The sequence below is a fragment of the Girardinichthys multiradiatus genome, chromosome Y (genome assembly GCF_021462225.1).
Source record: "Girardinichthys multiradiatus isolate DD_20200921_A chromosome Y, DD_fGirMul_XY1, whole genome shotgun sequence".
Lineage (NCBI taxonomy): Eukaryota > Metazoa > Chordata > Actinopteri > Cyprinodontiformes > Goodeidae > Girardinichthys > Girardinichthys multiradiatus.
This window is the reverse complement of record NC_061818.1, coordinates 628,538-869,862: the sequence shown is the minus strand read 5'-3', so window position 1 is coordinate 869,862 and position 241,325 is coordinate 628,538. Positions and strand designations below refer to the sequence as shown.

The 241,325-nt window shown below is 41.2% G+C and overlaps 2 protein-coding genes across 6 annotated transcripts; one reads left to right on the top strand and one right to left on the bottom strand.

The window, feature by feature from the left end:
• The first annotated feature begins 10,400 nt into the window (after positions 1-10,400).
• Positions 10,401-119,136, top strand: LOC124864967 (neuronal-specific septin-3-like). Of its 5 annotated transcripts, none has more exons than XM_047359915.1 (11): positions 10,401-10,685; positions 55,571-57,082; positions 97,780-98,175; positions 100,393-100,521; positions 103,595-103,676; positions 104,792-104,929; positions 106,765-106,882; positions 110,923-111,018; positions 111,303-111,362; positions 115,280-115,331; positions 117,325-117,461. In XM_047359915.1, exons 1-10 carry the CDS (start codon positions 10,631-10,633, stop codon positions 115,313-115,315), a joined length of 2,622 nt encoding a protein of 873 aa, XP_047215871.1. In that variant the 5' UTR covers positions 10,401-10,630; the 3' UTR covers positions 115,316-115,331; positions 117,325-117,461. The 5 variants fall into 5 exon arrangements, with proteins under 5 accessions (XP_047215871.1, XP_047215869.1, XP_047215870.1 ...); XM_047359913.1 differs by having other exon boundaries at positions 10,404-10,685; positions 111,303-111,399; positions 117,325-119,136; XM_047359914.1 differs by lacking the exon at positions 10,401-10,685 and adding an exon at positions 39,985-40,086 and having other exon boundaries at positions 111,303-111,399; positions 117,325-119,136.
• Positions 119,137-130,175: 11,039 nt separating this feature from the next.
• LOC124863796 (F-box/LRR-repeat protein 16-like) lies at positions 130,176-171,159 on the bottom strand. Its single transcript, XM_047358287.1, has 7 exons — positions 170,770-171,159; positions 151,754-152,471; positions 139,828-140,070; positions 139,362-139,627; positions 134,935-135,019; positions 133,723-133,786; positions 130,176-130,769 (listed from the first exon to the last, which is right to left on the bottom strand). Exons 2-7 carry the CDS (start codon positions 152,462-152,464, stop codon positions 130,621-130,623), a joined length of 1,518 nt encoding a protein of 505 aa, XP_047214243.1. The 5' UTR covers positions 152,465-152,471; positions 170,770-171,159; the 3' UTR covers positions 130,176-130,620.
• Between the last annotated feature and the right edge of the window lie 70,166 nt (positions 171,160-241,325).

Here is a 241,325-nt window from a genome sequence, read left to right as displayed (position 1 = left end):
GTTCCTGCTGCTGACAAACATCCCCATGCTGCCACCACCATGCTTCACTCTAAGGACTGTATTGGTCTGTGATAAGTGGTTCTTGGTTTCCTCCAAACAAGATGAATCTTTGTCCCATCAGACCAGAGAATTTTATTTTATTTTTCATGGTCTGAAAAAAAGTACCACTGGGTCCTGTTACCTAAAAGCCATTCATTTTTTTGTTCTCAACAGTGTTTGGTTTGGAGATTTAGTGACGGTCCCTAAACGAACCACCGTGTGTGGAAGGAGGGGACAGGCAGAGCCTGCTGCCCGTAATCAGACTGCCAGCATCGGTTCAAACAGGACGGGGACGCCGCTGAATCTACGGAGCACGAAAATCCAACATCTAACCTAAAACTAACCTCACCGCGGTACTGGAGATTAAATAGAACACTCTTAACGGGGAAACATCCTACTGGATTTTGTAATCGGTAACAGCGGAACAGGTGTTTATGGGATGTAGAAGAAGAATCATAACACTACGGAGTAGGCTTACCTGGGAACCGAGTTGTAGTTGGATGTAGTATTTCAATTTAGCAAAATTCAGTTTATTTATACAGCGCCAGTTCACAATACGTCTCGTGGCACTTTATAAAGTCAATCTAATAATATCATACACGCAGATTCCAAATCAAGTTGCATACATACTATCACAATCTGCCTGGGTTAGGTTTTGAGTTTGTGTTCTTTTCTGTTCATTCACATTTATTAGATTTCTTCTGTTTAGTTTTTGTTTCTTCCTGTATTCCGGTGTTATATGTGTCAGTTTATGTTTTTCTTGTAGATCTGACTCCTCCGTGTGCTTTAGTTAGTCTCATTGTTTATTTAGATGTTTCCTGTTAACTCTCTGCTCTCTATGCTCATATGTGTTAATTAGTCACTCTCTTCGTTCTGTTAGTTTACCTTTGTGTTATTAAAGGATCAATTCAACTCGCCATGTTCTGTTGAGGCTCTTATCTGAACTTTGGTCCTGCAAAAACTTCATGACACATTCCAATTGATCCTAGTTATTAAACAATGCAGTCAGTTTCCTTATTATTTAAATGGTTAAAAAGTTGTTTTTTTTTATCTAAGGAAACTCAGCAGATTGCAATGAGTCAGTGACTTGCAGCATTCACTCCTCCTGAATGAACATGTAGTGACAGTGTACAGTCGCTTGCATTGTGTCGTTGACTTTCCAGGAACCATTCATAACAGGCATGCATGTAGTGATAGTGGGGAAAAACAGAACAGATCATATGCACAAAAAAGAAACACAGAAACACTGACCCAAAAGTACTTTCTATGTGAAAGAAAAGTAAAACGTTAAAGGCAGTAGTAGCTCCTTCGGTAGCTTTATCTTGCAGAGAAAAACAGGTAAGCAGATAAGCTCTGAGCCAGTTTTCAAGTCTAGAGTATGAAAGGGAGCACATAGTCATGGTAAAAGCTCGGCCAATAGCTATGTCTAGGTGAGAGACAGGATTAAACACTGAAAGACAGGAGAAAATGTTTCATCTGTAAAAAGAGAACATTGAGTTGTTGGCACCAGTATAGCCAATGCCCCCCCGTCCAGGAAGGTGTCACGGCTAAACACAGAAGCAGGCCAGGTGTAGCTTCTATAAAGACAGCAAACAGAGAGTGAACATAAAGTTAAAAGCTGAAATAACATCAAATAATGCAAAATTGGAGAGTAGTAAGAGAATGTAGCTGGGTGAAGAAAAGTAGTCATTATGTCCTCCAGCATGGGCGTAACGGACGGAGGTTACGGGTGGGACATGTCCCCTCCATTTTCCGTATTTGTGCCCCTTGCCCCTTTTTTTTACAACCGTTTAATCCACTTTTTAATGTGGTAACTTGTTTTTCCGAGTCGTCCATAAACGCACCATAAGCGATAAGCGTGCATCGCTAATGCCGTGGATCATCGATAGGGCACTTGCTGCTGAGCGCGGTGCTTCACAGTGTGTGTAGAGTCAGGATGTTCAGTAAACCAGCAACCTTAACTTATAGCAGCATAACTACAGAGATTTCAGTTAAACGTAGAAGGCAAAGAAACTTCTGTTTTTATGGAATACTGGTCTTATTAAAATACTTAAGGAAATACAATAGAAAAGGTAACAAATGTCTGATCCAGAGAATAGCTTTAATGCAACTAATTTGATCCCAACTACCTTAAAACCCCAAATAAGACGAAGGAACTGCAAGTGTTCAGCGCTGAATATGGCTCAGTCTTTAGAAGGAAATCAGTGCTCTTGTGAGAATGTAAGAGCAACAATGAAACTAGCTTATTTTATTTATATAACAGGCTATTTAAAGTGCTATACTGGAAAACAGGAACATTTTAAGTATTTCATAAAAAGGAAAATCATTTATTTGTAAAAACAAAAGATAAACTTTATAGTAATTATACGTTTATTTATTTATTTGTGGTAATTAGTTATTAATTTGTGTTAATTTATGATCAATTAACTCATAATTAATTCAAAAGTAAGCAGCAATTTTTTATGTCCTGCTTTAAAGGGACCAACAGTTTAACATTGTTGGTTCCAGAGCTAAAGAGCATAGAAACTTCTTCCTCCTCTTGTTTAATTATGGTCCTGCAATCACAGTGAAAAAGTCACTGATGACCTCAGGAGTCCACATGAGTCATACCAGAGCAGCAATTTTGAAATACATTTAGGCCTAAGACCATGCAATGCCTCATCCACCTATAACAAGACTTAAAAGTAAGCCAATGCTGTGATTTCCAGACTGGTCTAATGTTATCAATGTTCCTGGTGTTAGTCAGGTCTCTTCCTGCAGCTGCCTGATGGATTTTTCTTCATTTTATTTTACTGATGTCACCATAGCCCACCTATCTAAGCATGCACATGTTTTTCTCTTTCTTGTTTTACAGAAATTCTGGCATTGTTTTTAAGATGGAAGTCAGCTGACAATGTAAAAGACTTGACTATGAATGTTAGAATTTAGGTCTTAGTCCAGAACTGCAACCCAGTTTTTGCTAGCGGTATAGGTTTTAACCTCATGGGTCTAGTTGGTACAAGGTAAGACAAGGCAAGTTTATTTATATAGGACATTTCAGTAGCAAGACAATTCAAAGTGCTGTACATGTGAAAAAGAGAAAGAGACATAATACGAAAAGTACATTACAGTGGCATAAAGGTCATTAAATAAATTATAAACACAAATAATTAAAGAGAATAAAAATTAATAATTAAAATGATAAGATGATGATAAAAAAGATTAAAAAACAGATTGATAAGAAAATGAAAGAAAAGTTGGACTGAAAACTTAACTGATAATGTTGAGATAACACATTAGGCCGCTCTAAACAAGTTTTTAATATTGATTTGAAGCTACTTAGGGTTTCAGCGCTTTTACAGTTTTCTGAGAGTTTATTCCAGGTTAGTGGAGCACAAGCAGGGGTGAAAGTGAGCCGGTACCTTTTAGTGGTTCTGCGTACCACTAAAAGATTCTGCGCCAGTACGCAGTACCGGGAAGGGGGAAGATCGGCTGTCTGCTATGAAGCCGTCATCCAGAACCAGTTACGGCTGCAAAAATTCACGAACACACAACAATCAGATCCGCTATCAAACGGCAGTCTAAAACACGACTTAATCTATTTATAAATATAGATTTTTTTTCCCCTCATTCCAAATAGTTTCTGAACTGTTCTGCTATGCTGGAGCCTCAATGCTCTTGCTTTGCTTCTCTCCCCTCGGAACTCGAGGCTGTTGTGAACGGCCAGCGTCTAAAACGAGCACCGCTACATTTAATGTCTGTTTGCTCGCTGCTAAATACCCCAGTTAAAAGCAAAGGGAGAGAAACTAGTTAAGTTTCAAGTTATTTTCCTGAATTACAACAACACAGTACAGCTCGAAAACACCGCTTATGACCAGAGATTTAGCATACACTAAGCGAGAGTGCATGCGCGCTTATCTTCAAAACAGTTTAATGGACGGGGAGATTTTACACAGGTGGTGCACAGACATAAAGAACCGCCGCTTGCATTAGGACAGGACAAACTAAAAATCAATGACCAGCTACAGACTTTTAAATAAAAACCTCGAAAACAACCTAACTGTCAAATTTTTTATTTATATTAAAACTTGCATTTAAATCTGACAAAAACTTAAATCAAAACTTGACCACAATGCAGAGAACAATTACTTCTTGTTCAAAAGAAAAGACAGAAACTGAAGATGAAAAGTTATGCATCAGAAAATGGTTTATCATTGTTTCTTACATGGCAGTTCTTTAACAATTAATTGGGGCCTCCAGTGCCTTTTCCAGTCATACGACCACTCAAAGCGCTAGAGCCACATTCACCCAATCGCACTCACAAACATTCACACATTCATACACCAATATGCAGATCGGTAGGCATCTTGAGGTTAAGTGCCTTGCCCAGGGGCACATTGACATGTGGCAGAAAGAAGCTGGAATCGGACCCAAAACTTTTTGGCTTGCAAGATTTTCCCACTGAGCAACAATCTCCTCAGTGGGAACCTAAATAATCTAAATTTTCTTTCTGGGTGAAGTTATCACACAAATGACTTTATTCTAGAATGTGTCAATACAAAAGAAACCATAGTCTTTAGTGATAGGACTTTTATATCAAGGAATTCTGTGTCATACTGCCATACTAGCTAACACTAGCTAGTGTTTAATGGAATTTAATTAGTTTTAACCATTATTCCATTGTTTATAATTCTGTTGACCGAATCATACCAAACTAAAAGTCATTTATCTTTACTTGATACTTCTTATATATTTTTTTCTTGTAGCATTCAGTTTGTCATTAAGTATTTGTAATATGAAAGAAGTAGAGATTTTTTTTGAACAGACAAAGTTATGTCAAATTGCATAGTCAGATACAGTGATACATGTTTGGGTTTAGGGCTAGGAAGGCAAGGAGAATATTTTTGATTATTGCTCAGCAAGTACTGGATCAGAGTATTCCCTCCTCCTCTACACTCTGTGTCACTGCCACCAGAGGCTGAAGTACTGCTCCCTCTGCAGCAGGTTCTTCCTATGAAGTCTCATAAGTCTCTCCATAGATTTCACACAGGTTATGGACAACAAGTCATAACCTGTGATATCCAACTTCACTAGTTGGATATCACAGTGAATCCTTTTCAGAAGGCAACACCATCTTTTTTCCTTTTAGCCAAAAGCATTTCCTAAAGCATTTTCGATGACCACCAGTACTCAACTGAATTTTTGGTTGAATATACATGCTGTTCTGATGTCAGTTTTGCTATGCATTACATATAATGATAAAGACGGAGGTACACCGCCAAATTTTTCAACAAATCTACAACCTCATGGGTGTTCCAACAAGACAATAATCCCAAACAGACATAAGACCTGATTTTGGAATGATGACACAGGTTGACAACATATTTTATGAGAGTCATAATAGTTCAATGAAGATGCATGTTGTGTCATTTTAACAGTAAAACTTTGCTTTAAATCGTAACAGCTTATTTTTTGGTTTAAGGGGAACTTAAAGACACCTTTAATTATGTTTCATAAACAATAATTTTACCTCAGTTGCAGTATGAATGAGATTTATAGTCTGGGCACTTTCCTAGACTTCACAATACTTTTTAACAACACCAAAGTATCAATATCAATCACAGCCTGTCCTTTAAACACATTGTAGTTTTTTGCCAGCAATTTTTAAAAGTTACTAATTTGTTTTAAAAATCAAAAGAGAATTTGAGCATTTCATGTTGTTCAATACAGAAAAAGCATCTGAGAGCAGAATGAGTTTCCTTCGTCCCCCAGTGAATCTGCAGTGGTTTCGTCATGGGTGACTTGCTCTTTTGAAATTAAATTCCAAGGAGTCTTTGTGGAATGTATCAGAGCACCTCAGTCCAAAGTCATCTGAAATGATTGCCTATTATAGTAACTGGCTCTTGAGCACAAACGCTAAAACTTTGGCAAAGCAAAATGCTTAATACACAAACACACAATTTTAGGAAATAGGATGAGAAATATTCAGTCAGATTTATTTTCCATTTTTCTTTTATCTAAAGTGCAAACAGTTCTGTGGGACTATAAATAAACTACAGATAAACATGCTTTGTTAAATTCAAAAACTATAAAAATAAACTTCTTGCATTGGTTCTGCATGCTTTAAAACTCAAAGGACTTGAATGAACCACATGAAAACATTCCTATTAACCACCACCAGGGATCGCCAATGCTTATATAACACTTGATGCAGGTGGATTTGGATGTTAGGCTCAGTGTTTATCCAGACTAAGTAACTCCATCATTTTTTCTCCGTCAATATTCAAGTTCAATTACTGTCTGCAACACTTAAAACAAGACCTTGTAAAAATGAACATACAGGTTTTCAAGAAGTCCTCGCAGTGAAGCGTTCTCCTTCACAAGATACTGTGGATTTAGAATAGATACATATATTGACCACCCATAGGATAGTGACTAGCCATAATCAGTGTGTATATTACATATATATACATATATAAAAGCCGATACTGAAGGAAAAACATAAGAATTATAGTATGTAGTTTGAGACTGGGGTTGAGGTTCACCTTCTAGAAGGACAAACACCCTAAACATTCAGCCAGAGATACATTGGGATGGTTTAGATCAAAGCAGATTTGTGTGTAAGAATGGCCTAGTCAAGGTTCAGACTAAATTCTAATTGAGAATCTTTTAAAAACTTGAAAATTACTTTTTACATATCCTCTCCATTAAATCTGACCGAGGTCAGAATAGAATATTTTGCTCGGTAGATGTGCATACCCAGCTGTAAATGTAGTGAAGACCTAGAAAGTTTTGAGTCAGGGAAGTTGAAAACCGGGTGACTTTTTGTTCTGCTTCTTTGTGTTGGTCTGTCAAACAAAGTTCCATTAAAATACAAAAACCTTCGTGGTAATAATGTGACGAAATGTTTCAGTTCTAAAAGTATGACTACATTTGTAAGGCAACATTTGTGGTTGGTGAGTGTATGTCGGCATATTCTATCCTATTTGTCTCCATGTTGTCCTGGCCTGGCGACCTGTCCAGGGTGACCTGTACCCTGCCTCTTGCACGATGACCACTGGAGATAGTCACCAGACCTGCAAGGATAAGCAGGTATAGACAATGGGTGGATGTGTATAGTTGTGGTGCAATCTTTCAAACTGACTTCCTGCTGAGCTAAGTAAACACAGACAGCCTCCCACTGCAGCAACACATAGCCAAACCCACTCAGACCCACAATACTATTTTATGTCCAAACTGCAATCCACATAAAACAAAGCTCAACATCCCCACTGCATCACTTAACATCTGATCCTACTTTAACATAGCTGAAGATCCCTTATATGTTTTGTGTCAACTGCTGAGATTTTATTTGTTGTGCTACAAGAAGAGAAATAACGTTTTAAATGTACGTAACTCTACAGGAGCAACACATGGCATTCACTTTTACAATCAATAGAAGTAATGGCCCATAATTTGGGCTTCCTGTGTAAACCCCTGCTCCTGATGGGTCAGACCAACTCTTTACAAAAAAGCTGGAAACCTTCATCATATTTAGTTGAGTTCTCTATTATACCCCCTAGTCTGTGAAAAAAATAAAGCGTTTTTGTCCTTTCTGCGCCGGTCATATCAGGTTATCTCTACCATTTTATCTAAATTACCTTGGAATGTGGTTCCTAAGGTCTTCACCTGACAGTCTGCCACACACATCAAACCCAGTGTAAGAAGATTCCTACAGGCGAGTCAGAGCACGAGTGAACACACATACACACACTGACACTCAATTGTTCTCTCGCTCACACTTTCAAATAAACACAAATGCACCACCAGGAACTATCAGGCTATCACAAGGAGAGATTAGGCATCACTGAGACGACAGGGTAGATAGACAGAAGAGCTAACTAGACACCCACAGACAACAACACGCAGCCACCAACATACCAGAGACTCAACTACCCTTAATTTCACTGTTCTTAGATGTTTTTAAGCGTTTAAAAAATCTTTTTCACACACTCTCCTGATGGTACTGAGGGTCAGGGGGCTCTCATTAGTAGCTCAGAACCAGAGAGGATTAATGTCACAATAGCTTTCCTTGATCTGGTCTGCAGCCGGTGTGACTCATTATAAATTGGTATGTGTGTGTAATGGAAAGCAGAAACATTAATAAGGGTTGAGGAAATGTGACTGATCCCAAGACAACTAACAAAGTCATAGAGACAACAAATCACAAAATCATTGTTTGGATCATTAATATTTAATTAAGTAGCAAACAGAAATCATCAGCTCACATTGCCTTTATTGAAATTATTTTATTTTTTCACATTACAAACCTTTTTTTTTAGTTTTCTCCACCCATACAGTCAGAAAATCTTGTTTTGTCTTAAATGTTACAACTACATTGTTATTAAATTCCATTCAATTCAGTTCAGAAATATGTTAATAATCCCAAAGGGAAATTAAATGTTGTTGTAGCTCATATTATGAAGGTTTCTTCAAAGAGCCGTTGTAGATGCTGATGGCTGTGGGCAGGAAGGATCTCCTGTAGCGCTCCGTCTTACAGCAGATCTGAAGAAGCCTCTGACTGAAGACACTCTGTTGTTGTAGGACAGTCTGATGAAGAGGATGCTCAGGGTTCTCCATAATGTTCTTCATTTTATGAAGAATCCTTCTTTGCACAATGATCTCCAGAGGTTCCAGAGGAGTCCCCAGAACAGAACCAGTCTTCTTTATCAGCTTGTTGAACTTTTTCAAGTTCCTGGTTCTGATGCTGCTTCCCCAGCAGATGATGGTAGAAGAGATCACACTTTCCACAACAGACTTATAGAAGATATGCAGCATCTTGCTGCAAACACCAAAGGATCTAAGCTTCCTCAAGAAGTACAGTCTGCTCTGTTCCTTCTTGTAGATGGCTTCACAGTTGCATCTCCACTCTAGTCTGTTGTCCAGGTGAACACCGAGGTATTTATACTCCTCCACCACCTCCACTTCTTCTCCCATGATAGAAATAGTTTTTGACTTATTCCTGTTTCTCTTAAAATCTACAATCATCTCCTTTGTTTTAGTCACGTTCAAAATGAGATGATTGTTTCCACACCATGCCACAAAGCGGTCCACCACCTTCCTGTACTCAGCTTCTTGTCCATCTCTGATCCACCCCACGACTGCAGAATCATCCGAGTATTTCTGCAGATGACAGGAGTCTGTCTTGTACTGGAAGTCTGAGGTGTACAGAGTGAAAAAGTGGAATGTTTTTGGGTAGAAACTGAAAATGGCTACATATCTATCGATCGATCGATCGATCGATCGATCGATCTATCTATCTATCTATCTATCTATCTATCTATCTATCTATCTATCTATCTATCTATCTATCTATCTATCTATCTATCTATCTATCTATCTATCTATCTATCTATCTATCTATCGATCCTATTTTTGTGATAGACCAACTCTAAGTCCCACATACTGATGAAACAAATTATAAATGATGATGGTAAAAAGCATCTGAAAGCGCTGATGCATTTATATTCAGACCACTTCTTGCACGACTAATAGTTCTTTTTTTAAGTTATTTTACTGAGCTGTGGATTTGTACAGCTCCTCCAGAGGTACCATGGGCCTCTTGGCTAATTTGATGAATACTCTCCTTGGCCCGTCAGTTTAGGTGGACATCCATGTCCATGTAGGTTTACAGTAGGTCCATCCTCTTTCCATGTTTAGATGCTGGATTGTACAGACCTCTGACATGTTCAAAGCTTGGTATATTGTTTTAAACCTCAGCAGAGGCCCACATGCTACATGTGGCAGAAAACTAACACTCTACATTACCCTGAAAACAGCCGTATTAAGTCGGCGGCAGCCTCATGGTGTGGAGATGTTGTTCTTCAGCAAGGAGAGTGAAGCTGGTAAAGACAAATCTCAAAAACTCTGCAGCTTTAGAGGCAGCAAAAGGTGGAGATAACTTTAATTTATTATGTGGTGTCTGTCTCTTAGTTGAAGGTAGCCTACTTGTTTTTGTAATTTTTAAGAACGTTTCTTTTCATTTAGATCTTTCCACACTGAAGGTGAACTGCAGGATTATTTAGAAACACTCGCAGGATTAATGATATCCTGTGAAATAGCCACCGCTAATGATTAGATTCAGACATCCTGACAATAAACCACTATACACACCTTGTAGAAGTGAAAGCCTGTTCTTTCCCTGTTTGACCCTAACTCAGAAGCGTGGATAGTAAAGGGAGGCTTTGTCGGCTTGTGCAAACTGCAGGGTGTTTCTGACGTGCATCAGAAGGGTTGGGGCGGTGGGGGATGGAGGGATTCTCGCTGAAGGTTTTATTCCAGGTGTTGCTTGCGGATCCGCCCACTCTTCTCGCCCCCCTTGTCCCTCGCGGCTGCAGCCTGTGCCGGGGAACAAGCAGCGGGATGGGCCCACAGCCACGCAGGGGCTCCGACGGTCCAGCAGTCCGACAGACAGCAGGATCCGAACTGGAGGGAAGGAATCTGCTAGAGAACATTATCAGACCAGTTCGAGTTATTTCACAAAGGGTAAAACCCCACAAAGTTTTCCTCGGCGTTCATTTGGTTCTTCGCTGACTTGGAGCGCAGTAAAGAGGCTCTCTGCAATCAAAACAGGATGTCGGACCTTCCAGTCAACGACCACCTCGCAGGGATCTTATCTGATTTTGAAGGTATGTGGACGGTTATATTGGATAATTACTTACTGGAGGCTTGGGCTTGGCACTTAATTAATACAGATCTTGGAGAATCTTCTTTTTTTTTACTATTTTTAAAATAAAAAAGTTTACTGTAAAGCTGTTTCACTCATGGTGATCACTTTAATTGTTTAGCAAATCTCAATCAATGTAGCTGGTTCGGTTAGAGCTGCGTTGCATATTTTATAGACCAAACAATCCATTAATTGAACAAAGTTCAAATCGGTTAATGAATGCAGAGTTCAAACCTGCTCTACGTTAGACTGCAGTTACACGATCATGTGAAAGACATTTATTTCAACTGAATGCGCCGACTGTATAATTAGTACATATCAAATTGGTTGTACGTTGTGTGTGTGTTGTGGGTGTGGGGAGAAGTATCTTTAGATCTTCAGATGCTCTGTGAATGAGCTGCTGTGCCTCCTGTTTTTTTTTTCCTGACCCGGTTCAGAGTAAAACGTTGTAGTCGCTCATGGCTCCATTTAAAAGAGCCCAATATTTATCTAACTGTTTTAAACATTGTTACAACGCATCGTGTTTTGGTAGGCCGATTTTCTATCCTATATATCTTTCAATGCTGGAATTAACATGAAACTACAGAGGATTTTTCAGTTTGAATGGTTAAAGTTTTGTACAATAACGATTTAAAGAAACAGGACTGTCTGACTGTGTCGTGCTAATGGGCCCATATCATGAACAAAACTACATACAGATATTTTCTTTCTGCAGCTTTTCCAGCCTCCCCATCCAGCATCTTATTACTGTCCTCACACTCCAGTCCCAATGGTGGCAATAATGTTCAGGTGTTAAAGCTGTGTTTTCTAAACAAGAGATGTTTAAGTGATCAGTCAATAGAAATTTAGATTCAGCCCAGGTTTTCATTGTATATGTAACTGCACAATTAATTTCAGTTTATGTACTCGTACTCGTACTCGTCGTCTTCCGCTTATCCGGGACCGGGTCGCGGGGGCAGCAGACTCAGCAGAGACGCCCAGACGTCCCTCTCTCCAGACACCTCCTCCAGTTCCTCCGGGGGGAGCCCAAGGCGTTCCCAGGCCAGCCGAGAGACATAGTACCTCCAGCGTGTCCTGGCCCGTCCCCTGGGCCTCCTCCCGGTGGGACGTGCCTGGAACACCTCCCGAGGAAGGCATCCAGGAGGCATAGAAGGAGGTATAGATGCCCGAGCCTCAAGTGGAGGAGTTCAAGTATCTCGGGGTCTTGTTCACGAGTGAGGGAAGAATGGAGCGGGAGATCGACAGACGGATCGGTGCGGCTGCCACAGTAATGGGGGCGCTGTACCGGTCCGTTGTGGTGAAGAGAGAGCTGAGCCAAAAAGCAAAGCTCTCAATTTACCGGTCGGTCTACGTTCCTACCCTCACCTATGGCCATGAACTTTGGGTCATGACCGAAAGAACGAGATCCTGGATACAAGCAGCTGAAATGAGCTTCCTCCGTAGGGTGGCCGGGCACTCCCTTAGAGATAGGGTGAGGAGCTCGGAGTAGAGCCGCTGCTCCTCCACATCGAGAGGAGCCAGTTGAGGTGGTTCAGTTTATGTATTCAACTCCAAATAACAACAGATGTCATTTCAATACACTTTACAAACAGGTCCAATTCATTTGCTGTCATATAAAATCCTAAATGATCCAAATTTAGTTACATTTATAGCAGTCCAATCCAGTCAGACACGCTCAAATTTAATTAGTTTATGTAAGAAAAATGTGGATCATTGCAAATCTTGCCTCTGTCTCAGTATTTTCTTGAAACAAGCATTCACATTGTTTTCTGTTGTCTGATTGCAGTTCGGACTCCAAAAAGTATTTAACAGCTATTCTCATGAACCTGCATTGTCTGGTTCACGCATCTGCCAAAATATTTACTTTGATGCCTTAACTAAAACTATAACCATAACTAATGGTGCATTCTATTTGGAGGTTGGATTTTACAAGTTTCCAGTAATAAAGGCAACAATGCCCTCTAAACTTGCAATTCCAATTGTGAAAGTCAATGGTCTTGAAGAAGCCCTGAGATAAACATAAAATATGTCTGACATGCAAAATGTCGTGAGATTTGGGAGCTCTTGCTACAACTAGTTAGCATCTCAAAAGTTAGCGATCAACTTGGGTGTGACATACACTACTGGTCCAAACTTTTAGAACCCCTTTCTCATTTACCGGTTTTCTTATATTTATTTACATTGTACATAGATTCTCACTGAAGGCATCAAAACTGTGAATGAACACATATGTAATTATGTAGCAAACAAAAAATTGGAAAAAAATTTAAACATGTTTTTTATTTTAGATTTCTTAAAGTAGCCGCCCTTTGCTGTGATGACTGAAATATTAACCTTTGGTCGTCTCTCAATGAACCTCTGGGAAGTTCTTTCAAGACTCTTTGGAAAACCATTTCAGGTGACCACCTCATGAAGCTCTTGGAGAGAACGCCAAGAGAGCAAAGCAGTCATCAGAGCAAAGGGTGGCTATTATGAAGAATGTTTAGATTTATTTCACACTTTTTGTTTACTATGTAATTCCAGGTGTTTTCATTCACAGTTTTGGTGCCTTTTGTGAGAATAAATAGTCATGAAAATAAAGAGACCCATTAAGTCAGAACGGTATCTGAAACTTTTTAACCCATAGTGTATGCCCAGATCTGAACGTTGAATTTGGAGACTGATTACAGTAAATGTAGAAGTGGGTGCTTAGATTGTCTCACCTTTACTTGTGCGTGTTTAGTTAGAAAATAATTACATCCTTCTGTACTACCTTGTAAAAAGAGGAAAAACAAAAGAAGTTACTAAAAACCTTTTCTCCCAATAAACTGTGTTACAGTCAGAAGTGTAGCTCTGTGGCTACTGATTCCTAGCTGCCAAACGCCACAATGAACCCTACTCAAGTTGTTCCTCCTCTATCATCTACAGAGCCCCTCCCATTCCCTCGGTTTGATCAAACTTACAAAGGTGCCGCAGGTTGATACTACATTTACATGAATTAACAACCTACAGTTCTGAACATTATTGAGAACTTTGTCCATAAATATTGTTTTAAACAAATAAATCAGATTCTCCTTAGTTTTATGAACTTTTAGCATGTATAAGCATATCCATATTAAAAAGGCTTATTTAACTGGTTACCAGGACTTGTGACCACCACATTTGAAGTTCCTTCAGATCTGTTTAGATCTAAACATGGTGATTGAGACTGCATGCTAACGAAATATTTGACCGTTAAAAGAAGAAATAACGCAGTTTAGTAAAACAGTCTTTCATGTTTCAGCACACATGATTACAATGATTACATTACTTCCATCTCGTGCTGCAGAAGCCTGTTAAATTATCCATTTATATAAGTCAGGTGTGTGGCAGCAAGGAAACACCTACAACATGTAGGACACTGGGCCCTGAGAACCAGGGTAAAGAAACCATGATTTAAAAGATATTGACAAAGTCCATTCTTTGTTCATTATGGTCATCCACGTTTGTTCTCCTGCTCGGTCTCCGTTCAGCATCTTCTTAACCAACTGAGGGCAGCTCTCTAATTGAGCAGGCAATTAACTGCTAATTGAGCCAGTCTGCAGTCGCCCTTTAAAACTCTTACATTACTAATGAATGAAAATCCAAAGCAAGTATTGGCTCTAACGAGGCATAAGACCTCTAACATCGATTTTGATATAACTCTTCCTCGTCCAATTTCTCTTTGGGATTGGTATTTTTCAATTAAACTGTGCACCAGCCGCTGGGACTTTGCTGACTAGTGTAAGATGCTAATCATGCTATTTTTTGCTCTGTTGAGAAACCATGTTAACTCAGAGATAACCAGTTTTCATTACTGCCTCACAGAGGGCAATAATGCATGCATAATACAATAATGCTGTTTTATACTATGTCTACTCAGAACAGAAGGAAAAATTAAGTGTTTTTTTTTCACCAATATGTCTATGCAGTTTTGTCTCCTTGTTCACTAGGAAAACAAGATCTCTCCTCACTGTATTTTCTTAAATAGTTTTTCTGCTCTACTTATGATCTGACCCACGATTTTCTCTATCTGTGCAACCCCAACCTTCACAACAATGTAGGGCTTGTGGGGCCAAACTTCAAACTTTGTAGTTTGATTTCAATAAGGACATGGACTTCCTCTAAGGCTAGTATGTACAACATGGAAACATTACTAACACAAGCTGTGCAAGGAGGACAGATTAATCATTTATCTACATATAGTACAGTATATAATGATATGTAGAGATGAATGAATGAGTGAATGGTATAGCCCTATCCAGGTATTATTGTCTGTTGAAGGGCATAATGGCTGTTGGCAAGAACGAGCTGTTGTAGCCTTCTGCTCTCCACCTATGGAATCAAATTGTCAAAAAGAAACACGTAACATTATTGTAATAAAGATCCTTACATGTAAATTCAACCCGTGCAAGCAGAAGCCAACAGCCATGGGTACAGTGATCTCGCCATCATGCATGTGAAGGTGCCAGCTACATGAGGAGCAGTGTCGAAGAGTAAGCCAGTAGCAATGTATCGTTTATCTTCTTTTAGCAGTTTTTAAGCATCTGAACACTAGAAAAGAAATGGACTTCGGCCATACAGGGAGATGAGGGACCGGTATTTATAGGGTGAAAGGGCAGCAGCTGTGCGACCCCAGGACTCTTTAATCAGACGAAGACACAGATTTGTGAACATCCAGAGTCTTGTTGGAAGCACTTACTATCACTGCCCCTTCTTTCTGGATTTTATTGGATTTAAAAAGGAGAAACTTATAAATCCAACCATACACAACAGCTAAAAGAAGAAGCTGCGCATGTTGGCATGGAGACGGACAGAGGAAGTTAATTTGTTGGGTCAGACTGTGACCGTGGGTAAGTTTAATAATAATAATAATTCCAGATGAAGCTGTTGTCAGGAAGATGTGGTTATAAACACATTTAAACATGTAAACTATGTTCTTAGCAGCAGAAAGTTGGTAGCTACTTTTAACTATAAAAGCCTTTAGCCTGTTTTAACTGTTTGAAATGCTAACATCAGCACAGCATTTGGATTATCTCCACATTTATACAGAATGAAAAAGAAACAGCTGGTATTTTTTAAATGAAAAAATGCTGTCAGTCTGTTGTTAGGTTAGTGCCAGATGTTCTTCCATTTTTATTCGGATTCTATGGGCTCAGGTTCTGACACCACAAACTGAGTGAGCGAGCTAACCTTCAGCGATGAGTCCAGGCTGCTTCAATTCTTTTATTTTTGAATTTAAGACACAGCTGTTAAATCTCGTAACTTGTCACTCTGATGTTCCAGGCTGCTTAAAGATAGTCGAACTGTGTCACTGTGTTAGATGTCCCCACTACTGTTTATCTGTTGAAGCTGCTGATGAACTGCTGAACTGGTGCTTTTTCTTTAATTCTCCAACTATAAAACACCTTTTATTGTGGCTGTTGGTAGGAGTTTTCAGTATCCTTAGATTGCAACTAGAACTTTTTCATGACCTCACTATCTTCTCTTTCAGATGTGACCCACTCCATTCAATGATTTCTATCACCTTCAACAGACAGTGTAATTTTCTCAGTTGACTACGGATGTTCAATCACTTCTGCAAAACAAACTGTAAGCCAGTCACCTACTCTGTATGGCATTATCTTGACGTACAGTAATCTGCAGAACCTTGGTGTCATTGTTGACCAGAACATAGTTTTGCTCCTTACAGCATGACTTCTCAAACCAGACAACAAATTCCTCTGTCAAGTCTAGTTGAAGGAACTTCGATGTTGTGTTTGATCAGTTCATGCATCTAAGCAATCACACAATCAACTGTTCCTTTTACTTCAGAAATATTTCAAAATTAAGAAGAGTAGTGTCAAAACATAAACAAGATATGATCATCTATACATTTATTTCACCTTGTTTAGATTTTGCATTAGGCGTTTTGCCTTTATTAACACAAAAGACCTTGATTGGAGGTCAACAACACTCTTTACTAGAACCAACAGGACATGTATCACTTCTGTCTGAATGTGTCTGTAGTGGCTACCAGTTAATTTCAGAGTTCATCCTTAACCTTTACGGCTTTGCAAGGAGATGTTTCTAATTGCACCCCTGACCTGTTCAAGCCTTACACATCAACTCAGACCCTCAGATCCACTAACTGGATCCACTAACTGTTAGTACCTCAGAATTTTTTCACATATGCACACACTCATACTTAAGGCATATTTAGAGCGACCAGTTAATCTAATAGTCATGTTTTTGGACTGTTGGAGAAAGCCAGACTAATAGATCTTACATTTCTCAAATTTTAGCTTCTCCACATTGGCTCCTTGTTGAATCTAGAATAGAATTAAAATAAAATTTAATAGAGTACATTTTAAAATCCTAGCGCCTAGAGAGGACATTTGTTGTGAATGACCACTATATAGACATACACTGAATTAAATTACTACTAAATACTTTGGTTTATTAATTATTATGAATTGAAAATTTTAAATGAAGTTAAATTAAAGGCAGCTCTTCCCAACAGGAGCATTAGGATGCCTTCTAATCATCTGATCTCTTTCTAAACTGAGTACAGAACTGAATATATTGGCTCAGCAGCTCAGATAAACTGCAGAACATGTATTTCTTTGGTTTTCTGTTTTTCCTCAGTATAACATGCTTGTGTGTGCTATCATTCTCCTATTTTTAGGTCCACTGCTTTTCCATCTGGACTGGCACCATATTGGGTGGATGACAGAACACAAGGAAAATATTTGACCTCAAAGATGTTCTCATAACAGCAAAGAACACTGACCAAGTTCTACTGTTCTCTTTATTAACTTTGTCTGCTTAATTGCCTGTGTTTAAAGTATATTACAGGGTAGTTCTGATCTCACTTCAGCTATAATAGAGTCATTTTCTAGAGCCAATCAGTGGTGTCACGTGCCTACACAAAATGAGCTTGTGCTTTGGTTTTGTGTTTCCTCAATGTCTACAGATGTTCGTTCTGAACACACCTCTGCACATGCTGGACTTTAACCATGTTGCTAGGAACCAAAGAGTGGGGTAGGATTCTGTATCATAGAACAGAAAGTTTGGTGAACTTGGGGCACCTGCATCTGTTCCTAGTGTACTAGACAAGAAACTAGTTGCCTTAAAGGAGGTCTTTAAATGTTTCTAGCACTGTGACTGCAGCAGACATTCCATCAATAATCTTTGCTGGGACAGGTTGGAGTCGAAGGGAGACGAGTGAGCTTGTCCAGGGGTTATTTTATCACAATCAGAATCTGATGACAAGACTTTAATTAAGTATTCCAAAAGCTTATGTTTTTATTCAATTATTTAAACTAATTCCCACCACTCTAAGTTGGAGTTAACACAATAAGAAATTACAGTGATCTAATTAGTGCAAACATAGAAATGTATAAAGGAGTGCTGATAGTTTTAAAGATCCAACAGTAAAGACTGAGTGTAAAAATAGTTAAAAATAGACTTGCTGTTTTTAGTTTTTACAACAATCAGAATTACTTTTGTCAAAATAGAAGAATTAGAAAATTGGATTATTATTAAAATAAAATTAGATTCTTGTAGATTTGCACACAAGATGTTTCTATGTATCTAGTCAGAGCTTCAAAACAGTTTATAGTATGTGGAACAGTCCAAAACCTCAAATCAAAATGTGGAGGTAATGCAGTATTTTAAACATAGTTGTTTATTGATTAACTAATATATATGAGTTTATTGAATCACTTAGAGATCTATTAGTTAAACTCTATCATATCAAGGTAATATTTAAAGGATTGTTACAGAAGAAAATATATTTAATACCCTGCCCCTCCTAAAGCAAATTAAGCAAATTTTAAATGAAGTTGATCTAACTCCTGGCTTTTTTGGCAGAGATTTCCAGATGATGTGAAAGGTATGGAGAACAGAGAAAGTGCTCTGCATTCATGAATTCATTGCGTGTTTACTTTGACTTAAATCAACTAGTGAATCATGACACAATCTTTTGCAGGCCAATCTAAAATAGACTAAACTATTCTAAATAGTGGGTTACTGATATTCCTGTCATGATCGACAGCTCTTGGTGTTTTTGCTTCTCTCTTGTTTGCATTGGGATTATTTTGAGTTGTTTATTATTATGTGCTGTTTTCTGCAGGTTTTGCTTCAGACTCATTTGTTATTTTTAGCTTTTGGTTAGTAAGATCCTTTTTGTGTCCTGGGTAATGCCCTGTGTGTTTATTTTTATTATTAGTTATGCACTCAATACTTGGTCGGGAATCCTTTTGCAGAAATGACTGCTTCAATGCAGCGTGGCATGGAGGCAATCAGCCTGTGGCACTGCTGAGGTCTTATGGAGGCCCAGGATGCTTCGATAGCGGCCTTTAGCTCATCCAGAGTGTTGGGTCTTGAGTCTCTCAACGTTCTCTTCACAATATCCCACAGATACTCTATGGGGTTCAGGTCAGGAGAGTTGGCAGGCCAATTGAGCACAGTGATACCATGGTCAGTAAACCATTTACCAGTGGTTTTGGCACTGTGAGCAGGTGCCAGGTCGTGCTGAAAAATGAAATCTTCATCTCCATAAAGCTTTTCAGCAGATGGAAGCATGAAGTGCTCCAAAATCTCCTGATAGCTAGCTGCATTGACCCTGCCCTTGATAAAACACAGTGGACCAACACCAGCAGCTGACACGGCACCCCAGACCATCACTGACTGTGGGTACTTGACACTGGACTTCTGGCATTTTGGCATTTCCTTCTCCCCAGTCTTCCTCCAGACTCTGGCACCTTGATTTCCGAATGACATGCAGAATTTGCTTTCATCCGAAAAAAGTACTTTGGACCACTGAGCAACAGTCCAGTGCTGCTTCTCTGTAGCCCAGGTCAGGCGCTTCTGCCGCTGTTTCTGGTTCAAAAGTGGCTTGACCTGGGGAATGCGGCACCTGTAGCCCATTTCCTGCACACGCTTGTGCACGGTGGCTCTGGATGTTTCTACTCCAGACTCAGTCCACTGCTTCCGCAGGTCCCCCAAGGTCTGGAATCGGCCCTTCTCCACAATCTTCCTCAGGGTCCGGTCACCTCTTCTCGTTGTGCAGCGTTTTCTGCCACACTTTTTCCTTCCCACAGACTTCCCACTGAGGTGCCTTGATACAGCACTCTGGGAACAGCCTATTCGTTCAGAAATGTCTTTCTGTGTCTTACCCTCTTGCTTGAGAGTGTCAATAGTGGCCTTCTGGACAGCAGTCAGGTCGGCAGTCTTACCCATGATTGGGGTTTTGAGTGATGAACCAGGCTGGGAGTTTTAAAGGCCTCAGGAATCTTTTGCAGGTGTTTAGAGTTAACTCGTTGATTCAGATGATTAGGTTCATAGCTCGTTTAGAGACCCTTTTAATGATATGCTAATTTTGTGAGATAGGAATTTTGGGTTTTCATGAGCTGTATGCCAAAATTATCCGTATTAAGACAATAAAAGACCTGAAATATTTCAGTTAGTGTGCAATGAATCTAAAATATATGAATGTTATATTTTCATCATGACATTATGGAAAATAATGAACTTTATCACAATATGCTAATATTTTGAGAAGGACCTGTATGTTCTATCCTCCCCCTATGTGTTGACCCATTTATATAGTCCAGCACCGCACCAGGGCAAAGCGGGGACAGAAAATCTTGTTTAGAGAACCTTAAATGCATGTCAAAACCAACAATCAGAACCCTTCTGACAAGTCTAAGATTAGTTGTTGTAGTTTTCTAGTTTAATAAAAAAACCTTTATTTTACTGTGCCAGCCAGCTTTACATCTCTGTCAAATGGAAGACATTGAATTAACTTTGGGCCTTCAAAGTTTTCATTAGATAAAATTCAGTTTTCTTTTTACACTGTTGTTCAGATAAACTTATAAATCATTCAGATAAGTCATTCCAGGAAATACCCTGAAACTACCAAAGTAAAATTTTCACCTTGATGATAAAAATCAGGGCAGTTAAGGGGGTTAGAACACTGTTCAATAGATCATCCACTAAATGTCAGGACTAGTTTGATAACCGCAGACAATTTCAGCAAACAAAATATCCTGTTTTTTTTTTTTTTTTTTTGCATATTTAAGTTTGTTGAACAGTTGTGGTTTTAAAGATAAATGTGCCAAAAAGGAAAATTAACCTACCTGCTAATGAGCCACAATCTGCTGATCCAACATAAGTAGGTAGTTAAAGAAATGTCTGAATGAATCTGGAAATGATTGCTAAAATCTCTAACATGTTCCTTAAGTTACAGTTGGGCTAAATAATGTTAGAAGATGGGTTATGTTGTTACTAGCTGAAGTTAGCATATAATCTGTAGTTTCTGACAGATCTGTCTCACCGTTTGTTTTTTCCACATGAAACAGCTGGTGTTAGAACAGCTTTAGATGAGTTTACCTGTTGAATGGTTGTTGGACTGGATTTCATCTGTGAAAAGCCAAGGGCTGAAAAGATAAAACACCTAAGATGAAGGTGTTCTTATTCTCTCATCTGTTTTAATCTTAAACATATTATAATTATACAAAACACAATCTGTTCCTAATTCAGTTCAATTCATTTCAATTCAGTTCAAAAATATTTTGTTAATCCCAAAGGGAAATTAAATGTTGTTGTAGCTCATATTATGAAGGTTTCTTCAAAGAGTCGTTGTAGATGCTGATGGCTGTGGGCAGGAAGGATCTCCTGTAGCGCTCCGTCTTACAGCAGATCTGAAGAAGCCTCTGACTGAAGATACTCTGTTGTTGTAGGACAGTCTCATGAAGAGAGGATGCTCAGGGTTCTCCATAATGTTCTTCATTTTATGAAGAATCCTTCTTTGCACAATGATCTCCAGAGGAGTCTTGAGAACAGAGCCAGCCTTTTTTATCAGCTTGTTGAGCTTTTTTAAGTCCCTGGTTCTGATGCTGCTTCCACAGCAGATGATGGTAGAAGAGATCACACTTTCCACAACAGATTTATAGAAGATATGCAGCATCTTGCTGCAAACACCAAAGGTCCTAAGCTTCCTCAGTACAGTCTGCTCTGTCCCTTCTTGTAGATGGCTTCATAGCTGCATCTCCACTCTAGTCTACTGTCCTGGTGAACACGCTGGTATTTATACTTCTCCCATAATGGAAATAGTGTTTGACCTATTCCTTTTTCTCTTAAAATCTACAATCATCTCCTTTGTTTTATTCACATTCAAAATGAGATGATTGTTTCCACACCATGCCACAAAATGGACCACCACCTTCCTGTACTCATCTTCTTGTCCATCTCTGATCCACCCCACAACTGCAGAGTCATCCAAGTATTTCTGCAGACGACAGAAGTCTGTCTTGTACTGGAAGTCTGAGGTGTACAGAGTAAAAAGGAATGGTAAGAGTACAGTCCCCAGTGGTGCTCCCGTGCTGCTGACTAACTGGTTAGAGACACAACTCTTCAGTCTCACAAACTGTGGTCTGTTTATCAGGTAGTCTTTGATCCAGGAGACTGTTGAGGCCTCAAACTGAGTCTTCTGGAGTTTCTGATAAAGCAAATCAGGTTCAATTGTGTTAAATACACTGGAGAAATCAAAGAACATGGCCTTCGGAGTGCTGCTGGCATTGTCCAGAAGACAGTAGATTTGTTGAAGCCAGATGTATGATGGCATCTTCAACTCAAACTCCACAGTAATAAGCAAACTGAAGGGGGTCCTGAAAGTTTATTGTTTACTTTCTGAGGTGGGCCAACAGGAGTCTCTCTATAGGACCTTTGTGATGTGGGATGTCAGGAAAACAGATCTATAGTCATTAAGGGCTGGTGGGTGAGTTTTCTTTTGTTCCGGAACAAGACAGGAGGTCTTCCACAAAACTGGAACCTTCTTCTGGCCAGAGGTGCTCTGCACAGACCTTCAGGACTCTAGGGCTGAAACAATGGACCTGCAGCCTTATTTCAGTTCAGTCTCTCTAGTTGCCTTTTCACCTGATTTCTTGACACAAACAGGTGGGAGGAGGAGGCAAAGAGAGCATCAGCATCTTCTGATTTGGTTGAACACAAACATGTAGAAGCAGATGGATCCATGGCTGTGGTAGAAGATCAAATATTTGAGGTGTGACAAGAAAGATGTGGGTCAAAGGAGGGAGGGATGTCTGTTTAGCTGTGAGAGAAGGATGCTGAGCTCTCTTCTGAACTGAACCCATTGAAGAATGCGTTTAGTTCATTGGTTCTGTCCAGACAGCCATCGGTTCGATCTTCCTTCTGCTTGAAGCCTGTGATGTTCTTCATCCCTTCATCTCATATCTTTATCTCGGATATTGTTTTGCTGGAACTTGCTCTCCAGCTCCCTATCTTGACATTAGGTTGCTTCTGGATACTCAATAATTCCCTGTCTCCCTCTCTGAAGGCTTCTTTTTTCTTGTTAAGCAGGTCCTTCAGGTCACTGGTGATCCAGGGTTTGTTATTGGGGATAATTGCGTTCTGGTGGGGATGGTGTTATCCACACAGAAGCTCATATAGTCGGTTACACACTCAGTAATGGCACTGATGTCCTCTTCACCTGGCTGACACAGTGCACCAGAGTCTGTAAACTCAAAGCAACTTCACCGGGCTTCTTTAGCTTCATGTGACCATCTTCCTATGGTTCTCTTTATAACAAGATGTCTGTGAACAAGGGGGACAGAGATAAACAAGATTGTGATCTGATTTGCCTAAAGGAGGTCTTTAGAGATGAGTATGAGTCCTTGACATTTGCATAAAACAAATCTAGTGTTTTGTTTTCTCTGGTAGAGCAGCTGACAAACTGCTGAAATGTTGGAAGTGTCGCAGAGAGGGAAGCATGGTTAAAATGACCAGATACTGCCACAAATGCATTGGGGTGTTGTGTTTGTAGTTTAGCAACAACTGAGCTGATGACATCAGATGCAGTGTCGGCAAGAGCTGATGGTGGAGCGTAAACTGTTGCCAAAATAACACTGGTGAACTCTCTGGGTAAATAATATGGACGGAAACGTACTGCTAACAGTTCAATATCAGGGCATCAGAGACAACTCTTCACAGAAATATGTCCTGGATTACACTATCTGTTGTTGACAACGCTGCTAATCCACATCCTTTGCGTTTTTTGTTCCTCTTAAAATCTCTCTCTGCTCATTAGGTCAGAAAGCCTGGCGGAGAGACGCTGAAGTCGGGGATGATCCTGCAGCCATGTTTCAGTAAAACACATACTGCATTCCTGATATTCTGGCTGGATCCTTTATATGGCTTGGAGTTCATCCAAATTCTTTTAGTCAGAGGTTTCTTCATCTTCAGCCCTGCTGTAAGACAGACTGCTACCAGAGATCCTTACTGCACACCAGCATTAGCATCTACAGCGGCTCTTAGAAGAACCCTGAATAATAAGATCAACAACATTTAATTTCCCTTTAGGATGAATAAAGTATTTGTGAATTAAATTGAATTGAAATCATCGCACATTGTCCATGATAATCGATGGAAGAGATGGTTTGATCTTCCTCCTTCTCTCTCTTCTCTTTGCTCCTGCTCTGCATCCACGGCACATCCTTTTCAACTCACCAGGGATTTGGGGTTGTAGTTGAAGTATTATTTGATCTTTTGAGATATTCATCAGCTGCTCCCCATTGTAAAAAAAACACCTTGTTGCTATGGTTTCACATCATAACAAATGTACAAAACTAAAATTGTATCAGCAAAAATCTTCCCAGCTGCACATCATTTGATATCGGAGACAATAATCATCCAAATAATAAATTTTAATTCTCCAGAAGAGGACTTAGAGTTCTTAAAATAACTATATCATAATAAAAATAACAGAGCTACTCCAACATGCTGCTATGGTGGCCCAGAGGTCTCCGTCCAAATACAAAAGCCACAAACACGAATGCAAAAGCCACAACAGATGTGACCTGCAGTAAAAGTGATGGTACTGGTGTTACACCAAAATCTGTGATCCATCATAAGATGGCTGTCCAAATTTTAAGCCTTCTCCAAATGCGGCAGGCAAACATGTCTTTTTCCCCAGGTTTGAAGGATGAGTGCGGTGTATCCTTTGTGGCACACCCAATCCCATTATTCAATGCGGATTGTTGAAACGGAATTAAGAAATAGCCGAAGGAGAGAGAAAAGTTGTGAAAAAAGTTGGATATATTGCACTTTTTGTTAAACAAAAGGAATTTTTACAGTGTTTTTAGGTGAGAATATAGCTGTGTAAATCTGAAATATCTGCTTGGTCCTCCCCCAGTATAGCGAGCCTTGACTGCCCGGTCAGCTGAAAGCTGGCAAGGCGAGCCAGCTATTAGTGCAGGACATCTAACACATTGGAGCACGTTTGAAATTGAGCTGAGCTACAGATTGTGATGGGTCACAGATTTTGGTGTAACACCGGTACATCCACTACAGGTCACTTCCATTTTGGCTTTTGCATTCGTGTTGTGGCTTTTGTTTTTGGTCTGAGACCTCTGAGCCACTGTATGCTGCCACCTTGAGCGGTGCAATTCTAGAATTCATGTTCTCATTGGCTGCATGGTGGCACAGTTGGTAGCACTGTTGCCTTGCAGCAAGAAGGTCCTGGGTTCGATTCCCGACCGGGGGTCTTTCTGCATGGAGTTTGCATGTTCTCCCCGTGCATGTGTGGGTTCTCACCGGGTACTCCGGCTTCCTCCCACAGTCCAAAGACATGCCTGTTAGGTTAATTGGTCACTCTAAATTGCCCTTAGGTGTATGAATGAGTGTGTGCATGGTTGTTTGTGTGTTGCCCTGCGATGGACTGGCGACCTGTTCAGGGTGTACCCCGCCTCTCGCCCATAGACTTCTGGAGATAGGCACCAGCTCCCCCGTGACCCACTATGGAATAAGCGGTAGAAAATGACTGACTGATGTTCTCATTGTTAACAGAATAGGGTAATAAATCTTTGAATTAAATAGTAAAGAGCATTATTTTTTTCATCTCATTTAAATATTCTCAAGAAAATAGTTGCAATTATTGGACCATGTCTTTGAGGAACAGAACTGCTCTAAATGTTGTTTAATAGGAACAACATCTTTGTCAGGGTTACTATGCTTAATGGATGTAGTAAATGTTGCAGCTCTGCTCTTGTTTTAGCAGCGTCTGCAGGAGGATGGAGCAAGCAGAGAGCAGCTGCCTGTAATCAGATTGCCTATATCGATTAAACGGGAAGAATCCACAGAGCACGAATGTCCAATATCCAACCTCAAACTAACTTTACCACGGTCAAAAGTCTGTAGTTTTGCGCTTTAAAGTCCTTGTCCTTATTATTGCCATGGCTGAGACAAAAACTTCTGTATAAAGCCTAATGGTGGGTTCAGACCAAACGCAATGTGAGTATAAGGGGCATCTGGGTTTCATGCAAACTCTATTGTGGATGCATGTGTTGAGGCGTTGAGATGTCCTGCGGCACGTTTTTAAAGTGCTTTGTGCGTCGAACGCTGTGTGTTTTGAGATTTCAGGTGTCTGATGTGTGTACAGCGCGTCCAAAGCGGCAGATGCAAGAGAAACTGGAACTTTCGGAGGTTGAGGCGCCGCATCAACCATTCAGAGAAACTCAGCTTTGTGACGTATTTTATCATTGGAAGACAAAAACTTCCTCGTACTCGTACTTGTCGTCTTCCGCTTATCCGGGACCGGGTCGCGGGGGCAGCAGACTCAGCAGAGATGCCCAGACGTCCCTCTCTCCAGACACCTCCTCCAGCTCCTCCGGGTGGAGCCCAAGGCGTTCCCAGGCCAGCCGAGAGACATTGTCCCTCCAGCGTGTCCTGGGCCGTCTCCTGGGCTTCCTCCCGGTGGGACGTGCCTGGAACACCTCTCAAGGAAGGCGTCCAGGAGGCATCCGGTATAGATGCCCGAGCCACCTCAACTCGCCTCCTCTTGATGTACATGAGCAGCGGCTCTACTCCGAGCCCCTCCCGGATGGCCGAGCTCCTCACCCTATATCTAAGGGAGTGCCCGGCCACCCTACGGAGGAAGCTCATTTCAGCAGCTTGTATCTGGGATCTCGTTCTTTCGGTTATGACCCAAAGTTCATGGCCATAGGTGAGGGTAGGAACGTAGACCGACCGGTAAATTGAAAGCTTTGCTTTTCGGCTCAGCTCTCTCTTCACCACAACGGACCGGCACAGTTACTGCGGCAGCCGCACCGATCCGTCTTGTCGATCTCCCGCTCCATTTTTCCCCCATTCGTGAACAAGACCCTGAGATACTTAAACTCCTCCACTTGAGGCAGAAACTCCCCTCCAACCTGAAGAGGACAAGCCACCGTTTTCCGGTTGAGTACCATGGCCTCGGACTTGGAGGAGCTGATCTTCATCCAATGCAGCAGCATCGACAGTAGATGCGGAGATCATGGTCCACTCGGACTCTATGTCTCCAACATCCCCCAGGATCTGGTCAAAGCTCTCCCGGAGGTGGGAGTTGAATACATCCCTGGCCGAGGGCTCCACCAGGCGTTCCCAGCAGACTTGGCGCTTGGGCCTGCCAAGTCTGTCCGGCTTTCTCCTCCTCCAGCGGATCCAACTCACCACCAGGTGGTGATCATTGGACAGCTCAGCCCCTCTCTTCACCCGAGTGTCCAAAACATGCGGCCGAAGGTCTGATGATACGACAACAAAGTCGATCATCAACCTCCTGCCTAGGGTGTCCTGGTGCCAAGTGCACTGATGGACACCCTTATGTTTGAACATGGTGTTCATTATGGACAATCCGTGACTAGCACAGAAGTCCAATAACAAAACACCACTCGGATTCAGATCAGGGAGGCCATTCCTCCCGATCACGCCTCTCCAGGTGTCACTGTCATTTCCCACGTGGGCGTTGAAGTCCCCCAGCAGAATAATGGAGTCCCCGGGAAGGGCACTATCCAGCACCCCCGACAGGGACACCAAGAAGGCCGGGTATTCCGCCCTACCGCTCGGCCCGTAGGCCATGACGACAGTCAGAGACCTATCCCCAACCCGAAGGCGCAGGGATACGACCCTCTCATCCACTGGGGTAAACCCCAACACGAGACGGCTGAGCTGGGGGGCAACAAGCAAACCCACACCAGCCCGCCACCTCTCCCCGTGGGCCACTCCAGAGTAGAAGAGAGTCCAACCCCTCTCAAGGAGATGGGTTCCAGAGCCCACGTTGTGCGTGGAGGCGAGCCCGACTATTTCTAGTCGATATCTCTCGACCTCCCGCAGAAGCTCCGGCTTCTTTCCCGTCAGCGAGGTGACATTCCACATCCCTAGAGCCAGCCTAAGCATCCGGGGATTGGGCCGCTGAGGTCTCCACCTTCGTCCGCCACCCAATCCTCTTTGCACCGGTCCCTCACGGTTGCCCCTGCAGGTGGTGGGCCCACTGGGGGATGGCCTCGCGTCTCTCGTTCGGGCTTGGCCCGGCCGGGTCCCGCGAGGAGCGACCCGGCCACCAGATGCTCTCCAGCGAGTCCCAATCCCAGGCCTTGCTCCAGGGTGGGACCCCGGCTCCGCCGTACCAGGCGACGTCACGTGCCTCGATATTTTTGTCCTCATGAGGGATTCTTGAACCGTTCTTTGTCTGACCCATCACCTAGAGCCTGTTTGCCATGGGAGACCCTACCAGGGGCATTTAGGCCCCAGACAACATAGCCTCTAGGATCATTTGAGCACTCAAACCCCTCCACCACGTTAAGGTGGCAGTTCAAGGAGGAGCAAAAACTTCCTCATTAAGCCTAAAATTAGAACTTCTTCAGGCAAACTTTGGAGCTTCACCAGTCCAGACAGCAGCTTCTCACCTCGCTGCTTCTCCTGCCACAACCTCCTTGAGTGAAGCGGAGCTGCACCGGCTGAAACGGACCGGTGGAAAAGGGACATTATTGTTGCGGCTTGTGCCTGTCCTGTCGTTATTCAGCAAATAAGCCAAGCCATTCTCCCAATTACATCTACCATTGTACACAAGAGACCGGCAAACAAGGGTAGCTCTTCCCAATGCGGGTCTGTCAGCACTTTGCTCCGTAGGGACATTTTAGGCATCTAGAGCGATTTTGACGCTTAATATCAAGCGTCTAGCTTCAAAGTGCACGAGCGTCCAATTTGAGGCGTACATTCAGTCATTTGATATACAGAGAAAACTTTGTTAGAATTGTTTTGGAATTATTTCAAATGCAAAGGACACTGAGATGGAAAGGAAAGGGAACTCTATAACCCCCTCCCCTCTGACCCCCTACATGCACTAAAGATCGCTGAGGAAGATTTGAATAGGCTGTTTCAGCATCAGAAGATCCAGTTTGTTGACTTCAGCTTTAGGCATGTCTCAATAAGCAAAAAATAAATTAATTGCATGGATAAATTAATCACATGATAAATTTAAATTAACTTGAAAATTTCCATTTGCTTGCTTGTTTGTTTTCCTTGTGTTTCCCTCTTTTCTACTAAAGAGACTGGGTGACACCTCCCCTTCTAGTTCCCCTAGCATAGGGAAGAGTGAACTCTTGCATCAGGTACTTGCCAGGGGCATGGTCTCGTAGAGTGTAGCCTGAGACCCCCGTGAGGAGCTGCAAGCCAGAGAAACGCTTTTTGAGATTTGGAAAACCAGAGATAGAATTGGTTTCAAAGCCAAATGCGTCAGCTGCAGTGTGGGAGCACTTTGGATTCACTTACTGGCAGTTTTGCCCGTTTTCTAAATGTTTTTTAGAAACTGAAGTTTATTGATCTTTGAGAGGGTGTAGCTACTTGCATTATTATGCTTTTAATCATATCAGTTGAAAATGGTGTCCAAACGACAATATTATTGTTTATCACAATAATTTCTGGGACAATTTATTGTCCATTAAAATTTGTTATTGTGACAGGCCTATTCAGCTTTGTCTTCAACACCATCAGCCCAGATATCCTCCACCAGACTCTCACTCAGCCTCCACCTGTCAGTGGATCACCAGCTTCCTGACAGGCTGGGGCGGCATCTTCTCCCTCACAAGACTCATCAGCACAGGCGCCCCCCAGAGGTGTGGTCTCTCTCCTCTCCTCGTCTTTGTGTACATAAATGACTGCACCTCAGTGCATCTGTGAAACTTCGGAAGTTTGCAGATGACACCACTGTTAATGGTCCAGGACAATGATGAATCTGTATAAAGATCAGAATCAGAATCAGCTTTATTGCCAAGTTCGTACATACAAACAAGGAATTTGACTCTGATACACTTTGCTCTCTGGGTTTTCTTTTGTTTTTGTTTGTTTAATGCGTTATAAGATATATTTATGCATATATTTTTATGTCCTTAAATATACATTTATACAAAGGTGCATTTGCAACTTCAGTATGCAGTTGTTTGGTACTCTATTAAATGTTCATTAGAGAAACAGCCTGGGGGAAGAAACTGTCTCTGTGGCGGCTGGTTTTAGTAAACAGTGCTCTGTAGCGATGGCTTGAAGGTAAAACTCTGAACAGTTAATGTGCAGGGTGTGTGGGGTCTGCAGAGATTTTAGCAGTTCTTTTCCTGACCCTAGACCTGTATAAGTCCTGGATGGAGGGAAGGTCAGCCCTGATGATTCTCTCTGCAGACCTGATTATTCGTTGCAGTCGGGGACCTGTCCTGTTTTGTGGATGAGCCAAACCACACCAAGATTGTTGAAGACAGGACAGACTGAATGATGGCAGTGTAGAAAATGACCAGCAGCTCCTGTGGAAGGTTGTACTTCTTGAGTTGCCTCAGGAAGTACAACCTTCTTCCAAACATTCTTCCAAACAATGTCTATGTGTGAGGACCATCTCGGGTCCTCAGAGATGGTGGTTCCTAGGAACCTGAAGTGGTCCACAGCTGACATGGTGTTGTTGAGGATGGTGAGGGGGGTGTATGGGGGTGGTGTTCTCCAAAAGTCCACCACCATTTCCACTGTCTTGAGTAGGTTGAGTTCAAGGTAATTATGACAACACCAGTGTACCAGCCAATCCACCTCCTGTCTGTATGCAGACTCATCACTGTCCTGGATCAGACCATTAACAGGGGTGTCATCTGCAAACTTCAGGAGTTTCACGGACGAGTCCGCTGAGGTGCAGTCATTTGTGTACAGGGAGAAGAGGAGTGGGGATAGTACACACCCCTGGGGGGCACCAGTCCTTATTGATCTGGTGCGGGAGAAGATGCTCCCCAGTTTCACCTGCTGCTGTCAGTCTGTCAGGAAGCTGTTGATCCACTGACAAGTGGAGACTGGGACGTTGAGCTGGGTGAGCTTCTGGTGGAGGACGTCTGGTATGAAGGCCGAGCTGAAGTGTACAAACAGGATCCTGGCGTACGTCCCTGGGTGGTCAAGGTGTTGCAGGATGAAGTGTAGACCTAAGTTGACAGCAACATCTGCTGACCTGTTTGCTCAGTAAGCAAACTACAGGGGGTCCAGCAGGGGGCCTGTGATGTCTTTTAGGTGCTTCAACAGCAGCCGCTCAAAGGATTTCATGACCACATACATCAGGGCTACACGGCTGTAGTCATTCAATCCTAGGATGCTTGGTTTCTTGGGCACTGGAATGATGGTGGATCGTTTGAAGTAGGAGGGGACCTCACATGTCTCCAGTGACTTGTTGAAGATCCGGATGAAGATCGGAGCAAGTTGATTTGCACAGGCTTTCAGGCATGATGGGGAGACTTTATCAGGTCCTCCAGCTTTCTTTGTTTTCAAAGAGTCCATTTACATCTTCCTCAGAGATCTTTAGTGCAGGCAGAGGATCTGAAGGTAGGGGGTTGGTTACTTTATGGGAAGAATTTGTTCCTGAATGGGATGTGGAAGAGATGGTTTGAGGTGTGAACGGCTTGCTGTCATGTCTGCAGTTGAAGCCATTCAGACGGTTAGCCAGGCGAGGATTCTGTTGGATGGGGGGCTCCTATAGACAGTCAGGTTTCTCAGATCGGTCCATACAGTCGAAGCATCACTTGTAGAAAGGATGTTCTTTAGCTTCTCACTGTAGCTTCTCTTGGCTGCTTTGATCTCCTTTGTTAGGTTGTTCCTGGCCTGCCTGTACTGCGCCCAATCTCCACTGAGATTGGAATAAACCATGGGTTGTTATTCCCAAAAATGCAGAATGTCTTGGTGCACACAAATGTCCTCACAGAAACTGATGTATGATGTCACCACATCAGTTAGTTGGTTTAGGTCAGTGGCTGAAGTTTCAAAAACAGTCCAGTCTGTGCATTCAAAGCAGGCCTGTAGCGTCTGCTTTGATTCCTCAGTTCACTTCTTAACAGTGTGAACTGCAGGTTTGGAAGTTCTTAATTTCTGCCTGTATGTTGGGATGAAGTGGATAAGAGAGTGATCCGAAAATCCCAGAGCAGCCCTGGTAACAGCATGATAGGAGTCCTTCAAAGTTGTGTAACAATGGTCCAGTGTGTTTTTGTCTCTGGTGGGACACTTAATATGCTGTCTGTGTTTGGGCAGTTCATCAGAGAGGTTTGCTCTGTTAAAATCTCCCAGTATTATGATGAAAGAGTCCATGTATTTTTTCTCCAGGTCTGTAATCAGCTCAGCGAGATGTTTTTCAGCGGCAGAAGTGCAGCCATGGGGTGGAAAATATGAGCCAATTATTATAAACGAGAAAAACTCTCTCATTAAATAAAACGGTTTACAGTTTATGGAAAATGACTCCAGATCAGGACTACATCTTTTTCCCATTACTTTTATGTCTCTGCACCAACCTTCATTTATATAAAAGCAAGTTCCACCTCCTCGCTTTTTCCCTGATAGCTCTGCGCTGCGATCCGCTCTGAACAGCTGGAAGTCCGGCAACAGCACTGCGCGGTCCGGGATGTTGTCCCTCAGCCATGTCTCGGTAAAGCAGAGAACCACTGATTCGCTGAGGTCCGTGTTTTTACAGGTGAGAAGAAGCAGCTCATCCATCTTGTTACTTAGAGAGCGGACATTTGCCAGATGGATTGAAGGCAGTGGTGTGTGAAGTCCTCTTTGGCGGAGCTTTACCAGCGCGCCAGCACACTTTCCCCTACGACGCTTTTGGCGCAGTATCCCATAGAGTGCCGCGGTTCTGCTCGCCAGAAGCTCAGTGAAGCTCGGATCGAGGAATGATGAAAAAAAGAGGACTCTCTGATGTTGAGAAGTTCCTCTCTGATGAATGATACCACAGAATTGTGGCCCGAGACCGCAGTACTGTGGCTCGAAAAACATACAAAATACACACAAAATACACAAAGAAAGAGAGAGCGAAGCTCCGAGGCTGCCATCGTCGGCACCATCTCCCAGATAGGAGGTGGATTGACTGGTCCACTGGTGCAGTCAGATCCACCTGGAGCTTAACCTGCTCAAGACCGTGTAAATGACTGTGAACCTCTGGATAACTCTTTCTACACAACCTACCGTTACCATCCTTAACACTGTGTCTGCTGTGGATCACTTCTGGTTTCTAGGAACCACCTTTTCTTGGGACCTGAGCTGGTCCACACACAAACACTGTTCAGACTGTACTTCCTGCGGCAACTTAAGAAGTACAACCTACTACAGGAGCTGTTGGTCATCTTCCACACTGCCATTATTCAGTCTGTCTTTTGTTTGTCATCCACAAAACAGGCTTTTTTTTTTGGCTAGGTGAAAGTAGGCAGACAGGAAGTCGTGGACTTAAGCCTACTTATACAGGTCGTGCAATCTTCCCTTATGCCCCATACTGTTCCTTTTATTCTTATTTGATTTCCTCTAAAGTTTGTATGTTTTTAATTATTGTTTGTATGTAGTGAGAGCTTGAAACTGAAGGCAAATTCCTTGTTTGTGCACACAATCTCCATCTAACCCTATCTTCTGCATCTTCTTCTCTCACATCCATTATCTTCATGTCCTCTTTCATTCTATCCATAAATCTCCTCTTTGGTATTCCTTTAGGACTCCTGCCTTGCAGTTCCAGCCTCGGCATCTTTCTACTGATGTACTCACTATCCCTCCTCTTTACATGTCCAAACCATCTCAGTCTGTCCTTTCTGGCTTCATCTCAAACACATCTAACATGACCTGTTACTCTGATGTAGTCATTCATGATACTATCCATCCTCGTCACACCTAATCACCCGTTTTCCACCGTGGTTCAGAGGCTGTTCCAGTTCCCGAGATGTGATTTCGAAACAGAGTCTTATGCTTCCACCAATGAAAAGAGGTTCCAGAGCACGAACTCTAGTTCAGCTCAGGTATCGCAGAATACTTGGTTCTTCTGCGTGAACTGTAATGTCACCTGGGGACAGGTTGAAGCTGTAGACAATACAGGTCCTTCTCAAAATATTAGCATATTGTGATAAAGTTCATTATTTTCCATAATGTCATGATGAAAATTTAACATTCATATATTTTAGATTCATTGCACACTAACTGAAATATTTCAGGTCTTTTATTATCTTAATACGGATGATTTTGGCATACAGCTCATGAAAACCCAAAATTCCTATCTCACAAAATTAGCATATTTCATCCGACCAATAAAAGAAAAGTGTTTTTAATACAAAAAACGTCAACCTTCAAATAATCATGTACAGTTATGCACTCAATACTTGGTCGGGAATCCTTTAGCAGAAATGACTGCTTCAATGCGGCGTGGCATGGAGGCAATCAGCCTGTGGCACTGCTGAGGTCTTATGGAGGCCCAGGATGCTTCGATAGCGGCCTTTAGCTCATCCAGAGTGTTGGGTCTTGAGTCTCTCAACGTTTTCTTCACAATATCCCACAGATTCTCTATGGAGTTCAGGTCAGGAGAGTTGGCAGGCCAATTGAGCACAGTGATACCATGGTCAGTAAACCATTTACCAGTGGTTTTGGCAATGTGAGCAGGTGCCAGGTCGTGCTGAAAAATGAAATCTTCATCTCCATAAAGCTTTTCAGCAGATGGAAGCATGAAATGCTCCAAAATCTCCTGATAGCTAGCTGCATTGACCCTGCCCTTGATAAAACACAGTGGACCAACACCAGCAGCTGACACGGCACCCCAGACCATCACTGACTGTGGGTACTTGACACTGGACTTCTGGCATTTTGGCATTTCCTTCTCCCCAGTCTTCCTCCAGACTCTGGCACCTTGATTTCTGAATGACATGCAGAATTTGCTTTCATCTGAAAAAAGTACTTTGGACCACTGAGCAACAGTCCAGTGCTGCTTCTCTGTAGCCCAGGTCAGGCGCTTCTGCCGCTGTTTCTGGTTCAAAAGTAGCTTGACCTGGGGAATGCGGCACCTGTAGCCCATTTCCTGCACACGCCTGTGCACGGTGGCTCTGGATGTTTCTACTCCAGACTCAGTCCACTGCTTCCGCAGGTCCCCCAAGGTCTGGAATCGGCCCTTCTCCACAATCTTCCTCAGGGTCCGGTCACCTCTTCTCGTTGTGCAGCGTTTTCTGCCACACTTTTTCCTTCCCACAGACTTCCCACTGAGGTGCCTTGATACAGCACTCTGGGAACAGCCTATTCGTTCAGAAATTTCTTTCTGTGTCTTACCCTCTTGCTTGAGGGTGTCAATAGTGGCCTTCTGGACAGCAGTCAGGTCGGCAGTCTTACCCATGATTGGGGTTTTGAGTGATGAACCAGGCTGGGAGTTTTAAAGGCCTCAGGAATCTTTTGCAGGTGTTTAGAGTTAACTCGTTGATTCAGATGATTAGGTTCATAGCTCGTTTAGAGACCCTTTTAATGATATGCTAATTTTGTGAGATAGGAATTTTGGGTTTTCATGAGCTGTATGCCAAAATCATCCGTATTAAGACAATAAAAGACCTGAAATATTTCAGTTAGTGGGCAATGAATCTAAAATATATGAATGTTACATTTTCATCATTACATTATGGAAAATAATGAACTTTATCACAATATGCTAATACTTTGAGAAGGACCTGTATATGCAACAAGTACAGAGGAGAAGACTGTAGGGTAGAAACATTAATATGTTTGCAAAAGAAAAAAAAAAACACATTGTATAACTACTCATTTCTGTTACATTTGTGGATGCTGAACATATGCAAATGAAAACGTTCTATATACCGTTGTTTTTGAGTTGCCGTCTCCTTTTCCATATTAACTGTTGTGTATGGATGCTCTTTTTTTGCATAAAAAGGAACATTGCACTCACCTCAGCAAGCTCACTGCCACGCTTCCCCCTGCATTTTGTAACCCCCGCTATTGATTAGTCATGCTTGGTTCCCAAAACTGGTGGAAATGCTCACCAAGTTGGGATTCCAGTTTTAAGGAATGTTTCCTGTTGATTGTCCATAAAGGTCTGATCACTGACTGGAAAAAGAAATTCTGAGTTTCCGACTGGTTGGTGACTGAGCATCTAAAGATCAGTCGATTTTGGTCACCAGTTAATTTCTCCATGCATCTCTAATTGTTACTACTAAGCTTGAGACTGTTCCAGACACTTTGTGTTGCTCTTGCAGAAGAAAAGGTCACCCAGGGTGTATAAAGTTGTTGGCAAAATTCTACCATATTTGACTTTGTGGATTTTTTATCCATAAAAACCTATACTTACTTTCTTATTTTGTTGATATTTCCTCACCACTCCATCACACTAGGTATTCACACTTTCACCAAGCAATCACATAAAAGAAAATACCTTCAAATGTCCTGCCATTACTTGTCTCAAATAAAAACAAAATGGAGCACTAGTGTGTCTGTCTCTTATGCAGATCTTTGTATCTGGGCCTTCCATACAGAACAGTGAGGTGCAAATGTCCTTCCTTTTAAGTGCAGTGTTAACAGGGATTAGGTGCTCTTACTGTCATGTGATGGAGCTCTCACAATCACACTGAATGGATTTCTGCTCGCAGCGTTTTGTTAAAGAGCATGCTTCCTCTTGCCTCTGCCTTGCTACCATCACCTTTGAAATTTTCTCAATCCATCAAATGTTAAAGCTGCTGTCAGTGTTATTAAAAGGTTTTCCCGGTCTTGTTGAAACAAAGTATATGAGGTACGGATTAGTTTAGAACGGACTAAATAACAGGCTAACATAAAGAAAATGATTAATAGACATTAGGCTATTCTGAATGGAGAGCAGAAGACAGTCTCAATTAAAATAGTTTTCTCTTCCTCAGGGTGATCGGTCATGGCTCACAGCCCTGCTGGGGACAGTGCCAAAGACAGCGAGAAAAACTACTCTGCTTTGATTCTTGTCCCTAACATTCTTCTGTTTAGACAGGTGCTTTTCAGGGCTTCTAAACAAATTAGTTTAGCCTTTAGACAGAGTCTCTGCTGATCTCTTTGACACTTTAGTTCAGTCATTAGACATTAGCAGGGTTGCAAGCTGCAGTGGAGGTGAAGGACAAACATAAGTAACAGGAATGGACCGGTTACCAAGATACCAAGGTTTTAAAATGTTACCATTCTGAAACCACTGAAAGTTTCAGAGACATAGTTCTTATGCGTTAAAGTCTTTTTAATTAAATGACAGAAAAAGTGACCTGAGTTTTCTGTACATTGCTCGTTGTTCCCTTTATGAAATCTGCTAGATGTTTCTCTCACATAGAAGAAAGACAGGTTTGTATTATTGGAAATCTTTCCATTTGCCCCCAAAACCAACAGCCATAGTGTGGAACTTAAAGCTGCACAACTTAGAGTTTTTTTCAAGTTAACACTGTTCTAAAAGTACAAGTAACTGACTATTTCTTTACAAAAAGCATCATATTGTGTTAAATAGTGATGGGCATTTACCAATTGACAGCATTGTCTTTCACTAGTTTCACCACGGATGGTTTCATGAAAACAATAATAAATGTAAGTAAATTAAAAAATATGATTAAATAAAGTTTACACTTTGTCCAGTTTAGTGGTTAAAAAACACATTTAATGTAACTGGCATCCTAAAGAATGATTTTTTCAACATAGGTTTGTTTTTAAGAGCAGGTGTATGCAGGGACATGCAGTCACAGCCATACAGTTGCCTAAAAAAGACTGCTAATACATACGAACTACTTGTAATATTTAATACAAAATTTTATTGTGGCTTTTGTCATTATTACAATAAATATCACAAAGTATTGCAATGACATTTTCTGTCCATATCGCCAATCCTTGTTCTTTATTCTTGTAGAAATGCCTTTATTTAGTGAAAGCCAGCCAATATGGGCTAGAGAACCATTACTGTGACTGTTTTTGTCCCTGAATACAGCAATAGGGAAAGCTCTCAGGTAATCTGGAAAGTTGATGATTCTATGGATTAGTCATGAAACAGAAATTTAAATTTGTAAAAACACATATTACCAATATTTAAAAAATGCTGCCAAAATGCTGCTAAAAACTAACTCACCTATGACTACTTGGTAGATGTCTTTAATCACAATTTAAGGATTCTAGGTATTATTGCCTCAGAAGTTTGTCAGAGTTCCATATGAACAACCTGCTCATCCACAACAGTTTTATTTGGCCAGACTCAAGAGCATCAGGTCAGATTCCTTTGTTCCTGATTCAAGACGGACCTGCTGCTGTTTGGACATTATTTGCAACCAATATTTGCTGCATCCCAGCCTCTGATTCATAAAGCAAGTAGTAAATATGACTTTCAACAGCAATCACAGCAGGCACATAAAGACAAAAATGAAATTCTCTGAGGGAGATCTGTTATGACCTTAAAGGTTTGCTGTAGGGCATAGCAGTTGAAGGACAGAGATGCTTCTCAAACCAGAAACATATCTCACTGGATTATGGAGGAATCCAGTTCAAGATTGTTTTAATCCCCATTTTCCAGCCCAAAAGCACATTCTCTGGCACCTCTCATCTTCCTGCTGTTTACTTACATGTTGCTTGTTGTATAGTGTAAGTAGATCAGAGCATTATATAGAGAGCTATGCTCATAATAACTGTTTTCACCTAAATGCTGTTTGTTACTGCATTTATAAACACTGTTACATCAAGTAGGGTTAATAAATCCTGCTGGAGGTGAAAATCCCTTCCAGATTTAGTCTGGTGTGTCCACAAGTTCTGCCTCTTGTTAAAAACTGCATTTAAAAATCAAGATCCTGGTATTTATATTTACCCCTTACTGCAGTAGAATCAGGGGAAAAGTGTCCCACAGAATTCCCACTAGGAAAGTTGAAGGTTGCCACACATGCAAATGGAGTGAAAGTTGCAAAATTTGTTCTTAAACTCAGGGAAACCAGCCCACTCTGGGTCTAGAACATAGGATTCTTTTCTCATCTATATAAAAAACCTTTTAAAATCTTACAGTGTTCTACTCCTCGAGTTCTATGATCCTCATTTTTTACATTTCCAAAGGTGATGCAGGTGTAAGGTTTTGTTGCTTAAATCTTGGTGAAATGATTAGATCCTGAAAAGATATTCAGTGGTTTTATTTATGCTTATATCTCATCAAACATTGATCCTGTGAATACGTTTCAATTCTGTTGGCAGCCCAATCAGCTCAACCTCTGCTTCTACACCTCATGTTGTCCAAGTTATACATTTCTATAGAAAAATGTTCAATCACTGGAGATTTGGTTTGATTATGTTCTACTAATGATGGATAATCAGTTACAGACCTGGATAAACTAATAATAAAAACACCTAAAAATGGTGAAGATTGTTATTTAGGATTTTTTTAATGTTAACATTTACCCTGAAGTTGTTTAGGGTAAGTAATTCAGTTAGGGGTTGGGAAAAATGCTGACAAACCTTCTTTTTCTTCTCATTGTTTCTGTAGCTGAATAAGAAACCCCTAACTTTCCTTAAATGGGAGACTTTAATGATAGCTGAGATTCCACATTGCTTTGTTATGGTGTGACGTTTAACAGTTGTGCCATGGACTGTTGCTATGTGCACTTAGTTGTATACGTAAACATTCTGCATGTGTTCAATTTTAAAACAACGCTGTATTGGTTCAGTCCATGTGCATACTGAACCGAAAGGTACGTATTCATGCACCCTTTACTCTATTAAAAACGGATAATGTAAGCTGAATTTGTCTGTGTGATTGGATTTTATTGGATTGGATTCCTTTGATTTATTTTCTGTGGTTGTGAACTGCAGTTTTTTTGTCTTTTAAAGTGCGTCAAGATATTTATTGGTAATTGGTGGAATTTAAATCAACTGAGTTAAATTGCTTATAGGTTGCAGAAGAATATCCATCCATCCAATATTCCATCACCACCTGCTTCATCCTTATTTCCTGTTTATCCTTCCCTCCAGGAGTTTGCTTATAAGATCTATTTATCAATGAATAATGTTTTTATATGTTATTACCTTTGATAAATATATGAAAAAGAACATTAACGCTGTAGGTATAAGCACCCATCAGCCCTTTGACATACTAAATGTTGATATCTGAGATCAGAGGAGCTAAGGAAAGACTAAGAGCTGGCTCTCTTTATCCTGTCTCCGTACTGGTACAGCAGTCCAGTATGGATCCTATAGATATCAGAGAGGGTCCCATGACTTACTGACCCAGTGACCATCCCATCACCTTCCAGAACACACATTGGCTCACACACACAGTGAGTGCTTGTTTTTGTTTTTCACATGACAAATGGTATTCTATCAATACCACAGATCTACCCCCTTTTGGCATTCCAACCTGCATTAAAGCAGTAGAGCACAGCAGCCTAAGGACACACCAGTCAGCATGTTTTCTGTTCACATAAAAATGTGAAAAAAGGTGTTTTTATGCTTCTCAGTGGCAATTTAATGGCATTTTCATTAACTAGCATTATTTATTCATTCATTTATATTATTATTCATGTTAAAATTATAAAAAAAAGAATGAATGGAAAAAATGTCATCTGGCCCACTTAGCTATGATCACCATGCAAACACACAAAGCATCAATATTCACAAGGTTTAACCATGTTAGGATCACAAGAGTAGCACAATACCTTTATTATCAAATGCACATAAAGTCAAAATGATAAATAGGGGCTATAAAGTGCCATATAGCCTGTAAGCATTTGTCAATGTAAGCGGCCACCTGCCATGACCGACTGGGGGTTTTAGAAGACAATGCATATGCACAAAAAAAAGAAACAAAGAAGCACTGATCCAGGAGTACTTTCTATGTGAAAGAAAATTAAAACGTAAAGGCAGTCGTAGCTCCTTTGGTGGCTTCATTTAGGATAGAAACACAGCTAGGCAAATACGCTTTGGTCAGTTATCAAGTCTAAAGGATGAGAGAGTGCACCATCCAATAACTATGTCTAAGGGAGAGAGAGGGTTAAAGACTGAAAGATAGGGCCAAGTGTATTATCTGTATAAGGTGAGCATTAGCATCTATAGGAGAAGAACTTAAAGTTGTTGGCAGCAGTAGGTCAACTAATGCCCACCTCCAGGAAGGAGTCACTACTAACCAGAACTCCAGGACAAGTTTAGCTTCTATGAAGAGAAAAAACGGAGAGAACATAAAGTTAACAGTTTAAATAACAGAAAATAATGCAAAATAGGAGAGTAGTAGTAGAATGTAGCACAGTGAAGGAAAGTGGTGATTATGTTTTCTAGCAGTCTAAGCCTATAGCAGTATAACTAAAGAGATAGCTCAAGATAACCTAATCCGTTTTTAAGCCTAGTCCGAAAGGTAGATATGGTGCCTGCTTCACAGACTAAAACTGGGAGCTGGTTCCACAGAAGAGGAGCCTGATAACTAAAATATCTGCTTTCCATTCTACTTCTAGAGACTCTAGGAACCACCAATAAACTTGTAGTCTGAGAACGAAGTGCTCTGTTAGGAATATATGGATCAGTCAGATCAATTACATATGATGGAGTTTGATTATTAAGGGCTTTATATATGTGAAGGAGATCTTTAAATTCTATTATGGATTGAAGAGAATGAAGAGAAGCTAAAATAGGAGAAATATGATCTCTCTTTTTCATTTTAATCATAACTCTTGCTGCAGTGCTTGGATCAGCTGAAGGATTTAAACTGCATTTTGTGGACTTCCTGAAATGAAAGAATTACCATAGTCCAGCCTTGAAGTAACAAATGCATAAACGGGTTTTTCAGCATCACTCCCGGACAGGATATTGCAATATTCATATATTTTCAAAAAATCCTAGAAATCTGATAATTTTAACAATTGGAAGTATATATATATAGTAAAGAGAATTTACCCAAGTTGTGACTTTTTTTATTAATGTTAAAAAGTACAGTAATAGTGCTTGTGATAAATTGTAATGAGTACTGCGGAGGACTTTTGACCAACTTTTCTTTGCAAAATTGCTGCCTCTCAACTGGATTTAAGTCCAGGCTTCAACTTTTCCTTCATTCTGTTGTTCTGAGCCCCTTGGAGGTGGACTTGCTGGTTTGCTTTAGTTCATTGTTCATTAGACATTCTCCCTCTGAGTTTTCTGCAAGAGAACAGAATTCATGAATCCATCAATTACAGCAAGTCACCCAGATCCATCTGCAAAGCCGCCCTAGATCATCACACTACTTCAACCATATTTGACTGCTAGTATCTTTCTTTGAAATGTAGTGTTGTGTTACACCAGATGTAACAGGATACACACTTTCCAAAAAGGAAATCGGTCCTGATTTCCTTAATTGTGCATTATTGGTGATCGGCCAATATTTGCATGTGAAATCGATCATATCTACCTCCCCCAAGGTCTGAAAATATGAAAAATAAAAGACTAAAGGAACTTATTTTTTATTTATTTAACTTAGTTACTTTTGTAGTTTGGAAAGCAATGCTGTAAACTTTTCATTTACATTTGAGATAACTACCTCATGTGTAGTTAAAACAAGTTTGTATTGTTGGTATTGTTCAGTGTTTTTCAATAAAATAAGATTGGAACATTGAAGGTGTATTGTGGTCTTTTAACACCTGACACTGTCAGTTGTACAACAAAAATGTATCGACCAAAATCAGAATTGGCAGGTCAGGTTTTTTAATGATTGGTGATCGGCCAGAAAACTGCAATCAGCGCACCTTTTGAACCAAGTCAGGTGTGGTTTAACTGGGATCATTGAGAAGATATATTAATTTTTGGGAGGACCATCATTTTGACTGCAGACACTGCAGACAGAGGGAGAGTTCTCCACTTTGTGAGATGGTCTTTTGCTGTTATTATTGATGGGTTGTAGTTTAGTGTCAGCTCGTTCAGCCTGTTTCTAATATGGACGCCCAACTATCTGATGTTACTAACCCGCAAAGGAGTGGTTGTTCTGAGATGAATGTTAGAGGAGGAATCAAGGACCTTTGATTTGTTCCAATTGATAGAGTAGTCGGAAATTGAAGAACATTTACTTTTTAGGATTAAACTCTCAGGAGAGATAGGTTTACGTTTTTGAGAAAGAGCAACATATCATCAGCATATGAACACATTTTGTGGATTCTATTAGCTATTTGAATTCCATAAACAGTTTTGCTTTGATGAATTGCCACCACAAGTGGTTCATTTATAAGTGATATTGGGCATTAGCTAGATAGAAGTGTGGGATTTTTATCCTGCATAGGATAAGATTTATGTTAGCACAGTTCATGTTTGGAGAGAGTATCAAGGTTTTCTGAATTTCTGTGACCACCCATTGGAAGATGCAGTTCAGCAGTGGCCAGAATTGTAGAATTCTGCAGGGAAACCATCAAGTCCTGGATCTTTGCCACTAGGCATACTTTTAACTGGTTCATGAAGTTCACTTGTTCACATGCTGCTCACCTGGATGTCTAGTATAATCTCATTAACTTTCCTGTTTTCCTTTGAGAGCTGCATCATACCATTTGTGAGTTTCTGTGCACTTTCCTTCTGTATCTTGTTCTCAGTTGCCAGTGTCACCACCTGTTCCCGGCTGTATACTAGTGAGTCCCTCAGGGCCTGGAATTCCTTGTGCAGAACTTTTACCAGGGCCAGTTAGGCGTTGAGGATGGAAAGTTTATGGTTGACGGGAGTCTACAATTTCTGTGTAGCTCTTATCTGGTGAGGTGGTGGTACTGCTGGACCATTGAGACTGAGTCTACTTAGATTTTGGAGTGGCCTGCGGATTCTGAGGTTTTCCCATTATGACTCTTTGTAAATACTCATCAGTGTAGCTCTGCAAATTTCAGGAACTGGTTGTTTACTCTATAATCCCTTCCATGCAACTCTCTAACCTGACTTCTGACCTGCTCTTTTTTGCTTGACATTCTTGAACTTCGCAACTATAGGATAAGGCTGGAGGTTGTCGGGGTTCTTCCCTCCCAGGCAGTGAGCACAATGAAAGTAGATGTTTGTTACGTTGTCACTCTAAGGTTATATTTTGCACTGGAGAAAATCCCACACAGTGGCCTCTGCCTCTACCTCATTGGGGAGTTCTATAAAAATGTCTTAAAGGAGTAAAAAATTAGACCCATGCTCAGGAAACAGGTGCTTATGAGGCAAAAGGTAGCCAGACATCTTAGACAGTGTGATATAATAGCTCTTTTGCTCTATTTTTCCTAACCATGCATGTTTATGACTTTTCAAACTGTTATTTTCAGCATTACAACATTGTAAATGGCTTTTTGGAATGTGTCTTCCAGGTGTGCTTTTAGTAATTGGAAGTAGGTTTTGGGTTTTGTATGCGTGCATATGTGTGTATTTGCTCTTAATAACTTGTAGTGACCCAAACTAGATAACAGAATGGCCGGTTCATCATAATGTAAAGTCTTACATCTCTGATAAAATCATAGGTTGACTTTATTAGAGGGTACAATTTACAAAGTCTGTTTAAGCTTATGTGGTTCTGGTAACAGTGAGTCTTTTAAAATGAGCAGGTCCAGACTCAACACCACCACACAAGATTTTTCATTGGGCAGGTTTCACCTCTTGTCCTCTAAGTGTTTACCAGTTCACTGGTCAGTAATAGCAGGTAATAATTACTTCATTAGTTGAAGCAATGAGCGTACATTTCTTGACACTTGTATGTGTTACTTGAACTACAAAGGCACACTAGAGACCAGCAGATTTTTATTTTATTTTAGAAATGCTGTATAACAAAGAAAACAGAGAGATGGAAGATCAGCAGACAATTTTACTTCCACTGGCTAAAACATTAGGCACACTAAAGGCAGAATGAAAGGTCCAATGAGAACAAAACTTGGTACACGCCTACACCAGCGTGGGTATGTACATTTTTTAATTTACAAGGAGCCGGTGCATCTAGAAGAGACACCACAGGTCATGAAATATGGAAGCACTGGTAAAGATATAGTGGTCCAAGCAGATAATCTGAAAGTCTGTTAAAATAATGAGCTGTGTCACCAGACACAGTGGATGTCTAGACAGGGTTAGCAGCTCCTTCTGGAATCTGATAGGGTACACATTTTGGAGTTTGCGTATGGCCAGAAGGAACGTCGGTCTTACCAATGCCAAGGTTGACCAATGGGTATTTGAGGGCACCCACAACCATTGTGAAAGTGCTGCCCACCTGAGACAGAACAGTCTATTGAAGCATGGTGGCATTGTGTGTCAAGCATTACAAAACTCCATAAATCCAGACACATGGTAATCTTGTGCTTTGTCTTGTTGGCTGGTATCAGCAGGATGAAAGGTTCTTACCAACTGGCATTTAGAAAGAAGATCAGTTGTTGAGCTTGGGAGCGGGAGGGTGGGAAAACCAACAAAACACTTAAAAATCATGTTGTTCATGTTTTTCCTTTAATGAGAGCGGTCAAAATAATTGCTGACCACTTGTTTTTTTGGCAGTCAGGTTCCACAAGGAGTGTTTAAAAAACAAAACAGTTTTAGCCTCATTATGAACTTTGTAATGTATTCTGCTGACATTATATTTACTAAGGTGGATACAGTTGCTAAATGCAGAGCCCTGCAAAAAGAAAGATCACATAATTTCTGCACTTACTATATCACGTTTCTGACATATTTCTGTCATCCAGAGGCTCCGCTGGGGTCGACTGGGGCATCATGGGAGATGACACCTACTGCAACTGGCTGCAGAAACTACATACATTTTATTGACGCAGTCTCCCACTGCTCATGGTAACCTACTTACCCTGTATGTACCTCTTTGTGTGTTCGTTGGACCAGGCAGTTGGTGTGCGCAACACATCTTTTAATGAAAGACGTGTTTTGTAGTTAAGGTAACCTTAAATGAATGACGTCGGGATTTGGTTGTGCTGTTTGGGCTGGTTTGCTATTGAGGATCAGGGTGTATATTTTCCATATAATTGTTGGGGAAACACTGGAGTGGGGCTTTAAATGAGAGGCATGGACTGATGATTGCTGATTCATCATGTTCAATGATAAGTCTCACTGTTGCATCTTCAGGAATGACCATTGTTTACTTGTATTGTGGTGCTGAGGGGAGAGGATCATTCCTGTCAATGCTGTGTGTGTTGGCTGGGGGTAGCCATAGTGTTTTGGAAAAGGTATCCTGGCTAATTATTTCAACAAGACAATGCCTTTCATATTGAAAATATTTGGTGCCGCCCTGTCGGTTCGGTATTACATGTACCAAACATAAAGTATTGTTTTACACCTGAACACATGCCGGATGTGTATGAGAGGCACTGCGTGCACAAAACCAAAACAAAACAGAGAGAAATCTACGGTATCACTAAATTAAGCTGTTTGGAAACATTAAGGTCTCTCATTCACCTACCACGGAGAAAGAAATGTGGACCGAACCAGAACTTTATGTCAGAGCCTGCCTCCTTTAACAGCTGTAAGGAACCTAAAACAACAAGCTCAGCTCATGACAAATACCAAAGACAAATCAGCTTACGTCCAAATATGTAATAAATGTTTATGCATAGCAACCAATTTTAAATATGTATGGAAAGGGTTAAGAATAAAGCTGTTCTTTTTCTTAGCAGAGTATCCCTTGTCTGTTAATGTGGACCCATTTGTTCCATATCCCTCCTCAGTGTTATCTGCATGTGCACTGTGATCTTCTCATAGTTGGATACACCTGAAATGGTTGGTTTATGAAAGGCAGATGTGGGAGTTATGGTTGAACAATACAGAACAATATGCCTACACAAATGGAGGTTAAATAATTTAGTCTATTAAACTTCTTTTCCCATATTAAAACAAACTAAATAATCCAGGAGAACTATGATGTACCATTCAGTGTTTGAGAGCATTTGCTTTTGGTGAAAAAGTACTGTTTTCTTTACTGTATTTGCCTCTAAATCCCACATTTAAAACTTTGTCACATAATTGAACACAATCTGCACCTAAGCTGTATGAATTGTCATCATTCTTCTTAGCTTCATGGTGGTCTTTATATTAAAAGATGGAGTAAACTTTCACTGTGATTAAATAGAAAATCTATATCAGTTACATTACTGCAACTAGACATATATGGTAATTGTTTTTTACTTTGACTAGACCATCCCAAAACAAACAAATGTATTCTTTTTTTATTTGTTTACTAGCAGAATTAATAAGCTACTTGTCTTAATGCATGATCTATTTGGGTTATTTTACAACCCTAGTGCTGGATCAAATATGGACTGATCCAGGGTGATCAAGGGTAATTTAGCAGATCAGGTTATGGCTGCGTGGTGGTGCACTTGATAACACCGTTGCCTTGCCTAAAGCCAAAGGTGTTTCTGCATGTGGTTTGGATGTTCTCCCCAATCATGTCTGGGCTATCTCTGAGTGCTCTGGCCTCCTCCCACAGTCCAAAACATGCATGTTGGGTTAATTTAACCCTCTAAATTGCCCTTAGGTCCGAGTGTGTGCGTGCTGGGTTGTGTCTCTGTGTTGCCTTGTAATTGCCTGGAAACGTCCTGGGTGTATTCTGCCTCTGACTAAGTGACCACTCTAGGTATTTTGCTTTATGTGGATTCAAATATTGTTGTTAGGGGGCCTGGTGCTGATCTTTACAGGTCATGGGCCCATCACGGGATTATGCACATACAGACATGCACTTACACCTAAGAATGGCCTATTAAGTCACACAAAACATTTTAGGAAATTACTGCAAATAGTTTGATTACATTTCTTCAGTGGGTAAAAAATCTGAATAGGAATTAAGTTTTATAGTTGTGCTACAACCCGCCAAAACCCTAAGTTGCTATAAATCAAGATTAAAAACTTATTTGTTTAGAGTGGCCTTTGACTGTGCCATTTAGGCATGATTAGTTGCATTTTCAGTCCAATTTTCCTTTCATTTTCTTGTCCATCATTCTATTCTCTTTATTTTATTTTACTTTTTTTAATTACCTCTGTTGTTTGATTTTATCATTTGATTTGTTTTTCTGTGTCTGTATCTGTGTTTATTTGCTTTGTGATTGTATTGTAATTGTATGTACAGCGCTTTGAGTGTTTTGTTGCTGAAAGGCGCTATATAAATAAACATACCTTACCTTACAATTAGTGACATTAACAGTTCCCTGAAAATAAATGTAACTGAAATATTCTACTCTTAAACTGATCAAAGTGTGAAGAAACACTGCATTTGTAGTCCAAGACTTCCTGTTTTCCTGGGTTATGCATATAACTGGAGACAGCAGCTCATTTCTTTTGGTTTCTTTTTTAAATGAGAGCGACAGGATAACATGCCATTCTATTATTTACGGTCATTGCAATAATTATAAAAAGATTAAAACAAGTAAAATTAGACAAGAACAAAGGCTTCTCTTTCTACCACACACAGTCATCAGGACTGTAAAATAGGTAAGAAAATCTCTTAAACTCATTGGTGGAACAGGAAGTGCAGGGATGTTTTTAAGTGTGCTACAGTAATGATAAGTGCATTTAATGTATGTCTCTTCTTTTCTTACCAGGATAGGCAACAAGTTTGGAGGACACTGTATTATTGGATAATTTACTGAAAAGGTTTGACCTTTTGTGACAATCGTTTAGGCCAAAACAATTTCCAAATCTGAACAGTTGTACAGAATATAATCTCTTTCGTTTATATTTTAGTCCTGTATGGCATCAATTGTGTTGTACTTTAAAGTCCATTGTCCAAAGGAAATAGTTCAGGGAGTGACATGGTTCATTCACATGCATCTTTGAGAATAGGCTTTCTCCAGGCAGCTCCTATAAACACATTAGTTGCAGACATGTAAATTTTTTTTCTAGGGGTCTGTAAAATCTGAGATGGAGCTCTTAGGTTTTTTTTTTGTAATTTCTCTGAGCTGAGGCTTAATTTCCTGTTTAGTCTATTCCTAGGAAGATTGGCAGCTAAAACACACCGGAATTCTCTTCAGAGTAGCAAACTCCCAATACTCCTGCTTTTACAGAGGTGCTCACACTGATGATCAGTTATCACCTGTGTTGTTACCTATTTAACTCTATACAAGCAGCAATCATGTACATTGTTTTTCTATGATGTGATGCAGTTGAGTTGTGCCTGTAAATTAGGCCACCTGTTGACATCTGGGGGTGAGATATTTTAGATTATATTACAGCAAAGGAACATGTCTTCAAAGTTGGTGTGTTGGAAGCAGGATAAATGGTCAATGGTAAGGGTTTGATAAAGAGTGAACAAAAAGGGTCAACTTGTGATGGGTAGACGGCTTGTTCAGAGCAGCTCTATAACTGCATTTTGTGGGGAGTTCCTAGTCTTCAGTTTTCTATATCAAAGGTGGTCCAAGGAAGGAACAGTGGTGAAATGGTAATGATGTTATGGGCATGTAAAGCGCACATTCAAACCCACATTCTGCCTTCAAGTGGATTTGAAGGCAGAAAAGCTAATGTTGCTCAAAGTGCAGAAGAAGTTGGTGCGAGTTCAGAAATATGTCAGAATACACAGAATATCACAATTTGTTGGGGCAGCATGGCTTCATAGCTGTCAGAGTAACTGACCCCTGTCCACCAAAGACAGCACCAACTTTTAGGCATGTGAGCATCAGAACAGAGAAAGGGAAGAATATGGCAGTTTTCTTTTACATCACATGCATGTGTGGTTGCATGTCCATCTCTTGACACATGGCATGTGGCATACACTATGGGAGGAAGGCAAGCTGGCATAGGCAGTGTGACACATACCACTTACCTATGCATTTAACAGTATAATGCAACCTGCCACAAAGGAAAAATGCTCCAGAAATGGTGTGGGAAGCACATGAATGAGTTCATGGTTCTGACTTGGCCTCCAAATTCCCCAGATCCCAATCCAGTCAAGCATCTGTGGGATGAACCAACAAGTACGATCAAAGGAGGCCCCATCCATGCAGGCTCCAGGAATTAAAGGATTTGCTGCTACCTTCTTGGTTCCAGATACAACAGCACACCTTCGGGGATCTTTTGGAGTCCATTTCTCAATGGGTCTCGGCTGTTTTAGAGAAAAGGTGAACATACATTCCATTTGATAGGAGGTAATAAGGTTATGCCTGATCAGTATAGATGCTCTCAGTCAAAGAGTTTTTCTCCTTATGTTTTCACTTAATTTGAAACCTGGTCACCATGCAGGAGCAGTGTCAAGACCTCCCGTTAGTTTGCAGCTAAAGTTTCAGCTTGCCTCAATACAACAATTAGGAAGGAACTGAAATGTCTAACTTGAAGGTGTTCTCTGATAAAATAGTTCACTTGTACATGCTGATATGTATAAACACTGTAGAAGTTGTATTTTTTTACCCGTCTTTGAAATTATAATTTCTATATTGTTCCTACTGCACTTACTGTACATCAGACATGTTGATTTCGGCCTTAAAGATAAGACAGTCTCTAACACCTTCTCTAACTCTTCACCTGTCAGGCATGGAATGTTTGCTATTGGACCAGAAATATTCCTGCATTTGTATTAAACAGACTGGGTGTGTGTCAGGAAATATGAAAGCAACATTACACAGAAGGATAAAGTTCATAGCAGGAGGATTTGTACATACATGTTATCGTTACAAACACAGGCACATTACTAAAACAACTTTTTTCCACTGACTTGCAGGAGGATGCACAGACTGGCAACCCTGCCCATACATTCAGTGTACATGGATGTGCGCTTGGGGGGAGAGGGGTGGGGGAAGGGAGGGATAATGAAGAGACAGAGACACAGCGTTTAGGCTCTCACTTTATCAGATGACACATTGTGTAACAGGGTCTGCACAGACAAATGGTACAACAGGGATAAAATGAGGCACATTACTGTCACAGGTAATTATTTCTGTGGAGTTGGAAAGGGTGCCAGCAATTACCTGATACCAGGACTTCTTATCTTCTGCACGGAGGGCAGGTCCGTGCTTGTACCCTCAGCGAACCTAGCTAAGTCCACACATTGACATCCTCAGACTGCCTGGAGCCTACAGAAGCTAAGGGCCAATAGCTCTGCAACTAGGTGTGTGATTTAAGGCTCCTCTGCTACCAGCCATTAATTTTTGTTAACTTATCCCCTAAAACCACCACATAAACTAACTGCTCTGAATACAAAGCATTGCTAGTTATTAGGGAATACAGCAGCTGCTCAGGTTTGAACATGCATTTTATTATCATTTTGCTTTAAATGGGTAAAATTAGACGTTATTGCACATAGTGATAACAATTATTTATATCACAAATATGTTTGAGTTGGCTTTTTAGATGATTAATGCTGGCACAGCACTACTTTAATAGCTTAAACGTTTTAGCATTCTTTTGCAACATGTCACTTGTCATTGAGGCTAAAGAGACCCTGATGTGTCCTGTTTCCTCAAGAATGCTTTAAATGCTGTCACCAAATTAAATATTAGTACAAACACATTTATGCTTGAAAACTATCATACACCAACATAAAGAGAGGTTAATTGTGAAGTGATGCATATTTTTAATTATCTTTTCTTAAACAAAACACAGTTACAGCAAGTCATTTGAGGCATTTCTCTACCAACTTGAACATTAAAGACTTAAAGGGTTGCCCATTCTTCTTTGTAAAAAAAATCAAGCTCAGTCAGGTTGAATGGAAAAAGCAACTTTTAAGTCTTGCCACAAATTCTTAATTTGACTAGACCATTCTAACACCAGGATATGCCATCCCATTGTAGCTCTGACTAAATTTTTAGGGTGGTTGTCCTACTGGAAGGTGCACCTTCACCCAAGTCTCAGGTCTTCTGCAGCCTCTAACAGTTTATTTTTTTCCAGGATGGGTCAGTTCAGATTTACAGTCAGGTCCATAAATATTGGGACATCAACTCAATTCGTATCTATTGGCTTTATAAACCACCACAATAAATTTGAAATTAAAAAACTAAGATATGCCTAAACTGCAGACAAATACAAATTTACATACAAATTTACATACAACTTAGGTGAGTGGTCTTGGAATTACAACCGTTTGAATGTGTGCCTCCCACTTTCAAGGGACCAAAAGTAACGGGACAAACTAACAATTTTAAATCAAAGTTTTCCTTTTCAATACTTGGTTGCAAATCCTTTGCAGTCGATCACAGCCTGAAGTTTAGAAGGCATAGACGTCACCAGATGCTGGGTTTCATCCCTGGTGATGCTCTGCCAGGCCTCTACTGCAAATGTCTTCATTTCCTGCTTGTTCTTGGGGCATTTTCCCTTCAGTTTTATTTTCAGCAAGTAAAATGCATGCTCAATCGGATTCAGGTCAGTTGATTGACTTGGCCATTGAATAACATTACACTTCTTTGCCTTAAAAAGCTCTTCGGTGGCTTTTGCAATATGCTTCAGGTCTTTGTCCATCTGCACTGTGACGCGGCGTCCGGTGAGTTCGGAGGCATTTGGCTGAATAAGAGCATATATTACCCGCAACACTAAATAATTCATCCTGCTGGTTTTTTTAACAGTCACGTCATCAATAAATACAAGGGAACCAGTTCCATTGGCAGCCATACATACTGTCTTTTTGATGACATTCTGAACTGTTGATCTGGCCACACCTAATATTTTTGCTATCTCTCTGATGGATTTGTTTTGATTTCTCAGCCCAATGATGGCTTCCTTCACTGATGGTGATAGCTCTTTGGATCTCATTTTGAGAATTAACAGCAACAGTATGAAGAATGCAAATATCACTTGTGAAATTAACTCTGTACGTTTCACCTGCTCCTTATGAATGGGATAATGAGGGAAGAGCACACACCTGGCCATGGAACAACTGAGCAGCTTGTCCTGCAAACAGGACCGTTCTTCCAAAGACCCCAGAATTGTAGAGTGCTCAACTAATAGTTGTCTTGTCTCTGCATATCAGTAATGATGTCTAGATTTTAGAAATATTGTCTGGTCATAATTACATTTTACATCCCTAGTGCTTATTTTCAGATCATGAAGTCATTTTTGGTTTGCTGTATTAGACATTAGATGGAAAAGGTCCTGCTTTAAAACATTGGTTGTTTAAAAAATATATTTATAATTTGTAGCTTAGAAAACCCCTTAAGATGGTTTTGAGGAAAAATGGTGCGCTGCTGATTTCATAGATCAGATGTAGTATGTATATTATTATATATTAGTATACAATTAATTTAGACAAATCAATATGAATGTCTAAACAATACACCAAGTCTGCTTGGGCATTTTATTGTACCCCTTTCACTGTGCCCCTTTAGCCCTACACCCTTTCAAGGTGTCACATTGCAATGATTAATTTTTGTAATGAAAACCCAGTGGATGTCCTGACTGCAGCTACAACCTCAATCTGCCCTTTGTGCTTACTGGACGAAGGAATGTTTGTGTATGTGCGTATGCGTGTAAATGTGTGTTTGTGCTCCCCTGTAGAACGGGGCACTTTTTCTATAGAAAGTCAAGCGTCTACACTCCATAAGCCAACAGACAGAGCTTTGCGGTACCACGGTAATGTTCGCTATATGTTGAGCCTTTAATACCTTGATTGAAATAATGACTTCTAGTGAAGTGGTGAAGGTACCTGCAAACTCCCAACCTTCTATGTCTATGTTTATTCCAGTTTCCTGAATAGTAAAGGTTTAAATATAATACACAGAACTTCACATTATGTAGATCTAGATGTCCACAAAACTCAGTTTAAGGTAATCCAAGCAAGAAATTATTGCACCTTTCTATTCCATCGCTGGAAGTTGTTTTTTTTTAATATTCACGAAACTGTGTTCAATTACAAGTCTTTTGTGCTGTGTGATTTAAAAAGGAAAGGCAGGTGGGTAAGCTGAGGAAAACAGAAAGCTTTATGTAGCATACCCTGGAACCAACCATATTAGAGGTGAGATTCTCAGAATGATGATCTTAAATAAAAATACCATCAGTTTCCTGCCATCAACACAGAAAAAGGTAATAAAATGTTTAACATAATATCAACTATCCCTTTTATTTCAATGAGAAGTAATAAATATTTCACCTGCAAAAAATAAAATACAGTATTTATTATTAGTTCTGATAATGTTATCTGGACCACCTATTATTGTTATTTGATTGTAAATCAGGCATAAGAAAACATTTAGAGTAAACACTGCTGTCATGGAGCGGTGGTTTCTTGCAGGACCAAAACACAAACAGCAGCTTGAGAGCTGCATGGTGAGTAGAAACTTTTAATGAAAACTGAACTTAGGACAAGGATCATAGGCAGAGGATCAGACAAAGAGAATGTAGATCCAGTAATGGACAATGGAGACGAGACACAGCTGAGACCAAAGAAGGGAAAGAGCTGATGGAGGAGAGAAAATGGGCAGGAGCAGACAGAGAGGAACACAAACACTGGAAGGAATCCAACAGAAATCTAAATGTACAGGAATACAAGAATAAGCAAACAGAACATAAAAAAACGGGATAGATTCAGAGATCAAATAAGAAACTCAAACACATAATACTGAAGGACACATGGGAAATAAATCAAAACCTCAAACACCTGCAGATTGTGACACCTGCTAAATTAACAGTAGTTCAAACATGCTTACTGTGCAGAACATTTTACCTTTTTTCTCTTCTGCTATTTGAACAGTAACACAAAAAGAACATGCTGATATCAGGGTAATTAGTTGGCCTACTGCCCATTTTTCTGACACTGGAAGTATTTCCAAACTCTCTTTTACGAGAGGGAACACTGTAGAAGGCTTTATTATATCCAGTTTTTAAAGTTTTGAAACCTCAACCTTTTGAAACATTGCTATAACTTGATACCAGTAACCAATCCAGCCCTAAATATTATTAATAACTATGGGTCCTGTAATGACGCTCTGGTCAAAAGCAACTCTAATAATGAACTTCACAGCATATCGGCAGAAAGCCACAAATACTGCTTTAACTGAGAATAAGCTTTTCTTTCCCAGAAGAAGAACCAGCACTTGCTAGGGGGCTATTTATCTTCCAGCTGGACTGGGAACACCTCAGAGTCCCCCAGAAGAGCTGGAGAAGACAGCTAGGGAGAGTAAGGTCTGGGAATATCTTTTTAACATGTTTCCTTCAAGACTAGATCTCGGATGGTGGATTGAGAAAAAAAATCATCAGATTTTTAATGTACACATTGCTTGTTGCTTAATCCAGGATGTTGGCTTCCAGGTTTAATATTAGTAGTACTAATATTCAATAAACCACTGACTGTTCACCATCAATATGTTGTTCATACTTAGATAGCAATTTGATAGCAAGTTGAGTCTTACAAGAATTATATATATATATATATATATATATATATATATATAAAGTATTGTGTCATTGCGTGTCAGAATTATCGTAGAATTATCGTAGAATGTACCTCAATGGGATTGAGGTACATTCTTGTGCTTTTACAGGTCCTGCAGTTGTTTGAAAATGATCCTGGCGGAGTTAGGATCAGCTGGTAAAGGGGATTAAAACAGCTAGAATCCACTGCCAGCAGAACTCTGCAAAGTAACACAGACACTATTTAGCAGTGAAAACAGTGACAAACTTAACAACATTCTCTTCTAAAAGTGTAGCTGGTCAATATCTGCTAATATAGTGTTATAATCCTTGGATATGAACATTTTCAGGTTTGGTTCTTTTAAATAGTTAAAGTCGACACGGCTAAGGCATCGAGGTCCTCCACGCAGCAATCCTGGGCTCGACCACCGACCTTGTGACCTTTGCTGCATGTCTTGTCTCTGTTTGAATTGAACTTATTCTGATCTATTTCGTACTACTGCCCAAAGTGAGAGACCTTATAATGAGTTGAATTTTTCTTGTTTCCATCTGCAGCACTGAAGAGATCATTCGACGATGAAACTGTGGATGACGTGACGTCTGTCGCCTCAGCTTCCTCTGTGTCCACCCCCATTCCCCCCTCTTCCTCCTATTTCATCCTTAACCACAATAAACCCAGCATGGAACAGGGTCAAGGTGGCCAGTCTCCATCTGTTGTCGTCAGCAACAAGAGCATGAGTTCGTCAGTGCACTCCCATACATGCCTGAGCTCCAGTCTCAGCCCCATCCTCAATACCCATGCTGTAGGCAGCAGCTTGTCCTTCAACAGAGGAACTATGAACAGGCCAATAATCTCCAACAATAGCTCCTCTGTGTCCAGAGCTGCTTCCTTCCAAAGCAGGTTAAACCCCAACTTTTGCTTAAAACTCTCAGGGCCTGGCAGTGACAATGACAGCCTTTACAGCTCTACATCCAGCTTGGAGTACTCCAGTGGTGGTGGCTATATCATCCCAGCTAACAAGTTGACATCCTATCACAGCCCCCCACCTCAGAGGGAGTACAATGGATCTAAGCTCAACTGGCCACAACAGCATGAAGCAAATATGGAGAAGTTCTCCCATGGGAGTGTTTTCAAATCTGAGGTGAGCCAAGGGCCCAAGCAGATGCTGGATTTTGGAGAGCCTCAGGTGCTAAACCATGGCACAATGTCAATTCTTGACTTCCAACTTCCAGGAGAAGGGAAACTAGGAATTTCAAGAGATGGTGGTGAAGGGAAGATATCTCCAGGAATGAAGTATGTTAATGCCAATTCTAACTGGTGTGGTCTGCATAGTGGGTATTCTTTTCAAGAAGGTGGATCCCAACAACGGCTTCGGGCCATCAAGAATCCTCAGTCCAAACCCAAAGAAACTCCACGTCTCGGCAAGTTTCCTTTGGATCTGGACAGCTTAGTAAGCAACATCTCACCAACCTCCCCTGCCAAGCCAGAGGTGGGATTGATGAGCCCTAAGGCTTCAATCCGTTCCCAGCAAAGTATAAGCTACCTTCAGAACCACCACCCAAGCCCTTCATCTACAGCTGCCAGCCCTTCAGCCTCTCTCAGCAGCCTAGACAGTTCTTCTGACACACCAGTTCAACCCTATAGCTATCAACGTTCACCCATATCTCCAAGTTCTCCAGTTCCTTCACACCATTCCATCACTATTCCAGTAATGAGTTGCTCTCCTGTAGCCATTTCCTCACCTGAGAACCTTCAGATGGATAATTTGTCACAATCCCAGGTTGTACACATGGTCCCCAATCTCCAAAGGCAATTTAGTTCTTCCTGCACCTCTAGCTCCACAGCAATTGAATCTTTGGAAGATGGTGAATGTGATGAAAAAGATAATGTGGACCTAATCTTACAGAGGATTGCTTTGTTCTCTTGGCCTGCCACAATCGACACCACCACAGGATCTGCAGTCCGCATTCCCATACCTAACCAAACTACTAATGGGTTGTCATCTATGTCTAGCTGTCCCACTGAGACCAGAACCATGATAAAGGAGGGGAACAAGAAACATGGAGGTAAGATGCTATGAAATATGATATAAAGTCTTCACTTTATTTTCAGCAGTTGAGAACCAAAATAATTACAGCAAATAGTCATCCTCGATGACTGACTTTTTGTCTTTGGACATAGTGAGGAAAATGAGATTGAATCAGAACGTTACATTTTACAACTGTAGATAATTTGGTCTATAATAGCTTTATTGTTATGAATTTTGGGATACAGATTTCATAATGCAACATAAATGGAAGCTACCAGTCATCTGCTCACCTTGATCCCCTATGCGTTGTGCAGTCATGGTTTCTAAACTCTGACACACCCTCACACACACACACACACACACACACACACACACACATACACACACACACACTTGCTCAGCAGTCACTCAACACTCACCTTGAGGGAAATGTTGTGGCTTTTTCTGACAGAAATAACCAAAGTTGCCCCTGAAAACACAGTAGAAATCCAGTGTTCACACGAATAGAGCTCTTTAACAATGTCTGGGTGAGCTCTGTTTGTCATGTAGAAAACAGTGTTGTTTAGTCTTTGACCTTTGATGACCTCTGGGGGCGTTCTTTGATATCTTTACAATGATGGCAGTGCCAAACAAAGATGTTTTCTCCACAAGCCAGCAGAAACAGCATACAAATTTCATACCAGTTTTGTTAGATTTGAAGAAGGTCGAGGTAACTTTACTCAGATACAGTAGTGGTTTAGATCATTAAAGTATGCTGTTGTAATATGGGAAAAGGTTCGGAGTGTGTGAATACTTTTGTTAAGCCCTGAGTTTAAACATACATCATAGAGCTCTTGTTTTTATTGGTTATTTAATTGGTAGCTTTATATTCAAATGAAACTGCACTCTGAAAGACGTCTTGATTAAGAGTTTAGCATCTTGTAAAATAATATCTGATTTTGTATAAAAGGGATTTGTTGTTATGACTTATATAGCTCGACTGAATGTTTCATAGATTTGTCCTTCAAATAATCTGTGAATCATATGCATATCCTTTAGAAGGAGGAAAAAGTGGGCCTCCTTCAAGTGTCTCTTTGATCCGGTCTAATGAAACCTCAGGATGTTTACACAAGAGTCTCGTCAGATTGTAAACAACCTGTTTTAACCAGTCCAAACGATTTGTTTGAAGACACACTGCTGTGGGAATTTCCACCACTCCAGCAATCCTATCATGAAATTAGACCTATTCCTTAGACATGAAAGATAGACAAAGCTTGGTGTTCTACTGCACTCAGCTTGTCATGTTCCAAGATGTAAAGGATGCAGAAACAAGGCAGGAAGCAGGCAGATGCAACTTTAATCACAAATGATGGTGCAAGGCAGGAAATTCAGGAACCTGAGGTAGATCCACAAATGAAGGCCTGAAGCATGAGAACTACACCCAACGCACACACAATTAGCCAGCATACAAAAGGGAAAAATTTATTCCTAATGCAGACAGTAGTTGTTTCAACATCAGAACTCAGGTGTGAGCTATGGGAGAAATCAAAACCAACTACAACATACAAACAAAATCAAACAATAGGTCACTGCTGTAGAATGAAACTCAAGAAAACAATAAAGGCACCTAGAGTTTTAAACATGAACCCAGATTACTAAACCCGCCTTTACACCACCATGAAGACAGAAGAAATCCACAATGCAGAGCTCCATTTCAGCTACTGTATAATTTATTTATCAAAAAGAAAAACAGGCAGATGGTACAGTATCTGCAGCTAGAGAAGGTCAGGCCTGTGTCTGTTCCGTCCAAGTATCACAGTGTCCTCTGCACAAAAGGACAAGGAGGCCATTTACAATTCAATTCATTCTCAAAGGGAATGTCAAAAAGCTATTCACCTTTGAAAGTTGCTGAGGTAAAATATGTAAAGGTAGACCGAGAACCTGTGACATGAAATATTGAGATATTAAAGTGTTGCAATATTTCTCATTAAAGTTAAGTATAGTAGTATAGTAAGTATAGGCTGTTTCTATGGGCTTCACATTTGAAGGTGAGTCTTTTAAGGCTAATGCCCCATGTCTACTCTTGAGATTCTTATTTTGCCATAAGACAGGAAGTAGTTCTTGATGTGCCTCGTTGTGTTAACAGAGTAGCAGAAAACCGACTTTTCATCAGTTACAGAATTAATAAAGATGCATCTCCCACTTTAATGTAGTTTGCGATGCAGCATTTTGTGTGATCTGTAGAAAAAAAACATGACAGAAGAGAGGAATGATTTGCACTGTGAGAAATATAACCATTGGCTAAAGTCAACATTCATAGCTAGTGGTACTTGATTAAAGGGAAGTTTCACAAATTTTTAATGATACTTGACTGTATTCGATCATGTCTAGATCATAATCTAAAATATGTGGTTTGTAAGACCTTTACTCTGTGAAAACAAAGCAAAGTTTACACCGTTAGCATTACATGATTGGAAATGCATCATTACAGTATCTATAGGCCTTTTCACCTGACACATTCTATTATGGCCTCTTAACTGCTGTTTAAGACTCCCCTTAAACAGCATTATTTTCCCTGAAAAGGTTCGAGGAAAATAATGTTCAAATAGTCAAAATAGAGTCAAATAGTAAAAATACAATGGGGTGAACAAGTACTTGATACAAATGGTAAATGAACTGAACTTATATAGCGCCTTTCCAGTCATACAGACCACTCAAAGCGCTTTACACTAGAGCCACATTCACCTAATCGCACTCATTAACGCTCACACATTCATACACCAATACGCAGATCAGTAGACAACTTGAGGTTAAGTGCCTTGCCCAGGGGCACATCGACATATGGGAGGAGGAAGCTGGAATCAAACCCACAACCTTCTGATTGCAAGACAACTACTCTTCCTACTGAGTCGCCCACAGCACAGATGTATTTACACTGCCAATATTTTAATCTTAAAAATCTCAGGTTGCGAGACAAAGATCCAGAATGCAATAAAATACTAATTAATTACTTCAAAAACACACAATGTGATTTCCTGGATTTTTGTTTAAGATTCCGTCACTCAGAGTTGAAGAATACCTATGATAAAAATTAAAGACTTCTAGAAGCTTTGCAAGTGGGAAATCCTGCAAATTTGGTACTGTATCGAGTACTTGTTCACCTCACTGTATTTCTACTATTTGACCCACAACATTTTCCTCGAACCTTCTTGTACCCTAACCATTTTACTGTATATTACACTATGAGGTCCAAACCAGCACCATATGCTGAGCGGTAAGTCCTCCCCCTGGAACAGTATCGACTGAGATCTTGCTTACCGTGGAAAATGCAATGGAAATACAGGGGGGTAACAGGACAGGTTTTTGGATTCTCAGGAACCCAAAAACTGAAGGAGTAATGCCATCTGGTCCCACAACCTGAGATTTTTAATTTTAAAATATTACATTAGACCAATAAAAACAAATGTATACAGAAACGTGGGCCTAATAAAAAGTATTTTTAATCCCTGCTTAAAGACGTTTTTAATCTTGCAAACAAGCCTCATTGGAATGCATATTCTAATTTATTGAATATTACTGCATATTCAAAAGCATGAAAATGTGATTATATGATTCTTAATAAGTAATATCCACTAGCAGAAGGTCTCAGAGTTGCTTGGGTTTGACAGTGGTATAGACAGTCAGATAATATAATGTGTCATTTGAACCAACTACAAGCTTCTTCAGAACTCCACAATTGAGTTGATGACCCTGTTGCTTCCTCTCTGTTGTAAAACCATACCTATAATTCTCAGCCTCAGTCTGCATAGGTTTCCCTTCAGAGCGTGCAACATTGCCGCTGTGTTTTTGTTGTAAATTACAGGTTGATTTAAACTAATGGTTGTTTATATTGAAATTATTATCTCGCTCTATGTGGTGCTTTGCTCAGATCGTTTTGTTCCCATTAAAGGCTTAAAAAAGGTTCTTCTGTGCCTAATCTTCGTCTTCCTTGATAGTTAGTGGCAGGAAGTAGAAGCTATTTTTGTTCTAATTATATTTTTGTTAATGTATTCTAATGAAGACGGTTGTATGATGAACCTAATTCAAGTAACCCCATAATTCAATTCAATTCAGTTTTATTTATATAGCGCCAATTCACAACACATGTTGTCTCAAGGCACTTCACAACAGTCAGGTTCATACATTCCAATTAATCCTAACAATTGAACAGTGCAGTCGGAGTTAGCTTTTTATTCAAACTGGATAAAAAGTTTTTCTATCTAAGGAAACCCAGCAGATTGCATCCAGTCAGTGACTTGCAGCATTCACTCCTCCTGGATGAGCATGTAGAGACAGTGGACAGTCACTGGTGTTGACTTTGCAGCAATCCCTCATACTGAGCATGCATGTAGCAACAGTGGAGAGGAAAACCTCCCTTTTAACAGGAAGAAACCTCCAGCAGAACCAGAACCAGGCTCAGTGTGAGCGGCCATCTGCCACGACCGACTGGGGGTTTGAGAGAACAGAGCAGAGACACAAAGGGAACAAAGAAGCACTGATCCAGGGAGTACTTTCTATGGGAAGGAGAAGTAAATGTTAATGGATGTAGCTCCTTTAGTCGTTTCACCTAGAAAGAAAGAACAGATAAACTCTGAGCCAGTTTTCAAGGTTAGAGTCTGAAAGAGAGCACATAGTTAGTTACAGTTAAGCTCAGTCAGTAGCCATGTCTAGGAGAGAGAAAGGGTTAAACACTAAAAGACAGGGCCATGTGGATCATCTGTAGAAGGTGAGCATTAAGTTGTTGCCAGCAGAAGCTTGGACGATGCTCCTCTCCAGAAAGGTGTCACAGGTAGACACAGAGTCAGGCCAGGTGTAGCTTCTAGGAAGAGAATAGAGAGAACAAAGTTAAAAGCTGAAATAACAGCAAATAATGCAAAATTGGAGAGTAGTGTGAGAATGTAACGAAGAGGGTGAAAGTGGTCATTATGTCCTCCAGCAGCCTAAGCCTATAGCAGCATAACTACACAGATAGTTTCAGTTCAGATTATTTAGTTAAACGGCGCTTATTTACAACAATGTCGTCTCAAGGAACCCCACAAAGGGTCCCACTGATGGTCATTGTTATACTAAAAACCACAAGGATTGGGATACCTCCCTCTGTCAGACTGATCACAACCATCGGAAAAGAGAAGGGGTCATACAGGTAGCAGAAATGGAGGGTGTGTTTGCACCTCAACCTTAACTGAGCCGGTTTAGGCTAAACCTGACTCCCCCTTACTCCAACCAACAGGGAGGGAGGAAGGCTCCCTCCCTGATAAACTAAGCCACCCTAACTGTAAGCTTTATCAAAAAGGAAAGTTTTAAGCCTAGTCTTAAAAGTAGACAGGGTGTCTGCCTCACGGACTAAAACTGGGAGCTGGTTCCACAGGAGAGGAGCCTGATAACTAAAGGATCTGCCTCCCATTCTACTTCTAGAGACTCTAGGAACCACCAGTAAACCTGCAGTCTGAGAACAAAGTGCTCTGTTAGGAACATATGGACCAATCAGATCTCTGATGTATGATGGAGCTAGATCATTAAGGGCTTTATATGTGAGGAGGAGAATTTTAAATTTTTAAATTCTATTCTGGATTTAACAGGGAGACAGTGAAGGGAAGCTAAAATAGGAGAAATATGATCTCTCTTTTTAATTTTCATCAGAACTCTTGCTGCAGCATTTTTGAATCAGCTGAAGGCTTTTAACTGCATTTTGTGGACATCCTGATAGTAAAGAATTACAATAGTCCAGCCTTGAAGTAACAAATGCATGGACTAGTTTTTCAGCGTCACTCCTGGATAGGATATTTCTAAGTTTGGCAATGTTCTGGAGATGAAAGAAGGAAATCCTAGAAACCTGTTTAATATGGGATTTAAATGATATGTCCTGGTCAAAAATAACACCAAGGTTTTTTACTTTATTATCGGAGGTCAATTTAATGCCATCCAGGTTAAGTGATTGACTAAGCAGTTTCTTTTTTAAAGACTCCGGTCCAAAGACGACAACTTCTGTCTTGTCTGAATTTAGAAGCAAAAAATTTAAAGTCATCCAAGTTTTTATATCTTCAAGACATGCTTGTAGTCTATCTAACTGGTTGGGCTCATCAAGATTTATGGATAAGTAAAGCTGAGGTATCATCAGTGTAACAGTGAAAATTTATCCCATGCTGCCTGATAATTTGACCTATTGGAAGCATATAGTAAAGATAATTGGCCCAAGTACTGAACCCTGTGGTACTCCACAATTAACCCTGGAGTTTAAAGATGATTTATCATTTACATGAACAAACTGGAATCTGTCAGACAGATAAGATTTAAACCAGCCTAGCGTTGTTCCCCTGATCCCTACTCTCTTTTTTATAATAATAGTAGGAAAGCATTTATATCACTATATCACAAAATCTTTTATTACAAACCACTTAGGCTGAACAGGTTATAGAGCTCATGAGTTTTCCTTCCAGGGGTTTGCAGGCCTAAATAAGAGACCCAAAGAATGCTTGACACCAGTCAGGGTTCTACTGATTAAACTCCATACCTCATTGTGTGTGTGCCTTGTGTTTCTATGGAGTTTTAAGCTTCAATACATTATTTTCCAGCATAAGCTGTTTAACCACCAGGCTGCAACTGATTCTTTGGACATCCCAGAAAGTTGTTATCTAGCTTATCTGAACTAATAAGTGATGCTGCGGATGGTAAAGGACAGTGGAATGATGAATTATTCTGAGAAGCATCGGTTCAAGTTAAAATATACAGGGGTTGGACAATGAAACTGAAACACCTGGTTTTAGACCACAATAATTTATTAGTATGGTGTAGGGCCTCCTTTTGTGGCCAATACAGCATCATTTGGTCTTGGGAATGACATATACAAGTCCTGCACAGTGGTCAGAGGGATTTTAAGCCATTCTTCTTGCAGGATAGTGGCCAGGTCACTACGTGATACTGGTGGAGGAAAACGTTTCCTGACTCGCTCCTCCAAAACACCCCAAAGTGGCTCAATAATATTTAGATCTGGTGACTGTGCAGGCCATGGGAGATGTTCAACTTCACTTTCATGTTCATCAAACCAATCTTTCACCAGTCTTGCTGTGTGTATTGGTGCATTGTCATCCTGATACACGGCACCACCTTCAGGATACAATGTTTCAACCATTGGATGCACATGGTCCTCAAGAATGGTTCGGTAGTCCTTGGCAGTGACGCGCCCATCTAGCACAAGTATTGGGCCAAGGGAATGCCATGATATGGCAGCCCAAACCATCACTGATCCACCCCCATGCTTCACTCTGGGCATGCAACAGTCTGGGTGGTACGCTTCTTTGGGGCTTCTCCATGCCGTAACTCTCCTGGATGTGGGGAAAACAGTAAAGGTGGACTCATCAGAGAACAATACATGTTTCACATTGTCCACAGCCCAAGATTTGTGCTCCTTGCACCATTGAAACCGACGTTTGGCATTGGCATGAGTGACCAAAGGTTTGGCTATAGCAGCCCGGCCGTGTAGATTGACCCTGTGGAGCTCCCGACGGACAGTTCTGGTGGAAACAGGAGAGTTGAGGTGCACATTTAATTCTGCCGTGATTTGGGCAGCCGTGGTTTTATGTTTTTTGGATACAATCCAGGTTAACACCCGAACATCCCTTTCAGACAGCTTCCTCTTGCGTCCACAGTTAATCCTGTTGGATGTAGTTCGTCCTTCTTGGTGGTATGCTGACATTACCCTGGATACCGTGGCTCTTGATACATCACAAAGACTTGCTGTCTTGGTCACAGATGCGCCAGCAAGACGTACACCAACAATTTGTCCTCTTTTGAACTCTGGTATGTCACCCATAATGTTGTGTGCATTTCAATATTTTGAGCAAAACTGTGCTCTTACCCTGCTAATTGAACCTTCACACTCTGCTCTTACTGGTGCAATGTGCAATCAATGAAGACTGGCTACCAGGCTGGTCCAATTTAGCCATGAAACCTCCCACACTAAAATGACAGGTGTTTCAGTTTCATTGTCCAACCCAAGTATCATATTGTAAAATTATGACATGTAGTCTATACAAACATACTGTACTAACTAAGTACTTGTTGGACTTTAATAAATAGTTAAGAATAATGTCTTATGTCTGGTCTACATGGATACACTTTTAACTAAGAGAAAATATTCATGTTGGTTTATGCTTTGCAGAGAGTGCCTTACTCTGCCTGATAAAGTCTATCTGTGATAAAACTCTTTGCCTTCCTTCGTGTTTTTTAGCACCAATGAAGCATGATGTTAGGTTTTGTTTGCTAATCCTAAAGGTCAAGAGAACTTGTTGTTTAAGCACATTCTATAAATAACGGAAACACCCAACTCTAACGTCTCATGAGGGAGCCTCCTTTCTGCCTCTTTTTCAGGCCATTAGTTTTTCCTTCCCTTTGCTCAGATTAGAAACTTGTTTCCTGTCCAGTTGCTTGGTTCAAGGCTTACAAATGTGTTTCCTGCAGCTGATGAGATTAGCTCCCCCTGTCTGTTTCAGCATATTATATGAAGACCTGACTCACATTCACAGGATGGACAGTGATAATAGGAGAAAGTAGAAATTACTTGACAAGTGAGCATGAAGAGACAAGATGACTCCTGTGTTAGATGTACCTCACTTTAAAAAAGCAGCAAGTTAAGGGCAGTTTTAGTTTAATAAATAACATCAGGAAAGGTTCATGCTTGTCATACAGACAGAGAAAGGAAGGGAGTTTGCGGAGGCTTTTTTTTGTCAAAGATGAATTACATGAGTAAAAATCTGCTTTTACTTTAGTGAGTGTAAATCACAGCACTGACAGATCACATTACAGACTCTACACCTTCAAAGTATTGCTGTGTTCATAAATCGCTCAAGTATACTGTATGTTCTTCTACTGAACATACGTCTAATGAGGTGTCTAATGTTGATCAGGGATGCATATAGATATCTTATTACATATTTATATTTGTTTCTAAATATCTCTGAATTTATTTTATGAAGACAAAAATTAAATGAAGGGACAAGCCGAGGTCTAAAAGAGTCCCATTATAAGGGCACATGACCTTTTAGCTAAACATTTTTAGTGAGCTTCTCTATTCCCTTCTTTTGGTTTTAGAACAACTGGCATGAAGGGTGTTGAAAGATCAGGAGCAGACTGTCTGCATCAAATCCAAACGGTACTGTCTAGTTGCTGCATTGAGCTCAATTATGGCTTAATATTATAGTATAAAGGAATCATGAGTTGAGGAGGAGGTTGTCCCATATGGCTCAGGGATGACTTAGCCATATGGGACACCTCAGGGATGACTGTTAAATACCCCACCTTTCAGTCAGCTCCCTTTGAAAGGCTTCGGTTGAAAGGACCACAGCGAAGGGAGAACATGGACCGGCAACGGCGACACACGGTTCCTCCTGGTTTCCTTCTGTAACACTGAGCTTCAAAATTATTGCCCTGGGCAATCTAAGTCTACTAAAAAACCTAGCATCATCATGTACCAGCAGATCTCTGAAAAACCCAACTTCTTCCATTGGCTATGTCCGCCAGCTGAGCCAAAGCTGTCATCATTCCACCAATACGCACAACTTTAAGCAGCTATTTATGGACATGTGATTGTCTACAGCTGGTCCTCCTTATGATTTATTGAACCTAATTTGTTTGGAATTAATCTGCTGATCCGACACAGTTTTATTTTTCAGTGAGAGTGACTGTGTCCCTTAGATGATTCACGTGCATTTTATGTTCCTCAGCGCACAGATCAATGCGTATTTCAATCTACAGGTGACAAACACAGAGGAAGTTTTACAGTTTACATCTGACTGAGGTTGTGTCCATCATTTTCTGAAGTGTGTTACTATATGGCATGAGGCTAAAGGGACAATAATCACTTTTATTTCTGTTAGATTTGTAAAGAACAGAGTTCAGGATCATGCTGTAAATACCACTGATGTTCAGTTAGTCAGGTTCTGAGCAAATCACATTTAAAATCCTAATCTCATTTTAAATGATAGCTGCAATTACTAAAAATGACAACAGAAACCAAGAGAATAGAATAGAAATATCCTTTATTGTCCCACAGTGGGGAAATTCAGGTGTAACAGCACCATGCAGGTACACACAAAGGTAAAAAACATATAAAAAAAAAAAGAATTGACTGTACAGTAAGGGAAAAGTTTACAACATAAAAAATACAGTACAGTTCTTAAAAAAGATATACTCAGATTAAATAAAATGTACAACTGATGAGGGTGATTTTAAAAATGTATAAAATGTGCAATGTAAATGAGCATAAAAAACAACATATTATTTACAAAAAGTTTTTTAAACTGAGCTGTTATTGGGGCGGGGTGCCAGGAGGCGGCTACTAGTTTTCCTCGTTACGATCTTTTTAGTAGAAAGCCATTGTTCTGCAGTAGGACCTTAGACAAGTGTTCAGCTTCTTTTTTCTCTGTCATACATTTGTTAATTTTTCTTCAGAACCAGTGCACCGACTGTTTAGCTAATGGAAAGATATGACCTTTAATGTTCATTTGCCTGCTGACAGTGGTCAGAGGGCTTGGTGGCGCCAATTGTATGGCAGCCTCACTTCTGTCAGTCTGCCTGAGGGCAGCTGTGGCTATGATGTAGCTTACCACTGCCAGTGTGTGAATGTGTGTATGAATGGGTGATGACTGATTGTAGTGTAAAGAGCTTTGGGGTCTCTGGGAATTGATAAAGCATTATACAAGTGCAGGCCATTTACCATTTCTGGCCTAATTTAGGAGAATGGAGAAGTCGGTACTCAGAAGCAAGTATCTGGACAGTACCCGGACAGTTAATGACACAAGCAGGTAAAGTACTGGTTGATTTGATGCATGGAAAGCCATTCCCACTGAATCTTATCTCACAATAACTTTGCTTTTTCTGATGCAATAGCTAGACAGTGTGAAATTAAAAATAATACCTGAAAGGTTTTTATTTTACATAAATAGCTGTTTTATAACTTTTATGTGAAACATATTTGCTACTATCTTTGAACTACCAGGGCTTTCACATCAAACATTTAGATTGCTTTTTACTGTGCCAGAGTCCAGTTTCTGGAGCGGATCACGCTGGTGTGGACGCATCCTAGAACCCACCTTTGAGGGGTTTGCTTGCAGTGTGAATGCATGCCGTTCCCAGTGGACCATACGCTGTTACCAGTGTATTTGAGTAGAAGAACTAGAAAAACATGGTGAGAGTGCAAATCCAAAGACAAAACTGTTTAAAAATGTCTCATTGGGCTACTTGGAGTAGTGAAGAGGTGCAGCAGGCACGCAACTACATTTAACACCAAAGTAGCAACAGAAACCCAGAGGAGACAGACTTTCTTCTTCGTGCTTTTTCTTTCTTGATCAAAGCAACACTGGAGCAATACTGCCTCCAAAACAATCTGTTGCAACTACATGACGTTGTTTGGTCTGGTCTAAAGTTCTCTGCGTGAAAGCAACTAGGCCAACTAAAGGTGTGGATTTTTTTCACTTTTACTGATCCCTGGACCGGAACAGCAGTGTGAACACACCCTTAAATACTTGAATACGTGTGATTTAACAAGATCTACAAAAACTTAAAATTCCAAATAAATTCGTTTTTTTTCTAATGAAGTGTTTAAATTAATTGCATAAACCAAATTATATTTTTAGGATAAAAAATGTGTTTGTTTTGCAGTACATGAAATTATGAAAAATGAAAATGGAATATGGGAAGTAATGCAATTTAATTGAGAAAAAAATCTAACCAGTTTTAAATTTTTCTAGGTGCATCTGCATCTAATTGAAGCAAATGCAGTTTTCCACACTAATAAGGTTTTGCCTTGCTTTGATGTTACTGCATTCTCATTCTCTTGAAGTTTATTTTATTAATGCTTGTGTGTAAAGTAAAGCTATTTTATTTGTAATTTTCATCCCAAAATAGATAACCGCCACTCTCTGTTAGTCTGTTTCCCCTTTGAAATGCGTGGAAGGTGTTTTGGACTTCAACTTTATCTAGTACCTGTAGATAGGTTATTAAGAGTTGGCATTCAACAGATAATAGACAAACCTCTTTTTTTATTAGTCTTAAACAGAAGTGAATTATCTTTGTCAACTCTACAAACATAGGGATTATCAAAAGATGGAATAACGTCACTGTTAGTTTTGAAAACACTGCTTTTGTGATACCATTGAAGCTTCAGTAGCCGTATCTTGAGAAGCATAAGTTATGAAACAAGCTCGAAACTTCATGGATCTGAGAATGTTAATACGATCTGATCTAGTTTGAAAGGAGTTAAAAGAATTTAGCTCTTCATCTATGGATAGATGTTTGCTCGATAGGTTGTTGATGTTTGAGTCTTTTCCCATCTTTTGCTGTTTAGGCTCCCAATGTTTCCTCACACCTCTCTGTGTGCATCTTTGGGTACATCTCTAGTGGAACATGTGGTGCCCAAGAAACGCTGTGTTCCAGATGAAGCAAGGTGACCCTCGTTGCCAGAGTCAAGGAAGATGTGAATGTGGCATGATGTTGTAGGCAAGCTGAAAGCTTTCAGCCAGATGCCGTCATCAGCTCCTTTACACATATATGACTAACAAAACACCTCAGACAATCAGAAACAGATCAGCCAATCAACCCAGAAGGAAACATCTGTGTAGAGCACTGTAAGTAACAATTCAGTTAGCAACAACATTATATTAACCATCTCTAGAAATATAAAACAATACAATAGATCCAAAAATCAAAAACAGGATCATTTACGAATACATACAGTTCAGATATAACCGTTTAATATCAGTTCCTCCTTTAAACTTTTTCTTTTAATCCATAATGCTTTTCTTTGTAACAAGAGTCTGTCTCTGTCAGCCCTTCTTCTAATACGACATTTATGTTCAGAAATCTGGATTTTTAACTGTCTTTTAGTTTTTCCGATGAGCACCAAGCCACAGGGGCTTTTCAATAAACATACTTATTGTGGCGAGTAATCCTGTTCTTCATTTTTTTATTTTTTTATTGTATGGGTGTAGAAAAGCATAACCTTTGATCATAGCACCACAATGAGCACAACAACAACAGAAGGAATTACCTCCAGGTAACTGATATGAAAAATGTTAAGAAGGGATGGAGCAGTCAGCCCTGACCAAGAGATCTCATGTTCCTAGTCTGCTAACTGGCAAAAATAGGAAGACTTTCAAAACTGTGGCTTACAGTCAAGATGTCTTTAAATAATGTTGAAGATTTAGTAGCCATTACAATGTTTGACTTTATGAGTGAGGTTTAGGGGCTAATACTTGATCCTAATAATACCCAATACTTTTTAATAACGTTTCTTCAATGCCAGCTCATCATACCCTCTGTCTCCTCAATCATTTACAGAAGTCTTTAGCTTGTTTGTTAAAAGTTTCCTCAGTGGTGCAGATGTTTCTGATTCTCAACAAGTGGCTGTAAGGGAGACTTTTTTTCAGCCTAGAAGGATGATAATTACTGTAGTGCAAGAATTGCTTCTAGCAGTAGGTTTCCTATAAACCATGGTTTGAAGATCAAATTTATGCACCAGGACATCAAGAAATAAATAAAATATAATCTATGTAACATAACCAACATTTTAACTTGGACTAAAAAGAGTTACTGTTTTAAACATAGTCCTCTTCATTTTTACTTATAAATAGGTTGCCATATTTAGGAGCACATGCACAATGCATGCTGACTCCTTGGCATTCAGGATAAATACATTTTCTTTCATTTTAAAAGTCTTTCTAACACATATTTAGTAAGGTCCAACAAAAAATCTGTAAGAGCCTTGGTGGTTCTATCTATTTATAAAATATACCAATGCTTTTCAACCCTCTTTCTTGAAAACATTAGTATTAATTTCTTGATCAAAACTCAGTGTTGAATCATAGTTCAAATTCTGCATTTCTGGCTGTCTCAAAATCGCATTTTTAAAAGTGTATCTGTTCCAAAATGCCAACAACTCCTAAATCATTAGGTAGAAGTCTACAGTAATTTCTCTGCATGGGTGAAGGATTAAGCTTACGTACACTGCTGGAAGATGGCATGGCTAGAAGACATGCCATCTTACCCGAACCACTTAAAATCAGTGTCCCCAATAGGGTTGAATTTGGTGTGCTGGAAGGCATTAAGGACCACATCCAAGTCACAGAGAAGAACTGAATGTCATACCAAGTGACCTTAGATCCTCTGGTCATCCAGAGGAACCAAGAAATCATAGTACAGTTATCCAGTGTTACTGCATATTCACCAACATTGACTGCTTTTACTGCGGCCACCGTGCCTTACAAGATAACAGCAGACAACACCAGCATCTAGCGGCGTCTGTAGAAAAAACAAGATCTGCTGGGCTGTTGACAAATAAGGGTTTGCCTCAGGGATACTGCACCAGGTGGCAAGCATACCCCAATGATAGGAAATGGTAGACCTGGTGGATAGTGCACAGGCCTCAGCGTTGAGCCAGCAAGATCACCATAACTTTCTGTTCCTGAACTCGTCCAAAAAAAAAGAGGAGAGTGACAGGAAAGGCAACCCACCACAGAGGTGGATTGTCGTACTTTAGAGAGAAGAAAGGGCAATGAGCACATTCTCTGGAACAGAAAAAATCAAATTTTGCTCTGTCAAAATGGTGACAGGTTTTCTTGACTCCCTGATGATGTACCCCCATTTGCCTGGGTTTGGGCCCCCTCTGGACAGGATGCCTGCCTCTGAATTCATCTATCGCATTAGTAAAAAGGGGGTGAGCCCACAGCCACAGCCTGGCAGCTAATCTTGAAAAGGCTGGGGATCAGACTGCCTTTTTACCCTAGGCTCCTGTTGACTCCTATCCTATTTTGTTAAAATTGTGACTAATAACACTTATCCTTAACCTACCCTATTTTATAAAATCCTCACTGAAACCTTCACCCCATATCAACAGGAAGCTTCAGCTATCACTTTAGTGGCAACTTGCAGCTTTAGGGTCTGACTCATCTGTAATTAACTTAAGTGTCTGAGGAAATATGTGCTTCACATCCTTTTTTGATTGTGAGTGTGTGTGTTTATCTTTGATTCTAAATGTGTATAACTTTTGTCTCCACTGTAACAACTGGGACAGCGGGGACATGTACCCTGCAGGTAGGGAAGAGGGCCTTAGTCTTATTCTTTGACTTTTGTTTATTCAGAGATGAGAATTTTTCAGTCCTTCAGCAGCTGTTAAATGTTTCCTGTGCCTTTATGAGATGTTCCAGTGATGTCATGGTCTTTTATGTTTATCAAAAAAATGTTTTAACTCAGTAAATAATGAATACATGGCGCACGTGGTAATGGACTTGATCCTGTCTTCTATGTAATTTAGCTGATAATTCTTTGACTACCTGGGGACACTCATATACCTGTGATTCCCAACCGGGGGTACTTGTACTCCTAGTGGAACGTGAGCTAACATTTAATTTTTTATTTCCAAGATGACAGGAAAATATAATCAGTTAATAGGGATAATTCTTGGATGTGTGATGCTTTATTAGAACCCTGGTGCAAAATACACCAAGCTTTTATCAATCAAAAGTGCAAAAAATACACAATAAAACAACTACAGATGATTTTCATTTAATAATCATTTGTTGTGCATTCTATTTTTGCTAACATAATTGACTGAGGGCAGAGTTTCCCCCACCACTTTCCGCCAACAAGGTAAGGTCTGACCCAATTTTTAACGTTTTCACAGTTGATGTCATCCATTTTATTAGATCATGTCGTCAGAGATTTCTGTCCCTGCGCCATTGCTCCTCTACTTTCTGTGGCCAAACTTGATAAAAGCTGGACGAAAACACACTCCTCATACTCTGTCATCAACGCTGACACACTAAGTTAAGTGCGCTCACACGGAGGTGAACCCATGCTCCTGACAGCGGGCAGAGAGCGCACACAAAAACATGGTGCTATAACCAGGCAACGATGTGTGCGTTTTTTAAAAGCGCTGAAATCCGTTTTAATGGCAGCATTTCCTCTCCTGCGAGTAGCAGCAGGACTAACTCTCCTACTAATGGTAGATATGTCGAAGGTAGAAGTACATAAAATAGCCCAAGTGTTTCATGCCCTGACCCTGACATGCAGCTAATATCCAGTCACCTCAGAATAAAAGATTTTGACCTGGCTTGGCTGATAGAGGTGAAACATTCCCCTGGTTTTAAAAGACTGAGCTTGGTAATTAAATGCATAACATGATGGATAGATAAAGAAAGACAACAGATAAAAATGGAAAGAGACAGAAATAAATAAAATATTTGATAGAGAGACAGAAAGATGGAGAAATAATTTCACATGATTTTTGTGTGTTGATGTTGCGGTGCTGTGGACTTCAGTTGAGTCATGAAATGCATTAGTATGATGTTTAAAGGTAAGTTTTTCATTTCTCATCAAGCTGCTGTGTGAAGTCTTAAATGTGTTCAGTGTTTAAACCATATGAATAGCCACAGATACCCTCTGTTCAACCAGAGACCTCCTTTGGATTGTCCTTTTCTGTATGAAGCTCAAATTTGACCCTGGCTTTCTCAGGCTGAAACAGTATGTGCTGAAGTTGTGCTTATAGAGTGCCTTTTAAATGTATTCATACTTCTTGAACTTTTCTTACACCACAGACCTCGATATTTTTATTTGGTTTTATATGACATACCAACACAAAGCAGAGCATCATTTTGACTTGGCAGGAAACTGATACATGGTTTGCAAATTTTGTTTTACACATGTACATCTGAAAATTGTGGTGTTTTATGACTAAAGTCTTGTCTTTCTCCCACATGTTGGCTGTGTGGTGACAAACTCCAAATGACTATACTTTGTTTCGCATTCTGTTTATAACGTTTTAACTAACTATTTACAACTAATCGTCGTCCTGTGGACAGATTCTCCCAACTATTGCTGTTGATCACTGGAGCTCTGCCTTTTTGGGCCTTTTTGTCTGTTGCTCTGATTAATGCTCTCCTTGCCCGGCCTGTCAGTTTAGGTTAATCATGTAAAATACATTTTATCAAAGATGTTATGATTTAAGATGCACATTTATTCGTAATATTTTGTCCAAATCTCCATGTCCAGATGTCAAGAACTATTGCAGCTTTCTTTCTCAAAGAGTTGTGTATAGCATGTTGTGACTCCAGGGGGAGCTATTAGAAGTCTGATAAATGCTGGTAGGTTCTCTAGACCAGAAACCTTAAGATGTGAAAGTAAACTTTCTGTACTTTAATCTGGACCTATTGAGGACTGCTTCTCATTGCTACTTTGATTTATCTAGTTAGCTACACTACCGGTCAAACGTTTTAGAACGCTTTTCTCACTTAATGGGTTTCTTTATTTTCAAGACTATTTAAATTGTAGATTCAAACTAGAGACAACAAACCTGTGAATGAACACACATGGAATTATCTAGCAAACAAAAAGTGTGAAATAACTCTTTTTTTTATAACACATTTTTATATTTTAGATTATTACAAAATACCCACCCTTTGCTCTGATGACTGCTTTGATCTCTTGGCATTCTCTCCAAGAGCTTCATGAGGTGGTCACCTGAAATGGTTTTCCAAAGAGTCTTGAAAAAACTTCCCAGACGTTCATTGAGAGAGGACCAGAGGTTAATATTTCAGTCGAAGTTATTTTACAATGTTTGGTTTGCTACATACTTGCATATGTGTTAATTCACTGTTTTGATGCCTTCATTGAGAATCTACGTACAATGTAAATAGTCATAAACATAAAGAAAACCATTAAATGAAAAAGGCGTTCTAAAACTTTTACCCGGTAGTGTATTTATTTTTTTAGGCCAAAATTAGATTACTATACTTTTATCATATCTTAGTTTCCTTTTTTCTTTGTTTTTATGTGCTGCTTATATTTCTCTATTTTCAAGGATAAACTATTAATTATCAGCACAAAGCAAAAAACTAAATTACATGCACTTCAAGTCATTATTAAGATACAATATACAAAGATGGGCAACAAATCAACAGCAAATAAATAATACTAATAATAATTTTACAATAAAGAAAAATATTTATTATCCATTCACCCATAGGTTCAAGAAAAACAAAAGTGAACTCCCATCCTGTGTGCTCAACTTCCAATTGCCTGGGAACACACTTAAGACAACCCACTCCTCCTCCAGAGTTGGACAAATCATCTGGCCAATGAAAAGGCAGGGGAAGATCAAACATCAAGAAATTAATCCTTATTTCCTTCCAAGAGGATGCACCTGTACCACAAAGTAACAGTGGAAGGTTTATCCTAGATCCAGTTAATAAGGATACAGTTCTGAGCCAGCAACAGTGATTTATCACATAGTTTACATTCTAAATGAGTTAATGTTATTTTTTTTTCAGGCACATCAAGAATAAAAAATCCAGGGTCTCCTCTGACCTGGTTCTTAAAAATGTTGCTCAGTTCATGGAACTCCAAAACCTTTTAATTAATTTACTTTCCAAGAATTTATTGTAATAGGTACCAATTCTTTTTTTGATATTTGGCATATAAAGGTGAGACTTGAGGTGTGATTTTATGCAAAACATTAGCAGTTTTATATAGGTGGTGCAAACTTTTGTTCTGAGTTTCCAATAATCCTCAATACACTGATTATTTGGATCTCCTTCCCATTTTTGAATAGTGTTCATACCGGTAATATGGGTGTATAGTAATAAATAAAAAGCGGAAATAAAAGGAATTCTGCTTCTTCGGTTCAAAAGAAATGTCTCCATATCATCATACATACCTGTTTCTGTATAGTGTGAAACTTTAGATTTAACAAAAAGACGAACCTGGAAAAAGCCAAAAAAGTGTTCTCTAGAATTTGGGTTTCAAGATTTCTGTGTTTCAGGGTTTTGTGGGTGTGTCTGAAAGGGCGGCCCCGTGTCGTCATGTGAGTATAAAAACATAAACTGCGGTGTTCTCGTTTCACAGATGGCGCCAGTGATAGTTTCCTGCTAGCTAGTAAACCAATTATGCCTCATTCACTTTGTTCATGCATCTTCTCCTGATGCCACAATGTGCAGGGTAGCAGCTTGGTGACTTTGTTTAAGTTTCCGAGAGATGACCACCTGAACAAACTCTGGATCAATCAAAGAGGAGCCACTATGGAGACATTGGGATCACCACCAACACTCGCCTTTGCAGTGCCCACTTTTCTCCTGATAATTTTACTAACTACTAGGAGATACAGTTGGAATTTATAGACAGTCGGTTGGTGCTGGCTTTTGAGAGGCTGTACCCGACTCTCATCCTCCCGACATCGCCGCCGCTGACTTTGCAGCCCTTGACATTGGCATTGCCGGCATCTCTGAAGGCGGGATTATATGCCCAACAAATGGCTGAGTTTCATTGTGTGCTTATGTTTTAAATATTCTAAGTGCTGCCCGCTAACATTGTCTCTTCGTACAGGACATGCAAGCGGTAACGCTCCTGCACATGAGCGTGGTTTCAATGCCTCCTGTGGACACACCCCAGCATTTCAGAGCAGAGAAATCTGATGTTTTCTCATTACTTTTGAGACCTAATTTTATATGCTTAGCAGTGTTTTTAATCATTTCAATTTGGGTGGGTGATTATTACTAAGACATAATTCTGTGGTGTGGCAAACTCAGAACACATATTTATTGCTACTTTACATTTTAAAATGTGACTGCAGTTGTGGAAAATTCATCAATATGTTGTTTTGATAGATGTTACATTCCTGGAATAAAGTTTTGGTTTCTCAATAGAGAAGTCAAAAATGAAGTTAAGTCTTCTCTACCTAACTTATTACTGTCATGATTTGTGGTTGAGCAGGACCAAAGCGCCAACAGGACATCGGCAGGTGCATGGTGGATGGATATATTTTAATGAAACCAAAGGCATAAATTACAGAATAAATGGAGACACAGGAACTGGGAGATGCCATCAGACAACCTGACAACAAAGAGACAGAAAACAGGAACGTAAATACAACTGATTCAGAAGGAACTACCTTGAAAACAGGTGGTTGCAATTGACAGAAAAAGGTGTGGATCATGATTATTTAATTTCCCTTTGGGATTAATAAAGTATTTTTGAATTGAATTGAATTGACACTTACACCTCACTCTGATTGTGTTGTAAATAATTGGGTTCCCATTTTCCTTTTGTAATTTATTTTTTGTTGCAGACAACTGAACTATAAAGTACCACGGGCAAAACAGACTAGATGTCAGATTGAGTGAGAATTGTTATTTTTCCAAAACAGGCAGACAGGAAGTGGAGTGCATGTAGAATAGATCTCTGGGTTCGGGATTTGAACTCGGGATGACTGCGTCGAGGACTAAGGCCTCCATATACAGGTCCTTCTCAAACAATTAGCATATTGTGATAAAGTTCATTATTTTCCATAATGTAATGATGAAAATTTAACATTCATATATTTTAGATTCATTGCACACTAACTGAAATATTTCAGGTCTTTTATTGTCTTAATACGGATGATTTTGGCATACAGCTCATGAAAACCCAAAATTCCTATCTCACAAAATTAGCATATTTCATCCGACCAATAAAAGAAAAGTGTTTTTAATACAAAAAACGTCAACCTTCAAATAATCATGTACAGTTATGCACTCAATACTTGGTCGGGAATCCTTTTGCAGAAATGACTGCTTCAATGCGGCGTGGCATGGAGGCAATCAGCCTGTGGCACTGCTGAGGTCTTATGGAGGCCCAGGATGCTTCGATAGCGGCCTTTAGCTCATCCAGAGTGTTGGGTCTTGAGTCTCTCAACGTTCTCTTCACAATATCCCACAGATTCTCTATGGGGTTCAGGTCAGGAGAGTTGGCAGGCCAATTGAGCACAGTGATACCATGGTCAGTAAACCATTTACCAGTGGTTTTGGCACTGTGAGCAGGTGCCAGGTCGTGCTGAAAAATGAAATCTTCATCTCCATAAAGCTTTTCAGCAGATGGAAGCATGAAATGCTCCAAAATCTCCTGATAGCTAGCTGCATTGACCCTGCCCTTGATAAAACACAGTGGACCAACACCAGCAGCTGACACGGCACCCCAGACCATCACTGACTGTGGGTACTTGACACTGGACTTCTGGCATTTTGGCATTTCCTTCTCCCCAGTCTTCCTCCAGACTCTGGCACCTTGATTTCCGAATGACATGCAGAATTTGCTTTCATCCGAAAAAAGTACTTTGGACCACTGAGCAACAGTCCAGTGCTGCTTCTCTGTAGCCCAGGTCAGGCGCTTCTGGCGCTGTTTCTGGTTCAAAAGCTGCTTGACCTGGGGAATGCGGCACCTGTAGCCCATTTCCTGCACACGCCTGTGCACGGTGGCTCTGGATGTTTCTACTCCAGACTCAGTCCACTGCTTCCGCAGGTCCCCCAAGGTCTGGAATCGGCCCTTCTCCACAATCTTCCTCAGGGTCCGGTCACCTCTTCTCGTTGTGCAGCGTTTTCTGCCACACTTTTTCCTTCCCACAGACTTCCCACTGAGGTGCCTTGATACAGCACTCTGGGAACAGCCTATTCGTTCAGAAATTTCTTTCTGTGTCTTACCCTCTTGCTTGAGGGTGTCAATAGTGGCCTTCTGGACAGCAGTCAGGTCGGCAGTCTTACCCATGATTGGGGTTTTGAGTGATGAACCAGGCTGGGAGTTTTAAAGGCCTCAGGAATCTTTTGCAGGTGTTTAGAGTTAACTCGTTGATTCAGATGATTAGGTTCATAGCTCGTTTAGAGACCCTTTTAATGATATGCTAATTTTGTGAGATAGGAATTTTGGGTTTTCATGAGCTGTATGCCAAAATCATCCGTATTAAGACAATAAAAGACCTGAAATATTTCAGTTAGTGTGCAATGAATCTAAAATATATGAATGTTACATTTTCATCATGACATTATGGAAAATAATGAACTTTATCACAATATGCTAATATTTTGAGAAGGACCTGTATGGGTTGCACGCTCTATTACTATGCCACATGCCGTGCCCAGTAAAATTCTAATTCTTAATCTAGGTGTCTTACAATGCCAAAGAAATTTGGAAAAGGTTCTTTATCATGGGAAACTTTCTTATTACCCATAAAGATATATTTGTAGGGGACATAAGAGGTGAGGGAGTATGTTTATTTTAATTAGGCTCACATACCCTAAAAGAGATAGAGGCAGATTGTGCCATCTATCCAAATATTTTTTTATTTTTGTTCGAACTGGAGAATAGTTCTGTCTCTATAAGTCTTTAAGATCTGGTGATATTTTTAGCCCAAGATATGTGAAACCTCTGGAGGACCATTTCAAATATTAGCTAATTCTTGTCAAAGGGTTAACCAGATCACCCAGCAGCAAAACCTCTGATTTTCCAAAATTATTTCTGTACCCTGAACAAAAAAACTAAACAAACATTTGAGGGACTTAATGCCTGATATTGATTGTTCTGGTTTTGATAATAGAATGTCATCAGCATACAGTGCTATTTTTAAAAATAAAACCAACATCTTGGTGCTGACAAATGGCCTCATCTATAGAGGCTCCAGTGCTAATACAAAGGGGGGGAAGGGGCAGAGGACAATCCTGCCTTGTACCTCTTTGCAGTGTTAAGGCTGATGACTGTATGGTGTTTGCTATAGCGTTGGCTTCTGGAGAGTTGTGGAATGCTTTGATCCATACAATAAACCCCTACCATAAGCCAGATCTTTCTAACACATATGTCCATTCCATTCTGTGAAATGCCTTTTCGGGGTGTAAAACCTAAAAAAAAAGTTTTTTGATTTTTCTGATTTCAATATTGTATAGCATTTAATAATTGTCTAACATTTGTAAATGAAATAAATTTTCAAGACTAATAATTTAGAGAGTCATTTAGAGTTAACATTGATGAGGCTTATTGGACCTGTATACAAACCTGTATATATCCACACATATCTGGTGATTTGTCTTTCTTTAAAATTAATGAAGTGTTGGGGGGAAATGTCCATTCTTAAGAATCTAAAAACATATCTGTCCAACAAGTAGGTGACTGCGTTTTACAAAATATTGGGCAAAAGCTGTCGTGTCCTGCTGCTTTTCCTCTTTAAAATACATACTCTCACGTCACACTTCCTCCTCTCTCACTGAGGAATTTAGTTCTTCCTTCTGATTCTCTAATAAAGATACAAAAGATGCCTTAAATATTCCCATCTGTGCGGCTACACTCTGATGAGTACAAGGAGGAGCAAAAAGGACTGAACTACACACAAAGAACAAAAGAGACTGATAAAATCCCTGAATCCCAGAATGCACAGTGGTGTAATTATTATTATGATTATGTTATTTAATATTTAATTAAATAATAATTTGGTCTGTTAAGTGTTGTCCTGTGCATACCAGCCCAATAAGGCGGTGGTATTAGAACAAAAGAGAAAAGTGTGAGTCAAGGTCTGGCATTACGGAACAGCAAAACTATGCACACACATGGAATAAATTCACACAATTTCTTAAAATACAAGAATTTAATTACAAAAATAAGGCAACTCAAAGTCAAACAGTCAAACATATTTCAATCAACAAACTCTTTATTATACTAGAACAATTTAACTAAAACTACCAAGCAAAATGAACGAATAGGAAAGACCAACAAGCTATATACAACATGAACAAGTGAATCAAAGATGGTTAAAACCCAAAACCAATAGAGTGATGCAACATTACCATTCACAACAATCCACAATGCAAAGTCAGATAAACATTATTTTTATAAAATAATATTTTAAAGAATGATTTGCTGCATAAAACCCAACCTTCTGGATGTCTAATTCTCAATGGTGTTCAATTAGCTGTCTTTATTAATAATATTTAAAGAGATATTATTTCCTAGATTGGAACCTAACAACCTTTTAGATGAATGATCCTTAACAAGCCCTCACCTGAGTCATGTGTCTAGCCTTAGCTGTCAGTGGTTGGAGCTTACGAAGGAATCTTATAGCTTGTTACCACTTCTTTAAAGTCTAATGTGGACCTTTAAAATACCGTTAATAAAAGGATTAACATGCATGAGCGTTGATGGTGCATTATCTGTGTTTAAAAACCACCCTTTAAATAAAGTTTGTCTTAACTTTAAAACCCAACACAAAACACATCATTAGCTTTAATAAATTGTCTGTTCTTATCAGCTGAGCAGCTAGTCTGCTAGCACCTACGTAGATAGCTGAGGTTTGTCAACACAAACAAAAACCAAACTTCATGAATTAAACATTATTCTTATTATTTCATCCTAAACTAATTTCTCTGCCCAAACATAACCTCTTATGTGAACCGTGCTGAGGAAAAGGTTCCAAATGGCGCAGATTTTGGGAAGCGAAGTTGTCTGGTCATCCACATGTGAACTGAACTGCGCACAAAGGCATGTTTTGCTACTTCAGTGGCCGCGGTGCGGCGGGGTAGCTCTTGCTGGGTCGGCACACGTGCATAGCTGGCGCTCCTATGGATTTTCCAAAGGTACTAGTCCCTTTAAAGAGCTTCAGCTGCTGCGTGGTTCTCTCTGTTAGCTGAGGCTGCAGCTGGATTAAGAGCAAGCAGAAGGAGGAACGTGTGTTAAATTCCAACTCTGATTCCTCCTCTTCCTGGGCTGAGCTGGAAGTAGGTTAATGTTCCACAAAAGTTCATACCGGCCTTTGATTGTGTACAGCATGCTGTTACCCATGGCTGGGGTCCCAACAGCAGAATTAACTATTTTCATGACAGCTCCCAGGAAGGAGGCGTTTTACAGCTGTAATCACCATGACGTCTTAGAGCTACAACACTTGATGCACAACAGCATCTCTTCCTCCTGGAACATCTTGCAGAGCTCTGTTCAGTCTATCATCTGAGCAGAGAAAGAAGATGGACCAACTGCAGATCTACCAACAGGTGGACGTCCACCTAAACTGACAGGCTAAATAAGAAGAGCATAAATAAGAGAAGCAGCCAAGAGGCTCAGGTTAACTTTGGAGGACCTGCAGAGATCCACAGCTCAGGTTGTAAAATCTATCCATAGGACAACAAATCATTCAATCTGTTTATTTATAAAGCACCTATGCACAATGAATGTCATCTCAATGCACTTTACAAAAAAAACATCCAATTTAAAAAAATTGTCAGTTCTGTCCAATCATACAGATAGATTTAAAGTCAGTAACATACATTCAAATTCTATCTTAGTTATTAGACAATGCAGTCAAGTTTTTTTTTTTTTATTCCAACTGGTAAAAAAAATTCTATCTAAGAAAACCCTCACTGCATCGAGTCACTATTTTAGCCATATTCTGTCCTGATTCCACAATTCTGCCATTGTGGAAGGGTGGCAACAAGGAAGCCATTGTTGAAAGTCAAAAGAACTCACTTTTGCTTTTTGCCTCAAGCCATGTAGGAGACAGCAATTCAGTTCAATCCGGTTTTATTTATATGGTGCCAATTCACAGCACGTCGTCTCAAGGCGCTTTACAAAGTCAATTCAATTGAAGCATAGAGATTCAAGTCAGGTACATTCCAATTAATCCAAACTATCAAACAGTGCAGTCAGAATCAGTTTATTATTCAAATTCATAAGTTTATAAGTTTTTCTATCTAAGGAAACCCAGCAGATTGCATCCAGTCAGTGACTTGCAGCATTCACTCCTCCTGGATGAGCATGTAGAGACAGTGGACAGTCACTGGTGTTGACTTTACAGCAATCCCTCATACTGAGCATGCATGTAGCGACAGTGGAGAGGAAAAACTCCCTTTTAACAGAAGGAAACTTCCAGCAGAAGTAGGCTCAGAGTAAGCGGCCATCTGCCAAGACCGACTGGGATCATGGTATGGTAAACATAAAACAAGGTGTTCTGCTCAGATGAGACCAAATCTAACTTTTTTGGCAGACATGCTGTGTGTGCTAAAAACAAAACCAGCACACGTCACTCTGATCACACCAACCAAATGACCCTAAACTTACAACCAGACCTAGAATGGAATAAAGCACATTCATGTGTTAGAATGACCTAATCAAAGTAAATATAACTGAGAATCTCTGGCAAGACTTCAAAACTAATTTTCACAGACATTATCCATCCAACCTAAATAAGCTTTAGCTGATTTGCAAACAAGAAATGGCATAAAATGTCAGTCTGTAGATGTACAAAGGTGGTCAAAATAAACCTCAAAAGACCTGCAATAAAACATGCTTCTACAAAGGATGTAAAAGTGTTGTTTTGCAACTGTGCGTTGGTTTATCACATAAAATCCAAATAAAACATTCTGGATTTTTTTGTTGTGAAAAATTCTAAGTAGCATTATAACATTTACAAGAGAGCTGTAACAATGTCAGTATATATGGACTGCCATGTTGGTGGGAAAGTTAGACAGCTTAACCAGGAAACCATTTTCGCCTGTTAGCAGGAAATGTGTCATCATGTGACACACACTCTTATACACACTCTGCCACGCCATTCCACACACACACACACACACACACACAAAAAACGTGATTATAACAACCTGCCCAGTTGTAGATGTGTGTCACTGCAGACAGCTGTGTCTCCACATCAGGTAATAAACCGCTCAGTCCTTTCTGTTTTAGTGTTTTTAACTGGTCCATGTTGTTCTGTGTTACATGAGCTGGTTCTGTACATGTACTGCTGTACTGTCTGCACTCTGACAGGTTCATTATTAAAACCAGTTTGCATGTGAGACAGTTGCCTTCCTCACTCAGGAAGCACGGCATATTGACTTAACATTGCACAACTTGTAATGCCTCTTAGGATAACTATCTACAAAATAAGTATAAATTTATATATTACCTTTGAATTATTGCAATTTGTTTTTCTGTGCATTTGAGAAAAAATTAACAGAATTCGACACTAAAATGCCAAAAACAGCTATCCCAATAGAGCACATATAACACTTTTCACCTCACTTGCTCTGAATCCTGGGTTGTTTCAGTTTTTAATTTGAATATAAAAATGTGAATTTGTAATTTACATTTCATGCAATTTGTAGTGAGAAGCGACCGTAAAATATTACAATATCTGGCTTCAAATAGATTCTGTAAATGTTGACCTACACACTTTTTTAGATATAAGTTTGACTTTAACACTGAAACACTAAAATACACTCCAATTCACAGAAATAACAAAATTAAAGAAGCATCTGATTATTCACCCCGAATGACTTGAAGCAACAATGGGAAGTAAATATTTTCCTTTGCCCTTTCAGACCTTAGAATAACTTGTTCTTGGTGAGTACACTCAGACATTTCCAGACACTACCTGCTTTCTTATTAGGGACCAATATTATTCCAAGTTGTTTGTGTTGACCTGAAGAGGATTATAATCCCTCCAGGCCAGGATAAGCTGAATCACAGCGGTTTAAAATATCCAGACAATATCATCTAAATCCTTCAGAAAACATGAGTGAAAACCCAGATTGATCTCATATGTCAAACTAATATGTTTGGTGCTAAAAGAAGAAGTTTCTTTTGTCACTTTTATTAAACGTATCCTGGTAGGATAGAATAAACTTTGGATTTTTTCACAACCGAACGTTTTTGACATCAAAATGTAACCTTGTTTTATGACAAAAGACGAGGGAGAAAGTCTAAAAAAAAAAAGGTTGCATCAGCCAAACTTTTTGCAACTTGCTCGGTATAAACCTATGCGCAAAAACACTCATATTATTTTTTAAAGAATATTGTAATAGTTAAAAATAAATGTTTGAAATAGAAGCAGCTCGTTATCATCATCATCCTCATAATACAGTAACATATCAAGTCATGGTAAAAACTTGGTATATGGTTTTAAGTATTTTGTATGCTCGTGGGTTTGGAGATATACTTACTTCTGCAAACATTTTAGTTTGAGCTTCTTTGTTGTTTAACAGATACAGCCCTGTAATCTGCGCTGTGTGATTTTGTATACTTGAGGTTACATTTAAAAGGATTTTGTAATATAATATTGATCCCTTTAAAGGATTGAATTAAGTAAATACTGAATATGTGGAAGTAATGTGTACTCCATTTGCTTCAGCTAATAAAGGGCAAACTGTTTAGTTAGAGACGGGCATGGAAAATATTGTATCAACTCAACTTATAGAAAATACATTTGAATTCAAATCGTCTTCATTTTGTCATTGTTTACCCAATGGAAAATGAGTACCTATAATCTGTTTAGACTAATTTTGAGTTTTCATGATTTAGATAACTTGCTATAGCAAATATCTGCCTGCGTAATGTTAATGTGGCATGGACTGTTTAGAAAGCAATATTTATTAGCCATTATATTCCAATTTGTGCTTTGTACTTTGGATGCCATATTATTCAGTCTGTTGGACACTGCAGTACATGCCCCCACCAATGGCCTAAGATGCTAAAGGTCACAGAGGGTGGTAGAAGCATTGTGTTGCAGATGAGGAACAGAGAAGTTTTGAAAATATGGATTTATTATGACTGATATTGCCATCGCAGCATTTAACTTTAATATTGCAGTCATGTGTTGCCCTACGATGGACTGGCGACCTGTCCAGGGTGACCCCGCCTCTCGCCCATAGACAGCTGAAGATAGGCACCAGCTTCCCCGCGACCCACTATGGAATAAGCGGTAGAAAATGACTGACTGACTATTGCAATCATATGATTTCCTAATTTTGTGCTGGCCCAGTAAATGTAATATGATAAAAAAGTACACCCTGTTTCACTTCAAGTATATATATGGATTTAATAAAATGACCTGATCTTTATAACTTATGTAAATTAAAACTCCAGTGTACAAAAACCCATACATCCCACACTAACATTATGTATGAAATGAAGAGGAAGCCAAACAGAAAAGCTGTGTAAGAAACTCAGTAAGTTGCGTTAACTCATAGAACCTGGTATAGCGATAATAACTGACTTTATCGGCCTCTCACATTATTGTAGAGGAATTGTGGCCCACTTTTCTTTCCATTGGGTGTTTGTTTTTGCACAGCTCTCTGAGGGTCTTACCACAGCAAATCATTCAGGTTGAGTTCTGGACTTTTACTGGGCCATTGTAACACTTTGTGTTTTTTTAGACATTCTGGCATAAATATGCTGCTGTGTTTAGGTTGCTTGTTCTGATCATGACCTACAATTTCTGGTTGTCAGACAGATGGACTCACATTTGACTCCAGAATACAGTGACTTGACTTAAGAACCACAGTGGAATCCACAGTGGACTCAAACTACTGCAGGATCCTCTTGTCTTGTGGCTTTACAACAAGCCAATCATCAGCCCTGCACCATGCTGGACAGTTAGAATGAGGTGCTTGTGCTAATATGCCCTGTGAGGTTTTCTCTAAACATGGTGTGGGTGTTATGGTCCAACAACTCTACTTTAGTCTCATATATTTAAAGAAGATTATTGCAGGAGTCTTGTGCTTTATTCAGGTGCAACTTTGCAAACCTATGTCCTGCTGTCATATTCTTTGAGAAAGAAAATGCTTTCTCCTGCAACCCTTCCAAACTAGCCATGTTTGTTCAGTTTTTCTTCTAACTGTCCTCTTATGACCTTTTACCCTTAAAATATAACTTATGTCAGTAAAGTCTGTGGTTGGGTTTTATGTAATTTCTTTGAGCTATTTTGGAAGTGACCTTACAATACTTCCCTGATTGATAGGCAGCAACAGTAGCTGATGTATTTCCTGATTGGCATGGTTTCACAGGACACTCCAGAGCAGTCAACTACAGAATTCTTGCAGATAGTGAAGTACACTTGATTTGAAGCACCTGGGTGATATTTTCTTCCACAAAACCAAAGATATAAGCAAGCGTGAATGTTTTACACACAGCCTTTCTGTTTTGGCTTCGTCTTTGTTTTATAAATGGTGTCAAAGTGGAATGACATAATGTTTGCATTCTCTACTGGAGGTTAGATTTCAATCATTTTTAGACCAGATGAAGACCTGATTATTTTTATGTCCTGATATATGATCATAGTTGGAAATACGAGTCTCTTGGAGGGCATAAAAAATTCAACCCAAGTAGAATGACACTGCTCTGCACAGCAATGTTTTACACAGTTTCAGTTGGTTTAACATTGTGCTATATTTACTAGACATCAGACTTGTCCTGCTGAGGGACCTTTTAAGACTATAATGTAAGATTCTAACTGAAAAGGGAATGTCTTTTGCAGCTTTTAACATGTTTTCTTCCAGGATTAACTCCATTCATATTCCCATCCACTCTGACAAATTTCCTCTTTGCTGATAAGGAACGTTTTTCCACAGCATGATGCTGCCCCCCACCATGTATCAATGTGTGGTGCAAGTTTAACATTTTGCATGTGGGTCACAAAGTTCAAATTAGATTTGTTTCTGATATTTTCTAAGGGGGTCTGAGCAGACCACAGAGCACACCACCTTTTTCCAAATGTTTGCTCTGTCCCCTTCATAGCCTGTGGTAATTCAGCATTATATATATTTTTTTAACTCCTCCATAAAGGCCTGATTTGTGGAGTGAACTATTAAATATTTGTCCTTTTAACAGAGTCTCCTACCCGGGCATCTTGGCTCCTTCTCTGATTAATGCTATTTTTCCTATATTCAAATGCATTCCAAATTGTTGGGATTTTTATTTTAAAAACCTTGTATCACCTTCCCTCCACTTCACAGATATAACTACTTTGTGTTTGTAAATCACATAAAATCCCAAGTACAATAGCCTTGCAGCATGAATGTCTTGGGTTCAAATCCTGGCCTGGGATCTTTCTGCATGGAGTTTGAATGTTCTTCCCGTGCATGTATTGGTTCTCTCTGGGTACTCTGGCTTCCTCCCAGTCTAAAAACATGACTGTTAGGTGGATTGGTGTCTCTAAATTGCTCATAGGTATATGTGTGTGCATGGTTGTCTGGTGATCTGTCCACAATGTACCCCACCTGTCATCCAATGACCACTGGAGATAGGCATTACTCCCGGCAGGACCCTCCAAGGGTAAGCTGGCATATGCAATGGATGGATTGATAAAATACCAATGAAATATAGCGAAGTCTTTGGTTTAAATATGGCAAACTGTGGAATAATTCAACAAGTATGAATAGTTTTGCAAGGCCCTGTAGGGTGTAAGATTAAAGAGAACCCAATCCCACACCAGAAACCACTCACCCACTATGTGCATCAACCTGTCAATACCAAAAACTTGTTTTTTCCACATTTGTCAGATGGTCTGACCATGCTTTCAGTCATGCAGTGTCTAGTTCCTAGTTCAGAGTTCACACTACTACTCATCTGACACAGTGGATGTGGACTATGTGTAAACATTGTTAAAATCATACTCGCTACAGGAAGTGTAATCGAGGTGGACTTGCTCAGTTCTTAGGCATTGTTTAGACCTGTTTTTACATACGTCCTGTCTGATTCAGTTACAAGTGGAGAGCTTTAAATGTGACAGCTCAAACGTGGTAGAATTACTTTTTTCTTTTCCATGCAAATAAATATCTAACTACATCAGACAGTGAAGTGTCAACTGTTTTAAAATCAACCCTTAGCAGGTCTACCAACTATAACTACAGTATATAGCTAGCTTATTTCAAACATGTTGTGTAAGCCAACAAAACAGATGAAAGAAGTAAAGGAGAATGAAATGATCTTACTAGTAGTTTACAGTTACACAACGCCACTGTAAATATAAGTACTGAAAGTTAGTGAATATACAACTCACCATCAGAAACGTTGATTTTTGTCATGTGGCTAAATATTCAGTCAGAACACACATCACATCACAGAGAAAACTCAGTCATGTACAAAGCTGCTGTTTTTGTAACAATGCTAATCATCAAACAATACCGCGACTATTAAACTGATGCAGACCTGAATGAAGCCATCATCAGCCTGCCTTGAGTACATTCAGCCCTGTAGATGGTGACTTCCAGCTGTTAAATCCACATTTTCCTAAATCTCCTCTTTATTCTGTCTTTAACTGAAGCTCTCTCTGAGAGCTTTAGCATCTTGTTTGTTGTCTCAGCTGTGACCATCTACTCTTGTGACACTTAATCTAACCAACTGAATATCTTTTTGGCATGCAAATTTCAGTGAACGATACTTGAAACTTATTAGGAAAAAAGTTATTGCATTCCAAACAGTCATTTCCAATAATAATATGGCAAACACTGATACTTGATAAATTATTTGTGATATACTACTCTAATTAGCACTACCTAAATTGATGGTTTCTGTTTAACATAAATACAAATGCATTGCCCTGCGATGGACTGGCGACCTGTCCAGGGTGGACCCCGCCTCTCGCCCATAGACTGCTGGAGATAAGCACCAGCTCCCCCGCGACCCACTATGGAATAAGCGGTAGAAAATGACTGACTGACAAATGCAGTAAAGATGCTTTTATTCGTTTTCTAGTATTTATGGCGGGTGAAATCCGACCAGGATATAGTTATGACTATGCAATACCACAACTTTACGGAGCACTTGGTGTGCAACAATGCAATAGAGGGTTCACAAGAATGAGATAAGACAAGATTTTAGCCATATTTATGGGACAACTCCCTTTTTCCCAAAGAAACTGTGTTAAAAATTTATGATCAGTTTTATCAGTGGAAGTATTTTAGATGTTGAGCTACTAATAACTGTGAAATTGCCTTTTAGTTTAAGCCTCAGTAGGAAGATCTGAGGCAGAAGCCACCTTTGGAGTTGTTTGAGGCTAATGGTTAGCTAGTTGCAGTATTCTTACAGGAATTACAAATTATTCACATCTTTTCTGTCCCTCTGTCACTTTTTCTTGCTGGGTACCCAAATGCTTCCAGATAAATGAGTTACAATCAGTGGAGGCTTTAGTCAATACAATAGGCCAACTCAAGAACTACATCTGGTCTCCCTTCAGAATAAGAGTCTCAGATAAAACATGGTGTGGAGTTAAAGCACTCACCAGGGCTTGTGTTATCCAGGGTCCAAGTTAAGTTCACACAGTTAGAAGTGTACTCTTACATACATACTTTCATGCTTTTTTCTTTTTTACTTTTTGTTTGGTAATTTCTTTCTTATTATGGGGGAATGGTGGCCTAGTGGTTAGAACAGGAGGTTTGTGTTCCAGAGGGGACACAAGGGGCCAGGTTCGTATCCCACAAATTACCACTCTGGGTCCCTGAGCAAGACCCTTAGCCCCAGAATGCTCCCCGGGCGCCGCACAATGGCAGCCCACTGCTCCCTGTAAGGGATGGGTTAAATGCAGAGGAAAAATGTCATTGTAATGTACATGTGGCCAATAAAGATGATTATTATTATTAAAATTTAGATCTCTAGTAGTGATGATAACCTGATAGCAAAGTCATCCAGCAGCTAAATATCTTTGTCATTTTCTCATCACATATGCAGTAATAAAAAGGTTTTATTTTTTTATATATCGGTCATTACAGCAAATATGATGTTATCATAATGTATAACATAAAAAACGGAGTCCATCTTAAGATTTAGACAGATTTTTACAGGAAGACTGAAAGCAGTAGCAGGGTAGTATGTCTTTGAAATCACTTCTCATGTCTTCTGGGAAGTTTCTGTCTTGAGGGGGAGAATGGCTAAACCTGACTGATATAACAGTTACAGCCTGATCAACTGAAAAGAGTTGACAAAGCCGTATTGCAGTACATAACTGGGAAGACTTTATGTTCCTAGTTGGAGAACATGACTTATTCTTTCCAAGCTACAGAATGGAGCCTAATGAACATTTTCTATGCAACATTATTTCACAGCTGTACCTTACATTGCTTGACAGTTTGATGGACACACACTTATAAAAACCTAACAACTGTAGATTTGATCACCACAGAGTGACTTAGAGCTGTTATCAGTGTGGTGATTGCAGCATCCATCCCACTCTGGCTGACAGCTCAGTCACTGCTGGGTAAATGATCCTGACGGGGGAGGAGGGCGTAGTCCTGCTCCTCTCAGGGATTACTACAAGCTCCTTGGGGCATTTACATGTGAATAGATCCTGGGGCTGCAATCCAACTGCACCCCCCCTCTATCCCTCTCTGTCTCTCAGCCTTTCTTCACTCTGCTCCTGACAGCAGGGAGAACCAAAGGGAGGCAGCAGGGAGGGAAAAGAGTTCCTCACTGTTACCAAAAACAAACTTTGGAAGAACGGGTTTAGGAGGTTTTGTTTATAGGCCTTCCGCTGCCAACAGGGGATTCCCACTACTGGCTTTTGCGGATCAGAATAAGGTAAGAATTGTTGTTCCCTTTCTTTTTATTGTTTTGGTTTTGTTTCTGTCCTCATGGATTTCGAAGCGGGGTCACTGATATTCCATGCTTAGTCCTGTGGCCTAACAATGAAAGCAGATGGGGCTGGTCCACTCTGGCAGTCAGAATGGGGAGTGGGGAAAAGGAAGGCCTCCACTTCGTTTCTTTCAAACCGTTGACTGTAAGAGGTCCTCAGAGTCAGTGCTGTTAAACATTTTAAACTAATCACAGATACTTTTACAACACCTTGAAACCATTTATTTGCTTCCTAAACACACACACTAGTTTCTCTCTATCACATTTTGTATGAGTTTTATGTTGTAGCTAGAAATCAGAAATCAGTTCAGTTAACTATCATGTAACTCAAGAGTAAAGTGCCACATTTTGCAGGCTTGATCCAAGCCCATGGTTTGGAAGACAGCATCTGATCCGGTTTGGTTGTAGTGGACCGTAGTAGACTTAGCACTGCTAGGCTGCACATCTTTGAGGAAACCATTCCATTTTTAAGGAACAACCGTATTGTTTTTTACAATATAAAAAAGTTTAGGAGTAGTAAAAATAAACAAAGGTTGCATTTAAATTAGAAAAAATTAAAACATTTCTACATCATCTCAACAGCAAATTTTTCTTATTTTGCTTTTCCACCATCCAGAGCATGAACAGAGCAAAGTTGCTTTCTTGAGGGAAATAATTACAGTGTGCCCACTAGATAAAAAATAAACAATACATCTGAGATATAGTTTAATTTGATTCTGTATTCTGAAGAGAGTGTAGTACACCTACTCCCCATTCACTTTCTTCCTGTTCCCTGCTTGGGGCGATTGAATCTTATGAAATAGTTGATATAACTCTAAAATAAATAACTAAGGCACCTCTTCCTTTTGGATTTTGTTTAGTGGAGTGACATGACCCCAAATCTTTGCCAGTAGATCATATTACCTTTGAGATCATCCTGTCATTCTGTGATCTACATGTGTTTATTACACCTCGCACTCTATTGAGAGATGAGGATACGGAATGGGAAGTTGAACAGTAACGGGTAATGCAGAAAAAGTGTGACGGCAGCAGCATGCTGCAGCAAAGACCGTGGCTGCGGCAGCATGCCTCTGCTGATATATAAACAGCAGAGACGTCGTATCATCTTCCAGTGTCCGTCTGATGTGAGAATTACTCATATGACTGACTGACATACTGAGACTGACTGACACCCAACATGTTTGCTCGCATTTAAAGCCCTCAATGCTTTTGAACAGCCTGTCTGCACGAGGATGACAACACAGAGCTCAGTGCTTGGTGTGGGGTTTCCCTTAGAGGAAACCCAAAGGTCTTATACAGATGCTGAATGGTGCAGTTGTAGACCACACCCCTTTGGTTCTCCAACTCTGACCTCATGATCTAAAAACAGTTAAGCTTGTTTAATGTGAAAAGACAAATTGATCTGTAATAAGGAGTTTGTGGTTGAATATTTATTATGGAACTGTGGTCTAAAGGGGGGTTATGAGAAGATTGTTTCTTCAATACTTCATAGTTTTTCCAGTATTGGTTCTATCATATGTAGTTATTGTTATGAAAAGCTATAAACATGCTTGCCATGCATCTCTTTAAATCTGCCTTGGCAGCCAAGCATTGAAAGTGATATTTAATAATCTTGCCATAGTCTAATGTAGAGGACTATGGAAATGGTGGTCATTGAATTGGAAATGATTAATTGCTAATGGTTATGGACCTTAAGAGGGTTATTAAGAGACAGAAACTGATGTTTCCCACTGACACCAAGGCTGCGACACTGGCTTTAACTCACCAGGGTAATGTTTTCAGCCCGTGGTATTGCAACTTGCTTCAAAATGGGAAAAGTCATGTGACCACTGACGCTTGAACCACTTTCCTGCTTCAGTCAAACGGATTTAGCTGATCTGTTTACTTCACCTTGCAGAGCTTTAAAATATTGAAACGATACAAATGTATTTAGGATCGATGAAACTGCGCTCTGTCTTAGACTGTGGCAGTACTCTTTGGAGGTTGCTGTGTAATTGCACTTGGAGCACACAGACAGAATTTGGAAACATGACTTTGTGTGTTGATGTATACAGTAAGTGCACACGGCCTGATGTGCTCTCCGTGTGTGTGTGGGTGGGTGTGTGTGTGTCCTGCTGAGGCAAAGGAGAGATTTATTTGCAGCTAGTAACACAAGGTGTAAATTTGTGTTACACATATCTTTTCTTGTACCACTACATTTTTATGGAAAGCCAAGTTAGGCTAATTTAGGCCAAGTTAGTCTAATTATTATTTTTGATTTTTGAAAAGGGTCCATTTAGTCTACGTTTGTGTCTGCGATCACTTGTTCCATCTCCTGCCCATAAACAACAATAGTCAGGCAGCGAATAAATCCTTCAGTTTTAGGTGCTGGAGCTTGATCCTTTAGTTAATATCCTTACCTATGAAGCAAAGTGGAATGCAGCATTGTCCAGTTTATAGTGAGGGGAGATACATGGGTCTAAATTATTAATACAGGTCCCCACAGAGCTAAATGATGTCTCTGTTGCACAGACACTTAGCAGACAGTGAGTAAGACCGCTGCAGGCTGAAATACAAATGTTGGAGCAGTTGGAATGAATTTTAAATCAAATGCACTTATCTCAATTTATTGTAAAACATCCAGCAAGTGGGAGAGTCTAAAATAAAGCTGTGATTTTCAATACTGAAACTTGAACACATGATTCTGTCAGAGATGACGCAATGTAAAGCTAGACCACCTTCTTTCATACCTATATACAACATATGGTCAGAACCTTAGAATTCTTCATCACTGGATGAATTTCAGATTAACTTTGACCATTTACTGGTCATTATAGCTGTTTTCATTTTTCGCAGAGTGGATTGATGCTACAACATTCATCTACAAGGATTTCTAAAAATAAGAACTGGGTTTGAATTTCTTCTGGATTTCTTTTATCTACACATGATCACACTTCTACATACAGGTTCAAGTGTATACGTACACCCTTGGTAAAATGTCCCTCAGCAAGTCGCACCTTGACCTCTTGCTTTTAGTAGCCATTAGCAAACTTATTGAACACCGTTTTATACCTGAAATACTCATATACAAACAAACCAAAAATGCAAAAGTATAGAGTAGGGGCTCAATGGCAGCAACCCTACTTTATCCATCCAAAACCGGTTTTATGTTTGGAATCATTGTCCTGCTGGAAGAAAGGATTTACAGGTAGTCCAGTACCACTGACAAATAAATACCTGTCAGCAGTACTGTTCTGCTTTTCTCATTTAACTATCAACACACTTCTAAACCTTGGAAGATGTTTACAGAATAGTTAAAGTTGCTGTTACTGACAATAGTGGGTCCATTAACAAACGGGACCTTGTATGTTAAAATTAGGATGTCATTAAAGTTCATGTACATGTAAAAGTAGAATGACAAATACTTTTGGCGATATAGTGTAGCACTTTTGCACTGTTGCAGATATTTCCTTGAGAGCTAAAATTTATAATTTTGTTTGTCTAGATGACAGAAAAATCTCAATTAATTTAGGGATCTCCATTGCTCTTAATCATATTAGTCTCGTGAGAATGTTTCCTATCTCTAATGCACAGAGCTCACTCTACAATCATCCTCGGTATAGAATCAACAGCCTATACAGAACTTTAGTTATTCCAGAAAAGTTGGACTGTTTAGGTTGTTGACTAACAGTGGATTCAGCAGAATCAGAATTAATCATTTTATCTCAAGTCTTCTCCTGGCTAAAACTGCAGCATTGTCTGTCAGTCTTATTCAGTCCTTTTCTGACCTGACTCAGGAGGATTAGTTCTGGACTGTTTTACACTTCAGATATTTATAGCTGATTAAATTATGTAGACTGACAGCAGTCAACAGCCTCTGTGCTGTAATGTGCACCATTTGTGTATGTGCATGCTAAAAGAAGAATTAGTTTTTGCATCTTGTTGAGTCATAGTATATGTCCATGCCAGTCATGCCAGATATCTTGTTAGTGTATTTGCAGAAACATAAAGAGACAGATTAAAGTCACGGAGGGGGGTTGTCTGTACCATCCAATCCTCTTACAGCACAGAGCAGACACATGCAGTCACAGTCAGACTGGAGCTGATGGGCTTCACTTAACCAAGTCTTGCAAGGAGCATGCTGCTGTGTGCGTTTACATGCTCTTTGCCTGGGGAGACTAATTTTCTCTGCTCCTTACCTGTGTGTGTTTCATTGTCCAAGTAAAATTTAGCCTTTAAAACTTTAAAAATGCTTTTAATTTCTGCCATGTTGCCACCATGTTATTTTCTACATCTTCATACTTGCAGAACTTTACCACATTTAACACTTTAACACCATATGCTGTGTGGGGCTGAGAGCTGTTAGCAATATAAAATGATAATGTCTTTTTTTTTTTTTCAAATTTCTTCATTAAAACACTAAAGGAAACAAATCTAAATAAACATTATAAAGGATTGTATGTGCATCCAGAAATGTGAATAGACAGTTTATACCTGCAACTGTTACTAATGACCCTTTTCAACTGGCTCGATTTGGCCCTACTCGACTCCACTCGGCTCACTTTGCAAGCGTTTCTATTACAGTTTTTTCCGTACCGGTACCTACTTTTTTGGTCCCTGCTCCTGAGCAGGTACGACCGGGGCTGAGTAGGGACAACATGTGACGTGACCAGACTGCTTTTCACTGACTGGCCCTGGGAGGAGAAGAAATGAGAAGGTTTTCATTGAGACAGTGCAGGGAAAAGTTAATAATATTCAAGAGCGACTACAATAATATTAAGGACCACAGTGGCTGGAGCAGGTCATACATGTAATTTTACCATTTACGAGTCGTAAACCATGCCTGAAGGCTGACAGAGAAGAAAAAGGACAAATCACCTTTATGAATTACATACTTAGCCAGGAGTTCTGGCTGGGCTATGGTCCAGATAATTGTCCCAGTAGATCCTTTTAGACATAAAAACACAAATAAGACATTTTTGCATATGCATTAATACAAACGTTATTAGTATTTAGTTTATTTATGGTTTTTTTTTAGTTCATTTTTTATCATTTCCCGCAGATTACTTTAATTTGACAATGTAACACAGTAACGTTAATAGCAGCACAGTGCTGTACACTCATGGCTGGAGGCTTCAGTTGCCATAGCTTCAGCCGTTGGGGAGTCAGTGGTAACACAACTGTTCCCGTACCGAGTGGTGCGAAACCGAGTGGTGAACCTCCACCCCAGTCTCCAGGCTTCTGCTGCCTGTAACAGGTTTTCTTCCAGGATTGTCCTGGATTTAGCTCCATCAATCTTCCCATCAATTCTGCCCTCCTTTCCTGTCCCTACTGTAGAAAATCATGCCAACAGCATGATTCTGCCCTGACTATGTTTTACTGTGGAAATGCTGAGTTCATTGTGATGTCCCCGTTTTAGTTTTCTCTCATCTGACCAGAGCACCATTTTCCACGTGTGCTCGGCTTTAGGAGGAGCTTTATGTGGCTTTCATCCTGGCCGTGGAACAGTGAACCAGATCTTTACACTCACAGATTTGCTGAGGGGGTCATGGGAGTTCACTTCTCCCATCTACATGTGTTTTGCGGATCTGGAGAAGGCTTACAACTGTGTCCCATGAGGTATTTTGTGGGGGTTGCTGAGGAAGTATTGCTGTATCTAGGTGGCTTTTAAGGGCTATTCAATCATTGTATGCTCAAAGATTGAGCTGTATCAAAATTCTGAGCACAAAGTTGAGCATGTTCCCGGTGCATGCTGGACTGCCCCTTGTCAGCAATCCTGTTTGTGGTGTTCATGGAGTGGATCTTAAGGTGTAGTTGTGGAAAGGAGGGTGTCTGGTTTACGAACCTCAGGACCTTGTCCTTTGCAGATGATGTGGTTTGTTGGCCATGACCTTCAGCGTCCAATGGTGTGGTTCACTGCACAGTGTAAAGTGGTCGTGATGACAGTCAGCTCCTCAAAGTCTGAAGTCTGGTTCTTGACCAGAAAAATACGGACTGCTTCCCCTGGGTTAGGGGTCAGTTTCTGCCTTAAGTAGAGGCATTTAAATATCTTGGTGTCTTGTTTATGAGTGATTCTAGGATGGAACGGGAGATGGACAGAGTCTGCAGTAATGTGGGCGCTGCTCCGATCTGATGGGGGTAAAAGACCTGAGCAAAAAAGCAAAGCTATCTATTTACCGGTACAATATGTCTATATTCTGACCCTAACTGTTGTCGTGTACTATGTGATAACTGTGATCAATGCATCACTTTCAAAGTTTTAAAATTTGTATTATTAATACTTATTCATGAATTCAACATGTCCACGTTCTCTATCAAGTAACATTGGTTTCTAGTTAGTTGAGATAACTGATTAAAAATCTCTAATGACAGATCTGTTAAAGAATCCAGAATGTTGCAACCAAGGTAGTCAGTATGTTCAACTGCTCTTATGTAGACTTCCTGATTTCCTGTCTTAGAAGGCGGTCCTGCAAATTATTTCACACACTATTTTCCTCACTTCTCCTTACAGAGACACATTACACAGTTTGTTGCATCAGAACATCTAATACATGTTCTGTGTACCCACAGAAACTGCTGAAAAGTTCCTGAAAGACCCACCAACCCTGATGGAGGAGAGAGGGGAGAAGGAGAGTGTAATCATGGCAGAGGAGCAAGTGGATGAAGGGAAGAACCATGAACACCAAAAAATCCAGACCTCCAAGTCAGAAAAAGAGCACTGTGTGGAGGGCCATACAGAGCCAGAGGAGACTGGGAAGGAGAAGGGAATGAGAATCGAGGAGACAAAGAAAGAGTCAGATCTGAAGACAGCGGTCCAGCTGGAGCTTTCCCAGTCTGCTTCAGGCTTCCAGACTGGCTTCATCCAAGGAACCGACTTGTTTGGTTATGTGGGCATTGAGGCAGTGCTGGACCAGATGAGGCGGAAGACCATGAAAGTTGGCTTTGAGTTCAACATTATGGTGGTTGGTGAGTCAACAACATGCAAACAGGAAACCACACACACTATCAAACAGAACAGCAACCTGTAGGACACTTCAGACAATAGACTAGAATCGGAATTAGAACTAATCAAAGTAACTCTTGGCCCGTACATGATGTTAGTCCTTACAATGGCAAATATCCTGTACTGATGATAATACATTATGACTAAAACCAGATACATACATATTTTGTGTTTTGCAGACGTTGCAGTTTCAGATTTGTTTGTTTTTTAGATTATTGAGCAGAGTGATGAGAGACATTTTTAAAAAGTTAATCACAAAAAACAATGAAAAAGAAAACTGAATTAAATTAAATTAATACCATGGCACAAAATCCGTTGTATCATCGGTGCAGACGTAATGATATAATAGACCAGCTAAAACTTCTATAACGGTGCAATAGACGTGTTTGAAATGTTTGACTTTGTATGTTAGCGATGGTTATCTCTAAAGAAATTGTGCAGCCATTATCACTGTGCATCAAAATGGCCTCACATGCAGGAAACTGCTGCAAAGATTTTTGCAGCTTAATGAGAACGGTTTTCTCAATCAACAAGAACTTCAAAGTGAGAGGTTAAGCTGGACTGATGTAGATTTTAGGAAGTCCCAGAAGGTCCATTAAAATCCTGGAGCATCTCTTCTGAGAGGTATGCTGCAGTAAATGCTACTACTAAGAAGCTCAAACACAATTTTTCCTGTTAGAAAACCTTGAGGCCCTATTAGTCCTATGTCCTGCTGACTGTGAAGCACCATGATTCAATGTGTGTGTGGGATTTCTTCACATGTGATGGTGATGAACACCACCTCACTAGGATACTTCTAAGACTTTGTTAACAGCTCGTACTACTTTCCTTTCTGGCCAGAACTCCAAGCTTAACTGTAATAACTGCATTCTGTTTGAAACTTGTGCACTCTCTCTCTTCGAAAACTCAAAACTCGAGACTGGGGTGGAAGTTCATCTTCCAGCAGAACAACCACCCTAAACATACAGCCAGAGCTGCAATGGGATGGCTTTGATTAAAGCAGATTCATGCTTTAGAATGGCCCAGTAAATGTTCAAACCTAAATCCAACTGAAAATCTATGGCAAGGCTTGAAAAAGGATGTTCGCGAAAGCTCTCCCTCCAATCTGACTGAGTTTGAGCTAATTAGCAAAGACAATTTAGCCAAAATTTCAATCTGTAGATTTTCAATGCTGGAAGAGGCAAACCTTTTAATTAAAAAAAACTAAAACCCTCCTTTTCCTTTCATTTCACAAACCTGAGCTGCTTTGTGTTGGTTTTTCAGATAAAATCCCCAGAAATACATGGAGGTTTGTGTATGTAACGTGACAAAATCTGACAAGTTCAAGGGATATAGGCACTTTATACACCTTCACATGATCACACAGACAACATCTCAGCAAAAAAAGGTACATCCAGTAACTGGCTTAAGAGAATTGGAGTAAATGTTTTAGTATAATGGAGGTGAAGTTCTGGTCTTGTTCTAAATAAATAGGCTGGGTGGAGATGTAAGCAGTTCATTAAAATGAGTACCAGAAGGTCAGGACTGAACATGCTCTGTTAGTGAAAACGTATAAAACTGAAATGTAGGACTCATTAGTAGTTAACCGGTTCATTGTTACCACACCACTTGCTCAAATATGATCAATTATTTTTAAAATGACAAACTACTTTTTCAGTTAAATATACATTTACACCACATGTACACTACAAACTACAGACGTTTGTTTGTTGGGAGCTGCTGTGCCTTTGACTTGGTAATAGATTATTTCACCTTTCATACTGAAAGAAGAAGTGTGATTCTGTGAGGAAGTGGTTTGGAGAGCTGGGCCTATTTGTACTTTCTTGCTCTACACAAAGTTTAGATGATCTACACTTCCTCTGTAATTTAACTGAAAAACGAGTCTGCACATGTTATTATTTAAAATTGCCACTCACATTCTGGCTGCTTGTTTATTGCAACTTTGTCTGACCCACATGCATACATGATCTTTTATTTGTCTGAAGCGTAATTCCACCAAGCAAGTCTATAAGGGTTGTGAATGGACTGTTATTTGGTATCTCTGTTCTGCTGCAAGAGTCATTCCTCTGCATTTCATTCCAGAAATGTATATGATAGTGTGACATGCCAGGCAGTTTGTAAAGACTAATTGTTTTTTGCTGAGCACCTCATAGCAAAGACTGAAGGCCTTCTTTCTGCAGGTCAAAGTGGTTTGGGGAAGTCCACGCTTGTCAACACCCTGTTCAAGTCGAAGGTCAGCCGGAAGTCATGCACACCTAACTACGAAGAGAAAATATCCAAAACAGTCAAACTGCATGCAGTCAGTCATGGTAAACACTCACATCCTGCTTTCACATCATCTTTCCTTTAACTGCTTGTTTAATAGGCAGAAATCCCTGTGTGGGCTGGATGCACCTCTGCACTGCTAGAAGACACATCTGTTTTAATGATGAATACATACTAAGCTTCAAACTTTCAAAAATAACATCTGGACATGCAGGTAGAAGTGGGAGGCAGTACTTTCTTGAGGTTTTAGTTGGTAAAAAACATTTTACTGGCTGTCACCTATGAAACACTTTTGTTCACAAGAAATAAACACACTAGAATTCAGTGAAAAGGTTTTAGGATACACTGACCGGTCACCCACAAAAATCTGTTATTGGCCAGTTCTGCCAGGACCAGTTGTAGCCCAGGTTCTGTTTAACAATGTTTATCCTTTCCTCTCAGTTATCAACTTCTTCAGCTTACATTTGAAGTTGAATGGAAACAGAGCCAGGATGAAACAAGGCAGACGCTGAGTAACCAAAGTAAACCAGCTCACATGTTGCTGTATTTTCTAACTATCACTGGGTATCCATCCAACACATAAACACTACAGACAGTTTTTAAAAATAGTTTTCTCACCATACCCCAGCAGGTGTCAGAAAACCTGCTTCACAAAATTAACCCAGGTTAGTTTGTAATGTGATTAGACTTAAATAATGGAAAACAAATCATACAGCAGGGAATATAAGTATTTGATACACTGCTGATTTTGCAAGTTCTTCCACTTAGAAAGAATGAAGAGGTCCATAATTTGTATCATAGGTCCACTTCAACAGTGAGAGAGAATCTAAAAAACATTTTTTCCAGAGAATCACATTGTATGATATTTAAATAATTGCATTTTAATGCATGAAATAAGTATTTGATACGATACATAAATAGAACTTAATATTTGGTACAGAAACCTATGTTAACAATTACAGAGTTCAGACGTTTCCTGTAGTTTTTGACCAGTTTTGCACCAATGCAAGTTAAATTATATTTTAATTTGATCCGCTTCAACCATTGTGGTCTTTAATATTATTGTAGTCTTTCTTGAGTTTTATTAACCTTTCCCTCCACTACCACTTTAAAAACCTTCTCATTTGTCCTCCTCCCACGGCCAATCAGTGAAGAGCAGTATGTTCACGTTGTATGTTGTCCCTACTCAGCTGCGGTTGTACCTGCTCAGGAGCAGGGACCAAAAAGTAAGTCCCGGTATGGAAAAAATGGTAATGGAAACGCTCGCAGAGCGGGCTGAGTGGAGTCGAGTAGGGCCAAATCGAGCCAGTTGAAAAGGGTCATTAGTGACAGTTGCAGCTCCCTTAAATGTGTTTGGAATTAAGCAGTATTCACCGTCTGGATCCACAGGACTCTGTTTACATTGAAGCAGGCATCAGAATGGCAAGAGGGCATCAAAAAGAAGGCAAGGAGTCATGGTTTTTATGTTTAGTGATTTTCTGTTTTATTACCATCCGTTAGAGCATTATTCTAGGGAGAGTATTCTTCGGTGTTGTTGAGGATGTTGCATTAATACTGGCTGTTAGGAGCTTCTACTATAAAAGTAAATTTGGCTGCCAGTGTTCACAAAGTTTTTGGTTAAAAACACCAGTGTGTAACAGACATTTGCATAAGTTTGTCTCCAGTTACCCCGCCATCCTCCTCTCCTGCAACATATTAAACAGCACACACACACACACACACACACACACACACACGCATTCTTCTGTTTCTAATTGTGCTTAAATGTGTATAAACCATTGAAACTAAATGCTGTACTCGTCTGTATTGGCAACAACAAAGACCTACTTTATTACAGGTTAGCAAAAATCTGAACGCTCTGGTTCCAGATGTTTGCTGTCATGCTTCCGATAAGAGGAGATTCCTGTGTGCTTACTCAACAACAACTTAAGCTCTAAATAATAGTCTTTTGCTGCTCAGCTTTCCTCAAACACTCACAAGTGCACACATATTACACTGACTCAGGGAAGGAACACTTAAATCCTGTCATCACATAGAAACCTATGTCACATAAAGCATAGCTATAACCTTAAATCAGCCTGAACCTTTTAGCCAACAACAATGTTAAAGTTAAATTACAATCACATAAAGAGTTACATCTCAGTACATGTCAAGGTCAACCTGTTTGACAATGCTGATATTTTAGTATGGTTGTTCGAAGGATATGATTCAATTCAGTTCAGTTTGTCCTTATTGCCACGATTCACAAGTGCATTTTACAAATCAAACAGACCCTGTTTCTATACAGAAATATATAATTAATTCAGTCCAGTACTTATTTAAAGTTACTTTAATCGTAGTTAGAAATCAATGCAGTCAAGCTCACTTTATTATTCCAATTGGTGAAATGTTTTCTATCTAAGGAAATCTAGTTGATGGCATCGAGTCACTAACGTCCCTCCGTTTGATTGATCATGTACTGACAGTGGACAAGAAAACGCCGCTGAAGAGCGTGAAACCTCCAGGAGAACTAGAATCTGGCTCAGTGTGAGCAGCCATCTGCCACAACTGACAGAGGGTTTGAAAAGATAAAGCATACACATGAACGAACGGAAAAGCCTGTTCCAGGAGTACTTTCGATAATATAGTAAAAGTAAAGAATTAATGGCAGTAGTAGCTTCTTTAGTGTTTCATCCAGGAGAAAAACACTGCTAAACATATAAGCTCTGAGCCAATAGTAAAATCTATGGGACTATAGAAAGAGAACATGAAGTTTTTGGCTGCAGTAGCTCAACTAATGCCCCCTCCAGGAAGGTGTCACAGCTAAACAGAATGCCAGGCCTATACTGTAGCTCAGAACAGAGAGAGAACAGTTATAGTTAAAATAACAGCAGTGGAATCTATTGGCCTATTGTTGCTACGAGATAGATGCTTCAATTCAACAGTTTTGTTAGTATTTATTATTTAGTATTTATCAAATGAAAATGGACAGTAAAATGTGTTTTAGAAAAAGAAACTGATTAGTTTTAAGGTTTCCTGCCCTCCATCACATTTGGAAAAAAAATCTAAAAATAAATTTAATCCAAGACTTGCTGCCATGATTTTGTAGCCCTTAACCATTTGGTCTGTTCTTTATAGTGATTGAAGAAAAAGGGGTTAAGATGAAGCTAACAGTGATTGACACTCCTGGGTTTGGGGACCAGATCAACAATCAGAACTGGTAAGCATGAAAAGAAACCAAGAGAGTTGCTGACCAGGAATCATACATACAAAAGGAAATTGGACCTAGGATAAAGCCCTGTGGGACACCGGTTGATAAACATAGGAAACTGGAGTTACATTTTCCAATGCAACAACTTGCAAACAAGAGAAAAGATCAATTTTCATAAAATTCATAAGCTGTAGAAAAACAGAAGCCAACCTGTAGTTGTGGTTGACTCTTTAAGTTGTTGGGGTCAAACATGTACCTAGAACAGGTCCAACTTAATGCCAGCAATGCAAACCAGACTCCTGCCCCGCTTGTACAGAGACCGGATGGCCCCTAGTAAAGGCCCCTGGATGCCGTACTGCTGGAGCACCCCCCCACATGGCACAACGGGGGATTCAATTAAAAGCTTTCTCCAGGTCAACAGCGGGACAATAATGAAACACCACTCGAATTCAGATCGGGGGGAGCCATTCCTCCCAATCATGCCCTTCCAGCTGTCACTGTCACAATCCACATTAGCATTGAAATCTCCCAGCAGAGTGACGGAGTCCCTAGAAGGATGCCCTATCCAGCATACCGCCAGGTACACCAAGAAGGCCGGGCACTCTGCAATGTTGCATGGCCCATAAGCCAAAACCACAATCGGAGACCTCTCCACCACCCGAAGGCACAGGGATGTGATCCGCTCATTCAGTGAGGTACACTCCAACATGAAACGGCTGGGGGGGAATAAGCCACCCACCCTAGCTTGCCGCCTCTCCCCGTGGGCCACTACAGCATAAAACCAGGAAACCCAGCCTTCTTGGTGTCCCTGGGGGGCTGCTGAAGACATATTTTCCAATTTGCATACAAGAAACAAGCAACTAAAAAAAATGCCTTTTAGTTATCAGTTAGGATTATGTTCATCAAGAGCATAATGTTTAGACTATGTTCTACATATTCTGTGGCATGTGAAAAATAGTCTCAGTTTTATAGAGTGCCATCAACAGAGTTAGAACCTTTTACAATACAAATCAAATATAACAAAATAATATATATACTCTTTAGATTCGTCAGCAATACATGAGAAAATAATAATCCCGTGCTTTGAATAACAACCAACCCTTCACTGCTGCCCCTCTCTCCAGCTGGGAACCCATAGTGAAGTATGTCAACGAGCAATATGAGAAATATCTGAGAGAGGAGCTGAACGTCAACCGCAAGAGAAGAATACCTGACAGCAGAGTTCACTGCTGCATCTACTTCCTCCCTGCAACCGGACACAGGTATACCTCACCCACTGTTGGCACCTGTTGTAGCTGTCAGCCTCAGAGTTTTTTCCACCTAAACTTTTGTTTTCTGTCTCTCCATCTTTGTTTGCGACTAGTCTTTGACTGTTGGCAATTTATAGTTTAAGAAACATGAAACTCTTGCTGCCTCTTTCTTTTAGCAGTTCCTCCTAGAAGTTTATACAATATACTTGTAAATACATGGCTTTCAAAGCTATAAGTATAACAATTCAAAACGTGGTTTTGCATTTATATTCAGCTCCCTTGAGTCAGTATTTTGTAGAACCAGTTATCAGTGCAGTTACATCTGCATTTTTTTGAGGGGTTGTCTACCAGTTTTATGCATCTACAAACTGAAAGTTTTGCCTGTTTTTCTTTGCAGAATTCCTCGAACTCAGATTAAATAGGACATCTATGAACATCAGTTTTTTCAAGTTTTGTCATTCAGTTGGATTTACATCTGGACTTTGACTGGGCCATTCTTACACTTGAATATGCTTTGATCTAAACCATTTCATTGTAGCTCTGGCTTAATGTTTAGGGTCGTTGTCCTGCTGGAAGGTGAACCTCCACCTCAGTCTCAAATTGTCTGCAGCCTCTAATTGTGTTGCTTGAGCACCACACACAGAATTTTGCATGACAAAATTTCTGTGTCATTAGAGTAGAGCACCTTATTCCACATGTCTGCTGTGTTTCCTGCATGACTTGTGACAAACTGCACAATTTTTTATTCCTTTATCTGGCTAAATGTTTTCTTCCTAAACGTAATTGGTATGTATTTTATTTAGAGATATATATGGAAAAAGAGAGTTTTTTGACAAATGCCACACTTTTGGGACTCTGTAGACATTTTGGAAACCAAATATAATTTTCCTTCCACTTCACAAATCTCTACTATTTTGTCTTGGACTATCACATAAAAACCCATTAGAACAAATCAAGTTTTGTGGTTGTACCGTGACAAAATGTTAAAAAGGATCTGGAGCAGGGGCTAATCACACTTCTAATTATGATGATCAAAGGTTTAGGTAACTCTTAAGCTCCATCAATATGCGCTTTTACACATATAATTCAGTTTATATTTGACCACAGAGGACACACACAATATCAGGGATGACAGACTCACCTTTAAACTAAGTCAGTGTAAAAGAAAAGTTTCCAGGAAGAGATGAAAAGAAACTTTTGGATTTTGAAAGGATGGGCTGTGCTCAGATTGATCAAATATTGAGCTTAAGGAAATTTGTTTTTAAAACAAAAAAGCCTTTTCAGCCATCATTTTTTGTACATTGAAGTATGGTTTGCCTATCTATTCAGCGCCCCAACTCAGAAACTCCAAAATACAATTGAATGGCCTTTAACAAAAAAAAAGCTGTAAGACGTCCTGTTTATAGTTTGCCGTAAATCTTGTAGGAGACACAACAAACACCTGAAAGATGGTGATCTACTCAGATGACACCAAAATATTTTGGTGTCATTTAAGCAAAATGCTGTGTGAAGGAAAATTAGCACTGGACATAACCCTAAACATGATGGTGGCAACATCATGCTGTGGGAATGAACCCTTTCAGAATTGGTGGAAGATGAATGGAGCTAAAAAAGATAATCCTGGAAGAAAATCTGGTAGAGCCTATAGAAGACCGGAGACTAAGGTGGAGGTTCACCTTCCAGTAGGCCAACAACCCTAAACATACAACCAGTGACACAATGAAATAATAGTTCCACAAAGTCTGGGAGGCTGAACTCAAATTTGTGCCTCAGACAATTTTAAGTTAGGGATTTTGTGAAAGTACATCTTGCTGTCCAAACTGACTGAGAAACCCCTGTGTTTCCAGGCTGCGCCCTATTGATCTAGAGTTCATGAACAGATTGGGGAAGATTGTGAGCATTGTCCCTGTCATCGCCAAAGCAGACACACTCACCGTGGAGGAAAGACAGGAATTTAAAGAAAGGGTGAGGCTGTGTATGCACTATGGTCATAACCTTTTTATTCGGTACTTTTTATTTTCCACTTTTTCTAAATGATTTATAATCTTAAATTTAAATGACTTTGCTTGAAGTGATGAGGTTTCTCTCAAAGACTGGTATGATCCTGTTTACTAGACCCCCTCCCCTTTTAATAAAGATATATTTAGTGTAGCTTTATGTAACTGTCTCAATTGCTTAGTTAATATTTATTGTGTTTGATAGAAGTGGGGTAAAAGCAACTGTACACAGCCTTAGCTCCTTTTCCAAATCTGTTGCTGTCTCAGTCTTACCTGCAAAATCGTGGTGGATTTTCTTCATGAGCCTTCTCAGAAACATTTTTCTCAAAGACCTCTAACTGTGAACAACCAACAAAGCAAAAATGTGAATACAGTTAAAAACAGCAAAGTTGCATCATGATGCCTGTATCTTCTTTAACAAGTTATGTGCTCAAATAGGAATCTGCCTGATTTAATTCTTCAGATGGGCTGAAAAAAACAGTCTAATCCACTGTTAGAGAGCAAATTTCAGTTTATGAACTGACCAAAATGTAGAGCTACCTGTGTGGGAGAACGACTATCATTTCCTGAACTAATATTTTCATAGTGGAACCTGGAAACGTTGTCAAGATAGAGTAGATAGTTCTTATAGCTGTAATGGTACATCCAGGTAAGTGGAGTGAGATGGAACACAAAATCCGGTCTCACAAGAATGAGGCAAGATGAGATTTTAGCTATTTGTGGGAGTAAAAAATCCCCATATATTTTTTTGTTTTCACAAATAAAGTAGAGGTTTGATCTCAGATTATTGTAGATTTTGAATTAGACATAATTAAATGATGTCCAAACTTTTTGAAAGTCAGTGGGTCAGTCCTTTAATTTAGCTCTAGTTGGAAGCTGTGAAGCAGATACCAACCGGCTAGCTGTTGTTATTGGCCAACATCTAGCCAGTCGCAGTATTCCCACTGTGCTTGTACATGTTTGTATCTTGTGGGGGAAGATTTCATTGTGACAAAAAACATTTTGGTGTCTTAACTCTGTCAGATCTTCTGCCATGAGATCTTTTTACAGTCCTGGTGACTGTGTAGTGTTTAATAAATACATTCTGACTCTGAACGCACCATCCCCCACCCCAACCCCAGATCTGCTGTACCTCGGGTCATACCCATAAATCCCAGTCTGGTTCTAAGTTTAGTTCACACCATTAAAACTTCATGTTCATAATTCAGCACCTAAGCATCTGATCTCAATTTAAATAAAAGTTGCTCTCAATCACATATTTTCTTGTTCTAGTTGTCAGAAAGTAAAATACGTAAGACTGTTTACTGAAAATCTGCCATTTAGACCATGTCTTTAATAGCAGCCACCATTAAAGCACTACGAGGCTGGAGGTCCTCTTTCATAAAATCCTGAACTTGTTTAAACTTGTCAGCTGACAAAATTTTCACTTACATGATTGCCAACAACATCTGCATTTACAGGTCCTTCTCAAAATATTAGCGTATTGTGATAAAGTTCATTATTTTCCATAATGTAATGATGAAAATGTAACATTCATATATTTTAGATTCATTGCACACTAACTGAAATATTTCAGGTCTTTTATTGTCTTAATACGGATGATTTTGGCATACAGCTCATGAAAACCCAAAATTCCTATCTCACAAAATTAGCATATCATTAAAAGGGTCTCTAAACGAGCTATGAACCTAATCATCTGAATCAACAAGTTAACTCTAAACACCTGCAAAAGATTCCTGAGGCCTTTAAAACTCCCAGCCTGGTTCATCACTCAAAACCCCAATCATGGGTAAGACTGCCGACCTGACAGCTGTCCAGAAGGCCACTATTGACACCCTCAAGCAAGAGGGTAAGACACAGAAAGACATTTCTGAACGAATAGGCTGTTCCCAGAGTGCTGTATCAAGGCACCTCAGTGGGAAGCCTGTGGGAAGGAAAAAGTGTGGCAGAAAACGCTGCACAACGAGAAGAGGTGACCGGACCCTGAGGAAGATTGTGGAGAAGGGCCGATTCCAGACCTTGGGGGACCTGAGGAAGCAGTGGACTGAGTCTGGAGTAGAAACATCCAGAGCCACCGTGCACAGGCATGTGCAGGAAATGGGCTACAGGTGCCGCATTCTCCAGGTCAAGCCACCTTTGAACCAGAAACAGTGGCAGAAGCGCCTGACCTGGGCTACAGAGAAGCAGCACTGGACTGTTGCTCAGTGGTCCAAAGTACTTTTTTCGGATGAAAGCAAATTCTGCATGTCATTCGGAAATCAAGGTGCCAGAGTCTGGAGGAAGACTGGGGAGAAGGAAATGCCAAAATGCCAGAAGTCCAGTGTCAAGTACCCACAGTCAGTGATGGTCTGGGGTGCCGTGTCAGCTGCTGGTGTTGGTCCACTGTGTTTTATCAAGGGCAGGGTCAATGCAGCTAGCTATCAGGAGATTTTGGAGCACTTCATGCTTCCATCTGCTGAAAAGCTTTATGGAGATGAAGATTTCATTTTTCAGCACGACCTGGCACCTGCTCACAGTGCCAAAACCACTGGTAAATGGTTTACTGACCATGGTATCACTGTGCTCAATTGGCCTGCCAACTCTCCTGACCTGAACCCCATAGAGAATCTGTGGGATATTGTGAAGAGAACGTTGAGAGACTCAAGACCCAACACTCTGGATGAGCTAAAGGCCGCTATCGAAGCATCCTGGGCCTCCATAAGACCTCAGCAGTGCCACAGGCTGATTGCCTCCATGCCACGCCGCATTGAAGCAGTCATTTCTGCCAAAGGATTCCCGACCAAGTATTGAGTGCATAACTGTACATGATTATTTGAAGGTTGACGTTTTTTGTATTAAAAACACTTTTCTTTTATTGGTCGGATGAAATATGCTAATTTTGTGAGATAGGAATTTTGGGTTTTCATGAGCTGTATGCCACAATAATCCGTATTAAGACAATAAAAGACCTGAAATATTTCAGTTAGTGTGCAATGAATCTAAAATATATGAATGTTAAATTTTCATCATTACATTATGGAAAATAATGAACTTTATCACAATATGCTAATATTTTGAGAAGGACCTGTATTTTGAGTATGCTAAGCTCTACTATGGTCTGATGACTGGCTGCAATAGGCTGCAAAATAATTCCTGTGTTTGTCTGAAAGTTAAGAAGGTCTCCCTCCCTTCAGACCAGAAGCTTGGTGCAGTTGAGATAGGGAACAAGGCCTTCAGTTTATATTGTTACATTTAACACAAGGAGGAAGGTGGCAGAATCTAGTTTAAAGTGATGGTGGAGGCATGCATTATCAACAGCAAGCCCCCCCAGAGACATATAATGTGCACAGGGGCCAAACACACACACACATACATACACACATCCGTGTTTTACTATCTTTATGAGGACTTTTCGGTTACTTCCATTGACTTCCATTCATTTTCCTTGATTTTTAGTGCCTAACCCTAACCCTAACCAGTTAATACCTAACCCTAACAATAACTCAATTCATATCCTAGTCCTAAACCTAACCCCTGTCCCAAGAACGGAATTTGAAAAAGTGAGGACCAGGAAAATGTCCTCACTTTGTCAAAATGTCCTCACTTCGCGATAAAAATACAAGAAATGGTTCTCACTCAGCAACAAGTACAAGAACACACACACAAACACAAACAGCTGTCACCATGTTCTTACATTTAAAGGTAAATGTCAGGACGGCCATAGAGAAGTCAACGTTTGCCCTAAATGTCTCTCAATTTATACTTTTAGTTTACTCTTGTAAAGAGCTATATTTAGTGATGTTGGGGAGAGCTATGCTAAGATCAAGCTTGTCATTTAAAAAACTTCATTTAAAGTGTTCCAAACAACTTATTTCCTGGTACTTCTCTGGACTAATGAAGCTGCCTCACATTTTGCTTTTTCATTTGATCTCACCCCATATTCAACTCACTTACCTTAATTGACATCCTGTTTTGTGGGGCATCCATTCTGATCGGTTGATGTTTGTTGAACTTTTGACTTTTTTGCAGATAAGGCAAGACTTGACATCCAATGGAATTCGTGTTTACCCCCAGAGAGAGTATGATGAAGATCCAGAGGATCGCATCCTCAACGACAGAATCAGGGTACAATTTCTATATATTAAAATCACCCATAGGAAGTACTATTGAATCTTATATGCGAATTGATCTGATTTCAGAGACGTACATGCATGTTGCACAGGATGGGCTGTCAGTATAGATGTTTAATCATTTCGGCAGTAAAACAAGAGCCATCAAACAACCAAGTGAAATATCCATAACAGCTATAATACCAGCAAATATTTCAAACTGTTAACATGTTGCTATAGAGATTCACCTCTGCAGTTCAGTGTGTTTTAATGGGATTCCCAATGACTCTTTCTGTCCAGGAATGCATTCCATTTGCTGTTGTGGGAACTGACAAGGAGCACCAGGTGAATGGAAACAAGGTGCTGGGCCGGAAGACAAAGTGGGGAATCATTGAAAGTATGTTTTGAGTTTCATGTCTGTTTTTGAGGTTAAGTTCTTGCACTGTTCATGGTAAAGAGATTATGATCTACGTTTTGGCACAGCAGATTTCCACCAACTTTACCAGCGGCACGAATACAACCCTGAATTACATTTTTAAACATATATCACTTTATCCTGAAGTCCAAACACTGCCTTTCTCTCCAAAATTACTTGTTTTGTGGATTTCTTTAGAGTTGCTTATATTGCTGGACAGAACTATTTATTTAGAACTCGTCTATAAAATCTAGCACAGAGATGCTTTCTAATGATCTTGGATTCATGATATTTCCACTGGAGAATCTTACATTGGTCTTTCAGACTTTACAATGTAAATAATACCACAGTAAAATAGTTGTCCTGCTGAGCAGCTTCACATACTCCATTGCTACTTATATTGTTGTACAACCGGAATAAACCAGGTTGACATAACAGAAAAAGGGTTTCTGCTGGTACCTGTATAAATTCCGTTCAGGCCCAGCGACGGGGGGACACGAGGGTCTGTTGTCCCAGACCCAGGATCAATGAGGGGGCAAAGTCTGCAGTCTGAAAGCCAGACCAGATGAAAGCAATGCGGGAGTGGCTACCTGCTCTGGAGGGGAGTCTTACAGTCTGGCTTACAGCTTGATTTAACTGTCATCACGCAGACCCTCCCCTCAGGCAGATGGCTGTCCCAGGCCCAGGCAAACCTGTCAGCGGGCCTGCTTCTATGTATATGAACATAAAGGTTATTGTGTAATATATGCTTTTAATTTTGTTTTAGAAATGCATGGTTTTGTGGCAATTTCCGTTTCTTGCCTGTTGTAAAGCTTTGACAGGTTCATAAATATTTTTGACAACTTCAGTTTCTCTATAAGAATTATAACAACTGTAATAAAAGAAAATATTAGAACAGGATTCTAGTATTCCTGCTGTGAGTTGGAATTTGTTTGTATTAAGAGCAGAAGCTACCTCACAACATGTGAGATAGCACTCACTGTAAAGCAACATTTTATTATTTTTTACAGCTGATATTTTGATAGTGGTTAGTGTACAGGTCCTTCTCAAAATATTAGCATATTGTGATAAAGTTCATTATTTTCCATAATGTAATGATGAAAATTTAACATTCATATATTTTAGATTCATTGCACACTAACTGAAATATTTCAGGTCTTTTATTGTCTTAATACGGATGATTTTGGCATACAGCTCATGAAAACCCAAAATTCCTATCTCACAAAATTAGCATATTTCATCCGACCAATAAAAGAAAAGTGTTTTTAATACAAAAAACGTCAACCTTCAAATAATCATGTACAGTTATGCACTCAATACTTGGTCGGGAATCCTTTTGCAAAAATGACTGCTTCAATGCGGCGTGGCATGGAGGCAATCAGCCTGTGGCACTGCTGAGGTCTTATGGAGGCCCAGGATGCTTCGATAGCGGCCTTTAGCTCATCCAGAGTGTTGGGTCTTGAGTCTCTCAACGTTCTCTTCACAATATCCCACAGATTCTCTATGGGGTTCAGGTCAGGAGAGTTGGCAGGCCAATTGAGCACAGTGATACCATGGTCAGTAAACCATTTACCAGTGGTTTTGGCACTGTGAGCAGGTGCCAGGTCATGCTGAAAAATGAAATCTTCATCTCCATAAAGCTTTTCAGCAGATGGAAGCATGAAGTGCTCCAAAATCTCCTGATAGCTAGCTGCATTGACCCTGCCCTTGATAAAACACAGTGGACCAACACCAGCAGCTGACACGGCACCCCAGATCATCACTGACTGTGGGTACTTGACACTGGACTTCTGGCATTCTGGCATTTCCTTCTCCCCAGTCTTCCTCCAGACTCTGGTACCTTGATTTCCGAATGACATGCAGAATTTGCTTTCATCCGAAAAAAGTACTTTGGACCACTGAGCAACAGTCCAGTGCTGCTTCTCTGTAGCCCAGGTCAGGCGCTTCTGCCGCTGTTTCTGGTTCAAAGGTGGCTTGACCTGGGGAATGTGGCACCTGTAGCCCATTTCCTGCACACGCCTGTGCACGGTGGCTCTGGATGTTTCTACTCCAGACTCAGTCCACTGCTTCCGCAGGTCCCCCAAGGTCTGGAATCGGCCCTTCTCCACAATCTTCCTCAGGGTCCGGTCACCTCTTCTCGTTGTGCAGCGTTTTCTGCCACACTTTTTCCTTCCCACAGACTTCCCACTGAGGTGCCTTGATACAGCACTCTGGGAACAGCCTATTCGTTCAGAAATGTCTTTCTGTGTCTTACCCTCTTGCTTGAGGGTGTCAATAGTGGCCTTCTGGACAGCAGTCAGGTCGGCAGTCTTACCCATGATTGGGGTTTTGAGTGATGAACCAGGCTGGGAGTTTTAAAGGCCTCAGGAATCTTTTGCAGGTGTTTAGAGTTAACTCGTTGATTCAGATGATTAGGTTCATAGCTCGTTTAGAGACCCTTTTAATGATATGCTAATTTTGTGAGATAGGAATTTTGGGTTTTCATGAGCTGTATGCCAAAATCATCCGTATTAAGACAATAAAAGACCTGAAATATTTCAGTTAGTGTGCAATGAATCTAAAATATATGAATGTTAAATTTTCATCATGACATTATGGAAAATAATGAACTTTATCACAATATGCTAATATTTTGAGAAGGACCTGTAGTTAGCTTTAGCAGCTGTAAACAGCAGTTTCTATGTTTATACCCCCTGCAACTGTAGACCCTTCCCTTACCAAAATGATTTTCTGTGACTGACAGGATGAAGTTTAAGAAGACAAACTCTCTTTAGCCTGTCTTTTACCTACTAAAAAAATCTTGCTTTCTCTTCAGCCTAAATATCATGTCATATAAATGTAGATTCGTTAAATAGCATACATCTCTGCATTGTCTAATGCATCACACAATGATGAAGTAACACTATCAACAAGAGAATCAATTTGTGAAGGGGAAGAAACAAAATTATTGCCCTCCACTGTGCTTTTCTGTGATAATGAGAAAATTAAAAGTGGAACAGATTCTTTAAAGGTTGTTACAGCATTGTCTGATAATGATCTACTATAATGAAATTTTCTTTCAGGCGTGGAGTACTCAGTTAAATTAAACTCAAAGGTTATTAAAAAATGGTCAGACAAGACAGGGTTATGAGAAAATATTGTTATGTCTTTACACTCAATGCCATATGTCAGCACAAGGTCCAGAGAATGAAGACAATGGTGGGTAGGTTGGTTAATGTTTTGAGCAAAGCCAAGTGAGTTTAAGATAGCATTAAAGGTTATATTTAGGCTATCAATTTCAGTGTCAACATGAATGTTAAAATCTCCCACTATAATAACTTTATCTGTATTTAACACTAAATCAGATAAAAGGTCTGAAAACTGATCTAAAAATTGAGAGGAAGGACCTGGTGGACGGTACAAAACAACAAACAGAAGTGGTTTTAGTGCTTTGCAATTTGGATGAGGAAAACTAAGGATTAAATATTCAAAAGAGTTGTAGCTATTGATTGGTCTGGGACTAATCAATAAATCGGACTGAAAGATGGTTGCATCTTATTGCATTATGTGGAAATATTGAAGCAACATTAAAAAAAACGCCAGGAAATGAAAGCTTGGGGACAAATAGGCCTACCAAATAGACTTACCCTAAGGATACCGCCAAATTAGTTACAACCTGACCAAGTTACACCAGTTCTATAAGAAGTAATGGGCCAAAATTAAATCAAATTATTGTGAGAAGTTTGTGATATGATATTCAAAACAGCTGACCCAAGTAATAGAGTTAAAGTGAGAAAGATATTTTATACATTATATGCAATTATCTGGTATAACTGAGACATTTCAAATACTAAACCTAATCTGTTGTTTTCTTTTTATGCAGTTGAAAATGCGGCACACTGTGAGTTTGCAAACCTGAGAGATCTTCTTGTCAGGTGAGTTTGACTTTACTGCTGATCTTCGTTCATAAAGGAGTTGAACTCGTATCATTACAACAGCTAAAGACTCACTCAGTGATATTTGACAGACAAATATGACTAATAACTGTGGTATTTGCTGTGAAGTGTATCGACACAACAGCATTCCACCATTTAATCCTTGAACCATACACACATTTCTGCACATTATCTTTGTCAGGCACAGACTGCTTTGTTCATTTTGACAGGAGCCTCTTTCACAAAAGACTTCAAGGTGGGTTTAAGGTCCCCTCGAGATGTACTTTGTGAAAGGACCCAATGTGGAGAGAGGGTTAGTCAACCCACCTCTGTTTTGGCATTTCAGGCATACCATATAGAGAAGCTGGTTGCCCACATGTGGCAGGGCAGTTTTGCTTTACAAATAGGGTCTCTCAAGATGGAATCCTAATTGCGTGATTAACTTTATTAAATAAAAACTGTCTCCAGCATCAAAATAGGCAGGCCACATTGATATAATACTAATTACCGTTTGCATGGCCTTCATGGATTGTGTATCCATACACCGGTTTGTGTGTGGGTTGGTTGGGTGGGTGTTCATCTGAAGGTGCAAAGTTGTTAGACTGGTAAGAGCGGTAGAAAGCCTGCAACACTCAGCACCCAAGAGCAGCAAAGGACAGGTGGACTCGGCTCTGGAAGGCCGCAACAGGCCCAGGCAGACAGATACAAGGCACCACCCAAGGGCAGCCATACAGCCAGCAGAGAGGTAGTTCATCAGTGAAGCACAGAAGCAGCAGAACCCAGGCCAAAGAGGCACATGATGAAACATAGAGAGCTGAACCCCTCCAACCCAACCAAACAACGTGGACCAAACCTTTGGTGGGTCCCATCCACGCTTGCACAAACCTCTGGAGCAACACCGCCCCACACAAAGCAGGAGAGATCCCCCTAGAGCCCCCAACAAGATGGGCAGGCACCAGTCTGCCATGGTAGCGAACTCAGAAAGACCAAGAGAGGCAGAGCACAACAGTGTCCCACCTGGCGAACTAGCCAAAGAGGAACCAGCCCGACAGATCCCTTTGAGGCATAAGCCACCGGACAGGACCCCACCCCAGGCTGGAGAAGTCTTAGAGAACCCAGGCCATCCAAATGAAGTGAGCCAACCTTCAGCAGCCCAAGACTCAGAGATGTCAACCCGGGCATAACCCAAATCAATAACCCCACTTCCAACCACAGACCCTATTCTATCCCACCCGTGCCCCTACAACCCATGCCCACCAAGACGTTATTACAAACCAACTCTTTTTAAATCAGGATTATTTGTTTTAATAAACACGGAAGAACAAAAAACAGATCAGAATAAGTATTGAATGAACTGACATCTTCAGTTAACTTTTAATCAAAATGTTTTGGTATGATTTGTCGGCATAATTAATTAGTTAATGTTGCTAGAATTTAATTATTGTTGAACGTTACATTTACTGAACTGAAATGCTTAAATTACCATTTCTGAGATTAACACATTTCAGCACACCTATTCAAAACATGAACATGTGAGGCATGGTTAAGGCTTACTTGCTGAACTCTTCAGTATGGCTGTGGCTTCAGCTTTTTCCTGTCGGATTTTGTTCCTTGCATATCAGCATTCTCACAGGAAACACATTTGATCACAGGCAGCAAGACAATGAAGCAAAGAAATGCACTTTAGCACATTTTTGTCAGTTTGGGGCGACTGTGTGGTAGGAGTTTGTCCTGTAACTGGTGGGTTGCCGGTTTGAACAAGACAGTTCACCCGACTTGCCTACTGATGGTGGTCAGAGAGCCCAGAGGTGCCGATCGTACGGCAGCTGTGACAACATTGTAGATCACCACTCTCAGTGTGTGAATGTGTGTATGAATGGGTGGATGACTGATTGTAGTGTAAAGCACTTTGGGGTCTCTGCAGACTTCAGAGAGCACTATTCAAGTGGAGGCCATTTACCATTCGAATTCTTACTGTTTGCTTTCTACGTAGGTCTCACCTGCAGGACCTGAAGGATGTGACCCACAACATCCACTATGAGACCTACCGTGTACGACGACTCAACGAGAGCAACATGAACTTCGGTGAGCTGGTTCTGTCCAACTGGCCCCTGAAGAACGGGACTGACACATGTGAAACAGAAAGCCAACTCTGATCTGTCCTTTATCAACACTTTCCTGCTCTGCATTCACTAAAGTGCACATGTTTGTCCTCACCTCACAGTGAAATATGGGAGAGAGAAGTTTATTGTTTTCTGCAATGACAAGAAATGGGATGGAGAAACCATTTTTTAACAATGGGACCCAGTAGTGGAATACTTTGTCTATGAGAAATATTGGAGTTTTTATATAACATAAACAAAATGTGTTGCAGCTAGATGTGTTTGATGGTGAGGTCACATTTATTTCCTGGAGGGATGGTGTTCTGTTCACATCAGGGGATGCAGGCAGTACAAACAACTCAGTGGGACAGAAGTGAGGTAGGATTAATTTAGGCTGTAGTTAAATGTCAGCTGGACGATCAGGTGTCCACACACTTTGTTACAATGTTCACAAACACGTTGGCCTTGCAGTGTGGAATTAAGCTCGGTTCAGATGTTGCAGGATGTAAACACTGGTAAATAAAGCATTTGATAGAACCTCCTGCTGTGCCAAGAATTTACCGTTTTCTTCCCTGTAAACTAAGAGTTTTTAATCTGATAAATGATGCTGTTATTTACTTGGGGTTTGAGCTGCATGTTTAAAAAGAGGATTTACATTATTTCCTAAATTTGATCTGTTAATGATAGAGCCAACTAACCGTGTAGAATACATACTAAAAGATTTAACTGTCTGATTCAGTTTTCTTAATGTTGTTTGTTACATTTCATCATTTGCTAACTGTGTTGACTTGTCCACACTAGATAGATCTGGGAACTGACTATGAGGGTATTCAAATATACTTCTTTAGAGCTTGCTGTCCACATTAAAGTGCCAAAATAACAGAAAATAATCACAAATTTCAACTGTCTTTCAACCTAAAGTGTAACTTTACAGAAATATTTAAAAATAAAATCTTTGTTCATGCTGGTTCATTCATCAGTTCAACACGAACAGACTTCTATCAGAAGCTTTGCTCAGTCCACCACCCAGTGGAGAAAATGAGAAGCGCAATTATTATAGAGATGATTTCTGTCAAAAACAATCCAACCCTGGAACGATAACAGAACAGGTTTTATGCTTAGTATACATCATCTGAAAGGGTTTTACTATCTTTCCCCTGTTACATTTTCCACATTTAGTGAGACGTGTTTGTGTTCCTACTGAGACAGAATAGATGTAAAGCACGTAGCATCAAAACTAAGTATGTTAAATAAAAAAGGGCTGCCTTTTCTAACATTTCTGAGCAATGAAACACTTGGTTTGACCAAAACTGAAAGCCTTCAAATTAATAAAAAAAAAAACATTTAAGAATTAGATGTCACTTTTTACATTCTTCATGATTTCTTCAACAGTTTGGTCAATTTATCAAAACACAACACAAACTTAAATTGGTAATCTGTTGTTTTCTTCAAATACACACACATAGATTGAGTTACTTTTTATACACAGAACCTTCTACATCTACTTGATAGATGTAGAAGTACATACAGAGCCTTGCAAATGGTGTTCAATTTTTCACATTCTAACACTTTACACACTTTAATGTACTTTATTGGCATTTTACATTACAAACCACATTAAAGTAATGCATAAATGTGAAGTGGAAGGAAAATGATAACTGGTTGTCAATATGTTTGTTTTAGAAATAAAAATCTTAAAAGTGTTTACTGCATTTGTGTTCAATCAGTACTTACTGAAACCATCTTTCCTTGCAATTACTGCTGCAGGTCTTTTGGAGTATGTCCTTGAACATCTACAGACCGAAAATTTTGCTCCTTTTTTGCAAAACACCTGAAGCACATTTAGTTTGAATAAAGGGGGTCAGTGAATATCAGTTTTCAAGTCTTGCTACAGATTTTCAGTTGGATTTAGGTCTAGACTTTGTGTTGGCCATTCTAACCCATCCTTTATTTCTGGCAGTATGTTTAGGGTTGTTATTCTGCTGAAAGGTGAACCTTCACCTCAGCCTCAAGTCTTCTGCAGAGTTTTTTCAAGATTATTCAGTACTTACTAACTCTCTCCATGTTCTCATTAACTCTATTCAGCTTCCCTGTCCCTACCGAAGAAGAAAAGCATCCACATAACATAATGCTGCTACCACCATGTTTCAGTGTAGGGATGTTGTGTTCAGGATGAAGTCCACTGTTACGGGTACATCTTAATAAAATTGGAATTTTCATTTCAGAAAGAGAAACTCATGTATTGTATAGACTTTTCTTCACCATCAGAAATGTCGGTGTTACAATCAGCCGACAAAGCCTTCATAGATTTAAAGTTATATTATTATATTTACATAGTCATAATTTAAAGCTAATATAGGTTTTGCTCGTGGTTACAGCTTAAGCTGGGAAAACATTTAATCCACACGTTTCTAAATAGATCTGTCAGTAATAACCTTTTGTCCATGGTTGCTCGTAGAGTTGTCAAAGAAAATCAATATTTTGATGTAATTAATAGTAAAAATTTTGCACCAAATCCATTTGCCCAAACAGTCGCACTTCTTCCTGCAGCAGCGCTGCAATAACAGACAGTCCCTCCCCTCCCTGAGTTGCTGCATATCATTTTTTTTAAATCCTTTTTTTTCACACTTAAATTATTCAGTTGTGGTCTATATAAAGTGAAACTGCAATGCTTTGGTTGAACTCCTTGTTATTGTAGCTCCACAGACTCCTCTTTTACCCCTGTTCTGAGGTGCATCTGAGAGCAACTCGTCTTGGTCTAGTCTCTTTAAATGCTCTTGTGGCACTTCAGAGCTCACCCCCCTCCAGATTAAAGAGCGTTCCACTTTAACCCGTTCAGCCATTTTTGTAGTTTGATAACAGAGATCCAATTGTCTAACAGCACAGAAACAAGACAAAAATGGCAAAAACAATGTCAAACTGTTTATGTGAGGATACAATTTAAAACACACCAGTACGGATATGTCTTAATGGAGCTAAAATCGAGCACACAGCATTAACATAAGCAGAAGGCACAATGCTACTGCTATCAAGCCAATGGCCAGGACGTTATATCAACACACAGTAAATTAATGTCTAAAATAAAGTTTGTTGTAATTTTAACATTATTTGCAGCTTACCGCTTTGCTGCGTCCGTCATTTCCATAGATAGAAGGAACTGGCTGCTTAATCCGATGAAGTCTTTCACCAAATCCTTCTTGATACAAGCGGAGGTTGCTGAAGGCACTCGTCCTTGAAGTGCATTGCAAACAAAGAGGAACTTTGACACAGATGTGGGTAGACTTCCATGAAAAAGAAAATTTATCCAGGCACTTTGAAAAGGCTCTGATGCTGGGGGACGATGTAATGAACTGTGTGGGTTAATACGTGCAACAACTAAACATTGAGCCCTATCTACTTACAGCTTCGGTATACATGAGCTTGGACAACAAAATAGCAGCAAGAAATAAAAATTGCCGTTACATGACTTGGCTGCCTGGAAGTCCATGACCTGGTTTAGCAGTTCCTCAGCCAATACAGTGACGTAACAATTGGAAAAACGTAAAAGATGATAGAGAAAACAGAACGGATTAGAAAATATGACCCAAACAGAATATAAAGATATCAAAGCATCACTTTTAGAGACTAATTTAAACTTTTCTGCACTCCTACAAACTCAAAATACGCAACAAAATGTATTAAAGGGCTAAAAAATTGGATTTTGAATGACATGCCTATGAATGACATAGGCGACCTTATTTACCTAACAAGGATCAGCACAGACACAAAAGTGTTGTTCAGTGGTATTTTCCCTAAAAGACAGGCAGACAGGACAAGAATGAAATGCAGATGGATGCTACATTTCAGCTGCGCTAATGCTAAAAGCTAACAAGACAACACTGATGTTTGAGAGCAACTTAAAAAGGTCAGCAAAGCTCCTGGACTTGCAACAGTGAAGTAGTACACCTGACAAATGACATAAGCTAACGCCATCTGTTTAAATATTAGCTTCACGGACACAGACAGCCCGATGATGGTGTTCTGTTGCTCGAGTTGAGTCAAGAGGACTCAATTCAAATTCAAAAATACTTTATTAATCCCAAAGGGAAATTAAATGTTGTTGTAGCTCATATTATGAAGGTTTCTTTAAAGAGCCTCGTGGAGTCACGCAATGCTCCATTCTAATCACGTAACGCTCCGTTCTACTGTGGTACAAAAAATAACGCAGGAAAATACTAATCTGCTGACGGCTCAGTCAAGTACTAAATAGTGAAGCAACGAAACTAAGTGTGCCCACTCCTTTAGTTGTAGCCAGACTGAAGCTGAAAATTGGAGCAGAAAAAGTAGCATGCTAGGCAGCTATGGATTCACTAAAGAAAATATTCTGCAAAATTACCAGAATGACCGAAATTGTACAGGGCTGCTGTTGAATACATCTGGACCAGATCCTTGTTTACACAGTGAAATATATCCTTTGTATGTGCCAGGTCCATGTTTGTTGTGAAACACAATTTATTTTATAGAATGATCCTTTATTTGTCCCCTAGTAGTAAAATGTTTATCACCAGCTAATCGACAGGCAAATGGCAGCACACAGTGGCACACTAAAGATAAGCAATTATAATGAACTAAAATAACTGCATAACTTTCTGTTGTTTTGCCAAACAGGGAAGTGACAGTTTAATTATATATTTTTATAAACAAGAGCTGAATTGATCCCCACTTACGGTATTAGTCCTTGTTGTTAGATAAAAAAATATGATAAACTACCAGATTACTAACTAAGAAGAACCCTGTTCAAAATGTTTCCTTGGTATTGAGTATTTTTTGGTATCGGTATTGAATTTAAAATTTTTGTATAGTGACAATCTTACTTGCTTGTGAGTGCACCATCAAATTTGTTGCCTGCTGTAGAATGCATAAGAAAAAAGATAGTGGGGAAAATAAACAGGAGCTCAGCGGTGCTATGGTTATGGTGGGTTTAATTGAAAAAGGGCCCTGGTGAAATTCTGCTTAGGGCCTCGCACATCCTTGGGCTGGCTCTGTGTGTGGTTGTCTGTTTGGACATCAACTCTTGCCTGCTGACTGCTATCATTAGGCTTCAAACCCTTATCTGGAAGCCATAAAAATTACAACAACTCAAGGCTTGAAATATTTCACTTTGTGTGAGGAATCAATTTGATATAATATGAGTTTGGCGAGGCGTTTGTGGGACTCCAATGGTGCGTTTGTCTAGAGGATCTCTACTGTTCCCTCGTGGTCAGTCAAAGTAAGATCAGCTTCAGCATCAATTGCATTGAAAGAGAAAACAAACATCTATCAGTTTCAACAGTGTCAGTAAATTGTCAGTTTTTATTTTACTGCTTAGTTAAACTTGTGCTGTACAAGGGTTGTAACAAAATGATGACAGATGGCCAAAAAAGACTGCAGACAGTAATAGAAATTATTTGTCTCAGAAAATGACCTGGGGTGATGCTCCATAGAAAGGTTAGTTGTTTGCAGCTACGACATGTGCATGAGAGCTGATGATATGTAAACAGACATGTGAATTCATTGGAAGCTCATCAAAAGCAAAATACCAAATGCAAAACAAATCACAACTGTGTTTTTAAATTAGGAGTCAGTGTTGGAAAACACAGGTACAGGGCTGTTTGGAAATGAATGGTGTGGCCAATCAAACAGGTAGGGAAAACTGCTTTAGAAATATTGCAATCATCCTTAAAAACATGTTATTTTCCCACTATCATATACCTTTAAAGGATTGCTCAGGAATGTTGTAGTGAGATTCTGTCAAAAGTCTGTAGGAAATTAATACCTAAACCATTTACCTGCAGAAGACTTCTTTATATCTTCATTTATTATATATCCAGATGCCAAAGCTAACAGTGAGACAGGTGCTGAGACAAAATTGGACTTCTAGCGAGTTAAAGAGCACCAATCTCAATTGTATTCTATGTACTTACAAACCGTTTTCATGTTTCCATGAGATTACTTACACAGAAGCCAATAATTATTTACAAAGGAAATGGCAGTTGGAGGCAGTGCACCACACACAAGCTTCTTGTGAAACCCATACTGAAAACGGCATTAGCATGTTTTTGTTCTGTTCTATTTGTTTGCCCATAGTTTCAGTAAAGTCCATTGGTTTTTTGGTTCATGGTTTGGTTTAGCACTGTTACAAAACTTTGTTATGGATTCTTAGTCATATCAATGCTGAACTGCCTCAAGTAGAATGGCATGGAAATTACTATGTAAAATTCTGTTTATATTAAGGTAGGGCAAATAGAAACAGTACACATCCTCCTATGAAACAAATGTGATGCTTTACTTTGTCTTTGACGACGGATTATCTCCTGATGACCAACCTTTTACAAACAAAAGCAGAAGTTTTATATTGCACCACCAACAACTATTTCAGCATGATAACTATTTTGTTTTTTGTGCTATTCTAAACATGTGATCAGATTCACTGATCAGGGGCAAAAGTAGCTCAACTTTAACTTTTGTTCAAATGCAGCACATCAATACAATTATTATTTAGAGTTTGAATGTTGTAAAACCAATATGGTTTAGTATTTGTTATATTAAAAGAAAGGCTGACACATTAAATAAAATAAATAATTAGAGGAAAAGTGACGTGTGATAAAAAAAAAAAAGTAATGCAGCAATTGCATCTATTTCATATCCCTAATTTCTGGCACAGTGGTAACACTTATATAGGTGGTGGTAATGCATCTACAGTTTATTGGGCACAAATGAACACGCACAAGATGTAGTACTGCTGGACTTCTAACCAACAGTATCATGTTGATGGAAAACATGTTGGCTAATGCTGGCTACACCAGCCCATAATAGACCAGATGACAGGGTTCAGAGTCAAAACAAATAAGTACATCTAATGTGACCTAATGTTCACATACATGTCTATTCACTAATGCAGTCCTCAACCAAAATTAATTACAGTCAAACTACTTAGATTGATATTTTAACAATTCCCACAGTTTTTTAAAAGCTGAGTTTACAATTGTAACGTGTTCAATGGTCTACATGTGCTTGGTATTGATCTGGTCTCCCTTGTTCAGTTCTCTGTATGTTTCCCACATGATCACTAGTGACGCAATGCCTCCTACCTCAATGTCCTGTGTAAGGTATCATCAGGTTCTGTGAAAATGTATTGTCTCTGTCTTGTCCACTATGATGGTGCTGCCTCCTTTCTTGGCCAGGTCACCCTTGTAAAAGAGGTCTTGATCTCAGTGGGTCTCTTATCTGATTAAATAAAGGTTTATTTTTAAAAATGCAAACATGTGATGGCTTAAAGATTTTTAAAACAGTGTAGGCCACCCATATACTATTTTGAAGTCCACTTTGGTCTTGCCCACTCTTGGACTAGCCATCAGTTGCAGCCTGTGGGACCAACTAATCTGGATTTATATTAAATTAAGATCTCAAGAGTATTACCTCCTGCGGGTAAGATACTAAATGCTTATAACCTTTTAATAGACACTTCAAAAATCCTGTACTATCCCTTTAACTGAGTTTTCCAGAACCAGTGATTCACAGCAGAAGGTTGGGCTGATTCAAGATTGCTGGATTATGCCAAGACATAACCAACATTTATTTTTGCTTCAGTAGTTTTATCAGTAATAAGCTTCCACAGAATCCTCAGAGATCTTGCCCCTTTTCTAAAAAATAGACAATATAAACATTGCTCAGCCATGGCAGAGGTTGAAGTCACACATTATAAGCTTTTATGTATATCACACTGTATATTTTTTGCTGCCACATTCAGCACAATGACAGTAAATATAACATCACAGCTGAAGATCCTCTTATTTTGTAGGGACCAAACAGCAATACAAAGTCGACACAGACTTGCACGCAGGAAAATGTACTTTAGTATATCATGAAGGTTTAAAAACTTGCAGTTAGAGGTCATGATGTTAATGTTGTCCAAGAGTTTGGTAGATCATTTTACCAAAGAGGGCCTGAAATGTCACAACATAAATAATATTGTTAATAATAATAGAAAACAGCAATTATTGAATAAGCTCAATTAAGTTCACACTTGAAGCAAACTTGAAAACTAAAACAAAATTGTTGAAAAATGCATTTTCAATAAATAAATTCTGCAAATAAGACACACATTTATTTAAATAAATAAATACATGAATAAATAAATATAGGTCTGCACACCAATGAGATGCTGAACATCTAAAACTAGCCATCTCTATGCAAAAACACAGACCAAGTGGAAACATGCATGGTCTTTGTCTGTTTAGCCCTCAGTTCGTTTCATGGTAGTCAGCAGTCTGCTAGACACATTTTATGTGCTGCTGTGGATGCATTTGGCACAACCTAGAACAGGCTGACACTGATCTAGCTCCGTTAGGTGACAGTCAGCACATCTGAGGACAAGCAAGGCAGAAAGCAGGACAGAGCATTGGTGGGCTCATCCAATATCATGACCGAAACCACAATGCCTGGTACCAAGAGTTATTGGCTTATAAAAAACATTTGTGTTGTTTTCCTTTTTGCCATGAAACAGATATATTTGAGCATAGCTTCAATGTTTGGGAAACTCAAACGTTTACTGACATCACGTGTCCTGTGTTTCATTAAAAGCAACGTGCCTTTATTGTTAGTTTACACAATGTCTCCATATCCTCCAGTTCAGACACTAATTCATTAGAACAGTTAAGCGCCACGTTCAGAACCCACAAGGAATGGTTAAATTTAGTTGAAATGTGGCCCACAGGCAGACCACTGATTGGGATGTATATAATTAAATTTGGAGCTTGGTGGAACATCCAGGAGAAGCACCAGAGGGCATAAGCTGTGGCATCATGAATGACAGGCAGTTGCCAGAGCATGCAACATTCAGGTCAGCAGACACACATCGCACCTTATTGATGTATCGAACAGCATTAGTGGCAGTTAAAGTAGTTTGATAGTGGTTGCATTTAGGGTTTGGATTATGAGTGTGGTTGTATTCTGTAAATGCCCAGCCATGCATCATTTTGGATTAATTAGGCAGTTGATGATATTCACACGCATCACTCCATTATGTACAGGTCCATCTCAAAATATTAGCATATTGTGATAAAGTTCATTATTTTCCATAATGTCATGATGAAAATTTAACATTCATATATTTTAGATTCATTGCACACTAACTGAAATATTTCAGGTCTTTTATTGTCTTAATACGGATGATTTTGGCATACAGCTCATGAAAACCCAAAATTCCTATCTCACAAAATTACCATATCATTAAAAGGGTCTCTAAACGAGCTATGAACCTAATTATCTGAATCAACGAGTTAACTCTAAACACCTGCAAAAGATTCCTGAGGCCTTTAAAACTCCCAGCCTGGTTCATCACTCAAAACCCCAATCATGGGTAAGACTGCCGACCTGACTGCTGTCCAGAAGGCCACTATTGACACCCTCAAGCAAGAGGGTAAGACACAGAAAGACATTTCTGAACGAATAGGCTGTTCCCAGAGTGCTGTATCAAGGCACCTCAGTGGGAAGTCTGTGGGAAGGAAAAAGTGTGGCAGAAAACGCTGCACAACGAGAAGAGGTGACCGGACCCTGAGGAAGATTGTGGAGAAGGGCCGATTCCAGACCTTGGGGGACCTGCGGAAGCAGTGGACTGAGTCTGGAGTAGAAACATCCAGAGCCACCGTGCACAGGCGTGTGCAGGAAATGGGCTACAGGTGCTGCATTCCCCAGGTCAAGCCACCTTTGAACCAGAAACAGCGGCAGAAGCGCCTGACCTGGGCTACTGAGAAGCAGCACTGGACTGTTGCTCAGTGGTCCAAAGTACTTTTTTCGGATGAAAACAAATTCTGCATGTCATTCAGAAATCAAGGTTCCAGAGTCTGGAGGAAGACTGGGGAGAAGGAAATGCCAAAATGCCAGAAGTCCAGTGTCAAGTACCCACAGTCAGTGATGGTCTGGGGTGCCGTGTCAGCTGCTGGTGTTGGTCCACTGTGTTTTATCAAGGGCAGGGTCAATGCAGCTAGCTAGCAGGAGATTTTGGAGCACTTCATGCTTCCATCTGCTGAAAAGCTTTATGGAGATGAAGATTTCATTTTTCAGCACGACCTGGCACCTGCTCACAGTGCCAAAACCACTGGTAAATGGTTTACTGACCATGGTATCACTGTGCTCAATTGGCCTGCCAACTCTCCTGACCTGAACCCCATAGAGAATCTGTGGGATATTGTGAAGAGAACGTTGAGAGACTCAAGACCCAACACTCTGGATGAGCTAAAGGCCGCTATCGAAGCATCCTGGGCCTCCATAAGACCTCAGCAGTGCCACAGGCTGGTTGCCTCCATGCCACGCCGCATTGAAGCAGTCATTTCTGCCAAAGGATTCCCGACCAAGTATTGAGTGCATAACTGTACATGATTATTTGAAGGTTGACGTTTTTTGTATTAAAAACACTTTTCTTTTATTGGTCGGATGAAATATGCTAATTTTGTGAGATAGGAATTTTGGGTTTTCATGAGCTGTATGCCAAAATCATCCGTATTAAGACAATAAAAGACCTGAAATATTTCAGTTAGTGTGCAATGAATCTAAAATATATGAATGTTAAATTTTCATCATGACATTATGGAAAATAATGAACTTTATCACAATATGCTAATATTTTGAGAAGGACCTGTATTTTGAGGATTACTTCCCACCTGCCAGACATGATACTATTAACCAGTCTCATTTAAATCAACCACGTAACCCTTTAAAACACCATTATGTGGTTGTTCTACTGTCTAATGAATCAAAAACAAATCATGCACCATTTTAACTGACTGTTGGAGGCTCCAGCAACTGCCTGAAACTAGAGGTGCACAGCAAAACTGGCTGGTGACTGGGATTGGCTAACTTTCAGCTTGACTAGCCCTGATCTGTATTTGAACCAGTTATGATTTCAAAAATTTGATCATTTCCAATCAGTGAATGCATCATATCTCCTTTGTCTTTATTATGGATGTTGTTACTGAGTAAAGAAGGCTCAGGTATTTGTTGTATTAGTGAAATGTTTAAACAACATTAAGAGGAAGCACAGAAATATGAGAAACTGTTTCAAATCTATTCAGGCTGCAAGGGAGCGAGAGAGAGAGCAAATCTTTTGGCAGATAACAGGAAGGCCAAAGGTAATACCGTAAAGTTGCTTTTTTTTTTTTTTTACCTTTTGTAGCTTATAACCTCCATCTGTCATGCTGCATTGGGAAAGGTTGGCAGCATTTTGGAAATCTTGGACTTCAGGTAACGACCTACATTCTGTTTAAGTAATGCTAGCCACATTAGCCATACTGATGAAAAATGCTACAGACAGGGAAAATGTCCATTCTGTAACCTTTGTCTTTCTTTTAAAGTATTAGTGAAACCCTGTTTTAGGTTATTACTGACATGCTCAGTGTGAAGTTTCCTCTGTTGTTAATTAATACACACACTCATGACAGGAAGGAGAAAAAAATGTCCTCAGCCATTTTCTCTAATCTTCTTATAGTATAGTTCTCAAACCTAAAGTGGAATCAGCTTGAATAAGTATCAGGAGGTTTACTAAAATCATAGATCGGGCCCAAACTTCATCAAAATAGAAATGTATGCCATACAAGTTCATTGTCACCTTCATTTTTCATACAATTTTATAGACTAAAGTAGAAGTTCCTCTTCAAATTAGCTCTGAATGTGGTACATAGAATAAGTTGTAGCATCCCCATGAATGGGATTGTTGTATTAGGTAAATGCCATGAGCATGTTTATTTAATACTGAACTCACTGAACCTTCATTTTAGCTGCTGAAGTAATCTGGCATTGCAAACTGCATCACACATGAAGCGTCAGAGCCACACAAGTTCAAATGCACTAAAATAACACTATCATCAAGCATTGTTCTAATTATAAAAAGGTGAGAAAAAAAACCATTGAAAACCTAATCCTCATGTTTGGGGAAAAAATTTTTCGACTGAAACCACCTGGTAACTGAAAGTGTTAAGGAGCTGGAGTGCAGATATATCAACATATCACTGAATGTCCCAAAACAGATCTGTTTGTAATGAATGTGTCGTGTGACTCGACAGACAACATTGTTAGTGGAAAAAGTCTTCTACTTTTAGGAGAAACTTTCCAAGCGAATGCTCTCTGCACAGTCTGCTCTCTGTGTGACTGACTGCTCAATCATGTTGCACCATCGCAACAACCCCATGTCACCATTATACAAAAACAGAAGAGTTCACAAATGATTACAAAAACCAAAGTCAAAGAAGCGTGCAACTACCCCTCCCCCCAAATAAAACTGATGTAAACAGTTGTTTTTCAGATCTTCTTGATTTCTTTTTTGTCTATTAGTTTTGTCGGTTTTTTGGATTTCAGTTAAGACACATAAATGGGGGGAAAATGTGATCCCGAAGATAGGAAGCTGTGAGTCAGTGACGCACACACTTCACACAGAAGCAGGAAGAAAAAGAGATCGAGATGGTCCGTCCGTATTTACTTGGTCGGTTCTGGTTCCTGCTCCTTCAGCCGGCACGCAAAGTCATCAACTAAACAAGAGAAAAACTAAACCTTTGATCCCTTGTGAGAAAAAAAGGAAACAGCAGGTATATTACAAGGACAGATGAGAGGTATCAGTACTCATAATCTTGAGGAGTTATATTTGCTTCACTTACATACAGTATACTTTTTAATGTGTTTGCAGTGTATGAGCTTATGTGAGAGTTGAAACTGTTAAAAAAAATCTTTATCTTCTTCATCAAACAAAAAGTCTTTAACCAACTCTTGGTTCCATCTGGGTCAGCACTTTCTCCCTTTTGTATTCTTACAATAAAAGAAACTCCATCCAAGTCTATAGAGAGGCTCTGTTCCAGAACTAACAGCCTTCTGTTGCTTGTGAAAAAGAAACTTTTTCAGACAAGATGTCACGCCAAGTTCTTCACTCCAGCATCTTCTTAAATTAAGCTCAGACAGAATGCCTTTGTCCTCTGCATATGGCACATCCCATCATGTACCTTCCTGCCTCTCATTCTGCCAGCGAGGAAGTCCGTTCAGGTGGCGGAGGGGAAAGATGGGTGAAGAGTTGGGCCAGGAGAGGAGGATCGATGCAGAAACAGCTTGGTGTGAAAAGAATGAGGAGGGACTGAAGAGGATGAAGCTTTAAGTATGGTGGTGTGTCTGATGAGGGTTTGGCGGTCTTATTCAATGACCATGCAGTGGGGGAGGTGCTGGGCGTAGTATTTGAAGAGCTCAGCAGTGGCTCCGGGACAGTTGGTCAACTCCAGTTCTTCCAGCTCCTGCAGCTGGATGAGGCCTGACAGCCCAGTTGTGGTCAGCAGGGGACAGCCTGAGGGAAAAGGAGGACAACAGTCAACTGCCTCACTTTACCCATGGCCACACCTGCATTCTTTTAGTCACCCCTCCCCCAGATAATACAAAGTCCCATACAAAACCTATAAAGCCAATTCATTTGTTGCAGCTGTGCACTGAGCTCCAAAACTCATTGTGAGACAAGATGTCACCTTTTCAGCTTCTTTGAAAATGTTTATGTCTAGATCAGGTTTCTGCAGCTGAACCATCAGTTTCAGCCTTGCAGTGGAGGATCAACTTTCTTCAACCTATTAGCAACATGAGAACTGAGAAGATCGAGTGATGGGCTTTCTGTAGAGGTTCCAGATTCTTTACCATCTTGCACAATAATTTTCATGAGTGCGGTGCCATGTGCTCATGTCTCAGTGAGTGCTGTCACAAGGAAATATGTAAAATATTTATTTTGCATCAATCTATGAGCTGACCATGCTGAGGCCCTAAGGCCTGCATTTGTATTTTTTGATTCAGCTGTTGTGCAGTTCCATTATAAAATCTTTAAGCTGCAAAATGTGTTTTTTCCTTATTCTCATCCAGCTCCCACTTCATCCCCAAATACAATGCAAGGACTTCTGTTCATGTTCATTTAGTACTTAAACTGCATCCTGAAATCTTACAACCTTCATTTGCAAATCAGTCAATGTTCTCTGAACTCCTAAATATATGATAGTAGCTAAAGTGAAAGCTATTTGGTTACTTTTTACAGTGATATACTCTTTCATTAGGTAGAGTGCCTTAAGAGAAAATTAACACCTCTTAAACTTTTGCACATTTTGTCACAATGAAACCCCAAACTATAGTGTATTTTATTGGGATTTTATTTAACAGACCGGCCCAAATTAGAGTATAGGTATGAATTAGAAGGAAAATGATCCTACGGAAAAACCTAATAACTGTTTTCAGTTTACCTGCTGAGGCCACTAGCTTTTTATTCAGAAAGTCCCAATATTTAAAGAGTTCATAATGGCATCCACTTTAACAAGGTAACAAGGAAGGGAAAAAGCCTTACAGTATTATAGATAAAAAATCTGGAACACTTATTTTCTTCAGTTGAATTCAGGTAAAACAAAACTCACTGTACTAGTCATTCAGTCAAAAATTCAGCAGATTAGTTACAAAGCCCACAAGGCTTAGCCCCATCCTACATAAAACAGTTTGTTATTCCATAACCGGAACAGTACTGTCTGTTTTTATGGTTTGCAGTTTAGCTTTCTTTGTTTAATTGTGATAATTTTTATTTTGATGCTTTCCAGTTTTGTTTCATTGTTCAGTAGTTTGGTGTTTAAAAGTGCTACATGAATAAAACTGAATCGATTATTTTCAGTTAGACATTTAAACTTGTGGTAAATATTGTATTAATTGTTATGTGAAATGACCACTTGGTGACTTAATCCATAAATCTTCATTGTAAATGGTGGCATCCTGCCCCCATTTCTCTACACTGCTGGCTTTGTTATTTAGGCCCTTGATGAGCAGTTTGTTCACAGTAAAGTTCATTTTGCATGTACATGGCTTGGACAATGAAACTGAAACACCTGGTTTTAGACCACAATAATTTATTAGTATGGTGTAGGGCCTCCTTTTGCGGCCAATACAGCATCAATTCATCTTGGGAATGACATATACAAGTCCTGCACAGTGGTCAGAGGGATTTTAAGCCATTCTTCTTGCAGGATACTGGCCAGGTCACTACGTGATACTGGTGGAGGAAAACGTTTCCTGACTCGCTCCTCCAAAACACCCCAAAGTGGCTCAATAATATTTAGATCTGGTGACTGTGCAGGCCATGGGAGATGTTCAATTCCACTTTTATGTTCATCAAACCAATCTTTCACCAGTCTTGCTGTGTGTATTGGTGCATTGTCATCCTGATACACGGCACCGCCTTCAGGATACAATGTTTGAACCATTGGATGCACATGGTCCTCAAGAATGGTTTGGTAGTCCTTGGCAGTGACGCGCCCATCTAGCACAAGTATTGGGCCAAGGGAATGCCATGATATAGCAGCACAAACCATCATTGATCCACTCCCATGCTTCACTCTGGGCATGCAACAGTCTGGGTGGTACGCTTCTTTGGGGCTTCTCCACACCGTAACTCTCCCGGATGTGGGGAAAACAGTAAAGGTGGACTCATCAGAGAACAATACATGTTTCACATTGTCCACAGCCCAAGATTTGTGCTTCTTGCACCATTGAAACCGACGTTTGGCATTGGCATGAGTGACCAAAGGTTTGGCTATAGCAGTCCGGCCGTGTATATTGACCCTGTGGAGCTCCTGACGGACAGTTCTGGTGGAAACAGGAGAGTTGAGGTGCACATTTAATTCTGCCGTGATTTGGGCAGCCGTGGTTTTATGTTTTTTGGATACAATCCGGGTTAACACCTGAACATCCCTTTCAGACAGCTTCCTCTTGCGTCCACAGTTAATCCTGTTGGATGTGGTTCGTCCTTCTTGGTGGTATGCTGACATTACCCTGGATACCGTGGCTCATGATACATCACAAAGACTTGCTGTCTTGGTCACAGATGCGCCAGCAAGACGTGCACCAACAATTTGTCCTCTTTTGAACTCTGGTATGTCACCCATAATGTTGTGTGCATTTCAATATTTTGAGCAAAACTGTGCTCTTACCCTGCTAATTGAACCTTCACACTCTGCTCTTACTGGTGCAATGTGCAATCAATGAAGACTGGCTACCAGGCTGGTCCAATATAGCCATGAAACCTCCCACACTAAAATGACAGGTGTTTCAGTTTCATTGTCCAACCCTTGCAAAGACAATGAAGGTTTTGTTTTTCTTTAAATTCAATTTGCTATTCTCACATTTACACTACACAGTTTAATGCTGATTCAGTGCAGACATGTTCCATCACAAATTAAGAATGGTAGGACTTTTTAGGGTGGTTGATGGTGAAACATAAATCATACCTGCTAGAGACAGTAGACGAAGACTTCTCATTCCAAACAAATGCTGCAGACCAAAATCTTGCACCTGCAGTCGCACATGTACAGAGAGGGTTGTTCCAATTAAAGGCCAGTCTAAGAGAAAACATACAGAACCTTGCAAAAATATATATACCCCTTGAACCTTTCCGAATCAAATTCCAACAACAAACTACAATGTAATTTAATGTGATTTTATGTGACAGTAGAACAACACGGAGTAACCCATTACTGTAAAATTAAAGTAAAGTTAAATTAAAATGTCATACAAATAAAATCTTAGTCTAGATTTTGGCTATGCCATTTTAACAAATGCACATGCAATTTCATTGTATCTCTGTTTAGGGTGGTTGTCCTGCTGGAAAGTGATCCTCCACCCCAGACTCATGTCTTTTGCAGTCACTAACAGGTTTTCTTCTAGAATTGTCTGTGAATTAGCTTCATCCATCTTCCAATCAACTCTGACCAGCTTCCTATTTCTGCTGAAGAAAAACACCCCCATATCATGATGGTGTTACTATCATGTGTCCCTCTGGGGATGGTCTTTCAGGGTAATATCCAGCCTTAGTTTTCCTCCACATAAAACATTTTCCATTTAGCCCAAAATGTTGATCTTATCTGACCAGAGCACCTTCTACATGTCCTCTACAGGGCTGCTAGTAAACTGCAAACTGAACTTCCTTTGGCTTTCTTAAAAAAACAACAGATTTCTTCTTGCCACTCTTTCGTAAGTGGCAAGCTGGATTTGCCCTGTCTGTTTCGCCAGCAGATTCTCTTTCATGAGCTGTGAATCTCTGTTGCTCCTCCAGAGTTACCATGCACCTCTTGGCTGCTTCTCTGATTAATGTTCCCCTTTCCCAGCCTGTCAGTTTAGGTGGATGTCCATGTCTTGGTTGCTCCATGTTCAAATGATGGATTGAAGACAGCTCTGTGAGATGTTCAAAGTTGGGATAGTGTTCTAGAACCTAACCCTGCTTTAAACCTCTCCACAACTTTCTCCCTGACCTGTCTGCTGTGTTCCTTGGTCTTCATGATCCTGTTTGTTCTCTGATGTTCTCTTAGAACCTTCTGTGACCAGAAATAGAATAACTGTGTCTATACTGAGATTCAATGACACACACTATTTACTAATAGGTGACTTCTGAAGACAATTAGTTGCACTGGATTTTTAATGGACATTAATGTAAAGAGCATTACCTGACAGCACCAGCGAAGATAAAGGCTTCTTAGTGAGGACATTGTGGACAAGTAGCCCAACCCTGTGTCAGTGATTCGCACACACCTGCAGAGAGACACAATACATATTACCACTGCAGACTAACTGGAATAGCTTTGATTGTGCAAAATGTAGACATTTCATGGTGAAGGGTAAAAAATTTATCTTGCATAGAACATGTACCTATAAAGGATTTCCAGTCAGGGTAAATTTCAATACAAAAGTTAATAAAAACCAATAAAACAGCTTGTGCTTAAACTGCATTAATATTTTTGCTTGTTGCATTGTCTTACTTTCAAACAGCCATCATAAAGTTTTTGATATTGGAGATATTTTAAGCCACTAGAATGGGATGTATGCTATGGCCCCTTTTGACTTGCTGTGACCTTTAGCTTCTGGGACCAACTAATCTGGATTTATACCAAATGAAGATGCTAATATCGCATTCTACTACAGTTAAAACTTTAATTGTTGAAAATCCTTTGAACACAACCTGCTTATGAAATCCTTCTACTGTGTACTGTACTGATAGCAGCTTTAATGTATGAATGTGTTGTTTAATGCTTCTTTTATTGATATAGCACATAATAAGGGAGGTCAAGGAGATTCAGAGTGGAATATAGTTGATGAACAAGACCTAATTTTTTGACAAGCCATTTCTTCAAAGAATCACCTTACTGTGGACTTCTTCGGGTATTCTATAGAACAGTAGTTATGTGACACCAGAACCTACTCCCATCCTTTGATGAGCACAGTTTTTTTCTCCTGTGGGATCTTTCAGTCTTAGTTGGAAAAATAAAATCCTAACCTGATATTCATTACCTGTTAGTCAATGGCATCATGGCATTCATTAGCAATGCCTTAGAAAGGGTTGGACATTTAATTCACCTTTCTATAACAGCTTTAAGCAGTCACAGTGGTGCCACCGATACCTTGTTGATCTTCGGTAGGTCTGTTGTTCTCTTCTATTTGTTCAGGGAAGAAGTGCCAATACATCATGAGACAACTGGAGCTGCAGTTTGTGTGTATACTAATATTTTAGGTCTATGGTTGGAAAACTTTTAGAACATGTACCACCTTAGTAAATATCAAGTTCTAGTATTATCATTCTGAGAGACTTAAAAACAATAACAACAATAGTACTTCATCTTCTACTTGTTGTTCTACATCATACAAAAAAACAAAAAACATGCTCATCTATTAGCATTGCCAGAATGGTTTAAGGACTTAGATTATCATGGTGTTCCATTGGTACTCATAGGCCGAAACTTTCAAATTTGAAGCTGGAAGAATGACCAGAAAGTCACCAGACGGCAGATTCCTGAGTGAGAAAAGTCAAAAGATCTTCATCAATCTTGTACTTCAATTCCAATTTTGCTGCTAAGCTTAAATAAAAGTTGTATTGTGCTTGAGATTTTGTATCTTATTTAATCTCTCACACAGACAACACTCGTTTGTGCATATAACAGAGACACTGTTGTTAGCTTGCATCGCTATCAGGGGTTAGCCAGGACTCTGACCAAATTAATTAGCATATCTCACAGGTTGGCCGCCTTAGGATTGGAGAAAGGTTGTCTAAATTTTCTCCATTGCACTTTTATTTTAAATCGTTTCTGTCTAAAGCAAACATCAGAGATGGTCATCACTTCTATGTCAGTTAGTTTATTTCTTATTGGCCTTGCCAATAATTAATACCAACATTTCTATAAGAGTGCTAACATACTTGGAGCACAGTTTGAGAATCATGAACGTAGGCAGTCAGAATTGCTCATTCTTGTCTTTTAAAAAATTACTGTAGAAGCCACAAGAGTCCCAACCCCATCCCAAGGTGAATTAAGTCATATTCTATTGGCACTTTAAGCTGTAATAACTGTAAATTGCAGGGCAGCATTTGGGAGCAATATCACTGTAACTGACCCTGTAGTTCCATTTTGTATCTGTAATTGATTGGTAAGTATTTTTTAAAATAAGCTTAGCAGAAACATCAGCTAGCTCATGCCAGAGTTCTGCTTCTATCATGTGCTGATGACTTTGCTCCCAATTTTAAACATAGATTTTTCACAGTTTGACATCTTACAATACATTTCACTGTATTTTATTGGGGTTTCACATAATAGAGCAACACATTTTTTTGCAAAAAAAAAAGTCTGCAAAGTATGTTGTGAATTGTTATTTTACCCCCTTTGTCGACACTTTGTAGAAACACCTTTTCCTGCAGTCAAAGCTGCAAGTCTTTTGTCACTACCAGTTTTACAAATCTACAGACTGGATTTTCTGCCCATTCTACTATGTTCTATGTTCAAAAATGCTCAAAACTTTGATTAGACCTTTCTAACACATGTACATGCTTTGATCTGAACCATGCCATTGTAGCTCTAGGTGTATGTTTAAGGCTGTCCTGCTCAAAGGCAAATATCAACTATGACTAGCTTCCCTGTCCCTGCTGGAGAAAAGCACCCCCCAGCATCATGCTGCCACCATGTGTTTAACACCATACCCATAGTAAAACATGATGAGACATGGCAGGATCATTTAAAAATTTTACACCAAGTATTTCACAGTTTTGGCCCAAGCTTCTTTGACTCTTAACCTGGCAAAGTGCGAATTTGCCAAGGCCACTGTGACCTATTTAGCGTCCCATAAACGCTAAGGTTGTGGCGATTAACGACTATCCCATACCCAAAACCTGACGTGAACTACGCAGATTTCTTGGAATGGCTGGCTATTACCGAAACTGTTGCCGAAATTTCTCCTCTTTTATCCAGCCATTAACCAATTTACTTAGCCCAAAACTTGATTTTGTTTGGTCAGATGAATGGCAAAGTGCTTTTGAAAGTGCTGAAGCTCTTTGCCATTCTCCAGTGCTAGCTGCACCTGATTTGACCCAACCTTTCAAACTGGAGGTTGACGCCATCGCTGTTGGGGCTGGCGCAGTGCTGTTGCCAACAGACTTGCAAGGTTTAGACCACCCCGTTTGCAATTTCTCCCACAAGTTTAACAACAACCAGCTGAACTTACTGTGGACTTCAAGCTGTGGGAGCACACTCAGATGATTGGCTGCTTGGAGGCTGCTGAGGAACCTGATTGGACCTGAATCACCAAGCCAATCAGTGGATGATGAGACCCACCTGCATCCTACAAAAGGCTCCTTGATTCATTCTTTCAGTGGGGCAGCTTTTGGAAGGGGTTTTGTACAGCTGACCCCCGCTTTGCTTTATATGGTTTGTTTGGAGACTGTTTTGGCAGCTGCACATTATTTTGGTCCTGCTGACCCTCCTTGCTCTGCTTACCAGTTTGGTTAAGTGCATGTTTGTTTTCTAGTTCAATCTAGAGTGTTGTGTTTGAGAAGATTGGGCTGGATTTGTCATTTTCTGTCAGCTGTATTGTATGTTGGAACCCTGCTCCTTGTAATAAATCCCCTTAAATGTTTTCCTTTTAACTCTGGACTCATTTTTATTTTACCATCCCCTAGACCTGGGGTCGTAACATAAGGGGGTCGTGTGTGGTTTCTGCCACACAGTATTTAGCATGAAGATAAAACCTTTGATTTTGGTCTTATTTGACCAGAGCAACTTCTTATATATGTGTGCTGTGTCCCTACATGGTTTGTGGCATTCTGCAAACAGGACTACATAGTCTTGCCACTCTTCCACAAAGGCCAGATTTGTGGGGTGCATTACTAACAGCTTCCCAAGGTAACAGATTTTTCCACCTGAGCTGTAGATCACTGCAACTCCTCAAGAATTACCTTTGTACCCGTGACTTCTCTGATATTTGCTCTCCTTGCCCAGCCTGTCAATTTAGGTGGACGTCCATGTCTTGGTAGGTCTGCAGTTGGCCCATCCTCTTTCCATGCAGAGATGATGGATTGAACAGAACTCTGTGAGACGTTCAAAGCTTGGGATGTTGTTTTAAAACCTAACCTGCTTTAAACTTTTCCAGAACTTTCTCCCTGGCTTGTCTGCTCTGTTTCTTGGTCTTAGTGTTCTGTAACAAACCTCTGTGGCCAGAAACAGAGCAGCTGCAGTTAGAGACTAATTACACTAAATCCACCTAACCCATAGGTGGACTACACTGGTGGACTCTTCTGAATAGATGACTTCGAAAGGCAATTAGTTTCCGTTAATTTTGGATTTTTCTTAAAAGGTATTAGAGTGGAACAAATGCAAATCACACATTTCAGATTAAAATTATGTATAATTGTTTTTCAACTTTCAAATAATCAATGAATATGAATACCTTTGCATGGCACTGTATGCTTTTAATGCTTATAATTACTTTTCCAACAATATATCTTCAGATATTTATCATAAAAATGTCTCCATAACGACTATATGTAGGCTGGTTGATTCTGACTGATTTTATCAGGATAAGAGCACACAAGTCCCAAAACAAGGTACTCCCTAACCTGTCTAGCACCAGTTCCTCCAGCTTGTGCAGATCACAGGCGATGTATTCCAGGGCCATATCTGTGATCCGAGGGCACCATGACAAGTCCAGGCTGCGTAGCTTTCGGAGGTTCTCTGCCACCAGCTCCACACCATCATCAGTGATCTTGGAGCAGCCCGAGAGGCTGAGAGCAGTCAGGTTGGGAAGGCTGTGGACCATGTTTACCACACCATGGTTGGTGATCTCCCAGCAGGACTGGAGCCGTAGAGTGTGGGTGGTGTAGCCCTGTGAATATATTTTCACTTTGGTTATGTAACTTCATCAGGAGAGAAATTACCAGCACCTTGGGGCCAAGTTGAAGCAGGATATTTTTTTCATTCATACTCAAGAGGAGGAAACATTCGAAAAGAAATTCAGGACAGAGGCAACTGTTCAGTAACTGAATGTACACAGTAAGAATTTACACTCTTGTTTTGACCGTCTACCTGTTTGGCTGTGAAATAGGCCATGGCTGTGTCAGTGACGTGGTAGGCCTGCAGGCTCAGCTCCGATAGGTTGGGCAGGAGCTGGGATATAGCAGCGATGGCGTCATCAGCCACATTGATGCAGTCACTGACGCTGAGGGAGGTTAGCCTGGCATTGAGACTGGACCACAGGCCAGCTTCTGTAAAGTCGTTGCACCCTGACAGCTCAAGGTGCATCAGGCCTTGCATTTGTTCCAACATGACCTGCAAAATAATAGCCAGCACATCCAGCATCAGGACTGAGAAACTGATACACTGAACAGCTGTGTCATGTAGGCAGTGGAGTTTCTCAAAATGTAGGAAAAAGGGAAATCGGAAATTCTGAATTTTAAATGTTATTTTTTGTTTATGGCTTGAAGGATGGTGTAGTTATAGTCTTTTCCTCCAAGGGTTAAATTTCAGTTAGTGAAGTTTCTATTCTGCTGGAGGTTTCTTCCTGTTAAAAGGGAGTTTTCCTCTCCACTGTCTCTACATGCTCATCCAGGAGGAGTGAATGCTGCAAGTCACTGACTGGATGCAATCTGCTGGGTTTCCTTAGATAAAAAAAACTTTTAACCAATTTAAATAATAAACTGAATCTGACTGAACTGTTGGATAGTTAGGATTAATTGCAATGTATGTACCTGACTTGAAATCTGTATGATTTGTTTGAATTGACTTTGTGAAGTGCCTTGAGACGACGTGTTGTGAATTGGCGCTATATAAATAAACTGATTTGAATTGAATTGAATTGAGTTTAGAAAGCAGGATAACATATTCTGTAGGTTTCACCGATTAATAATTACTGGAACTGGAACTGCATTAATGCACGTTATTAGCTGAATTATCAACAATCCTATCAAAGCAGAAACAAAAAGGACAAAATTAGCAAAGCACTTCAGCAAACTGCTCAACATGAAAAACACTGGAGATGAATTTAGTAAAGATGTGTTGATCTTGATATACCTTTAGAAACATAAGAAGGTCCTGTAAAGACACACTTTGGGACAAAGTTACAGTTACTGTAAAGACAAATGGATATGGTACCAACTAGAAGGTCACTGATGAGTGTGTTGAGTGTGACACTATGTAGCTCACGTAATAATGATGAAATGTTTGTTATTTCAGAATCGGGGATAACAAGTCCTGATTGAGGACATCCCTGCTTATAAGACTGAGAGGGAGCAACAGTTGCTTCTAATAGGTCATTACTGATGTCCTTTGTCCTTGATAATTCCTTAACACACAGTTATACGCTTCAGACCAACAAACTGAATAAACTCCTGCTGTTATAAATCAATGCTCATTTGCCAATAATTAATAAATCTAGTGCATTTGATTAGCTGCCCCAGCTGGCTGCGATGGGAGTGGTAAGAAGTCGATTATTTTTTTTTACAGAGTACTATTATTAAGGCTAAATGTAGATTCCTGGCGCTTGTTTATTTGTGGTTATCTGACTACAAAAATGTGGCCTTTAGATACAGCAGTTTTATCTAATGATCCGGAAGTCCAGCCATAGGAGAGTAGCAAAATGGCAATACACACAAAAGAAAACACATCAAAACAGGAAGGTTCAAATATAGATAATACAGCAGCACATTACAACAATTGCACCTTTCTCCATGGCAACCATTCACTCATCCCAAAATAGCAACCTAGCACATTACGTATGGAGAGCCATCCGAGAGGATTTTTCAAAGCATGATGTGTTTTTTTCTTAGTAATGGAATATGACAGTATAAGGTAAGGATTATAAGAATCAGGTAAAGATTTTATTGACATGTGCCCTTCTGCTGTTGTCTAAAAAATCTGCTTGCATGCACCAATGATGGGACTGAGCAAAAGCACTGCTTCATCTGCAGCAGACTTGAAATAATACCACCAAATCATTAACATTGTTAATGTATCAAAGGGTTTTCATAGCAAAAGTTTAATAAGACTGACCACAGGGTGGCTAACAATACATTCAGCCCAAAAGATGAGACAGTAGAGTCCCTATTTTCATGTTTCACAAATACAGATTTTGCAAATCATAATCTGAGTTTCTAAACCACCTGTCATCTTTTATCAGTCTAGGTTTGACTAGTCCTCAGTGTGAATGCCTGTTTAATTCTAAAGTAAAAACTAAGGCCAAAAAAGAAACGAAAGTGTGTCACTTTTGTATTTTGACAAATAAAGATTTGGGGTAATGGGGATGATCCGATTCCATCCAGACTCATTACAAAATTCAGATGGCCCTTTAATTTAGGAAGCTTAGTCAATATGGTATTCTCACAGTGATTATAAATCACTTGTATTTAGTCTCTCCCTCTGGTTTCTACTGAGTAGCCAAAGTCCTGCCACACAGGTGACAACAAAACAGGGCAACTCAAGAACTATTTCCTGTCACACTTCAAATTAAAAGTCTCAAGAATTGAGAGTGCAATCAAAATGACACAGGTGGCTACCTGCAAAATTTATAGTCAGCAGATTGAGCTCTAAAAGCAGGAAAGAGAAGCATTGAGACCAAATGATGCATGATAAAAGGGAAAGTGAAACTTCAAGCAGCAGAGGCATGTCTCTGTGAATGTGTGTGTGTGTTCCTGTTTTTGCAGTTCAGTGAGGACCATTTTTCATAATTCACCAGCAAAGTGAGGACATTTTCATGGTCCTCACTTGCTATTTTGCTAGTGTTTTGATTTAGGACTAAGGTGTGAATTAAGTTAAGGTTAGGCTTAGGGTTAGGTATGTACTGGTAATGGTTAGGTGTTGAGGTAGGGTTGGGGTTGGACCATAGAAAAGGTTGAAAATGAATGGAAATCAATCAAAGTCAATGAGAGTCAATTCAAGGTCCTCACAACATATAGTAAGAGTGTGTGTGTGTGTGTTTGAGAGAGAGAGAGAGAGAGAGAGGAGAGTTTGGATGTGGGTTGTGAAACAGAAGAAGCCTGATTTACAACGAAGACCAGGTACCAAAAAAGTACTTCTAAAAAAATAAGAATGTCATGAAAAAGTTCAATATTTTTGTCCCTCATTTTAGAAAATGAAACTGATACATTATATAGATCCATTACAAAATGAATGAAATATTTCAAGCCTTTATTTCTTATAAATGAGATGAATATGGGTTAGAGATAATGGACACCCAAAATTCTGTGTCTCAGAAACTTTACATAATGCCATAATACCAAATTACATAATACCAATAAAAAAACACTTTTTTAAGTATAAATGTTATGTAATGGCATATCATGGCCTACACAATCCTGGGGAAGACTGCTGACTGTACATATATCCAGAAGACATCTGTCATTAACACCCTCCACAAGAAGGGTAAGCCACAAACGGTCATTGCTAAAGGAGCTAGTTGTTCACTGAGTGCTCTATACAAGCATATTAATAGAAAGTTAAGTGGAAGGAAAATATGTGGCAGGAAAAAGCACACCAGCAACAGGAATAACTGCAATGTTGAGAGGATTGTCAAGCAGAATCCATTCAAAAATTCGGGGTGGCTTCACAAAGAGTGGACTGAGACTGGAGTCAGCACATAAAGAGCCACTACACACAGACAAATCCTACACATGTGCTACAAGTGTCTTATCTGGGCTGAGTAGAAGCAGAACTGGACTGTTGCTCAGTGGTCCAAAGTTGTCTTTTCAGATGAAAGTAAAGTTTGCATTTATTTTGAAATTAAGGTCCCAGAGTCTGGGGGAAGAGTGGAGAGGAACAGAATCCATGTTGCTTGAAGTCCAGTGTGAAGTTTCGGTCAGAGTCTGCAGTCCCTGCCTCTCCTGCTTACCTTCTTCCTTCAACAGGTGCTGCTGAACGGACGCATCTCTGGGTGCGACAGGTGTTCCTCATTTTGATGATGTCTATAGGGGATGGATCGGCAGCACTTCTTTGCCTGAGTGTTTTGCCTACAGCGGTACCATCACCTGGCCAGATCTTGTATTTTGAAAATCTTGTGTCTCTTTGATTAAGAGAAATTACTCACCGCTTCTGTCTCGCTCCTTCCAGGTTCCATATTCAGTCTTTTGACTCAGTCTGATGGTTTATCGCACCCTGCTTCAGAAGAACCCGGATCAAGTTCCAGCTGGCTGTCCGTTCTCCGGTATTCTTTCCTCGCCTGCACACACCCAGTCCACCCTCCAACGATCCGCTTACTTGGACCACAGAAGTTCCTGGTGGATTCCCAGAAGAGGCCTCCCTGGATCTCCAGACTCATTTGCCATCTCCCTGGTGGATCTAGGCCTCCCTGCACACCGTAAGCCTTCTGAAACAGAGACTGTTAGCTGTTACTCACCAAGTACTTACCTGACCTGTTTCCCTCTTTTTCGCAGTCCTCCGGTTCCTGTCTGCGTGGCTAGCCCTGATCATAGTCATCAGATGGGTACCAGATTCATACCGATGGTACAACCCTTAGATCACTTTTAGAGCAGCAGCAGGAGACAAATCAGCAGTTGGGACAACTAGTGGCAATGCTTCAGCAGAGGTTGGGTAATGTGACCGCCCAGCCTTCAGGCGGCGCTGCAGGGCCTCCCGCTTCTCACCAGCTTCCGCATAGCAGAGAAGTTCCCTCCCCCAATCCCTAAAAGTTCTCGGGTGAGGTCGGGAGTTTTCGTGGTTTTCTGTTGCAGTGTGGTTTAGTGTTTAACCGTTCCCCACAGAGTTTTCCCCATCCTGATTCTAAGATCTCATGCAATGTCGGATTACTTGCCAGCAAGGCGCTATGTTGGGCTGAGGCTAGGTTTATCAACCCTAATCAGTTTGGATGTACATACGAGAAGTTCATAAAGGAGTTTAGACTAACTTTTGATTTAGATTCAGGTCCCTCCGGTGTTGCTCGCCACCTATTAAGACAGCGAGGCCAGCCTTTAAATGATTTCTCCATTGAATTCCATACCTTAGTTGTGGCTTTTGGCTGGAATTTGAGCGCTCTGAAGTCTACATTTTCCACTGTTTAGATGAGGCTGTAAAGGATGAATTTCCACTACTAGACGAGCCAGAGGGATTAGATGAATACATCTACCTTGCTATCAGGCTTGATACACGCATGAGAGAGAGAAGGCGAGTCCGTTCTGGGCGATTTATGCCCCGATTTCAGTCCGCTTCCTCGCCCCAGTCTCAGCTACAGTCTAGGTCGGTTCCCAGCCCAGGCGAGCTTGAGCCTATGCAGCTAGGTAGAGCGTGACTTTCGTCTAATGAGAAACAGCGGCGTAGGGAGACGAACAGCTGTTTCTACTGTGGGGAGTCCAATCATCAAATTTCCACCTGTCCAGTCCAGCCAAAAGGGCAGGTCTGTCGGTTGTAAAGGGGCAGTCGGCGGACCCGAATTCAGATTCTAAGACCCCGCCACTAGTTTTGTCTGCCACTATTTTAATTCACCAGCGGGCTGTCAGTCTTAAAGCCCTCGTAGATTCCGGCTGTGAACTCAACTTAATAGACCCGGCTTTAGACGAGCAGGAGCAGATTAGAACTGAGCCACTGACCACCCCACATCAGATGTTGGCACTGGATGGTCAGCCTCTCCGCCAGATAACTCACAGAACTGAGCCACTTGAGTTAGTGTTATCAGGAAATCACAGGGAACAGATTTCTTTATTTATTTTTCCCATGTTCCAGAACCCAGTAGTCTTAGGATTTCCATGATTGCAGACCCACAATCCACATTTAGATTGGGCCAAGCTAAGAATAGAGGCCTGGTCCACACAGTGTATGCTCACCTGCCTGCAACCTGCTGTCTCCTCTAGATCAGTGTCATGTCCGCCTGGTGCTACAGAGGCTGCTGGAGAACCAGCTTTATGTTAAAGCTGAAAAGTGTGAATTCAATCAGCCATTGGTCAGTTTCCTCGGATTCATCCTAGAGGGTGGACAGGTTCGTGCCGACCCGCAGAAGGTCAAAGCTGTGGGGGACTGGCCCACTCCACACACCCGGAAGCAGTTACAGCGATTTTTGGGCTTTGCCAACTTCTACTGCAAGTTTATCCGCAACTACAGCCAGATGGCCAGCCCGCTCCCAGCCCTGACCTCAACTAAGACCATCTTTGCCTGGAGCCCGAAGCAGCCTTTAATAGGTTAAAGGGGAGCTTCTCCCAGCCTCCAGTGCTCATGCACCCAGACACCATCAAGCAATTCGTCTTGGAGGTGGACGCCTCAGACACCGGTGTGGGAGCCGTGCTGTCCCAGCGCCAGGACGTGGATGGGAAACTCCATCCGTGTGCCTTCTCCTCCCGCCAACTGTCTTCAGCCGAAAAAAATTACGACGTCGGCGACAGAGAACTCCTCGCTATCAAGCTGGCTTTGGAGGAGTGGCGGCACTGGCTGGAGGGCGCTGAACATCCCATGCTGGTATGGACAGACCCCAAAAATGTGGCTTACCTTCAGTCTGCTAAACACCTAAATCCCCGTCAGTCATGCTGGTCTTTGTTCTTTTCAAGGTTTAATCTGTCTATCTCTTATAGACCTGGTTCCAGAAATGTTAAGCCTGATGCACAGTCCCGTCAGTTTGCTCCAGATGACTCAGAGAAACAAGCGGCCACCATTCTACCATCTAGCTGTACTGTAGGTTCTATGACCTGGGAGATCAAGGACAGTGTGCGGCAAGCTCTCATTACTGAGCCGGGGCCTGGTACTGGACCAGCCAACTGCACCTATGTGCCTTCTACGGTCCGTTCTCGGCTCATCAAGTGGTTTCATTCTTCGAGGTTCTCCATCCACCCTGGTGTCAGTCGAACCATCGCAGCGGTCACCAGAAAGTTCTGGTGGCCGACACTTCATAAAGATATCAGAGACTTTGTAAACGCCTGTCCCACTTGTGCACAAAGCAAGTCTTCGAACTGTCCATCTGCCAGCCTTCTGCAGCCGCTTGAGGTTCCTAGGCGACCCTGGTCTCATATCGCCTTGGATTTTGTCACCAGGCTGCCTAACTCCCAAGGCATGGCTACTATCCTGACCATAATTGACCGCTTTTCTAAGGCCTGTCATTTGGTTCCTCTCAAGAAGTTACCTTGAGCCATTCAGACTGCTAAGCTTCTTGTTAAGCATGTTTGTCACCTTCATGTAATTCCCCAGGACATCCTCTCCGACTGGGGTCCTCAATTTGCCTCCAGGGTCTGGAGGGAGTTTTGCACGGTGCTGGGAGCTAAGGTGTCCCTGACCTCATGTTACCACCCGCAGTCTAACGGCCAGGTCAAACGGATGAACCAGGAGTTGGAGGCAGCCCTTCGCTGTGTTACATCAGCCGAACCGACCAAATGGAGCAGCCACCTGCCGTGTATAGAGTACTCTCATAACTCCCATGTATCTGCAGCTACAGGCCTCACTTCGTTTCAGGTCTCTCTTGGTTACCAGCCTCCGTTGTTTCCATCAGATGAGAAGGAGGCAACCTTGGTGTCTGTGCAGCACCATGTTTGGAGATGTCGGCGGGTTTGGGATTTGACTGTCCGGGCTCTTCAGAGGACATCGGAGCAGAACAGACGTTATGCGGATAGGTGCCGCATTCCAGCTCCTGAATACCTGGATCTGTGTGTTGTCTTGTTGTTTTTGCCCTGTGCTTGGCTTCTAGGTGGCTCTGTGTTCATGAGGAGGGCTGGCAGGTGTCCCATATTCCCTAATCATCCCTGGAGGGTACTTATGATGGAGGCCGCCAGCAGTTCAGCGCCAGAATTTTTCCCTCAGTGGTATTGACTCAAGCCACAGTTTACCTAAGCTTGTCTTTGTCCTTTTGGGTAATTTTGTATTTGCTTTTTGCAGACTGGATTCCTATGCCTGACCTCGTCTTTGAAGAATCCTCATCAACTTGGAGGTTTTTGTCACTGGAGAAGGATTGCCTAGCCACGTGGATTATACCTGGTTTGCCAACACTTTGCTTCCTAAGTTACTGGCAGGCGGCTATTCCGACGGTGCCTTTTCTGGAACAATTACGGACCACCACAAGCCTGTCCACCCTCCCACACAATACCATCATTGGCCGAACCTCAGAGTTACCTCAAAGTGAGTCCAAGTACCTACCAACTCCGTTCATCACTGTGTGCAGTTTCATTGTTGTCTCACCCCCTCCTGGCGGATCAAACTCCACTCCCTAGTAAGACAGATTTTGTTATTTTGTTACATTCACCATCTTGGACTTTATATATTCTTACTGTGTCTACTTACCTTGCAGTTGTCTTCCGGTTCCAGCTCCACTTCCCTTTACCTGCTCACTGTAAAATAAAACCTCTTGTAAAACTTCATCAGTCTCCTGATTGCTTTCTGTATGTGGGTCAAAACAATCCGTAAAACTATGACATTACCGCCCCAGTCAGAAGGTTCGGCTTGCCGCACGGAATGTGCCTTTCAAGTCTCTGTCCAGAAAGTTGTCTCCCAGGTTCATCGGTCCCTACCTAGTCTCTGGTTGATCCTACTTCATTTTGTCTCAGGTTGCCAGTTCATTTCTGTATTCACCCCCGTTTTTCATGTTTCCCAGCTCAAGCCTGTCCTTACCCTCCGGCCGAGTCCCCTCCACTCGCCCAGGACTTCCAGGGTCATCCAGCCTACATGGTCCGTCGGATCGTGGCCTCTTGTCGATTGAGCTGGTTATGGTCCGGAGGATCGTTCCTGGGTTCCCGGGTCCTTCATCCTGGACCCGTCTCTAATTCAGACGTTTTTGTCGTCGCAGGCTGGGCCTTCTGGGCCGCCAGGTGGTGGCCGTTGAGGGGGAGGTGGTGTCAGAGTCTGCAGTCTCTGCCTCTCCTGCTTACCTTCTTCCACCAACAGGAGCTGCTGAGGGCTGCGTCTCTGGGTGCGACAGGTGTTCCTCATTTTAATGATGTCTATAGGGGACGGATCAGCAGCACTTCTTTGCTTGAGTGTTTTGCCTACAGCGGGACCATCACCTGGCCAGATCTTGTATTTTGAAAATCTTGTGTCTCTTTGATTAAGAGAAATTGCTCACCGTTTCTGTCTCGCTCCTTTCAGGTTCCATATTCAGTCTTTTGACTCAGTCTGATGGTTTATCGCACCCTGCTTCAGAAGAACCCGGATCAAGTTCCAGCTGGCTGTCCGTTCTCCGGTATTCTTTCCTCGCCTGCATGCACCCAGTCAACCTTCCAACGATCCGCTTACTTGGACCACAGAAGTTCCTGGTGGATTCCCAGAAGAGGCCTCCCTGGATCTCCAGACTCATTTGCCATCTCCCTGGTGGATCTAGGCCTCCCTGCACACCGTAAGCCTTCTGAAACAGAGACTGTTAGCTGTTACTCACCAAGTACTTACCTGACCTGTTTCCCTCTTTTTCACAGTCCTCCGGTTCCTGTCTGCATGGCTAGCCCTGATCATTATCTGTTCCAGAATTCTAGCAATAAACTCCCAAAACTGTTCACTGTTCTCTGAGTGTTCTTCCGCATGTGGGTTAAGTCGGCCGTTAAAACGATGACAGTTTCAACAATCAGTGATGATTTGGGGTGTCATGTCATCTGTTGGTTCTGGTCCAACGGGCTGTCTGAGGTCCATAGTCAATACAGCCATCTACCAGGACAGTTTAGAGCACTTCATGCTTCCTTCTGATGGTAACCTTTACTGGGATGATGATTTCATTTTCCAGCAGAACTGGCCCACACTGCCAAAGTTACCCAAAGCTGGTTCAGTAATCATGGTGTTACTGTGCTTGATTGGCCAGCTAACTGATCTGACCAGTACCTCATAGGGAATCTATGGAGTTCCGTCAAGAGGAAGATGAGAGACACCAGGACCAACAATGCACTTCAGCAGAACCACAGGCTGGTCTCCTCCATTCCTCGCTGCACTGATGCAGTAACTCATGCAAAAGAAGTCCAGACCAACTATTGAGTGCACAGAATTGAGCATACTTTTCAGAAGCCTGATATTTCTGTTTAAAACATTACTTTTTAATTCAATTCAATATGTAGCACCAATTCACAACACATGTCTTCTCAAGGCACTTTACAAAGTCAAATTAATTGAATCACACAAATTTCAAGTCAGGTACATACATTCCAATTGATCCTAATTATCAAACAGTGCAGTTAAATTCAGTTTATTATTCAACTTAGTTAAAAATTATTTATATCACAAGGACCCAGCTGATTTTTATTGATCTGGTGCTTACATTCTCTGAAACACAGATTTTTGGGTTTTCATTATCTGAAAGCCATAATCATCAAAATGACAAGAAATTAAAGCTTGAAATATTTTACTCTACAGGTCCTTCTCAAAATATTAGCATATTGTGATAAAGTTCATTATTTTCCATAATGTCATGATGAAAATTTAACATTCATATATTTTAGATTCATTGCACACTAACTGAAATATTTCAGGTCTTTTATTGTCTTAATACGGATGATTTTGGCATACAGCTCATGAAAACCCAAAATTCCTATCTCACAAAATTAGCATATTTCATCCGACCAATAAAAGGAAAGCGTTTTTAATACAAAAAACGTCAACCTTCAAATAATCATGTACAGTTATGCACTCAATACTTGGTCGGGAATCCTTTGGCAGAAATGACTGCTTCAATGCGGCGTGGCATGGAGGCAATCAGCCTGTGGCACTGCTGAGGTCTTATGGAGGCCCAGGATGCTTCGATAGCGGCCTTTAGCTCATCCAGAGTGTTGGGTCTTGAGTCTCTCAACGTTCTCTTCACAATATCCCACAGATTCTCTATGGGGTTCAGGTCAGGAGAGTTGGCAGGCCAATTGAGCACAGTGATACCATGGTCAGTAAACCATTTACCAGTGGTTTTGGCACTGTGAGCAGGTGCCAGGTCGTGTTGAAAAATGAAATCTTCATCTCCATAAAGCTTTTCAGCAGATGGAAGCATGAAGTGCTCCAAAATCTCCTGATAGCTAGCTGCATTGACCCTGCCCTTGATAAAACACAGTGGACCAACACCAGCAGCTGACACGGCACCCCAGACCATCACTGACTGTGGGTACTTGACACTGGACTTCTGGCATTTTGGCATTTCCTTCTCCCCAGTCTTCCTCCAGACTCTGGCACCTTGATTTCCGAATGACATGCAGAATTTGCTTTGCTCCGAAAAAAGTACTTTGGACCACTGAGCAACAGTCCAGTGCTGCTTCTCTGTAGCCCAGGTCAGGCGCTTCTGCCGCTGTTTCTGGTTCAAAAGTGGCTTGACCTGGGGAATGTGGCACCTGTAGCCCATTTCCTGCACACGCCTGTGCACGGTGGCTCTGGATGTTTCTACTCCAGACTCAGTCCACTGCTTCCGCAGGTCCCCCAAGGTCTGGAATCGGCCCTTCTCCACAATCTTCCTCAGGGTCTGGTCACCTCTTCTCGTTGTGCAGCGTTTTCTGCCACACTTTTTCCTTCCCACAGACTTCCCACTGAGGTGCCTTGATACAGCACTCTGGGAACAGCCTATTCGTTCAGAAATTTCTTTCTGTGTCTTACCCTCTTGCTTGAGGGTGTCAATAGTGGCCTTCTGGACAGCAGTCAGGTCGGCAGTCTTACCCATGATTGGGGTTTTGAGTGATGAACCAGGCTGGGAGTTTTAAAGGCCTCAGGAATCTTTTGCAGGTGTTTAGAGTTAACTTGTTGATTCAGATGATTAGGTTCATAGCTCGTTTAGAGACCCTTTTAATGATATGCTAATTTTGTGAGATAGGAATTTTGGGTTTTCATGAGCTGTATGCCAAAATCATCCGTATTAAGACAATAAAAGACCTGAAATATTTCAGTTAGTGTGCAATGAATCTAAAATATATGAATGTTAAATTTTCATCGTTACATTATGGAAAATAATGAACTTTATCACAATATGCTAATATTTTGAGAAGGACCTGTATATACAGTGAATCTTTATAATATATCAGTTTCACTTTCTGGGTTGAATAACACAAAATATTGAACTTTTTCACAATATTTATTTTTTTTAAATGCACCTGTACAGTAGGAACAAACTTACCTCTAAACCAGCATCTGTGATAGTAGACCTCTTGAGGCTGAGAGAACGAACCCCCTTCTTGGACAGCGGGTAGTTGTCAATAAACTCACAGATGTCGAGGTCCGAAACCCCCACTAAACAGAACGACTGGAAGCCACGCAGAGCAAAGGCCTGCAGGCTGACAAACAGCTTCTCCCCATTGGTTAGTATGTTGTAAAGCTCCTTGGCATGCAAGATGGGCGTCACACCCTCCCAAAACTTAGGTTGGTACAGCACCTTGCGCCATGTCTTGCATATTTGCGCCAGCACACATTTTTCTGCTGTGGTGAAGTACCAGAGTAGTTGGTTAAGGAGCTTCTCATCCAGGACTAGCTGACGCTCTAGCAGCACAGGTTTGGGCAAAGTGAGAGGGGGAAGCTGACGAAGAGAGGGCTTCAGGCCCACCAGAGGTTTCCCTGGCTCCAGGTCAGAGGGCAGGAGAGGTGCTGCTGTATGGTGCATCCCAGGGCTGTCCAAATGGTGCAGATGGTAATGGTAGGGAAGAGAGGACGGTGGAGGAGGCAAAATGGATGGTACAGAGGAGGACTGGCATAGGCGGTTCTTAGCAGCAGGTGTCCCCTTTGTGATACTCGCACTACCCAGACCATTAGGCTGGCTGGGGGCCAACTTCACCATACCATTGCAAGTCATGCAGGGAGACTTCAGCTCACTGGGGGTGGACATGTTCAACATTGGGAACCTGGAGGATGAAAGCAAATACAAAGTGTGCTGTTAAAAATCAGGCTTTCTGTCTGCAGAGTTATTTCAAATGTTTAAAGAACAATAATTGCTGTCACATGGTTTCTTACTGTTTCTTACTCTTACTAATAAGTGTTGGGTTATTGTGTGGCTTGCTCAAGGACCCAGATGTGTGACTCAAAAAAATGAATTTTGAAGTTAAATTATAGAAATCAAACTGAATCTTCAATACATTTAAATACATTTTCAGAGCATGAGTCCAGGTTCAAACCATTAAAATCAGTTTCAGTTTAGTGAAATTAATTTTCAAACCAACAAATTTAATTTCATATTATGTAAATACAGATTCTGTCTGAGCAATTCAAATTCAGTTTCTGGTGACAGACATTTGTCTGCCCATACATCACATCACTACAGTTTAGTGTTTTTAGATTGGTTAATTCATTTTTAAGTCCTGGCTTTAAATTCCAGGCCCTGTATGGTCAACCACTTTTCCATATTACTGAACTGTTAAAGCCACATACTCTAAATGGAGCCCTCAGGTCTTCAAACCAACATCTATTTGTCCCAAGAATCAGATATATAATTGCAGGGGATCACATTTTACAGCCTATTGACCCTCAACCGTGGAACAAGCTTCCTTTGTTTTTATGTTGTCATGAGAGGCTGAGATCATTTAAGAAGCAGATGAAGACTTGCTTATTGAAACATGCTTTTCCTTAAGAACTATTCAATTATTTTTGTTTTTAAATTATAGGTATCATTAAATTTGCTCTTTGTATTTTTAATAATGTAACTTGCTGATTTAATTCAGCATAGTTCCTGTACTTCAAGGAACAGCAGATTAGGAATGGATACAAAACATTCAAAACTTTTTTCCTTTTTCCTTATACCAGAGTTGACAGTTGAATTTACTTGGGATTATGCAATTCATTTAAACTGTGACACAGCAAGACCGGTCCAAGCTGAATAAGTCGCACTTCATTGGCGCAATAGTAAAAGGCAGAAGTTTAAAAAAAACTGCATTTTAACTCCAATCAAAAGTAACAGGAGAAACCCAGAGTAAGCCCGTAATGCCCCTTTTCCACTGGCTCGTTTTAGACGGCACAGCTCTGCAACACTCAGTCTTGCTCCACTCGGCACAGAACCTGTTGTGTTTCCATGGACTCACTGATAGCTGGACGTATGGCTTGAAGCCCCGCTTCTAGACCTCAGTATCCTGCGCTGTCTTGCTATTATCGTTACTGTGTGATACTGACACATAAAAATAATCTGTGAGAAACGCTAAAAACATTTTTTAAAATATGTTTTTTTCATGCATAAAATGATTCACTGGGATAATTATCTTGACCACAGCCCAGTGAGAACTTATAAAATAAACCTCAGGGGTTCGGATATGAAGGGGGTATGCCAGGAGAAGTGGAGAGGAGAGATGCTGCGGTCTGGCAAAGCTCCAGAGTTTGCCTGAAGACGTTACAATTTTGGGCGTTATGAGTTTTGTCTCAGCCATGGCAATAATGAGGACACGGATTTAAAGCGCAACACCGTGGGCTTTTGACCGCAGTAAAGTTAGTTTTAGGTTGGGTATTGGATATTCCTGCAGATTCACCAGGGTCTTTCTCCCGTTTGATCCGATGCAGGCAGTCTGATTACGGGCAGTTGCTCTTTGTCTGCTCCCAGCACCCTAAAAACTGTGGCATCATGTATAACTCTTTTGAACTTATTTTGGATTTTCCATTTCTCATTCTCTCTTTTCATTTTCACCAGTTTTCTACTTAACATTTACTAGTTGAGGCCATTACGCCTTTCCTAGTGAAGTAGTGCGCAATTTAATCTTTACTAGTTGACATGTTGGCCAAAAAAGTGTAACTGTCAGGATCTGCCATTTTGGGTTTTTTGTTGGTTTATTGCTTTCTAGATTTGTGTGTTCATGTGTTGGTTTATTTTCCTTTTAGGTCAGAGTTTCTCCAGGTTTTGTTTAGTCTAGTTTCCTTTACTGCTCAGTTCCTCATGTCCCTGCCTTCCCTCTGCTCTTTAGTTTTATTAGTTACATTCCCCTCAGTCTCCCCACAGCCTGTTCCACACCTGTGTCATGATTCCCCTGATTACCTGTCTCCCTGTTTCACTGGTTCATACTCCACGTCCCTCAGTATATTAGCTTCCTGGTTTTCATTGTTCCTCGCTGGTTCCTTATCTTCCCGAGTTCTTCCTAGTGGTTTGTTTTCTGTTGCCTCTTGAACCTGTTCACTTGGATTACCTGCCTGTACTCAGTACTCTGCCTGCCTGTGAGTCTGTTGTGTAGCTTCAACATTAAACTTAATCTACTCACCATGCGGCCTCCTCACCATGTCCTGCATTTTGGTCCTGCCTCTAAACCTTCGACCTTGACAGTAACTAGTCAACTGGTGCACATTTTTAAGCTGTATCAGTTCACAAGTACATGTTTTAGGCACACTCGTTAACTAGCTGATATTTTTTAGCTACTCCAGTTAACTGGTAATAATATAAAAGCTTTAACTAGTAAACTAGTGCACATAATTTGTGTCAGCTAGTTCAAGTTCATGTTGGGGTTTTTAATGCCAACTAGTTAGGCAGTATGACAGTCGTTGATGCCTAGTTGTCAACTAGTGCATCAAAAAACCTAATAACTGGTGCTGGATTTAGGCCTACTGTAAGGGATTTGGTCCTATTAGTAGGTCAATAGTGCCACTAGTTGGAAAAAACATGTTACTAGTAAAAGTATTTTTTAAATTGTTCAGCAAATGTTAAGCTACTATGGCCAACTGTAAAACTAGCGCAGACTAGTGACAAACTAATAGACGGAAGTTATGGCTGATGTCAAGGATATTGAATAAATACTCAAACGGCTTACCACAGAATGCATTCTGACGATGTAAATTTTGACACGACAGTTCAAGTTTATCACTCAGTTCATGTTTATGCACTGACTGCTTATTGTGTGCACTCTATACTGACATGTGCACACTTGGTTTGTCCACACACACAATTTGAACTAATGGACTAGAACTAAACTAAAAGCATATAAATGAGTTACATCATCAGAAGACTACATTAGGATCCAGTCCTGTCAGCTGAGAAAATTAAACTGAGCTACAATTCACACAGGTTCAACAAAATTAGACAATAACAGATTGGAAAAGCATTTCCTAGTCTGACGAGTATACCTTTCAGCTGCAGAATTCAGATTTTAGAGTCAGAACCTGGCTGTAATCCCCTCCTTGAACCGTCACCTTAACGTGGTGGAGGGGTTTGAGTGCTCAAATGATCCTAGAGGCTATGTTGTCTGGGGCCTAAATGCCCCTGGTAGGGTCTCCCATGGCAAACAGGCTCTAGGTGATGGGTCAGACAAAGAATGGTTCAAGAACCTCTCATGAAGAACAAAATATCGAGGCACGTGACGTCGCCCGGTACGGCGGAGCCGGGGTCCCACCCTGGAGCCAGGCCTGGGGTCGGGACTCGTCGGAGAGCGCCTGGTGGCCGGGTTGCTCCTCGCGGGACCCGGCCGGGCCAAGCCCGAACGAGAGACGCAAGGCTATCCCCCAGTGGGCCCACCACCTGCAGGGGGAACCGTGAGGGACCGGTGCAAAGAGGATTGGGGACCTCAGCGGCCCGATCCCCGGATGCTTAGGCTGGCTCTAGGGACGTGGAATGTCACCTCGCTGGGGGGGAAGGAGCCTGAGCTTGTGCGGGAGGTCGAGAGATATCGACCCCACAGGGGGGCGACGAGAAGGCTTGGCTCGACAACATTGAGTGCATTCAGAAACAAAGTCTTTGACATCCTTGACCAGCGATGGCCACCAAAACTGAGACTGAACTGTCTGAATCGTTCTGCTGATTCCAGGATGACAAACGAAGCGAGAGCAATGACAAGACTCCAATACCTTTGGCACAAGGCGTTCAGGAACAAAACAGCGATCCGGTGGACATGATGGTGGGATAGGCAGATCCCTAATGGCCTCCTGGACCTCTCTTTCCACCTCAACTCGGGATACAGACAACCTGACGGTTTCAGGAAGGATAAACTCCTCTTCACCTGCAGACTGAGATTCTGCGGGCTCTTGAATCCGGGATAGGTCATCAGGTTTGCCATTTTTACTCCCTGGCCTGTAAGATAGGGAGAAATGAAAGCGACCAAAAAACAGAGCCCACCTTGCCTGCCTGGGGTTCAGCCGTTTGCTGATTTCAGGTACTCCACGTTTTTATGGTCAGTCCAAACCATAAACGGCTCCTTAGTCCCCTCCAGCCAATGTCTCCACTCTGTCAATGCCAACTTGACGGCCAGTAACTCTCTGTTTCCCACGTCGTAATTCCGCTCAGCCTGAGACAGAGTCCTTGAGAAAAAGGCACATGGGTGAACACGATCATCCTCACCTCTTTGGCTTAATACGGCTCCGACCCCAGTGCTTGAGGCATCCACCTCCACGATAAACTGTCTCTCTGGGTCAGGAGACTGTAACACTGGAGCTGACGTGAAGAGCTCCTTCAACTTATTGAAGGCCTTCTCTGCATCCTTATTCCACAAAAATTTTGTCTTGGAAGAGGTAAGAGCGTTCAGGGGAGTAGCAACCAGACTGTAATTTCTAATAAACCTTCTATAGAAGTTTGCGAAGCCCAGAAATCTTTGAAGTTGCTTGCGATCAGTTGGAACAGGCCATTCCAAAACCTTTACTTTGGAGGGATCAACAAGCACTTGATCTGGGGAAATGATGAAGCCTAAAAAGGAAGTGGTAGTGATGTGAAACTCACATTTTTCTGCCTTGACGAACAACTGGTTTTGGAGAAGATGCAGGAGAACAGCTCTGACATGTTTTCTGTGGGTTTCCAGATCTTGAGAATAAATCAGTATGTCATCAAGATAAACAAATACGAATTGACCCACCATGTCTCTTAGAACGTCATTGACCAATGACTGAAAAACTGCAGGAGCATTAGTAAGTCCAAATGGCATGACCTTGTATTCATAATGTCCCGTAGGCGTGTTGAAAGCCGTTTTCCACTCATCTCCTTCTCTGATTCGGACCAGATGATATGCATTCCTTAGATCCAGCTTAGAAAATATCTTGGCTCCCTGGATCTGATCAAAAGATGTGTTCATGAGTGGTAAGGGATATCTATTTTTAACTGTTATCTCATTAAGGCCTCTATAATCAATGCATGGTCTCAACGTACCATCCTTCTTCCCAACAAAAAAGAAACCAGCACCTGCAGGAGAGGAAGGTTGAATGGCACATTCAACCTTCTTCCTCTCCAACATAATTCTTCATGGCCCTGTGCTCTGGACCAGACAATGAATAGGTACTGCCTTTAGGGGGTGATGTGCCAGGAAGCAAATCAATAGCACAATCATAAGGTCTGTGGGGTGGCAGAGCTGTGGCTTTGATTTTATTAAATACTTCCTTTAAATCATGGAATTCTTGCGGTACCTTGGGTAAATCTGGATAGGTCTCCTCAACCTCATTCTCCACACTGACCTCCGTAGCAGCACACAAAAGACAGTCAGCGGAACATGACTCAGACCAACCCAGAACTTCTTTTTTCTTCCAGTCAATGTGAGGGTTGTGTTTCTGCAACCAGGAGGCCCCTAGGACTACAGGAAGTTCAGGTGAATTAATGATCATAAAAGTTACTTTTTCTTGATGATTACCTCCAACTGTTAAGGTAATCTCCTCCGTACTGAGGTGTGAATTGTTCATGCTGTGACCATCCAAAGCTAGCACGTTTCTTGTGTCAGCTGACGGAATAAGTTTTATGCCGTACTTATTTGCGAATGTTTCGTCCATGAATTCAGTATCTGCTCCTGAATCAATAAACACGGCCCCCTGGAGAGACAAAGAAGAGGTTTGAAAATGGGCAGGAAATAAGAAGGAGGAGGCAGATAGTTGACTTCGGCTCAGTAGAGACCTCCCTTCCTCTGCTGAGCCTGTCCTTTTAATGGACACCTGAGTGCTAAATGTCCCTTCTCTCCACAATACAAACAGAGCTTGAATCTTTCCGACGATCTTTCTCCTCAGGGGTAATCTTGCATGGGCTCACAATTATAATTTTCCTCAGTGAGAGGTGACCGACTCCTTCTCTCATATCAGTGTGCAGAAACCTGAGTTAATGATGAGCGACCCTTCTCATGTCGCTTCTCCCTCCTTCTCTCTGCCAGCCGAATATCAATGCGAGCAGCCAATTCCTCGAGTTGTTTCAGGGAAGAAGGATAGTCACGGGTCGCTAGCTCATCCATGATGTCTTCGTTTAATCCTTTCATGAATGCATCCATTTGTGCTGCCTCATTCCAACGGCTCTCTGCAGCCAACAAATGAAAGTCAATTATATAGGTCGAGACAGGTTGATCACCCTGTTTGAGGGACAATAATCCTCTTGCGGCCTCACGACTTGGAATGACCGGGTCAAAAACTCGAATGAGTTCCTTGAAAAAAGTTTCATAAAGATTACAAGATGCAGACCTGTTATGCCATTCAGCAGTTCCCCACGGTTTTGCCTTTCCTGCCAAAAGAGATATAACAAACGCCACCTTGGAACGTTCAGTGGGAAAGGATGACGGCTGAAGCTCAAAATAAATTTCACACTGAGTTTGAAAAGCTCGACATTGGTCTGAGTCTCCCCTGAACATCTCAGGCGCAGAGAGGCGTGGCTCCCTTACCTCTGCTATTGTCCGTGTTACTTGGGCGTGGTTTCTTTGTGACGGTGGCGGCTCGAAGACAAGATTGCCAGAACGTAATGTGGAAATTATTTCCTCTATGCCGGAACCCAACCAGGAAAGGGTCTCATCAACGTGGGTATGCCACTGTTGTGATGGCGATGGGTCCATTTTTGGCCAGATTTTTCTGCTATGAATCAGAAAAAGGCGGACCCAAGATTCAGCCAGACACAGTACTGAAAGTTTAAAAGGTTTATTCAGCCACAGGAAAACGTCACTCAGGTAACACTCCTCACAGCTTCCAGGAATCACTGAGGCAGAAAGAGGGATTAGTGACTTGTAGTCTCTCCAGATTTTGCAGGGATCAGAAAAGTCACTAACCTGCTTTTGTCTTGAGTGGAACTTGAAACCCAGAGGGGAAACCTTGGTGGGTGGCAGGCAGTGATCTCCACAGCACAGGTAAGAAGTGACTCCAGGCTGAATAATCAATAATTATGATTCAGACGTGCCAGAATCATAACAAAATCTGTCTCCCAGGGAGGAATTAGATTCACTAACAAAGTATTTGGGTCCAAAGCCAAGTTAAATGCATTAGTTCTGCATTCACCCTCAATCCTGCTGCAGGTTCTAAGATGGTCTGGCAATGCCTTGAAGAGCGCTATGGTTCACTTGAGGCTATTGAGGACACTCTTAAAAAAGGGAGGACTTTCCCAAGCTAACAACTAAAGACAATGCCAAATTGCAGTGACATCTTAATGGAACTAAAGTGTGCTAAATAAGATGGCGCCCTACCGGGGATAGCATACCTGGACACAGCTCGAAAAGTCAAACAAGTATTTAAAAAACTTACGTTCAATTTACAGAGACTAGACTTTTGAAGACTAGACCTGCTCCTTACACTTTAAAGGGGACCTATTGTGAAAAATTCCCTTTTTGATCGTTTTTATACTTCCATTTGGGTTTCTAATGTTTCCACAAACAGTCCAAACGCAAAAAAAAAAAAAAACATATAGCCGTTTTTTTGGCTATAAATTAATGTTTTATTTTTTCTAGAATACGCACATTTTCAAAAGCTGTGTAATTGTGATGTTACAATTACACTGGCACCTAGCGACTTTGCCTGAGTCCCGCCCCTGAATAGCAACTGAAGCAGAGCTCCACCCAATTGATTTTCAGTAGAGGATCATGTCTCACTGGCTGGTTTTACCTTACACACATTTACGATGGCTACCCTCAAAGGCAGATGATCTTTTGTTGGTTTCACACGTCTGGCGCGACGCGTTTAGATGCATTTAAGCACCAAGAGCTGTGCGTTTAGAGATTTCATTTCGTGCTTTTCATCCGTCCAAAGCGGCAGACGCTAGAGTTGGGAAATCTGAACTTTTGGACATTGACACGATGCTTCAACCCATCAGAGAAGCTCACCTTTGTGACGTAGTGACATATTTTATCATGGGACCGAAGGACCATTAGACTATTTACAAATTGTAAACCAGCTTTCTGAATTACACGCAGGCGGAGCGCTGTATTTAATAACATCCTAAACCAGCTGATCACACATAAAATCAGCTCTTCAGACACAAACATTTCTCACGAAACAATACCACCATAAAACAGCGTGTTTGGTTCGGAAATTTATTGACGGTCCTTAACCGCGAACCACCATCTGCAGGAGAAGGGAGCAGGCAGAGAGCAGCTGCCCGTAATCAGACTGTTTCAGATCAAACAGGAGGAAGTCCCGCTGTATCTACGGAGCACGCATGTCGGACATCCAACCTAAAATTAACTTTACTGCAGTCAAAAGTCTGCAGTTTTGCACTTTAAAGTCCGTGTCCTTATTATTGCCATGGCTGAGACAAAAACTTCCTCATAAAATTGGAACTTCCTCAGGCAAACTCTAGAGCTTTACCAGTCCAAACAGCAGTGTCTTTCCTTGCTGCTTTTCCTGCCACCCTCCACCCAAGTGGAGCGGAGTCACAGCACCTAAAACAAGCCAGTGGGAAAGGGGCATTATTGTTGTGGTTTTTGCCCTTCCTGTCATTATTCAGCTAATAAAGCCAAGCCACTCTCTCGATAGCATCTGCCATTGTACACAAGAGACCGGCAAAGGTAAATAACCAAAGGTAGCTCCTCCTCTGACTTCAAAGTGCACAAGCATCCAACTTGAGGTGTTGGATGCCTTTTTGACACTCAAATCACATTCAGTCTGAATGCACCATAAAGGGCAGAACATAGTTGGGCGTATTGTGTGCAGCACAGGCTTCGCACGCAGTGTCCGCGGCTTCATAGTCGAGTATACCAATTTTGGCATATACCATCTACAGAAGCAAGAACAAACACAGGTCGTGTGTGATGGAATTTCCCTCAACCAAGTGCTTCTTGGATCCAATTCGAATGACTCTGTTAAAAGTGCTGTTGCACTTTCATAAAGAGCCTGTAGCCCTGACAGCTAATGTGCAATAAAGGTTTTATTGCTTTGTTGCTTTGTGCGCAATGGCCACATTAACTATTTGCGCTTTTTGTGGTATGATGACAATGACATTATAGAACATAGTTGGATTCAGAATGAAAGTTCACGTATTCGGAAACAGCCCGTCATCCGTTGTCACCATTTAATGCATGAGACGGGCAGCTCAACATGGCGAACGCGAACATGGCTCTGATGCAAGAGAGTTTGTTGAGTGTTTGATTATGACGAAGATGGGCTCGGTCAATCAGTTGCCACACCAGAGGAATTTACGAGGACTCAAAACATGTTAGCAGAGTCTAACTTGCGCCTTCACAAAGTGCCATCAAACTGTAGTCGAGTCATGGAAGCCTTCTCTGCTGAGGATCGAGAAAAGGACTTGACAGTTCAGATAAGCTAAGGACTATGTTGTGTATCACACGAGACCAAACCATTCACACAAAGGGGAGTATTGTCAATGGTAAATGGTCTATATGACCTGTTGGGCTTGGTTGCTCCTACAACAATTGCACGAGAAAGAACTGCTCAAAGAACTGGTATCCGATATGAGACACTGGGATGAACCTCTACCCTCCAAAAAACATGAGATGTGGGTAACATGGAATAACTAATTGCAAGCCCCTGAAAACTTTCAAATACCAAGGTGCTACAGCTCGGGTACGTTTAGCACAACAACAGCAAAAGAGATGTGGATTTTCTCTGATCCACTGTTGGCAGTAGCTTATCTGCATACATTTAGCAGAAAAGGACACAACATGTTGGGATTGTAATGGGAAAGCCTAAACTTGCAGCCTGCAAGTTTCACGCAACAGCATGATGAGGAGGACTGTTTAAATACCAGTTCTGATTAAATTTATTAGTCAATTAATCAAACACCTGTTGTGAATTTTGCTGTCAAGCTCCTTGTTAGAAAACAACAAGTTGTCCAAAAAGTATACAAACATTGGGGCTCGGCGCTGATGGCGTAGGGGTTAAGCGTGCAACCATATGCAGAGGCTACAGTCCTCGAAGCGGCTGTTCTGGGTTTGAGTCCCAGACCCGCCGACATTTGCTGAATGTCTCCCCCTCTCTCTACCCCTCTTTCCTGTCTGCCTACTGTCAAAAAATAAATAAATAAAGGCCACTAGTGCTGAAAAAATATCTTTAAAAAGTATACAAACATTGAACATCTGGACATGTGCATTGAAACGTTTCTAGGATTTCCATCAGTCACCTCCAGAATATTGCCAAACTTAGAAATGTCGTGTCCCAGAGCAGGACTAGACTGGAACAAAAATTTGGCCAGGCATTTTCGGTCCAGTTAGCCCGCCATGATTGGTCAGACATAATCTCTGCAGATGGTCCTCATAAAGATGTATGCAGATATTAGTTTTACAATGGTAAACAATTTTATTAAAAATTGCTGGAACTAAAATAGAGATTACATTTTCCATATATATATACAGGGAAACAGGGAACAAGATATGAAAAATATACTATTTGTTTTAGTTCTAACAAATGGTATGTTGTGTGTTCATTATATTTTTGGTGCTACTAATATTGGTTTCAAGTTGGCTGCATCACTGATAAATACTGATGGTAAACACCACTCGCGATTTCACAGTAAGGTATAACCTTTAGAAAGTGTGGGACTAGAAACATGCTGCTTTAAAGTCAAATGCTCATGGATGTTGATCAAATCAGCAGCAAAACATGGGATGCATTGTCAATGTGAATGTTTAAATGCCCTAATAGAAGTAATAAGAAAATAACATTTGGTTAAAAAAAGATTCCAGCAGCAGACTGCACAGTGGCACAGTTGGTAGCAAGAAGGTTGAGGGGTTTGAATCCCATCCTGGGAACTTTCAACTTGTTTGAAAAGGAGTGGTCATCAGTGGCTCATCATTGTATTTTCTCCCCATCCATGCATGGGTTCTCTCCGGTTACTCTGGCTTCATCCAAAAACATGAATGTCAGGTCAGTTGATTACTCTAAATTGCCATGCGATGTGTGTGTGTGTGTGTGTGTGTGCACGTGGTTGTTTGTCCTGTGTGTCCCTGTGGTGGACTGGAGACCAGGTGTATCTGAGCTCTCGCCCATTGACCACTGGAGATGGGCACCAGCCCCCCATGACCCAGCAAGGATAAGGGGGTATAGACAATGGATGGAGTCAACACCAGGTGGAAAATTAACATTCAATAAAAAGTCATTGAAAAGCCAACTTTAAATGTGTGGTTCTAACATGACAAAATGTGAATACTTTTGCAAGGCAATGTAAACATGGTTGAAGCAGAAAATACAATGTAGGTCCCCAGTTCTTACACGAAACATTTGTTGTTTCAATGGAAACCAGACGGTGAACAAAGAAGTCAAATGGTTGAAACAATCATCAGCTTGTGGTCGAATGCAGAGCTGTCTTTTGTCTTACTGCTTTCAGCAGAGTTGGGCAAAGCATCCGAGTGAAAAGACAACATAGTGTAAATGAATGCTGGCCTCATCTAGCCTGTTCTGTATGACCTCATGGTATCTGTAGCTCATAGGCTCTCACTGCTCTGTTATATAACCTGCTGACTATGGACATTCACACAGACACACACGCACACACAGTCTCCTATTTGCTACATATAAGTAATTGTAAAAGGTTATCAAAAGCTTTTTTTTATTCTGACAATCTAGCAGCATTTATTGTTTAATCATTTAGAATAATTCCTGTGTTCTTTAGCTGATGAAAACTGGCTCTGTATCCACTGTAGCATGAACAAGGCTCATCCATTACATAACACACTAGCTAGAACTGCTACAGCAAGCACCATGAGATGTTGGAACAAACACACATCATTCTCGACGTCAGGGTAGCCCACAAGAGACCTGGGGAGGACAACAAGGCTGCTTAAAAGCAAAGTCTTGCAAGTTTTTTTTTTTGCAGGTTGCACATTTACAGAAAGAACTTCGTTTGCATCTCAAATTCTGTTTTGTAGGTGTCTGCTTCAGAGAGGGTGGCAGGAACAAACAAAGCATCTGTGGCCTTGATTGTTACGTTGTTACCAGCAGAATATAATGCAAAAATCAGAATAAAACTTAAAAATCAACACCATCTATACTAAATGAATATTTGCCTTCAAAAAAGAACAGACATACTGAACTTTCCAAAGGCTACAGGCTTTGTCAGACATGTGATTTAGATTAAATAAATATTTAATGATTAAATAAAAATTATGTAATCATTTATAAACATCAAATAAAATAACTATTAACACATGAAATATTTAAATCATCCCTGCAACACAATCAGTCTTCAATTTCATAAGGAAGTCACAGTTCCCATCCGCCTCCATCTCTGAGTATCTCTAAGACCTCCTCTGTCATACCAGGCCCTTGCATACGCTGCAGTTGAAAGTATTTTCACGCTTATGGATTTGTAAGCTTCATCACCAGCTATCACAAACACTTGATTTCAGTTGTTGCTTTCAAGGGTGGCACAGCCAGTTATTATGTTGTAGTGTTGTCACAATCAACAAATTTTAAACTACATACAGATACTAAGAAAAGTACTCCATTCTTTTTTTAAGACCCAGGCAACATTTTTGAAGGCGAAGAGTTCTTTCTAATAGAGCAGAACATATTATCAGTTAAGGCGCAATATTTTATTGTCTTAATTAGGTAAAACCAAAAAGCAGGGGATGCTTCATTTGCAATTTAGAAAAAATATACAAATGAAGGTGTCACTCCCTGTTAGGCAAAAATGTAAACAAGATAACACGTAGGAGTGTTTGTACCGCTTATGGAAGTATGTACCAGTGATTAAACTGAGCAGTTATTTTATAATAATGGATTATCTTTAGTGTGTGTGTGTGTGTGTGTGTGTGTGTGTGTGTGTGTGTATTCATTTGTGAATTTGCTGTACACAAAACGTTTCCTATTAATGGAGAAATAACATTTTACTTTATAATACATTTTTTTTTAGTGCAAACATGGATCTGATGCAAATAAAACATCTTTGGTGTAAACAAGGACCATGCAGAGTCTTTCAGCAGCATCCCTGTTAAGTTTCTGTTTCTGGTAATCATGCATCATATTTTCTTTGGTGATCACCTTCAAACAGCAGGGTAGGTTGCTACAGTTCTAACTAAAATCATCAGCAAAAGTCTGGCTCACGTTCACCTATGTAATGATCAGCCACATTACCGGTTAACACAGAAGTAATGGTGTAAAAGTAAAAGGTGTTGTTGTCGTTTCATTACATTACTAGCCGACAGAGCCAAGGCCAGTTGTTGGCATAGGCCACAGGGGCAGTTACCTAGAGTGCCAGCTGCTGAAGGGGGCCCTGCTGCGACAACTTATAAAAGAATGAATAGCAACATTGTGCAGCCTCGACTGGTGTTCTTTTCTCATGCTTTGCTGAAAATAGAAAACATGAAAATATAAACAACAACCCACCCCCTGCTAGGCTGTTGTACCTCTTTCTGATGGATCTCTCACTGCTGTCAATCCAATGCACTGAAAAGGAAGACTGAACCTCCCTACCGATGGACCACAATCAGCTGATGATGAACATTAGTAGGTAAAGAAATGTTAAGCTGAGTTAGTTTGTGTTTAAACAGACCTGCAGAGTGTCTGACAGTGATTGATAACGTTGCTAAGTTAGAGTTGAGCTAGTAGTATATGATCTGTAGCTCCTGAAAGAGCTGTTTCACTAATTTAAAAGTAGAGTTGAAAACTACGAATCAGAGGCTTGCTTCAGTGTGATGTATTCCACCTAAAAACACTGAACTGATTCCAGAACAGCCTTTAGCTGTTTAGTATTTAATATGTGAATAGGCCAAGGTGAGGCCATATCGGGTTGCAAACAAATACATTTTTTTTTCACTCATAAATATATTTTTATTCCATATCAGGCCCATTATTATTTATAGTTTGCACACTCTCGTTGGCCACAACAAACAAGGGTTTAATTATTTTAACTTTTAAATCATGTGGACAGGATGTGACTCTCTGCTCTGTTATTTTGTAACTTAACTTCCTTGATTTGCTCTTTTTACATACACTACCACTCAAAAGTTTTAGATACACTTTCTCACTTAAAGGGTCTCTTTATTTTCATGACTATTTACATTGTAGATTCTCACCAAAGGCAACAATTCTATGAATGAAAACACATGGAATTATATGATAAACAAAAAATGTTAAATAACTCTAAACATTTTTATATTTTAGATTCTTCCCTTTGCTCTCTTGGCGTTCTCTCCATGAGCTTCATGAGGTGGTCACCTGAAATGGTTTTCCAAAGAGTCTTGAAAGAACTTTCCAGAGGTTCATTGAGAGATGGCCAGAGGTTAATATTTCAGTCATTACAGCAAAGGAAGGCTACTTTAAGGAATCTAAAATATAAAACATATTTAATGTTCTTTTACAATTTTTTGTTTGCTACATAAATCCATATGTGTTCATTCACAGTTTTGATGCCTTCAGTGAGAATCTATGTACAATGCAAATAGTTTAAAATATAAAGAAAACCATTAAGTGAGAAAGGGGTTCTAAAACGTTTGACTGGTAGTGTAAAAATAAGTGCTACTGGGAAAAAATGGGAAAACTGTATCCCAGTTTAAATTATTAGAGGAAGGATAAGATGAAGCTTTTCATCTTCTGTCTTGTATGTTGTTATCTTAAATATTTCATTAAATAATGTAATACTTAGTGTTAATAAAACAGCACAACAAAGCTTTGAATAAAAGCATAGAGAACATTTATACATTCTTTGGAATATAGTTGGCAGATTAAATTATTGTTTGCCTAATGATGCTACAATAGATATCGTAACTGCTTTGCAACTCTATCCATGTGTGGCAACCTTCTTTATTTAAAAAATCGATAATCTCAACTAAATAATATATGTTGAACATAACCAGGAGTCTGTCTGCTGCAGCTGAATGTTTTCCTTGAACTATTCATCCACATGATTCCTCTGGCTGACTCGAAGGTAGACAGCATTACAGTAGTCAAGCCGGGATGTAATGAGAGAATTAAACATAACCTCACAGGAAGATTCACAAGACCCATTAGGACCACTTCTGTTTTTTCATTGTTAGAATTTAAGATGTTCCTCAGTCTATAAGGCACAACAGTAGTGGTTGGCTGAGGGTTTTTTTGGTGTCATATATATCTGACCGCTGTCAGAATAAAAATGAAAGAAAATCCCGTGCATGGCTGTTTAGGGACAACCCAGGAACCAGCAAGGCTCAAAACTATTATAAACTGGAAGACGCTAGAGCATCAATGTCCCATTAAACAGTGAAGAGAGTTTAGCATATGCATGCAACTGAGGGACTTATGATCAAGATAAAAGGACCTGTTCCAAAATCATCACCTTAAACTCTAACTGAAATCTGGAGCCACTCACATGGACATGCCAAGCACTTTCTGGAGAAAAATAGAGTAGTCAAGGTGACCTAACAACACATTAACAACTGTCAAGCATAGTGGTGATGGCACCATGCTGAGGGTCTGTTTTTCTGCTACTGGTATTGATGCATTGCACAAAGTGGGTAGACTAATCAAGAAGAAGGATTACCTCCAGGTTCTTAAACCAACTGGAAATAACAGCTAAATGGCTGAAACTTGAACACAGGGTTATCCCATGTCCTAACATTGCCATGATTTCAAACATAGATCAAAACAAGTTTTGGAATGAAGAAAGCAGGCTAACTTTAAGCTTCTATAAAGGCCTTGACCTCAACCCTTTGTAAGATTTGTGGACTATCCTTAGGTTCAGATTCATGCCAGGGAAACAACCAATTTAAGTAAGAGCTTGACAAAATGTCCATGCACATATCAGATAATGTACAGGTAATTGTTTGCCAAGACATTATCGTTTTTGTATGGATACTATCAATACGTTAGAAGAGTTTTCTGATGTCCCTCTTGACCATGTGGAGAGGAAAGCTAAGAATGACTTTGTCATTTTACAAGCTTTTAAGAGAAATACATCACACTCCTGGTAGGGGGCAGAATTACCGACCCTCAGCATGTTTATCTATATTATGCATAAAGCTGTTCACAGTAATAAAGAAACAGTGGCTCAGGTGGTAGGGATTCATCCTGTAACTGGTGGGTTGCCAGTTCGAATCCCCACTCTGTCCGTCTCAGTCGTTGGGCAAGACACTTCACCTGCTTTGCCTGCTAATGGTGGTGCGGATTATATGGCAACCCCACTTCTGGCTGTCTGCCCCAGGCTACAGTGTAGCCTACCACTGTATGAATGGGTGAATGACTGATTGTAGTGTAAAGCTCTTTGGATAAAAAGCACTATACAAGTGCAGGCCATTTACCATTTTGTACCATTCCTACAGTTTAAGGTCGTGATAGTAGGATGCCACAGAAAGTGCCAGAATGACCAGACCTCAAGGAAATCATGTCAACTGGGAAAAACACAGAAAAATAACTATAATATAATTTCATCCAGTTCCCTTCATGAAGTTTTTAGTTTCACCTGGTTTATCTCTCAAACTAGTAAAATGTGCAGCTGGCTTTTAACTCACACTGAGAACCATCATCTTCTTTTCTGTTCTATTCCTGATCCCAAAGGAAAATGGTAGGTTTGAGACACACAAGTACTGATATTTACATGCATACACCTAAATCTAAAGTGGCATTTCAAGGTTTTAGAAGGTCTTTTAACCTGATAAGCCCAGGGCCTAGTGGCTTTTCGTTTGTGATCCTGATTGAGTGCAACTGGTAGTTTTTCTTTGGGAGCATGCATGATGTTTACTTGACATCACTCATTAGACTGACCAATACTTAGAATGATGAAAACCTCCAGGGAACTTTATAAGGATCACAAGAAATGCAGGTTTATAAATGTTGAAAAAGTTTTTTGAAGCCTTTTCTAAACAACTGTGGATTCTAATATCATCAGTGCAAATGTTTCTGCATAACAAGAAATTATTGTGTCAATACTTTACTAGAGCTGGTAAAAGGCCAGTACTATCACCCATACATGAAAGGAAATCTGTTAGGATGTTCATGAACAACCCAGGAACCAACAATACTCAAGCCCATCCTAAACTGCAAACTGTTGGGACAAAAGAATCGCTGTCCACAGTGAAGCGGGTTTTACATCGCCATGGAATCCCTTCTCCAAAATCAACACCTTCAACCTTGACTGAAATTTGCAGCTGCCTTCATGGACAAGCGTGTTGGAACACAGTTTTAGAACATTGTACCAACTGTCAAGCAGGGCAGTAGTTGTATCATGCTATGGGGCTGTTTGACTGCCAGTGGTATTGTCTGATTATACTAAGTGGTTGGAATAATGAAGACTTGGACAAAGTTAGGTGTTTAAACAGGATCCCAAACACACATCAAAAGTTGTTCTGGCATGGATGGAGCAGGCTGACATGAAGCTTCTGGAATGGCCTCCCGAAATCCCAGCATCACGCCTTAGTAGATTATACCAAAACATATTGTGTGGGGAAGCCCAAGAAAATGTGTTGACCAAATAGCTCTTTAAACTTCAATATATAAGTAAGTGTCACACATATGAAGAGTGTTTGCAAACTTCCAACCACAATTGGCCTCAATTTGTATCTATGTCAAACAAGAGCTCAAGTGTAAAAGTGATAAGAGTATTGAGACTAACAAGTGAACCCCCACCTGTCACTACAAACTCATGCTGTCTGTTTGTTTTTTAATGCTGCTTAGTTTCAGTCATATTAAAAATCTGCAGAAATATAAGAACATTCGTGCTTGAATCCTTAAGAAGGAAATCAGAAGGCAGGAAACACGTCACGCTCCCTCCAAGAGCAGAAGAGCATCCCACATCATTGAGCAACACAGAGACAGTGGAATTCACTAAAATAAAAGATGTACTAATAAGAAGGTGGTTGAGAGGAGGATCGCGTCACTGGCAGACGCTGACGTCATTGTGTTTGTTAATAATACGCAGCTCGATGCGGCTGATCAGCAGTCATCCAGAGGCCCTAACCGTGTACACAAAGAGGTTCATATCCCTGCTGGCAGCAGCCCCGCTTCTCTGCAGTCTCCTCCGCTTCGTCAGGGCACAGGAGCCGCAGTGTGGATGCTGCTGCCATCACCCAACACCATCCATCACAAGCACACACACCCACGCTGCGCACCGGACACATTCTTCCTCCTACGGCCTTTCGTTTCGTAGCATCCCTATGAGCATACCTTTTAGACGAGAATTCACTCGGGCATCAATCCATGATCAACACGCTGTTCCCTGTCGCTTAATCACGTTTTCTCCCAAAGCTGCGACGCAGAAAAGGCCGAGATAAATAATTATTAGGGAGGCAGTCCCACGTCCTGTCGGTGAGCAAGCGATGCGCCTTCCGATCCCATAGAAGCACGATGATCCAAAATCAGGATGAGAGAAAATATGAGGAGCAGACGTGTTCCACAGCCTCCCGGCCTCAGTCCGAGGCAGAAGAGGCGCTGTGCAGTGTTTTCAGTCGGTTAGTCCTCCATAACAGAGCGGCCCGTTCTGTGACACACACTCATTTAAACAGATACTGTAGGGGAGGGCGACGGTAGAGGCGCTGTGCAGATCCACTGCTTCTTATGCAACCTGAGCACAGCAGCATCTTCAGCTGAAAATAAAAAAATAGTCCAAATGATGGATTTACCTGGATTAATGTCAATGTGTCAGCCTCTGTAACTGTTAGATTGTAGGCTGACACTGACTTTAACTACAGAGGACCACACCTGTCATAAAACACAAATAAGCAAATGGCTTCAAATAGAATTACTCTGCCAACAAATGATAAAAACAAACTTATTAATTTACTTTGGATTGACCTTTAATGATATAAACATGTACCGACATTTTAACTACATCCGCCAAAGAGGTTATGATTTCATTTGAGATTGTCTCTGTGTGTGTATTAGCAACTTTACGGAAGAAGTTCCAGACAAATTCTTCCTTCTATTTTTCTTTTTTTTTTTTACCAGAGGTTTGTTTTAGCTCATTTTTGCACATAACTCCACAAGCACAAAGGCTTGACAAAAAGTAAGGTAAAGCGTAACCATATGTTCTATCAAATGTCTTCTGACGTTTTCTGAAGATCGCAGCAGAATTGCAGATCTGGTGATCAAGAATGCGGAAAAATACACACCAATAAAAATGTGTTAGTGTAAGGTAACGAAATGTACAACTAACACCAAAATGTAGCTGAAGCTCTACTGGTTGGGAAAGGTGCTAAGAGATTTGTAACTTTTGAACTAATATATATATATAAATGAAGAGTGTTATAAATGTGTTCTCCGTCAAATAAATCAAACATTATAAAACGCAGTAAAAGCGTAGAATTAGACTTTTTTTGTTCTTTCACTGAATTGGAGTAGCTCAGTGTGCCAATGAGGACTCTATGGCAGTGACCCTACGTTGCGTAGCAGAGGTATGCAGTCTCTGACTGTCTTATTTCCAACTGTAACAATTTCCCTCAGTGTTAATATGTCAGTTTACTGAATTAGCTTTTTTGTTTTGTCATTTTTTTAAATTTTCCCCTTTGTATTTTATATAGAATTTTACAATAATTTGTAAAATTGTTTTCTATTTGAAATTGCTCCAATAGGTCTCTCTCTCTCCATATATACATATATATATGTATATATATATATATATATATATATATATATATATATATATATATATATATATATATATATATGTATATATGTATATATATATATATATATATATATATACATATATATATATATATATGGAGCTGTGCAATACTGCTAGAACCAACCAGAAGGGAGAAATCAAAGTTTTATGATCCCTGAGTGTTTGTGTTATGGATTTCTATTATGTTTAAGTTCTGATAATTTTCTTGTTTTCTCTGTTCATTATTGTTAGTATTGTCTTGTCACACTAGCTTATTCTAGTGTTCTTGTGGTTTTTATACATTTGTAATTTTCAGGTTGATACTTAGGTCTCTTCGTGTTTCCACTCTACTCTTTCCTGCTGTTTCAGCTGGTCCACATATCTCCTGATTGCTCTGCCATCTCTCTGTTTCAGCTGCAACTCATTCCCTCTGATTAGCTCATCTGGTTTGCCTGTCATTTCTCTATCCCTGCCTCAGTATATAACTTACTGGTTCTCTTTGTTCCTTTCGGTCCATTTCTCCGCTCCATGCTGGATGTCTCCATGTTTCCAGTAGCTTCTGCTTTTGTCAGTTATTTTCATTTTTTCTAATTAAAGCTCCCTTTAATTAATCCCATTAATCGAAACATGAAACAAAGAGGTTAAAGCTGCTTAAAGGTGGAGGCTCCCGGACTGTCTACAGAGCAACAACGCCAGGCAGATGTGGCAGGGGGCCCAGCATTTAACCAGCTACAGATCCCCTACTCTGCTAGCTGACGATGGTGGTGCCTCACTGGCAGAAGAGCCGAACTGCTTTTTTCCTCACTTTGAGGAGCATTCCCCAGAGACAGATACCCTACAAACTGTTGGGGGCACCAACATGCTCATAGTGGAGGAGCACCAAGTGAGACATGTTCTAAAAACAAACCACCCGACAAAGGCGGCTGGACCTGATGGTGCCTCAGGTCAGATTCTGAGGGATTGTGTATCTCCACTGACCGGGGCTTTTACAAAGACATTAAAGCAGTACCTGGGTCAAGCCCAAGTCCCATCCTGCCTGAACTCCCCCACAATTTTTCCAATACCAAAGACGACCTCCATCAGGTATACAGAGGATGCTATAGTTATGGCTCTTCATGCTGCTTAATATTACCTGGAGCTGCGGGGAAGCTATGCACGGCTGCTCTTTTAAGATTTCAGCTCACCACTCACCATCCTCCCAACAAGACGATGATGGTGATAAATCTGTCCCACCTGGTGATATCCCGTACATCAGAGACTTTCTGACAGACCACCAGCAGAGGGTAAAAGTAGGCCCCCACATATCATCAACCATCAGCCTAAACACCAGGTCTTCCCAGGGTTCTGTGCTGAGTCTACTACTCTTCACCCTCTACACATATGGCATCCCACCAACATCATTATTACATTTGCTGATGATACCACTGTAGTAGGGCTCATTTCTAGGGGAGATGAGTCTGCTTACAGAGATAAGGTGGAGCTACTGAGAACATGACGTGTAGAAAACAACCTGGTCCAGAACACCGAAAAACCTAGGAGATGGCCATAGACGTCAGGAGAGAGCAGACTGCCATTCAGCCCCTGTTCATTGGTGATGATAGTGTGGAGAAGGTTTCCAACTTTTGATTTCTGGATGTTCATATTGAAGATGACCTGACCTGGAACATTAACACCACAGCAATTGTCAAGAAGGCATAGCAGAGACTCTTTTTTTCTGAGACTGCTTAGGAAAAACAACCTTACAGAGAAACTGCTGGTTTCCTTCTACTGCTGGTCCATAGAGAGCATTCTGACATACTGCATGTGTGTGTTGTAATCCAGCTACACAGCCCATTATAGCCCAGAGGATCATTGCTTGCCTTCTGAACCTCCCTAGAAAATCTAAATAGCTCCCGCTACCTCATGAGGGCACAGAATATTCTGAGAGACCCATAACATTCTGGTTGACATCTGTTTGAGCTGCTGTCTTCATGCAGGAACTTTAGAACTATGAGAGCAGAGCACAAATCAACAGACTCAAAAACAGTTTCCATGCACGGGCCATAATTGCACTCAACACATGATCCAGTCAGGTGTTGTTGTCTTTTCCTTTTTTGTTGTTTTTTTAATTACCTTAAATCCTAAGGATTACAACTGTTGTGCCCCAGCCAGGGGATGATACATGGCCTGAACTGTAAACAAAAAAGAGACTATGAAATAAACTCTGAATCCCAGAAAGCATCGCTTTAACCTACTGTTAGTACAGCCCAGGAAAGAGGAGTCACAGCTGGAATCCCTGTGATGTCAGATTATAAACACTGGCACGGAGCAGAATTTGTTCTTTTCACACATAGCCACCACTGGCGTTTTTTTATTTATTCTTTTTTACTTAAGGGCAGTACATTGTTGGGTATACTGTGAGCATCACGCACTGTCCACGGACATTTTCTAGTTTCATAGTCGGGCGTACCAATTTCCTATATTTCCCACACTTTCTGCCATGGCGTCATCGGACCATCTATCTATCTATCTATCTATCTATCTATCTATCTATCTATCTATCTATCTATCTATCTATCTATCTATCTATCTATCTATCTATCTATCTATCTATCTATCTATCTATCTATCTATCTATCTATCTATCTATCTATCTATCTATCTATCTATCTATCTATCTATCTATCTATCTATCTATCTATCTATCTATCTATCTATCTATCTATCTATCTATCTATCTATCATCTATCTATCATCTATCTATCATCTATCTATCTATCTATCTATCTATCTATCTATCTATCTATCATCTATCTATCATCTATCTATCTATCTATCTATCTATCTATCTATCTATCTATCATCTATCTATCATCTATCTATCTATCTATCTATCTATCTATCTATCTATCTATCTATCTATCTATCTATCTATCTATCTATCTATCTATCATCTATCTATCATCTATCTATCTATCTATCTATCTATCTATCTATCTATCTATCTATCTATCTATCTATCTATCTATCTATCTATCTATCTATCTATCTATCTATCTATCTATCTATCTATCTATCTATCTATCTATCTATCTATCTATCTATCTATCTATCTATCTATCTATCTATCTATCTATCTATCTATCTATCTATCTATCATCTATCTATCATCTATCTATCATCTATCTATCTATCTATCTATCTATCTATCTATCTATCTATCATCTATCTATCATCTATCTATCTATCTATCTATCTATCTATCTATCATCTATCTATCATCTATCTATCATCTATCTATCTATCTATCTATCTATCTATCTATCTATCTATCTATCTATCTATCTATCTATCTATCTATCTATCTATCTATCTATCTATCATCTATCTATCATCTATCTATCTATCTATCTATCTATCTATCTATCTATCTATCTATCTATCTATCTATCTATCTATCTATCTATCTATCTATCTATCTATCTATCTATCTATCTATCTATCTATCTATCTATCTATCTATCTATCTATCATCTATCTATCATCTATCTATCTATCTATCTATCTATCTATCTATCTATCTATCTATCTATCTATCTATCTATCTATCTATCTATCTATCTATCTATCTATCTATCTATCTATCTATCTATCTATCTATCTATCTATCTATCATCTATCTATCATCTATCTATCTATCTATCTATCTATCTATCATCTATCTATCATCTATCTATCTATCTATCTATCTATCTATCTATCTATCTATCTATCTATCTATCTATCTATCTATCTATCATCTATCTATCATCTATCTATCTATCTATCTATCTATCTATCTATCTATCTATCTATCTATCTATCTATCTATCTATCTATCTATCTATCTATCTATCTATCATCTATCTATCATCTATCTATCTATCTATCTATCTATCTATCTATCATCTATCTATCTATCTATCTATCTATCTATCTATCTATCTATCTATCTATCTATCATCTATCTATCTATCTATCTATCTATCTATCTATCTATCTATCTATCTATCTATCTATCTATCTATCTATCTATCTATCTATCTATCTATCTATCTATCTATCTATCTATCTATCTATCTATCTATCTATCTATCTATCTATCTATCATCTATCTATCATCTATCTATCTATCTATCTATCTATCTATCTATCTATCTATCTATCTATCATCTATCTATCATCTATCTATCATCTATCTATCATCTATCTATCTATCTATCTATCTATCTATCTATCATCTATCTATCATCTATCTATCTATCTATCTATCTATCTATCTATCAAACAAATTGAAGTGTTTGATTTAAATGTGACAAAATTTGGAAAAAATCAATGGGATTCTTTTTGCAAGGCACAGCTTTCCTGTGGGACTTTATGCAGACACACAATTATAAAAGATTGAGAAAAAGCTTTTACATTTTTCCTTATTTTTGTCTGTCAACAGATTAGTACGTGCTGCAGTGAAACATTGTCTGATGAAGACACACCATGTGGCAAGCAAAGACAACAATAATAAAATCTGAAGTTAGACAGTTCTTGTTTCAGGCAAAAAACTTTTCTTCTGTTAATCAAGGTGAAATCTGATCCTTCTGCCATCAGTGATGTCTGTAGCAAAATATTTTAGATTAAACCACCTGATCAGGTAATATCAGAGAGAGCTGTCACGATTTGTCTCAAAGGTAACAAGCAGACAGGTTCAGGTACATCTGCCATAGATTCCCTCCGGGAAGGTTTGCCTTTCCAGAAACTCCACCTCGATGAGGAACTGATGCCATGGATGGATATCTGTCTCTGGTCCAGTTTGTTCTGTAGTTTCCAGGCATAGCCACTCTCCGTTTCTCCCTCTGTTTCTTCTTTTCTGTGTCAGTCTCTCTGTCCAGCGAGGCAGGGAGCTGGAGAGCTTTCTATTTTTAGAATTCGAGCCGCCTGCTTAGCCTCCCACCCCCTTTGCCACAAAAAGATACACCCACATAGAGGCTCACAAAGCATCCATAGACACCACCCACTGAAAGCACAGTACACAGGGTGCTTTATGTACTGAGTGTATGCAAACACACACATATATGCAAGCTGAGATAGTACATTTATTCATTTACATAAAGTTGCCCAGCAAGCACGCAAACACATGCAAGCTTAGAAATGTCAAGTATGCATCCAAACGTAAATTAAACCCTGAAGCACATATCATATTGCTCATACTATGGCATTAATAATGCAGGGCGTCTTAGTGCAGAAAGAGGAACACTCCCTGTAGTGGAGAGGGGGGGGAGGGGCTTTGCTCCTTTGCTGCTTCTGAACTGTAGTCAATGTGTGGGAAAAACAAAGGTACTGAAAGATCTGCGTCTCTTGCATACCCCAGTCTCTACAAATATAAATAATTTGCAAAAACTGTTCTAAACAGACTATTATACCAATTGTAACTCATCCTTTTATGTACCTAAGATCGGTGAGTGGCTGCGGGTGCTTCCCACATTCCCAGTTATTGTCAGCATAGTTTGAAAACAAAGTCATTTTCCATATGTAATTACAGGCTCTGCTATTATGGCACCCAAGAGGAAGAACGCTGATTTGTACATGTATACAGAGAGAGGCCCAGGACAGGGATGGATGGATGGATGGATGGATGGATTTATGTAGTCATATTCAATACATTTGAATATTACTGAAAAGTTGATTTATTTTAGTAACTTCATCACTAAGTGAAACACATAATTCCATTACGATAATTTTCTGCTTATACCAACTGAAAACACCACATTTAAAATTAGAATATTACATCAGGCCAATAAAAACATTTTTAATACATAAATGTGGCCTTAATGAAATCTCTGTTTAACCTGCTTAAAGGTTGTGTTTCCAGAAGGTACTTTTAATTTGACTAATGAGCTTCATTGGAATGCATATTTATTAAATATGATTGTACATAAATGAATAAATAAATAAATGAAGTCTTCTGTTGTGGGACTTGTTTACTCCATTACATTGTTTTTTATTCCTAGTAGGGTGGATATGAATGGATATCTGCTAAAACTCAGTCAGACACATGTGAGCTGGAAAGAGAGCCTGTACCGCTGTGACGATGACTCAGGCTCTTGTGTTGCCATGGAAACGCTGCCTCTTTGCAATCATTCTCTTAGTAACAGTGTGGTTGCTGAGGAACAAACTCAAGAGTAGGGTGATGTTGGTGTGTGGAGAAGACTTTGTTTGTATTCACTTCGCAAATGTAACTCATCGCCTCCTTCAGAGAATTGTAACTTTGGTTCCTTAACAAAAACATTTTGAACATGATTTTATCAGATTCCTGCAGCACAGAACAGACATTATATAACACGTAGTTTTCAATATATTCAAATGAATTAAAATCTGAAAAATGTGGTTTGCGTGTGGATTCAGCCCCCTTTACTGTAATACCTCAAAATAAATCAAGAGCAACCAATTCCCTCCATAAAATCTCCTAATCAATGATCAGAGTCGTAACTTTGTGTTAAGGTTCCCACATAGTCAGGCGTACTTGACTCCACAGATGTCCGTGCGTACTCCAGGCATACTCAATGCGGACTCAAAGTGGACTTCTGCTGGACACGTCTGTGTAAAGCTGCTGACTGTCTGCCTGACTCTGTGCAAACCTTAAGTTAATCTGAGTCTAGAGGCAGCTGTTAGAGAACATTAGAAAACAAACAGCACTGTGACTAGAGGAGGTTGATAGGCACAACGGCGGGGTTGACGACGTGCTTAAACTACATTATAAGCTTTACTGTGTCTCTCCTCTCCAAGGTGGACAGCCGCCTTTCATACACACACACTTATTGCCAAAAGTATTTCTCCGTCTACTTTTACATGTACATGAACTTTGATGACATTTCATTTAATCTATACGGTCCAGTTTGTTGATGGATCCACCGTTGCCAGCGATAGCAGCTTTAACTATTCTGTAAACACCTTCCACAAGGTTTAGCAGTGTGTTAGTTAGTTAAATGAGAAAACCAGAATTACAGCCTCTGCTCTAATTCATCCCAAAGTGTTCAAGAAGGTTGAGGTCAGGACTCTGTGCAGGCCAGTTAAGTTTCTCCACACCGTATTTTATACACCTGCAGTCATGAAAGTGATTGTAACGTTTTTGGCAATATAGTGTATGGATAAAACTGATGGCTAACCAACCGGACGGACATCACGGTAGTGATCAAAGTCAAAAAGAGAGCAGTTTTGTTAGATATAGCGACGCCAATGACAGCAACATCAAAAAAGAAAGAACACAATTATATAACTATTTTAAAAAAAGAAACAACACAAGAAGCTTAGAGGAATAACAAGCAGTGGTCATCGGAACACTTGGGCAGTGACCACCAAACAGGTGGAGTGGCTCCAGCAGATTCTTGGACAAACCTGGGAGATCTCGATCAAGAAGAGCGCAGTCGTAGGAACAGCTAAGATACTGTGCAGAACCCTCAAGCTACCAGACCTCCAGTAGATTCTCTTTGCTAAGTTTCTCCAGCTTTTTGTATCATCCTGTCCTTATGAGATTTATGTTTTGGCAAAAATTCCTATAGATCTGACTTGCAAATTAGTGCAGTAGTTTGCATGGTCTCTTTAAAAATGTTCTTATCTTGACAGTAAAAAAAACCTTTTGGAGTGGAGGTCACATGATCTTCCTGTTGGTTTTCTTCCAAGCAATCCACCTTCCTTATACAGTTTAAAAACATCCATGTTAGGGAAAAGGATAGACCTGTTAAATTAATAAAACAAAACATGCAACTGAAATCACTAAAGAGTTATTTATTAAACAAAGTAAATATATTGCCTCCTGAAAGAGGCCAGCTGAGCAGAGTTGACTAACCTTGTCAAAACAAGTGGATTTAAAATACACATTTTGCAGCATTTGATGTTACAATATACAGTAGAAATCACATGAGCTACATTAAAAATAAGTCCTCATTGATGATTACTTCAGCTTTAATAAATCAGAGACTACAGCATCTATTAGATGGGAAGCCTTCAAGGCATTTATACGGGGACAGATGATAAGTTACACAAAAAGCAAGTCAAATAAATTGAGTAAGGAGATGCTTGACCTCGAAGGGCAAATAAAAGAGGCTGAACTTGAGATAAGTTTAAATAATTCTAAAGAAAAACAACAAAAACTGCTTTTGCTAAGTGCAAAATATGATAAACTCACCACTGATAAAGCTTCGGCAGAACTATTCAGACTTAAACAGACTTACTATGACCAGGGAGAGAAGGCGGGAAAACTCTTAGCATGGCGCATAAAAGCTATGCAGAATGAGAGGGTAATAAATGAAATTACAACTGCAGATGAAAATATTACAGATACACAAAGAATAAATGATCTTTTTAAAGATTATTACTCAAAGTTATATACCTCTAAGGGACAGATAACACAGGTTTCGTTAGACTCCTTTTTTGATTCTATAATTACCCCTACACTTGGGGAAGAAGCCAAGGCAGAGCTGGATGTACCAATATCTATAAATGAACTTTCAAATGACATAGATAAACTAAAATCAGGAAAATCCCTTGGACCGTTACCTTTAGACCTATATAAAATATTTAAAAACAAATTAGTACAACTCCTCTAAAATATGTTAGTGGGAAGTTACACAACAAAGGAATTACCTCCCTCAATGCGAAATGCTATTATAACGGTACTACCAAAACCTAGGGAGTCAGCTACAAAATGTGAATCCTACAGACCAATTTCACTTATAAACTCCGATGCCAAGATAATAGCAAAAGTACAAGCAATCAGGCTTGAAAAATGTCTGCCCTCCCTCTCTGACCCTGACCAGAATGGATTTGTAAAAGTACGGCATGCTCACCACGGAATCCGTCGAGTACTGAACATAATTTATGCAAAATATGAACATCCAGATACAGCTCTGCTATCCCTGGACACAGAAAAAGCATACGATAGGGTGGAGCATGCTTACCTTTATAAAGTCCTTTCTCTATTTGGCTTTGGCAAGTATTTTACAACCTGGGTTAAAATAATTTACAATAAATCTACAACATCAGTTATAACAAATAATATTGTATCCAAACCCTTCAGCCTAGCTAGAGGCACGCGTCAAGGCTGCCCCCTCTCACCTCTCCTTTTGTGCTGGGAATTGAGCCATTGGCTGTTGCCATAAAGAATAATCAAAATATTGTGGGCATTAGAATAAATAATATTGAATCTAAAATTGGACTATATGCTGATGACATAATTTTAATGATGTCCAAATTAAAAAATTCCATTCCCCAGCAACTTAGAACCATTGAGGAATTTGGCAATATTTCCAGTTATAAACTTAATGAATCTAAATCCACTATTCTATTTCTAAAACAATCTGAAAGAAGCAATCCACCAATTCACACTACAATCCAAGTAGCAAAAGACAGCCTTACTTACTTGGGTATATAGATTACTCCAAACATAGATGAACTGGTTTTGGCAAATTACACACCAACGGTTAACTCAATAGTGGAATCAATTAACAGATGGTCCACGTTGCCCATTTTCTTGATAGGCCGTATAAATATTCTCAAAATGAACGTACTTCCAAGATTCCTGTATCTCTTCCAGGCCATCCACCAAATTTTTTTTTTTTGCAAAGATGCAAACAATCTTCAATAATTTCATTTGGAATAACTGACGGCCCAGATTGCGCCTATTATTACTATATCTTCCATTAGATGGAGGAGGGCTAGGGGTACCAAATCTTAAATGGTACTATTGGGCTGCTCAGCTCTCTAGTGCCTCCTGTTGGTTCTCAGCGATAGGTTTATCTTGGGTAAACTTAGAAAATACTAATACCACAACCCTATCCCTAAATTCTTACTTATATTCAAGAAAATATAAAGATTTGTTAAAAAAAAAAAAATTAAACCCACTGGTAAAAAATACCACTCGAGTTTGGTTTGATGCACATAGGTTCAAGGATGAAGTACCAACACTATTCCAATTTTCTTCCATTTGGGGCAATATGATGTTTGAACCAGGTAGAAAAGATGGGTTTCAAAACACGGCATGATAAAGGTCTATGTAAAATTGCAGATTTATTTGATAAAGGCACTATGATGAGTTTTGATGACTTAAAACGCAAATTTGATATTCCCACTAAGCATTTTTTTAAGTTTCTTCAAATTAGAAGCTTTATGTTAGCTAAACAAAAATCTCTTACCTTACCCACTCTCTCTTCATTAGAGGACCTAGCAATAAACCACCATATGAAGAAGGGTCTAATATCCCATTTTTACAATACCATCAAAGACAGTTCCCAAACCTCCTCAGATAACAAATGACTGGCATGGCGTGAGAATTTAAAAAGTAATATATCAGTGGTAGATGGCCTGTCTGAAAGCTCAGACACAATCTATTAACACTAAACTTAAACTGATCCAATATAAATGGCTAATGAAAACATGTTACTCCAACATTATTAAACAAATTTGACTCTAATATTTCAGATATATGCGCTAAATGTGGGGCCAAGGGCACTCTGATCCATTGCTTATGGGAAAGGCCTGAGATCCAAAAAGTTTGGTTTAACAGGTGTTAAACTGGATTGTTGTCCTAAACTATGTATTTGAGGGATTTTTCCACTGAAAATCAATTAAGCAGTGTTGACAAAAAAAACATAATCTACTGTTTGCTACAGGCAAAATATAGTATAGCCAGGTCCTGGAAATCCATTGCTAGGCCTCAGCTGAACACCTGGCTATCTACGCTATCTAGTTCTCTTGCCCTAGAGAAACTTACCTTTATGATTAGGGGTAAATACTCCATGTTTAAAAATATGTGGAAGAATGTCTTGCTATTTTTGGAATGTGGAAGTGTTTGTAGTGATGAATGAGTGAGCAAACGTAAACGGGCTAATTTTGTTCTTTTTGTTATATGGGCGAAGTTTCCGTAATGCTTATGCTAAATAAAAATAATTCAAGTGTACAGGTCCTTCTCAAAATATTAGCATATTGTGATAAAGTTAATTATTTTCCATAATGTCATGATGAAAATTTAACATTCATATATTTTTAGATTCATTGCACACTAACTGAAATATTTCAGGTCTTTTATTGTCTTAATACGAATGATTTTGGCATACAGCTCATGAAAACCCAAAATTCCTATCTCACAAAATTAGCATATTTCATCCGACCAATAAAAGAAAAGTGTTTTTAATACAAAAAACGTCAACCTTCAAATAATCATGTACAGTTATACACTCAATACTTGGTTGGGAATCCTTTTGCAGAAATGACTGCTTCAATGCAGCGTGGCATGGAGGCAATCAGCCTGTGGCACTGCTGAGGTCTTATGGAGGCCCAGGATGCTTCGATAGCGGCCTTTAGCTCATCCAGAGTGTTGGGTCTTGAGTCTCTCAACGTTCTCTTCACAATATCCCACAGATTCTCTATGGGGTTCAGGTCAGGAGAGTTGGCAGGCCAATTGAGCACAGTGATACCATGGTCAGTAAACCATTTACCAGTGGTTTTGGCACTGTGAGCAGGTGCCAGGTCGTGCTGAAAAATGAAATCTTCATCTCCATAAAGCTTTTCAGCAGATGGAAGCATGAAGTGCTCCAAAATCTCCTGATAGCTAGCTGCATTGACCCTGCCCTTGATAAAACACAGTGGACCAACACCAGCAGCTGACACGGCACTCCAGACCATCACTGACTGTGGATACTTGACACTGGACTTCTGGCATTTTGGCATTTCCTTCTCCCCAGTCTTCCTCCAGACTCTGGAACCTTGATTTCTGAATGACATGCAGAATTTGTTTTCATCCGAAAAAAGTACTTTGGACCACTGAGCAACAGTCCAGTGCTGCTTCTCTGTAGCCCATGTCTGGGGAATGCGGTACCTGTAGCCCATTTCCTGCACACGCCTGTACACGGTGGCTCTGGATGTTTCTACTCCAGACTCAGTCCACTGCTTCCGCAGGTCCCCCAAGGTCTGGAATCGGCCCTTCTCCACAATCTTCCTCAGGGTCCGGTCACCTCTTCTCGTTGTGCAGCGTTTTCTGCCACACTTTTTCCTTCCCACAGACTTCCCACTGAGGTGCCTTGATACAGCACTCTGGGAACAGCCTATTCGTTCAGAAATTTCTTTCTGTGTCTTACCCTCTTGCTTGAGGGTGTCAATAGTGGCCTTCTGGACAGCAGTCAGGTCGGCAGTCTTACCCATGATTGGGGTTTTGAGTGATGAACCAGGCTGGGAGTTTTAAAGGCCTCAGGAATCTTTTGCAGGTGTTTAGAGTTAACTCGTTGATTCAGATGATTAGGTTCATAGCTCGTTTAGAGACCCTTTTAATTATATGCTAATTTTGTGAGATAGGAATTTTGGGTTTTCATGAGCTGTATGCCAAAATCATCCGTATTAAGACAATAAAAGACCTGAAATATTTCAGTTAGTGTGCAATGAATCTAAAATATATGAATGTTAAATTTTCATCATTACATTATGGAAAATAATGAACTTTATCACAATATGCTAATATTTTGAGAAGGACCTGTATTTAGCAAGAGCACATCAGGCACTCTGTCACTGTCACTTATCTGATATGTTTCCTCATTTTTTATCTAAAGAAAGATGCCTTGGAGAAATGTCCTTATCTCATCTGCTCTGGCATAGAAGGCTTCAGGGCAAACCATAGATTCTGCACACAGGCTGTCAATTACAGGTTTGATGGACTGAAAAGTCAATTTTAGGAAAAGCGGTCTGTCTCTCTGTAGTCCAGTGGTTTTGGGCTGTCTTCATTTGATGAAACCTCGGAAACACATCCAGGAAAAATTAAGCACATCAATTTATTTGATCTACCTTGGTCATGTTTCAGTTTGACCACTTTTGTGTCACTTGAATTGATTGATTTCTCCAACAAAGACACCATACTGGTGAACCGCTGCTCGACAAGCCTGGAAAATTCTGGTTTCCTGGTTATTTGTTGTCTTCCAGCCGGAGCAGGTTTGAGTTTCGATGAAAATAGGTTTCTGATATCACCGACTAAGCTGCACCTGAAAAAAATTTATAATTTAGGGTGCTCATGAATTATTGCATTAGTCTATGATGCATTATTGTATAAACGATTCTCCATGTTGTATAATGAAATTGACAGGTTAAAGTTTACCTACCTGCTAAAGTTCTCCGTGTAGACCTCCAGCTGTTGTCTCCTCTCAGTTACATCGTTTTCGGTCGTTCTGCCAGGCATGTAGAAGCTTAATTCCGCAACACATGTAACATCTGAAGGTTATAGTTTAAAAAGACCCTAGTAAGCATTAAGCGGGATGGTGCCTGCTGTGTCCAGATGTGTTTCTCCATCAGCAGCTGTTCATCATGGGCTTCAGTAGCCTACATGCTCACCATCAGTGCTTTAAAAGATTGGACTGAATTTCTTCAGAGCATTTTGTAGCCACATGTATGATAACTGCATGCTTTACTGGTCTACGGCAGAGCCTCGTTTAGCAGCTTCTAAACAACATATGCAACAATTTCCAAATGGTTTTACTGATCTATATGGTGTTTACTTCAGTTAGAACCTCAGTAGGATTTATGCTCAACACTATTTACGTTAAGCAGCACCTGAAGCACTCATGTTTGAATATTAGCTATTTTCTGCTGTAGCATCTTTGAATAATGCACTTTTCTTATGATTAATATTGGTGGGAGACTGACTGGCTGCAGCACCATGGACAGTGACACCAGAACTGGCCAGGATCACATGTGGACTGGATAGCTGCTTACAGTGCCACGCATAGTTAATGAACGTTTTCATGTTACAACCACAAACCTAATGTGTTTTACTGGGATTTTGTGTATTTCATTGACCAACACAAAGTACTGTACTTCACTGTATTGTGAAGTGAAAATAAAATGATATATGGTTTCCAAAATGATTATTTCATAAAAATGTTAAAGTGCGATTTGCATTGTAATTCAGCTCTCTTTACTCTGATGCTCCTAAATAATATTCGATGCCTTCAGAAGTCCCCTATTTAGTAAACAACGTGCAGTTGTGTGTAATTTAATCTGAATATAACTCCAGCTGTCATGCTTCTGGTCTCAGAGGTTTGTTGGAGAACATTAGTGAACAAATAGTGTCATAAAAAGCAAGGAACACAACAGACTGGTCAGGGAGAAGTGTGTGGAGAGGTTTAAAGAAGGGTTAGGTTTGTTGTGCAACAATAGGTTTGGTATGACTATGAGTAACAATTAATAAGTGCTAAAAGTAATTATTAACAAGGTGAGTAATTTTGATCAAAATCACCAAGCCAGGCAACCACCTGACTATGAGGCAATAAATGATGCAGTGAAATCACAGTTCAGTGTGAATAAGTACGAGCCAAAGTTTTGTTTTAAGGAATGGGGGTTTGGGTCAAATTTATTTTAAAACTACTTAAGAACAACTATTTGTAAATGTTCAAACAACCAGTTCACAATGGAGCACAGGGTAAATAAAATATCTTTAAAAAATTATGTTTCAAAAAAAAGTTGCTGAATTAGAAATCAATAACCATTTGGACAATTGAATCCTAATATTGTGGTGACTAGCCATCATTGTGATTAATCAGAGTTATGAGCTACTAACATGATAACTTAAAAAGTTTATGGAACATTTGGCGGTTACATTTGGCTCAATGGACTGTTCGCAGTCAACAATTGGGCAACACTATGTCATGTAGTGTAGGTTGAAACAACGTTCAAGCAGGAACTTGGAAGCCACATGGCGAATTTAAATATTTAATGATAAATGAACTTGCAAAATTACAAAGGAGAAACAACACAGAGCATATGCAAAGAATAAGGTAATGAGATGGGCAAAACCCAGTAGAATTCAGCAAAGGGCAAAGGTAAACAGAGAGCTTATATACAGGGAGAGAGTGAGGAAGTACCTCAGGAACATGAAGGTTCAATGAAGAAACAAAAACCAGGAACTTAAATACAAACAAGAAGTTAGGGGCTAAATGAAAAACAGGTGAGTGCAATCAACCCAAGCACCTAACATTCTAGGATCATGACACACAAACATACAATACTGAAATAGTTTTATCCTAACCCAATTTTCTCTGCCCAGACATCACCATTTAAGTGAACCATTCTGATGAGCAGGTGTGGGTGTTCGATTTGTCAGGGGGTTGCGTGACTGCGTTAAACAGAGAAGATGTGGTGGCTGGGTTGCGGTTTCATAATTCTTTCAGATTCTTTTTTTGCAGAAGCTCAGACAGACAAGTTTAGACAGCTAGTCCTTTTTTTAGAGGGGGTACAGTCACTGAATATACAAACAGCAGACCGTACTTTAGGTTGGTTCAAAAATTTCTTCAAAGATGCAGATGCAGGAGGCTGTAGGTGAAGAGGAAGAGATGCTGCTATGTGTTGTAGCTCAATGGCGTCATGGGTATATCAGGGAATTCAAGATGATGAGAACAAGGTTTAGAACGTACAGTGCGTATTAGCGACTTTAAGGTTTCATGTATGTATGTAACAGAATCACCAGTGGCAAGATTAATGGCTTGCTGTTAACATTTGTTCAGCTGACTTTTGCCAACAGGACAACCTTAGGTTTTCTCGTCTCACATTTCACAGCGTACAGATAGAGGGATCTTTGACCATTCCTCTCTCCACAAGCTCTCTAGATGATCCAGAGTCCTGGGTCTTCTCTATGTTTAACTTTATTCAGCTCAGCCCACATGATTTCTACAGAATTTAGATCTGTAGACTAAGATGGTCATGGGAAAAGGTTGGTTTTATGTTTGCTGGACAATTTCTGTGTAGATGTGGCCATATGTTTTGAATCATTATTCTTTTAAAGACCCAATGGTGACCATTTTTTCAGTGTACTGGTATAGTCTAGTTTTTAAACAAACAGAAAGTGATTGATTACTGATTAGAAGTCCCCGAAAACACTGAGGTGCCATTTGTAATTTTGTTGGGAAACATTTTCTTTTAACAAGTGATTTTTTTCCCAGCATGTAATTATGCAACAGTAATAAAAACTACATTTATTTTAAGGCTTTCACACATTTTTACCAGCGTTGCCAATAAATGCATGCATGTCTGTAAACAACAAACATTTCTCTGAAAACAAGTAACTGTCATGATTTTTACAGCCGACTTAACCCACATGCAGAGACTCTCAGAGAATTTTGTAAAAGGAATAAGTTTTTATTGAAAGATTGATCAGGAACAACAGGAGCGACAAGTGTAATTTTCCTTACTGTGAAAACACAAAGAGAAAAGATAAATAGCTGAACCTCAGAAACATGAACCAACATAAACGTATCTTACTGGAGATTCCGGAATAACCCGCCAGGGAGAGAATAAATGTCAGGAAAGGAGTTCAGCTTGCCATGCACAGACTAGATCAGGAAGTAGCCTTAGCCACTACAGAGGACTGGAACAGATCAGGTAGGATTCACACCTGGAATAGGTAACAAAGCAAGTTAGAGTTTGCAACAACAGATCCTTCAAAAGATATCTATGGTAAAAATCATGCAAAGATTTCAGAGCTGGCCAGAAATTACCACGGAGGCAAAAACACTCAGGCGCTGAGGTGTTGGCAACCTTCCTCTATATGCTTCCCAGCTGATGAGTAGATGCACAACACCTGTCGCCTCAGGTACACTCCTACTGGTGGCACCTAGTGTCGAAAAGGTGTAAGCAGCAGGCAGCAGAACTCCAAATCCTGACACCACCTCCCCCTCAACGGCCGCCTCCTGGCGGCCCAGAAGACGCTGCTTGGTGGGCCCGGAAATCCTGGATCAAAGAGGGATCAACAATGAAGGAACCCGGAACCCAGGAGCGATCCTCCGGACCATACCCCTCCCAGTCAACGAGGTACTGATGTTCACGTCCCCGTCGTCGAGAGGCCACAATGCGGCGAACAGAGTAGACAGGGTGGCCCTGAAAGTCCCGGGCGGGTGGAGGGGGCAAGGCCGGAGGGCAGAGCATGCTGGTCTGAATAGGTTTCAACTGAGAAACGTGAAAAACAGGGTGAACACAGAGACTAGGAGGCAGACAAAGGCGAACAGATGCAGGACCCACGAGAGAATCAATTACATAGGGTCCGATGAACCTGGGAGAGAGCTTTCTGGACAGGGACTTGAGTTGAATGTCCCGTGCGGCGAGCCAAACCTTCTGACCAGGGAGGTAACTAGGAGTAGGCAGTCTTCGACGGTCTGCATAGCGCTTGTTTCGGGCAGCTGTCTGGTGAAGCACCCGGCTGGCGGCGTTCCAAACCCGTTTACATTTCCGTATGTGGTGTTGTACAGTAGGAACCGTGATGTCCTTCTCCTCCGACGGGAACAACGGAGGTTGGTATCCCAACGAAACCACAAAAGGTGAATAACGGGTGGCTGAGGAGTTGTATTCGATCCACCCCAAGTGGTCACTACATTCAGCGGGGCAGGTGGACATCATGCACCGCGGGGCCACCTCCAACTCCTGGTTAAGGCGCTCCACCAGGCCGTTAGTTTGGGGATGATGACTGGAAGTTAGCGCCACCTTCGCCCCTAGGGCTTCACAGAAATGTCTCCAGACACAGGAAGTAAACTGAGGGCCCCTGTCGGATAACAGGCAACAGGGGATGCCATGCAGGTGAAAAACATGTTTGACCATCAATTTAGCAGTTTGGAGGGCCGATGGCAGCTTTCTGAGAGGAACCAGGTGGCAGGCCTTGGAGAATCGGTCAATAATGGTCATAATAACAGTCATTCCGTGAGAACATGGTAGACCCGTGACGTAGTCCAAGGCCACATGGGACCAGGGTCGACCAGGGATGCTGAGAGGTTGAAGTAAGCCTGCAGAGGGTCGATTAGAAGACTTACTTCTAGCGCATGTGGCGCAGGCCGTAACGTACTCCTTGACGTCTTTGTGAAGGGACGGCCACCAATAGCGTCTGGTGATCGCGGCAATAGTCCTACTGACACCAAGGTGAGCGAAGAACTTGGACGAATGAAACCAGCCAATCACTCTGGATCGCACTGATGCTGGAACATAGGTCCTTCCAGGAGGTCCAGTTCCTGGCCCAGGGTCATCAGGGAGAGCTCGCCGCACCAAGTCCTCTATCTCCCAGGTTAAAGAGCCCACGGTACAGCTAGGCGGCAGGATAGACTCGGTATGTTTCTCTGTATCTTCAGGTTCAAATTGGTGGGATAGAGCGTCTGGTTTGATGTTCTTGGAACCTGGTCTAAAAGAAATAGACAGATTAAATCGAGAAAAGAAAAGAGACCAACGTGAGTGACGTGCATTGAGACACTTAGCTGACTGAATGTATGACAGATTTTTAAGGTCTGTCCAGACCAACACAGGATTTTCAGCGCCCTCCAGCCAATGCCTCCACTCCTCTAGGGCCAACTTAATGGCCAGCAACTCTCTGTCTCCAACCTGGTAGTTTCGTTCAGCAGGGGTCAATCGACGGGAGAAAAAGGCGCATGAATGAAGCCTTCCATCCTGATCAGAAAGCTGGGAGAGCACCGCTCCCACCCCAGTATCCGAGGCGTCTACTTCCAGGGTAAACTGTTTCGTAGAATGTGGATGGATCAGAACAGGCGCTTGGGAGAACAGTCTTTTCAGCCGGGTGAAGGCGGTCTCAGCCTCCGAACCCCAACTGAAGGTCGTCTTTGTGGAAGTTAGCGCATTCAATGGGGCCGCCACCTGGCTGTAATTCCTAATAAATCTTTGGTAGAAGTTGGCGAACCCCAAGAACTGCTGCAACTTCTTCCTCGAGTCAGGTACTGGCCAGTCCATTACTGCTCGGACCTTTCCTGGGGCAGCACGAACCTGTCCCTCCTCCAGAACAAAACCCAGGAAACTGATGGTTGACTGATGGAAGTTGCACTTTTCCATCTTAACAAACAGTCTGTTTTCAAGGAGATGCTGTAGAACCTGTCTCACATGGTGGCGGTGTTCCTCTAGACTCCTGGAAAAAATTCAAATATCATCCAGGTACACAAATACAAAAATATTCAAAAAATCTCTCAACACATCGTTGAAGAGAGCTTGAAAAACTGCTGGGGCATTACTTAGGCCAAAAGGCATCACCAAGTACTCGAAATGCCCCAGAGGAGTCTTAAATGCTGTCTTCCACTCGTCTCCTTGGCGGATTCTGACTAAGTGGTCGGCATTTCTGAGGTCCAGTTTAGAGAAAACAACAGCACCATGTACAGGCTCAAACGCAGAAGCTAGCAGAGGAAGAGGATATTTGTTTTTAACAGTAATTGTGTTCAAACCCCTGTAATCTATACAAGGGCGTAAACCTCCATCTTTTTTCCCCACAAAGAAGAAACCTGCCCCTAAAGGAGACGATGAGGGACGAATAACCCCAGCAGCTAAAGACTCAGCAATATATTTTTCCATTACTTTTCTTTCCGGCCCGGAGATGCTGTAGAGTCGGCTGGAGGGTAAAGGGGCACCAGGAAGAAGATTAATGGCACAGTCGTATGGTCGATGAGGCGGTAGAGACAGGGCCCGAGACTTGCTAAAGACCATCTTAAGATCATGATACTCGGGGGGGAACTCTGGTTAAGTCTGAGAGTTCCTCCTCCATACCTTCCTCACCAGGGGTTGTAGGACAGATGGCTGACTGTAAACATGAATTGAGACATCCCTCAGACCACGCTTCTACCCGTAATTCTGCCCAATTTATGTGGGGATTATGGCGCTGGAGCCAGGGAAAACCAAGTACTAACGTACTCTGAGCTATGGGAAAAACAAAAAAAGATACCTCTTCTCGGTGATTACCGGACAAAACAAGCTCTAGAGGCAGTGTTTGATGGGTAATCTCATGAAGAGATAAACCATCCAAGGCCAAAACCCGACGTGGCTGGGTCAATCTTTCTGTGGAAATCCCTTTCTTTGAAACAAAATCAAAATCAATCAAGTTCAGATCACAACCTGAGTCAACTAGGGCATATAAAACCTCAGAGTGATGGTTCACAAACAAAGTAGCCGGTAACGTGAATCGTGGGGTCTTACTACTGGAGGATCGGTCCGTCGGTTGCCCCATCACAGCCGACGGACCCGCCCTTTTGGCCGAACCGGACAACCGGAAATGAAATGATCGGAAGCACCACAATAGAAGCACTAGTTGGCCTCTCGACGTCGTTGTTGTTCTCCAGGCGGAAAGCTAGCTCTCCCAATCTGCATAGGTTTGGTCTCGGGGTGGCTCGTTCAAAAACTGGAAAAACGCCGCCTTTAACGCGCTTGCGATCCAGCCTGAGGATACAGCTAATGTACGAAAATCGATAGAAAAGTCCATTAATGGACGATTCTGCTGTTTCAACGCCCACAATTTGAGGGCAATACAGGACTGATCTGAAGCTACATCAAACGTCTGTTTAAATTCCTTAATGAAATCCTCATATGACAACCCGAAACCAGTGCAGTTGGAAAACCTTGCCTCCGCCCATTGGAGTGCCCTTCCAGTTAACAAACTCAAAACATAAGAAATCTTACCCTCATCATGCGAAAAAGCTCGAGGTGACCGGTTAAACACCAACCTACACTGAATTAAAAAACCACGACATCCACCCATCTCTCCGGAAAACCTCTCAGGATGAGGAGAAGAAACATCTCGAAAAGGTGGTGGATGTTGGGCCTCCAGTGGCTCAGCAGCACCCCCAATGGGTGCGGCAGACTCAGAACTACAAGCACCTTGAAACAGTGATGCCAAATGCTCCAGCTGCTGGTTTGTTTGCAGCTGTCTATCTAGGAGTCTCTAGGAATTTGCTGACTATGTTCAGCTAAAGTTCTCTGAAGGTTCTCCGCTGGGTTAGGCTGGCCTGAGTGTTCTGTCATGATTTTTACAGCCGACTTAACCCACATGCAGAGACTCTCAGAGAACTTTGTAAAAGGAATACGTTTTTATTGAAAGATTGATCAGGAACAACAGGAGCGACGAGTCTAATCTTCCTTACTGTGAAAACACAGTATAAAAAGAATTGCTGCTCAACAAAAAGATGACCTAGGCTATTAGAAGACTGCCAACACCGTGAAACAGAGCTGCAGCACAGTGGCCAAGACCATACAGCGGTTTAACAGGACAGGTTCCATTTAGAACAGGCGTCGCCATGATTGACCAAAGAAGCTGAGTTCACGTATTCAGTGTCTTATTAGACCTATGAGGATAGCTGGCTCTGGAGTCTAGGAGGAGGCTACTATGTCATTTAAGTTCTGTCAACATGTCTAGGGAAGAATTACAACAGGCCTTATCTTTGTCCCTGTATCCTTGGGAATTACCTTGAACCTGTTATAAGAGAGTTCTCCAATACTTTGTTCAGTCAGAATGGCTTAGCAGGTCTCCTGACCACATGTCTGCGCTGTAAAAATCTTCTACCTTGTCTAAGTAATAATAAAACTGATTTGAGTGACGATCACCAATCTCTTTCTTTGGTAAATATGTTTTTTTTTCATAAGAGGTGTAAAGTGTGGGTTAGCTTCCAGCTTTGTGACATTCCTATTAACCAAAACTGTCACACTAATGGTTGTGGAGAGGATGTTCCATGTCGGATTGTGCTCTTGCACTCGAACTCCATAAATCTTTTCTGAAAGCATTTTAAACACGTCTCTGTTATGATGCAATGAACATTCACTGTCACACACCAGTTGTGTTGGAGTTGTGTAAAGTAAGAACAAGAATAAAAGTAGGGAGGTAGGTCATTTACAAAAACAAATTATGTACATGTCCAATTTACATATAATATACAGTGATAAAACAGTGACTGAAAAACATTTGAATATAATAATTCGAATTTGCTGTCCCTTGTGGGTTGCTACTCGCAGGACCCGGCCGGGCCAAGCGCGAACGAGAGATGCAAGGCCATCCCCCAATGGGCCCACCTCCTGCAGGGGGAACCATGACGGACTGGTGCAAAGAGGATTGGGCAGCAAACAAAGGTGGAGACCTCGGCGGCCCGATCTCTGGATGCTTAGGTTGGCTCTAGGGATGTGGAATGTCACCACGCCGGGGGGGAAGGAGCCTGAGCTTGTGCAGGGGGTCGAGAGATATCGACTAGAAATAGTCAGGGCTCGCCTCCACGCACAACGTGGGCTGTGGAACCCATCTCCTCGAGAGGGGCTGGACTCTCTTCTACTCTGGAGTTGGGCTACTCCAGAGGGGAAGAGGCGGCGGGCTGGGGTGGGTTTGCTCTTGCCCCCCAGCTCAGCCTTCTCCTGTTGGGGTTTACCCCAGTGGATGAGAGGGTCGCATCCCTGCGTCTTCAGGTTCGGGACAGTTCTCTGACTGTCATTTCGGCCCGAGCGGTAGTGCGGAGTACCCAGCCCTTTTTGGCGTCCCTGTCGGGGTTGCTGCACGGTGCCCCTCCCAGGGACTCCATTATTCTGCGGGGGGACATCAACACCCACGTGGGAAACGACAGTGACACCTGGAGAGGCGTGATTGGGAGGAATGGCCTCCTCAATCTCAATCTGAGTGGTGTTTCATTATTGGATTTCTGTGCTAGTCACTGATTGTCCATAATGAACACCATTTTCAAACATAAAGGTGTTCATCAGTGCACTTGGCACCAGGACACCCTAGGCAGGAGGTCGATGATCGACTTTGTTGTTGTGCTGTCAGCCCCTCTCTTCACATTGGGTGAAGAGAGGGGCTGAGCTGTCCACTGATCAGCACCTGGTGGTAAGTTGAACTGGAAGAGGAGAAAGCCGGACAGACTTGGCAGGCCCAAGCGCATAGTGAGGCTCTGCTGAAAATGTCTGGCAGAGCCCTCGGACAAGGATTATTCAACTCCAACCTCCGGAAGAGCTTTGACCACATTCCAGGGGATGTTGGAGACATAAAGTCCGAGTGGACAATGTTCTCCGCATCTATTGTCGATGCTACTGCCCGTAAGGTCTGCGGTGCCTGTCGAGGCGGCAATCCTGGAACCCGGTGTTGGACACTGGCAGTACGGGATGCTGTCAAGCTGAAGAAGGAGTCTTATCAGCTGTGGTTGGCTTGTGGGACTCCTGAGGCGGCTGACGGGTACCGTGAGGCCAAGCGTGCTGAGGAGTTTGATGAGGCCATGGAGAAGGACTACCGGTTGGCCTAGAAGCAATTCTGGCAAACTGTCCGGCGCCTCAGGAGGGGAAGAAGTGTTTCGCAACACTGTTTACAGTGGGGGTGGAGAGCTGCTGACCTCATCTGGGGACATTATCTGGTGGTGGAAGTGGAGTACTTCGAGGATTTTCTTTAATCCTGCCATCACACATTCCCTGGTAGAAGCAGAGGCTGGGGACTCAGAGTTGGACTCTTTCATCACCCAGGCTGAAGTCACAGAGGTGGTTAAAAAGCTTCATAGTGGCGGGGCTTCGGGGGTGGATGAGATCCGCCCTGAGTACCTCAAGTCTCTGAATGTTGTGGGGCTGTCATGGTTGACACGCATCTTCAACATTGCACAGCGGTCAGGGGCAGTTACACTGGTTTGGCAGACCGGAGTGTTGGTCCCCCTTCATAAGAAAGGTGACCGGAGGGTGTGTTCCAACTGCAGGGGGATCACACTCCTCAGCCTCCCTGGTAAGGCCTACGACAGGATATTGGGGAGGAGAGTCCGGCTGATAGTCGAACCTCGGCTTCCAGGAGGAGCAGTGTGGTTTTCATCCCAGCCGTGGAACACTGGACCAGCTCTACACCCTCTGCAGGGCACTCGAGGGTTCATGGGAGTTTGCCCAACTGGTCCACATGTGTTTTGTGGACCTGGAGAAGGCATTCGACTGTGTCCCTCGTGGTGCCCTGTGGGGGCTGCTCCAGAAGTACGGTGTTGGGGGCCCTTTATTAGGGGCCATGTTTGGTCCGTTTGGGCATCTATACCGGATGCCTCCTGGACGCCTTCCTCAGGAGGTGTTCCAGGCACGTCCTACCAGGAGGAGGCCCAGGGGACGGCCCAGGACTTGCTGGAGGGACTATGGCTCTCGGCTGGCCTGGGAACGCCTTGAGCTCACCCCAGAGGAGCTCGGGAGGTGTCTGAGGAGAGGGATGTCTGGGTGTCTCTACTGAGTCTGCTGCCCCCGCAACCCGGTCCCGGATAAGCGGAAGATGACGAGTACAAGTACGAGTACGAGTACGAGTAAAATAACTCGACATGCAAATAGCTAGTGTCTTGTATGCAAATGTGTAACAGGCATTGCCTTCAGCCGGGCCATAATTAACCACAGTTGAAATTATACAGTACAGACTAAACGTTTGTACACACCTTCTCATTCAAAGTGTTTTCTTTATTTTCATGACTATGAATATTGTAGCTTCACACTGAAGGCATCAAATCTATGAATTAACACATGTGGAATTATATACTGAACAAAAAAGTGTGAAACAACTGAAAATATGTCTTATATTCTAGGTTCTTCAAAGTAGTGTAGAATATAAACTATCTATGTGTGTAACCTGTGTAGATATAGGGGAGTCAAGCTAGGGAGTGAAGCATAGAAAGTGCAAGGTCCTTAGGGAGTGAAGATGGAGGTCATACATTGGTGAACGACAGGGGATTACCGGAGGGGGTGAAAGAAGATGGAGGTCATACATTGGTGAACGACAGGGGAGGAAAGGGTAGAGAGAGGGCAAGGTCGTAAATGGAAGGAGGATGGGGGTGAAGGAGACAGCGGAGGATCAGTTTGCCAGAAGAGAATAACCAGAAACACTCCTTATTTGGACATGAGGAACGGTTATACTGTTGCTGGGAGACATCCACAGACAGAATGATTGTGTATGTGTACTGCATAGCAGCGAGGGGTATATAAAGGTATTGTGGCGCACCTCCAAAGGAGACAACACACAGATGTTTCCAGGTACCAGTGTAAGTGTGGTGTCTCCTCTCTGAATTCAGATTGGTTTTAATAAACTTGTGGAAACGTACAACTGATCTCTGACTGAGGATTGTCCTTTGGGGTGCCAAATAAAAAGAATCGATGAGAGGTGAGGAGTAATGTAAGAGTTAACGGACGGCCAGTAAAGTTTTCCTACCTCGATAGTTGGTGCCGTGACTCGGATTTGGCACTAACTAAAGAATAATTAATTGACTACGAGGCAGACGTCGTTCTACAACACCACAGGGTCGACCCAAAACAAAAGGTAAGGAGATCTATATTTATTCTCCTTTTGCCTGCTAATAGTGTAGGTGGTGTTGTGGAATAGATATCTGTTTTCTCTTAAATTTACAGTCTTGATCAGTTTTGGGTAAAATATTTGTTGGTTGAAATAATGAATTACGGTAAAGAAATGATATATTGAGTAAAAATATTTGTTGATTGACACAAGATAAATTTTAGCCGAGATACTTGAATGTTGAGGCAGTAACATACTTTTCACCGAAGATACTTAGATACTTAAATGGTGACGGTGTTGAAGCAAATAAGTTCCGGATTTGGCAATCCAAACTCAGTCCTGATGAGGACTGGGGTATTTAGGCTGGGGTTAGTAAGAGCCTCCCCGAGGGACTGAGGACGCCTCAAAGTGGCCAGGGATAGGACCCCGAGACCCTGAACTGACAGGTGAGGGAAGACAGTTGAGATACTTAAATCGTGAAACTGTAATAATAAGATTAAGTAAAAGGAATTCCAGGTAGTCATCGGAGAGTTGATTCCTAGGTGTCAAACCGGGTTTGGCATTACAGCGGTTGGACCAGCAGAGATTGAAAAAGTCCCGTGTGGAAGGGTTAAAGGCCCTCCGCGCGCGCAAGCTACATATCCTGTTGTGTTTTCGTATTTGTCTAACTGGATTTACTATGCATATGAGTGAGGAGAGAATACAAATGAGTGGCTGCGAATGGCTGCACTTGAATGTGAGTGACTGTAGAAGCGGTGATTATATTACAAACTGTATTGCCATAGTGTAAAAAAAAAAAAAGAGACAAGTTGTTCAACATGGCAGGAGAGATTGATTGTCGAAGCAGGAGTAGGAATGGATGACAGGGAACCGTTAGGTAGATGGTTGAACCGAGAATATAAGAGGTATCTGAAGGATAAAGAAAGTTGGTTGATTAAAGCTGATGAGGAAGGGTGACTTGGTGGAATAAAGTGTAAAGTTGAAGCAAAAGAGCTGAAGTAGGGCCTAAGAGAGACAGAAGCACAAGAAACGCTTAGACTTTTAAGAGGGGTTACACTATTGGAATCAAAAGTGCATGATTTATATGAGAAGGCTTCTCAACAGATGACAGAAAAACAGTTTACAAATTCTGGAAGAACACACACCATGACTACTCGTAGCCAGAGCGGTCCATCCAGATTTCAATGTCCGTTGTTGACCTCATCAGTTGGAATGACAAAATATGTCCCTTTTTCATTGGGAGATGTACAGGCATTAGTGGATAAGTTGTCACCTATTGCAGGATGCGGACGTGTCTTGTTACAGGAATTAGATACATTGACTAAAGGCATGACACTGGCCTTGGGTGACTTTAGAGCAATTTTGGGACGATCTGTGCGTCCCTCGGTGGCTAGGGAGATAGAACAGAATGCTGATTGCAGTAAGGACCCTGATGACACACCCCTGACACGTGTAATGACAGCCCGAGAGAAAGCCATAAGAAATCAGTATCCGCCTCCGTTGCAGTCCCTCAATTCGATTGGGACCCTAATCAGCATCCTAAAGAGCACATTAGTGCTGCAGTGGACACATGGATGAGACACACAGGAGTTAATCCTAAGGGTGACGGGACAGGAATGGGACAGCTGTTTAAAAAGCCATATTAAAAGGAGTTCCTGTTGACATGTGTCAAAAGATGAAAAATAATCCTGATTTGCAGGGAACAGACTTCACAAAGTGGGAAAAACATTTAATTCACCATTTACATACAGCTCAGGAGCCAGAGAAAAAGAAAAGAGGAGAAAGAGCAGCTACAGAATCAGCTCCTTAAATTACAGCTGCAAGAGGCCAATTAAATAAGAGAAAAATGATTTAACTGAAAATGTAATGTTAGCTGCAGCTCAACCTGTTCCTCCTGCAGCACACACCCCTATGTCCATGTTACCACCTATGACTGATCAGTGCCAAGGAGGGGGGTTACCCCCTCCTCCACCCTATTAATTTTATAATTACAGGTACAGTGGCCCATGTTGGTGGTCAGCGTGGTAGTAGATGGTGTGGAGCACCCAGAGGAAAGGGCGGAGTCAGCAGGGCACTGGGAGATGTGTGCTACAACTGCGATCAGTCTGGACATTGGGCACGCATCTGCCCCACCTGGGGGTAACAGCAGGGAGTGACGGTCCCTCCTAATGCAGGTATGGCACCTCTACCACCCCAGCAGGGCCAGTCTCCACAGATGGGTGGACACCCGTCTTACGGCCCATACTGACGCCCCTGAGGAGGACCAAGGCAGCGTGGGCACAGCAGATCCCATGTTGCCTGCAAAGGTGGGAGAGAAATGTCTGAATTTTTTTAGTGGACACTGGAGCTACTTATTCCACCATAACACAGCAACCTCCTAAACCACTGCTCTCTACCAAGACTGTTTCTGTGAGGGGCTTCTCAGGGGCTGCATAAATTCTTCCTGTTCAGATTGGGACTCAAAGAGTAACTCACCCTTTTGTGTGTTCACCCAGCACACCTGTTCATTTGCTGGGCAGAGACTTATTAGTGAAGCTGGGAGCATCAGTGTTGTGTGGTACTGATGGGTTAACGGTAACTTTTCCAGATGGTTCCTTTTTGGCATGTGGACAAATGCTTCAGCATTGACAATATTTTTACAGCCAGTTGCAGAGGCATATGCTGACATCTCCAAGCAGCATCTTCTCTGTGTATCAGCTGTGGAAACCCTGGATTCAAAGTCTCTGCCCCTACACCTCTCCGCCTGACCCGCCCCATGTCACTCTGTTCTACGACCGTTGTCACACTGAATGGTACCAGATTTGTTTAATGAAACAGTAGAAGGTAGGACATGGTTTATTTCATCCAAAAATATTTATGTGGCTCCTGAGGGTGTGGCTGCAACAGTTGATTTAACACCTGACCAAGCAGAGTGGTGTTTAATGTCAGATGAAGCTGTTCCTCATGTTTCTCTTTCTTTGCATCCTGAGCATCAAGCTAAGGAATTGGGAGGAGTGGTAAAGCGCTCTCTGGCAGCTGGGGACTGGCAGGACACCTCAGTCACCAACTTAAGGTATTCTAAGAGCACAGACACATACTGTATAAATGTACAGCTACTGATGAAGTTCTGTTGTAGCATGAGATGCTCATACATCATCCTGGAAGAGAAAAAACAGATCATCTCAAAGCTGCAGCTCTTTTGCAGAGCCTATCTTATCAGTTATGGGCTGAAGGGCCCACAGATGTAGGATTAACCCCCTGCGCCCCAGTTTCTATTCAGGTTGCATCTCCCTCGCTTATTTGGGTTCCACAGTATCCACACAAAAAATAAGCTCAGGAAGGCATCAGAGACACCATTGAAGGCCTGAAGGCAGCAGGTGTGTTAGAAACCTCAGCCTCAGCATGGAACACACCCATTCTTCCTGTAGAGAAAAAAGGTACTGGAAAATACCACATGGCACATGATTTAAGAGCAATAAATTCAGTTCTGGTGACTCCTACTGTTCCTGTCCCAAATCCCTATGTTACTCTCTCCACCCTTGAACTTTCACCTCAGTGGTACACATGTATTGATCTAGCTAATGCTTTTTCTGCAGAACTTAGAAGCCTTTATTGTGTTAAAGCAGCTACTCTCCAATGCGGCAGAACTTACGCTCCCAGACTACACTAAACCATTTTATTTGGATGTTTCTGTAACAAAACTGGCAGTAAATGGAGTTTTGTTTCAGAAAAAAGGGGGAGAGAGGAGAGTGCTGATGTACATTTCAGTAATGATTGATATGGAAAAACGCCACCCACAATACATACAACATGCAGCAGGGTTGGCAAAATTAATTCAAAAAACAGCTTACTTAGTGATGGGACACCCTCTGAATGTTTTAACAACTCACAGTGTGGTGGCATATGTGAACTCTCAAAGTTTCACCATGACAGCTCTGAGACAACACAGGCTCAGCAAAAATCTTGGAGGCACCCAACATAACCTACACTCACGAGGGAATCAACATGGCGGATGGAATAACACAGGAGGAACCACATCAGATAATTTAAGTGCACCCTTTCATCAAACATTTTGACAGGTGGGCGGGACTTCCGGTGGGGGCCATGTGGGCGCCATGTGGTTGCCATGTGGGCAGGAGGTCACGTGGTCAAGCAGGGGGGTGTGTCCAAGGGGCGTAACAGTGGATGTTGATTGGTTGTCGTCATTAGGGGCGATACCTTAAATGAGTCAATTAAAACACAGGGGTGTGTTTAAGGGTGTTATTAATAATCTGTATGTTTTTTCAGGCGCAAAAAAAATACATCTAAAAAACAAAAAAAACAAAAAAGACATGCATCCTTTTATATTTTTAAAGGTATAATCAACTTAATGTTGACCTATCACATGAAATCCTAATAAAGGAACTGTGTAACCTGACAGAATTGTAAGTTAATTTTGCTTTACAGCAGGACCTATTTGTTGAATATATGAGCCAGTCTAAATCCGTTCAAAATAGAAAAGACCTAAAAAAGTAAATAAATAAAAATAATTGTGCTTCACTACATCGATGGAACGAGGAAAACCTTCAGCTTCTGCGTCAACATACTGGAAAAGCAGCTGAAAGAGGTAAGACGAATATGAGATTAACAGAAAAAAAAAAAGAACATCAGTATACTGTTTCCAAGTTACAAATTGACTAGCAATGATGTGTTTGTTTTTGAATCATGAGAGACTCCATTTTAGGAAAAAAAAAAAAAGGAATGATAATTTTAGTTACCTGTAGCTTTTCTAAAAAACATTTTACTTTTTCATCTTAGAGTTACAGGGTTACAAGTGTTAGGGGCGATGTCAGGAAGGGGCAGTTACGTCTGTTTCTTAGATAACATATCACCTTTGAACTCAAGAAGGGTTTTGGTCTTAAAAACATAGTCTTTGCAGTTGAGATAACACTGTCATGTTCTGGTATAAATACTGTGTGTAAATGTTGGGGCTCTGTTTCATTGGTTAACCTCAGTGTCAGGGTCTTCAAATGCTGAATGTCTTTGAACCATAACACTTGTTACATTGAAAAAATACCAGTACTGACAAGAAAAAATGTCGGTAAATATTTCAGGAAACCCGGAAATTGTGGCTTCTACTTCTGATAATTCACAAAAGCACAATGACATCTTTAAACGTAAGTAAGTAAGTAAGTATTCATTTTTAAGAAATCATTAAATGCATGTGAATGTTCTCTAATTTTGTTTATATATATTGTTTATATATATATATATATTTGTTTCTTTGTCATAGAACCCACCGCTGATGACCTTGATGATTTCATCTTGACACAATCAGATGATGAAAGAGTCCAACCCCGAGTCCCCAGCCTCTGTTTCCACCGCATTCCGTGGTGGAAACAGAGGCTGGGGACTCGGGGTTGGACTCTTTCATCACCCAGGCTGAAGTCACCGAGGTGGTTAAAAAGCTCCGCGGTGGCAAGGCTTCGGGGGTGGATGAGATCCGCCCTGAGTACCTCAAGTCTCTGGATGTTGTAGGGCTGTCATGGTTGACACGCCTCTTCAACATTGCGTGGCGGTCGGGGACAGTGCCTCTGGACTGGCAGACTGGGGTGGTGGTCCCCCTTTATAAGAAGGGGGACCGGAGGCTGTGTTCCAACTACAGGGGGATCACACTCCTCAGCCTCCCTGGTAAGGCCTACGCCAGGGTATTGGAGAGGAGAGTCCGACCGATAGTCGAACCTCGGCTTCAGGAGGAACAGTGTGGTTTTCGTCCCAGCCGTGGAACACTGGACCAGCTCTATACCCTCTACAGGGTGCTCGAGGGTTCATGGGAGTTTGCCCAACCGGTTCACATGTGTTTTGTGGACCTGGAGAAGGCATTTGACTGTGTCCCTCGTGATGCCCTGTGGGGGGTGCTCCAGGAGTATGGAATCGGGGGCCCTTTATTAGGGGCCATCCGGTCCCTGTACGAGCGGAGCAGGAGTTTGGTCCACATTGCCGGCACTAAGTCGGACCTGTTCCCAGTGCATGTTGGACTCCGGCAGGGCTGCCCTTTGTCGCCGGTCCTGTTCATAACTTTTATGGACAGGATTTCTAGACGCAGCCAAGGGCCGGAGGGGGTCTGGTTTGGGGACCAATGGATTTCGTCTCTTCTTTTTGCGGATGACGTGGTCCTGCTGGCCCCCTCTAGCCAAGACCTACAGCATGCGCTGTGGCGGTTCGCAGCCGAGTGTGAAGCGGCTGGGATGAGGATCAGCTCCTCCAAGTCCGAGGCCATGGTACTCGACCGGAAAAGGGTGGCTTGTCCTCTTCAGGTTGGAGGGGAGTTCCTGCCTCAAGTGGAGGAGTTTAAGTATCTCGGGGTCTTGTTCACGAGTGAGGGAAGAATGGAGCGGGAGATCGACAGACGGATCGGTGCAGCTGCCACAGTAATGGGGGCGCTGTGCCGGTCCATTGTGGTGAAGAGAGAGCTGAGCCGAAAAGCAAAGCTCTCAATTTACTGGTCGGTCTACATTCCTACCCTCACCTATGGCCATGAACTTTGGGTCATGACCGAAAGAACGAGATCACGGATACAAGCGGCTGAAATGAGCTTCCTCCGTAGGGTGGCCGGGCACTCCCTTAGAGATAGGGTGAGGAGCTCGGCCATCCGGGAGGGGCTCGGAGTAGAGCCGCTGCTCCTCCACATCGAGAGGAACCAGTTGAGGTGGCTCGGGCATCTATACCGGATGCCTCCTGGACGCCTTCCTCGGGAGGTGTTCCAGGCACGTCCCACCGGGAGGAGGCCCAGGGGACGGCCCAGGACACGCTGGAGGGACTATGTCTCTCGGCTGGCCTGGGAACGCCTTGGGCTCCCCCCGGAGGAACTGGAGGAGGTGTCTGGAGAGAGGGACGTCTGGGCGTCTCTGCTGAGTCTGCTGCCCCCGCGACCCGGTCCTGGATAAGCGGAAGACGACGAACGAACGAACAATCAGATTATGGTAAGTAAATGTTAAATGCAATAAAATATATATATATATATATATATATATATATTATAGTTAACCCTTGACAATGTTTCAATTTATAGATTTGATGAGAGAGGTAAACCCGAATGATCAAGTTGGAGGGTTCAGCGGCTGGAATCGACAGTCAAAATTAAGAAGGCGAATTATCTCCAAACAAGAAAAAACCGCAACAACTGAACTTTCTTTTAACACAGAAATTAAAACTGATTCTTTGAATACCCCCCCCGTCAATTATCATCATTTCCCCTGAAGACACACCGGATAAGTTACCAGCACCACCAGAAAGTAAGTAAGTCCTAAGAACTAACTATTTTTCTTTGAGAGTGAATGTATTTTAAACCTCAGATAAAACTGTTTACAGATTCGACTGAGAGCTCTGTGGAAGACACAGCTGTCGAGCAGGAGCAAGGTAAGGAAATAAAAATTAAATAAAAACAATATATATATATATATATATATATATATATATATATATATATATATATGTATTTTAAGCATAGTTCAATAAAATGTCATGTAAACCTGTTTACAGATACATCCAAAGATGCCACATTGAATCCGCCCACCAGAAGGTCGCTTTTCAAAGATCAAGACAGTTTTCAGCAGAGAGGCACCGTTTCAGTCCAACAAGAAGTGAAATCTGGAGGTTTTACCGCAAAGAATCGGAGTAAGATAAAAAAAATAACTTGTGTATTTTAAAAACTATTTTTCGTTTTATTTATGAACGCTGTGCTGCGCAGCGTAAGATAACTTTTATTGTCTTCTGTTTTTACAGAATATTTAACCCCGGCCAAAAGACAGCGACTCTCTGCGCTACAAAGCAGAGCAACGCTAGTGAGTGGATTAATGAACGGTACTGAATTAATTTGAATTCCTTTATTTTTTTTTCCAGCTTTAATGTGATTATTTCAATATATATATATATATATTTATTATCTATTTATTTATTTTTTGTTCATTCTCCTTACAGAGGTAACGTTGATGGTAGGACAGATTGGTCACAGAAACGGACAGCGCAGGAAGACAGTCTCTACAGCCTCACGGGATCTTCGTAATAAGACCTCATCGTTAACGCTTCTGGCAGCATGTCAGATTCTGTTAAAGAAGCATTTTGGTGACATCAAGGTGATTTTAGACTGAACTGATCACTGTGTTTTTTTTGTTGTTTTTTTTTTTTTTTTTTCTGTAGGTTAGTTTTATTTTTATTTTGTTTCTTATGTTCATAGAAAATGGATAACTGAATCAGACTTGCCCTGGATGAAATAAGAAATTTAGTTAATGAACTTAACGAAATTCCCGTTAATGCAGAAGTAAATAGCGCACCGTCTCCACACAGCATTGAGCAAAATTATCATAATCCTTCTACGTCACACTCCACAGATCGGCACGGGGGTCATTTCAATACGGACGTAGCAGTTAGTTCTGATCAAATAATCAGACTTGCCCTGGATGAAATAAGAAATTTAGTTAATGAACTTAACGAAATCCCCGTTAATGCAGAAGTAGCAGATAACATCGTTTTAAATGCATCTCCTGCTAACAGTGAAAATGTAATAAATGAAGATCAGCACGGTGACGTTTTAAACGTAATCAATCAGGCTCTTGAAGATTTAAATAGAGCATTGTATCCACACAGCATTGAGGAAAATGATCCACCTGACAGTCATCAGAATCCTTCTACGTCACACGCCGCAGATCATCACGGGGGTCATTTCAATACGGGAGTAGCGGTTAGTTCTGATCAAATAGGACGAAACCCTCCAGCCATGGTTGAACGTGAACATTTTAATAACCATGAAATAAGGAGACCTTTTACCATACCGCCGCCCTGTCCAGGTAACGTTCCAGATTTAGCCGCATTCTATACAGACATCATGCGTATTATCATTGAATTAGCCGACGCTGCGAGATCGTTAACCAGACGTAACGACGTTGTGCAGCTGGAATTAGTGGGTGAAAATCTCAATCGTCACATCACATTTACTGTTACAGATGATGGAAATATGATCCTGCCTGCTTTTGAGAACTTTCTAGATGATTTAATACAATCGAATGCAGATGTACCTGTAGATAATAACATGGAATTTGTTCTTCAGGTAGTTAATGATCCAGCTGGAGGGTCTAAACGTAAAGCTGCAGGAACGTTAGACTGTGAACTGATTAATAAGAAAATGCGTCACCTGTATGTTGTAGATAATACCGGTAATCAGTTATGTTTTGCAATCAGCCTCGCACACGTCTTTTATCCTGAGCTTACTGATGACCGTGCTGTAGAACTGGGGAGGAGATGGCAGGACCAGGCAGACCTTGATGAGCAAACAGCAGTTACTTTTAGTGATATTGATAAATTTGAAACCATTCTGAAGAGAAAAATTGTAGTGTTTCACAGAACCACGGGCTCTACTGCTCTGTGTAAATTTGAGACCAGTTTCCCTGATCGTTCAAACCCTCTGTTTTTGCTGTTATTTCAAGGTCATTACTATGGGATAAAAAATCTCAAAGGTTTTATGGGGTGCAGATATATTTGTAATTACTGTTACGCCAGCTATGATAATGCAAACACACACCATTGTGAAGGTTATTGTCCAGTGTGTCAAACATATAAATGTATGCAAGAGATTAGCAATCCTGTAAGCTGTGCAGGCTGTGAAAGAATCTGTTCCTCATGTTTCAGCAGACACAGGGAACCGCGCATCAGAAATAGTGCTGAAAGGCCTATGAGTGACTGTGAGTTGGTAAAACTGTGTAAAGTATGCAAACGGATATACGTTATTCCAATCAGTAAACCGAATAAACCACACGTGTGTAATGTAAAATGCAGTATTTGCGGTGAAAATGTACCCCCCAGCCTAGACATTACATGCGATGATCATAAGTGTTACATTCTGCCTTGCAGTGCAATTAATCAGCTTGATGATAAACTGATTTTTTATGATTTCGAATGCCTCGTCAATGAGAGCGGCATGCATACCCCCTTTCTGGTCTGTGCTAAAACGTTGAAAGGTGATGAATGGTACGCTTATGGACTGAATTGCACCCAAAAATTTCTCCTGCACAATGCGCGGGGGTACGATGGTTACCTGATTCTCACAGCAATGCTGCAGTTAGGCATTAAACCTCATATCGTCATGGTAGGGAGTAAACTTCTCTGTTTAACCGACCCTGATTACAGGTTAAAATACATTGATAGCCTGTCCTTCATGTGCATGAAGCTTAGTGCCATGCTGAAAGCGTTAGGCTTTACCGATCAAAGCAAGGGTTTTTTTCCCCACCTATTTTCCTCTGAACAACGTCTCCAGTATGTGGGGCCTTTTCCTCCTCCATCCTCCTACGCTGTAGAACGCATGAGTCTTCAAGAACAACAGGTGTTTAGCAGCTGGTACAGAGAAGCGAGCAAAGAGGTCTTTGACTTTAAGAAAGAATCTATTTATTATTGTAAAAATGACGTTGAAATTCTTCAAGGATGCTTAAAATTCAGAGACGAGTTCTTTAAGGAGACAAGTGTGGATCCGTTTAAAAGTATCACGATAGCATCAGCCTGCATGAAGGTTTTTGTAACCAATTTCCTTCCTCCTCAAACCTTAGCCATTCCATCACCTCTGGACTACAGACGTAGCAGTAAAACGTTCTCCAGCGCGTCCATTCAATGGCTCGGCTGGATTGCAGACAGCATAGCCATATTTATCGAGCATGCATTAAATAGGGGTGAAAAGAAAATCGGCCCATATTCAGTGGATGGGTATGCAGAGATTAACGGTGTCAAAGTTGCGTTTGAATTTTATGGCTGTTTTTTCCACGGCTGTAAAAAGTGTTACATGCCTCATGACAAGTGTCCGTTGAGAGGGGTCGCATTTGAACAGTTTTACGCAGCCACTGTTGAGAGAAGCAAGGTGTTACAAACTGTGTACGGCCTTCGTCTCGAGGTCATCTGGGAGCATGAGTGGACTGAAATGAAAAAATCAGACCCAGGGGAGATCAGCTTTCTTGAGAAAGTTAATGCACCCGAACCGCTATCCCCCCGGGATGCTCTGTATGGTGGACGCACCTGTCCTATGAAGTTGAGGTACACAGCGGAACCGGATGAAACTGTACACTATGTGGATTACACATCTCTGTACCCTTATGTAAACGCCAACTGCGTTTTTCCCCTCGGACACCCCACCATCATTTACAAAGATTTTGATGACCCCAGCAGCTACTTCGGTATAATCAAAGCTGTGGTCTACCCACCACGTAACCTGTTGTTCCCTGTTTTACCTTACAGAACATCCCAAGGTAAACTTGTGTTCACTCTCTGCCGCACATGCGCTGAAATAAATAACCAGTCAGGTCCCTGCATGCATAGTGATGAGGACAGAGCTCTGACGGGTGTATGGGTGAGTGTAGAACTCTGTAAAGCATTGGAGTGTAGTTATCGTCTTGCTAAAATCACAGAGGTGTGGCATTTTGAAAAGAGAAGTGATACAATTTTTAAAGGTTACATTCATTGCTTTTTAAAGGGTAAGCAGGAGGCTTCAGGCTATCCATCTGAAGCAGTGGATCAGGAGAGTAAGTCAAAGTATATAAGCGACTACAAACTGCATCAGGGTATCCAATTAGACCCTGAGAAAATCGAGATGAATCCTGCCAAAAGGCAGGTTGCAAAATTGTGTTTAAACAGTTTTTGGGGGAAATTTGCGCAAAGAAGTGATCTGTCTCAGACCACAGTCATCACTAACCCTGAAGACTTTTTCAGCTTCATGTTCTCGAGTAAATACAGGGTTAACTATTTTCATTTTTTCAACCCTGAAATGTGTGTAGTGCAGTGGAACTACAGCAAACGTGTCATATATCCACCAAGTAAGACAAATAATGTGTTTATAGCAGCATTCACCACCGCTTATGCACGTTTAAAACTTCTCAGCAGCATGGAGAAGTTACAGGACAGATTGATTTATATTGACACGGACAGTTTGATTTATGTGACAAAAAGTGGTGAAACTCCTCTGGAATTGGGGAATTATCTGGGTGATCTTACTGACGAGTTAGATGGTGACAGCATTTCGGAGTTTGCATCGACAGGACCCAAGAGTTATGCATACCAGACCAAAAACCGTAAAAATGTAATGATACGTGCTAAAGGCATCACTCAGACGCATGAATGCAGCGAGAGGGTCAATTTTGACAGCATCAAAGGGCTGGTCGAGGGCTACTTACAGGGGTCAAGTGAGGGTGTCATTGAAATCCCTCAGCACACGATCAGGAGGGATAAAAAGAGATTCCGTTTGACAAACGCGACATTTCTTAAAAAGTTTCGACTGGTGTATGATAAGAGACGTCTTTTTTCTGACGGGACAACTCTGCCTTTCGGTTATTAGAGTTGAAGAAGAAATAAAATAAAAACATAGCAGAAGATGTTTCTCATTTCACCTCATCAATTCAAGCGTCTGACCCAGTCAGACACGTCCATCAGACAGACGGCGGAGGAGAATTTGGATGCTGAAATGAGAGCGATATTAAACGAGCCGGGTTTGACTTCTTATGAAAAAATCCAACGGTGGTGCAGTTGGTAGCACTGTTGCCTTGCAGCAAGAAGGTCCTGGGTTTGATTCCCGGCCAGGGGTCTTTCTGCATGGAGTTTGCATGTTCTCCCCGTGCATGCGTGGGTTCTCACCGGGTACTCCGGCTTCCTCCCACAGTCCAAAGACATGCCTGTTAGGTTAATTGGTCTCTCTAAATTGCCCTTAGGTGTATGAATGAGTGTGTGCATGGTTGTTTGTGTGTTGCCCTGCGATGGACTGGCGACCTGTCCAGGGTGTACCCCGCCTCTCGCCCATAGACTGCTGGAGATAGGCACCAGCTCCCCCGCGACCCACTATGGAATAAGCGGTAGAAAATGACTGACTGACTGACTGACTGAAAAAATCAAGAGATACGATGCTCTTCTCCAGAGGTATCTGACTTTACTTAAGCAAGGTGTCAAAGAAGAAAAACAGCGGGTCAGTTTAACGCTGCAGCGTGACACAGAGGTTCCTGAACATGAGCGGTCCCAAGAAAAACAAGGCCCAGGGCAGGACGAGGCCCCTAAGGATCAGGTTCTTACGGAAGTACTGAAAAGCCTTCCTAAACACAACCGTAAAAATGCCGAGTACATTTTGAAGAAATTATCCGAAAGAAGTGAGAGTTGGACTTCGCGAGGTGAATTTGTATTTAACGGAAATATTATAAAGGGGTCCCACATGATTGATTTGTTGAAAAATCTCATGCTTCCGTTTAAAAAATCTGGAGCATCACAAACCTGAGGATGGTCTGACTTTCTACACACCTTGTCAGAGGTAAACATCCCTATATCTTCAGTCATTAACCCTTATGCTCGTGAAGAATATAGACGTTTCAAAACAGAGGGTACATCGATTGAAAATGGGGGTACACCCCCCAGCGTTAAGCAGAGAAGAAAAAGAAGAAGAAGGCAGATAACTCATTCTCCCCACTGGTCGAGATCTGAGCTGGAAGATCCAAAAAATGCTGATGGGAGATCAAAAAGGTCTCTTCGTAAGACGACACTACCACCCCGATGGATTACATTTTCACCATAAACCGTTATAAGAAAATGAAACATGTAGCCTATTTCTTTTATTCAATAAAATATTTATTAATTATATTTTTCAAGTCTAACTTCGTTCTCTACTTCACACACTAACATATGATATCATTACACAAATATTAAATCATAAGAAGAAAAAAAAATAAAATAAAATAAAATAAAATAAGACAATTTAAATTCCATAACAATCCATAAATATCTCCAAAGAGCATGTTCCGTGAGTATAAAATGTACAACTTTGATTAATGACACATTTCTGATATTTTTTCACAAAGTTAGATACCATTAAATCATTCTTAATCACATCTCCGGTGTATTTCGGCAACATTTGCTGCAGTGATAATCCGCACGCTCTATGACATAGATAAAAAATGCAATGGTGACCGCACACAGTGGACAGAGTGTTTTGAAGCTGATTATTATGATACAATATTTTTGAGGATCTGTCTTCTAAAAATGTTACGATGCTTGACGGGTAGAACTCGAAATCCGGAGAGAATCCATAAGAGTCAAAAAAGCTGGATTGACCCTTCTCATCCAATGTCAGAGCTAGCCAGTGTTCCCCCGGCATGTGTGAAGGATGTGTGTTCACAATAAAGTAGGCCGGCCCTGGGAATTTGTCAGCTAGCAGCGGCAGCTGGTCGCACGGCCATACACCACAAAACAAATCTCCCAGCAGATGACGCATCAGGCTCTCAATTTCATGATTATTCATGTCTGATTAGATTAATAATAATCCACCAGCACACGCCTCTTTGAATCAATCTCTAAAATAGAGTCATAACAAGCGTAGATGATCAGCGTGGTGGTATGAGGCAACGGGTTTCTGAAGCGCATTTCCAATCTTAAATTTCCACTGGAAACTGGAGATAGAGCATCTGTGTCCTCACCCGGGTTAAGATTAAATGTGAATAGAGAGTATCCTTGATTAAATTCCTGACGTGTTATACTCAGTGGAAGATCTTTTAGATGTCGTCCTGTAGCCGTAAACAAGTTGTAATACTCTCTCACTGAATGACCTTGGTTAAAATTGGGCTGGAAGGCTTTAGCAGGAATTTGTCTGCCATCCTTACACAAAGCTAAATATTCCATATCAAAATGATTAAAGTCAAACGGATTGAGATTGCGTGTTCCTGTAAAAGCGTCATGATCCAGTAACGCAATCACCACATACTTGGGAAAGACGCCTAAGAAAAGATTCTCTTGGTTGCATACCCTTGAATTTTCAGGGATGGAATATGTTTTTACATTCACACGTGAAAGTGGATACAGAGCATTTGCTTTCATTAAAGCTGAAGCGTGCCCCAGTCGTACAGCTGGAGAGACAGTAACTTTTTTGATAAAAAGAGATGCTCCTAATATCCTGAGTTTGTAAGTAGAGTCTCTTGCTGCCATGAGACAAAAGGCATCGTTGGCTCTTGTAAGTTTAATTTTAAGGTCAACAGAGTTTAAAAGAAGTCTCTCGCAGAAAAATATGTCTGCATGCAGGGGGCCTAGGAGATGTACCTCCCTGGAATTTGCCGTAAAGCCTGCTCTGCTGTTAAGACCTTGGTTAGGCCCGTTAGTTGTAACAATAGAGTTCAGAGCACCTGCAGTGTCTTTATAAAAAAGACCAGAGCTAAACTGGGTTTTTAAAGAATCCTCAGAAAAGTTTAACAATGTCTCAATCATGGCTCTATATGGATGTGTAGCGCTGGATTGTGAAATCATTCGATCTCCGAGAGTGACGTCACACTGACTGAAGATGGTGTTTAACGGATAGTTGATGAGCCCTACAGGTGCATCATCTGGCAGGTTTGTTCCATCCTCGTTAGTAATTTTCACTCTGAGATGCAACAGCGTATCGTTGAGATCCAGATACTTTTCTCCGTCTCCTGGAATGAAAAACTCGATCTGCCCTCCATCAGTGATTGCTGATAAAGGCTGGATCTCGGTGTAAATTTTATCTTCGATCGATAGCTGCGTCATCGGGGCAGAAAATAAGTCCAGCTCTGCCAGCGTGCACTCTGATGATTTGTTATGTAAAAGAGCCATTATTTAAATATATCAAAACTTGCGGATGACTTCCTTCCTCTTCGTTTGTCAGCTGCGACTGATCTCCTTTTTCGCGTTTGTCGTTGTTTTTTAACCGTCCTTAAACGATTACCAGGGGGTCTTGTTCTGGGTCTTTTAGATAAAACCATAATTCCTGAACCTTCTTGACCGTCGGTGTGTGTAGAACCACTCATTTTACTCACGGCTCTACCGATGACATCCGAAGCGATATTTGATGCAGCCGTTTTAAGATGGGGTTTTGCAATTGCAAATCCTTTTTTAACCAGAGGGGATACGAAGCGGAATAATTTTGAAAATAATGATCCAATTCCGCGTCCGTACATGACCGGGGCCCCATAAAACCCTGGCAGATTACCGCCTGATTGACTTACATAGTAATTTACAAAGCGATTTGGATCACGTCTCAGACTTAGCTGTGCCATGTTCTCTCTTGCCTGCTTGATGCAGTGTTGAATGACCAGCGTAATATGAATGATAACCAATCAATCTTAGAGGTTATATACATATCTCTGGAATAGTTTATACAAATAAAATTTATCTCAGGCTACGTTGTGATATCACCGGTCTGAAGTGTAGTCTTATGACGGTCTTTCCATAGACGAAATTTACAGGAACGTTTTGGTCCGATTTAATTTCTATATTGATATTTTCAATATGTCTTCTGGAGACTGGAAGGTAGTGGGCGGGGTTAAACGTCTGAGTAATCATATCACTGAATTTGCCTTGTACTTTGACGGTCCGCAGTAAAGGTGCAAAAGTGTCGCCTACTATTTGAGGGCTGACCACGTCGCTGTAACAGTATAGGTGATAGAAACCAGCCTTTATATCCGCCGGAAAAGGAGCCAGTTTTGGTTCAGATACATGAATCCATTCCCCTGGTTTCACGCCCATCATATAAGCTAGAGTGCTGAAGAAGCGTATTTCATACGGACTGTTTGCTTGAAATGCAAATCTCTTTTGAACTTTGCTGAATTTAATGCGTAAACCCGATTTCAATTTTTTGAAAAACATTTCCATCTCTGTCTCGAGTTGAATAACGCTGTTATAGTAGCCACTTCTGATCCTTTGCGTATTGATCTCCACATCACCAACCTTCCTCCATTCAAAGTAGGCATCATAATCCGGTAAATTATGCCATGTATGAGGATATGAAATCTCGGCTAATGCAACCATCCATTGGCCTTCTAAATCAATATGTTGAGCTAAATTTACACGGAAACTTGAACTGGTATTATTTTTAAACACTTCAATGCTAGCATTAGATGGAAGAGTAACGTAAAAGCCATCATCCTCTACCTGACGGTTCGTGATGCTGTGTCAACTGTGAGGTTTAGTGCAAACCTTTTTATACGTTTCGAAGTTCATCAAACTTGATCCAACTGTTGAATTTATCAGGCCAGTTTTTCCAGCTTACAAAAACCTGTTTGAGTCCCTTGACCGTATGTCGTTTTAATATTTTTTCCACTTGATACATCTTGTCGTTAAATATTTTTACTTTTTGAAGTTCCTCAGCGTAAAAGGAACCCTCGATAGGTTCTCCATCCAAATCTTTGAGTTTGTATACAGGAGGAGAACGGGGTATCCGCTCATACACTGTAAACACTTCATCCGTAAAACTCTGTTCGTATTTTTTGTCAAACACTCCACGGACCTTGGATATTCTGACAAGATCCCCTTGTTTAAACGTTGTCACTGAGTCCTTGCAATATCTGTTGGACTTGACATCATACAGATTCTGAAACACTTGAAAGGCATTTTCTGGGGTCACTTCCATAGGGCTCATTTTAATGCTGGAGTGGTAGGAATGGTTGTAGCTTCTAGCTAGGTTTTGCAGTACATCGACGTACCGCCGGGTATTGTTAGCTGTAAAATATCTCCACATCCTTGTTTTTAATGTGCGGTTAAATCTCTCGACCGCTGAAGCTTTTGCTTCACTCGCTGTGGCAAAATGTTCAATACCGTGTTTCTCCATTAAAACTTTAAATTTCTTGTTAAAAAATTCTTTACCGGCATCAGTCTGAAGTTTTTTGGGGATCTGACTTTCTGTAAAAACTGATTCAAATGCCTTTACCACCTCAGCGGCTGTTTTCCTCTTCAAAACTCGTACATACGCCCTTTTTGAAAAGATGTCAATGACTGTTAATAAATAATTATAACCATCATTTTCCATGGCCAGAGCTTGCATGTCACAGAGATCAGCCTGGAACTGCCTCAATGGTCTGGTGACAAAAACTCTGTTTCTCGGGAACTTTATTCTTGCAGGTTTATGTAGAGTATAGGTATCTTCTCCTGATAAAAAATCTTTAACTTTTTCAACCGCAACCTTCTTTCCCGTTTCATCTTGCATAACCCTCCTCAGCCTATCTACACCCCCCAAACTTCCCAGATTTGAAGGGCTATAATATACTTTCTTCATCAGCCGTCTTCCTGCCATCTCTGCCTTATGCTCACTCTGCCGATTACTTGTTAAATAATGAGAAAAAACACACAGGAGGGTAGATTTATCCTTATTATTTTTATTTTATTTTTGTATTTAATATAAACAAAAAACAACCAGAAAACAAAATCAGATAAAATGCAGATGAATTCAAACACTACTAGCTTTTAAACAACACTTTTGGGAAAGGTTAACATGTTCCCACTTTAAATGTATTTAATAGTTAAAAAAAAAAGAAGAAAAATCATATAATGCAGATTAACTAAAGTACTGGAATACTAAAAAAAAAAATGATACAACAAGTCATCAAACATGTGAGATCAGTTTGTCAGTCCATAGCACTCTGAAACAGAGTTAAGTTGTTTGAGATGTTTCTCATCGACCATGCGATCATAAACGTGCGCTATTGCACTGTGGATGCCTTGTACCGATTTCAGTTCATAGAAAACCGTCTCTGCAATCGTCTTCACTCTGAAGTCATCCGCTTGTATGCGTCGAAGTACCAGAAGATTCTGAATAGCAGGAATGAGTTTGGGGGTTACGAGTCGTCGTACGATGCGTTGAAAGTTGACTTGGTAATAATCCTCCCCCAGTACCTCCAGGCAATGGTGTTGATGCTGGCTTGGGTGGTTTGTTATACATCCATAGCAGGTTTCTCTGAGATAGTTCAAAGAGGTTATGTTGAATAAATGAAGTATCGCTGTTTTCACCGTATTGATGAGGGTGGTTGAGAACCAACCGTCAATTTCGTCCTCCTGGTTACTCTCATCCTCTGCTGAAGGCTGAGGGTCCTCCATCGGTCCCAGGGTTTGTGTAGGGGCTTCGGTAGAGGGTGAGTAGCCGGTGGCTACCTCCTCCTCCACGACCACCTTCATGTCTTCAGGCAGGACATTCGCGTCTACAGACTCAGCCATGAATAGCGGTGATGGTGAGCAGAGGTCTGGAGAAAGCGGTAGATATTTATTTCATGTTGTATCCTGTAGGTGATGCAGGACTGTAGTGGTTCTCTGAGAATGAGGATGTTGAGGTGGATGGTGAGAAGAGGTCAGGGGAAGGCGGATGATATGGTCCAATGTTGAAGCTTTCATCGTGCTCAGGAGAGAAGTGGATCTCTGCTCGGTGGTTGTAGAGATCCCTGTATGGTGTCGGTCCACTCATTCTCATGATACGATTCTCAGTGTCTGTGAGCTTGCAGTTATCCCCCCGTATATATATCATAGGAAGGGGCGTGTCCTCAGAAGAGGGTTCGTTCTAAACGTAAAACAGGAAACGTCAGCGTTTTTTTCACTGACATGACATCGATCCAACTTCGTGACTTTTGGAAAAGGTCGGAAAGACGATGTCCAATTTCACTCATCTTCTCTGCCCAAGCTTCAAACGGCAGAGCCAGCATTGTCTTGAATACGCCGCAGTCCTGATTGAGAGCCTCCAACACAAACAGATCTGAGGGACTCGTCCGGTTGTTCCTGCGTCTGCTTGCCCGAAAAGACCAGCGACCATTTGCTGTGGTTTTTGACCCCCACACTGCGCTAAAGAGAGGTTCTCTCTCAGCTATTTCAACATCGGATGGTATATGAAACATTCTCGCCCGTTTTACAGGTCGAGGAGACAGTTCATTTTCTTCTTCTTCTTCTTCCTCCCTCTCCTGCCTTGAGACTGTTTCAGGGCTATCATTAAGGTGCGGGATTGCAAGCTTTAACACAGCCCAGTCGCTGTGGGTGAGAGTACACAGAGCCAGTGATCCATTAAATACCTCATCTTGATCCAATTGATACAGGCAAAGCTCTCCTATTTCATACATGAAAATATAACCCCAGCTGCCAACCAGGCCATATGGCTCCAAAGACCATTCTTCCTGCAGAGTCTTGAACGGGGGTCTTTGTACCCTGCAGATGTAGTATGTTGATTTCTTAGGAGCATTCAATTCACGGGATGAATACTGGTAGACGGTCACTGGGGTTTCGCACAGAACTGACATACCTCTTGGCCGAACCGAGGTCTGATTTTCAACCATGGTTGTTGAAGTTGATGTTGGATCCTCATCATCGGTAGAGTATGTTACGACGGGAATTCCGATAGGTATCTCCGTTGAGGAAGTATATGATGCAGTTGCTTGTTTATCATCATCATCTTGGCACGCGTTGCGTTTCTCCTCCGCTTGACGATAAACTCTCTTAACTCTAGCCATTGTTGAACGGGTGTTCTTTTTTTCCAACGAATGCTGCATGTAAAGTGCAGAGTTTTATCTCTGTATTTAAAGTAAACACTAAGGCACGCCCTATTGTTTTCATTGGGTTATTCAAGGTTTAACGATGCTTACAAACACACCCCCTCTATTTTTAATTGGTGCTGATGCCAAACAGTTTCCGATAATACCATATTTGTCTTGTTCTATTTATAACAAACACACCCCTGTGTTTTAATTGACTCATTTAAGGTATCGCCCCTAATGACGACAACCAATCAGCATCCACTGTTACGCCCCCCCTTGGACACACCACCTGCTTGACCACGTGACCTCCTGCCCACATGGCAACCACATGGCGCCCATATGGCGCCCACCGGAAATCCCGCCCTCACCGGAAGTCCCGCCCACCTGTCAAAATGTTTGATGAAAGGGTGTACTTAAATTCTCTCACATCAACGTGAAGAGCTGGTTAGCAGGACAGAAAAGATAAGACCAGATTTAGAAGCCAGTCCCCTTGAGGGACCTCAGGTGAGACAGCTGTTCACAGATGGTTGTTGTTTTAGGCATGATGCAGAAGGACTTAAGGCAGCATACCGGTGGTGGAACACACAGGGACAGATTTTATCACAGTACAGGCAGAGGAACTGACAGACACACAATCAGCGCAGAAAGCAGACGTTTTGGCAGTAATAGCTACTCTGGAACTAGGAGCAGGACAGAAGGTTAATATCTACACAAATTCCGAGTTCTATAAATCATGAACATGGTTTAACCACACATGAGCTGCAAACAGGGAGGCCATTTCCAGGTCCACAAACGAGGTTATCGTTTCTCACTGAGTGTGAACAATCTATGTCTCATCGTGATTATTACAGATCTCTCCCCAGTCTTGTTACAGCTTTCTCCAAACAGATCCCAGCAGAACCAGGGTCGAAACCACCACCTCGGAAGCCGAGTGGGTCCTCCTGAAAGTCATCAAAAGAAAGTGGTCAGAGCCAAGGTGGACCGGTCCATTTCGGGTCACAGAGAGGACAACCCATGCAGTCAGGCTGAAGAGCAAAGGTGATTCTTGGTATCATTGGAGCCAGTGTGCAGGAGCGGAACCACCTCAACGATCCCTCTCTCAGATCCAGGAAGATCTGAGCGAAAACACAGGAAAAGATAATCTCACTTCTCTCACCCAAGAAGGGGCAGAATAATCCCCGGGTGAGAGAAATTAGCCCAGGGTTAGTCTGCCCTGAGAGCTGAAGACAGAAGAAGAACAGCAGAAGAAGAGGCGGAAGTGATTGAGTTTCTCTCTCACTGGGAGTGGTGGAGCTTCCCTCCCACCCCAGAAGACACCGTTTGGCGAACATTTTATATTTTATATTACATTTTGATGTTTATGTATCTTTTTCAGGTTATGATTTAACTTTGTGTGGATGACAGGCATGTTTGGACAATGGAAGGGTTTGATAATGTCTTTGATGATTTCTGTTGCAGTATTTGTAGCAATAATGGTGACCTGTGGATGTTGTTGTGTACTATGCATTTGTTCTCTGATGGTGCGCCTCATCACCTCTGCAATTGAGCAGAGGTATCCAAAGATAACGATGCCACTGTTGCATATTGACCATAACCAGGATGAAGACTCAGAGAGTGAATTCATGGACGCATGATAAGATGGATGTATGTTTTCTTAATGATTTTCTTGTTTTACAGGTGGTACAGTAATATTTTTACTTATTTCTACTTATTCTTAGAAGGACATTTTAGATTGTGAACTCTTTTATGAGAGTTCAAAAGGGGGATTGTAGAATATAAACTATCTATGTAGCCACCTTTTGCTTTGATTACTGCTCCGCACACTCTTGGTATTCTGTTGATGAGCTTCAAGAGGTCGTCACCTGAAATGGTTTTCCAACAGTCTTGAAGGAGTTCCTAGAGATGCTTAGCACTTGTTGGCCCTTTTACCTTCACTCTGCGGTCCAGCTCACCCCAAACCATCTCGATTGGGTTCAGGTCCAGTGACTGTGGAGGCCAGGTCATCTGGCGCAGCACCCCATCACTCTCCTTCTTGGTCAAATAGCCCTTACACAGCCTGGAGGTGTGTTTGGGGTCATTGTCCTATTAAAAAATAAATGATGGTCCAACTAAACGTAAACCGGATGGAATAGCATGCCGCTGCAAGATGCTGTGGTAGCCATGCTGGTTCAGTATGCCTTCAATTTTGAATAAATCCCCAACAGTGTCACCAGCAAAGCACCCCCACACCATCACACCTCCTCCTCCATGCTTCACGGTGGGAACCAGGCATGTAGAGTCCATCCGTTCACCTCTTCTGCGCCGCACAAAGACACGGTGGTTGGAACCAAAGATCTCAAACTTGGCCTCATCAGACCAAAGCACAGATTTCCACTGGTCTAATGTCCATTCCTTGTGTTCTTTAGCCCAAACAAGTCTCTTCTGCTTGTTGCCTGTCCTGAGCAGTGGTTTCCTAGCAGCTATTTTACCATGAAGGCCTGATTCACACAGTCTCCTCTTAACAGTTGTTCTAGAGATGTGTCTGCTGCTAGAACTCTGTGTGGCATTGACCTGTTCTCTAATCTGAGCTGCTGTTAACCTACGATTTCCGGAGTGGCTCTCGAAGCCATAAGTCAACAGGGTGAAGAGGAACTGTGCTAGCACTATCCCTTGTGAGGCCCCCATGAGCTCATAACTGTGCCAGATACCCAGTTGTGAATGGAAGAGGGTCCTGGGCATGCTCCACCTGAGGCCCCAAGTAATGAAGAATAAGTATTTATTGTAGGGGTTGGGGTTCCTGTGTCTGTCAATCCACTTTCTCTCAGTAGCCTCCTGTTTGTCTTTGTAGATTACCAGTACAGTGTTACTGTGCACCCAGAGCCAGGTAAAGTGTCTGGAAACAAATGTCTTTTTCTGTCAGTGCCTTTCTAACTGGGGCATAAGCTTTTCTCCTGGCCATTATGTTGTTTGTGTAAGCGTGCTCAAAGAAAACACGGCTCCCATTTTACCCCATGTGCTTGTTGTTCCAGGCATGAATCTTGAATTTAAGGAAACAAATGACAATCAATCTAGGGCTGGAACTTCGTGGAGTCTTGGGACCAAGCAAGCGATGGCATTGTTGTATTCTCAAGGGAGCGTCATGAAGACACAGTTGAATTTTTTAAGAAAACTTCAACGAAGTCCATAACGTTATCCCCTTCTGTTCCCTCTGCCATGTTGTGAATGCGGATATGATTTTTATGTAAACAAGCCTCCAAATCTGTAAGCTGGGTTTGGATTCGCTCCTGTTTTATGGGGGCTTTAGAACTACAGAGAGCTGTTTTATGCTTTTATTCTGTCGCTTGCCATACTGGAATTCCCTAGGGGGACCATATTGCCCTGTCTTTCTTTTTATTGATGGATCATGAACTCTGAAATACAATAGAATATAAATGTCATCTATTGTCCCACAGTGGGAAGATTTAGATGGACCTTTATCAAAGTAAAAGGCAAATTAAAGCATGCAAAACAAAGGTGAAAAAAATAAAACCAACGAATAAGAATAACAGACAGTGCAGTAAGGCAATGATTTACAACATAAGAAAAAAGAACACTGAGTACTTATTAAAAATAGTATACTAAAATTAAATTAAATGTGCAACTGAGTAGGTCATTTTAAAAATGTAGGAAATGTGCATGTGCATTTGTGCATAAAAATGAAAGCAGACAATTTACAATAAATTGAAAAACTGTGCAAAAAACAGCAGGGATGTAAGAACTTATTGAGTCCTTTCGGAGCAGTGATGGTTGTAAAGTTTGACCTTTGTGCACCAAGGATCTAGCAGTCTATCATTGAGCTTTCCAGCTCTACAACAAATAACTGAGGTATCTAAAGGCAGCAGAGCTTTAGATGTTGTTCTGGGTTCCTCTGTGACCTCCTGGATGAGTTGATGATGAACTCTTGAAGTAATCTGGCAGACCAGCCACTACCTAGAAGTTTCACCACAACTGCATGTTTTTTCCATCTGCGGATACTGGTTCTCACTCTGGTAAATCCCAAAGTCTTATAAAATGCCTTTGTTGCCTTTTACAGACTGATATCATACATTGTCCATTACATTGTGTAGCATGCAAATAATTGGCTCCAAATCAAACAAAACAGCAGAATCTAAATAAAAGAAATCTAACATATGTAGAATGTTGGAATGACTGAAAGCTAACAATTCTCCCTCTCCTGTAACTCCATGCTCTCCCCTCCTCACACCCAGTAGCCTCCCTCCCTGCAAATAGGCACAGCAATAAGCAGGAATATGTGAGCCAACTAGCTCAACAATTCATCCATGGCAAGTTTCTCCTACAACAGAGCCCTGTTTGTTTGGATGCATTGACGTCATGGCTGATGCATGGTAGCCTTGAATGGCACTCTCCATCAAAGGCCGCTACTCAGACTTGTAGAGAGGTATTATTAGCCACCAGAGGGAGAAAGATGGAGAGGAGGGGGCATAGGGGGGTGAGGTCAAAGTGGGGGTAGTTTAAATAAAGGGGGGCTTGCTTTTAAATGAACAGTAAAGTTTTAGGCTGCATTTTTCTCCTATTCAGGAACAACAGAAACAAACATTAGCTTTATATCTTTGTAGAGATAACTCAATTGTCTCCTGCCAACTACACAGACTTGTTTACAAGTTATTGTCAAATTACAAAAGTGCAATGTATTACACATCAAACATTCCTTAAGATCTGATATAAGCTGACCAGCTGCTGTGGTGGATCCACATACAAGTTCCCTTCTGCCACTTAGTGGACAAAGTTGACACCTGGGTCCTTGTTTACAAAGAATCCTTGTGATGTCATTTTAATCTTAGAATTTCTTGGATTCTAAGATTTTTCTTAGAATTTTTAAAAAGCACATTAGGTCTTAGGAGGCCTCCTAAAGACATTTAGTGATCCTTAGAGTGTCTTAAGCAGAGATTGTGCAGGAATCCACCTTCTAAATAGTTGAAAAGATTAACACGTAAACTTCTATAACAATCATACAATTATTAATATAGAGATAAGATCAACTTTAGCATCCCTCCAAAGGGGGGTCAGCAGGACAGGTTAAAGGTGAACCTCTAGTAAGGTAATTTCAGGAAGGATAAATAAATAGATTTTATAGAATAATGAATAACTATGAATAAAGAGCAAAGGAAATTGTACAAACAATATAGTACAGAATAATTTAAATATTATTTAAAGACTGTAAAATGCTTTTTAAAAACAATTTGTGCCCTGAGCATCCTCTTCATCAGGCTATCATAAAACAACAGTGTCTTCAGTCAGAGGCTTCTTCAGATCTGCTGTAAGACAGAGTGCTATACTTTTTGATACCCGATTCATGCTTTGCGAAGAAAATATTAATGGGAAACATAATTATAAAGGTATTTAGTGACTTTTGTTTTTTTTAATAAGTGGATTCATTTGGGAAATATCTAATCTAACGTGTCTTAAAAAAGCATTGAGCTTTTCACATTTTGACATGTTACAAATCAGTGTATATTAAAGGAATTTGTATATTAAAGGAATTTTTTGTGACTGACAAACATAAAGTAATTGTAATGTGGAAAGAAAATCATACGTGGTTTTCAAATGTTTTTTACAAATAAAAATGTGTGTTGTGCATTTGTGTCCTTGCCCCCCAAAGTGGATATGTCACTTGGATGACTGGTGTTTGTCATGATCATAAGGTGTTTGGGTTTTGATTTTCTTTTGAGTAAGTATTTTGACCATTTATTTGCTGTTTGTTCTGTTCTTAAGGTCTTGCTTTCTTACGTTTATTTCTCTGTGCTCAATTTTGTTAGCTGTTTTCCTTATTGTTCCGTTCTTTTGTGTTTTGGTGTTCATCATACATTTACAGTTATTTCCCATTAGATTTCTGTTAGATGTTCCTTGGGTTTATTTCTGTTTCTGCTGGGCTCTGGGTAATTAGTCTAACTCCTTCAGTTGCTCTGCCTTCTCCATTCCTCAGCTGCCCCTCACTGAGTCTGATTAGTTTTTCTGGTTCATTTTTCATGTCCCTCCTTTCCCACAGCATATATACTCAGTGGTTCTCATTGTTTACTGCTGGATTCTACTCTTTGCCTGCCTGTCCCATGTCCATTTCCATGCCATTTTTCCTCATGATTAAGCCCAGTTTTCTGTCCATTCTCCACGTTTTTTTTACCTCCTGCCTGCTTCAATTTTAGAGGGTCACATGCCGCCTCCACTCATGTCTCAGAGGATCTGGCTGCAGCCTTCACTCCTGTCTCTGAGGCTCCAGCCGCCGTTTCCCCATTTGTTCATCATTCTCTAACCGTGGGCGAAGCCACCGCCACAAGACCTCAATGCCTGCTTTTGAGGTTCAGGTTGGTGCTATCTCTCTTTCCCTGGCATCACCTGAAACTTCTCCAGCACCCTCCGCGGTCTGCAGCAGCTCCTATCACCCGCAACTTTGGCATAAGAGAATCTTATGAAGCCTTTGGTCTCAGCGCCTTATTATCATCATCACTATTTAATCCTTTGGTTCAGTCATCATCTTCATGGCCATCTCCAACTCTTAGCCTTGTTCATAATCATCATCATCAACATCCTCATTATCATTGGTGCCACCTACATCTCCTGTTCAGCCTTCCATAATGTCACTTAAAGCTTACATTTCTTTTCCAGAGATCTCTGAGGGGCTCAAGAAGGAACTGTCTTACATTTCTGTTCCTGAGTTCTCTAAAAGGGATCGGGGACAATTCGCCTCATTTTTCTGTTCCAGAGTTCTCCAAGGGAGTCAAGGAGGATCCACCTCATGTTTGTGTTTTTGTGTTCTTCATGGTGCAGACCAGCCTCCTGTTACTGTTTAGGAGCTCTCCGATGATGGTTTCCAGGTGGACCAGCCTTATGTTCCTGTTCCAAAGTTCTCCAATGAGGGCACATACAAAACATTTTTTTACAGTGTAAACCAGCATCTGGTCCATGCAAATGTATTCAGCAGCAGCCCTGTACATTCTTTGCAGGGTATGTTGCTGCGGGTTACCATTTTTTTCAGGTCTGTCAGCTTCAGTCTGGCTCCACCATCACTAGCGTTATTACAAGCTACATTAGCCTCCAATGCCTTTAAACTAAACAAGAAGTAATGGGGGAAGGGGGAGGGGCACACTATTTAATAGTTGAGCGAGCCATCAGCAGATTAGCATTTTCTTGCATTGATTCGTACTGCCATAGAACGAAGCGTTGCGTGATTAGAACAGAACGTTGCGTCCAGCTTTGTAGAAAATATCTGCTGGGACAAAGTCTACTCAGTGTAACAGCAACAGGTTGGTCTCTGTTTTTCTCTATCACATTATAATTTAGATCCATAACTGTAACTTTATTTTTTCTGTTTTCTCAGTAGTCTGGCCTGTGTTGCAATGTCTGCCTTTTAGTTTATTAGGTATTTATTATCATATACATTAGTTCCTTTCAGCTACTGTCTCTATTGAAGCAGCTCTTTTTTTTTTGTTTTTTGTTGATGAAGTGAATAATAATGACTGGTTTCTTGTTTTTTCTTGGAAGAAGCTGACAGCCCTCACCATTTTTGCTTTCTACATTTATCTTCTTGTTTCCAAAAAAGGCAATTATTTGTTGCTTTAAGGAGAGTAGTTATTGCTATGGAGTTCCTACTTTCTGCTGCAGTAACATTCACTCAGCCCCACATATCTATACATATATCTACTTACAGTGCAGTGAAAAAGTGTCCCTTTCCAGATTTCTTATTTTCTTGCGTGTTTGTCACACTTAAGTATTTAATATCATCAAAGTTATATACTAGCCAAGTAAACACAAAATGCACTTTTTAAATTAAGATTTTCATTACAATGGGAGAAGAAAAATATTTAGCTTGCTATCTAAATATTCAATTTGCAAGCAAAATATTTAGTTTGAAAACTAAATATCTAACTTGCTAAGTCAATGTTTTGTCATGTTTGGGGAAAATTACTCAAATGCAGAACAACTAAAAGTGAGAATGTTTAGTGGCAAAAAACAACTCAAAACAATTTACAGAACAGAATGCTCCTGGTCCTTATTTATCTCAGTGTTTTAATGCATTGTGGTTGTTGTTTGGATTGATGTTGATATACCATGTGAGCAATGGAAACCGAAATCCCTTCCTTGTTTATGCACACAAACTTAGCTAATAGAAGGGGCTACACGGTGGCACAGTTGGTAGCACTGCTGCCTGTTGCATGTGTGGGTTCTCACCGGGTACTCAGGGTTCCTCTCACAGTCCAAAGACATGCCTGTTAGGTTAATTGATCACTCTAAATTTTCCCTTAGGTGTATGAATGAGTGTATGCATGGTTGTTTGTGTGTTGCCCTGCAATGGACTGGCGACCTGTCCAGGGTGTACCCTGCCTCTCGCCCATAGACTGCTGGAGATAGGCACCAGCTCCCCCGCGACCCACTATGGAATAAGCGATAGAAAATGACTGACTGACTGACTGAGTTAGCTAATAGATTTGATTTTGATTCTGATTAGAAAGTTATTGAAATCACTGATAAAGTTGGTTTTGGGTTTTGGAGGCCGGTAAACATTCATAATTATGTCTCAAGCAAAGCTCTTTACCTGGACAGCCAGATATTCAAAAGAGTCATATTTGCAAAAAAAACAACTCACTATTTTTACATTTTTGTGAATTATGAAAGAAAGTGGTCACTCCTCCCCCTCTCTTATGCTCCCTGCTCTCACTTAGAAAATTGTAATTCATGTGGGGTTGAGATCGGAATTCTTTCAGGGGTGGAAACTGTTTCGTCCTGGGGCAGCTCTGGTTTGCAGCTTTGGACTGGGTGAACCCCTCTTTTTTGTTTATGGGTGTTGTTATGGGTCATTGAAGGGTGGGGTTGGGGTGGGATGTCGGGGTCTGGGATGGTGTCATTCGGGTTGCCCCTCTAGGGTATTGGTACCTGGACCCGGGAGTACAAGTCCTTCTCAAAATATTAGCATATTGTGATAAAGTTCATTATTTTCCATAATGTAATGATAGAAATTTTACATTCATATATTTTAGATTCATTTCACACTAACTGAAATATTTCAGGTCTTTTATTGTCTTAATACGGATGATTTTGGCATACAGCTCATGAAAACCCAAAATTCCTATCTCACAAAATTAGCATATTTCATCCGACCAAAAAAAGAAAAGTGTTTTTAATACAAAAAACGTCAACCTTCAAATAATCATGTACAGTTATGCACTCAATACTTGGTCAGGAATCCTTTTGCAGAAATGACTGCTTCAATGCGGCGTGGCATGGAGGCAATCAGCCTGTGGCACTGCTGAGGTCTTATGGAGGCCCAGGATGCTTCGATAGCGGCCTTTAGCTCATCCAGAGTGTTGGGTCTTGAGTCTCTCAACGTTCTCTTCACAATATCCCACAGATTCTCTATGGGGTTCAGGTCAGGAGAGTTGGCAGGCCAATTGAGCACAGTGATACCATGGTCAGTAAACCATTTACCAGTGGTTTTGGCACTGTGAGCAGGTGCCAGGTCGTGCTGAAAAATGAAATCTTCATCTCCATAAAGCTTTTCAGCAGATGGAAGCATGAAGTGCTCCAAAATCTCCTGATAGCTAGCTGCATTGACCCTGCCCTTGATAAAACACAGTGGACCAACACCAGCAGCTGACACGGCACCCCAGACCATCACTGACTGTGGGTACTTGACACTGGACTTCTGGCATTTTGGCATTTCCTTCTCCCCAGTCTTCCTCCAGACTCTGGCACCTTGATTTCCGGATGACATGCAGAATTTGTTTTCATCCGAAAAAAGTACTTTGGACCACTGAGCAACAGTCCAGTGCTGCTTCTCTGTAGCCCAGGTCAGGCGCTTCTGCCGCTGTTTCTGGTTCAAAAGTGGCTTGACCTGGGGAATGCGGCACCTGTAGCCCATTTCCTGCACACGCCTGTGCACGGTGGCTCTGGATGTTTCTACTCCAGACTCAGTCCACTGCTTCCGCAGGTCCCCCAAGGTCTGGAATCGGCCCTTCTCCACAATCTTCCTCAGGGTCCGGTCACCTCTTCTCATTGTGCAGCGTTTTCTGCCACACTTTTTCCTTCCCACAGACTTCCCACTGAGGTGCCTTGATACAGCACTCTGGGAACAGCCTATTCATTCAGAAATTTCTTTCTGTGTCTTACCCTCTTGCTTGAGGGTGTCAATAGTGGCCTTCTGGACAGCAGTCAGGTCGGCAGTCTTACCCATGATTGGGGTTTTGAGTGATGAACCAGGCTGGGAGTTTTAAAGGCCTCAGGAATCTTTTGCAGGTGTTTAGAGTTAACTCGTTGATTCAGATGATTAGGTTCATAGCTCGTTTAGAGACCCTTTTAGTGATATGCTAATTTTGTGAGATAGGAATTTTGGGTTTTCATGAGCTGTATGACAAAATCATCCGTATTAAGACAATAAAAGACCTGAAATATTTCAGTTAGTGTGCAATGAATCTAAAATATATGAATGTTACATTTTCATCATGACATTATGGAAAATAATGAACTTTATCACAATATGCTAATATTTTGAGAAGGACCTGTATATAGTATGTATGAGTGTGAGTGTACGGCGTCCATTGTTGTGTGTCTGTACATTAGGTGTGAGTGTTTTTATATGTATGCATGAGGGTGGGAATGTGTGATTGTGACTGTGTGCCTGTTTTTGTGTCAGGTTGGGTCATGAGCTGCTCTCTCTCCTGGATCATCTTAGTTCTCTTATCAAACGTGGAGCTGGTGTCTCTGCCCGCCGGAGCGTTGGTGGTTCTTGGGGTCCAGGGCTGGGTGCTCAGATATGTGCAGGTGGTGTGCCCTAGGGCTGCAGGTCTCTGGGTCCATTGCCGGATTTGCTCCAGCATAGCCAGCTGCTGTTGTCGCTGCAGCTCCCTGGGGCTTCTTCTGCACTGTGGCTGCTGGGTGGTTCTGCTCGGCCTCTCCTCTGGTATTCTTTGGGGGGTGTCCAAAAGTTTTTTTATATATATCAAGTAGAGCATTATGGCGACAGCAGTAATGCTCCACTTGTGAAAGTAAATCTGTTGGGCTTCTTCTTGGCACACAAACAACAATTCTGATTGCTACTAGGCCAGACAGAACACATAAAAAAACAAAAACAAAAACGATTTTCCTAACAAATATCTAATGTTTAATAAAGCCAATGTAAGTGAGTTAGTGACTGGTATTAATTCTGTGGCAAGTTGCGCTTGACAGGATATCGATTTTAAGTTCGAGTGTTGTTTACTGTTTCTTATCTTATTATCTCTGTTTCTTTTGTTATGTACAGGGATTTTACAGGATTCTCCCATCAGCCTTTCTTTGAAATAATCACTGCTGGTAATTTTATGGCCTGAATCCTTTACATGTCAATTTGTTTTTGTAAGGTCCTAAACACAAACAGGCTTGACATCCTTAATAAGCCAAGGAGACCTGATAATATTTATTGTTATTATTTATTTATTTATTTAACAGACTCATGGTCCACATGGGCACAATTACACAACAACGAATACTTATAAAAGACTAACATACCAGTGTTTCCACAAAGACAACTGGTAGAGTAATGCACTGGCTGAAGGATTTGAGAAGATACAATAAGAATGTTCTGGGAACTGCTCAGATGGCACATAAATACATCAAGGTTCTCAAGGTACTGCCTGAAATGTCCTGACATGGGCATCACAGAACATGTTACTTGCACTACTACACCGGGGTTTCTTAAGCAGATCTCTCAAGGAGTCATTATGAGTGACCTTAAATTTCTGTATGCTCACCTTTTTAAATTTACACCACAAGGGGCAGTTTACAGAAGTGTACAATAAACGTTGAATAAATTGATCTTTGCATCGTCTGAGCACATGTGAAATTGCCTTGCCAGAGTGTTTGCCTGGGAGTACAATATGTGACACTGCCAATGTATGTCATCATTACAGAACTGGTCTATGATACAGTGACCCAGATTGCCCATTTTACATGCATTATCTAGTTGGAGTACCAGTAGGCTAGGATTCTTATGATGCTGTCTGGGACACCTCTTTGTATAAATTTATCAAATAACCTAAAGTAGTTGATCCAATCAAATGCCTTAAAGGCGTCAATAAACCCAACTAAGACAGAAGCGTTTCTCCTTATATATGCTTTTGCTGTCTCCTTCAGACCATAATTACAGAAATCAGTTCCAAACTTGGCTTTAAAACCAAATTAATTATTTATTGTATAAATTAACTGATTGAGATTATTGAATAGCATTCTTTCCAGAGCTTTGGATGTGACACTAGCCAAGGCTGTTGGCCTGTAGTTATCCAGACTATCTACCTTGCCATTTTATCCTTAATTAATAGGATATAGGAGGTGGGTGGGGAGCTGGATGACTTTTGCCAGGTGCTAGACGATGACTGGGGTTTTTGGGGACAATATGTGACATAAAGTTGTATTACAACCTTGACAAAGTTTTTCATGTTGTCAGCGAAATCCAGGAGAAGGGAGTCTGTTGAGTAGGAATAGTGGAGGAGAGGTGGGTGGGGTCTGGGGGTAAGGTTTGGGGTCTTCTATTGGGGCTAAGGGGGTTCAACTTGTTATCCTGTTGGAGTCTGGGGAGATTCCACTTGTTATACTTGTGATATAGAAGTCTCTTTCTTTGTCATTTTCCTCATGCTTCATTCTTTCCTAAGCAGGCTGCAGTTGTCCTTCAGTAAACCATCCTATTGGTTGTTATGTACTTTCTTGTGTCCTGTTTGTGTCAGAGGCTGCTGGTGTCTGAATCACAGAATAAAAAATTATGGAAATCAATAGTTGCACTCCAAACAAAATCCATCTGTCTTCTAAAAATGCCTGCGTTCCCAGAACATTTGAAGTTGTTGATAAATGTCACTGATTTTGCAGCACATTCTTTTTGAAGCCATTTGTTGAGCATCACCAGTCTATTGAATCTACTGGATCTCCCATCCTGGCAGACTGTCAGTAAAGGTTCATTGAAAAACACCTTGATGTTGAGACCTTGAACTTTGTTCAATAAATGAATAAAATCCTCTTTCAAGATTTCCAATTTTTGCTTCAAAATATCAAGGGCTCCTGTGTGTATGATGACTACTAAGTCCTTTGGTGTTTTTCTTGTTGCAAAAGTGTTTAATCTGGTTTACGGCTCCATCACCAACTATTAGGGTTTGTGACCCGGTAGCTGGATCTTTCTGAAGTTAAGGAGGAAACCGTTTTGAGAGCAATCTGGTCTCATACCTCTCATTGGTGTTTGAAGATGAGCTTTCCTTTGTGGAGTCAGAGTCTGGCAAAAATGGAGCAAACCTGTCTTCTAGTGGAATTCCTTTGTTTACAGTAGGTTTGCTTATATCATTTATTGGGAAAACAGTCCGCTGCTGTGTTCTCCTTGGTGCTGGGATTGAAGAAACAAGTTTATACTGACTGAATACCCTAAACAGCTTCTCTCATTCACATATTTCATCAACAGAAAATAAGTTTTTGATAGAAAGGTGCCCCATTTAGACTATGTTTGTATTTGCAGTCATTTAAACCACTTTATTAACATCAAGTCAGTAGTAATGGAATTTGCCAGGATCTTTTTTTCCCTTTAAACTGTTATTGTACAATCACAAACACATAGTAATTGTCGGGGTCTGGGAAACTTGTTGCCTGCTGCTTACTGTGCTTACTCACCAGATGGAGCTGGAGCTCCTTGTGGAGGTGTGCCGCAGGTGTCGCTTATGATCTATCAGGTCTTGAGGTTTAAAAGGAGAGAGCAGTCAGCACATCGTTGGCTGAGTGTTTGCCAATAGTGGTAACATACTGGCCAAGTTAAGCTTGCTTAAATTCTGGGTTTTTTTCTCCCAAGAACTTACCCTTTTGTGTACTCCTTCTCAGGTCTTCCTGACCCCCCTGGCTCCAGTCTCGGTGTTGTTTCTCTGGTAAAATCCCCAGTGCTTCTGACTTCAAGCTCCCTCGCTTACTAAGCTCCAGCTGGCTGACTCCAAGCTCCAAACCTCCAAGCAACCTGCAAGAGAACCTAGCCCACCCTCCAACACGAGTACAGAAACCTCCACCAAATGTACTCACCTCACTCTGGCGTCGTCTATCCTGGAAAGGCAATCCTAACTAGTTTTCATCCAAACAGTTGCTCTGAGGATTTCAAGTCCTACCTGGATGAACAGACATTCACCTACCTTCCAGGCTCTGCTTTGTCTCCCCCCTCAGATGACTTCCTTCTACTCCACTCTGTGAGCAAACAAGATCTTCAAACTCCAAAATGCATATCTTACCCCTCGTCCACTTACCTGTTCTCCCTCTCTTTATACAGTAGGTGTACTTCCAGTCCCAGGTCCGTTACCTGAAGTTATCTGTTAGAGGGAAATAAACTGTTAAACCTTTTTCTGTCTCCTGAGTGATATCTGCATATGGGTCAAAGCAGTTAAAGCTACCATGACAGAACACTCAGGCCAACAAGACCCACAAGATTCACTCAGAAGAACCTTATCAGATCATAGTCATCAGATTCACTCCCATGATAATACTCTCCGTTCCCTCCTAGAAAGTCAAAGGCAAACCAACCAACAGCTTGAGCAGATGGCAGCTCTACTACAACACACTCTGAACAGCCAGACCTCCCAGACAGGTGGCAGCACCGAGTCCCCGGTCTCACAGCAGCTTCCACATTCCAAAGACATGACTTCCCCAAACCCGGAAAAGTTTTCCGGAGAAGGTAAAGATTGTGGAGGATTCCTCCTACAATGCTCACTAGTTTTCAACCGTTCACTTCATTCCCTCCCACACGATGATGTCAAAATTCCATTTATTGTTGGGTTACTCACAGGCAAGGCGCTTAGATGGGCCGAGGCTCGATTCTCCAATTACATTTAGTTCGGCTGCACCTATGAATAATTCATTCAAGAATTTAGACAAATTTTTTTTACTGAGACAGACCAAACCAATATAGCCCGCCAGTTATGGGCTTTGAAACAGAACCATCGATCAGTACTGGAATATTCAGTTGAATTTCGAATCCTAGCCGCAGCCTCTGGATTTAATGAATGTGCTCTAAAATCAGCATTTTTTCAGTCATTGAATGAATCACCGAAGGATGAGCTAGTTGTTTTGGAGGGGCCTAAAACACGAAATGATTTACTTGCTCTGGCAACTAGAATTGACGGACGGATTCGGGAAAGGAAAAAGATCCGAATGGAAAAATTTGCTGTAAAACCCAACTAACCATCCACTTCATCCACCCCCAGTCGGTCTTCTCAGAACATTTCCATGTCAGAGCCCGATCCCATACAGGAGGGCGGACTTGTCTAACTCCTGAGGAAAGGCAGAAACGAAGACAATCAAATCTATGCTTGTATTGTGGTTCACCTAATCATTTCATTGCCGCTTGTGATGTGAGGCCAAAAGAGAGGGTCCGCCGACTTTAAAGGGGAGGCCGGTGGACCAACAAATAGCCCCACAATCCCCTCGATTCATTCTTCCGGCAACTTTACTGTTTCAACAGGATTCACTGGAGGTATCTGCATTGATCGACTCAGGAAGTGAACAGAATCTGATTAATCATCTATTAGTAAAACAAGCCGGCATTGAAACTGAGCCTCTCCAACTTCCGCAACACGTTCTGGCTCTAGATGGACAAACACTTCACAAAATGTGGTCCATGACTCAACACATTTTGTGGTCGCCTCTCTGCCTGCTCAGACGCTTTTAACCTAAGCTCCCTGCTTGCTTGCATTTTTTTGCTCATAACTTTATCTCTTAGCCAAAATTACGGAAATATTGGACTAAAACAACTTATTATCAGCGACTCCCAAGGATTATTATTATTTTTTTATTTTTTTAAAGACTTTGATGTTTTTATAATCGAACTCAAAAGCAGGACAAGTTGACGCCAGCTAATCAGCACAAAATGCCTCCCTTCACCACAGAGGACTTCGACAAACCTTTACAGAAATTGGCTGTTTTGGAGATGAAAATCCATGGACTAGAAGTGAATGTGGAGGTGAATATGAGGTACAACGATGATTCAACTCTGCCTGTGATCCCAAACAGTGACAGCCAGCTCAACAACTCAGCCGGCAATCAGAACACTGAGAATAAACCTACCGGCAGACCCCCCTGGCATGTTTTAGGGGCATGCCCAAAAAATCAAGGTGGACAACTCACTGGAAGATCTCAGCAATTAAATAAATTAGAATGGCCAGAATTACAGAGAAATGCCCCCGTTTCCCCTGGGAAAAGGAGACTTCAACAGCGAGCTGATGTCACAACAACTGATAGAAGTGAGACAGCTGGAAATAATGGAATTCGCCTCCAAAACAGATTTGCTCCACTACAGAATGAAAACCAGTAAAATCATCCATCTTCTGAGATCCATAAAAGGTTTGAGAACAATCTTCATTCTAAACAGTCTTCACCTAAATTGCCAGAGAAAAAGCGCCCCACCAGACCAAGAACCCTAATAGTGGGCAACACAGCTGTGGATGGGATTAAAAACTTCTGCAACAAGAAAAACACAGAAGTTATGATTGGTACCAGTAACGCGGTGTCTGATATCTCAGAGAATATTCTTGCAATCACAGAAAAGCGCCGTCTCTAGAAAACCTTATTATACAATGTGGAGCCATGGATGACGTGGCTAAGAAAAAATTAGAAAGACTGAAGGAGGATTTCACTCGTCTTCTGAATATTGTTGGAGGTCTCAATATCAAGGCCCCTTCGCACCGATTTTCTGTGGAGATGAGGTTTTTTTGAGACTTCTGATGATTAATAAGTGCTTGAAAAAAACATGTGCCACCACACCTGTGAACTTCATCGACAACTTTAATATTTTTTGGGAAAAAAGACAACTCTTCAAGCAAGATGGTTTCTGTTGGAACAAGCCAGGAGCCAGACGTCTCACATCTAATCTCTTCTATTCAGTAAATAATCCGCCAGCAGCTTCGACCTTCAGCAGAGAACATGGAGTATCAACAACAATGATAATGCTGCCTCCAACAGCTCCAGCAGAAACAATCAGCCAGTTGGCTGAGAAAGAGAGGTCATCACAAAAGGTCTCCCTGTCGAAATCCACAGGAGAAGTGAAACCCCCCATCATACCCCCATCCCCCCAAACCCAGACCCAGACTGACACCTCCGGTATACCCCCCACATCCCAGATACCGACCCAGACCCCACAGAACTCTCCCATCTCCCCACTGAGCCCGCTTTTTGCTTTACTGGATTCTGATAACATGAAAGGAGCTCTTAAAATCGGGACCCAAATGGCTCTGACATCTTCTCCATTCAACACCCCCCGTGGCCGAGGCCCTGCTACTAAACCAACATCTTCCAAATGCCGCAGAACTCCACCACCTCTTAATCTATCTCCTACTAATCAGGACCTTCAAATCACTTCTCTGTGATACAGTCTGGGCCCCAGTGGTAACTCTATCAGAAATGAGCATGTCCAGGAAAAACTTGGGCCCCTAATAGGAGATAGTTGTAAAATCTCTGTGCTTATATGTGACAGAAAGAACAAAGCTAAAAGGATAAGAGACAGTAATAAACAATCAACAAAAGCCATAAACTGTCAAGTACAACCAGACACAGAGTTAATATCAACAACTAAGTCATATAAACTGACTTTATTGAACATTAGATCTCTGTCAGGAAAATCATTTTTAATCAATGACTTCATTACTGACCACGATCTTGATGTTATGTTTTTAACAGAAACATGGTTACATTTGCCCTGCGATGGACTGGCGACCTGTCCAGGGTGTACCCTGCCTCTCGCCCATAGACTGCTGGAGATAGGCACCAGCTCCCCCGCGACCCACTATGGAATAAGCGGTAGAAAATGACTGACTGACAGACTGGTTACATGAAATTAACGAAGCTCCAATTCTGAAAGAGACGACGCCTCTGAACTACAATTTTCTTTGTGAGAGCAGACAGCAAAGAAAAGGTGGAGCGGTGGCCACTTTGTTTAAAGATTTATTAAAATGTAAAAAGGTATTTCTGGGCATATTTGACTCTTTTGAATATTTGGCTCTCCGGGTAAAGAGCCTGGTCCGAACCCTCGTCGTCTTCCGCTTTATCCGGGACCGGGTCGCGGGGACAGCAGACTCAGCAGAGACGCCCAGACGTCCCTCTCCCCAGACACCTCTTCCAGCTCCTCCGGGGGGAGCCCTGGGCCGTCCCCTGGGCCTCCTCCCGGAGGGACGTGCCTGGAACACCTCCCGAGGAAGGCGTCCAGGAGGCATCCAGTATAGATGCCCGAGCCACCTCAACTGGCTCCTCTCGATGTGGAAAAGCAGCGGCTCTACTCCGACATGCACCGGGAACAGGTCCGACTTAGTGCCGGCAATGCGAATAAAACTCCTGCTCCGCTTGTACAGAGACCGGATGGCCCCTAGTAAAGAGCCACCGATTCCATACTCCTGGAGCACCCCCCACAGGGCATCACGAGGGACACAGTCGAATGCTTTCTCCAGGTCCACAAAACACATGTGGACCGGTTGGGCAAACTCCCATGAACCCTCGAGCACCCTGTAGAGGGTATAGAGCTGGTCCAGTGTCCCACGGCTGGGACGAAAACCACACTGCTCCTCTCCAATACCCTGGCGTAGGCCTTACCAGGGAGGCTGAGGAGTGTGATCCCCTGTAGTTGGAACACACCCTCCGGTCACCCTTCTTATGAAGAGGGACCACCACCCCAGTCTGCCAATCCAAAGGCACTGTCCCGTCCGCCACGCAATGTTGAAGAGGCGTGTCAACCATGACAGCCCCACAACATCCAAAGACTTGAGGTACTCAGGGCGGATCTCATCCAACCCCGAAGCCTTGCCACCGCGGAGCTTTTTAACCACCTCGGTGACTTCAGCCTGGGTGATGAAAGAGTCCAACCCCGAGTCCCCAGCCTCTGTTTCCACCAAGGAATGCGTGATGGCAAGATTGAGGAGATCCTCGAAGTACTCCTTCCATCGGCCGATAATGTCCCCAGTCGAGGTCAGCAGCTCCCCACCCCCACTATAAACAGTGTTGGCGAAGCACTGCTTCCCCCTCCTGAGGCGCCGGACGGTTTGCCAGAATCGCTTTGGGGCCAACCGGTAGTCCTTCTCCATGGCCTCACTGAACTCCTCCCAGGTCCGAGTTTTTGCCTCTGCCACCGCCCGGGCCGCGGCACGCTTGGCCCCACGGTACCCGTCAGCCGCCTCAGGAGTCCCACAAGCCAACCGCAGCCGATAGGACTCCTTCTTCAGCTTTACAGCGTCCCTTACTGCCGGTGTCCACCACCGGGTTCGGGGATAGCCACCACGACAGGCACCGCAGACCTTACTGCCGCAGCTACGGGCAGCAGCATCGACAATAGATGTGGAGAACATGGTCCATTTGGACTCTATGTCTCCAACATCCCCCGGAATTTGGTCAAAGCTCGCCCCCGGAGGTGGGAGTTGAATACATCCATGGCCGAGGGCTCTGCCAGACGTTCCCAGCAGACCCTCACTATGCGCGTGGGCCTGCCAAGTCTGTCCGGCTTTCTCCTCCTCCAGCGGATCCAACTCACCACCAGGTGGGGATCAGTGGACAGCTCAGCCCCTCTCTTCACCCGAGTGTCCAAAACATGCGGCCGAAGGTCTGATGATACGACAACAAAGTCGATCATCGACCTCCTGCCTAGGGTATCCTGGTGCCAAGTGCACTGATGGACACCCTTATGTTTGAACATGGTGTTCATTATGGACAATCCATGACTAGCACAGAAGTCCAATAACAAAACACCACTCGGATTCAGATCGGGGACGCCATTCCTCCCAATCACGCCTCTCCAGGTGTGACTGTCGTTTCCCACTTGGGCGTTGAAGTCCCCCAGCAGAATAATGGAGTCCCCAGGAGGGGCACTATCCAGCACCCCCGACAGGGACGCCAAGAAGGCTGGATACTCCGCACTACCACTCGGCCCGTAGGCCGAAATGATAGTCAGAGACCTCTCCCCATCCCGAAGGCGCAGGGATGCGACCCTCTCATCCACTGGGGTAAACCCCAACACGAGACGGCTGAGCTGGGGGGCAACAAGCAAACCCACACCAGCCCACCGCCTTCGTTCGCCGCCCCATCCTCTTTGCACCGGTCCCTCACGGTTCCCCCTGCAGGTGGTGGGCCCACTGGGGGATGGTCTCGCGTCTCTCGTTCAGGCTTGGCCCGGCCGGGTCCCGCGAGGAGCAACCCAGCCACCAGGCGCTCTCCGACGAGTCCCGACCCCAGGCCTGGCTCCAGGGTGGGACCCCGGCTCCGCCGTACCGGGCGACGTCACGTGCCTCGTTTCTGTAGTAATCTTGAGGGATTCTCGAACCGCTCTTTGTCTGACCCGTCACCTAGAGCCTGTTTGCCATGGGAGACCCTACCGGGGGCATTTAAGCCCCAGGCAACATAGCCTCTAGGATCATTCGAGCACTCAAACCCCTCCACCACGTCAAGGTGGTGTCTGAACCATGTTCTTGAATATTTACAGGCCTCCTAAGTCCAAGACAAACTTTATCAGTGATTTTAATGACATTCTTAGAAATTTTGGTTTGACTCAACATGTTAAACAGCAAACGCACAAACAGGGACATATTTTGGACTTGATCATCACTAAGGGTTTAACCATTTCCAAGGGGTCTGTAACTGATGTTACTCTATCTGACTACTTTTCTGTTATTTCTGAAAGCATCATCTGCAATGACTTAGTTTGCCAAAGAGACATGATAAGAAAACGCATCTTTAAGGACGTTGCTAAAACCTTTAACCAGATTTACTCTTCTACCTCCACTTTTCCCTGTAACACTGTAGATGAGCTGGTAGATAACTTTCATTCTAAAATCTCGGACATTCAATTGCTCCAATTAAAGTAAAAGTCGTTTCTGGGAAGAAAATGTCTCCATGGAGAAGTGCTCCACCAGTCAGAAGTGAAAAAAAGGAGTGTCAAAAAGCTGAACACAGGTGGCGAAAGACTGGACTCCAGGTTCACTATATTATCTATAAAGAGAGACTATAAAGATATAACCTACAACTGAAAAATGCAAGGGAATCCTTCTTTTCTGAGATCATCAGCAAAAACATTAACAATGCTCATGGATTATTTGCCACGGTCAACAGGTTAACAAACCCTCTTGTATGTGTAGCATCTGAACTCCACTCTACCAGGGCCTGCAATGAATTTGTTAACTTCTTTACTGAAAAAACCCAAAAGATCAGAGAGGCAGTCAGCACATCCACATCAACTCCAGTACCAATGTTGTCTCCAACTAGAACTGATTTTGACAAAATTTCCCAATTTCACCAAATAAACTGCAAAATCTTAGAAGAAATCGTACAGCAACTAAGCTCTTCTTCCTGCTGTCTCGATCTTTTACCCACAGCTTTCCTTAAGAAAGCTTTGCCTGTAATAACATCTGATTTAACACAAATAATAAACACGTCCCTTTTGTCAGGTGTTTTCCTCCAGGCCCTGAAAACAGCAATTATCAAACCTCTATTGAAAAAGAGCAACTTGGACAAGCTGCTACTACAGAACTACAGGCCTATATCAAACCTCCCCTTCATCAGTAAGATTATTGAAAAAGCTGTGTTTCAGCAGTTAAACAACTTCCTAACAACGACCAACCACTTCGATGTCTTCCAGTCAGGCTTCCTGCTCACCACAGTACAGAGACTGCTCTTGTCAAGGTGTTCAATGACATCCGTATAAATGCAGACTGTGGAAGAAACACATGTGGCGTTACCCAAGGGTCCATCTTAGGGCCCCTCCTATTCAATATCTACATGCTCCCCCTAACTCAGATTTTAATAAACAACAACGTAAGTTATCATAACTATGCAGACGACACACAGCTATACGTTATGATGTCACCAGGTGACCATGAACCCATTCAAACGCTGGGTAAATGCTTAGAAGAAATCAATGCATGGATGGGCCTAAATTTTCTTCAGCTGAATCAAAACAAAACTGAAGTAATAATCTTTGGACCAAAGGAAGAGCGTTTAAAAGTTAGCACACAGCTTCAGTTAATACAGCTAGAAACCACCAGTCAGGCTCGAAACCTGGGTGTAGTGATGGACTCAGACCTGAACCTTCAGAGGTACATAAAGGTAGTAACTAGGTCAGCTTTCTGTCACCTAAAGAACATCTCCAGGATTAAAGGACTAATGTTTCAGCAGGACCTTGAAAAACCAATTAATGCGTTCATCTTTAGTAGAATTGATTACTGCAACCGTGTCTTCACAGGTCTGCCTAAAAAGTCGATCAGACAGCTGCAGTTGATCCAGAACGCTGCTGCCTGCGTCGTCACTAGAACTAAGAAAGTGGAGAACATCACCCCGGTTCTAAAGTCCCTACACTGGCTCCCTGTAGCTCAGAGAATAGAGTTTAAAATACTTCTGTTAGTCTATAAATCACTGAATGGCTTAGCACCAAAATACATTACAGACTTGTTGTCAGTGGATCAACCACCCAGACCTCTCAGGTCTTCTGGCTCAAATCTACTCTGCAGAACCAGAACCAGAACTAAACATGGAGAAGCAGCTTTTAGTTCTTATGCTCCACTAATCTGGAATAAACTGCCAGAAAACTGTAAAAGCGCTGAAACCCTAAGTTCCTTTAAATCAAGATTAAAAACTTATTTGTTTAGAGTGGCCTTTGACTGTGCCATTTAGGCATGGTTAGTTGCGTTTTCAGTCCAATTTTCCTTTCATTTTCTTGTCTATCATTCTATTCTCTTTATTTTATTTGACTTTTTTAAATCACCTCTGTTGTTTGATTTTATCATTTGATTTGTTTTTCTGTGTCTGTATCTGTGTTTATTTGCTTTGTGATTGTATTGTAATTGTATGTACAGCGATTTGAGTGTCTCGTTGCTGAAAAGCGCTATATGAATAAACTTACCTTACCTTACCAAACTTGACCGTTTGCGGGGTTGGGATGGACTAGAATGGATGCCTGACTAAGTGCATACCACTTAGTCAGAATCCGCCAAGGAGATGAGTGGAAGACAGCATTTAAAACTCCACTTGGTCATTTTGAATACTTAGTAGTGCATTTGGTCTAACCAACGCCCCAACAGTTTTTCAGGCCCTCGTAAATGATGCCCATAGAGACTTCCTGAACATCTTCATCTTTGTTTACCTAGATGATATACTAATCTAGTCCAAGAACCTCTCAGAACATCGTCATCACATGAGGCTTGTACTCCAACACCTCCTAGAAAACCGACTGTTTGTAAAAGCAGAGAAATGTGAATTCCATCAACCAACTGTTACTTTCCTTGGGTTCATCCTCGAGGGTGGGTAGGTTTGCTCATATCCAGAAAAAATAAAAGCCGTCATGGAGTGGCCCATTCCGGAGTCCTGCAAAGAGCTTCAACGGTTCTTAGGGTTTGCAAACTTCTACCAGAGATTCATCAGAAATTACAGTCAAACAGTTGCTCCTCTCACTGCTCTCACCTCCACCAAGTTGATCTTTAGGTGGACTCCGGAAGCCAACATCTTCCTCTCCCTGAAGGAGAGGTTCTCTCAGGCATCCATTCTAGTCCATCCCGACCCCGCAAAGCAGTTTATCTTAGAAGCTGACGGTTCGGACTCCGGTGTGGGAGCTGTTCTATCCCAAAGATCAAATCCTGATAATAAACTTCACCCATATGCCTTTTTTTTTCCGCAGATTGTCACCAGCAGAATGGAACTATGATGTTGGAGACCGTGAGCTGCTCGCCAAAAAATTGGCTCTGGAGGAGTGGCCCCATTGGCTAGAGGGCACTACTCACCCCATTCTGGTATGGACTGATCATAAGAACCTGGCTTTTCTCCAGACAACCAAACGTTTAAACTC

Coding starts and splice junctions, on each gene's coding strand:
- LOC124864967 (XM_047359913.1), top strand. CDS start 10,631: ATGTCGGACCTTCCAGTCAACGACCACCTCGCAGGGATCTTATCTGAT. Junction 103,677..104,791: donor CAGATCAACAATCAGAACTG/GTAAGCATGAAA, acceptor CCCTCTCTCCAG/CTGGGAACCCATAGTGAAGT. Junction 106,883..110,922: donor GACAGGAATTTAAAGAAAGG/GTGAGGCTGTGT, acceptor ACTTTTTTGCAG/ATAAGGCAAGACTTGACATC.
- LOC124863796 (XM_047358287.1), bottom strand. CDS start 152,464: ATGTTGAACATGTCCACCCCCAGTGAGCTGAAGTCTCCCTGCATGACT. Junction 140,071..151,753: donor TCACAGATGCTGGTTTAGAG/GTAAGTTTGTTC, acceptor ATTATTTTGCAG/GTCATGTTGGAACAAATGCA. Junction 135,020..139,361: donor GAGGAACTGGTGCTAGACAG/GTTAGGGAGTAC, acceptor GTCTCTCTGCAG/GTGTGTGCGAATCACTGACA.